At 34.5% G+C, this 288,358-nt stretch overlaps 5 protein-coding genes and 1 long non-coding RNA gene across 12 annotated transcripts; 4 read left to right on the forward strand and 2 right to left on the reverse strand.

The window, feature by feature from the left end:
* The first annotated feature begins 20,854 nt into the window (after nt 1-20,854).
* On the forward strand, nt 20,855-51,225 carry GstT4 (Glutathione S transferase T4). Its single transcript, XM_073972710.1, has 4 exons — nt 20,855-21,157; nt 45,347-45,633; nt 49,799-49,934; nt 50,725-51,225. Exons 1-4 carry the CDS (start codon nt 21,037-21,039, stop codon nt 50,889-50,891), a joined length of 711 nt encoding a protein of 236 aa, XP_073828811.1. The 5' UTR covers nt 20,855-21,036; the 3' UTR covers nt 50,892-51,225.
* A 21,587-nt stretch (nt 51,226-72,812) lies between these two features.
* On the reverse strand, nt 72,813-130,387 carry LOC141396956 (uncharacterized). 5 transcript variants are annotated; one of them, XM_073972697.1, is made up of 5 exons: nt 128,877-130,387; nt 94,393-94,550; nt 87,859-88,051; nt 74,276-76,063; nt 72,813-73,045 (listed from the first exon to the last, which is right to left on the reverse strand). In XM_073972697.1, the coding sequence occupies exons 1-5, from the start codon at nt 128,928-128,930 to the stop codon at nt 72,929-72,931; spliced, it is 2,310 nt and encodes a 769-aa protein (XP_073828798.1). In that variant the 5' UTR covers nt 128,931-130,387; the 3' UTR covers nt 72,813-72,928. The 5 variants fall into 5 exon arrangements, with proteins under 5 accessions (XP_073828798.1, XP_073828796.1, XP_073828799.1 ...); XM_073972695.1 differs by lacking the exon at nt 72,813-73,045 and having other exon boundaries at nt 73,883-76,063; nt 128,877-130,348; XM_073972698.1 differs by lacking the exons at nt 72,813-73,045; nt 94,393-94,550; nt 128,877-130,387 and adding an exon at nt 89,100-89,891 and having other exon boundaries at nt 73,883-76,063.
* A 23,282-nt stretch (nt 130,388-153,669) lies between these two features.
* On the forward strand, nt 153,670-156,520 carry LOC141396930 (uncharacterized protein F54F2.9). The gene is made up of 5 exons (XM_073972662.1): nt 153,670-154,068; nt 154,128-154,547; nt 154,607-154,719; nt 154,776-154,983; nt 155,548-156,520. Exons 1-5 carry the CDS (start codon nt 153,916-153,918, stop codon nt 156,241-156,243), a joined length of 1,590 nt encoding a protein of 529 aa, XP_073828763.1. The 5' UTR covers nt 153,670-153,915; the 3' UTR covers nt 156,244-156,520.
* Nucleotides 156,317-161,001, reverse strand: APC4 (anaphase-promoting complex subunit 4). Its single transcript, XM_073972661.1, has 9 exons — nt 160,612-161,001; nt 158,981-159,097; nt 158,767-158,915; nt 158,324-158,700; nt 158,079-158,255; nt 157,861-158,023; nt 157,531-157,783; nt 156,709-157,475; nt 156,317-156,644 (listed from the first exon to the last, which is right to left on the reverse strand). Exons 1-9 carry the CDS (start codon nt 160,721-160,723, stop codon nt 156,513-156,515), a joined length of 2,247 nt encoding a protein of 748 aa, XP_073828762.1. The 5' UTR covers nt 160,724-161,001; the 3' UTR covers nt 156,317-156,512.
* A 60,673-nt stretch (nt 161,002-221,674) lies between these two features.
* Nucleotides 221,675-223,173, forward strand: LOC141396962 (uncharacterized). Its single transcript, XR_012411281.1, has 3 exons — nt 221,675-221,892; nt 221,964-222,344; nt 222,408-223,173. It is a non-coding gene; the product is annotated as an uncharacterized lncRNA (long non-coding RNA).
* A 17,336-nt stretch (nt 223,174-240,509) lies between these two features.
* mei-P26 (E3 ubiquitin-protein ligase meiotic P26) lies at nt 240,510-277,946 on the forward strand. Of its 3 annotated transcripts, none has more exons than XM_073972684.1 (9): nt 240,510-240,941; nt 251,633-253,003; nt 253,062-253,266; nt 253,439-253,897; nt 253,966-255,259; nt 256,865-257,435; nt 257,494-257,657; nt 257,732-257,964; nt 276,691-277,946. In XM_073972684.1, the coding sequence occupies exons 2-9, from the start codon at nt 252,519-252,521 to the stop codon at nt 276,793-276,795; spliced, it is 3,516 nt and encodes a 1,171-aa protein (XP_073828785.1). In that variant the 5' UTR covers nt 240,510-240,941; nt 251,633-252,518; the 3' UTR covers nt 276,796-277,946. The 3 variants fall into 3 exon arrangements, with proteins under 3 accessions (XP_073828785.1, XP_073828784.1, XP_073828786.1); XM_073972683.1 differs by having other exon boundaries at nt 240,528-240,941; nt 256,862-257,435; XM_073972685.1 differs by having other exon boundaries at nt 240,528-240,941; nt 256,943-257,435.
* The last annotated feature ends 10,412 nt before the right edge of the window (nt 277,947-288,358 follow it).

Raw genomic sequence — 288,358 nt, forward strand, 5'->3', positions numbered from 1 at the left:
ATAATTCGAATTACAACTAAAATGATTCAAATTACACTGCACCACGGTTAACTACCTTTCATAAAATTCCAAAAAATTGGGGTAGTTATGCGGGAAAGGCAGTTACGAAAATCTCGCATATCTACCTAATGTGGGTAGTTACAAAAATCTCATTTCAACCTTACAAAAAATGACAACAATTAGAAAACAATAAGTCAAAAAATAAAACCAAGTCTAATACCCCGTTTATATATAACCGGATTTAACAAACCGACTTAATTTTAAATGTCAATTCCATTGCTTATATTTCAAATAAATCCTTTTAAAGAAGGTTAACCCTGCAAAAAGGTCTAATATAAGAGTGTAATGTAAGTTATATTATTTATTCAATAAGAAATTTATTCATCCGTGATCATAACACCATAACATAACACTGGACATCTTCATCACAATTCACGTAGTCATCGAAACCGATTGTTTCAGAAATATACCATTGCGGGTAATAAACCGAGAAAAGTATTAATAAATGTTCCTTTTGGGAAAATATTTGACAGGTAAATATCCGACTTGGGTACTTATAGAAAAGTAATTAACCGGTATAGTTTGAACTCATTTATATGAAAAACTTTTGAGGATTTAGATTATGAGGCAATTAAACGGGAAAGGCAGTTAAGCAGAGAGGTAAATAACCGGGGTCAAGTGTATATCTGAAAAAGGTGTACACTTCAGAGGATAGTAAATATCCCTTGAATTGTCCTTTAATATACCGTTTGCATATATGTTTTCTTATAACTTTTAAAATAAATAATGATTTTTAAAAAAATGTTCTTGTACCTTGTAATTTAATGTTATATGCATTTCTATAACGTGGAAAAAGTTTTGCCCGGGGTCGATGTCGAGTTATTTTTTTCGACTCAGACTCCGACTCCAGCAAAATTGCTCTACTCCGACTCGTAGACTCAGACTCCGAAACCCTGGTTTGAACGACCTGTTGTGAAGAAATACTGCAAAACAATTCCATATTTTGCCTCAATCATTTTTATACCCTACACCACTATGTGGGGAGGGTATTATAAGTTGGTTTTGCCCAAAAAGTTTGTAACGCATCGAAATAATGGTCGTAGACCCATACTTATATATACCAAAATTAATGTCTCGACGAGCTGAGTCGATCTGGCTATGTGTGTCCGTCCGTCAGTCCGTCCGTCCGTCTGTCCATCTAAACCTTGTAATCACGCTACAGGTCGCAATTTTGATCGGATCGTCGCCAAATTTTGGGTGTTGATGAGGGCCCTGGAGGGGAAGAAGCCTATTGATTTTGGTGATGGTCGGATAATATTTAGGGGTCGGAAAGGGCAAAAAACTTAGGTGGATAAAAAGACAACGTTTTTTTCCAAAGCGAATATCTCAGCTTATGTATAGGGTATACAAAAATAAAACCTGACAATGAAAGTAGAAAATATCAGCTTTCTAATGATGTAAAGCAGGTTCTCGTAGGTGATCAAACAACGAAGATATCACAATAGTCGCAAATAAAACCCAAATTTTCATTTTTGAGATTTTAATTATAATGACGAATATCACAGCTATGGTTGGAGAATTTCCAAAAGCAAAGCCTGACTATGAAAGTAGAAGATTCCATCTTTACAATGATGCAAACTAGGTCGGCGTAGGTGGTCAAATAACGGAGATATCGCAATAGTCGGGAATGCATCCCATTTTCCGATTTTTTTGTAATCACGCTACAGGTCGCAATTTTGATTGGATCGTCACGAAATTTTGGGAGTTATTGGGGGTCGCGCAGAGCAAGAAGCCTAATGATTTTGATGATGGTCGGATAATATTTGGGGGTCGGAATGGGCAAAAACTTATTTCGGAAAAGGTCAACGTTTTATTTCAAAGTCAATAGCTCTGTTTCTTTAAGAGGTATATCAAAAGCAAAACCCTGCAAGGAAAGTAGAAAATATCACCTTTACAACGATGTAAAGTTGGCTGTCGTAGGTGGTCAAACAACAGAGATATCGCAATAGTCGGTAATGCATCCCATTTTCCGATTTTTTTGTAATCACGCTACAGGTCGCAATTTTGATCGGATCGTCACTTTTTGGGAGTTGATGTGGGTCCCACAGGGGAAGAAACCTATTAAGCTTGGTGATGGTCGGAGAATATTCAGGAGTCGGAATAAGCAAAAAGCTGTTGGGGATAAAAGTCAACGTTTTTTATGCGAATATCTCCGCTTCTGGTAGCAGTATTCCAAAAGGAAAGCGCGCCAATGGAAGAAGAAAATATCTCCTTTATATTGTTGCAAAATATGTTGGTGTAAGTGTAATCACGCTACAGGTTGGAATTTTGATTGGATAGTCACGAAATTTTGCGGGTTGATGGGGGCCCACAGAGAAAGAAGCCTATTGATTTTTTTGCGAAATTCAAAGTTTTATTCTTTGTGAATATATCGGTTTCTAGTAGGGGTATTTCAACGGCACAGCCTGTCAATGGAAGAAGAAAATATTAACTGTATATTGGTGTAAAGTAGGTTGGCGAAGGTGGTCAAACAAGGGAGATACCACCAGGGACGTACGCAAGGGGGGGCACGGGGGGCCCGGGCCCCCCCCGAAATGTTTTGGTCCGACAAAAATTTTTGAGCTACTTTAACAAATTATTACGATTTTTTCTCTAAAATAATTTTTGTATTTGAAATTTCAAATGAAATCTGATATTGTTCTGAAGGTTCTGTACTGAAAATGTACTTTATCAACAAGTTGTCTGAAGAAATATTGAATTTTGAAAGAAACTTCCAGTAAAACTGAATTCCTCCCTTATGCCATGGCTGTGTTCAAAAGATTACAAATTCATTATTGTGAGGATTAGAAGTACATAAAATGAAGTGCCTATTGGACAATATGTACGACATATCAAGGGGTTTCCGTGGAGTATATCTCGAAAACCAATTAGCAAATTGATATACTGCCTGTATCAAAATTTTGTATTCCTACTTTATATTAACTTATTGCTAAATAGTGGGAGAAAATAATGGAGAAAAATTTATTGTTGTGCATCATAAAGTGATGATATCTGCTATAAATAGCATGCCCATCTGAATTCTTTCCTATCAGTAACAAATTCGTAGCTGAAAGCAACCGTAAATGAAATTAATGCTCAAACATTGGTTATTTGGTATTGTATTAAAATCTGCTGTTATTTGTATTGTATATAACGGTGCTCTTGAATCAACTTTAAACGAATGAAGCTTACACCTGGGTTTATAGATGAAAAAATAAAAAAACGCATTTTTAGGGTTTTTCAGGTTTTGACCATTTTGCTGGAAAACCACAAGCCCTATCCAAATGGAAATAAAGAAAATGTTGTAGCAGTGAAAATTCTTGTTCTTTTATGATATTTTCCAACGTTTTACAATTTTTGAGATATAGAAATTCAAGTTGGGACAATTCACTGACTGTATCGTCTCCTTATAAAACAATGTCATGACAGCAATTTCCCAACTTAAACTTATATATCTCAAAAATAGTACAACCGAGGATCCAATTTTCAAAGCTACACCATTTTTCTTAGCCCCATTTCGATAGGACTTGCAGTTTCCAAGCAAAGTCGCAAAAACCTAAAAATGTGAACTTTTACCGCGATTTATTTAAAAATCCCTCCAGCGATTTTTTTTGTTTTTGGATTTTTCTCGTCTATGAATATTGCTGTTTCAGAATCCGCAAGAACTTCCCGGTTTAACGTTGGTTCAAGAGTACCGTGATATTGTACCCTCAGCTGTTAGGCTAATGATAAAAATGTAACCCGCGCTACAATTTGGAGTCGATTTATCCCAGTTCGTCCGTCCGTCAGTCTGTATGGCTCGAGCGCATTATAACTCTCGAACAGATCAAAAGATTTTGTCCAAAATTTGGATCTCGCAATATTTTGTTCAAACTTCCTTTGAACACTTCCCCAGCCAGACTTCAAAATGTTTCCCTAAAATCGCGAGCAAAGTCCAATTCGATTTTTTTGAGACCTAGAGTACTTTCGAATATGGATGGGCTTGTTTACATCGATATTGTATTTTTTGTGGGTGAGTCAATGGTTATATCAGTATTGGTCCAAAAGCTGTAAATCTTACGCCGACCAAATTAAAATTCAGGTATCGTCTGTACAAAAATTCAAAACTTTTACGCTTTCATCGAAGTCAAGAAAGGAGACGAAATTCTGAAACTTCCTGGATATACAATTTACAGAACAAAAATTGGCTATGTACCCCGTATTCGATCTGTCTATATATACTCGTAAAAGTCTCAACTCGCACATGCTGAGGGTATATCTCTGTAAGCAAACCCGACTGTTACTTTTTCTTGTTTTTCAGAAATCAAAAGTTATGAATTTTTATAAGTTTGCCTCCGCTGTGCTGACAGAAGTGATTGGTTGTTGGAAACCATTGATGTATCAGATGGAGTTTTTCGACTCAACCTAATTTTTCAGGATTGAGCTAAAATGTTTTTGCAAAGTTTCAAACAGTACTACGAGTTGGATTCGGAGTCAATGAGTCGTAGATTGCATAGCCCAGCTCCTGATAATTTTTATTAATGTAACTTTCTGAATGTTTAGTTGGATTTCATTGACTCTATCACTTCTGGTAAAATAGTAAAGCTTTGGTGTTTTTATGCACTTAAAGAATGTTATTTTCTTACAATGATACAAAACGTTTTTAATGGCACTGAAATTAGTGTGTTATACCTATATGGTAATATTCAAAAATGTTTTACAATCGTTGAAGTTGAGGTTCACCATTTAATAAGTCGTGAACTGTCAATATATTTTATACAATATGAATATATTTATATTAATTGAAGTGTTTTAGCTGGGGTCGCATAAAATGAACCATAACAAATAATTTATGTGGAAGCTGTGTTGGTGGTAATATTAAAAAATGGGTAGAAATGTGTTGAAGTTTACAAGTTTTTTTGTGTTCTTTCCTGATTTCTGGTCAAACCACGGAAAATTCAGACCTAAGGTCAAAGAAAGAATTGAAGAATACCCCTTGGGCAACATTGTTCTAATGTATGACTTTTCGATATATACACTGTATCCCCCTAAAATCGATGCTGACACTTTGAAGTTTTGAAATATGGTTTTTGTGAATTTATCTTATAATTGGAGGGCGCAACCAGATAAATACCCAAACTATTTATTGGATTGTAGAACTCGTGATTCCACGTCGTTTGATGTATATCTCATGAGTGTGAATTTTCATTAAAAACCTATTTTGTGGCTACAAAATTAACAATTGTGACTCAGGTACCCTTGAACCCCGCGTGATTTTAGTTTTTTTTACGCGCCAGATCTAACGAACCCTCCCGCTTTCAAATCCATCCACTAAAACGGCGGTTATATTTACCTTGAAAGTAGGAAATTCTGCAAAATTATATTTTGATGATTCCGCGCATTGAACCTCGATTTTCTTTGGTTATTTTTACATAAATGTAATCCTTTATACGCGATTATATTATTTTCCAAAACCGTGTGGCATAAATTACCGAGATTCTGGAGTAATATTCGTATTTCGTACAAAATAGAATTTGGTAGCACATCCGCGGTTATAGGCGGTCACTGAAATCGGATGAGCCTTATAATCTTATGTACATCGCGCAATTTTTACCCACATTAAGGTTTTTTGAACAGTAAGATGCAGCTGACGGCACACTTTTGCCGCTGAATGAAAAGTGGAAAATCGCTACATATTGATAGAGATGCACTCGCTGTAGCTGAAAAGCGCGAATTATACGTTTTTTAACTTTTATGTTTTTTCTTTGGTTGTAATTTCAATATTACTTTCTATTTCATTATCCTATTGTTTATCAAAGTAAGCAAATACACTTTCGGGTTTGTTATCGCATTTACCCTGAAGAAGTTTCAGCGAAGTCCGTCAGTCCTTGCATCGAAATTTAGGGAAATAGTAGAATAACTCCCAAAAATGTTTTTTCTATTTTTCGTATTAAACAAAAAATATATTTTTGAAATAATATTCCAACAATAAGTTTTCGTCTTTTGTTGTTGCTGTAATATGGCAGTTATAAATCCTATCGTTAAAATTTTGTTCTCATATTTTTCTGCGCGTTGTCTAGAATCTGTACGTATTTTTAATTTATTTTTTCGAGTTTTATTTGGACTCTAAATTAGAATAAATTAAATTTACTTCAAGATTTTTTCAGTATTTCTTGATTCTCCGCGAAAATAGAAATAAATTTAGTAAATATTTAGGCATCTACGGATAGATATTAAATGCTGTTAACGCTTTATATATACATTTTCTTTATAAAGGAATAAAACCCCCCATAACTTTGGAGCGCAGCATCCAATTTTGTGAAAGCGAAAAGGTTTGAAACCACAACTTTTTTTCTTAATCTATGTTCCACAAATTGCGGATGTGCTCGCAAACAAATTTTTACAATTTCTTCCAATAGAATTGCAAAAGAAATTTGAAATTTACCATATGTACTTTAAAGAATAAACGGCGTTATGTTCGGGTCGAACTGTTTATATCCTCCAAACACTGTATATATCTATTCCACATATTCTCACTGGCGACACTATGGGTTGCCTAGGCCAGAAGGTTTTTAGTGCCCCTCATACATAAAATCATAGAAAACCCTTTAAAATAGCTTTACGTAACGATACATAACATTTTTAATTTTCATGATTTTTGGTGAAGTTGGGCCCCCCCCCGAAATGAAATCCTGCGTACGTCCCTGGATACCACAATAGTTGGTAATGCATCCAATTCTTCCATTTTTTGCAATCACGCTACAGGTCGCAATTTTGATCGGATGGTCCCGAAATTTTGGTTGTTTATGGAGGTCCGAGAGAGAAAGAGGCATATTATGTTTGGTGGTAGTCGGATTGTATTCCGTAAAAGAAATGTTTACCAGTGAACAGCTTATGCACAGGTGTAGTGGTGTAGGGTATCACATGGTCGGCCCCGTCCCGACTATAGCCTTTGCATACTTGTTTTCTATTAATATTGTTACGGAATTAGATTTAACTAATGTCCGTGTAGACGTTGTTTTATTCCCCGATACGATTTGTACCAAATAAAACAGGGTTCGTTTTAGATTACGTTTCTACAATGCTTTATTTACTTTATTACACTTATTCGGAACCGACTTTAATTACTAAGCACACAGCAAGTCTCTAGTTAGCACGCAGCTATTCTTTAACCGATCTGTTCAGTTCAACGCTTAAAACACAACTACCCAATGTTGCCATTCGTAACTCTATTTATACCCAAAATCTCCTTGGTCTAGAAATATCTAGAAATATGGCAACAACTCGAATCTGTGCAGCGAACATACAGACGCACATTCGCACTAAGCGAACATCCATACTCACATTAGAGCTGGCAAACCATCGATATTCCCAACATTAGATATTTTCGATATAATGTTTTAAAATATCGATTGCTATCGATATTATCGTTAAGTTGTCATCGCCATTATTTTGGAGATGAAAATGGCGGAAATGCCAATTATTTTCTTGAAATTGTGCTAAAGTAGTTCACAGAAATGTAAAGGAGAATAAACAAATGCTTTTAATTTATTAAAAATAATAAAAAAATAAATTTTATTTTACCGAACAATGTGTACGTGTGACTACGGACTTACTTTCTTACACACACATAATCGAAAAGCAGTGAAATTTCTATTTATTTCAATGGATTTTAGGTTAGGGGTTTTTATTCCGATAATATCGATAGGCAAAACTATCTATCGATATTGAATTTTTAAATAACAATCGATATTATCGATAGTGCCATCGATTTTTTGCCAGCTCTAACTCACATACATACAAGCACAGTAATGACGTAACTACAACAACAAACAACTACACGAAATACAAGAAGTAGGAACTAAACGATAATTACATTATTGTTGCAAAACAAAACAAACAAAAGAACATTAACAAAAGGTAATGTAACGACTAGAATGATGAAGAGAGTTCTACATGGTAGTTGTTGTTGCTTAAATAAAGTAACTGCGTAATAAAAACTTTACGTTACAATTCAAATTTTTAAATTAATGGAAATTAAACTAAACTAACTTAAACCTATCAGTTACATTCGTAACATTGCCTCCCGCTTAAGCCTGTTCGTCCCGAATAGGCACAGTTCCCTCTCTGTGGTATGGGCATTGGTAACACTGCCTCCCGCTTAAGCCTGTTCCTCCAGACTAGACGCAGTTCTCGTTCCGTAGTAGTGGCAACCGATTTAGATGTACCCTCTACTGCGTCAGCTTTGGACTTCTGCTCTTCTGGACGTTGCTTTCTCTCCAGGAATCTTGACGTTATACCTTCTTTCTCGGTCACCCTCCTAAGTGCCACCTGGTCGTCATCGGACTTGTCCTTCCTTGTTGTACGGCCGCTTTCCGATGGACCTTTCCTCGACGCACATCTTCGCTTTCTCGTCCTCGTTGCTGGATTTTTCCGCTTTCCTACGGGCCAACTGTCGGCGGCTTCCACCTTCAGCGTACGGACATCGACAGCGATCTCGCCGGATTCTGCCTTTGGGCGATGTTTGCTTTTCTCGTTGTAGCCCACATTTATCGGTATTTCCACATTGGACCAAGTCATCACACGGTGCTTTATGTCCAGATTGATATCGAAGGCAATCATGAAGTCTACACCAAGTATAACTTCGTCCATAATATCGGCCACTATAAAATCGAAATTTACCGATTTCCTACCCATACTTAGCCTTTGGTAAGCCTTTCCATGCACCGGGGTCTTCTCGCCTGTGGCCGTCCGCAATTTGACTCCATTTAACGGCAATACCTTCCCTTTTACCAAATCCGATCTAATAATGGACTTTGTTGCACCGGTGTCCAATGTCAAGGTACGCAATACACCATTGACGAAGCCTTTAACCGTCAAGTTGTGATTCTTCTGCTGGACTATGGCTATAGAAATTGTGGGACCATCGTTTTCATCCTCTGCCACCGGCGCCTCGTGATTAGCAGAACCTGCTGTATCTGATTCACCTGATGTCTCTCTTTGCAGATTCTTGGCCACCGGTTGGTCGTTGCTTTTTGAAGGCGGTGAGGTGGATCTGGGCCTTGCTTGTCTCACTCTGCATTCTCGGGCCAAGTGTCCAGTTTTCCGACAGTTATAACAAGTCTTTTTCGTTCTAGGAGCCCCTCGTTTCACATGCATTAGTGCATCTTTCAGCAGGTCGACAACGGTCTGGGAATTGTTGTCCTCAACTTCCAGCCTCCGCACGTTGTAAGCTTTAGGTTTCACCAGCATCTTCGCGGTTTCTTGGGCCAGGGCAAATGACACGGTTTCTGCAAATGTTCCTATCGGTGCCGCATACGTCGCAAATTTTATCTCTGGATCACGAATACCACTTGCAAATGTCTCAATCTTTATGCGGTCCACCAACGGATGTGTCTCTCCTGGATATGCCAGCTGCGCCAATCGCTCTATATCAGCCGCAAAGTCTTGTAAGGTCTCATTTGGCTTCTGGACTCTTCCCCTCAGTTCCATTCGGTAGATCTCTTGCTTGTGTTCACTACCGTACCTACGTTCAAGAGCAGCCATTATATCTCCATAGTTATTCCTAGAAGCGGCGGGAATACTCTGTAATACGTCAGCAGCATCACCCTTCAATGACATAAGGAGTGATACCGCCTTGTCGTTGTCGTTCCAAGAATCTCTAGCAGCCAATGTCTCGAACTGTAATTTGAACACATTGAAAGAGGTAGAGCCGTCGAACACTGGAGGCTTAATTTTTAACGCGTTATGGATAGCTCTCACTGGGCCGCCTTTGATTTCCAGTTCCGACATTTTCTTCTCAAGGTTCACAAATTTCTCATCATGGGCCAGAACTTTCTCGTCAACAGACAAAATCTTTTTATCCAACTCTTTCATTTGTACCTCCACGTTTTCTACTCTCTTTTCAATCACCATCGTGATGTTCTCGAGTTTCTCGTTAATTTTTCTAGAATTCTCTTCCAACTCCTGTTTTAAGTTTCTTGAATTTTCTTCAAACATCCTAGAATTTTCTGCCATTAAGTTTTCGGTGATTTTTCTAGAGTTCTCCTCCAACTTTTCCTCTAATTTTCTGGAATTTTCTTCGCTCTTTCTGGAATTTTCTTCCATTTTAGCATCTAATTTCTCCATCATCATAGCCAGCATTGATTTCAAATCGTCACCCCTGGCAGCTACCGACGAAACTTCCTCAACGCTGGATTCGCCCTTTGCCGATAACTCGACTTCCTCCTTCTCGAACTCATATTCATCGATGTTCATTCCACGGCGCTCGAACTCTTCCAACAAGCGTTTTTGTAGTTCGGCCTTGTTGCCAGTAGAACACAACTCCAACTTACTTAGCTCCTTCTTCAAGTCTTCCACTCGCAGATCCTTAAACTTCATTGTAGGATGATCGTAATCTCACTGCTGACTCCAATTGTTACGGAATTAGATTTAACTAATGTCCGTGTAGACGTTGTTTTATTCCCCGATACGATTTGTACCAAATAAAACAGGGTTCGTTTTAGATTACGTTTCTACAATGCTTTATTTACTTTATTACACTTATTCGGAACCGACTTTAATTACTAAGCACACAGCAAGTCTCTAGTTAGCACGCAGCTATTCTTTAACCGATCTGTTCAGTTCAACGCTTAAAACACAACTACCCAATGTTGCCATTCGTAACTCTATTTATACCCAAAATCTCCTTGGTCTAGAAATATCTAGAAATATGGCAACAACTCGAATCTGTGCAGCGAACATACAGACGCACATTCGCACTAAGCGAACATCCATACTCACATACATACAAGCACAGTAATGACGTAACTACAACAACAAACAACTACACGAAATACAAGAAGTAGGAACTAAACGATAATTACATTATTGTTGCAAAACAATGATGAAGAGAGTTCTACATGGTAGTTGTTGTTGCTTAAATAAAGTAACTGCGTAATAAAAACTTTACGTTACAATTCAAATTTTTAAATTAATGGAAATTAAACTAAACTAACTTAAACCTATCAGTTACATTCGTAACAATATTATTAATCAAAGATATCTTTAAGATGTTTTTAGATGTTTCTTAATGACATAAAAAATTGGTTTTATTTATAAATAATAAATTAATAAAAAGAAACAGAAACATTTAATTCAATCCTTTAAGGACAAACATAAGCAAAGCAATACATATAACAAACATTTTTATTCGATCCCTAAAGAAACACGGTGCTCTTGAACCAACTTTAAATTAAGTAGATAACAATGTTCATAGAAAAAAATCAAAAACCAAAAAAAAAACACCGGAGCGCTTTTTAAATAAATCGCGGTCAAAGCTCACATTTTTAGGGGTTTTTTAGATTTTCACGGTTTTGCTTCAAATTTGAACTTCTATATTTCAAAAATGGTAAAACCTACGAATGGCCATACTTGTAGAGAATTTTCACAGTTACAATATTTTCTCTAATCCCATTTCAATGGGATTATTATGTTTTTGCTATGCACAAGCAGCCATAAAACACAATTCTAGTTGTTCCACCTATGGTATTTACAGTATTTGAAAAATATCTGTGGTACCACAGTTATTTGAGAACGAACAAGTAAGAAAAGCGTTAAGTTCGGCTGGGCCGAACTTTTTATACCCTCCACCACAAATTTCAGCCATTTCGGTGGTTTAATGTGGCCACAACCTTCAAAATACCGAAATTCGGAAGGTACCGTTCTATGGGGGCTATATGATGGCGTGGACCTATACCTACAAATTTCTGTGGGAAAGTTTTATACGCCTAAAGAAGACTAAGTACCAAATTTCAGCCATCTCGGTGTGATAATGAGGCTAAAACGTTCAAAATATCGAAAATCGGGAGATATCGTATTATGGGGGCTATATCAACACGTGAACCTATATAAACATTTTATGATAGAAATGTTTCTTAGCCTCTGGAAACACAAAATACAAAGTTACAACCGATTCTTTGGTCAAATGGACCCAATACATTCAAAATATATTAAAATGACGCGTACTTTATAAGGGGCCTTATGTGGGGGCTATACCAAAACGTGGACCTATATAACCCAACTTTGGTAGGAATGTTTTCTGGCCTCTGAAGACACAAAATACCAAATTACAACCAATTCTGTTGTCAAATGGGTCTAATACATTCAAAATATATTAAAATGACGCGTACTTTATATGGGGCCTTATATGGGGGCTATACCAAAACGCGGACCTATATAACCCAACTTTGGTAGGAATATTTTTTGGCCTCTGGAGACACAAAGTACCAAATTACAACCGATTCGGTGGTAAAATGGGCCAAATATCTTAAAAATTCCTTAAAACGACGACGCGTCACGCGTCATTTTGTATGGGGGCTATACGAAAGCGTGGACCTACATAGCCCGCTTTCAATACCAAAAGTCCTACGTAAATATAACATATTTTCCCAAAATTTCATCAACCTACGTCAATCCGGACGCTAGAGTGATTTCCACAGACGGACAGACGGACAGACGGACGGACATGGCTATATCGATGTAGAATTGCACGCTGATCAAGAATATATATACTTTGTTGGGTCTACAATTATTATTTCGAGTAGTTACAAACGTAGTGACAAACTTAATATACCCCCATCCTATGGTGGAGGGTATAAAAATAAATACTGATCTTACACAATTCTAGTTGTTCCACCTATGGTATTTATGGTATTTATAGTATTTGAAAAATATCTGTGGTACCACAGTTATTTGAGAACGAAAAACAAATACTGATCTTACTTGCTATTATACAACACACAACTGTTCATTTGAAAGATCTAGTTCAATAGCTCAGCTCTTTAAACTGAACTAGGTCAGTAATCTAGTTCATAGTTCACTGTCCAGTTCAATCATTGGGATCAAAATCGTTCACCGGCTCTTAATCGGTCGTTTGATGAAAACGCATACATACACCAAATACAAACAAAAGACTAATATAATTTAACTACTCCATAACAAAAATATTACATTTGCATAGTTTTGTTGCATTCTTAAAGAAAGAATAATTAATTTTAGAAAAAACAACCTTCGTTTAGGTGGCTGGTAAAAATCGTACATATTAAGTCTGTCTGGTTACTTTCCCAGCAAGAATTGTCCAGCGAGAACTTTCTCAGAGAGTAAGGGGTTTTTATTCTCTTTTGCTCGAAAATTTAAAAAAGTAAACAGACACCTTCCCAGCAAAAACCAGCAAGCAATCAGCTGACTTGCCAAAACAGAACAATTTGTCCGCCAACAAAGGAAGCAAACACGTTGTATTTTATTAAAAATAAAAAAGAAAATGAAACAAAAAAGTATTTTTCCACTTTACAAATTTGTTCTCCATAAAACAATACAATTAGACTATGTTATTTCCACAATAAAATTGTTTTTAATGTTCACAAACATAAATCAACAAAAAACTAAAAACAGCTGATTGATTGTTTTCAGGAAGAAGAAGAGCTTGCAAGTGCTTGCTAGAAGAAATTTGTCCATCAAGAATTTGCAAGCTCTCAGTGAAAGAACTGTCAAAATGTCTCTCTCGAATCGCTCTCTTTTGCTGGTTTTTTGTGTTAACAGACGACTTCCAGCAACAATTGGTACAAATTGTTACAAATTTTAGGGTAACCAGACACAGCTATTGTAATATCATGGTGTAAGAAAGAAGGTGATACAATAATACCAACTGATGTCTTCATTTGCTGTCAAAACATATTTTTAATCAAAAATAAATAACAAATATTTCGCTTCTATAAAAAATATCTGTGTACAACATCTATGTTTAAGCTTCGCGAATAATATTTTAACATTTTCTTCTAACTTTTGTGGATTATACGCGCAAAAAAAAAATTGACAGCAAATGAAGACTACAACCTAACGTCAACTATTGGATCACCTTGTTAAATTCGCCTTGTGTAATATGTATGTTTTTGTAGAAATCTTCATTTTCGGACAGCTACTCCATGTACCTTGATCCAAAACATAAACAAACTGATCACATTACAAAGGCATCCCTTAACATAGACGACGCCGTCACTTTATGTATTTGTGAACGACATGTTGAACTAGATTGTGAATCGTTCGTTGATCGTACGGTCACCGACTGATTATAGTTCAGTGAACTATAATGAACTATATCGACTGATCTAGTTCATACGCTCTTTTCAATGAATCGTTCAATTGAACTAGTTCGTTCATGAACTATACAACTCTAGTGATGGTAGGGTGAGTTCGCACACACAAAATCATAACATAACTGTTACACCCATTCTCTCTTTTATAACAATAGTTACTGGTATGTATCTGTTGTATTTGTTTTGTTGATACAAACAGTTCCATCAATGCACGCCTTTAGTTGGAACTGACGAGAGCCTGACTTCGTGGGTCTTCAGACCCCCCGTGAACCAAAAATGGATCGGGGTAGTTCCCTTAAATAATTAACTAAGATGAGTAGGAAAAAATAAGAGGAATGCGGTTACGGTATAGGGAGTTAATAACTCATTACCGGCGGCAAGCGTTGGTGAGACCAAAAGCCATGTGTCGTCGAGATCAAGTGATTTTGATTCGTCTGTTTTAGGTGTGGATGCCTTGGCACCTACAGCTGTACCTGTTACAAGTGCATCAAGTTTGACCCTAAAAATAGATGACCCGGCAATCCAAATGGAACACGATTTGGCCAGGACTGGCGAAACCCAGTCTACGGCTGACAGGACCGTAGTTATGGGCGGGAACGACCTACATGGGACCTTTCAAGCTATCCATGATAGTCTAGAGAGACAAAGTAGGGAACTCCTCGACCAGCTGGACAGGCTGTTCCGGAAGAGCAAAGTGGGGACATACTCCCAAAGTAATTGCTACATAATTTGACCCTAACTGATGATGAGCTGAACACCACGGCCAAGTCTACTAGGGAGGATAATCGTGGCTCTAACGAAGAGAGTATGGACCTTGATGCTCAACCGGAGTTGGGTCCGACTCCGACTGGTCCTGTGTTGGCATATGACGACAAGAATCTTCAAAGGCACACTGCCACTAAATCGCTGTCCGACGATGGGGAATCCAACGAAACCCCAACAACGGCCAGTGACTCTAAGGATGGACCTGCCCGAGAAGCATCTGATGCGAAGCACTATAAATATTCGTAAGCTCCTGGTGAAAATGTTGGACTTGCACGGAAAGTCTCTGATCGCCACTCACTTCGGGGTGGCCAAAGGTAACTCATTTGTTGAATTTTTCAAGCAGCTCACTACTTCCGATTTTAAATCAAGTATTCCCTGGTAATATCGCACGGACAACCTGTGGATAGCTAAAGTGAGAGCGTTTGTTGGCAGCCCCAACATTAGGATCGGATGCTGTGGCCCAATCAGCTGCACATCTTAAACAAAACGATTACAGAAACGAGTGTTACGACTTCCAAATTCAAGCTGTCCACATCCACTGGATCTTAAGGTGGTTAGCAGAAATAAGATAAAGTGGGCAGTCAACACTTTCAAGCCACATAAACCGAGGATGCTTTAATATGCAGCACCACGTACATATCAAATCCTAGAGGAGATCTATAGGGCTTGTCTGACATTTTCGTGTGCACCGGGCTTGTGGAAAACTAAGCGACTATGTATATATCACCAGTCTTGAGATTTGAAGATGTAGATGGCGTTATCCCTAGTAGAGACCACTGGAACCGTAATAAACCTCCTCTGGATGGTCTGCCTTTTTACACAGACGGTTCCAAGATGAAAGAAGGTACCAGGGCTGGCGTCGACTTTAAAAGGCTAGGACTTGAATACTCTTACAGGTTGGATAATGACTGTAGTGTATTCCAGGCTGAAATCTTCGCCATTTGGAAGGCAGCAGAATTGGTAAGAAGTCTGTATGCAGAGGTCTTTGAACCAGTGACTATCTTTGTGGATATTCAATCGGCTCTTAAAGCCATAAAATCCTGTAACATCAAGTGTGAGGTCGTCCTTGAGTCTATAACAGCTTTGGGAACACTAACAAATAGTTACCGACTATGCTGGGTACCAGGACAATGCGATTTTATGGGAAACCAAAAAGCAGACAATTTAGCTAGACGAGGATCGCAATCAACAGATCTAGTAACCTTTTCCGGAATATTGAGAAGGTCTTTGACAAAAGAGCCAGAGAATGAACCTATGTGCAATGTGCCAAGATCCATCTGACCAACTCTGTCAGCCAACAGAACAAATTCATGATTGAACCTGCGCAAAGCCGAAATAAGAACGATGACTTTGTTGACTACTGCAGACTCTGTGAGGACGACGAAGAGACGGAAACGATCGAGCATATCCTATGTCGTTGGACCTTCTATTCAACTATTGAACCCGCTACCAACAACAACATCATTAGAAATCTGAAGTGGCTGGGACAGCGCAACCTGAACACGTAAACCGCATATCCAACAGTTTTCCAACTATCACTTCCCAAATTTATTTTTTTAATTATACCCTTAGCCTTTAGGCTAAAGAGGGTATTTACACTTTGATACGACCAAAAATGTGCCTCATCGAAATATTGGTTTTAGACCCCAAGTATGTTTGTATGATATCCGTTTCAGACAATTTTGAGTAGATCTAGCAATGTCCGTCCGTCTGTCTGCCTGTCTGTCGGTCTGTCTGGCTGGTGCGCACGATAACTCTCGAACGGATCAATCGATTCGGTTCAAATTTTGGCTATCGAAATATTTTGTCCATATTCGATTTAAGTTCGAAGATGGGCCATATAGGTCCACTCCTTCAGGTACCTCCCCCACAAAAGTTCAAAAATATTCGGAAAAATTGTGCGCACGATAACTCTTGATGGGAGTGACCGATTTGGTCCATACTTTACACATTCTCATAAAGTCTACCAGATATAGATCAGGTTCGAATATGGACTATATTTGTCCACTCCATCCCGTACCTCCCACACAAGATTTTGGATAATTTCACTTTAAGTCCTGCTATTGAATCACTTTTGTTGAAGCAACTTACATTCGCTGCCTCAATCACGATGGTAAAAGTTCTTTCAGGGGCAATTCCATACTTCTTGAGAAAACAGCCCGTAGGGTGTAAAAACTCCCTATGGCACCCCCATGGTCTATGTCGGTCCATTCCTTTAAGTACCTTTTCCGCAAAATTTTTGAACTTTAATCCTAATCAACATTTTTGTCGGTTCATACGACCAAAATTTTGAAACCCCCTAAATACATACGTTTTTTGTGAAAAAAGTGTTTCAATTTGCACAGGCTGAGGGTATATCTCTGTCGGCTCAGCTGACTGATACTTTCTTACTTGTTTACTTAATAATTTCTTATATTATTTCTTTTATCTGCTTTTTTCCGTTTCCGCAATCTTTTGTCTTTTTACATCTCTTATTTTACTGGGGTCTTTTACCTCATCCCTACGTCTTCCTATACCTTTTTGGATGATCACAATGGGCAGGAATGTCTCCGAGTGACGCAGTCACACTTTTTTTCAGTTCACTAGATTTAACAAACTCTAATTTGCAAAGCAACGTTTTGGAAGTCAGCCTACATGTATGTTGGCCTTTACATACCCAGCAAAATGTTCGATGCCAAAGATGTCATTCAATCATGGGTGAAAATGATCCGGCATGTCATCTTTTTAGCATCTTCATCGATGAATTTTATATGAGCGTGGACCCCAAAAGATGCTATTCATTTTTGGATCCAAAGCATGTCATTTACACCAAGGCTTTAGAATACCATTTTCACCAATGCTTTGGCATGTCATTCCCACCAATGCTTTGGCATGTCATTTTCACCAACCCTTTGCAATGACCCAGCAAAATGTTCGATGCCAAAGATGACATTCAATCATGGGTGCAAGTGATCTAGCATGTCATCTTTTTAGCATCTTCATCGATGAATTTTATATGAGCGTGGACCCCAAAAGATGACGTTCTTTTCTGGATCCTAAGCATGTCATTTTAACCAATGCGTTGACATGTCATTTCCACCAATGCTTTGGCATGTCATTTCCACCAATGATGTCATTTTCACCAATGCTTTGACACGTCATTTTCACCCATGCTTTGACATGTCATTTTAACCAATGCTTTGGCATGTCATTTTCACCAACCCCTTGGCATGAAATTTCCATGTCTTGTTTGGAAAATGGAAATGCTGTATTGAAATAGGGTTTTCATGAAAAACAAAACTCTTTATTAATTCAAACGAATTCATGAAAAAACAACATTTATTTTATCAGCAAAAAGTTTACATCCAAAATTGCAATGTAATCACCACCGCTGAAACGCAAAAGATTACTTCCTCCGTACTCCGCAACTGATATTCATCTTACAAAAGGTTTTTTCAATTATCTTCCCATCACCAGTTCAGATTTCGACATGGACTCCAAATGCACACCTCTTTAAGTATTTTTATTTCATAAATTACTTTTATTTTATAATTTTGTTATGTATTTTATAACAACATTTTGGTAATTTATACTCTTTTGTTTAGTGACGAAAATATGTATGTAGGGATCTACAACCCGGCTTCCTTTAGGGATCTCTAAGAACAAAATGTAACGAACGGGGAGGAGAGACTTTTTATGGAAAATACCATTTATGCTTAATCAATTTATTTTTAATTGTTTCTTTCCAAAAGTCGTTTCTTCTTTATTTTCAGATTCTTGTTCCTTTTCGTTTCGGACTTTTTTTTCAAATTCCAAGAAGCGAGATTTAATTGATTTCATTCTATGTCAGATTTAGACAGACAAGGGAACTTTTAAAATAGCAATGTGTGCAGTCCAATTCTATTTTTAGCTCGATGCATGGTATAAGTAAAGAGGTAGATTTAAATGAAAAAATCTATAGAACCCTTGTTTTTCTTGAATTCCTAAAACTTCAAAATAAAAGCAACAAGTGGGTTTGTTTACACTGCATTTTTTGAGCATTTTATAAAAACCGCGAAAAATGAATGAAGAGTTAAGTTTTCTCCACATAATCGAGTTGTGAATATGATAAACTGATTGTTTCAATGAAAATCTCACCAATTTCTTCTATAAAAATGGCCTAAAAACAATTTTAAAAATCATTGAATTCGATTGTTTTTAAATTGTTTTGGCATATTATTCAAACACCACACACACATACACAGTTTGTTTATATTGTTTTGAAGTTTTAGGCATATTCGAATGAAAAAAATTAAATTGACATAAAGCTTTGGCTAACCTTTCTTATTAAACCATGGCTCGATGGTTGGGACTTCATTTTTATTGCAGACATTTCGAGCTTCATATAATACCAATTGTTTAGAATTTTTAGTTGTTTGATATGCAGGAAATGTAAGACAACATCACGACGACAGTTCTAACAACTTTGGTCTGTTCCAGAAACTGCAAGAATCTACTTATTTTTACTACGATAAAAATTTTTCCTTTATGTTATCGGAAAAAATAGTAAAAATTAGTAGATTTTTGCAGTACTGGAACATACCAAAATGAAAATAAACAGGTGTGTAAATAAAAACACAAACATCATCTCTATTGGATCGATGGAATGGGTACAAATGCTGATGAAAAGATCGGATCTTTCACGACTTCCTTTGCATTGGTTCAAATCCTAATGAAAAGATCGGATCTTTCACGACTTCCTTTGAACCAATGCAAAAGATGACATGAAATCACGTCATCGCAAAGAACTCCTGCCGTCAAATTTTGCTGGGGACTTTATCATTACGACGAGAGTTTTAACAACGTTGGTTGTGATTGGGAGTCTCGGGCAACATCAACCCTATTGTAAATAAATGATCTTATATATTTAGAAAAATGTGTATAAATAAAAACGCAAAATTCATCTCTATTGGATCGATGGAATGGGTCCAAATGCTGATGAAAAGATCGGATCTTTCACGACTTCCTATACATGGGTTCAAATGCTGATGAAAAGATCCGATCTTTCACGACTTCCTTTGCATTGGTTCAAATGCTAATGAAAATATCGGATCTTTCACGACTTCGTTTGAACCAATGCAAAAGATTCTATGAAATCACGTCATCGCATGGAACCCCTTCCTTCAAATTTTGCTGGGTACATATATTCCCAAAAGGAACTATGGGTTTATCTCGCTTCCTTTTGTATGTTACATACAAATGCACAAAGACATTATACCCGTTACCACAGTGTGGTGTAGGGTAAAAATATCCTAGGGGAAATAGAGACTTCTGTGTCACTATAATGGTACACGCTAGACATATCTGTTGAACGAAGCAACCGATTTGGTCTATGGGATATCCCATTTCCGCTTGTATGTTACATACAAATGCACAAAGGCATAATACCATACCCTTTACCACAATGTGGAGTAGGATATAATTTTCTTAATCTCCATAGGACGTACTTTTTTGAATGGGAAATTTAATTTTGCAAACATTTGCGAAAATGCATGAGCTTGTATTCGAGTATGAACAAGTCCCATATTATTCAGAACCAGCAGTTCATACATTATCTCTTTAATTCATATTCATAACATGAGTGGGGTTTTATGGGCAGTAACTTGGCGATAATAGAGAATACAACGAATGTTGAGAACAAAACAAAAAATTAAAAACAATAACAAAACCTGAATAAGAAAAAATATTTGTTGTGTATAAAACTCGTATGTTCAAAATAAACATACGATCGGCCGGCTTTTTCCAACGATACTGACTGAAATCATCGTGAAGCTATGTATTTGCATTCATGGGTATTGCAGGTGCTGGTTTGTTTGGTTGCGAGGAGAAAGAGGAATTGGTAGTGTGCTGGTGTTAGTTAGCTGATAGCCAATACAAGACCTGCCGTCAATTAAATGGTCGCATATTAATTGATATTCAACAGCAAAGCAAAGCTCAGTTAAACATTGACTGTGGCCGGTGAAGTGACAAAACGAAGGCATAAGAAGCAATTTCATTAAAGAGATTTATTAAAGAAATCTAGGGATTTCCTTACGATCGGAATAAAAAAAAAAAAATTATACTATCCTGGAAATTATTATTAATTTAAAGAAACGAAATCAAAATGCCTATGCAACCTATTAAATTTTATTATGACGTTCTCAACCAATCTAGTCGTGCTCTGTACATCCTATTGGAAGCATCGAAAATTCCCTTCGAACCTGTGCCGATCTCACTTTTAAAGGGTATGTAGATATACACCAATGGTGAACAAAACAGTACTCTAGCGTCGATTACTCTTAATCTCAGCCATAATTGACACAAGTACAATCAAAAATATACACATTGTTTTATAAATATCTTTAAACAATATGCAACTTTTACTATTTTAGAATACAATTAAAGTTTTAAAACATAAAAAAGTTAAGAAAAGCCAACAAAAATGCAGTGTGAAATATTTAAGAGAAAATGTGTCCGATTCTCTTTGTGCATCCCTGGTATACACGTACTATGAATACAAAAATGCCATTACATTTAGATACCAAAGAAGTTGGAAGTGTTTATTAGAAACGAAAGAATCTCCTAAATTTTTTATTATACACTACCAGTGAATAATGTGTTCAGTACTTTTTAGTTTGCGTAAATAATACAAATTTAGAAAAATATATTAAAATATTTAATTTTTTGTAGTAGATTTGAATAGTTATTTCTTGAAGTTATTTTGGTTTAAGTATTCGACCTTAAACTACGTATATTTCATTGTTTTTCAATTATTATTATGGTGTTCCCATACTTTTTTAATGGTAAAAGTAGTAAAAGAGCGAACTGTGAAGAATGAGATATACACACAACATTATTCAAAAAGAACGGTAACGGAAATAGAAAAACCGTAAAAAAACATATGTCATATGTCAAAGAACCAATTAGAAGCCGGCAACGTAAACGTACTATGCTTCTAAACTAAATTCCTATAGATATGCGCACAAAGGTCCGTGTCAGTTTTCTCGTTCATCCTTGTGTCATTCGGGACATTTATTATATGTAAAATTTTTATCGAAAACATTTTGTTTATGTCCAGTCAATGTGTAATGAACGAACTAATAGCTTCGTCTCTTGTTCTAAAGGTTTGTCCGTTTTAATCAGACTTATGCCAAGTTTACACTAGCGCTCCAAAATCCACTGGATTTTACGAAATCCTGAAATACACCCCGATGTTTACACTTATTTTTTGTTGATTTCAAACATATCACAATGATCAAGGTAGATGCATATGCGCAGCTGATCGAAAATGAATTTTCACAAGTTGTTGTAAATTGAATTAGTCATCAAAATATAAAAATATATAACTTTACAACTTTATTTGGAAAATTATCGTAAAATTATCTATGTACATATCGTATTGTGTATAGTACTAACAAATGAAAAAATAAAAAAAAATTATTTTATCGTTGAGACATCATAATAATAAATTTTGATAGATAAAAGTTGTGCTCAGAACCTGCACAATATTAGCACTTGCAGTTGTTTTCCCGTTTAGTGCTAAAAATGCGTTCCCGTACTCCGAAATCTAGCAAGTCCTGCACTTCTCTTTAAACAAAAATAGCGCCGAATAACACCCTCTTCTCCTGTTTTCTGAAATACAATTTTAGCCTAGTAGAAAATAGCAGCAAGCATGTTCATTGGCATCTAATATGATAGCTGATACGTTGATTTTGAGATTTATGCAGGAGTTTTTGCAATTTGTTGTATTTATGTCTTTGAAAAATGGGAAAAATAAAAAGAATGGAGGCCAAGAAAAGAACAATTTTTTATGAACAAAGTGTAATAAAACTGGAACTAAAAAATAGACTTACGACGACGTCAAGATGCTTTGATTTGTTTACGATATTCACAAAAAAGACATTCACACTTCGTTGTAAAAAACCCTGGTACATATAGTACATTAACAAGAGTTGTAAACCTACCACAATGAGTGAATACCGCTATTATAAATTTCTCGTTAGAGTTGAGCTGAATTACCGAAGATTTTGTTGTGCATATATGAAAAAGGATTGCCGAAGAGAATCCCCCACAACCGCCGAACTATGATGTTGGTTACGCAGCTTATTTATTTTATTTAGCGTATGGATTTTCCGAAGATAGGTACAGAGTTTAGTATAAACTATATATTATATAATTTTTTATTTTTAGCAGATATATAGATTTTAAAGGTTTAATGAACTGAGCCAGGATATTGCTTCTGGTGTAAGGGATTGGATTTCCTCAATGCGTCCTGGGAATGAAAGGATAGGGCAGGTGTGGATAATGTGTTCTATAGTCTGGGAAGGCGCACCACATACACAGCTAGCGTCATCGGAAAGGCCCCACCTTGTTAGAGACTCTGATGTTCTGCCTGTGGAAGTACGTAAGCGGTTTAGGTTGCACCATGTTTTTCTGGGAAGGTTGAATTCTGTTGTCCGGTTATCAGGATTAAATAGAGGGCTGCTGCGGCCGCAATCATTCCACCGCATCGACCATTCTTGTTGTATATTATAATTCTCGATATGGAGTTGCTTAGCTAACAGCAATGGCGGTTTTCTTGACTTGAGTCTCGATGCGTAGTTTATCGATAAGTCTTGATTAAGAGGGATACTGGGGTTTGCCACTATTTTTGTATACTCTTGGAGCAGAGATTGTCTTCTTCTTAAAGAGGGGGGTTGGATATTAGCTAACATTGGTAACCAATCTGTCGGTGTGGCCTTTAATGTTCCAGTTATGATTCTCATGGAGGTGTTCAATTGTGTGTCGATGCGTCTTACGTGAGGGCTATTCAGCCAGATCGGAGAACCATATTCAGCAGTCGGATACACCAGGGCCAGAGCAGACGTACGAAGGCAGCTGGCGGATGCTCCCCAAGTTGTTCCAGCGAGTTTCTGGATTAAATTGTTTCTTGTCTTCAGTTTTTGGGCCGATTTTTCTAGGTGCTGTTTGAAAGATAGGGTTCTGTCAAGAATTATACCAAGGTATTTCGGATTGAAGTTGTGACAGAGGGTGGTACCGTTAAAATTTATTAAAAGTTTCCTGTTTGCTTCGACGTGAGTGAGGTGGAAACAGCAGACTTCTGTTTTTGAGAGGCTAGGTTTTAGTCTCCATTTGTGGCAGTACGATGATATTAAAGACAAATCTGATTCCAGAACCTTCTCTATGATTTCGAAGTTCGTGTTTTGAGTTGCGATTGCCATATCGTCTGCATAATTGAATTTACGGGAAGCTGTTTCCGGAAGATCATGGATGTAAAGATTAAACAGGGTTGGGGCAAGGACCGAACCCTGGGGAAGGCCGTTATTGAGTTTTTTGGTTCTGCTGGAGCTGTCGTTTAAGTGGACGGTAAAAAGTCTGTCGCTGAGCATAGCCTGTATAATGTTGCATATCCTACTGCAGGGGATTATTTTGTTTAGTTTTAGTAACAGACCATTCTTCCAGACTGTGTCGTAGGCTGCCGTTAGATCAATGAAGGACACTCCGGTTTTCTGCATTCTGTCGAAACCATTCTCGATGTAGTTCGTGAGTGCCAGTACTTGGTCGGTGCAACTTCGGCCCTTGCGGAAACCTGCTTGTTCGTTGGGGATGAATTTGTCAATTTCATCTTCAATGCGGCATAAAATTAGACGCTCGAAAAGCTTCAAGCACACCGAAAGAAGAGCAATGGGCCGATAACTCGATGCTTCCGCTGGATCTTTACCTGGTTTCAAAAGCGCGATTACTTTTGATCTTTTAAAGGAACGGGGGAGGTGGCCAGAGTGCAGAATGTCTGTGTAAAATCTTGCTAGCCATGCTTTCGTACGTGGTCCGCTGTGTAGAATAAATTCAGGGTAGATGCAGTCGACGCCGGCGGCTGTTCCTGGTTTCATTTTTGAGAGAGCATGGTCGATTTCAGATGTAGAGAAAGGATGTGAATAGAGATCGTTTGGGGTTGTGTTGTTGCGTAGTTGTTTGAATTAAAGCGGGGTACACACGATCAGTTTTGACTGTCGATTTTTCGGAAATATCGATAAATGTCAAATTGTCCAGCAACCACAATACATTTTATGATTTATAAAAGATTAGCTGTAGAAATCTGTTGTGGAAAAAATAAGTTATACTCGTTTGAACTTGAAAGTCCAAGAAACCCCGTTTATCACTACATTTACCATTATAAAATTAAAAAACGAAGTGATCCAAAGAAAAAAGGTACTTTCGTCTTCCATGGACTCCCATAAATCCGAATTTATGAATCAGAACTCCTGCAAAAAATTTTGTCAACTTTTGTATCACAGTGTTATTTTTAAAAATGTTGCAATAAGTAAAAAATTCGGGTAAACTTTCGAAATACTTAAGAAATTAGTGATGGATATGACAAATTATGGGAATATATTCTCGAATGTTGGACAAAAATAGGCAATAACAGTCCTTCTGGAACATTGTTCGAGGTTTAATATTAAAAAATGTTGCCAGCGTTTGGAAATGTATGATTCTACGACCATTATAGCCCATTTAGATATGACTTCATCAGCCGGATTTAGCACATTATCAGGTTTTATTTGCTAAATCCAGCCAAAATCTACCAGATTTCCCATACAAAAATAAATCCTCGCATAGAGTGGATTTGTTTTAAATCTGGCATAAATCTTCGTATACAACTGTTTTTAGCAACATGTTGCAAAAGTTGCAAGCTGGCACAAGAATCATCGGTGAATTGCTACACTAAAAATAATTTAAAATGTAAAATTTTGTAAACAAGGCCTACAAATTAAATTTGTTTTGATGTACAAAGTTGATTTTAATCAACCAAGACTAATGTTTACGATGTCTAAACGATAAATTAATTCATTTATTTATTTTAGATGGGCAAACTCCGGTAAAATAATTCTTTATTTGCTCTTTAGCATGGCGGAATAAGAAGGTGTTACATCGATAAAAATAATAGGGTCATTTACCACACCAAACGTCAAAATAACGCATTAAAGTGATTTGCTTGTTTACCTTTTGTATGTAATTTTATTCACAATAGTGCATTTTGACAACTAATGTGATAATCAGCTGTTTATGCCGTTTTACCTGTATTATTGTGCCATGCTCTTTAGTTAGCATTAGTAGCATAATGTGATAAAATGTTCAGTATTAAACACTAAATTTGTAATTTGACGTATGTTTTTTGAGACGAATTCAATTTACAAAAAAATTCTTTTGACATTTCAAATTCGATCAGATGGGCTGATGCATCTACCTTGGTAATTGTGCTATGAACAAAAATCAGCTGATTGCCATTTAAATCCTCCAAAATGTATATCTAAATGCAATGAGATTTGTACTGGATTTATTAAATCCAGTCGAGGATTTATGGCTAGTCTAAATGAGCTATTATTTCGACGTGTTACAAACTTTTGAGCGAAAACCTACTCATAATACGCTCCTCATGTAGTGGTGTAGGATATAACAACGTTGCACATGACTTTTTTAAACTTTGGTTTGGTTTCCCTAAAAAAACTATTGACGGTATTATTCGATTTTTATGCTAATTGGTATTTGTACTTATTATGAATATCACTGTGCAGCACTGAAAATGCAAAAAACTTCTAGTGGACATTTTTTGCAAGTACATATTGAGACTACAAAAACCTTAGTTGGGTTTTGTGTCGTTAGATCGGCTTTGAAATTTATGGCCTCATCTAAAGCGGGCTAAATTTTACGCTGATCGGGCCTTTATCTCAGAAACTAATAAGAATTTTGCTTTAAAGTATTCACCAATATTATTGCCCTTAAACTAGTAGAACTTATGTGTTTATTTCAGGTTGTTGAAGCGATATTTCATATTATATCTTCTAGGAAACATATTTCAAACAATGTTCACACAGGCAGTTTATTTTAATATTTGTGATTTCAACGCATTGTTGATATATTTATCAACATAGAGACATTTTCCAACTCTGAAGAGTTGTGTATTACATTACATCGAATTTTTTCCGAAAGATAACATTAAATAAATTAATAGTTTTGTAGATACGCTGGGAAATATATACAAATTATGAAATTTTTAGTTATATTATAAAATTTTAGGCAATAAATCCAGTTTTCGAGATTATTATTCTTCCATAGTTTGCTGTAGGGGTCAAAATATGATTCGTATTGGTTTCAGAGATATAGCTCCGATATGCTTTAAAAAAGTTAATATTTAGCCATGTTTAGATGGTGCTTTAAAAAAAGTTAATATTTAGCCATGTTTAGATGGCGCCAAATCCGAATCCGATCTAGGAAAACCAAAGCCAAATAGGTTTTTGTCTATTGGATCTCTACTTTCATAAAATTCTCGGCAGATGTGTTTTCACGCAATTAGCTCAAAAATGTTGCACAATGTATTATTGGAATAAATATTGAATGCGATGAGTACAATTCAGGTTTTTTTGTTCATATTTTTTTTATTAAGCTTCCTGTAAAAAATGTTGTCTACCCGTCATTATTTAAACTGCTGAACTTTTATTGTATAAAACATAAAGCCAAAATGAATACGAAATTACATGAGAATAAATGATTTATTTATTATTTATTTGTATACATGCACAATTGAAACAATAATGTATGTAGGTCACTTATGGGAGTGAGGATATTCTTTTTATAACAAGTGAAAATTTGTTGAGATTTATTCCATCCACAATAAAGAGCTCTGTAGTGGAATTCTGTAACTCAGTTTTTGAGTTATGGACAAAAATCGGTAAAATTAAAACGCAAAATTATGAATGAAAAGTGTTAATAAAAGTTGACAAATACAAACAATTTTGTTTCAGCCTGTTGACTAATTTTTTAATCATTATTTCATCTTATTATATTCCTAGGCCAGGCAACATCAAATTTTCAACGTTGGCAAAAATACCACTTAGTAATGTTGCCGACTTTTCCTGAGTATTTCAGCCATGTACAACTTCTCTACAAGTGGTGTCTTAAGACATGTCGGCCATAAATAGTAGGTCCCATATCACTAAGCTAATATGAATGGGATGTTTGTGGAACAATTATTTGGTCTATACGATAACCAAAAGTTGTCCCGATATCGTCAATAGGAATTTACCATTGATTAACAATACCACATCATCAGCATACATATGCAATCACTTTAGCTGACTGGATTAATGTAATCCGGTGGGGTTCAATTGTCAAATCCATTGTGTATACGTGAAATAAATCCTCATATAGGAGGTTAACCAGACAAAAAACTCTAATAATGTAAACATGGCGTAAGATTCAGAAGTATTACATTTATATTATTTTATATATACTGATGACAGTATTTCGTATGGGGTGTACCTTTCCTTACTTCTCTGATGTGTTGTATCATTTTTACCCGTAGAAATTTGTCTGGTAGCTTGTGGTAGAAGAAAACTCAATTTTTGTTTAGTCTCTCTTATAAATTGCTTCCAGTTTTACCACTTTTTGGGGTTAAGTAAAGCTTTGCAGGTTAAAAATGGTAACCTCCGGCAAGCAAAGGAACACAACTATGATGTGGGTCTGGTATAAGTTATTGTAAGCATAAACCTATAAAACAGGGATGCCAATTTTTCCGAGGTAAAAATCGCTACAGCCATATACGCACCATAGGTCTGTAGCGATTTTTACCTTAAAACAGTAGACATTCCTGCTTAAACAGTGGTTTTTGTACGTCAAAAAACACCACAAGTAGCGGAAAAACCACCAAATTGGCATCCCTGCTATAAAAGTATAGACAAAGAAATCCTCTCACCTAAAATCTCTCACTGAATGTGAATTGAGTCAGTTTAATATGCACTCAATTTGTAAAATGGCAATAACTATAAATTTTTAAACTACGTATTCTGGTAAATTTTTAAACTACTTATTCTGCTTGTAAGAAGAACATTTTCTTGCAAGTTCTCAGAGAGTAACTGTAAAAAAGTTATGTTAACAGACAACATTCTGTACACATTTTTTGGGCAATGATTACTGCCAAGCAAAAAAATCATTACCAAATAATGGGTTTTTATAGTACTTATTGGTAGTCGTAACTACATACAACCCCCTACCAACCCATTATTTTAACAAGGGCACGTCGCATTGAATAACTAGTTATTCTATAACAACTCGAATAACAAGTTGTTCTGCGGCCACTAGAAGTTGAAAATTAAGCTTACAAACATACGTTCTATTTTTAGAACAGTTGAGTTGGAATTTGGTTTTAATTTAAACACACTTCATATTTTTATTTTATTTTCCTCTCTTCTGGATTTCTGATTTGTAGCCGAACACACTACAAACTGTGCCACGCGTACGAACATTGAGAGTTGTTCAAACACTTACATGTGTACCAGCAACGAACCCTGACGGTGAGCGTTGAACACATAACCCTAGGATTTGTAGTCGAACACACACGCTCTGTGCCACCGTACACATTACTTAGTAAGGAGTGAAGTGAGTAGTTTTGCCTTGTTACATTACTTTGTAATGGGTTAGATAATGGCTAACGGATCCAATTTTTTCGTATGAAACAAACACACCGTTTTAATTTCTATTTTCATTCCTTTTTTTGTGAAATTATTGTAGTGTGGACATATTTGCATAGGTTTTTATATGATTATTACACTGTGCAACATTTTTAATGTAAACTTGTGCAAAAAATTTGAGCTGAGGATTTTTTGAAAGTACAGACCCAAACGACAATAACCCCAGTTGGGTTTCGTTATGTCAGATGCAGCTAGGATTTTATGGACCATTCACATGGTTAATTATTGACTTTTTAAAGCAATTGTTGGCTATATCTCTGAAACCTATGTGAATCTTCATCTCACCTCTGAGGCAAATTTGTAGATAAGGGCAAGAATAAAATATTTGTAGAAACAATGAACTCGAAAAACTACATTTATTGCCTCAAATTTTATAAAATATCGAAAAATTCCATAATTTGCATACATTTCTCACCATATCTCCAAAACCGCTAATTTTTTCTTAATGTATTCTTTTGGAAAAATATTCGCTGGAATGCAATACACAACACTTCAGAATATGCCATTGTTGTTAAATGTCTCTATTACGTTGTTTTTAGTATATTTTTCAATGACGATTTAATAAATATGTCAATAATGTGGTGAAATCCGAATTGCGAGAATAAACTATTGTTGTGAACTGTGTTTGAAATACGTGTTGTAAAAGATATGATGCAGAAAAAACATGAAGTAAGCATTTTAGAGTTTCAGAATGTTCTGAAGAATTGTTGAAAACTTTATTTGAAAGATTTTTTGTAGTCTAAATATGGACTTTAAAAAATGCATACTAGAAGTTGTTTGCATTTTCAGTGTTACATAGTGTTATTAGAACGCATGTAGGTATGTAAATGATTTCTATGAAAACGTAAGTTTCAATTCCATTCGTTTAAAAACTAAATACTCAAATAATTAGAATGCAGTGAAAGTCCATTTTGTACCTAGTGAATAACAAACCTCTAATAGTATTTATTTTAATATAATTTTGTACATTACCTGTGATTTGCAATATAAAATCTATATAATTTTGCTTGAGTATTGTATTGACTTGAGCTTTTAGCATTATGTCGTTAATTAATATGTGATTTTTAGACATACATTTTGAAATAGTAAACATCCACTATTGATTTAATGCAAATCATAATTGTTTAACGTTTATAAGTAGATCATATTAATTTATTGTTTTTATTGGCATTGCATTTATTGGTTTTAGAATAGAAGTGCGCTTATCAAAAACGTTAATGATTGCAACACAAAACAATTAATAAATTGAACAACGATCGGTTGGGTTAACAACTGATTGAGGCAGTTTTAAATTTATGGCCGTTATTGTAATATAAGTATACATGTATGTATATACATGTATGCATGTGAATATATTCAAATCAAATACAAATATGCATCTTCCCAAGCCCCCGTTCTGTTGCAACAGGTATGAATGATCGCTTTGTTTACGTTTTACTAGCCGGACCTGTTTTTTGTCATGCATATTTTTTCGTTTTTTTATTTTTATTATTATTTTATTTCTATTTTTATCAGGTATGCTTTTTTAACTTCATGCACACCCCTTTGCGTAGGCAACAATAATAAAAATGAAAACTTGTTAATCGATGTCTGTTTACATGTTGGAACCGGCTTATCTTTAATGCATTCCATTTCATGTACAACAAAGAAAACAAACAAATCCGTATATTTTGTTTGGAGACCAGATAAACACAGACATGTTTAAATAAAATTTAAAATTTTGATATTCTGACACAGACCAAATATTATCCCCATCCTGCCAATCTCCCTGAATAACCACATTAAACCAGTTATAATAGGCAGTGAATAAATGTAACCTATCAATGTTTACAACATGAGTTATAAATGAAATCCTACGCTAGTAGCAATAAATGACATTAAGAGTAATGACTGATTACCTTATTACTTGCATATCTTTTATAAATCAAGCCACATAATGGCAGATTATTTACAGATATTCTTCGGATTGGCATCCTTTTCCTAGTACGTTTACATTTAAAGGTTGGTTTATACGATTTATTTGACGTACGTACCTATATTGTATGAAAATAATAACTTAAATCCACTTGATTTGTTAAATCAATTATAGTCAAAACGCACAGTAACAGTGCTTTATTTAAATTGCTAATTCAATAGTTCTGGCGTATAAACCTTCATGAATGAAGTTAACGCGGAAAAATCTCTAATGTAAACAATGTTTTTGTTGTTATTACATCTTTTAGTATGTTTACGTAATCGAGTGGATTTCAGATGTCAAATCCATTGCGTATGTGGATTTTCTTGAAGTATACTCTATGGATTTGACATTTGATATCCACTCGATTTCGAAAACTTTAAACATACTCTCATTTTGAACCGCTGCTGTTTTAGCCGATAGAATAACAAACCAGTTCAATATTAGGTTTGACATTGGTTTTAGACCAGAAAAATTTAAGTCGATATGGGATTGCGTTTTCTGCTGTATGCAGCGATTAATATAATGCCTGTTCCAGAACATGCAAGAATCCACACATTTTTACTTCGATAACAATTTTTCCTTTATATTATCGAAAAAAGGAGAAAAAATGAAAAAAATGAGTAGATTCTTGCAGGTCTGGAACAGATTGATAATATTCCATTTTTTATCCCAAATATTACCTAATCAGTGTGTAATTAATAATACAAAATATGTTTGTATATAACAAACCAGTGTATTACGTGTGCACTGTATTTTTTTACAAATCCAAGTCCAAAGGTTGTGATTTCATAAGTTCCACTACAAATAAAAATGAAATCAACACATTTACACCGATTGCTTGCAGTCAACCGATTCGTCATTATTAAATGTTTTGCTTTGGAAATTCTTTTTGAATAATAAACTAACAACATGTAAATATATTGGCGTCTGAAGTAATTGTATGTTCATGTTCACGTTTACCTTCAAAACGTACATTGACATTAATTTTCCAAAGCATAGAGTTCTTTGAACTTGCGTGAAACACAAATGTTTGCACATATTGGTCTAACAGAAACTTTGATTGCACAGATAAGTACCCAGTAAACTAATCGTACCGAAATCGGTACAAAATCCAGATGCTACATCCGAGGTCGGATCCCAAAGCGTAACTATTTCTTAACGAAAGTTGTTTGTAGTGTTTGACTAAGTCCCGGTCCACACTGGAGTGATTTCATTCACGAAATTTCATGAAATTATGCGTTCTTAGATCGAGTTCCATACTAAAGCAATTTAATGAAATTGCTATAGTGGGGAACTCGATCTAAGAACACCTAATTTCACGAAATTATTTCATTGAAATCGGAACGAAATTGGAGCCTGGTAATTTCAATGATTTATTCAGAACAATTTAAAAAACTATACGTCTGTTCCAGAACCTTCAAGAATCTACAATTTTTCCTTTATGATATCGAAAAATTATTAGATTCTTGAAGTTCTGAAACAGAACCAGTAACTTGAGTCTATCAGCCCTAGCTTGAATTTTCATATGTTGCACTAAAAATTGTATATGCGAACTTTATAACCAATTTTTGCGACAACAAACCAAACCAACCCCTTCTGGTTTGTTAGTGACGATATACCGAAATAGTGACGGTGATGAATGGTTTTTGTAGGAAGAGAAATTTATTTCCGACATTTCGCTCTGAATTCGCATCGAAATCGGAAGAAAAATATTGGTATATCACGATGCTCTTGAAGCAACTTTAAATGGGTGCATACACCTGGGAATTTTTTGCGGATTTTGAAACAGCAATGTTCATAGATGAGAAAAATCCAAAAACAAGAAAAAATCGCGGTCAAAATTCACATTTTTAGGTTTATTTTAGGTGTTCGCGATTTTGCTTGTTGTAGCTGTGGAAATTCTCTAGAGGATTGACCGTTATATTTGTTCCTAGGTTTTACCATTTTTGAGATATATAGATGTTCAGGTCACTATTTTAGCTTGTTTGTTAGGTTTTCACGATTTGCTTGAAAACGGTAAGTCTTATCGAAATTGGAATAGAGAGAGACTTTTAGCTAGGTTGTACTATTTTCGAGATATATAATTTTAAGTATGGAAATTGCAGTCATGAAATTGTTTTATAAGGAAGCGATACAGTCAATGTATTGTCCCAATTTAAACTTCTATATCTCAATAACGGTAAAACGGTAAATGCCAATCTTGTAGAGAATTTTCATAGCTACAAAATTTTCTTTAGTGCCGTTTCCATAAGACTTTCGGTTTCCAAGCATAATCGTGAAAAGCAAAAAAACCCCTAAAAAGGTCAACTTGAATCGCGATTTATTTAAAAAGCGCTCCGGCGATTTTTGTTTGTTTTTTGATTTTTCTCATCTATGAACATTCTAGTTTCAGAATCTGCAAAAACTTTACAGGTGTAAGCACCTTCAATTTAATGTTGCTTCAAGAGCACCGTGATATTCGAAGGGTCATTTATTTACATTTCCTCTAGAATTCAAAACGAAGTATGGACCAAACCGCCTACGAAAAATCGAATAGAAATCGTAACGATTATGCTTCCGAAATTTTTCATACGTGTCGGACATCCGATATTTTGTTTGCTGGGTAGTTGCACCATTGCATGTAAATGCATCGGAATAATAGACTGAGACGGCGGTTAGCTGAAGTTTTCCAGTTTGGATACAAATAATTAATAATGATTTTAAGATTGATTTATTCGTTTTTGCGAATTATGTTTTATTACAAAAGGAAAGTAACTCAAATTTCACTTTTTGTTAAAAAACGATAAATAATTATCAACTCCACCAACTGCATGGCGGAATAAGAAGGTGTTACATCGATAACAATAATCGGACCATTTACCACACCAAACGTCAAAATATGGCATAACTGTGAATTGCTTGTTTACTTTTTGTATGTAATTTTATTCACAATAATGTAATTTGACAACTAATGTGATAATCAGCTGTTTTTGCCGTTGTAACAGTATTATTGTGCCATGACCAACTGTATAAATCTCACATTATTTTGTCTACTCTTTCGTCAAAAAATCCGTTATGCCACTCTTCATGTCTTCAGAGTCACTACTTGTGTATCAACATTGTTTTGTCTCTACTTAACAATACAAAATTTGGAGTTACTACCATTTTGTTGAACATATATTCTGAAGCATATAAAGACAGACCTCAGTCTTCAAATATTTGCCAAAAATTAGTAACATGTATATTAAATTAAGGTATTTGAACATGGGTATGGGAACATCTGAACTTTTTCATTTAGATCGTTATTGCATCTATATCTTCGGAGAGCGGGGTATAAAGATTCCCTGAGGCAGATGAGCATCACACTAATCGGTTCCGAAACAGGTCACACCACAGGTGAAATTCCAAGTTTAGAACAAGGTAGTATGATCATCTGCCTCCACCTAAACACCGGTGGTGACGCGCCCGTTAGGTGGACTGGCAAACACCATCGTTGTTAATTCTTTAAACAAGAAAACATTTCCAATAAGGAAAACAGTACGTCTGAAAGATTATTTCCCTTTTATTATTATCATGATTTCCCTTTTATCTTTTTTGCGATATTCAAACCCAGAAATACTACAGTTGTGCAAATTTCAGAAGCGTAGAAAATTTTTGAATAAAATATTATTCGCATAATGATTCAATTCTGGAACCATCCCCCCATTTTCTTGAGTTGTGGCATATTCATATTCCAAGAAATCGTCGAGGAAACTTTTAATTAGTTTAATGCAGAGCTTTTGCGTGCCATAGTATGAAGGTACGCATATTGTAATATTTCATAAATTTATTAACAAATCCGGGATTGATGTTATAATTGATGGGCATATTTGTTATTTACAATATAAACATTTGTCATTTCTTAGTCATTTAATAAGTTTGCTATTTAAAATTCTGATATTTTGTTAGTAACTGTTTTCTGTTTTATAAAGATATAATAGTATTGCCGTCGTGAGTATGCATAAACAACTTTAAGCACATGTATTATTAAAAATTGTAAATCATATTCAGGTCAATTGTGCGCAATCATGAACCGAAATTCCGAAATAAACTTCATAACAACATTTGCGGATATAGATATGTATACGGGTAATTAATTAGGGCTGAAAAGATAGCGTCAGTTTTCTAATAAGGGAAACCTCCAACCTTAAAACTAATTAACCCATGGAAATCGTATAACAATGTATTCTTTGGTTAGATTAATCAATTATAAATAGATTACGGGACACGCAAATTTAGAGGGATCCGCAATCCACATAATTCATAATATTTCGAGAACGATTTTTGGGATGAAATTGCAGTGTTTTGGCAAAAACCCAACACAAAATTTCTGCCTCTTTGGTAAGATAACATGGCTAGAAAATTCAAAATATCGATCGGGAAATGGGAGCAACAGTACTATGGGAGCTATATGAACACGTGGACCTATACTGACAAATTTCTGGGAGAAAGTTTTGTAGCCCCAAAGAAGATTAAATACTATATTTCAGCAACCTCTTCGTGGTTCTTGTTTCTCGATACTTTACTGTAAATTTGGTTTAAAAATGGTAGAATATTCATCTCAAGCTCCAATATTTATTTTTCTCAGAATCTTCGACTACCCTATTACTGGTACAGTAACCAGTAAGGAAAAGATCAAAGTCCGTCGTAGCCGACTATATGATACCCTACACCATAAGATATGAAATAGTTACACACATTGTTTACCTTCAGTAACGAATGTACTTAGCTCCACCGTCACGTCATGGCTTATTCCTCGGAGGAGTAAAACAGTAGATTTATTGGTCGCATTTCATGATTCCGATACATATATCGGTTTATGAGCTAACTAAATGTGAAAGAAGATGTACATACATACACATTTATACCTTTCTAAACATAATTAATTTTAATAGGTACACACAGAAAAAAGGCCTCTCTAACATATGTCCCAAACATATTTTGCAGCAAACATACACATATTTGTTTGCAAGCAGTCCCAAACATAACATATGTTTGGGTCCTGCGTGTTGTATCGTTATAGACCGCTTGCTATCTGTCCGAATTTCATAATAAACATTTAGATATTTAGCGTATTTGACACATCAGAAACATGAAATCGGGCGAAAATATATATGGGAGCTATATTTAACTCCGAATCGATCTAAATTAATTTAGTTACCTTATCTTTCGTCCCAATTCCGTCACACATTCCAATTGGACACATCTAGCGTGATTGATGTACCAAATACCTCAAATCGGGCGAAATTATATATGGGAGATTTATCCAAATCTGAACGGATTTCAATATAATTTAGCAAACTTATTTCAAGTCCAAATTTAGTCTCAAATTTCATCAAAATCGGATAGAAATTGCGTGTTTGGTGCACCAAATACCTCAATTTGGGCGAAAATGTTTATGGGAGCTATATCCAATCTGAACCTATTTTTTCCAAAATAAGTAGCGTTCGTTCTTTGGCCAAAAAAATGATCTTCCCCAATTTTTATTTGAAATGGGCAATAAATGCGACCTGGACTTTCATTACAAAAACACAGACGGGCGGACATGCATAAATCGCCTCAGAAAGTGATTCTATTTATATCCCTATAAGGACAATGGGTCTATATCGCTTCCTTTTGCACGTTACATACAGACGCACAAATACATGATACCGCAGCATTGCATGCTATACTGAATACTCAACTACCGGATATTCTAGTTCAGTATTAATATTCTAGTTCAGTATTAGTTCAGTATTGAGGCTCAAGGGGCTTAGTATATGGTGTTGTCACGGCTTAGACATGGAAGCGTTCTACAGTGGATAGTTAGCCAGATAGCTAATCGCTTATAGGAGAGAGTAGGCTATCTTAAAAACTTGTAGTATAGCGGTTATGTTGCTGGGTACTAGGGCATTGCGATATTGAGGGAAACGAGGCAGGCCTCTGCCTCCCTTTTCTCCCTACTCAAATCAAATATCAGAATCGCTGTAGGGGTCATTACTAGGCATTATAGCATTAGATGCTTTAGATCTGTAACAAGTAAGTGGGAATGACTATTGCAGGCTATGTGCGAATGTGAATGAAACTGAAATCGAGCACCTTCTTTTCTGGTGTTCTGGACTGAGTGTCAAAAGGCACAGGCTATTTGCTGTGCATTAGATGACATCATACTCTTATTTTTCTTTATAGAAACAGCAGCTCTGTTAACGTATTGCAAGAGCCTTAACGAGCGGGATATCCTAGACTCACCCAGTTCAATTCTTCCCTACCTCTTTGTTATATAAACTCTCCTCTCTTTCCTGTACTTCTCCCTTGCTTTCCCCCTCCACCCTTTTTATCACTTTCCAAGATAAGAACAATGGACCGCTGGTCTCCGAGTGAAGTGGCTGTCAAGTAGGGCAGCTGCCTACCCTAAATCGGGATGTGTATGGCGTCTATATTTGGCGACTATGACAAAACTTAGACCTATCTTGAAATTCATTATGGTTACATTGTTGCTTATTAACTGTGAATCTCTCCTAAAAATCAGATCGATATATATATATATATGAGGAAAAGTCAAAATTTTTTAGTTTCCATGAAGCCAAGGTTTGCACTATTATAATACGCGAACTATCGTAGTTTACCAGTAACTATGACTATTGCTGGATTAATTTAGATGTTTTTGTACAAAGCTCAAAAATTTAGCAAACAAATTTAATTTACGTGGTAGTTACGACCGCGTAAAGGAAAAAACATAGGTAAAAACACGTTGAAGCTAAACAGGTTTTTACATTGTTATTCGATTTCTGATTAAACCATTCAAATGACGGACATCTGTCCAAAGTAAAAGTAGGAGAATACAAAATGAAGATTACACTTCTAATGTATCACTTTCCAAAATTTCCACTGTATCCACCCTTTATGGATGCTGACATTTTGAAGCCGGATTTCAGGTGTTTTTTGTATTTTTTATGTAACTGGGACGCGCATTCGGATATTTCGAAAAACCAATTATAGAATTAAAGAACTCGCGATTTCGCATAATCTGATATGTATATTGCGTATGTAGCCCACACAGCAGCAGAGTAATCTACTGCCAAAGGCCAAAATTTAATGCGATATTTTTTCTAAAAAAACCTATTTTTTGGGTACAGTATTTACAATATCGTTTTGAGTGTACTGGTACCCCGCGATATTTTAGTTTTTCGACTATCCGGATCATATGAATCACAGATCGTAAAAATCCATCTACTAGAACGGCGGAAATGGCTACTGCAAAAATTAAAAAATTTGCGAAGAATGTTTTTCAAAATATCGCTGACTAATTCGCATTTTATGTGGATCTTTTCCATTTCAATGAAGAAAGTGAATCATCACTCGCGTTTGTGCGAAAACAGCGGTTTGAAAAATTTAGTGGCATGGGAGCTGTATCCGATTTATCCAAAAAATACTGTGTGATGCTACATCCACGGTTCTTGATGGATTTTATTGAAATATGTTTAGATCGATGTATTTTTTCACGGTTGATAGTGAAATCGGATGCGCATAAAAAGTGTATGCACTTTGTGCAAAATATAAGCGTTATACAGTTTGTTGCACACTAAACTGCAGACGATGCTACATCTTAGTTGCCAAAGTAAATCCTGGCAAATGTGTACAAATTAAAAGAGAAGAATTCGCTGTATTGGTAAACCGCATGCGCATCAAGTGATTTTGAGGATTTCGCGATTTACACGCATTTCAAAATGAACATTACCCGATACAATTTTATTTCAAGATTATACCCCATTTAAAGGAACCCAACATTTATTTGAAAGATATCCATATCTTCTGCTAGATGTTAGCGTGTTTTCGAGAAGTGATTAGAATAAAAAATGTGATTTATTGCGTGAAATTTAACAAAAATAGAAGAAAAACTCCGACATATTTTTCTTACATTTTGTTCAACTAATTCACAAAATAAATTTTAATAAATATTTTTCTCTTACAAAAATTTTATAAATTTCCTCAATATATTTTTTGTTTTTTGCTATAATATGCAAACCGCTAAACGGATTTGTATAGTTTTGGTTTCATTTGAATCTTCGCGATGTTTAGATTACGTACATATTATTTATATATTTTTCAGATGCATAAACAGCTTGAATTTTATTAGAACAAGTTGTAAACTACCAATTGTTTTGAATGCTTTCCTAATTTCCGCGAAAATTTACAACTTTTTCACTAAAGTTATGGGACCTCAGTAAACATATAGTATGTAGGGAGCACCTAATTAAGAGAGTTTCTCAATATAATGATTAGAGTCTTTTAAAGATTTTTTTCTTTTTATCAGAATTGAAACCGCCATAACTTTTGCGCGCAACAACCAAAATTAGTATCTCGAACAGATTTAAGAATGGGATTTTTTTCCCAATCTATGTACCAAAAATCTTTCATGTAGCTTAAAAAAAAAATTTTTAATTTTTTATATGGAAAACTAAAAAATTTTGTCTTTTCTTCATATATATATATATATATATATATATATATATATTTTTTTTTTTATCGCATCTTTCCAAACAAGCTTAGCCACATTCAGGCGTTTCTTAATATACATAGGTTCTTAATATACATAGGTATGTACTTATTTATAAATCTAAAGATGATAAATGAAAACATGGAAACGTTTTAATCTATATTTACAAATTATTGTTGGTCTTTCACATACATTATTGAAATGTTCCTACTTTCACATTACCCCAGCTTGATAATTGTATAGGTATGCGATTGCATTTATTGTAACATTTTGACTGTGGCTTTACAGTTATAAAGCAAACAGTGAGTTTATTGTTCCCAAGTAACAATAACTTTTCCTATACCATTTTCCATTTGAGGACTGTTGAAACTTTCTTATATACTGGTTCTAAATTGGCAATCGTTTTTGCTTTTGAGCCTCCGTAAATAGCCCCTGCGCAAATTATTTCCAATAAAACTGTCGTAAAAGGAAATATGTACATATGTATATAGATATTCAAAAAATTTTAAATTTAGGTGAACGTTTTTCTCTAGAAATACAAAATATAATACCCCAAAAAATACAGTACTTTAAAATAATAAATGGTTAATCATCCTTATTCTATCTCAATATATTGTCAGTGTCAAAGTCAAGTGTGTATGTTTTTTTTTGAAGATTAGAATTGTGTGTTTTTTGTGTCAACAAGTTATGACCAAAGTCTTTGGTATAATGAGACCTTTGTAAGCGATTAAAAATATAAACAAAGAAATCAGTAATTATTATTTTTTAAATTCTTATCAAATACAGTGAACTCTGCGTAATTGAAATTCACTTATGTGGAAAATTTCGATTTGATATTATGTGAACTTTAATATTTGGTATCAGATAACTTATGTATATATGAATATACATCGATTTCGTATTGGATAGTTGTTTAGAAGGTATTGTTAAATAAGACAAGGTTATTATTATTAGCCAATTAATTTTTATTTGCCCACTTTGAAAATTGGGTTACTAGTTTACAAAGATTAGACGAAATGAAACAGGTTCTTAAGATTATAATGGTAATTTTGTCGTTTTTGTTAATTGAATTTGTTAAGCGATATAAAAATTGTTATTAAACAAATACACCAATTTTTTAACGTCCAAATCTGTATTTGATCAGAATAAGATTAAAATTTGAAAACCCATATTCATCATCCAATTTAGCAAGTACGTTGATCTTCACAGTTTCTAGTGCTGATTAAAGGCATCTTTAAAACTTCTTGGGAGTAATGAAAAATGTTTTTTTTTATTAAAATTTAATCAAGTTCGTGTCGTATAAACGAATTTACCGAATAACTACTTTTGACAATATGCAAAGTTTATATTTGGACCATTGTGCACAGAAATTGTTATTAAAGATGATAGATATGCACAGTTTCCTAACCTACACCTACCTTTGTTGTTGAATTTATTCATACCCAGAAAACATGTGGAAGTCACATGAGCCGAATAACCCATTAAACAAGCTACCTTCTGCATAACCAGTAAGTTAAAAAATAATTGGATATTTCTTAAAAATGTTACAAGGCATAACTACTTACTACACTCCTTACTAAGTAATGAGTATGGTGACACAGAGTGTGCGACTACAAATTCCAGGGTTGTGGGGTGGTGGTGCACATGTAAGCGTTTCAACAACCCGTATGGTCTACACACTTAAGCGGCTGACTTCCAGCAGAGAACAAAATAAAATTTGTGTGTGTGTTAAAATTGAAAATATTCACCATGACTGTTCTAAATGTTCTTATTTTTCGAAAAATTGCTATAAAAACCAGTTATTTGGTAATGATTTTTTTGCTGGGTACATTTAGTTCTGATAATGTATTAGTGGACATTTATTCATGACCCACGGACAATGAAGTTTTCAGAATTAATTCTCTTTCGAGTTGAGCTGTTATGACCTAAGAGGTACATTGAAAAATTAGGAATCAACCGAAGTTCCACACATTCAACCATTATGCTACGTTTCACGGGTGGTTATGTCCGGTCATCAGGCATATTAGAATGTTATTTTAGTGGGTGGACGAAGGCTATGCTTGGAAACTAGCATTTATACCACAAATCATTCGAAAAGTGTATATTAGAATTATTTATTTATTTTAATGTTACTTATTTAATTCCAAACTTTTCCTATAGTCCGACTTGTCTGGTAACCGAATTGATCTGATTGATCTCTATTATTTTGCATTGGGAGAATGAATTTAAATTTTGAATTCTTGATTTCCACGTTGTGGAATGGGAATGAGATGTGTCTTTTGCGTTAAAGTGGACACGCATTTGATGCTCTACAAAATAGGTACCTATCCGCTATGACATGGAAGGTAATTAATTATTTGTAACACATCGAAATATTCTTCGGAGGCCCTATAAAATGCATATGTATATGTTAGACTGGTTTTAACACAAAAGGGGGAAAATCGATGTCGTATTTTTTTAGACGCCCCTAAATGTTTAGTTTTGTTAGATTTTAAAACTATGCTTGCATTAGAGCTTTTTGCCCTGTTAACCTTCTTTATAGGGATTTATTTGACGTTTGCGCTATGGAATTGACATTTGCGCTAAGATTGATAAAGTTTGAGCACAATTGGAATGTGTTAACACAAACTTTCTATAGTAGTTTGTATGGGGCCAAAGGTGAATTTTCACGAAATTGCTTTAAAGGTCGTATTTGCTGTTCAATCGATTAAGAAATTTTATCAGTTTATTATTGTGGCTAAAAATCGTAATCGTACAAAAATTGTGAAAATCGGCTGAATTTAATATAAAAATTATATTTTAGGGCCCAATTTTTTCAAGATACTGGGTGCTATATTTAAGACAGAGCTTTATAATTTGTTACATAAGTTTCTATTACTCCTAGGATTTTTTTTATTGAAAATGGATTATATCGGTTATAACAGGGAAATGGCTGAAATTTGGTATTCAGTCTTCGTTGGGGGTATACAACTTTTCACCTAAAATGTATTGGTATAGGACCATGCCTTCATATAGCCCCCATAGAACGGTACTCCCCATTTTCGTTAATTTGAAAGTTTTAGTCACATTATACAACCGGAATAACTGAAATTTGGTAATCCGTATTCGCTAAAGTTACAAAACATTATGGTAGGTATAAAACATCATTGCCAAAAAATCAGACCGTAAAGAACCAATTTTTGGTATAGTATAGTATAAGGCTATCACCCATTTAAGATTTTTTAATGATTTTAGCCACATTTTTCTACCGAATTGGTTGTTGATTGGAGTTTGGGGTTCCCAGAAGATTGAAAACTTACTCGCAAAAAGAAACCATCCATATACATTTGTCCAGGTTTAAGTCTAACCGGTATTGACCAATTTTATGTATATAGAAGGTTTTTGTAAAATTTTCAAACCGAGATTGCTGTACTTTAATATTGTTTGTTTTCAAAGGATACAAAATCTAAATTCTGAAAATTTTAAATATAGGTTCAAGGTTTGGAAAGAACAACGATGGCGCCCCATATGAGCTCAAAGAATATGAGTAAGAGCTTAGTACTTTCATAAACGAAAGGAAACTATTTACTTCAATACGGTTTGTGGTGAAGGGTACACACAGAAAAATATATGTTAGAAATATGTTTGGATCCAAACAAATATTTGTTTGGGACTGATTGCAAAAAAATATATGTTTGGATGGCTTTTGGGTTTGTATTTGTTTGCACCAAAAAACATATATTTGTTTGCAGGACCCAAACATATGTTATGTTTGGGACTGCTTGTAAACAAATATATGTTTGCTGCAAAATATGTTTGGACATACGTTAGTTAGAGAGGCCATTTTTTCTGTGTGTATAAGAAGTTCGACGGAGCTTAACGCCGTTCTTACTTGTTTCCGAATTATTGGAGTTTTCTATTTATTGAGCTTAAAATGGGAAGAAAATATCAAAATATCTACAATTTTTTACGAATTATTCAGACTATCGATTTTTCGGGTACAAATTATCGCGATTCTACTATACAAAAAGTCAAGTTTTTGCCATTCCGCTTTGACATAAAATATTTAGTTATGGCTGTAGGTAGAACTATTTTCATAGTAATGTTTATTGTTATTGTGCAAGCCAATTTGTTTTTATTTTATAAATTCTAAGGTACATGAAATAATTCGAAAATGAAATGTCAAAACCAATTGTTGTAACATATTCAAATTCGCCGATGCCGCTACCTATTCAATGTTCCTTGCTGTTAACTATTTAACATAATGTCTTTAGAAATTTTCTATTTTTGTTGGTTTAGTTTGGCTTCAAAAATAGACAGTCCAAAGGTCAACAAAAACTACATTCGACAAATTTAGAAAATTTCCATATGTAAAATCGCAAAATGAAGTCGTGTATCTATTTAGCTATGTTTTCATTCGCCGAGTGTATGTCCGAATTCACACGTACACATTTTTCGGTAAAGTAAATTAAGTTTTGGGGGAGAGCGGAAAGGAAAGGGCTTCTTCATACCCGTTCTCTCCCAAAAACACAACTTACATTACCGAAACAAATGTACGTGTGAATTCGGACTTTGTACGTACATACAGTCAACAAAAAAAGTCTACATACACCCTATAAATCTCGAGTTATAAGGGTAAGAAAACATTTTTATGAATATCCAAGTACATAGTTCTATTTCATATCCCTAAGAAGCAGAATTAAATACAACAAAAATATAAATAAATATAAAAATATAAATATAAAAATTAAAAAAAATAATAGGGAAAAAGTGTACATACACCCTAATGAAATATGTATGTTTCATGGGAAAAAATCAGCTGTTATCACTGCCAAATATAGTACAAAATAAAAAACGTTTCCATCGGCTGACCATTTTAACCATCACGCCACAGTAGCAAGTCTTTGATATCAAACCTTTAAATTGTGACGATAAGAGTGGGGCTGACTGACTGTGCTGAATAAAACTTAGGAGAAGGAATATGAAACATTTTTATACTAAACGGCTAAATATGATGATTTCATATGATCACCGAAGTCGCCATGTTGAAACAGCGCTAGTGTGATCTTCGCCTAAATGGGACAAAACAAACCGAAGGTAGTCGATACTACATATGTATTTATTTCAGTGGATCTATTGTGTATTTTTTCGAGAAAAGCATTTTAACAAAACTACATATTAACACCTTTTTTTGATAAATATAGTTATAAAAATAAATCAAATCCCTAAACTGTTCAAAATTTGATTTACATGACTGTTTTTAAAAATTTTGTGTGTATTTTTTGTTTAGGAATATATTTAAAGTTGAAAGTTTTGGAAAACTTATCGGCAACTTGTCTGCGTTTTACAGAATAGCACAAACGTTACCGCGAACAATTTAAAATATTGCAGTCTTAAAAAACTACTGAAAAGGCCTGCAGATGTTATTATACTGATAATTCCAGATTTTACGAATTTAATTATTATTTTTTATTTACAGGTGAACATCTCACTGGTGAATACAGAGACAAAGTTACTCGTTTCAAACGAATTCCCGCCATTAACGATCATGGATTTCAGTTGTCAGAAAGTGTTGCAATTTTCCGTCATTTGGTAAGGGAAAAAATAGTTCCAGAACATTGGTATCCACGTAAAGACTTAGGTCGTAGCCGTATTGATGAATATCTCGAATGGCGACAACGTAACATGGGTGTAGCTAGTACTGACTATTTCCAGCAAAAGTGGCTCGTTCCTTATTTACAGAAAACCAAACCCAATGAAAGTTCGGTAAGTTTTGAACAAAACGAAGACTAACAAGATTATTCATCTACTTTTTTATTTTAAATATCACTGTGCAACACGAAAATTATTAACCCTATTCAGACACCGCAGCGTGATAGAAGACCAAAAAAGAGAGGACACGTGTCTCGCCGTTTTTTCGTATCTCATCAACTTTCGCGGCTATAGGCCTCCAAAGGTTTGAGGCTTGGATGTAAAAAGGGTCATTTTGTCTGGACTATATCTTCCAAACCGTTAGGAAATTTGAATTCATCCCAGAGGTAAAATTGTAGCTCTTGTCTTAAAGAACAAAAATTGTGAACACATATAATCCATCAAACTTCATCTGCAAGGTCAAAATCGCTATGGTCAAATTTCTTTTAAAATGTTGTCAAGTTTTGTTATACAGCTATCAAACCGATCAAATTTGAAGCAAACAACCAACCTCCGAGAAAAGAGGATAAAAATCGCAATTGTTTTCCTATTTTGACCATTAAGGTCAGTTTCTACAGAGTTCGTATATTCTAGAAAGATGTTTATTGAGATCTGAGGTACATTTTGGTAGTTGGTTGTTTGTTTCAAATTTGATCGGGTTGATAGCTGTATAACAAAACTTGAGACAAAATTTTAAAAGAAATTTCACCATAGCGATTTTGACCCTGCAGATGAAGTTTAATGGATTATATGTGTTCACAATTTTTGTTCCTTAAGACAAGGGCTACAACTTTGCCTCTTAGATAAATTCAAATTTCCTAACGGTTTAGAAGATATAGCCCTGACTAAATGACCCTTTTTACATCTAAGCCTCAAACCTTTGGAGGCCTTTAACCGCGAAAGTTGATGAGATAGGGAAAAACGGCGAGACACGTGTCTTCTCGTTTTTTGTGTTCTATCACACTGTGGAGTCAGAATATGGTTAATAAAACATGACTCAAAAAATTACACACAGTGTATTTTTAATTAGTAATAATAAATGCAAATAGCAAAAAAGCTATCGGCTTAAATGTGGTCTAATTTTGGTTCGGAGGTGTACAGTTACGTGAATAAATATAACATTTATGTACATATATTTTATTTTGTAAAATCATGGATTTAGATTACCGAAAATCGGGAGGTACCGTCCTATGAGGGCTATGTCAACTAACTGCGAAATTTCCGAAATAATGTGGCTAAAGTCCTCAAAGAAGAATTAATGCAAAATTTCAGCCATTTCGGTGAGGAAAATCTACCAAATATCGAAAATCCGAAGGTATCGTTCTATGTGGGCTATATCAAAACGTGTAGCGATATAGCACATTTTCAATACCAAACATCCTATGAGTAAGGGAAATGTCTGTGCCAAATCTCTATCTTAAATATTGCGAGCTGTATCTTAATTTCAACAGACAAACGGAATTACGTACATGTTAATATCGACTTAGAATTTCACGCTCACCAAGAATATATATACTTTATAGGGTCCCCGACGAATATTTCGACGTGTTACAAACATAATGAAAAAGTTAATTATACCCTCCATATTGTTATGGTGGATGGTACAACCAGTAAGAAAATGAACAAATTTCTCTTTTGATGAGGAGAGTCCTTAATAATTATGAAGGACTTGAGCTCCAATTTGTTTCACTATAAATGTGCACGACAACTCACGAAGCAGTTCTAAAAATAATTTTCCAGTAGAGAGAAGCATTTTCGGATGTCTGAAGTGGAAATTTCATCACGATAATGCTCCATTTTAAACATTTCTGTTAGCCAGGGCCAGAGTTTTTCAGAAGAAATTCGGATTTCCTGAATATGGCGGTCTCATATTTTGCAGTGGTAAATATTCTCTGGACTGTATGACAGAGAGTACACTTCCAAAAATAAATTGTTGCAAGAATCAGGCAAGCCTTGTTAAGCATTACACCCGATTATAAAAAAAATTATGGAATTCCTTGCCAAATACGAGTGTATCCTTAATCGGGAGGGATATACTTTTAATCAATAATACTGAAAGTACTTCGTTTTCAATATAGAGTGGATATGCATCGATATTCTAATACAATCTTTATGTATACCCAAGATTTTAAGGGGGTTCTATTCAAATGAGCCAATTTTTTTATTTAAATTTTTGACTTTATATTGCTTTCGTTGTATAATTCTCATATAAATCTGATATGAATACAAATGAATGACTAATGGTCTGTTTCTCTAAGACGATTCGAATTAAAATTCGAAATTCGAAGTATTACCAAACTTCTGTTGTTGTAGGAAATGTTTATTTGAAAATAAAAATAATTCAAACATTTTTTCAAAAAACGGAAGTTTGGTAGTAGTTTGAACGAATTTGTATTCGAATAGTCTTAGTGAAACAGACCATCCCCCATACCATTGCTATCGCAAACGATATCGTTTTCGAATGTTTTGCGATAGTTTTGCGGATATTTTGTTCGAGAACGACACACGAAAACGAATCAAAAACGATTCACTGGTCGCTCAGTTTGTGGCAGTAAAACTTTCGTTTTCGAAGTATCGATAATAATATTATTTTCGAATCAAAAACAATACGGAAACATATAATTTAGCGATACTTTAACGATTCATTTTAAATATCGCTAGAAGCTCTTTAATGTTATTATTATCGATAGTTTTTGTGTTTCATTTTCCATTCGTTCCCCAATAATTAAAGGATATTTTAGGTAAATTTTAATACATATATTTTTATTGAGTTAGGAAAGTGTATTGCAAAAACTAAAAATAATATAATTCAATGCAAGAAATGCAAAATAAACAGAACACATAACAATTAATACAAAGTATTAAATAGCGGGAAAACTAAGACTATATAGATATAAATTTCTTCATTTTCTTTTTTAGATTCATCGAACTTTTGCTTTTCATATGTCATTTCGCGGCTTTTACAACCCTGTCAAGAGCGTTTTACAACTCTGTCATCCAGGGAAAATCCCAGGTCGGCCACCATGTCTCCCGGGTACATTTAAAACGAGAGAAAAGATATATGTCAAAAATTAATATTTAAAATAGACTTAATATAAATATACATACTCCGAATTGCAATTTTTAGTTGCTGTTCACACGCCAAGAAACCTTTTCGGCCAGGTAATCGGAGAATATTTTCGACATCGATTGAATCTTCTGACACTATGTGTCCATTTCTTCCAGGGACGCAAACCCGCGTCAAACGTTCTTCAACGTCAGGAGTCTCACCTTCAATGGATTCTTCATGCAATATGTATCCACTTCTTCCAGGGGCATAATTTTCTCATCTTATTCAAAAGTCCCTTCATCTGGTACATTTGCTCAACTCCTAGGCTTTCGATTACAGGTTTCAAAAAAAATATTTTCATCTTTTCTTTTATAAAAAACATATAACACAATAAAATTTCGCGATTGTTATTTACACAACTTATAAATAAACCAAATTTATTTAATTCAACTAAATAAACGAATTCACATGAAACTTTTTACAAACTGATTTTAATTTGAAAAAATAAAATTTGACAACAATTCCAAATATTTTATTTTTGGCCTACACTATCGAAAAAACCCTTGTATTCTGCTCGAAAATAATAACACTTTCGAAGTTTTGTGGCGAACTTTCGAATAATATCCGCACTTGGTATGGGGGGATAAGTTTACCCAAACACATGAAACAATATATAAAAAATCTTCAACATTTCATATTTTGTATAACTCGGAGATAAATATGGAGGTTAGAAAAAAATTGGTGGGTGTTTCTATTCAAGTGAGCTGCAGTGTACGTCAAATCTTCGTATAAGTGTATAGTCTAAACTAAGCTTTATTTAAATTTGGACTAATAAAGGATTTCAACAATTATGACTAGTAACCGAACATGTGGTGGAGAACAAAAATGTAGTGTCTGAAATAATCAGTTAGATACAAACGGAATGACAAATTTAATATACCCTCCATTTTATTGAGATAGCATACAAATAAACAATAACCACAATATAAAGAATGCGAAAATATTATCCATGAATGCAAGCAAATTAAAAATAACGGAAACACCTTGACATTGGCATCGTTTGGTCAAGTTTAGTCAAACGCTGTTTATTTACAAACATATTGGACCATTTGAATATTTTATTTCATTTTGTTTCATTTCGCTTTTAACTTATTTTGTTTTGTTGTTTTTCTATTGTCTCTTTTGTTATAGGTAAATGTAGCTGCCAAACAACTCGAACGCAATTTAAATGATTTTGAAAGCCTCTTTCTAAATTCGAAAAGGTTCATCATTGGAGATACAATTTCGTATGCAGATTTATTGGCCATATGTGAAGTTGATCAGCCAAGTAAGTAGAGAGGTGTATTAAAAAAAGTACACGCTTCGAAATTTAATATTATTGAATATAGGTGTAGGTACAACGATTTCTTATAACTTGTTTGAGAAATACATACACACTTTAATACGGATCGATAACGATGCACTCAAGTTTTGTAAGACTTATTTACTTATATAAAGTCTAACGTTTCTATAACGAACGGCCGTATAAGGCTTAAATCTGTATTCGCGTAATTTGTCAAATGGACAAAAATATTAATTTTTACACAAAATAGTTTCTTCATAAAGTTTTTTAGTTTTTGGTAATTAATTGTTTTCATTAATTTCTTGAAAATACTAATTAAAAATATATGGGCCGATTCCGTACAGCGAGGCGAGTCATGTCGCGTCGTCTATCGTCTCTGTGACAAAATTTAAAAAATGCACTACGTACAGCGATAGAAAATAATCGTCGATAACAAGTTATTTTTATTTTTTTTTTATTTTTTTTTATTCGTCAGTAAAAATGTACGGCGACAGCTAATTTGTTGTCGCCGGAAAATGAACATTTCGGCGACAAAATTTGACGACGTCAGGCGATATTGCCATACGGAATCGAAAAATTGCATTTGGCAACGCGACACGACTCGCCTCGCTGTACGGAATCGGCCCAATAGTTTAAATAACATAACGGTAAAAACGTAAGCTAATATTAAAAGGGTACATTGTACTGGATAGCTATTTTTTTAAGTTATAACCCTGATGTATATAAATAATAATAAAGTCATACTAAAAATCTTTTAAAATTTATTTTTTTTCAGAGTATATTGGCTATAATCCATTCCCTAAACGAAATAAACTCGCAAAATGGTATGATGCAGTACGTGAAGAATTGGGGCCATTTTACAAGGAAATAGCAGGAGATTTTGAAAGCAAACTGCGAATGGCTGAAAAAGGCCATAAGGAAGCCATATCACTGAAGCAATAATATCTATACAATATATACATAAATACATATATACCTACTACTAACACTTATTTGTTACATCTTTCCCTCGATTTGAAATAGTTTGTAGTTATTTAGAATTTAAGAAGCCATTATATCACCGTTCTTGAAATGTAAAATTAGGTATTAATGCTGTAATATACTTCTCTATTTTATATTTATAAGAGACGTTTACATACATAAATATAAAAATATATCCAAAATAAATATGTGTAAATATTTGTAAATAAATAACAATAAATAAAAAAGTTAAATTTTATTTTCCGAAATAACTTTCTGTGGTTAATAACGGTTTTAATAAATAAAGTACACTGCATATTTGGCTTAACTATGAGTAAATGTTGTAATAGTACGTTTACAAAGTACTGGATTTACTTATTTTCTCAATTTTTTTTTCTTTTGAGATAAACCAGGCCGAATTTGTTATACCCTCCACTACGAGTTGTATTGAAGTAAAATGGAACAATTAGCTTCCTTTCATTTATGAAGAAGACTAAATTCCAAATTTCAGCAAGTTCTGTAAAACAATGTGGCTAACCTTCAAAATACCGAAATTCCGGAGGTACCGTCCCATGGAGGCTATGCCAAAACGTCGTTCTATACTTAAAATTTTCAGGCAGACAGTTTTTATACTCAAAGAAGACTAAATACCAAATTTCCGATATTTCGATAAAACCTTCAAAATACCGGAAAATCCCGAAATCGGGAGGAACGTTCTATGGAGGCTATATGAAAGCGTGGACCTGTACCGACAAATTTGTACCCCCAACGAAGACTAAGTACCAAATTTCAGCCATTTCGGTATGATAATGAGACTAAAACCTTCAAAATATCGAAAATCGGGTGGTACCGTTCTAGGGAGGCTATATCAAAACGTGGACCGATATAGCCCATTTGCAATACCAAACATCCTAGGAGTAATAGAAACTTCTATACCAGATTAAAAAGTTCTATCTTAAAAATTGCGAACTGTATCTTGATTTCAACAGACGGACATGGTTATATTATGCAACAAATCGAAATGGGGCTAAAGAAAAGGTTGTAGCATTGAAAATTCTCTACAAGATTGACCTCTGTGATTTGTTCCTACGTTTTACCATTTTTGAGATATATAAGTTCAAATTGGGACAATGTGCTTCAAATGGACAATGAATTAAAAGTTTGATCGGACCGTCATGAAATTTTGACTTTGGTGATAATCAGATAATATATGGAGAAAATGTCAACTTTTAATTCTTATGTGAATGTATCTCTGCTTCTATTAGGTGTATTCCAAAAACAATGTCTGTCAATGAAAGTAGAATCTTTTCAATGATGTAGAGTAGGTTGGCGTAGGGTTCGAACCACGGAGACATCGCTATAGTCAATTTTCCATTTTTTTTATTTTAATTGTAATTAAGAATATTTTGGCTTTGGTTGGTGGTATTTTAACAAAAGTGAGCAATATTAAAAAGGGCATTTTAACCTTTATATTGTTGGTCCAATTGTGATCCCAAAGTGATCGAAAACTAGAGATATAGAAAAGATGACCTGCTATCCCAGTTTACATAAAACACAAAAGGGCGTAACCCACACACGTAACCCTTAAGGTGCTTACACCTGAGAAGTTTTTGCGGATTCTAAAACTACAATGTTCATAGACGAGAAAAATCAAAAAACAAAAACCAAAAAAATGCCGGAGCGATTTTTAAATAAACCGCAAAGTTCACATTTTTAAGTTTGTTTTTAGACTTTCGCGATTTTGCTTGAAAACAGCAAGTCTTTCGAAATGGGACTAAAGAAATTGTTGTAGCAGTGAAAATTCTCTACAAGATTGACCTTTATGATTTGTTCCTAAGTTTTAAAATTTTTGAGACATATAAGTTCAAATTGGGACAATGCACTGATTTTATGAGCTATTTTGTGTTGTATTCGGAGTCTAATATCGCCCTTCATCCAATGGATAATATTATCATCAACGATATTTTGTCATATAAGCGATAATACCCCTGGCCAGCAATTCCCTATTCCATTAAAGTAAATCCTTTGTTACGACAATGACCCAAAGCTTCTCACAAGCAGCTTTCAAAAATAATATTTATTATTTGAACTGTAAATTGTAATTTTATTTTTATGATGATGATATTTCAAAAAGTTTTGGTGGCAATTATTCAATGGATACATGATACAATAATAATAATAATATTGTATCATGAATGGATATTAGAATTCATTTGTATTTTATAAAATCACTACAATTCTTTGAATGCACAAATTTTTACACGCCTATTTATGATTAATGAAGCATAACTTCGCCAATCCAGCTATTTCTTCAGCAATAGCTTCCAATTATATTTTTCTTACTACCAGTAAACACCTAGAATACATAAATATCTCAAACGGTGTAAACTATATGCATTCAATTCACAAACGTGTTGCTGCTCTATTGACCACAAAGCTACTTGCTAAAGTTTTTATTAATATTTTGTTAGCATACTTTCAGTCGAAAAAAATCAAACGGAACAGGGTTGCCCAACCGCATCAAAAGTGTATACAAGGTCAGGGAAAAAACATACTTTGGGGAGATGGAATTATTATTATTGTGAGTTCATGCCTGCTTCTAGTGTTCGAAAAGAAGCAGTGAGATGTTAATATAAGACACCGCATTAAAAGTAAAATATTTCCCTTTACATTTTAAAATGGTAAATGTGGCAACAAAGCGAAATGCTTTCATATAAATTGTATTCTTTTTGACGCATGGGAACACATTTCAGATGAAAAGTCGAAAAAACTAGAAGACTCTGGCAAGTAAAGGAACAAGGATATTAGTAGTGTTTGTGACTGGTAAACAACGATTATTCAAATGGTGTGCGATAGTAAAAATCAGGTAAATATCGATAGATGACATTTGTTCAAGTTATCCAATATTTTTACTAATGCGGAGTTGATATAACTAAAATCCCTTTATTTATGCATGCTATAATAATCTAATGATAGATACATTTGTAGTATGAAAAATAAATTTACACATGACAGGACAGTTGACTTCATGTTTTGATTGTCAAAATCACAAAACTTGCCCGTGTGACGTAGGCGTCCCGACAACTTCAAAAACAGTTGTAAAATTATGAATGAAAATCATATATTTCTTTTTATTTTCCGTTCACATATTTTGTTTCTGGTCATGTTCTTTTCTTTGCAACACATTTTAATTATTATCTCACACTTTTTTACAAAAAATGCATGGTAGAACAAGAAAAGGTAACAGCAATACCCAGCTGACTGAACTGGGCTGTAATGTTAGTGTCAAATTCCATACGACATTAACTACATTTTACTGCACCCACTTTAAAAACTTGTTGTTTTTAAAATTTGAAAACAACAAATTTGTAATTAAGCGGGCTTACTTTAACAATAAAAAGTAAACACACATCACAACAAAACTGCCAAAGTGAATCTACGACATTTTATATATTTATTTCTATGTTCTATGTATATTATTGATATATATTTTTTAAGAACATATTTATTCATCACAAAAAAAACTATTTCCCATAAAGACTCTTCATATAAATGACATATAACCTCCTCCAGGTCCGAAAGACGTGCCGCACATTAAAACACCGCTTATAGAGGCGGTACAACATTTGTTAATATGGTGTGGTATTTTGATAAGTTTGAAAAAATAAAACCCTAATAAACATGTGTTTTTTGATTTCAAAAACAAGAGATTGAAACAGCTTCTCCTTTTTCAATGAATTTCCAGCGACCTCAAACATATTTACAAGAATTATACTTTCTGCGAGAAATAATGCATTTGGTGGAAGGATATGGAAACATTCAAATTGAAAATCTAACGAGTTTTCATTTATGTTTTCCAAAATATTCAATCAAATGTTGAAAAATATTAGTTTTTAAATTCCAATAATTTATAGACATTTCCTTATTTTGTTTACATTTATATTTGACACTAACGTTTGAGACAAAAACAAATTCCTATGTGGTTGTTGTTGAGTTATAGTACTTACTTTGTTTTGTTATAGTACTTACTTTACCTGGTTTGTTCTACCATGCAAAAAATGTCAAAAAATTGTTAACTCTACTGTCTGTGAAAAAATTATGGACTGCTGGGAGACAGCCGACAAATGTACGTATGTGTTAGTAAATCAGAGTTGTATTTGAAGACAAATCGTCTGGTGTAAACGCCTAGTTAATTTTAGTTTGAATGTGATGTAGGATTGGGCATTTGAAATTTTTTCCATTTCGATGAGTTTATAGGCATTCTTAGGGCCTGCGTACATAAGCTGCCTCGCCTGCTTACCTTGCTTCTGATAAAAGAATAAAAAAGAAAAGGGCAACCCAGTCCGAAATTTGCTCGGCAAGGCAGCTTATGTACGCAGGCCTTTAGGCTTAAGAACGGATTGAGACAAATTTTCAACTTCATTACGGATAGTTGTCGCATTATAATAGCTTTGTTCCTTTACTTTTTTAATGGTAAAAGTGGTAAAATAGAAAAGTGTCAAAATTGCTCTCTCATGAACATTTTTACCAGAAAAGTAAAGGAACGGAAAAATGGTAGATCAGGTAGCAATGTCAAAAAGAAACATAAAAAAATCTATTTTCTTGTTTTATTTCACAGTTTTTAACTTTGTTTTGTCAGCGTTCGACTTTTTCTTCTGTTTTTCTTTCTGTTTCTTCATTGTGAAATAATCGTCAATCAAATGTCGAACTGGGCTGTAATGTTAGTGTCAAATTCCATACGACATTTTATATATGTATTTATTTCTATCAAGGCATAGTCCCAATTTACATTAGGCGAGTTTACTTGCGGCAAGTCCCAGTTTGTAAAAGAGACACGTAAGGGGAATGGAAATGGAAAAAATTGCTCGTACCGGCAATTCTCAGGTAATTCATTTTATAGTTTTTGTATTTGACATTATTTTCATTGTTTTGAAAACAAAACTTGTCGGAACAGAATTGCCTTTTATAAACGCAAGAGGCAAGTTCAAAAAGGAACGAGAAAAATTGCCGCAAGTAAACTCGCCTAATGTAAATTGGGACTTATTTATAGAAGGTAGAAGTGACAATTAGCTATATTCTTACTTTTTTGTAAATTTAGTTTTCAAAATGTAATAGGGTCTAATCATGAAATTTTAAACTTCGAAATTTCCTACCATAAAATACTGTTTTTCATACAAAACGTGTAATAAAAAGGACCAACTACAATTCTGTATGCTTTATATTTACATTTTGATTCAAATTTTTTCCATTTTAGAGAATTTTCAAAATGTATTTATGTTTTTCCTGAGAAAATTTTTGGAACGACCCTCCTTTTTCAATGAATTTCCAGCGACCTCAAACATATTTGCAAGAATTATACTTTCTGCGAGAGATAATGCATTTGGTGGAATGGTATGGAAACATTCAAATTGAAAATCTAACGAGTTTTCATTCATGTTTTCCAAAATATTGAATCAAATGTGAAAAATATTAGTTTTTTAAATTCCAATAATTTATAGTCATTTCCGTATTTTGTTTACATTTATCTTTGACACTAACGTTACAAACAAAAACAAATTCCTAAGTGGTTGTTGTTGAGTTATATTTGGTGTAGTACTTACTTTACCTGGTTTGTTCTACCATGGTTATTATCGATCTTTTTCTGCAATATTAGTGTACAGTTTATCTTTGACACTAACGTTACAAACAAAAACAAATTCCTAAGTGGTTGTTGTTGAGTTATATTTGGTGTAGTACTTACTTTACCTGGTTTGTTCTACCATGGTTATTATCGATCTTTTTCTGCAATATTAGTGTACAGTTTAATAAATGCGAATAGAACCTTTGCTCCTGTGTGCAAAAATAATAAATTGTATACCAAATTATTATAATTAGGCGCCAAGGAAAAACGCTATCCTAGAAAAGGGAAAACATGTTACATTTCATTATAAAAATGGCAGAAATAAACAGAAATTTTGCTTATTTTTGAATATTTAGTCGAATAAAGTTGAAAACGTGTGCAAAAGTCACAAAAATATAAGAATAACAGATTTCATGAAACTAATAATTCAGGCAAAACCAATGATTGGTTGGGAGGATAGTGGAATCTTGTGAAAAATTACGGCTAAACCGCCCTAATTTTTCTCGAAATTCGTCAACAAGCCTTAAATGAGTTTAAGAAGAATGAACACTTACATTCCAAAAATTATAAGGTAACAAGCTTTTCATATTTTTGAATATTTAGTCGAATAAAGTTGAAAACGTGTGCAAAAGTCACAAAAATATAGGAATAACAGATTTCATGAAACTAATAATTCAGGCAAAACCAATGATTGGTTGGGAGGATAGTGGAATCTAGTGAAAAATTACGGCTAAACCGCCCAATTTTTTCTCGAAATTCGTCAACGAGCCTTAAATGAGTTTAAGAAGAATGAACACTTACATTCCAAAAATTATAAGGTAACAAGCTTTTCATAGCCTTGTAACACAATAGATAATAGAATAGGTCAGTACAACTGTAGGGTACAAAATGGAAATTGAGATTCACCTACTATTTATTTTTGGAGGGAACATGAAAATGTGTACAATTGTTGAGAAAATCAACTTAAAGGGAAAGTCATTAAGTGTAAGGGTTAAGGATTATTACATGTGTCAAAAGGACTATGGCCGCAAAAATAAGAGATTCCTTCAAGAAAATCCTGTTTTATCAAACAGGAGGAGTTGAAACTCGGTCAATATCACCCCGTATTAAAGTTTATAGTTTTTCTGTGCATTCCATGGCTACAGAATTCATAAACATGACATAACACCCGGAATTTTGTCGCTACAGTAGTTATATTTATAGATGACCAATTTTTCTGGGTTTTACGTTCCAGTGTGCGTTGGATTTGTCACTATAAGTACTCCTCCTGAGGATCTCAAATAAATATTTGTTCAAAAACATCAAGAATTTTTTACGCAGTTCCACAAATGTTCTCCTCTGCATACTTACTTTTGCGATATAAATTTTGGGCTTTTTGGGATTCGAATCCTACATTTTCTTATGTATGCAAATATTATCCACTTTTCATTGTTATCACCGAAGACTACCTTCGTGTCTAACAAATAAAATTAATTGTTTGTTATTTTCGATAAGTTATAGTGCTTTTTACTCCTAACACATTTTGATTTTAATGCTGCATACTAACTTTTGCGAGAGACTGTATATTAGGCCGGGGCGATTTTTATGGAAGGAAAAAAGTGATAGTGGGCGCCTGGAGTTTCTGATTCTTGGGATTGTACTGAGCGAACAAGTCCACTAGGACATATGTCTACGGTGAAAATCGAGCCCCCGGATTTAGACTTGACATATTTTTCAAGGATATTTTGGCCAAACCATATCTCAGAAACTTGACCTATCCTGAAAATTTCCTTTTACGTTCGTAGTACACTCACCAAGGGCTTTCATCTCCAAAAGGAAATTTCCACCCACTGACTTTGAGTCAAATTTTGTAGCACAGTATAATTTATCGATATTTTCCGAAAAATGTGCACATTTTCGGGGCAATAACTGCCTGAAGGAGCGTTCCAATGCTTTTGCTGTGTACTAGAGAGTTCTTAATTATTGTCTTGGCTACAATTTTTGTCTTTGTGTTGGATCGAAAATCTCAGCGGTTTGGCTGTTACATATATGCCAAAATATCCAAAAAACCTTGAAAAAAACTTCAAGTCAAAATCCGGGGGTTCGATTTTCAACGTAGACATATGGTCTGTGGACTTTTTTGCTCAGTACAATCCCAATAATCAGAAAATCCAGGCGACCGTGGTGGTGTTCAAATCGCCACACCCTACTGTATATCCCTATATCAGTAAAAAATGTCGTATCGGATTGCGACACTAATATTACAGCACTGTTTAGTCAGCAGGGTATTATAATTACCTTGTAAATTTTATGGTATAACTCAGCCTCCAGATGACGTCATGCTAAATTTTTCGTAGTAATGGCACGTACACATATAACCGGATTTAATAAATCCACTGGATTTCAAATATCAATTTCAATCATTATAAAAAGGTTAATCCGTCATAATAATCTAGTGTGTAGGAAGTTTCACCAAAGATGTGTCGAGTTTTCCTTGCCCATACTCATTTTCTCTTTCATAAAAAGTGTTTGCTTCTTTTAAGCAGCAGTACAATGTGTAGAAGAGTCAATCAAATCACTCCTGTTATGTGTAAAACCAAGAGAAATAATAGAGTTTTTTGTGTTTTTAGCATTTATTTATTTATTGTTTGAATTCTTATTTTATAATTAAAACCTTAATGGAATTAAATTTTATGTATTTGATTATTATCTAACTAGAATAATTTATTATAATTAATATACAACGAAAATGTTTACAATACGCGAATGTTAGCAAATAAATCAATCTTAGTACACACAATAAACTGCTGAACAATATCTATTTTATACCAATTTTAGTTCATTTAAAATAAGGGACACAATTATAGTGGACAAACACTGAAGTCAGCATTATGAATAGAACTATGTATTTCTTGGTAGGTCGGTATTTGTGGAGTTACAAAAATAAAGCTTTTGTTATGAATTTGAGCTGTTTTATGTTATATTCTGTATGCATGTGATTTATCATAAAATTATTCTGGATTAAACTTACTAACTCACTAGTATAAATACCTCACGAAAGGTTATGCATGTCATATACACAAATTTTTGCAAAATGTAATTAGGATTGTTCGATAACTTCGCAAGTAAAAAGTACTTGTAAGTTTTTGCAATAATTCTCAGTACTTCTTTACCGAAGAAATTTGTTATCGAACAGCATTTTGTAAAAGTTTGTACAAATTTTTGGGTTATCGAAAAGACCTATTGTTGTGTGTACCACTCAAGGCACATTTATATAAGGTAGATGCATGAATTACAACAACTAACAAATTTACAAAAACAACATTGTTGTTATTAAAAATTTAATGTCAAATGAAATATTGAATAATAGGGTCGTTCTTAAATTTTTCTTAGGAAAAACATAAATACATTTTGAAAATCCTTTAAAATAGAAAAAATTCAAATCAAAATGTAAATATAAAGCATTCAGAACCGTCGTGGGTCCTTTTCATTACACGTTTGAAATGAAACGAAGTATTTTCTGGATGAAAATTTCGAATTTTTAAATATCATGAGTAGACCCCAATTTACAAAAAAAAAAATAATAAAAATACAGCTGATTGTCACTTCTACCGTCTATAAATATGCTTTGGTGCCCCTGCGTCATACCTTTTTAATTAGAAACTAGTTCCTTTCCTTTCTTAAAAAGGAACTAGTTCCTCAATTTCGTCGTTCCAAATAGTTCAGTCGTCCATGTATCATTTTGACACATTATGTGTTTTCGTTTACTCAAAATTTTTACAAATTGTTACTGGATTTTGTTAGTTTACTCTACATCCATGGCACAATTACCAAGGTCGTGGTATCACACCAGCTGTTCGAATATGAAATGTCAAATCCCTTTATAAAAAATATTTTTGTTGTAATTTTCCCAACAACATAACATATTCAAAATCACTACCTGGGTAATTGTGCCATGTCTACAGTACAATCAAAAGACCTTAGCCGATTACAAGAAGTCACTGAACTTGTACAAATTTGTACAAATACAAATTGTTGAGTAAAGGAACACACCTATTGATAAGCATGCTTGCCAGCCTTGCGATAAAAAGTGAAATAGTACGTTTACTGGATTAAATAAATCCACTGGATTTCGAATGTCAATTCCATTGCGCATACGTCAAATAAAGAAGGTTAGCCCGGTAAAAAGCTCTAATGTAAACATGGCATACATTTCTGAAAGTTTGAGATTGTATTTGTACGTTATTTATGCTTGATTTAAATCAGAACAATCCGATGAATCATAATAAATCTAACAAACAATTTTTGAAATTATTTTTTGAGGAAAAACTAAACTATTGCATATTCAATATGCTTTGGTACACACTAGTCAAACACAAAGCCTCATTTAAGTTGAAAATTCCATAAAATATCTATGAAATAAAATATTGAAATAACGAAAAATTTTGCAAAACTTCAAAGTTAGTTAGCCCATATTTACATTAGGCAATTTTCCTTGCGGCAATTATCAGTTTGTTGGTGAGTGAGGGTGTTGAGAGGCAAAGTGTTACCATATTCCTCACCCCTTTCTCCATCAAACTGACAATTGCCGCAAGGAAAATTGCCTAATGTAAATATGGACTTAAATGAGTGCATGACGAGTCGATAGAATTTTTTTAACTTCTCATAAGTGTTTATATGCAGCATTTTACAAGTTCCAGGCAAAATAATTTAAACGTGTAATTTTTGAAGTGGTACCTATTTATTTGTAGCACTTTTGATTTTTTTGGTACTTTGCTAATAGTCGATGTTGTTTGCATCTTAATTCTATTAATAAATTAACTTTCCTTAGTTTGCTAATTATTATTGGCTCAATTACATTTTTCTTCTCATTTACAATCTAAAATTTATAAGTATAAAATATACATATGTATACATACGTACATATAGGTATATGAACATGAATTGCCTCAATAGTTTAGTGTTCGTATTACTTCTGCACACATAAAATTTTTGTTTGAATAAAAACTACAAAAAAAATCTCTTGTATTTTGTTGACCTGTACAATTGTCTCGTTTAACAATTCCTTAAGTAATCCCGAACTATTTGAGTCTTCAAACCATTCGTATATAAACTGAAATAAAAGTATTTATGTATATACCTTTATCGAACTTTTTTTAAGAAGAAATTTTTGTATAAACCATAACGAAAGTGTTTAGTGTACTATGACATTTTGTAATTTCCGTACCGTATTGTGTCAAAGGCACTATTGTTCTACATTGTCTTATTGTGTTGTGGATATTTTGAATGTAAATTTATATCATACATTAATGCATAATTTCCTTGGAGCAACATTAGGAAAGATCACAATTTTTTTTTAAATAACCTTTCGTGGCAGAATAACAGAAGGTAATGTGATTAGAAGAATCTATGATGACAATCCCTATCTTCTTCTGAACAATATTGCATTTATAATTAAAATTAAAACAAGTGAGCAAAGGCTATAATCGGGACGGGGCTGACTATGTGATACCCTACACCAGTACCCCTGTGTATAAGCTTTTCATTGGTAAACATTTTTTTGGGAGATGCTAAAGTTATCAGCCACCCTGGCTTTTATCTGAAATGACTTATGTCTTGTTCATACTAAGGCTAATTCGCTCTCTATTCGTTGTTCGAACCCAAATTACGATATAATTACTTCATTTTCCATACAAAATTTTGAGAACGAACAACGATTTTTGTACATTGTTCAATTTTAATTACTCTCAGAATGACGATAAAATATGTGCCATCTCTAACAAATGAGAGAATTTATCGAAATAAATTAATTATGACAAGAAAAATACAAAATTTAAAAATTTATCAAAAACCCAAACATTTTTAGAAAAACTACAAAATATGAATGAAAAGTAAACGGTTTAACGACTAGTATACATTCAAATCATTGAAAATTGTGTCTTTTCTTCCATTGCAGTTGCATATCTTGTCCATTGTTTCAAATTCGCGTACAAATTTAGAAACAAAAATCAAATGCCTGCCGGAAAGTCTGTATACCAAAAGTTGTTTTGGCAGGTCTCTCTCTCGTTAATTTTTAAAATAGAAAAATTTTGAAAATATACTGAAACACCAAAATTGTGAGAAAAAATAGAAAACATAAATGAAAATAATAGAATTTAATATTAAATAGATATCTGAAAGAAGGATAAATATATTTTTCAGTTCATATCAATTAACTTTTCTCGTCCTTTGGCTGAAACTTATTTTAAAATCAGTAACCATGAAAATATGAATCATGTTGCTATGAATTTTGTACCATGTCGTATGAACGGGTTAATTTGTGTAAGTACTCGTAATTATGAGAACGAACGACGTGATTCAAATGATGGTATGAAGATGGCATTAGGGCTAAGTGAACCAAAATAATAAATCATTAATTTTATATTTGACTACTGTCGACAATCTACTTGGTATTGATTGAATGTTTTGCTGGTCTTCCTGATTAGAATTTTACATGTTTTCAATACACCAAATAGAATCAGTAGTGCGATTCTCTAACTCATATTTAGAGTTACCGACAAAAATCGGTAAAACTGAAACGCAAAATTATGAATGAAAAGTTCAAATAAAAGTTGACAACACTCTTGCATTTATGCTAACGAGGGTATATCAAGCTTTTTGTAGAAAATTAACTTATGTTGAAACTGAGGTATGGGGTATTGTAACTTGCGATCAGTTTTACTATACCATAACTTTTTACCGCATTTCGGTAAAATAAACTGTTTTAGCCCGGTTCACCGAGGGGTTTCTTAAAATAATATTTTGAGCGGAAGCTGTGGTCGTACTAATGTAAAAAAATCGGAAAAAATCGTTGAAAAAAACGAGTTTCATTATGTTATTTTCCAATTAGTGGTTTTACAACACAATGTAGAGCTTAAAGCTCAAAGGAGAAGTTAAAGAGTACACTTCAGAGTTGAAGTTTCTAAAGTATGATTTTTTAATATATCCACTGTATCTACCTCAAACGGATGCTGACATTTTGAAACCAGAAAAATGGGGTTTTTTGAATTTTTGTTCTAATCGGGACGCGCAGCTGGATTTCACATTTTTTAATGTATAACATGAGGGTGTAGCCCTCACAGGATCACAGTAATCTGCGCCCAAACACGAAATTTTTGTGCGTAAATTTTTCTCAAAAACCTATTTTTTTGGTTTAAAATTTACAAACGTCAATCGATTTCCGTGGAAACCCGCGTAAATTTAGTTTTTTTGAGTTCTGAATCTAACAAGCCACGACGCGTAAAAATCCACCCACTAGATCGGCGGATATGATACCCCTCAAATTTTGAAAATTTGCAAAAAATTATTTTGAAAATATCGCATATTAAAACGCGTTTTGGATGTGTCAGTTCTACTCAAATAAATAGATCGATACGCGTGTTTAAACTGCGCGAAAACAGATATTTAAAAACTCTCGTAAATCCAGAGATATAATAGATTTTTTCTAAAAATTGAGTGCGATGCTACATCCACGGTTCTTGATGGATCGCATTGAAACGGCATAGAATGATGTATTTTTTAATGGTGATTATTGAAATCGGATGCGCATAAAATGTAAATGAACTTCGCGGAAATTATGACCATTTTACTGTGTTTTGCACCCTAATATGCAGCAGATGCTACATCGTGGTTGCCAAATAGAATTTGACAAACTGTACATCAAATAAGAGGGATTGATTCGCTGCGTTGGAAAATCGGATGCGCATCATGTCATTTTCACAATTGCGCGGTTTATATGCATCTCAAATGTTGTAATATTCAATATAACATTATTTTAACGTTATGCCACCATTGGAATTCCTTGTGATTTAATATAAGGTTCTAATAATATTATCCAATAGGAAAACTATAAGCGAAAAATTTGTTACAACGAAATATCATCATTATTGCGTGAAATTTTGACGAACATGCCGAAGAACTCAAACATTTTTTCTCCAACTTTTCCTAGAAAACCATAAAAAAATAAAATTAGAATAATATGATTTTAATTTTTTCGTAATATTTTCTTCGTATTTTTGCAAATAACTTGAATACTATAGCTCCAACCTTCACAACTTAGGTTTCATTTTACTCCTCAAAATGTCTGGATGCTGTTATAATTTTTTTATATATTTTTCGTAAGTATGAGCGCTATTGTTTCAAAAATATGTTTGTAAATACGTGAAATTATTTAACAAATTTGATTTTTCGGGAATCCATTGAGACTTTGCGATTATTTTTTTGCATCATCGCAAAGGTTACGAATTCAGTTCACGATAATAGGATATAACAGCTAACAATATTAAGCCGCGATTTTTTTGGAATTTTTTCTAATTATCATAATTAAAACAGTCATATCTTTTGCGCGCAACGATCAAAGTTAGTAACGAAAACAGATTTGGAATGCTGATTTTTTTCTTAATCCATGTGCCAAAAATCATTGATGTAATATCAAAAATTTTTTTTGATTTTTTTGAAATGAAAAAGACAATTTTAGACATTTTTCCTGATATACACGTTCATACGGGCAAAATGTGCCTCATCGAAATAATAGTTTTAGACCCCAAGTATGTTTGGACGAAATGTGTTTCAGACAATTTGGAGTCGATTGAGCAATGTCCGTCCGTCTGTCAGTCTGGCTGGAGCGCACAATAACTCTCGAACGGATCAACCGATTCTATCCAAAATTTGGCTTTCGTAATATTTTGTCCAAACTTAGTTTAAGTTCGAAGATGGGCTATATCGGTCCCTCCTTCCGGTACCTCCCCCACAAAAGTTCGAAAATGTTCGGAAAATTTTTGTGCACGATGACTCTAGAAGGAAGAAACCGTTTTGACCCTTACTTTGCACATCGTGAAATTTCTACTAAACTTAGATAAGGTTCCAAAATGGACTTAATCGGTCCACTCCTTCGGGTACCTCCCACACAAAATTTCGGATAACTTCAGATTAGGACCTGCTCTCGAATCGCTTTGATTTTTGTTGCAACAACTTGTATTCATTGCCCTCCATACGACGGTACAAGTTTCATCAGGGGCAAGTCCATACTTCCTGAGAACATAGCCTGAAAGATGCAAAAAGCCCCTATAACATCATGTGTAGTGGATGGAGCGCAAGACAACTCTCGAACGGATCTGCCGATTCGGTCCAAAATTTGGCCTTCGTACTATTTTGTCCAATCATAGTTAAAATTCGAAGATAAGCAATATCGGTCCACTCCTTCAGGTACCTCCCCCACAAAAGTTCAAAAATGTTCGGAAAAATTGTGCACACGATAACTCTTGAAGGGAGTGACCGATGTAATCCATACTTTGCACATCCTAATATATCTTCCAGATATATATCAGGTTCGAATATGGACTATATTTGTCTACTCCTTCTGGTATCTCTCACACACAATTTCGGATAAGTTCACTTTAAGACCTGCTCTTAAATATCTTTTTTTTTTTTTTTTTGAAGCGATTTGCATTCGCTACCTCCATGTTGCATGCTGTCGGAGAGCACGATAACTCTCGAACTGTTCAACCGATTTGGTCCAACATTTGGTCCGGTACTTCTCCCCAATATTTAAAAATGTCACTAAAATGCTAGGACGATATCACTTGAATGGGGCAAACAATTTGGTCCAAACTTTGGATCTCCTAATATTTTGTCAAAAATTAGTTTAACTTCTAAAATGGCCCATATCGGTCCTCCCTAAGGGTACCTCCCCCACTTGTTTTTGCTATGATAAATTTTTTTTCCTTTATGTTATCGAAAAAAATAGTACGAATTAGTAGATTCTTGCAGTTCTTGAACAGACCATTTATGTCTGTTGCAGAACCTGCAAGAATCTACAAATTTTTACTACGATAACAATTGTTCCTTTATGATATCGAAAATAATAGTAAAAATTAGTAGATTCTTGCAGTTCTAGAACATGCCACCTATTTTTGAATATTCTTTTTGATATTTTTGCTCTGTTCCAGAACCTGCAAGAATCTACTAATTTTTACTACGATAAAAATTTTTCATTTATGTCATCTGAAAAATTTTTAAAAATTAGTAGATTCTTGCAGTTCTGGAACATACAATTTATTTTTAATAACAACAATGTTGTTTTTGTAAAAATATTAGTTGCTGTAATTCATGCAACTATGAATATGTCTGTTTTTCTTTTTGTGAACTTTTGCTTTGAATTATATTAAAAAAAATTATTTAAAAAAATAAGCTACAGTGTTTTATTTATAAATGCACCTAAAGCTAGAAAATAATTGTTCGCTTAGCATGAGATGTTCATGCAATATCAAATGTTAGTTGGTGGAAGAAATGCCCAAGGATGCCTCTTTTTCACGGTACATATATAACATGGCGATCTTGCATTATCCGTTCACGCACGGCTTAATTTTTTTTCTGGCACAAGGGCCGATTTTGTCGACCCTCACGACCTTCGACAATTTTTTATTATTAAACTATGCAAAAATATAAAATTTGATAAACGTTTTATGTAAAATTCAATGTTTTCATTGTCTTAATTCGTAGCATTAGGCTGGTTTTAACTCAAAGGGAACAAATCGATATCGGATTTTTTAGCCGGGGTGCCGCCTTTTAGTTTTGTGAGATTTCAAGATTACCTAAGTTTGAGCACAATTGGAACATGCTAACACGTGCTATTGGGCGAGGCCGCAATAGTCCCAAAGTTATGAAAATCTCGTTTTTTTTTGCTATTTGGCGACTTCGGCGACCCATATCTGTGGAACAGTTAAACCTATTTGCCTGTATTATGCATTAAATTAAAGACCATTCTGTTCATTTTATGTTCAAAAACAAAATACGTAAGTATTACTGAATTCGAGACAATAAAGCCAATGTCCCGAAAAACTTGACTAGGTACGCCTTAGGTGATGAGCTCAACAACTTGTTTACCATCCTATGCGCCTCACGGAAATTCGAAATTAATGTTTAATTTCTTGAACAACAAGAAGTCTCATTTTTAATTACGTCAGGAATATCGTTTTCTATGAATTTCAGCAGTTGTTTTTTGTAATCTGGATCGAATATTTCTGGAGAAATTGTCATCTTTGCTTTGTTAAGATTTTTGTCGCCTTTTGGTTCTTTACGGTGTTTTGCACTGTCGGATCAAACAATGCCAGGTCAACAAGTTCAGGACTAAGATACCACAGATCTTTACCGACTCCAGTAAAATTGCTAGACTTCGACTCCGAAACCCTTGTTCAAAGGAAATTGAATGACACTTGTAAATTTTACACGCCTTTAGACTCCAATTACTAGGATAGTGTATGGAGCACACTCGTAAAATCAGGAGTTCTATAATCCTATTATGAGTTTTGAATACTATCTTGTTGCGCGTCCGGATTATTAAAACTATTCAAAAAACCCCGAAATTCCGTCTTCACATTGTCAGCATCAATTTTAGATGGATGCAGTAGATATATAGAAAAATCATGTATCATGTTGCCCATGGAGTATTCTTTGCGTCTTTCTTTGGGCATAGGTCTATAAAATGTAAGGTTAAGCTAGAAATCGAAAAGGAGCATAAAAAACCTTGTTGGCTTCAGGGTTTCGGAGTCTAGGTATTTTTGCCTCGACTTCAACTCCGACTCCAGGCGAGTTTTTTTCACGACTCCGACTCCGGGTCGACTCCGAGAGTGAATTCCCATACCACTAAAAATGAATAAAATGTGCACAAAATTTTAATTTTTTCCTATATTTTGGCCTATATAGGCTGCGTTAGTTTTTCCTTACATGTTCATTAGAAAGGGCATTCGTTCGAATACATTCGAACATATCAATATTGTTTCTGCCGAATCTTATATTGAAAAATAGCAAAGTTAGAATGTTTTTGTCGGTTTTCCTTTTTTTGCACGAGTATATTCTGGACGGAATTCTTCCGCGTGAGAAAATCTTTAATCGTAAGGACTACATGCAATAAAAACTATAAGCAATTCACGACCAAGTTTCAAACTGGATGTATGCCAAGAAAAAGCCAGTTGTAAAGCTCAATAAAAACCATTTTTCATGATTTTTTTCTATAAGTAGGCATCTATTTTTTCTATAAGTAGGGATCACCCCTTAAACTAAAATTCAGCGTTCACATTTTGAACTTTGGCGTGGCGTGGATAATTTTATTGAAATATTTGAGATATAGTGTGTGCACCACTCAGCACGTAGGCAGATAAATGTTTCTTGGAACTGAAAACTTAGAGGTAGTTTACACTATCTATCAATGTCATATGACGCGAAATAAAAACATTCCATATCTACCCACGCAGGCAATGTGGAGACGTAATTTTATTACAATTTTGCTGGTGTGGACGCACAAAGTAAATGGCGCAAGGAAAATCCCCAATATTGCACATATTAGCGACTATATAATGATGGAAAATTTCATGTCATATGGAATTTACATGTAGTGTAAACTACCCCTTAGCAAACAATGAGATTTTTATGTAGGGTCGGTCCACTAGGACAAGAAATCGATATTGTCATGTTTTCATTGTCCTTTATCACTTTTACCCGATCCTTTCTCATGAAAACTCTATGATTATGTATTTCATTGAATTTCGTATATGCAATTGATTGTGTAAAAAACTCGGATACACATGAACTATATCTGTTCCTGGCGGACAGATCCGGTTATTTGAATGTCTACATCTAAAGCCCTCATTGAGTATATAATGAATCCTAGAAGAAAGATTCGCCGTATGTCAGGCTTCTGAGTCATAGCGGAATGAATCTGTGGTTAACCAACAACGAATTTATGATGCCTAATTCAGATGAGTAACCATCCGAATTTGATATATAGTTAATAGATTATGCGAAAAATAATGATTTTTAAAAAAAAGTTGTTCAGTTCGGTCGGCCCCAACTTTTTATATATTCTTAGCAAAAATGGAATAATTAGTTTCCTTTCCTGTTCACAATTTTAGGTGCAAAACTTTTTCGATTACGAATACCCCAAATGCCTAAATTCTCTTATCTAATCTAACATAAAAAATGTGTTTAACCAGCTCGTAACTTTATATCTATATCAAAGTGTAGAACTATCTTGCCAATTTTTGGTGGAAAAGTTTTGTAGCTGCAACGAACCTCAAATTTCAAATTACGTGTAGTTCCGTCTAATAATGTTGCTAAGGCCTTCAAAATACCGAAAATAGTTCGGTTAAAAAATTTAGCTAAAATCCTCAAAATACCAAAAATCGGGATGTACCGTTATATGGGGGCTATAACAAAACATGGACCTATGTTGACGATTTTTGGTAAGGAATTTTCGTGACCACATAGAACTTTAAATGCCAAATTACAGCAAGTTTGGTTAAAAATTGTACCTAAAATCCTTAAAATACTAAAAGTTGAGAGGTATCTAAAATTTTTTGTACCTTCCCAGTTGTTCGGGTAACTAGGGAATAACTAGCAATTTTTCTGGCTACTGGTAAACATCCCTAGTTACCGCCCAATCTACTCGCAATGTTATAGACTGGTGAATTTAACATGGGGATGTCATAGGAAGGGGTCTATTGCCCCATCACTGCATTACCAGTAACCAGGCAATTCGATAGTCTTGGAAAGTCAATTGTCCCTTCATAGCATTACCAGTAACCAGGTAATTGGATAGTCTTAGGAAACTCAATTGTCCCTTCATTGCATTACCAGTAAGCAGTTAAATCGATAGTTAGAAATGATAGCCAAAATCACTAGTATGTTTTGATCAGCTAAATGGGTAAATGCTTAACGTGTAACGAATATTATATCAGTTTAAAAAATATAATTATAACAGTTAATCTGTATATGCGCTAACCACGCTTTATTTAATTACATGACGTGTATATACATACATACATATATCACAAAGGACAATTTAATGTTAATCTTTTGATTCTTGTTATTGAAACTTGTGTGTGAATCCATGAACTAGAACTGTATATTTGGTCCTGGGAATGTTCATCTCAAGTGTCCTTCAGATAATTCAGAAGTACCTGAAATAAAATGTACAAAATGTAATGAGATAATAGAAAAATCTCTTGTCCCAAAAATATCGATACTTACCAAATATTCTTCTGTTCTTCACGTTTGTTGTATCTTCATTTAACATCCAATTTTTGCACATCAACGCATCAAAATACGTCTTTTATAAATTCAGAAAAAAATTAAATTGACATTTTTTCTATTTTGTTTTCGAAAAGAGAAATAATAATTTTGAAAAGAGATTACAAGAGAGAAACATTGTTGATTACATTATCCATTGGTAGTCTATAAAATAGTCAATATATTACACTCCGCATTACCAGTAACTAGTGAATTGACATGGTAGGCAGGGAAGCCCATTACCAGTGACAAAAACAGGCTATAGGCTATTTTGTGTGCCATTTTTGGGTGTAAAGTAACTAGGATCATTGAGTAACTAGTTACATAACTATGTCAAAGTAGACAATTGCTATTTATTGAACAACTGCCCAGTAGTTCAATAAATAGCAATTGTCTACTTTGACATAGGCATGTAACTAGTTACTCATTGATCCTAGTTACTTTACCCCCAAAAATGGCACACAAAATAGCCTATAGCCTGCTTTTGTCACTGGAAATAGGCTCCCCTACCTATCATGCCAATTCACTAGTTACAGGTAATGCGGCGTGTAATATATTGACTATTTTATAGACTACCGATGGATAGTGTAATCGACAATGTTTCTCTCTTGTAATCTCTTTTCAACATTTTTTTCTTTTTAACAAAATAGAAAAAAAAATATTCTGTCATTTTGTTTGTTTATTCATAATTAAAAAACTTATTGGTGCGTTTGTTGTGAAAAAATTTAAGATGCAAAAAAGAACGTGTAACCAGCTAAATCAAAAAGAGGATGAATCATTTAAGAGGAATATTTATAATATACATATATGTGGTAAGTATTGATACATATCTTGTCACAATTCATTATCGCGTCATTTCATTAACCTTCTATAAATTTTATTTCAGGAACTTTTGAATGTTCTGAAGGACCCACGAGAAAAACATTCCAAGGACTAAATAAACATAAGTCGCTGTATCATGTAGTCATACACTAGTTCCAGTACCGAGGATCAAGATCTATGTGTATACAAGATTATATTGTCCTTTGTAAAATATTTGCACTCCACGTATTAAAATAAAGTGTGGCAAATGCATAAATGCATTAAGCCATTTATCTGACTTCAAGTTACTAGTATTTTTGGCTATCATTTCTGACTAACGAATTGACTGGTTACTCGTAATGTACTGAGGAGACAATTGCCTTTCACACGACTATCGAATTGGGTGGTTACTGGTAATGCAGTGAGGGGACAATTGGCTTTCACATGACTATCGAATTGGGTGGTTACTGGTAATGCAGTGAGGGGACAATAAACCCCTTCCTATGACATCCCCATGTTAAATTCACCAGTCTATAACATTGCGAGTAGATTGGGTGGTAACTAGGGGTGTTTACCAGTAGCCAGCAAAATTGCTAGTTATTCCCTAGTTACCCGAACAACTGGGTGGGTTTATACCAGGCCTGCTCAGACACATACAAACACATTTTGTAATTGTGTTGGTTTTGAAATACACAAATTTCAATTTTCCTTTGTCTCTCTGTATACTGTGAGAAATATCGTAACAGTTTTTTTTTTATTTTATATTTCAAAATATAGAGTAGAATAATTATTTTATTTTGACCAAATGTGACTGTTGATGTTATAATTTGTTGCAAATCAAGTTCGTGACAAACCAAAGTGCGTTGACAAACCAAACACTCTAATTTGCCGTAAAAATTTTAGGCAAATAAAAATTCGTATTCAGTATCTTCATTCATTTTTTCAGTGTACGCATATAAATTCATAGACAAATTCGAAAACAGAACCTTCCTCATTGAATGTTCAATAGAGACTGATTTTTAATTTTGAAAATATTCAAAACAAAAACAAAATCTCTCTTTTTAAATTGTGTGTGTGAGAAAATTGACACACACCGACAGCTCAGGTGCGCACCTTGAGCAGGCCTGATTTATAGACATTTCCTTATTTTGTTTACATTTATATTTGACACTAACGTTCCAAACAAAAACAAATTCCTTTGTGGTTGTTGTTCGAGTTGTATTTGTTGTAGTATTAACTTTACCTTGTATTTGTTCTACCATGTGGTGGAGGGTATAAAAAACACATTATGAAAACATACAACATTCAGGAATCCTAATCAGCACAGCTGATGGTATTATGAGCTGTCAAAAAGTTGTTGTAATTTAAAAAAAAAAAAACAAATTGTAAATGAAAAAAAATTTGAATATTTGATGGACTTTTATTAATAATACCTTTATTAATAATAATCGCTTTATAAAATTTTGTTGAAATAGTTTTATGAATCGCTTTATATTTGCAAAATATTTTTGATTTTTCAAAATACTGAACTGTTTGTTGTTGTAGCAGATTGCCGATATAGACCTTGGCTAGGTATATTAAAAGGGTTCCAATTAAGCAAATATGTGTCTTTAGGGTGGGGCGATTTGAACACCTTATTGGGCCCTTCGTGTTTCTGATTTCTGGGATTGTACTGAGCAAAAAAGTCCACTAGACCATAAGTCTGCGGTGAAAATCGAGCCTCACGATTTTGACTTGAAGTATTTTATTCACAAGACCATAACTGCATGAAGGAGCGTTCCAATCCTTTTGAGATGTACTAGAGAGTGCTTACTTATTGTCTGGTTTGGCTGTTATATACCAAAATATCAAAAAATAAAAAAACTTCAAAATCGGGAGGCTCGATTTTCACCGTAGACATATATATGGTTTAGTGGACCTTTTTGGTTCAGTACAATTCCAAGAATCAGAAACACAAAGGACCCAATAAGGTGTTTTTCTTTCCACACAAATAGCCCGGCCTAGTATGTACATATGTATATTGAATTAATGTGATTGGCTTTTATTTGAATTGTATTTTCAAATTGAGAATTGAACAAAAATTAAAGGAAATTAATCACAGTTTTAGAAATCGCCTTCATCTGTGTCGTGATGTTCCAATAAGATAACTAATAAATTAAAAATAAAATCTGAAAAAGACTACATGCTAGTTCTAAAAAAATTGGTTGAAACTTTCAATAAAATTGCCGCAATTATACACAATACTCAATGGGTTTCTCCACGTCAACATTAAAAATTAATGTACATATTCGTTTATTAATTAAAATATCTGTCAATTTACTTTACCCCGTAAGAATATCCTGACTAAAGTATATAAAGAAACTTTCACATTTCTGACTCTTAAATTGAAATGTTATAATGATTGAGCATAATAATAAAATTTAGCCAGAAAGCCTAGAATCAAGTGCAAGTTCAATAAACTGCAGATGCACGAGGTGTTGGCAGGTATTATTATTTTCTACTGAACACCTGAAGATACAATTTAAATCATAAAATTATTTATTTTGGACCTTAGGATGTAATATATTATTCAAGGATTTCTATTTTCCAGTGGAACAAATTAGGTTTCCATTTCCACATTTTGTTCACCCTCTTGATCTTCGTCGTGTTCATTCAAAAGCGGGCTATCATCATCCATATAACTAGGAGGTAACGGTGTAGCCGGTGTTGAGGGCGCCGATCTGGAGATCCAACCTTTACGCTGTCGATTGCCTCGATTCGTAAAGAAATTTGAATTTACTACACTGGTTACGGGACTCTTAAGAATGGCGCAGCGGCTACCCGATGGTATCTGGTTTGTGGCCATCATTGGAATATACATGGCCTTATTGGGCGGTTTCGATGTATAGAAGCGTTTTTTACTATGTTGAAGCGTAGAGGGTCGTTTCGATGACGTTGAAAATATGAAACTACTACTCGCAGCTGCGGAGCTACCATTGAGAGACGACTTGCTGGTTACCAGTTTATTCGGTTGCTGTTTCCCCACCAAAACCGATGATGTTGACGGTACTGAGGTTAGTGAGTTAGTGGGTGAGTTATTAGCTACCGAAGACTTAACTAAGACGTTAACTTTGGCGGCTTCAGCTAATGATTGTTGCTCGGGCATTGTTGAGATACGTTGAAGTTTCCCTCCGGGACTTGCAGTTTGTGCAGCTGTTTTGTTTACCGACGGTGCCGGTGACGACAAAGTGTGATGTAGAATGGGTCGAGCAGCAGCACGGAATACCAAATCCTCTTCATATTTTGTAACGCCTTCTTGAAGTTGTCGTATTTGATCGAGAATCTCTTTAACTTCGCCTGTGGGACTGGTAGCTTGAGGAGGTGAACTTGGGGTGCCAATATTGGCAAGACTGCTTACGCCAGAGCATGTTCCCGAGGTCACATAGCTACGTAAAAGACCTTCATCTATATACTTCTTTGCCAGATCATTCATGCGTAGCGGAGACTCGGCCATTGTAAAGTTTCCAGGGGGGAGTTTCTGCTGATGCTGCAGGAGTTGGCAGCAGGTTTCCAAGCTCCGTCTCAGAAGTTGCAAGTCTCTAATTTCGTTGTCATTACAAATAACTGACGAATCTTCGATTCCGGTAGGAACTGTTATTGAAATACCACCTATTGAATTATTGGACTGATATAGTACCGTTTCCCGGTTTGATGAGGAATCTACGTGGAACTGTGTGGGGTTCGTGCTGGCCCGATGCAGAGGTATGGGCTTTATACATCCATTGCTGTAGATCACCGGTGTTCCTCCGGTTTGGGGATGCACTATGGCACCGGCTCCTGATACCGAACCCACTACAGACGAGTCCTCGGACCTGTTAACTCGGCTAGAGCCTCCTCCAATTCCAGCTGCACAACTATTGTTTACAAAAATATCACTAATGCTGCTGTTGCTGTTCGTTATGTAACGGAAGTGTTGATCACTCTGGGACTGAGCGAATCCACTACTGTTGGGAAGGGCACGCAAATCATTGCTACTACTACTACAATTTATCACATTGCCGTTAATATTATCATTTGTGCGTTCGTCGTTTTCAGTTGCATCGTCATAGGATAGGGTGCTTTCAAAATCAGGCTGGTTCCCATTGAAATTGGTCACTCTTTCTCGACTGCGATCACTCACTGACCCCGTTGTACTGTTATTCATGCGGTTCACCGTTGCATTTACTGTAACGGTGGCATAATGTGTACTAGAGGAACGGCCACTGTACATCTGGGGACTACTGTTCAATTCAAATTGGCCATTCCCACTGGGCGCAATTGCTGCTCCGTTGTTGCTGGCGGCTGCTGCCATGAAATTGGCATTGTTGACATTTTGACATACGACCTGTGATGCGGAGCGTGGCATCATATATTGCTGCTGGAAGTGTGAACTGAAACCGATTTCTGGACTAGCTGCCCTCGAATACGGCGGCGGTACAAGCGTATTTGCTTCATTTATGTTGCATATAAAACTAGAGCTAAGCGAATCTACAGTGCTGGCTGCCGACAGTGATCCAGCCGGACGCACTATATAATTGCGAAAATATTGCACCATTAGATAGCTGGAACCATTTTTACCGTTATCACTATTGCAGGTGAACACTAGCGGGTAGAGATCGGGTTTCGATGTCACCTAAAAAAAGAGAGAAAAATGGTGTGAATATGGACACGTGGTATACATATTTTAAATATTTCTCTAATTCATGTTAAGTTGCTGGAAATAAACCATAACCATAACCAGCCGTTGTTGTTCCAATGGCTGAAAATGCATCCTTTTTCAATTTTATTGCAATGGTCGATGGTACCTCCACCGAGAAAATAGTGGATTTCATAAGTCGGAAGAATATTATGATCGAGGCGGTGCAAGAAACCAAGCTCAACAACAACCGCAGCTTACTGCGTTGTGATGGTTACAACGCACTGAGGAAGGATCGCATCAGAATTGAACGTAGGAGATTAGCTTTCCTATTGAGCATGGCTCATGTGTGAATGTATGAGTGAAAAAAGCAACAACTAAATGAAGTTTTTTGTTTGGTTTTGTTCACACTAGACGTGAACACACAAGTGAGGGAGAAAAACAAATGCAAAGACAAAACAGTGGGATCGCTGAGTATACTGTCTGATCGGCCCTGCTCTAATGACATGGAATATATGAGGGTAGCAGTCTGGTGTGGAACTGTAGAGGTAGAGTTCGTAGAGCTGTACTTCTGGTTATAGGCAAAAACATTAGCCCGATTTTGGAAGGTCAAAACTGTCTGGTTTTGGGGGACTTTAAAACTCATCATGAGTTGTGGTATTCAGTCCTCGAAACAACCAAAAGGGGCATAGGCTGGCTAAGCAGATTGATAGCTCTACGTTTTGAACGATCAATGAAGACGCCTCTACCAGAATTAGCGGAGAGTGCCACAGTTCGCCAGACATAACCATAGTGTCACCTGGTCTGACAAATGACGTCACCTAACAATCCGTCGTTTCTCTTGGATCAGACCATTTCGCAATAATTGTCTCCATCAGAAGACAGTCCGATTTTATCACCTCTGAACACAGTACTTTCATCAATCATGGGAAAGCTAATTGTCCTAGCGACCATGACACTGGAAGTAAACAGGTTGGTCGGTGAGCATAACGGGAAAAAATGGTTAATTCATTTCATTCATTTCAAAGGCAGCAAAGGTGAATCGTACATATCGATTACGCTTTCGTGCGCGTAGCAAAGACCCTTGATGATTTAATCCTCCGCAGCTTTCCGAAAGCCGCACAGCACGACAACAGTTTCACATATACATATTTGTCGAAGACTCAACCAGAGCAATCCGTATGATTAACAGTTATGGTGGCTCTTGACTTATCAAAAGCATTTGATACCCAGGACTACAATAACTACAGACCGATTTCAATACTACCAGTTATGGAAAAAGCCTTAGAGGAAATAATGGTAAGACGGGTCAATGGTTTCCTAACCAAATACAAAATTATTAATAAACACCAATTTGGCTTTCAAAAACGGAAAAATATCAACCAACTGCTAGGTTATTTTACTAACCACGTTAATTAATTCAGCAAAGCCTGCGATACGCTACCCGATGAAGAACTAATAGAGGAACTGGATAGAAGTGGCATAAGAGGACTTACTTTACTTTATATCGTAAAAGTTGGAGATACAAAAGGTAGTACAATGACTTCTACGTATGGAGTACCTCAAGAATCGAAAATTGGACCAATATTATACATAATATACACCAACGAAATTGTACGAATTAAAAAATAGCACATCCATCACATACACTGATTGCTTGTCTTAAATTCTAAACACTAAAAGTTGCAGACAATTACAACATTCACAAACAAGGATCGTGAAATCCTTATACAAAAAAACACAAAACCGTTCCTCACACTATATTGCTAATACAACAAAACAATTATATAAGAATCCAAAAATACTCAACATTAAGGAACTCTACTCTATAACAATTATCAAAGAGCCAAAACACCAGAGCAAGATCCCAAGGAAAAAATGATGTTCTGAAGTACAAAAACGACTACAGAAAATACTCTCTATCCATCGCACTCACATCTACACTAAACGAAATCCCGAATGAATACCTACACGAAACAAATATATGGTAACGTGGGGCGCCTTCGCCACGTTTTCGTTCAAAATGTTCTCATTCCGACACCGTTAAAGTTTTTTCAAATATTATTTTTGATACAAATATTAGCATATCTTGACTATAAGCTTTGATACATAAATTGTTATAATTTTGTTTTTAAAATAGTATTTTTGAGAACTCACAAAATGTCTAAAAGGTGGCGAAGCCTCTCCACCCATGGGGCAGCTTCGCCATCGATATTGAACATTCTCCAACGGACTCTAAAACTATAATTTACCATACTTCTTCCTTAAATATCAACATTATGCAAAAAAGGAACATGTTTTCTATTGAATAATCAAAAATGATTTTAAAATTCACCAAAAGTAACCGATTCTAGCGGTTAATTGAAGTAGGTACCTTGAATTTAGGCACAAAAATCATAATATAACTAAAACAAGATACGTTTAGGATAATATTTGATTTTAACTTTTTCATGCGAATTATTGGGATTTATATTCTTCAGTAGTTGTCTTCTAACGGTATAACATCTGGTTTTGATATCACAAGAGGTAAATAGTCCGGTCAAAATAGACATTGAAATAGCAAAAATTCCCACAGAGCTGAATTTTGGTGGAGAGCTAGGGTTTGCCATTAGGAGCAATGTCCTAAAAGTCCCCATCGATCCCATGTGTGCAAAAAAAATTATTTGGGGTCAAAGGTCAAATTTTAAGGGTTTTTAGGTTTTCGGATTTAGTTTTTGAAAACAGTTGATCTAATCAAAAAGTGACTAAAGTAAATATTGTAGACAGAAAAATTATCTACAAGTTTGACCTTTATAATTTTTTTCCTAGAAGGGACCATTCTTGAGATATAGCTGTTCTAAAAAACACATGCTTTTAATGCACTTATAAGGGAAATATGCACATATTCAGACGAACCGTCTAAAATAAGCGAAGTAATCGGGTCTGTCCCCCAAAAAATATATATTTTCTTGAAGAGCGAAATTATAGGTATCTTCTAAAAAAATTCCAACAAAATCGGAGCGTGTTTAGTAGAGTTATTCAATGTTAGAGTCATTTTATGCAAAAATAGCCCATTTAACCCACATGTATAATCGAAAGCCCAACGGAAACGACCCCAACAAAAACTCTCCGATTTTTTTCTAGTTTTGTCCGAAGGTAGGGATTGTTGCGCTGATTACGGAAATGTATCATTTTCAACGGTTGCGGATCCAGTTCGCCGGTTATTCAACCAGAAAGGCCAAATTTAAAAACCGGGTTAGACCCGGTTCTACTGAACCGATTACTGCATCGTGGATATCGTTTGAAAGCTTACGGAAGTATCTAACACATAATGTCGTTACTTTAACCGGTTCGCCTCACAATGTACTTACGCGGCTAATTTTTATTTGATTTTACATCGCGATATCTCGAAAATGGTAAGTCTTTTTTAAGAATCATAAAGACTACTCTTGTAGACAATTATTGAATCTACAACTTTTACTTTAGCCGGCTTTTGCTAAGTCTTCCGGTTTTTGAGAAAAATTAAAAAAACTGAATAATGCCTCCAAAAATGAACTTTGACCACGAATAACTTGTTTTGCACACATGGGATCGATGGGGACTTTTAGGACGTTGCTTCTAATGACCAACCCTAGCTCTGCACCAAAATTCAGCTTTGTGGGAATTTTTGCTATTTCCCCTTTATACGCATGTCTATTTTGACCGGACTATAAAGAAGATATCACAAAAAATACCTACCATGATTATTTTTCCCAATACCCTGAAAACAAAAAACCGCGTGCATCCGCTATCATACCTATGACACAACTGCCAACTTTTGGGAGATGATAGATCTTCTTTAAACTCACAATTTTGACTTTAACGCATTTTTTCTAGCAGTTGTATTTTGCGAGAAAATCGGCGCTGGCGTAGCCGCCCCAGTGGCGAAGGCGCCCCATGTTACCATATATACCAGAATGAAGTCCTTGAAGAATTATTATATAAATAAATTATGAATTTAAATCAAAATATATATGTATACTAGCAGACCCCGGTCCGCCTTGCTAGCCCGTCGTAATGGGTTTTAATGACAACTTTTTATCGGCTTTATGCTTGACAATTCAAAAATAGGTATTTTTTTACTCCACTTCTTTGGTCCATTGTCAAACCGAGAAGGATTTTAAATTTATCAACAGATTTTGTCTGTAACTTTTCTTTTCTCTCACTGACTTTGTCGGATTTTTCGCCAATTCGTGCCTTTTAGGATTTATTATAGTCCATGTTCCTGTCTTTATCCTAAAGCGATCTAATTATAAAAGTTAAAAAAATGGTTAAATCGAATTCTCCCGCTTATTGAGACTTATATGTTTAAGCTTTTCATGGCTGATGGACCGTTGAACCTCACCATTTAAGTATATTTGTAAATATATAGTTTTTCTTGATCGGGGGCGCAACCACCGTTGTCTCGAAAACTAATTTGCAACCTGATGCACTCATAAGTTTAGCAAATACAGCGATTATAAAATAATAGGCCCCGAAATTCGTCTACAAATATATAGCATTTTGGACCACGGGACATTCCTGGATATTTTCTGAAAATTATGTTCAGTAGTTTTGGAAAAATAATGTTTTGAAAAAAGTGGTCCGGTATTTTGGCTCCAAATATGTACCTAGAGTGCACACAACTTCATTGCCTAACAAAATGTATGCTGAAACCGATATAATCATAAGTTTGACTTATACATATAGAGTTTAAAAGAAAGGCGTGGGGAAATTCATAAAATATACATAACAACGACAAACATTGAGCTTTTGCTGCAAATTTTGTGGAAATTCCTTCAGTAGTATATAATCATAAGTTTGACTTATACATATAGAGTTTAAAAGAAAGGCGTGGGGAAATTCATAAAATATACATAACAACGACAAACATTGAGCTTTTGCTGCAAATTTTGTGGAAATTCCTTCAGTGGTATTGGAGGGCCTATAGGCCCCAAAGAAGTACGTAGATTGTAGATTAATCCGTAAATTTTTATTCCGATAGATACATAATTTTTGCAAATATAACGTGTTTTAAAAATATCCAATAGGGGAGGTACCCCGCCCCCTCTGGAATTCAATAAAATATGTAACCTGTTTTCGGGGGCGTGGTAAACTTTTCTTTCCAAAAAACCTAAGTTGGGTTGTGACAGCATTTGATTTTTATTCATAAAGGTAAGGCGTTTCTTTAAATATGCCCCCTTCAAAATTCAAGAAAATATGCCTGTATATTCTCTGACATTTTCAGGAAAATCGGTTCAGTAGTTTTGTAGATGTAACATATTTTAAAAAGTGGGTATGGTCAAGTCTTTGGTTCTTAAAAAAGTAGGTAAGGTCGGAGACACAACCACAATTGTCTCGCAAATTAACTTCCAAATATATACATTCGTAATTATTGTGAATATAACACTTTAAAAAAAGTAGGATATGGGGGAAGTACCCCGCCCTTTCCGAAATTCAACTGAATTTGTAGCCTATTTTATGCGGGGCCATCTCTGTACATTCCATGGCAATTTCAGGAAAATCGGTTCAGTAGTTTTTGTAGAAATGATAAAAACTTAAAATTGAAAAAAATGGGCGTAAAAGTGGGTCAAATTTTCTTTGCATAAAAACCCAAGTCGAAAATCGAAATTTGTAGATATAACCTAATTAGAAAATGAGCGTGGTCGGATCTTAAGTCCCAAAATATGTACGTAAGGTTGGAGACACAATCGCCAGTGACTCGCAAATAAATTCCAAAACCCATACATTCGTATTTGTTGCATGTATTCCATTTTAACAAAAATAGGGCATAGGGGAGGTACCCGCCCGATCCGAAAGTCAAAAAATATGTTGCCTGTTTTTATCGGGGACCAACCCTGTACTTTCGCTGAAAGTTTCAGGAAAATCGATTTAGTAGTTTCGTAGATATAACATATTTAAAAAAGTGGGCGTTGTCCAGTCTTAATGCCCCAAATAAGCACGTAAGGTCGGAGACACAATCGCCATTGACTCGGAAATTAATTTTCAAAGCGATACATTTGTAATTGTTGCAAATATTGCATTTTTACAAAAATAGGCATTGGGGGAGGTACCCCGCCCGATCCGAAAATCAACCAAATATGTAGCCTATTTCAACCGGGGGCCATCACTCTACGTGCTCTGAAAATTTCAGGAAAATCTATTGAGTAGTTTCGTAGATATAACCTATTTATAAAAGTGGGCGGAAAAGTGGGCGTGGCCAATTTTTCTTTGCATAAAAACCTAAACTGGTCTATGACTAACATTTCCACAAAAAATTATCAAAATCGCTTCATCCGTTTTCAACTGATTCAATTACCAACAAACGACAATTGAGTTTTATATATAAAGATATTAATCTACAGCCAAGAATGACATACGACGATAGTTTAGATAGACTAAACATAGCTTCGTGGATTTTGTATAAATATGAAATTGTTAATTAATACTAATAAAGAATAACTAAATAAAAATAAATAAAGACAAACCTCCGGCCATGTTTGAAAGGTTGGATAATCAATTATATGTATGTGTGGACGCCAGTCGTACGTGGAATTTAGGAACAAGAAGTCCATTTCTGAATGGCTGAACTCCTATTTGACAAATCTTGCCACCTTTTTCCTAGCGAGAAATATGTAATTAGCCGCAACTAAATATATGGCCACCCTGTTCAACACATAGACGGCAGAGGTGAATACTGAGTTGAATGTCATAGTCGATGGTAGCTGAATTCCGACCACAAAATACCCAAAATTCTAGGCGTCAATGCAGATGAAGAAACTTTGTTGACCACATAAAACGCGATAGATCGGACTGTGGTAAGTTATACGGCGCGAAAATAAGTGCAACGCAATGGAAAAACATTCAAACCTGTCAGAATGTCGCACTGAGAACTTCAACAGGGTGACTCCTCATGTCTTCAGTGGACCATCCACATAAGGCGACAAATATTCTTCCAGTACAGGAACACAATGAGATGCTTTCGTTACAGTACTTGCTCGGGTGTACTGTGAGAGCCATCCTAATCACCATATGGTGGACAGGACTCCCTTCCCAGACATATCAGTAGATTTGTGGTTACATCCAATCGAAATAGCCACATTCCTAGAAATGGAGATAGACCCAGAGCCAGATTAAGCTAAAACTAACATACAACAATCAAATATTTGAATGAATGCAAATATCTGTTGGCCATATTTGACTTTTACTTTATTTAATAGACGTGCAAGTTGAATGGTAAAAAAGCTCATCACTGCCAACAACACATTTCACTTGAAAAATCAAAGCACGATGGCAAAGCTTAGTCTTTTAATTACAATATTCAAGTTCAAGTATTACAATAACTTCAGTATAAGTGTGAGTTTCGAAGCATTGCCAGAGAAGCTCCACATATGACTGATGACGATATGACTGATGACATGCCTAAACCAACGGCGAAACCAGTAGTGAGTGCTATTCTCTAACACATTTTCTCCATTTCTAGGAATGTGGCTATTTCGATGGGATGTAACCACAAATCTACTAGAGTTAGTTGTGTAGGTTTGGCAGGGCGGTAGGAATGGTGCGAACCTGCGCCGGATTATGGGCAGATGTTTTGCACAGTGTCATCGATCCTTGCTCTATAGGAATTCAGAATTCAGCTGCACCATCCCGAGTGTAGTTATGCCAAAACTATTCTGGTTTTTAGTGGCAGCAAAAGTTCCTCAGCTGCGAACATACCCCAGCTGTGTTCCGCGGACCGCATTCACCCGATAGTTGTTTATGGTATCTGCGACTGCATCCGTGAGAATGTTATTTAAACCCGCTTGGTATGCTTCTTGATCTAGGGTTTCTCCCTTGTAATGTTGGACCTCTCTTTTTAGATCATGAAGATCCCTCCTGATATGTCTGGGAAGGGTGTCCTGTCCACCATATGGTGATTAGGATGGCTCTCACAGTACACCCGAGCAAGTACTGCAACGAAAGCATCTCATTGTGTCCCTGTACTGGAAGAATATTTGTCTCCTCATGTGGATGGTCCACTGAAGACATGAGGAGTCACCCTGTTGAAGTTCTCAGTGCGACATTCTGACAGGTTTGAATATTTTTCTATTGCGTTGTACTTATTTTCGCGCCGTATAACTTACCACAGTCCGACCTATCGCGTTTTATGTGGTCAACAAGGTTTCTTTATCTGCATTGCAAGTGCTGCCGGCTAGAGATTTGAGGGTCTTGTTCATACATTTCAGTTTGTCGCAGAAAGCTGCAAAATGCGCGTGCGACATGAACATGAATGTCAAATGTGACGCCCAGAATTTTGGGGTATTTTGTGGTCGGAATTCAGCTACCATCGACTGTGACATTCAACTCAGTATTCACCTCTGCCTTCTATGTGTTTAACAGGGTGGCCATATATTTAGTAGCGGCTATTTACATATTTCTCGCTAGGAAAAAGGTAGCGAGATTTGTCAAATAGGAGTTCAGCCTTTCAGGAATGACATCCGTTACGATTTCAATGCCGCCTGGAAGGGATGGAATTGAGGAGAGGTATATGGACTTCTTGTTCCTGAATTCCACATACGACTGGCGTCCACACATACATACATATAATTGATTATCCAACGTTTCAAACATGGCCGGAGGTCTGTCTTTATTTATTTTTATTTAGTTATTCTTTATTAGTATTAATAAACAATTTCATATTTATACAAAATCCACGAAGCTATGTCTAAGCTTGTCTGTGGGTAAAATACATACATGATAACCATGGTACAATCATTACAAGGTAGGACACAGCAAACAGCTGATTACAATTTTTTCTATTGGTTTGCTTATTCTGTCAAATCAGTATACACAGCTTGTATATGTATGTGTATTGTTTTGAAAACTATGACAAAATATTTTACATTATTACAATATTTATTGAACTGAAATTCATGAACATTGTGATGAAACAAACTTTTGAACATATACGGAAGCTGACTCTGTAAAGAAAACTTGGCCTCCCATTCATTTTTCGCGTTTTTAGTTAATGATGCAAAATATCAAATTAACAGTACAACCTGTTGCATATTCAGTTATGGTAATTCTGACAGAATAAGCAAATACACTCAGGCCTTGTTTTTCACAATTTGTTCGAACCTGACCTACCTTCTAGATTATTGTACCATGCATGATAACTATCGTCGTATGCCATTCTTGGCTGTAGACTAATATATACATACATATTTTGATTTAAATTCATAATATATTCATATAATAATTCTTCAAGGACTTCATTCTGGTACGAGTATATATATTTGTTTCGTTTAGGTATTCATTCGGGATTTCGTTTAGTGTAGATTGTAGTGCGACGGATAGAGAGTATTTTCTGTAGTCGTTTTTGTACTTCAGAACATCATATTTTCCTTGGGATCTTGCTCTGGTGTTTTGGCTCTTTGATAATTGTTATAGAGTAGAGTTCCTTAATGTTGAGTATTTTTGATTCTTATATAACTGTGTTGCTGCATTAGCAATAGAGTGTGAAGAAAGATTTTGTGTTCTTTTGTATAAGGATTTCACGATCCTTGTTTCCTCTAACACTTTTTCCATAACTGGTAGTATTGAAATCGGTCTGTAATTATTGTAGTCAGTTTTATTTTCATTTTTTAAAATATCTCTTGGGTATCAAACGCTATTGATAAGTCAAGAGCCACCATAACTGTTCAATCATACGGATTGCTCTGGTTGAGTCTTCGACAAATATGTGTGAAGCTGTTCAGCGTAACGTCGCCAAACGTGACTGAGGTCCAATCTTCCTTCTTTCCAGCGTTCGAGAGTAACTTAACGGTTGCCCACAATTTACTTATTCCGACTCCAATGTTGCAACTCTTCAAATGAAATAATCACTTTTTCCGCATATGCTCACCGGCCAACATGTTTACTCCCAGTGTCAGCTCCATGACTCCGGGGTCTCTAGGCCAATTAGCTTTCCCATGATTGATGAAAGTACGGCGTTCAGAGGTGATAAAATCGGACGGTCTTTTGATGGCGACAATTATTGGGAGATGGTCTGATCCAAGAGAGACGACGGGTTGTTAGGTGACGTCATTTGTCAGACACGACATAATTATGGTAGAGGCGTCTTCATTGACCGTTCAAAACGTAGAGCTATCAATCTGCTTATCCAGTACTATACCTACGTGGTTGTTTCCGAGGACCCAATACCACAACTCATGATGAATTTTAAAATCCCTCAAGACCAGACGGTTATGCCCTTCCCAAAGGGGGCTTATGTTGAGCCTATAACCAGAAGTACAGCTCTACGAACTCTACCTCGACAGTTCCGCACCTGACTGCTACCATCATACATTCCATGTACTGGTCATTAGAACCATGCTCAATAGGAATTTAATCCCCTACATTCACTCCTGGTGCGATCCTTCCTCAGTACGTTGTAACCATCAGAGGGCTGTAAGCTGCAGTTATTGTTGTTATATCCTCCACCACGAGTTGTATTGAATGAAAATGGAACAATTAGTTTCCTTTCGTTTATGAAGGAAACTAAATACGAAATTTCACCGAGTTCAGTAAAACAATGTGACTAACCTTCAAAATACCCGAAATTCGGGAGGTACCGTTCCATGAGGGCTATATCAAAGCGTCGATCTATACCTACAAATTTGTGGCGGAAAGTTTTTAGACTCAAAGAAGAGTAAATACGAAATTTCCGATATTTCCGTAAAACCTTCAAAATACCGAAAATCTACGCTTCTATGGGGTATATAGGAACCCGCGGACCAGGAACGAACACAGGAATTCATACCGGAAATCATGTGGTACCGTTATATGGGGCTATGTATCAAACATTTGCAATACCAAACATCCTAGGAGTAATAGAAACTTCTATACCAAATTACAAAGCTCTATCTTAAAAATTGCGAGCTGCATCTTGATTTCAACAGACTGACTAACGGACAGACGGACATGGTTATATCGACTTAAAAGTTTACCCTGATCAGGAATGTATATACATTATAGGGTCTCCGATGAATATTACGATGTGCTAAAACGGAATGACAAATTTAATTATACCCTTCATGTTACTTACGGTGGAGGGTATGATGAAATAAAATGATCTTAGCCCTACCAGGCAAATAAAAGGAAATTAATTGTTAAATTTTATTTCAATACAACTCGTGGTGGAATATACTTAACGGAAACTTAAGCCCGCTCTTACTTATTTTTTATTACTAAAAAAGTACTGGAACGGAGCCTGAATTAATGTTCGTTATTAGGCGTTACTCATATTGAACTTTTTAATAACTACATGTTATTACCGAATTATTTTTCAATTGTGTCAGGAACAACTAATTTAATAAGACCTCTGCGGCACAATTTTATGTGTCTTTAACATTTTCGATCAAATTAACCTGCATGTTATTATGTTGTTCGCTCCAATATTCATAAAACTGCAGTGTAGTTTTATTAAAATTGGTCTCAGTTTTCCCTCTTATACGACATCCAAATATATATTCGTACATATATATGCATGTATGTAGGTTAAGCCCGCGCAAAACAGTTATAAACTTTTTTTAAATCAACTACTGCCACTTGACAATATAAAGAAGCGCTGTTAAAACAACCACCACCTCCAATATTTCGTTTTCAAAATTTATATTCAGTTATTTTGTTGTTACGAATGAATAATTTCTTTGCTAATGGCTACACTTGATCTGGTCCTTTGAACAAACACACATAGTGCATTCAGGGTGGCATACGAGTAACAAGCATTTGTTTGTCTTCCAGCAACACCTTGACTATTTATGAGCACTTACCTCGGTATAGGGTGGTGGGGGATGATGGAATGAATTACATCGGCTGTATTGCGGAGGAGCGTAACACGACCCAGCCGAGTCTCCTTCAGATTGTGCATGTTGTTCATTGAAACCCCAGCCGCAGAGTGTTCGACGCTTTTTCCACAGAGAATAGGCACAAAGGATGGCTAAAATAATTGCTACCACAACACACCTGCAATTACAAATGCAATGAATTAGAAACATTGTACTCGTGTAAATTTATATATATATATATGTATGTTTAAAGGTATGCATGTATGTATATACATATGTATGTAAGTATGCACATGCATAAATAATTAAAATCTAATAAAAATCAATCGGCCATCATCTATCTGTTAAATTCTGATTTTACTGTTCTCCTTCGAATTTCTGATGTTCAATTATAAAACCCATCACAGCACGACTCGTTTGTTGGTCTGTACTCGTCCAAATTTCAGCCTAAACTAAATGCTTGACAAGAAAACATTCATTCCGAGTAGTACCCATGGAATTGTAACACTATATCTTAAAGCGTTTACAAATGTGAAGGCAAACAAATGAATGGTGTATATTGGCGTGGGTTCAACTATTCGAATTGCCAAGAACCACAGCACAAAGACTCAAATCAAAGGAATCCAACAAACATTTGTATTTGTTTAATTTTGCAGCTTATTCATTGATTATTTAATGCAAACAAATAAATATCGAAATTGATAATGAAAAATGTATGATGAAAATATATGTATGAAGAAAATATATAAATAGGTGCATACATTTACATATATCCAGAATGAAATTTGCAGCCAAAAATGCAGTTCAATCACCAGTTCAAATGCCTCTATACTGCATCCTTTTGTATGAATTACTTATAATTCATCCAAGGGGTGTGTCCTTACTTTGTACTTTGTATTGCTTCATCACCACATCACCAATTACCAAGTTTTGGAACGATTTGCCAATCAGTTTGAGGTCATAATATGGAGGGTATAATTAAATTTGTCATTCCGTTTGTAACACATAGAAATATTCGTTGGAGACCCTATAAAGTATAAAGTTCTAAGTCGAAATAGCCATGCCAGTCTGTCCGTCCACCCGTCTGTTGAAATCAAGATACAGCTCGCAATTTTTAAGATAGACCTTTAAAAGTTGGTTAAGAAGCTTCTATTACTCCTAGGATGTTTAGTATTGAAAATACGCTTTATTGGTCCTCGTTTTGATACAGCCCCCATAGAACGTACCTGCCGATTTTCTGCATTTTGAATGTTTTAGCCTCATTATCCCACCGAAATGAATGGTCCTCGTCTTCATGTAGCTCCCATAGAACGGAACCTCGCAATTTTCGGTATTTTAAAGATTTAGCCTCAATAACCCACCGAAATGGCTGAAATTCAGTATATAGTCTTCGTTGGCGGTATAAAACTTTCCACCTGAAATTTGTTGGCACCGGTCCATGCCTTCATATAGTCCCCATCGAATGGTACCTTCTGATTTTCGGTATATTGAAGGTTGTGGTCTCACTAACCGCTCGAAATGGCTGGAATTTGGTATATAGTCTTCGTTTGGGGTATAAAACTTTCCACCTGAAATTTGTTGGTATAGGCCCACGTCTTCATACAGTCCCCATGACAGGTATCTTCCGATTTTCGGTATTTTTAAGGTTGTGGGCTCAATATCCCCCAGAAATGGCTGAAATTTGGTATTATGTTTTCGCTGGGGGTATAAAATTTTTCACCAGAAATTCACGTCTTCATATAGTCCTCATAGAATTGTACCTTCCGATTTTCGGTATTTTGAAGATTGTGGCCCCACTATCCCCCGAAATGGAATAAATTTGGTACTTAGTCTTCGTTGGAGGTATAAAACTTTCGACCGGAAATTTAATAGAGGCCCCATTGAGCGGCACTCACAGTTTTTTGATATTTTGAAAGTTTTAGCCAGGGGTACAAAACATTATAACAGGTACAAAACATTCCTTGCAAAAAAATCAGACAGCAAACGTCCACGTTTTGCCAAAGGCCTCATATAAGGGTACCACCCAATTTAAGTTTTTTTTTTTTAAGATTTTAGTCGCATATCCTACCGAATTGGGTTTTAATTGGATTTTTGTGTTCCTAAAATATAGAAAACTTACTTGCAAAAACTATACATATACATATATGTAGGTTTTAGTCTAATACCCATGGACCGGCATTGCCCAATTTTTGTGTCAAAATAAATATATAATTTGGTATTGTGTTTAGTCAGAGGATAGAAAGAACAACGATGATCTCTTTTAAAGAGTGTTGCTACATTTTCCTTCTGTACTGGATGTAACTTGGTATTTTGGAGTCTCAATTGGTAGAAAACCTCCACACAGAAAAGTATCAGTATAAAGTGATTATCATCAGTTAAGATATGATTCTCCTCCAAGGAATTATACTTAACGTAGAAAAAGAATTTAGTAGTTACTAATTGTTCATACTTACTTCAATACAGTGGTGGTGGAGGGTATCAAAAGTTTGACCCGGCCAAACATAACGCCGTTATTACTAGCTTCTTACAAAACCAAAATCCCTTTCAGCAAAAATTATGTATTTAGGGTCTTTTCTTTTTGGACATTTGATCTTGTCGACGAAAATGTGGATTAGGATTAAAGCTCAAAAGCGTTGCGGAAGAAATACTTGAAGCAATATATTAACATAGTCAATTTTGGAAGTGGATCTTATTTTGGGAGTAATTTCTTTGCGATAGGTATCTCGCCTACCAGGCATTTCCGGTGGTCACCGTATAACTTAGAGCTTTTGGACCACTATATCAGAAAGCATGGACTTGCCCACGAAAAACATAATATCGCTGTAAACAGGACCAGAATTTCCAAAAGATCTTCGAGCACACCCTAAACTGCACCTTAACAGGTATCCTAATGAACCACCAAATCGGTTACTTCGTTCAACAGATATAGCGTGTACCATTTTAGTAACACAGAAGTCTCTATTTCTCCTAGGATATTTATACCCTACACCACACTGTGGTATGGGGTATTATGTCTTTGTGCATTTGTATGTAACATGCAAAAGGAAGCGAGATAAACCCACAGTTCCTTTTGGGGATATACATAGAATCACTTTCTGAGTCGATTTATGCATGTCCGTCCGTCCGTTTGCAACGTACAGATCGCATTTATTGTCCGAGTCCGATGAAAATTGATGAATATCATTGTTTAGCCATAGGAAGAACGCTGTAGCTTTTGGTGAAAATCGGTTCAGATTTGGATTAGCTCCCATATACATTTCGGCCGATTTCCAATTTTGATTAAATTTGAAATGTGTGACGGAATTTGGTCTAGAAATAAATGTGCCAAATACATATATTTTCTGCCGATTTCATGTATTTGATACACCAAACAAGTTATATATATCCGATTTCAATGAAATTTTGAATGTGTGACGGAATTTGGTCTGGAAATAAATGTAAACAATTATTTCGAAATCGGTTCAGATTTGAATATTGCTCACAAATAATTGCGATTTGTGGTATTTGAGGCACGAAACACGCTATAACTGACCATTTTGCTGAAATTTTGAGTGCCTGACGGAATTTCGTCTAGAAATAAGTGTCCTGAATTATATTGAAATCGGTCTCGAGGTATATGCAACTCCCATATCTATTTAACTTATTCACAGTGGTGTAGGGTATCATATAGTCGGCCCCGCCCCACTTTGATTCTTTCCTTACTGGTTTGTGTTTGAATATGGGCTATATCGATCCATGTTTTGATTAGCCCACATAGCGGTACCTCCCGACTTTCGGTTTTTTGAAGGCTTTAGCCACATTTTCTTACCGAAGTGGCTGATATTTGGCATTTGGTCTTCCTTGAGGCTAAAAGATCTTTTCCCCAGACATTTCTCAGTGCAGGCCCACGTTTTATATAGCCCCCGTAGGACGTAAGAGATTATCATTCCAAAACTACTGAAAATTTTTATTTAGCCTTCTTTGTGCACATCTGTCAGTACAGGGGCTCAATTCTGTTTCTAAGGCCCATACATATAAACGGACGTATATCCAGGGCGTGTGTGGTGAAAAAAGTAGAACACATGTATGAGAACTACCGAAATACGTCGAGCGTATACTTTTTGTATGTTGAAAAAGTTTAACTTTGACAGAACGTTATTGTTTGTATGTGTGTGTGTTTTGAATTTTAAAAACAAAAGCCCAACAAAACTTGAAATACAATTAATTGCAAAGGAAAATTATTTGTTTTACGAATGAAAACATTTAAGTAAGTTTCTGTCGCGGATTTTGTGTTTTAAATGTGATTTTGGACTCAACGTATTTGGGTAATACGGACGCTCAGAGAGCGTTGTTTTGGTAGGTTTGGTGAAATATTTGTGTACGTACCGTCGTTATTTAGGTTTAGCAGTATGAAAAAAGCCAAATGAAAAAAAGCTGCCTTAGTATTTGTAATAAAGCAATGAAAAATAGGGTTACCAGCCAAGTCGGACTATAGGAAAGGTTTGGAATTAAATGACTAACATTAAAATAAATAAATAATTCGAATATACAAATTTCGAATGATTTGTGATATAAATGCTAGTCTCCAAGCTTAGCCTTGGTCCACCCACTAAAAAAAAAAGACACCATTCAGTATGCCTGATGATCGGTCTAACCACCCGTGAAACGTAGCATAGTGGTTGAATGTGTGGGACTTCGGTGGATTCCTAATTTTTCAATGTACCTATTAGGTCTAAATAGCTCAACTCGAAAGAGAATTAATTCAAATATCACTCTAAAAATGACCTTCGCCTTAATAAGGCAAAACAAAAAAAAAAAATGATTTCAGCATGAGCCAGGCTGGGATTCGAACCTGGGACCCCAACAACCAAGTGACACGGTTGCAGGCGTCTTAGCGTTCTAAGCCACCATCAACTTGTCAAAGATTCCGATGACAAATATTGATGATCAAAATCTTCTGATACAGAAGAACAAATAAAATAAAGGTGGAAAAAAGCTGCCTTAGTATTTGTAATAAAGCATTGAAAAATAGGGTTACCAGCCAAGTCGGACTATAGGAAAGGTTTGGAATTAAATGACTAACATTAAAATAAATAAATAATTCGAATATACAAATTTCGAATGATTTGTGATATAAATGCTAGTCTCCAAGCTTAGCCTTGGTCCACCCACTAAAAAAAAAAGACACCATTCAGTATGCCTGATGATCGGTCTAACCACCTGTGAAACGTAGCATAGTGGTTGAATGTGTGGGACTTCGGTGGATTCCTAATTTTTCAATGTACCTATTAGGTCTAAATAGCTCAACTCGAAAGAGAATTAATTCAAATATCACTCTAAAAATGACCTACGCCTTAATAAGGCAAAACAAAAAAAAATAAATTAAATTTATTTTTGCTTTATCGTGGTGAGAAAGTCAATGGTAGAAAGTATATTTGTTTGGCATATTTTTGCGAACTTTTGTAAAACTTTATGAAATGGTCTGCTGTGTACAAACAAACAACACAAAAAAAAAACAGAAACTATCGGCCGTCTGTCTAGGGCATAACTTTTGATTGAGAGCATTTTGAAGTTTTTAGCCATATTTTCCGAAAAAATACCTCAAGATACAGCAAATCATAGATTCAGTTCCAGTATGGTAACTTGGTGTATCAGCTGTTAGAAATCCTTAGAAATGCCAAGAACCAAATACCTCCCAGGCAAATGAATAGCCAAATAAATACATAGGTATATAATAATTAGTTTTTGAAATTACGTTTTTTATTGTATTTACCGTAAGGTTGACCAAAACTTAAAATATTTAATGTTTTAGTTTACCATTTAGTGGAGGCCAAATATTTCATCTCTAATATATAATAATCAAGATTATAGAAGTTTCCAGATCATTCGATGCAAAATAAACAAAAAAAAAACTTTCCAGAATAAAAGAGGTTTTTGGTTAATCAAGGCTCGACTGTGTATATAATGTTACTTTGGAATTTTTAAAAATAGTATTTTGAGCTGGGCTAAATTCAGTAACCAGTTTAATATACACAAACGTATATTATGATGTACGCACACTTGTCATTATACATACATACTTATATATATTCCTTTTTGTCCGTGTGGGACCGAGTTGCATATACACATTTGTATATATGCACTTGTAAATACAATTGTTGTTGTTAAAGCCTCCTCTAAGAGACTGTGGACATATTCATTTTGTAATTTTGTTTGTAACTCCTTGAGATGTTTGTTGAAGACAAAATAAAAACAATAGGCTTATTAGGGTGGACACATGTACAATTTATCCTATTTATTAAAAGTTCACTTTCATTTTCTCTATTACCGTATATTTCCTTGCAAATACACTATCCAGAACTATCATTAGTATTATCCTTTCGAATTAATATTTATTCGAATTAATATTTATTATCTCATACCCTTATTAATATAAATTCAGCTAATTACTATGTACTATAGTTTACGAACCACGAAGGTTCGCTTCGGCCTAACATTATGTCGATTTAAAACTTGGTTATGTCTAAAATATCTACTCACCAAAAAAACCAGTGGCTGATGAAAAATAAATTAAGCACATGTTCCGACGGTGGTGGCAATTGGCGAGGTCCACTTTGATACGGCGGGCAACAGCCTTGAGTGCAGCATTCTCTAGGTAAAGAACAAATATGTCCACCTTCACAAAAACGGGCAGCTACCTGATAAAAGAAAAAAATAGAAATATTTAAAAAACTAGACAATTGTTGTTTAAAAGATTCATTCAAGATTTTTATAGCATTTCCAAATTGACTGAATTTTTTCCATAATATACCAACAACGATTCCCATAAAAATTGCAAGATTCTAGTTCTATAAACTCATCAAATACCACCAAGATACTTAAAAAGATAAGTTGCTTTAAGAAAAGAACGCTCGGAACTATATACTTCTCTTTCATTAATATATTTCCATTCGTGGATGTAGATCATTTTGTCCATAATACAAATACCACAACATCCAGGTTTTGGAACAGATCATAAATTGTCTCACATATCATTAATAATACCAATTTCAGATCCTATTACCGAGTTCGAACCGTACCTAAAATCTTCTGAGCAACATTTTTGTAGAATATTTGAATGCTCAAAAATCTCATCTTATGGTAATTTTCACTACGGTTCGAGAAATAAAGGACGAAAAGGATATGAAAGGCATTGAGTTAGAAGGATGAAATGTTCTACAAAAAGATTCGCCAATCGATTTGACTGAAGACATGTCACCTCCAAACAACAGCGCCAAACAGAAATATTGAACTATTTTCGCAAGTATTATAGGGGAAAAATTAAAAACTTCATCGCCCGATATCTCAGCATCTTGTCCTATGGCGAAAATTTCCTTTTGGGTTCTTAGTATACTCATTAAGGGCCTTGCTCCCAAAAAGAAATTTTCCACCCCCCGAAAATGCTGCTGCACAGTGATATTGGTCAAAATGAAACATTTGTATATAGATGTATGGGTTTACTTAAAGTTTTAGTTTCTTTCCCAGCATCCGCAAGAATCGCCACTATTACCAAATTGAATTGAAGCCAAGGGTCTGTAGATTTCAAAACCGTTTAGACTTTGTGCGAACGTATGCGGCTTGGGCAGTTATGACCAAAAGTTTAACTCGGTGCTGAATTATTTTTTTTTATAATGTTTACTACTTCCTATGCGGAAAGGAAGTAAAAAAAAAAACAAGTAAAAAAGTATCAGTCGGCTTTGCCGACAGAGATATACCCTCAGCCAATGTGAATTGAAACTTTCGTCTTCGGACAGATCGAATGTATTTAGAATCTTTTCAGAATTTTGTGGCCCTTTTTGGACATTTGCACTTGCCGACAAAAATGTGGATTAGGATTTTAGTTCAAAAGTGTTGCGGAGGAGGTACTTGAAGGAATGCAGCGACATAGTACATTATGGAAATGGATCTTATTTTGGGAGTCAAATTTTGAGAAAAATCGGTTGATCAGTTCGAGAGTTATCGTGCTATCCAACCACTACATATGGTGCCATAGAGGTTTTAATACCTTTCGGGCTGTTTTCTCAAAAAGTATGTACTTGCGCCTGAAAAACTTTTACAGTCGTAATGGATGCAGCGAAGGCAAGTTGCTTCAACAAAAATCAAAGTGATTCTACAGCAGGTCTTAATGTGAACTTATCCGAAGTTTTGTGTGGGAGGTACCCGAAGATGTGGACACATGTAGTATATATTCGAACCTGATCTATATCTGGTGAATATATTAGGATGTCTAAAGTATGGACCGAATCGGTCACTATCTTCGTGAGGGATGTACCTGAAGGATAGGACCGATATGACTTATCTTCGAACTTTAACTAAGTTTGGACAAAATATTGCGAAGGCCAAATTTTGGACCGAATCGGCAGATCCGTTCGACAGTTATCTTGCGCTCCAACCATTAAATACGGTGTCATAGGGTTTTTTGCAACTTTCAGGCTCTTTTCTCAGGAAGTATGGAGTTGCCCCTGATGAAACTTGTACCGTCGTAAGGAGGGCAGTGAATACAAGTTGCTAAAACAAAAATCAAAGCGATTCGAAAGATGACCCCAAACTGAACTTTTCCGAAATTTTGTGTGGGAGGGACCCGAAGGAGTGGACCGACTGAGTCCATATTGGAACCTCGGCTAAGGCTGGTAGAAATTTTACGATGTGCAAAGTATGGACCAAATCGGTTAATCTCTTCAAGAGTCATCGTGCGCACAAGTTTTCCGAACATTTTTGGACTTTTGTGGGGGAGGTACCGGAAGGAGTGGACCGATATGGCTCATCTTCGAACCTAAACTAAGTTTGGGCAAAATATTGCAAAGTGCAAAATTTGGTTCGAATCGGTTGATCCGTTAGAGAGTTATCGTGCGCACCAGCCAGACGGACGGACATTGCTAAATAGACTCCAAATTGTCTGAAACGGAAACATACTTGGGGTCTAAAACCATTATTTCGATGAGGCACATTTCGCCCGTATGAAAGTGTACATTCCCTCGTTAGCATAAGTGCTGAGGGTATAACGAGTAAACAATTGTTAATAAGGAAACGGTGAACACTGAAAATGTTGTACTAATGGGTACTTTACACGATATGTTTTTTACATATGAGTTGTCACTTCTCCCATACAAAATGTATATGCAAAGTGACAACTCATATGTAAAAAACATATCGTGTAAAGTACCCATAATACATATTCAAATTGATATTTAATTTATTTACTGTCCATACCCCTTTAGAGCAAGGACAAATTTAGGGCTTTTTGATCTCAGGGGGTAAAACATTCTTGACCTCCTTCGCGTTCACACAAAACCAAATTTTACAGTTTTACCCCCACGTATTCGGCCAATGCCTTTGATATTACATTTAGAAACATATCATATAGTCTAAGTTCATAACAATTCTGATCTAATCCCAATAGTGGTCCACAAAACAAATATTGGAGCGCTGGATTTACCAGTCCATTCAATGATTAGTACTTTTAAAACACTTTTTGCATGTTACCCTTACGCTTGTAACGACGAAATCAAAAAGTCCTGAATTTCTGCCCTTTATAGCCCACACAAATAAATATCGCTTGTGTCATCGCTTCTAACGACAACCATTAATAACGTCGTCTTTTTGGCAAATATTTGGATTTTTCTATCGGCTATAACGACGAAATATACCAAGAAGAAACATTTTGCTACTTTTTGTTGCATTTTTCAAACTCAAACAAGCGGTCAGGAATATGACTCGTAAAATAACCAACATGTGTAAAACATACATACATACAACACACATACATAAGTCCTTTATACAAAAAAGTTAGAAAATTGCATTTATTTAAACGTTTACATATATCCAGAAATCTGTATATAATACAAAGTCACATCATTTTATTAATATCGTTTATAACGACTATTGCTAGCGTCCGAATTTTGTCGGCCCCTTGATCGACGTTATAAGCGATTCGACTGTAGTATAATTCCAAATTTTATAATTCCAGCTTTATTCCTACAGCTAACGTAAAATATAGTACAATTTAGTACTTTTCGTAGCCTTATAGTAGGTACATATTTCCAAGACCACCTCCATAGCTCAGTGCACAGCGACATTCATACCAAATTACAGAATTTGTACATTTCAAAAAAACTCCTTATCTTATCGTTTATGATTACCTCCTTATATCACCCTATACGGACTCCCCGTCGCATCACAACGTGCACCAAAGAAAGTATGGAAAACCGAAATGAAACGGCGCGAAGGATGTTTACTGTTCCGTCGTTTAAGAGAGACTCTTTATTACTAAATAAAACTACTTAACTCTAACCTTATAATCTAAACCAAAAATAAATAGACGCACATTTACTAATGCATGCTATTCCAAATGCATTATGAACACAACAACATAATGCACCGCGGGTGATAAGAAACTATACATATTTTATGATCGACCCTTTTCTATTTGGGGCACAGTTTTGTTATCTTTAAACATAGTCCCACAAAATCTACCTGACTCCATTTCCACAAAACTGAACAGGGCGCTTCGGGTTTTGAATCCTGGGATTGTACTGAGCAAAGAAAATATACTAGACCATACATCTACGGTGAAAATCGAGCCTCCTTGATTTTGACTTGAAGTTTTTATCAGACTTTCGTCATGTTTTGGATATTTTGGCATTAAACAGCTAAACCATTGAGATTTTCGATGAATACTAAGACAAAAATTGTAGCCAAGACAATAATTAAGAACTCTCTAGTACATCGCAAAATCATTTTTGAACAATGTGTTGTAACTATTTTATTTATTTTTTGCTGCCGTAATTTGCCCAGTTTTTGAGGCAAAATGTCAATTTTGCAACTATTAAAAATAATAATTTTTATTTATTTGAAAAATTTGCCTTTTCAGGCGAAGATCATTTTTAGTATTTATTTTTAATTAATTTCTCTTTGGAATCAAGCTTTATGATCAATAATGCATCTGAAAAAGGAAAGCCGACGATTTGAACCCACACACCCACCACTATGTAACATGCATGTGTCGCCTTCGGTAAAGGCTCTTCAGACATATCGGATGTGGAGCGGCTTTGATGTCCTCGAACTTTTCTTCTTTCAAATGCATTTTGTTTTGTTTCTTTACAACAATAATGGGGATTTTCCCATTTAGTTGTGCTTTCATGACAAACGCTTAGAGCTGCCTTTGAAAGTAAAGAGTTTGGCTCTGAAAGCTAACTCGCCTTGACAACACTTTTTTCCTGTGTAGTCAAAGTGAGAATTTCGAGAAAAACTGAAACAAAATTAAATTGTAATGTCTATTTTAATGCGTTTAAGACCGTGAAAATATAGACCCAATATAAATGTATTTAAAATGGAATAGATTGGCCACCTCAAGAAGAATATATTTGATATATAATATAACTGAAACATTTTGTGTAGCGACCAAAACACACGAAATGTCAAAAAATATTTTATTTTTCTTAAACTCACTTAATTGGCCGTGATTTTGCCATCTAAAACACATTACTGAAAGTCTTCCGCATTGATATTAGTAGGTTTCATTACCCGATTTTGCCCGTTTTTATACCCTACACCACTATGTGGGGAGGGTATTATAAGTTGGTTTTGGCCAAAAAGTTTGTAACGCATCGAAATAATGGTCGTAGACCCATACTTATATATATCAAAATGAATGTCTCGACGAGCTGAGTCGATCTGGCTATGTGTGTCCGTCCGTCAGTCCGTCCGTCCGTCCGTCTGTCCGTCTGTCCGTCTGTCCATCTAAACCTTGTAATCACGCTACAGGCCGCAATTTTGATCGAATCGTCACGAAATTTTGGATGTCGATGGGGGTCCCGGAGGGGAAGAAGCCTATTGATTTTGGTGATGGTCGGATAATATTTAGGGGTCGGAAAGGGCAAAAAACTTAGGTGGATAAAAAGACAACGTTTTTTTCCAAAGCCAATATCTCAGCGTCTATATGGGGTATACCAAAAGCAAAACCTGACAATGAAAGCAGAAAATATCACCTTTCTAATGATGTAAAGTTGGTACTCGTAGATGATCAAACAACGAAGATATCACAATAGTAGCAAATAAAACCCCAATTTTAATTTTTGCGATTTTAATTATATTGACGAATATCACAGCTTTGGTTGCAAATTTTCCAAAAGCAAAGCCTGACTATGAAAGTAGAAGATCCCGTCTTTACAATGATGCAAACTAGGTCGGCGTAGGTAACCAAATAACGGAGATATCGCAATAGTCGGTAATACATCCCATTTTTCTATTTTTTTGGAAATCACGCTACAGGTCGCAATATTGATCGGATCGTCACGAAAATTTCAGGGTTAATGGGGGTCTCACAAATGAAGAAGCATATTGATTTTGGTGATGGTCGGATAATATTTAGGGGTCGGAATGGGCAAACACTTATTTGGAGAAAAGTCAACATTTTATTTCAAAGCCAATATCTCTGTTTCTTTAAGAGGTATATTAAAAGCAAAACATGGAAAGGAAAGTAGAATATATCACCTTTACAATTGTGTAAAACAGGTTGTCGTAGGTGGTCAAATAACAAATATATGGCAATAGCCGATAATGCATTCTATTTTCCGATTTTTTGTAATCACGCTACAGGTCGCAATTTTGATCGGATGGTCACGAAGTTTTGGGGGTTAATGGGGGTCCCAAAAAGAAAGAAGCCTATTGATTTTGATGATGGTCGGATAATATTCAGGGGTCGGAATGGGCAAACACTTATTTGGAGAAAGGTCAACGTTTTATTTCAAAGCCAATATCTCTGTTTTTTCAAGAGGTATATCAAAAGCAAAATCTGGCAAGGAAAGTAGAAAATATCACCTTTACAACGATGTAAATTAGGTTGTCATAGGTGGTCAAATAGTAGAGATATCGCAATAGTCGGTAATGCATCCCATTTTCCGATTTGTTTGTAATTATGCTACAGGTCGCAATTTTAATCGGATCGTCACAAATGTGAGTTGATGCGGGTCCCACATAGAAAGAAGCCTATTGATTTTGGTGATAGCCGGATAATATTTAGGGGTCGGAATGGGGAAAAACTCATTTGGAGACAAATTCAAGGTTTTATTCATTGTGAGTATATTGGCTTCTAGTAGGGGTATTCCAACGACAAAGCCTGTCAATGGAAGAAGAAAATATTACCTTTACATTGGTGTAAAGCAGGTTGGCGAAGGTGGTCAAACAAGGGAGATACCACAATAGTCGGTAATGCATCCAATTCTTCCATTTTTTTGCAATCAAGCTACAAGCTCACTTTGATCGGATGGTCACGAATTTTAGTTGCTTATGGGGGTCCCAGAGAGAAAAAGGCATATTATTTTTGGTGGTAGTCGGATTATATTCCCTAAAAGAAATGTTTACCAGTGAAAAGCTTATGCACAGGGGTAGTGGTGTAGGGTATCACATGGTCGGCCCCGTCCCGACTATAGCCTTTGCTCACTTGTTTATATTTTTAAATTTTTATTATGTTACTTCTCAAAAAAACTCGTAAAATTGTGGAAGTTTGCTTTGAGGAAATAAATATGAAAATGCTGCTGTGTATAATTTCATTGCAAGTAAAATAAGTAATGGTAACAAATTGTTCGTTATATCCGAGGTTGGCTATAAACGGTTCGGCAGTAGAAAGCTTTATTTTATCTCCCTTTTACATATTAGAAATTGATATTGATTGATATACATAGTTTCTTATATCCGAATTTATCTGCAGAAATCTTTGTTTTTTCTCACTTTTATCCATTTTCGAGAAAAAAGCGTTTAAAGTTAGCGATTGAAATTAGACTTCTCAACTTAAAAAGATTATTACGCAAAAACTAAAATAACTACTTGCACCATATTTTGCAAACAGCTGGCCATATATCAGTGCTAAATTTCTGTGTAAGTTCAAGCATGATTTGAAGTGTTTTAGTGATTCATAAACTCAAAAACCTTTTGAGTTGAATTATGCGAAACTCGTAGTAAATGAGCTAAAATTTAACACAAGATAAAATAAAAGTCGTTGAAAAAAATAGAAATTGCTAGCTCAGAAAACTCATTCTTTGAGTAAATGAGCGATATAAATCATTTAAAAAGTTAAAAAATGTCTTGATTCTGTCCTTATTAATTTTTGCCTCAAAAACTGGGCAAATTACCTATAGTGCGATGGTAAAATTAAAAAAAAACACACTTCTGTTGTCTGTCGTTGCTTTATTGAGAGTGATTTCAATCAAAATATTTCTAGCGAAGTACCACACACCCAACCAATATGCTACGATCGTTTCGCTTTTGGTTCAAGTCAGCTCATCAGGCATATCAGGCAAAACGATCGTAGCATATTGGCTGGGTGTGTGGTACTTCGCTAGAATTCATTTTTCAATACAAAATCCTTAGGCCATGTTAGCTCGATTAATTCAATTAATTAATTAAAAACTTTCATAAAACAATGGCATTCGTCCTAAAAAGACAATAATATAATAATTCACAGAAGAGCCCGGCCGGCCCGGCTGAATTTTGAATCTGGTTCCTCTCCAACAAACAGACAATGTTGTCGTGGTCTTAGCGTTCCAAGCCACTGCCAATCTATCATATCAATGATTCCTAGACATGACACTAGGTGACTTGATAAAGAAAAAGACTTCAAAAAATACATCATATCTACAAATTTGTAAAAATGATTGTATAAATAGAAGTTATCAAAATCGGCCTTTGTCTTCTAGCAATTTACATTCAAATATGCCTGATGAGCTGACTTAAGACAACAGCGGAACGATCGTGGCATATTGGTTGGGTGTGTGATATTTCGCTAAAATTCATTTTTTAATACAAACTCCTTAGGCCATGTTAGCTCGATTAATTCGATTAATTAATTAAAAACTTTCATAAAATAATGACCTTCTTCCTAAAAAGACAATAATAAACAAAATATTTCTAGTTTTCGTGCTAAAAATGAGAAATTAATGCTACGAATATTTGCACATCTTATGTGGAGATTCAATACTTGAATTTGTTATTTTATTGTCATATACATACATATTTATGAAATTCTAGAATTTTGTCCCCACCGGCGTATGATTTATACAAATTATTGGGGCATTTCAACAAAAGTGAAAACCTTCTGAGCTTTAAATTGTCAAACACTAGAGATATAGAAACATACCAAATTTCCAATTTGTGAAATTTAATCCAGGATAAGAGTCTACGCATTTTGACATGCAATTGAGATATCCATGGCTTGTCCAGATGACGTAATTGAAGTAATCTGTTACGAGCTCCTGTAGGCGACTTTAAGCAGGATCCTCCGGCTTCTAGCGGTCTCGGGTCTGGTTCTCGACCATCCACATCTTAACACCTCAGGGCGAACACGATAATTTGAATAATACTGTCATGAATGACTATGTTCTAGACAAAGTCGTCAAAGTATTCATCAACGACAAGATAAAAAGCAATGTCCATTATATCGTCGTTGAAGACAACTTTGCTTACCTGGTTCCTCAATTTGGTCTACACGAGTTTGTCAAGTTGTTTATGAAAATGTCGTCGTTGATCCCAAAAGGCCGTCTTCAACGGATTGGTCACAAGTTTGAACACAGATTGCAGACAATTTCCAACTGGTACCAGTTGTAGATATTTTTCGAATGTTCACAACAAATTTGGAAAACTATGGGTCTGTTCCAGAACTGCAAGAATCTACTAATTTTTACTATTTTTTCCGATAACATAAAGGAAAAATTGTTATCGTAGTAAAAAATAGTAGCTTCTTGCAGGTTCTGGAACAGAGCATTTATCATTTTCGAAGGTTTGTCAAAGGTTTTTCGTTTGTTCGCCAAAAGTTAGAAATCGATATCATTTTCAAACATTTAGCAATTTTTTTTTTCACAAGCAAAATAGTTTCGATAAAAATTGTTTACTACGGCATTTTTGTTCTAAAAAATAATGTGTGTTCCAGAACCTGCAAAAATATACTATTTTTTACTACGATAACAATTTTTCCTTTATGTTATCGGAAAAAATAGTAAAAATTAGTAGATTCTTGCAGTTCTGGAACAGACCAATTATTTTATGTTGCTTGTATAAAGTTCGCATTTGCATTTTTCAAATAATTTCGATATAAATGCTACGGTTGGGTTATAAAACAAATACAATGTTTATCAACAGTTACACATCAAATCCCAAACATAACAAAGAAGTAAAGAAGAAAAAGGGACATAAGCATCAAGAAACGCCACAAATTCACCAAAAGTGTTTTTTTTTTGCCATAATAAACTAACGTGTCAGTTCATTCGCTAAAGATACTTCGAAATCGAAGGATTTCCTGCACAACCTATTTTGCATCATAATAAAGGTGACATTATCCTCATCCATTGACGGGCTTTCGTTTGAATACGACTACTAAAAGCGGAGATATTCGCACAAGAATAAAACTTTGAATTTTTGCCCATTCCGACTCTTGAATATTATCCGACCATCACCAAACACAATATGCTTTTTCCTCTCCGGCAGCCCTTTTAACCACCAAAATTTCGTGACGATCCTATCAAAATTGCGACCTGTAGCTTGATTAAAAAAATGGAAAAATGGGATGCATTATCGTCATTTTCGATTGTTTGATCACATACGCCAACTTACTTTGCAACAATGTAAAGGACATCTTATCTTCTTCTATTGACGAGCTTTCCTTTTGGAATGCGCCTACTAGAAATTTTTCAGATTTTTTTGACTAACGTTTCCAGAGATATCGCCCTTGAAAAAGTCGAATTCAGTAAAAACTATATGCAAAGACATACTCATAACTTCTTTAATATTGGTATTTAATAAAAAAATAGAAACAAATTTTGCACAGTGGTCTTGGAAGCAATTTTCGTGATTTAATATCTAAAATCAAATTTTAACCATGATTGTAATCTTCGATTTTCTTGAATTTTTTTATATTAAACTTATTATATTACAAAATTAAATTTTTTGGGCCCGCGATAGGTTTAGCCGTTGCATATTTCAAATTCAAATCCTCTTTCGTATTTAAATAATCATCTTCTGAAGAAAATATCACTTTAATATTCGGTAGACTATTCGGCTCGGATGCCCAGTCATATAATTCCCGAACTGTATTTATGTGATCATCAATGTAGTTAGTTTATTGTATCGCGAAAATTGCATCCAAGACCACTGTGCAACATTTTTTCTATTTTTTAAAAAAAAAGAGCTGATAAAACAGCAAAGCTTACAAAAGAAGATTTAATCAAATTAGAGCAATATTAGAGAAGTTACGAGTATTTCATCGCATATAGTTTTTACAGAATTCCACTTTTTCGCAATATCTCTGGAACCGTTAGTCAAAAAAATCTGAAAATATACTAAAATGAAAAAAATAAAGGAAATCAAAAATCCCATTTTGAAGAATTGTCCGATTTCATTCAGAAATCCCCATGTATGCTCTCGATCAGCATAAAATTCTAAGTCGATATAACCATCCGTCCGTCTGTTGAAATCAAGATACAGTTCGCAATATTTAAGATAGAGGTTTATAATTTAGTACACGATATTAGGTATTGATATAGCCCCCTCCCTATTTTAGGTATTTTTATTCACACAGAAATGGCCGAAATTTGGAATTTAGTCTTCTTTGGGTCTATAAAACTCTCCCACAGAAATTAATTGGTACGGGTCTCGGCACCTCCCGATTTTAGACATTTTAAAGAGTTTGGCCTCATTATCACACCGAAATGTCTGAAATGTTGTACATAGTCTTCTTTTGGGACTAAAAAACTCTCTTGCCGAAATTTGATATAAATATTTACCTTTGAATTAAGCCCATGTCGTGGAAAATTTGAGGAAAAAAACAAATATTATATTATTCTAATTTTGTTATTTTATGGGTTTATAGGAAAAGTTGAAAAAAATGTTGGGAGTCAAAATTTCATGCAATAATGAAGATATTCCGTTGCAACCTTATAATTTTCATATTGGGGAACTTTTTTAGATCATTATTAAATCACGAGGAATTCCAATTGGGGGATCACATTTAAATAAAGTAATATTGAATATTACAAACACATATAAATCGCATAATAGTAGAAATGACATGATGCGCATTCGATTTTCCAACACAGCGAATCAATCTTTTTTATTTGATATACACATTGTGAAATTCTATTTGGCGACCACAATGTAGCATCAGCTATATGTTAGGGTGCAAAAAAACAGTAAAATGGCCATGATTTCAAGGAACTTCATTTGCCATTAAAAAATACATTATTCTGTGCCGTATTAGTGCGATCCATCAAGAACCGTGGATATAGCAACACACTTAATTTTTAGAAAAAATGTTATATCTGTTAAATATCTCTTTTTCTACATTTTAAACAGGCGTATCGCTTTATTTTTAAGTATAAATGACACATCTAAAACGCGCTTTAATGCGCGATGTTTTCAAAAACATTTTTTGCACATTTTCGAAATGTGAGTTGTATGATAATAAGCCACTAGGGCTTATTAAATTCAGAACGCAAAAAAACAAATTTTACGCGGGTATCTACGGCAATTGAATGACAATTGCGAAATATGAATCAATAATATAATATGAAATATGAATCAATCTAGTTCCGCGTTCGGATTAGAGAAAAAAATCAAAAAACCCTAGTTTCAAAAATTGGATACTTAATGTCTGAAGTGTATTCTTTAACTTTCTCTTTAAGCATTCAGATGTGCTTTGCGTTCTAAAGCCAATAATTGGACTATGACAAACAAAAACGTGTTTGCTTTCACACATTTTTCGCTATTTCTTAACCTTAAATCAACTTAGAATTAATACTAATCAATAATATACAGAGTTGCTCAAAACATTTGCAACTGATATGCCTCTTTCACATTTAATCTAATTTTAGGGACATTTTGAGTTTTAAAATATGATTGTAGTTTGATTCTTTATTGGGTCTATTTTCTGGATTTAACAATGATTATTCAGTTATTTACACTTATATTACAAAAATGTGTGAAATAACAGAGGAACACATGTTTTAGTCTGTTCAAAACATATGCAGCAACGTGGTTCAAATATATATTGCATTATTTTTGATGAGTGTTTTAATAATGGGCATAATACCCTAGACAGACGGCAGCGTTAATTTGCATTAACTGCCTTAATTCAAATTAATTCGTGCATTATCCACATTCTTAATGCACAAAATCGAGCTGCATTTAAAAGTCATTTAGGTATTTCAATATGGCAATGCCGTAGAAGAGAGCCCATATTCAAATGGAGGAGAGAGCATATTCATGCTCTGAGACACAAGGAAAACAAAAAATACATTGCAAACAACAACAAAACAGCAATCAGCTGTTTCGTAAATGCAGAAACTGTCGTCTGTCAGGCCAAAATTAAATACAGTTATTAATGCAAATTAATAGCTCATTTAGACTAGCCATAAATCCTCGACTGGATTTAATAAATCCACAACAAATCTCATTGCATTTAGATATACATTTTGGAGGATTTAAATGGCAGTCAGCTGATTTTTGTTCATAGCACAATTACCAAGGTAGATGCATCAGCCCATCTGAACGACTGTGAAACGTCAAAAGAATTTTTTGTAAATTGAATTCGTCTCAAAAAACATACGTCAAATTACAAATGTATTGTTTAATACTGAAAATGTTAGCACATTATGCTACTGATGCTAACTATAGAGCAAATAAAGAATTATTTTATCGCAGTTTGCCCATCTAAAATATATAAACGAGTTATTTTATCGTTTAGACATCATAAATATTAGTCTTGGTTGATTAAAATCAACTTTGTACATCAAAACAAATTTAATTTTTCCGCCTTGTTTACAAATTTTTACATTTTAAATTATTTTCAGTGTAGCAATTCACCGATGCATCTACCTTGTTTCTTGTGCCAGCTTGCAACTTTTTGTATTTTCTAGCAACATGTTGCAAAAAACAGAGTTGTATAAGTTAACACCTAACACATTCATAGTTGCAAAACTATACCAAATAATAACAAACAATGTAAAACAGAATTTAAAATTATAAAGTTGCTGACGATATGTCTGCAACATTTTGGCAGGTGGAACTTCCGTTCCCATAATGCAACAAATTCCGGGAAGAAGATCAGGTGATATGACTGACTAGTGCATAGTTGTAAGAATTCATAAAATTGTATTTAATTTTAAGTCAGTTCTACTCTGCTACTTAATCAATAAACACGGAGGTCGCTCCGTATAAAAAAATAAAAAAATATTTTTTTAATTAAACAAATAGTAGTGAAGTTAATTGGCGCCCGAGCAGGGACCCGGTAGATTAACGTGAATTAAAGTAATAAGGACATAATCCAGAGTACCTGGAACGGTGTTTGAAAAAAATTCGCAGTGTGAAAAAAATAAATTCTATCGGTGTCCCAATTGTCCGCGCGGTTGGAACTCCCGCGAAAAACATTGTGAAGAACGAGGCCCCTAAGTACCTATCGAAAATAGGAAAAAGGACGGTGTTACGCACCAGCCGCTTCACAGGACTTAAAAATCTGTTAAGTGAACTTAATAACTATAAAGATAGTGAAAGTTAAATAAAGAAACAATTTATATAAATTGCTAAAGGAAAAATATTAAAGAAAACATTAAAGAAAGAATAATATTAAATATAAAATATTAAAAGAAAATACAAAAGAAAAATATTGAATAAAACATAAAATAGTGAAGAATATTAAACAAAAAATATTAGAGGATTAATGAAAACTCTAAACTTAAATATTAAAAGAAAATACAAAAGAAAAATATTAAATAAAACATAAAAGAGTGAAGAATGTTAAATAAAAAATATTAAGGATTAAAGAAAGCTTTAAATAAAAAATTTTTTAAGTGAAGAACCATATAATAAAGAACCATACTAAAGAAAAGCTGAAATCTGCCGGATCTTGTTAAATCAAATAAACAGCAGACAGCAGTATTCCACAAACAACAGAAAAGTGAAATCCCCTGGATCGTGTTGAAACAAATAAACAGCAGACAGCAGCACTTTGAAAACAACAGAAGCTGATCATCCATCATGTTCCAGACAATTATTATACTGTAAGAATAATGTATTTCTATTTATCTTAATTACATTATATTTTAAAGCATATAACTTGAAAATTAAATATAATAGAAAATCTATAACTATATCCAAATTTATTCGTGAACATAATAAAATTTTATCTAATACACACAATTCTGAAAATTAAAAAACAGTAAAAATGTCCAATCCTAGTAATTTAATCCGTCCTCCTATCCTTAACTCCTCAAATTCTAATCCCAACCCAAATCCTGCTGTACCAGCACCACCCGTTCAAGCCGTACAGAATCTTACGCCTGATATAATTGCTCGAATGGTACAAAATGTAATAGAGACGCAATTTGCAGGCTTACTGCAAATAAACTCTGAACAAAATTCGGACTTTGGAAATTACTCTGATCAAACGATTGATCCTTCCTTAAATAACAATATTTCAGACTTCGACAAAATTCCAGATGTAGTTAAATGTTTGCGTGATTTTTCGGGGGATCCAGGAGAATTTAGTTCATGGAAAAAAAGCGTAGATCGAATTCTTCAGATCTATGAACCCATAAGGGGTTCTCCCAAATATTATGGAATTTTAAACATCATACGAAATAAAATCACCGGCAATGCGGATATTGCCCTTGAATCGTATAACACTCCTATAAATTGGAAAGCTATCGCGAAATGCTTGACGTTGCACTACGCCGATAAAAGGGATATTCGTACTTTGGAATATCAAATGATATCCTTAGTGCAAGGCAACCAAACTGTCCAAGAATTCTATGGCCAGGTATATACGCAATTGTCCCTTATCCTAAATAAGATTAGTTGTATGGATTTACCGGATGAGTCGTTGAAACTTTTCACACAATCATACCGAGACAAAGCGCTCGATACGTTTGTGAGAGGTCTTAATGGCGATTTATCGCGTCTACTAGGTATGAAGGAACCTGTTGATTTGCCACAGGCCTTACATCTTTGTCTCAAGTTAGAAAATCAAAATTTCCGTACCGATTATGCTAATAGAAGCAAAAATATTCCTAACGGAATCTTTAACCATCAAAATAAAGGGCAAAAACCGAGATACCATCCTCAAAAAAATCAAAACCAGCAACAATTTTACCCTCAATTAGCCCACATGCCACATCCAAAGGTAAATTCTAATAACCACAATTATCAAGCACCCATGCAAAATCAAAATATCCAGTATAACGGGAATAACTACCAGCAAAAATATTTCCAACCTCAAAGACCAACAGCTCCTAAGCCCCAGCCAAGACCAGAGCCTATGGACGTGGATGAAAGCCTTCGATCAAAGGGTATAAATTACATGAACCGACCGAAGCAGAATAATTTCTTTGGCAAGAGGCCACCGCCGGCTTCCTCCAATGTCCCAGCATATAAGGTGCAAAGAAACTTTTATCTGAATGCTCATAATCATACACCAAATGATGCATATTATGAAGAACACCCACCGGAAGAAGGAGAAATCGATACTAACTCTGAATATGGTAATTCAGACTATTCGCAGGAATATTATCCTCAGATGGACGATGAAACACTTGATTTTGCGAATCAGGAAGAACAACTGGCTGACACTAGCGATTTACATTTTTTAGGCTAATGGATTCATCGTTACCTTATGTACGATGTAAAACAGACAATGGGAACATTTTAAATATATTAATAGATACAGGATCTACAAAAAATTACATTCAACCTTCACTCCCAAAAACAATTATACCAAATCAGAAAAACTTCTTTACAAGATCAGTGGCTGGCGATATAGAAATCACAAGCCACACATTTCTTAATCTTTTCAACATTAGAGACAAAAAATTAAAATTTTATATCCTTCCAAACTTAAAATCTTTTCATGGAATTTTGGGCAACGATAGTCTAAAACAATTAGGAGCAGTTATTCATACCAGAGACGGTTACATTTTGCTTGAAAATGGAACTAAAATAAAAATTCATCAGATGAGGTCAGATGCAATAAATCTAATTAAAATAAAGGATGATCATATGACAAATAAGCAGAGTAAAATTATTAAAGAAATAATACAAAAAATGCCTAACTTATTCGCGGAACCGGATATGAAACTAACTTACACCACAAGGGTAGTAGGTGAAATTCGAACTAAGGATGACACACCGGTATACACTCGGTACTATCCTTACCCTATGGCTTTGAAATCGGAGGTGGAAAAGCAAATTCAAACGATGCTTAATGATGGCATAATAAGACCATCTCGTTCACCTTACAACTCGCCAGTATGGATCGTGCCAAAGAAGCCAGATTCAGCTGGAAATAAGCAGTACAGAGTTGTAACGGATTATAGAAAGCTAAATACGGTAACCATATCGGATAAATATCCAATCCCGAACATTAGTGAAGTTCTAGCGCAGTTAGGAAATAATCAATTTTTCTCAGTACTTGATTTGAAGAGCGGATTTCATCAGATCCCGTTGAAAGAATCTGATATTGAAAAAACAGCTTTTTCCATTAATAATGGAAAATATGAATATACAAGACTACCGTTTGGCTTAAAAAATGCCCCCTCTATTTTCCAGAGAGCACTTGATGATATATTACGCGAATGTATCGGAGTGTGTTGTTTCGTTTACATTGACGATATAATTGTTTTTAGTCGCAACGAGGACGATCACGTCCATCATTTAGTTAAAGTTTTTAAAACTCTTGAAAGTGCCAACATGAAAGTCCAATTGGACAAATGTCATTTCTTTAAAAAATCTGTTGAGTTTCTAGGTTTCGTTATTTCTTCTGATGGAATAAAAACAAATCCAAAAAGAACAGAAGCTATTTCTAAACTTCCACAACCCAAAACATTAAAAGAATTAAGATCATTTTTAGGTGTAACTGGCTATTATCGTTGTTTCATTCAAGACTATGCGAATCTCGCTAAACCCCTGACATCTCTTTTAAGAGGGGAGGAAGGACGCGTGTCCAAAAATAAATCCTCAAAAGTTAAAATAAATTTGAATTCAGAAGCCATTTCAGCTTTTAATAAATTAAAATCAACCCTTGTGTCTGAGGATGTAGTGTTGGCTTATCCTAATTACAACAAGGAATTTGAGCTAACTACAGACGCATCAAACTTTGCTCTTGGTGCCGTGCTTTCCCAAGAAAAGAAACCGATCGTCTTCATATCTAGAACTTTGAGCAAAACTGAGGAAAACTATGCCGCTAACGAGAAGGAAATGTTAGCTATTATATGGGCATTAGATTCCCTAAGAAATTATTTATATGGTACTGCCAAAGTAAAAATATATACTGATCACCAACCACTTACGTACGCGTTAAGTAATAAAAATAACAATACTAAAATGAAACGCTGGAAAGCAATTTTAGAGGAATATAACTATGAGCTTTACTACAAACAAGGGAAAACTAATGTGGTAGCCGATGCGTTATCGAGAATTCCACCAGAAATAAACACCCTAACATCAAGCGAACACAGCGATGAAAGCTCTTCCCATTGTTTGATTCATTCGGTAGATGCACCGATTAACGCATTTAAAAATCAAATTTTTCTCAATCAAGGTCCAAATAAATCGTATGAATTTAAAATAGTTTTTCCGACATACCATAGGCATATAGTTACAGAAGACTCTTATGACTCAGATAATTTGGTAGGAATTTTAAAACGTTACCTAAACCCATCTGTCGTTAACTGTATAAAAACTGATGAACACATTATGGGAAAAATTCAGGAAATATATCCATTCCACTTTAAAAACTACAAAATAAGGTTTACTCAAATTATGGTTGAAGACGTGATTAGCGATCAAGAACAGGAGGATATAATTTTGCGTACACATAATCGAGCACATAGAAATGCTCGTGAAAACAAAATTCAAATAATCGGAAAATACTACTTTCCATCCATGAAAAATAAAATAGCTAAAGTAGTAAAGAATTGTGTGGTTTGCAAAGAAAATAAATATGATCGCCATCCCGCTAAGCCGGAAATTCAACCAACTCCCATTCCGAAATTTCCTGGACAAATTGTCCACCTTGATATCTTTATTACAGACAAACATTCCGTTCTGACAGCCGTTGATAAATTTTCTAAATTCGCAGTAGCAAAGGTAATAAAGTCAAGGGCTGCTGAAGATATTAAGCAACCGTTGAAAGACATTCTTTTCTTCCTTATTCCTGAATCAATAGTGTTTGATAATGAAAAATCTTTTAATTCAGTTTCCATCAATCATATGATAGAAAATGAATTCGGCATCCAAGTGTATCGTACGCCACCTTATACAAGTTGTTCGAACGGACAAGTGGAACGTTTCCACTCGACACTTCAAGAGATCATGAGATGTCTCAAGGCGGAAAAAGCTCACCGTACCTTTGAGGAATTATTAGAGAGGTCAGTCAAAGAGTATAATTTGTCAGTTCATTCGACAACAAATAGTAAACCCGTTGACATTTTATTTGGTCGCAATGTGAGTAGTGATCCAGAGATGCTTGAAAATTCCCGTAACGAGACAATACGCAAGTTACAGGACAAGCAAGTGTCTGATCTCAATTACCATAATAAAGAAAAAGAACCGTTGAAAACTTATTCAGAAGGTGATATCATTTATGTCAAAATTAACAAACGACGCGGAAATAAACTTACTCCAAGGTACAAAAAGGAAATAGTAGCTAGCAATCAAAACTCTACTGTTAAAACCAGGTCTGGAAGGACTGTTCATAAAAGCCTTATAAAAAAATAAAATTTGTTCATGTTTCTCTTTTTCAGATCGATTATAATATTCTCAAAAGCGGAATTTCAAATTATTGATTATACATCTGCTCATATTATAATAATTAATAATGGGCAAAGTAAAATTCAAGACGGAATCTTCAGAATAATCCATCCAATAGACATAAAAAAATATGAGGCTTTTGTTACAGATACCAAAATATTTGTTGAACGGCACATCCCAAAAACCAATCCCTTTTATCCCATCCTAAATGAAGAAATTATTCAAGCTTTGGACTTAATTCAAAATATTGTTCCTCAGTATAATAATAATATGAATGATAACTATGAAAATAAGGATATTAATAATGAAAACAGTAGTTATAAAAGAAATAAAAGATCATTTAACATAATTGGAACCGCTTGGAAGTACATCGCTGGCAGTCCAGACCATGATGACTTCGAAATGATAGAATTTAATCTAAATGAGCTAAATGAAAATAATAACAAACAGTTCGTCATTAACCAAATGTTAAATGACAGATTGAATAATGTAACAAAAATAATTAATGAGGTTTCCAATGCCATAGGCAAGAACAATTACTTCAATAGTGAAATAGCTTTAACTTTACAAAATCGCATCAGACTCATAAAAGAACAATTAACTAATATACATTACGCCATTCAATGGGCAAAGAGCGGAATAATAAACTCTATAATTTTGGATAAACTAGAAATTAAATTAGCTTTGGAAAAATTGAGAACAGAAAAAATGCCATTTGCGACAAACGAAGAGGCTATAGAATATGCCACCGTAAACGTCTTGTATCGAAACGCAATTATATTATATGTAATCAAAATCCCAATGACCAAAGAAGAAATATATCAAAATCTGCTATTGTACCCTGTTAAGAAAAACAAAAAAATTGTGAAATTATCTTATAATAACATTGTAAAGAACTCAAATGAAATATATGGAATTAAAAGTAATTGTTCGAAATATAACCTTGTCCAAATTTGTAACAACAATCAATTAATAGACTTAAGGAATAACACATGTATAACCAATATTGTTAAAAGCCAATCTTCATACTGCACTTACACAAACAGTCAGCATATCCCGTTAATTGAATATATATTCCCCGGGGTAATCCTGCTTAATGATTACAATGGTACCATACTTATCGATGAAGTTGCACATCATTTATCTGGCACTTTTCTGATAAAATTTTCGAATTCTACAATAGTGGCACAGAACAAAATTTACCGCAACCTGGAAGCCCCACAAATAAAAACTGTTCCCTCTGTATTGCAACCTACACCATCGGAAAAGAACCTAGAAGACATCCTGACCATTGAAAGCTTAAGAGAAGCACACCTGGATAACACTCATAAAATTAGAGCATTAAGAGTGGGAACTATCGTCAATGGCGTGTCGACCTTGATCTATTTAGTACTCCTTGCTACCATTGGTTCCTTGATCATTCACCTTTATAAAATCTCTCACAAAACAAGTATGGGACAATCATATTCCCCTTAGAATTAGGAACAGGAACATATGTGCAACCTGCAAATAACATTTCACCAATTGTTCGAATAAACAACATACCTTATTTCTAAAAATTAAAACAATTGGGGACAATTGTACTTAAGAGGGGAGGAGTTAACACCTAACACATTCATAGTTGCAAAACTATACCAAATAATAACAAACAATGTAAAACAGAATTTAAAATTATAAAGTTGCTGACGATATGTCTGCAACATTTTGGCAGGTGGAACTTCCGTTCCCATAATGCAACAAATTCCGGGAAGAAGATCAGGTGATATGACTGACTAGTGCATAGTTGTAAGAATTCATAAAATTGTATTTAATTTTAAGTCAGTTCTACTCTGCTACTTAATCAATAAACACGGAGGTCGCTCCGTATAAAAAAATAAAAAAATATTTTTTTAATTAAACAAATAGTAGTGAAGTTAATTTATACGAGGATTTATGCCAGATTTAAAACAAATCCACTCAATAGGAGGATTTATTTTTGTATGGGAAATCTGGTAGATTTTTGCTGGATTTAGCAAATAAAACCTGATAATGGGCTAAATCCGGCTAATGGTGTCATATCTAAATGGCATATAACGCTGCCGTCTGTCTAGGGTATTATAGATTATTTCTAAACAGAAGGAGGGCGTAAAAAGCTTTCATGAGGAGTACATTTTATCTAGAGTTTGGGGTCGGGAATTCCCGTTCCAAGATTTCCCGGGATAATTTTTTGAAATTCCCGGGAATACGGGTACTTGTATTTTCCTATACATATAAGTCATATATTATTTGTTATTTAATGATAGAAACACAGTGAAATAGCAATAATTCGTGCCCCGATAATTCGTAATTCTCGATAATTTGCAACAAACAAACGGGCCCCTTTTAAAAATCGCGATAATTCGAAGTTTGTGTTTTTCTGAAGTTTTTACATAATTCTTTATTTTTAGTTGGCCACGTTAATCACTAAATACAGTCTGAAAGAATTTCATCACAAGACCTATCATTTTATTTATTATTTTTTTTTTTTCAAGCCATTTCCCGGTTGTTCTAGTCTAAATTTGAATAACTATGGTATGCCTCACACTCTATTTTTTTCCATTTTAGCCACAAACCTCAAATGTGAGTTTTTATGGCGACCCGCTATCATTATTGCCAATCGATGAAAACATTTACCAGTTCGTTGTTGTGGCTAAAAAACAAATCCTACATATTACTCCAATATAGCTAATATTAAAATCCGAGCCGATTTTAAAAAGTTATTTGTAGGATTCGTTTTTTGAGCCACAACAATGAAATCGTAAAATTTTCTCAATGATTGGACAATAATTGTGGCATTTAGATCAATTTCGTGAAAAACCACCTTTAATGAGCAATTGCGAAGCACTGTATACAAAAGATCAGCCATTTTAAAAGTTCATTATAAATGGATTTGTTCTATATTCGACACGCCCTTCGAACCATAAGAAGAACGTCCCTTATCGTTGAGCTAAAAATAAAGTCAAACAGCACTTTTTGACATGTAGGAAGCCTTTACTAGGGAAGCATATATTTTATATAACCTCCGCAAATTAGTCAGAAAGAATTGGGGTTTGACTGCATAACTATAGATGTAGTCAACATTATAACATTTATTGGTACTTTAATTAATGTAAAATGATCAAATTTATATTGATATTTTACCTTTAATGTTAGAAGGAGTAGCTATTTTATTTTTGTTTGGTGTCTGTCATTTCCCGGGAATAAAAAAGTCGGGAATTCACAAACTCTAATATTATCCCATCTAAGAGTGGATTTCATCAAAGCACTCCTCATCCCGATAACATATCAGCGCAATGGCAAAGCATTGCCCACTCCATGCAAACATCCGCAAAATCCATACTTGGATACCAGAGACCTCCATCAAGGAATCCATGGTATGATCAGGAGTGTCGGGCTGCCACCGAAGAGAAAAATGCGGCATATAGGGCTACTTTACAATCCGTAGCAACGCGTAGCGCACGAGAGAGATACAGGGAGAAAGGGAGAGGGGAGAAACGTCTTTTCCGCAGAAAAAATACTAGCAAGGTAATTTGGTAACTGATACAGATAGTGTACTCGGGATATGGAAAGAACATTTTTCAAAACTGTTGGTATCCAATAGCAGCGAAGACGACGAAGATACCACAGTCCTAATCCCAGAAGATGGTATTGAATGTATACCGCCCAGCCAAGATGAGGTAAAGACAGCAATACATCGGCTGAAGAATAATAAGGCAGCAGGAGCCGATGGCTTACCAGCCGAGCTGTTCAAAACCGGAGGCGACACGCTTATCAGCGTGTATTCATCAGCTAGTTATCACCATCTGGCAGGAAGAACGAGTATCCGACGATTGGAACCTGAGTATCCTGTGCCCAGTCCACAAGAAGGGAGAAAAGACTGTATGCTCTAACTATAGGGGCATAAGTCTACTCCCTATTGCCTACAAGATCGTGTCAGGGATATTGTGCGAACGACTAAAGCCTATGGTCAACGAGATAATTGGACCATACCAATGCGGCTTTAGACCCAAGAGATGCAGATCGACACCTACCACCTTTTTGTCGATTATAAAGCAGCCTTCGACAGCCCGCTGCGTTCAAAGGTATTCCAAGCCATGTCTGAATTTGGTATCCCCGCAAAGCTCATCCGTCTTTGTAAAATGACTTTAACTGACACGAGGTCCTCAGTTAAAATAGGAAAGAACCTCTCCGAAGAGTTTGGTACCAAAAGAGGTTTCAGACAAGGAGACAGCCTTTCGTGTGATCTCTTCAACATCCTGCTGGAAAAGGTTATACGAGAGGCAAACGTCAAAAGAAGTGGCACAATCTACACCAATAGTCACATGTTACTTGCTTATGCTGATGATGTAGACATCACGGGCCGATCAGTAAAATAAGTAATTGATACTTTTTTTGAAGGTCGAAGGAGAATCTGCTAAAGTGGGTCTGGCGGTAAACGGTGAGAAGACCAAGTTGATGGTGACGACGCGCAATGCGTCCATTGAGCTCGGACCGACTGTGGAAGTTGGTTCCTATAATATTGAGATAGTAAAAGACTTCGTCTACCTCGGCACCTCCGTAAACACAACAAACGACATCAGTTGTGAAATAAAAAGAAGAATTGTATTGGCCAACAGATGCTACTTTGGTTTAAGTAAGCAGTTTAGAAACAAAGCCATATCTCGTCAAACAAAAATAACGCTCTACAAAACACTGATACTACCCGTGCTCATGTATGGCTCCGAAGCCTGGGTACTTGGCAAGCAGATAAGGCAGTACTTGGCGTGTTTGAGAGAAAATTTCTTCGAAAGATCTACGGACAATTCTGCGTTGACGGTGAATATCGACGTCGCATGAACCACGAACTATATCTGCTATACAACGACATCAATATTGTTAAACGTATCGAAATGCAGAGATTGCATTGGCAAGGCCATATCATAAGAATGAGCGATGATGAACCCGCTAAAAAGGCGTATAAATACGGACAGCTTGGCGGTGAACGCAGAATTGGCAGGCCAAGAAGTAGATGGCGCAAACAAGTGGATGATGAGATGAAAGGGCGCGTTATTCCAGAATGCGAAGCAACAAATATGGATGAATTGGAGATATTTCCTTAGTTCGGCCTATGGAACAAATGTTCTGCAATGGACCAGCTAAGTAAGTAAATGAGAGTGGATTTCATACATTTTGACATACAAATACAATCAATCAAATTTATATCAACAATGTATAAAAATGCATATTTTTTTAAATTTTGGATCCTAGGCAGTCCAAAAATAAATACAGGAACAGTACAATATCTAAAATTGTGCTGGATACCACGTACTGGCTCAACTTGACTCTCAAATAGAAAGGTTTAATATAACCGTTTTAGGCATTACCGAGATGAGATGGTGCAATAGTAATAAGACAGCATTCTCAAAAGGATAATACTATTTTACATAGCGGCAAGGAGAATCGCAGTGAAAGTGGCGTAGGGTTCTTGATATCAAAAAAGGTGGCAAAATCGCTTAAATCGTGGACTTCTGTCTCGGATGGCATAATAACGGCTCGTTTCCATACAACAATAAAAAATGCGTCACAATAATACAATGCTACTCACCAAACGAAGACGCTGACGATGTAGTCAAAGACGAGTTCTACAATCAACTTACGGCAACACTACATAGTATTCCGCAAAGGGATATACCTATCCTTATGGGGGACCTAAATGCCAAAATAGGTAGCAACAATTTCAGCCATATAATAGGCAAACATACAATGGGGTCAAAAAACAACAACGGTGAACGCTTTATTGAAGTCTGTCAAACCTTCGACTTGGTCATCGCTGGCTCATTGTTTCCCCATAAGAACATACACAAATATACATGTAAATCGCCAAATCGCACAACAAGGAACCAAATAGACCATATATGCATTGGCCGAAAATGGAGAAACCCATTGCAAGACGTTCGCTCAAAACGAGGAGCTGACATCGACAGCGATCATGAGCTAGTTATCGCATCAATAAAAATCAAATTAAAAACATAAAACATAAAAACACGGCAAAAATGAATAAACTCTTCAATACAACTAGATTAAAATGCAATGAAATGATTAGATACAGGCAATATGAAGGAGAAAACAATGGATATCAGATACAACATGGGACCTAATATTAAAAAGAAACCGTCTAAAGAGGTTGCAAAATGACAACTCGGACTTCAGATCTCAATGCAAAGAGACTGCGAAAGCCGTAAAGAGCTCAGCAAGAGCTGATAAAAGAAGGTATCTAGGTAACTTGGCAAACGAGGCAGAGACTGTAGCAGGAACGAATAATATGAGAGAGCTTCACAAAATAATTGATCAAACCAAAATATATACAAAAACCAGCTTATCAAAGACGAGCAGGGGAGAGAGCTAGCAACAACAGAAGACCACACAGAAGCTGTTTAAACCAGACCTACACTCTACGTATTGTAATCGAACAATGTATTGAAAGGCGATTACCACTTTACCTTGTCTTTATTGCTTTATTGACTTAAAAAAAGCTTTTGATTCCATAAAAAGATGCGCTATATGGAAAGCTTTGAAAAACAAAGGAACACCGATGAAGCTGATTCGCATAATAAAAAGCAATGTACGACAACACCGCCCTTCACGTACTTCACAGCGGAACCATAAGTTACCCCTTTTACACCAATGCTGGGGTAAAACAGGGTTGCCCTCTTCCAGCACTACTTTTCGCCGTAGGGGCGATTTGAAAACCTTAATGAGCCCTTCGCGTTTCTGATTCCTGGGATTGAACTGAGCTAAGTTATAGTGGTTTAAGTCTGAAAACCCCCACAAAAAACCTATAACTGAATTTCTCATAATTTTCAAAAATCTAATGTTTTTTTGTTTTGTTCAATATTTATTTTGAAAATTGTGGGAAATTCAGTTATAGTTTTTTTGTGGGGGTTTTCAGACATAAACCACTATAACTTAGCGATTTGTTAACCGATTTAAAACAATAATAGCTTATTCAAAAGAAATCCGTTGCGGGAAAAATAAGATATGCCCGTTTAAATTTGAAAATATAAGAAACTCAGATGTTCACAACTTTTACTGTTATAAAAAAATAAAACGAAGTGACCCAAACGAAGTAAAGGCATTTTCGTTCTCTATGGATACCAACACGATGGAATTTTGCATCAGAAGGCTTGAATAATTTTCTTGTCAAATTTTGTAGCACAATGTCATTTATCGACATTTTCCGAAAAGATTGCACATTCTTAAGGCCAAAACTACCTGAAGGAGCCTTCCAATGCTTTTGTGATGTATTAGAGAGTTTTCAACTACTGTCTTGGCTACAATTGTTATCTTTGTGTTGGATCGAAAATCTCAATGATTTGGCTGTTATATGCCAAAATATCCAAAAAACGTCAATAAAAAACATAAAGTTAAAATCGGGAGGCTCGATTTTCACGGTAGATATATGGTCCAGAGGACTTTTTTGCTCAGTGCAATCCCAGGAATCAGAAACGCGAAGGGCTCATTAAGGTTTTTTTCCTTCCACACAAATCGCCCCACCCTAATGTTGAAGCTGTCCCACAGGAAAAGGGGAATAATATGGGACATGTACAAACACCTAGAATACCTAGCATATGCAGATGACATTTGCTTATTATCTCACAAATTTTCTGATATGCAACAACAATTAAATGACTTACTAGGCGTTTACACACAGACAGTATTGGCAAGACAATAGCAAAGTTAAAAACCATTTTCACCAATACATTCATACTTTTCTCTATACATATTTGAAAATTTATAAATGTATTTGTGAAAAAGGTTTGTACTTTTGCTATTGTCTTGCCAATACTGGCATTTGTAAACGCAGGGTTAGCTATAATGACAAAACAAGCAGGGCTGCATATTAATATTGGTAAAACTTTTGCAATGCGAATACTCGTAAACAACTCGTCCGATTGCAGCTTCACAATCTCAAACCATCCTCGATTGACAACAGTGTAGACGATGATATTGACAACCGGCTGAAAAAGCCAGGTCAGCATTTGGCCGCTTAAACAAAATCTGGAGAGCAACATAAATATCCCAGAATACCAAATTTAAAATATTCAGTTCATGCGTGAAGTCAACACTACTTTATGGCAGTGAAACATGGCTCATTTTAAAAAACTTTAGCCCAAAAACTTCAAACCTTCTTCAACAAATGTCTCCGAATAATCTGTGGCATATATTGGCCAAACATAGATTTACATACCAGGATGAGAGAAGAATCTATTACAAAGCAAATCGCTAGACGGAAGTGGAGATGGATTGGGCACCCAGTATTTCTCGTGAGGCTCTAGAATGGAACCCTCAAGGATCTCGACGTCCAGGACGCACAGTGGTGCCGCTTCCTTGTAAACATGGACAAAAATAGAAGGAGTTGACCTAGGATGATGCATTTGATGATATAGCCCCCATATATATAATTCTCCGATTTTGCTATAATTCAGTCAATTTTAATTTAATAGCCTTCAAATTTAATATGCCATATTTTCTAAGGTCACTGTTCAATTTTACCGAATTAAGCAGACATTTTTTTCAGATTTGGATGCAGTCCCTGTATATAACGGTACTTTTGTTTTTAATATTCACTATTTTACAACCTGCCTGGAGTTGCCACATAGTTGGTTTAAATTTGAAATAAATTTAATTGAAACTAAAGTCATGTTTGTACTAATGGGTTCCGAAAACATATGCCAACTAAATGAAGATAAAGCCATTATCATGAATATAAAATTTTTAAGGCCAATGGCCACTCTTTAATTCCAAATTCAGAAGTTTTAATATACTCTATGTCTAAAATTAAAACGTTTTTAGGCTGATTTTATGGTACATATAACAAAAATATCCCACCCCTATCAAAATAGTGGCATTAACTATCGGCAAAATTATTTCAGACTCAAGCTTTTTAAGTGTTTCCGACAACGTATGAACAAAAATAACAGGAGACAGTCAAATAAAGTGAATTGGTAAACTGAGGTAACATCAGGAAAATTGCATTTTTTGTACACACTGTTTATGAAGATGTAGTTGTGTCTAAAAGAATCGGATTTCGTCGGATGTAATTTTGACATAATTATATTCGAAAGGGATGTTTGTTTCATGTACCAAATGGCCGAACCTGCAATTTGCTGTAATTTTTATATACACTCCATGAAAGAAGCGAAATTCTTGAGTAATGTATCACATGATATTGCTTCAATATTGCTTTATGTATAAACATTTTATGTAAACTTTTTATACCCTACACCACTATGTGGGGAGGGTATTATAAGTTGGTTTTGGGCAAAAAGTTTGTAACGCATCGAAATAATGGTCGTAGACCCATACTTATATATACCAAAACAAGTGAGCCAAGGCTATAGTCGGGTCGGGGCCGACTATGTGATACCCTACACCACTACCCCTGTTCATAAACTTTTGACTAATAAAATTCAAAATATTAAAATTGGGATAGCTTAGCGCCTTTGCTCTGAATGTCTTCATAACAAAGGTCAATTTTTTTGAAACGCATTTAAGTGCATCGACAGTACAACCCAAATAAAAAATGGAAAAGTGGGATGTATGCTAACCATCAATAGGCTTCTTTCTCTGTTAGACCCCATCAACCCCCAAAATTTCGTGAGGATCCGATCAAAATTTCGTAGTGTGATTGCACAAAAATTGAAAAAGGGATGCATTACCGACCATTGCGAATCTCTGCTGTTTGACCACCTATGACAACCTACTTCACATAGTTGCAAAGTTGATATTTTCTACTTTCCTTGCCAGGTTTTGCTTTCGATATAACTCCTACAGAAAGGAGATATTAACTTTAAAATAAAACGTTGGTCTTTTTTCCTAATATTATTTTTCACGTTCCGACCCCTGAATAATATCCGACCATTATCTAAAATCAAAAGGTTTTTTCCTCTGTGGGACTACCCTAAGAACACCCAAAATTTCGTGACGATCCAATTAAAATTGCGACCTGTAGCGTGATTTCCAAAAAAGTAGAAAATGGGATGTATTGCCGACTATTGCGATATCTCCGTTATTTGGATACCTACGCCAACCTGCTTTACATCATTGTAATGATGGGGTTTTTTACTTTCATTGTCCGACGTTGCTTTTGGAAGGTCTCGAACTAAAGCTGTGATATTCGTCATTATTATTAAAATCGCAAAAATGAAAAGTTGTGTTCTATTAGCGGCTATTGCGATATCTTCGTTGTTTGACCACCTACGACAACCTACGTAACATCGTTGCAAAGTTGATATTTTCTACTTTCATTAGCAGATTTGCTTTTGATATAACCCTTTCAGAAGCGGAGATATTCGCTTTGAAATAAAACGTTGACTTTTTCTCCAAATAAGTTTTTTTCCCATTCCGACCCCTGAATATTATCCGACCATCACCAAAATCAATAGGCTTCTTTCTCTGTAGGATCACTATTAACCCCCAAAATTTCGTGACGATCCGAAAATCGCGACCTGTAGGGTGATTACAAAAAATGAAAAAATGGGATGTATTGCCGACTATTGTGATATTTCCGTTATGTGGCCACCTACGGCAACCGTTGCATCACTGTAAAGATGGGATTTTCTACTTTCATAGTCGGACTTTGTTTTTGGAAGATCCCCAACCAAAGCTGTGATATTCGTCATTATTATTAAAATCGCAAAAATAAAAAGTTGGGTTCTATTAGCGGCTATTGCGATATATTCGTTGTTTGAACACCTACGAGAACCTACTTTACATCATTAGAAAGGCGATATTTTCTACTTTCATGGCTAGGTTCTGTTTTTGGTATACCCCATATTGATGCTGAGATATTCGCTTTGGAAAAAACGTTGTCTTTTCTCCAAATAAGTTTTTTGCCCATTACGACCCCTAAATATTATCCGACCATCACCAAAATCAATAGGCTTCTTCCCCTCCGGGACCCCCATCAACACCCAAAATTTCGTGACGATCCGATCAAAATTGCGACCTGTAGCGTGATTTCCAAAAAAGTGGAAAAATGGGATGTATTACCGACTATTGCGATATCTCCGTTATTTGGTCACTTACGCCGACCTAGTTTACATCATTGTAAAGATGGGATCTTCTACTTTCATAACCAGGCTTTACTTTTGGAAAGTCTCCAACCAAAGCTGCGATATTCGCCAATTTAATGAAAATCGCAGAAATGAAAATTGGGGGTTTATTTGCTACTACTGTGATATCTTCGTTGTTTGATCACCTACGAGCACCTACTTTACATCATTAAAAAGGTGATATTTTCTACTTTCATTGTCAGGTTTTGCTTTTGGTATACCCCATACAGAAGCTGAGATATTCACTTTGGAAAAAAACGTTGTCTTTTTATCCACCTAAGTTTTTTGCCCTTTCCGACCCCTAAATATTATCCGACCATCACCAAAATCAATAGGCTTCTTCCCCTCCGGGACCCCCATCAACATGCAAAATTTCGTGACGATGCGATCAAAATTGCGACCTGTAGCGTGATTACAAGGTTTAGATGGACAGACGGACAGACGGACAGACGGACGGACGGACGGACTGACGGACGGACACACATAGCCAGATCGACTCAGCTCGTCGAGACATTCATTTTGGTATATATAAGTATGGGTCTACGACCATTATTTCGATGCGTTACAAACTTTTTGCCCAAAACCAACTTATAATACCCTCCCCACATAGTGGTGTAGGGTATAATGAATGTCTCGACGAGCTGAGTCGATCTGGCTATGTGTGTCCGTCCGTCAGTCCGTCCGTCCGTCCGTCTGTCCGTCTGTCCATCTAAACCTTGTAATCACGCTACAGGTCGCAATTTTGATCGCATCGTCACGAAATTTTGCATGTTGATGGGGGTCCCGGAGGGGAAGAAGCCTATTGATTTTGGTGATGGTCGGATAATATTTAGGGGTCGGAAAGGGCAAAAAACTTAGGTGGATAAAAAGACAACGTTTTTTTCCAAAGTGAATATCTCAGCTTCTGTATGGGGTATACCAAAAGCAAAACCTGACAATGAAAGTAGAAAATATCACCTTTTTAATGATGTAAAGTAGGTGCTCGTAGGTGATCAAACAACGAAGATATCACAGTAGTAGCAAATAAACCCCCAATTTTCATTTCTGCGATTTTCATTAAATTGGCGAATATCGCAGCTTTGGTTGGAGACTTTCCAAAAGCAAAGCCTGGTTATGAAAGTAGAAGATCCCATCTTTACAATGATGTAAACTAGGTCGGCGTAAGTGACCAAATAACGGAGATATCGCAATAGTCGGTAATACATCCCATTTTTCCACTTTTTTGGAAATCACGCTACAGGTCGCAATTTTGATCGGATCGTCACGAAATTTTGGGTGTTGATGGGGGTCCCGGAGGGGAAGAAGCCTATTGATTTTGGTGATGGTCGGATAATATTTAGGGGTCGTAATGGGCAAAAAACTTATTTGGAGAAAAGACAACGTTTTTTCCAAAGCGAATATCTCAGCATCAATATGGGGTATACCAAAAACAGAACCTAGCCATGAAAGTAGAAAATATCGCCTTTCTAATGATGTAAAGTAGGTTCTCGTAGGTGTTCAAACAACGAATATATCGCAATAGCCGCTAATAGAACCCAACTTTTTATTTTTGCGATTTTAATAATAATGACGAATATCACAGCTTTGGTTGGGGATCTTCCAAAAACAAAGTCCGACTATGAAAGTAGAAAATCCCATCTTTACAGTGATGCAACGGTTGCCGTAGGTGGCCACATAACGGAAATATCACAATAGTCGGCAATACATCCCATTTTTTCATTTTTTGTAATCACCCTACAGGTCGCGATTTTCGGATCGTCACGAAATTTTGGGGGTTAATAGTGATCCTACAGAGAAAGAAGCCTATTGATTTTGGTGATGGTCGGATAATATTCAGGGGTCGGAATGGGAAAAAAACTTATTTGGAGAAAAAGTCAACGTTTTATTTCAAAGCGAATATCTCCGCTTCTGAAAGGGTTATATCAAAAGCAAATCTGCTAATGAAAGTAGAAAATATCAACTTTGCAACGATGTTACGTAGGTTGTCGTAGGTGGTCAAACAACGAAGATATCGCAATAGCCGCTAATAGAACACAACTTTTCATTTTTGCGATTTTAATAATAATGACGAATATCACAGCTTTAGTTCGAGACCTTCCAAAAGCAACGTCAGACAATGAAAGTAAAAAACCCCATCATTACAATGATGTAAAGCAGGTTGGCGTAGGTATCCAAATAACGGAGATATCGCAATAGTCGGCAATACATCCCATTTTCTACTTTTTTGGAAATCACGCTACAGGTCGCAATTTTAATTGGATCGTCACGAAATTTTGGGTGTTCTTAGGGTAGTCCCACAGAGGAAAAAACCTTTTGATTTTAGATAATGGTCGGATATTATTCAGGGGTCGGAACGTGAAAAATAATATTAGGAAAAAAGACCAACGTTTTATTTTAAAGTTAATATCTCCTTTCTGTAGGAGTTATATCGAAAGCAAAACCTGGCAAGGAAAGTAGAAAATATCAACTTTGCAACTATGTGAAGTAGGTTGTCATAGGTGGTCAAACAGCAGAGATTCGCAATGGTCGGTAATGCATCCCTTTTTCAATTTTTGTGCAATCACACTACGAAATTTTGATCGGATCCTCACGAAATTTTGGGGGTTGATGGGGTCTAACAGAGAAAGAAGCCTATTGATGGTTAGCATACATCCCACTTTTCCATTTTTTATTTGGGTTGTACTGTCGATGCACTTAAATGCGTTTCAAAAAAATTGACCTTTGTTATGAAGACATTCAGAGCAAAGGCGCTAAGCTATCCCAATTTTAATATTTTGAATTTTATTAGTCAAAAGTTTATGAACAGGGGTAGTGGTGTAGGGTATCACATAGTCGGCCCCGACCCGACTATAGCCTTGGCTCACTTGTTTGTACATAAAAAGGAAGTCTATTGGCCACTCTTTAATTCCCGATTTGAAAGTTTTAATATTTTTAATAAATTGTTTAAATACAGTTCCTTAAACATGTGGTCCTTTTTTATATAAATTTCAATATAAGCTACCGACGAACAATTGTCTATGTTTGAGGAGCTATAACATTTTTTTGTATTTTTTTAGAAATATCTGCTAAAGTCTGCCTTTTTCCTTTTTTACGTATAAATAGGGCATAAGCAAAACAAATGTTACTTAAAAAATTATTAGGAATTTGTTTATAATGTTTATGGAAAAATAAACGAACAGCCAATTAATAGCTGTACACAAATGTACATATGACCTATAGCCCGTTTAGACTATACCCTTATACGATGATTAAGGGCATTATCTCGTTTTAAGTGCTTAATCCACCCAAATCCACCCTGATTAACCATACAAAATTAAAACAACACAAAACGTGGATTTGTTTTAAATCAAACGTTAAATCGAAATATTTTGATATACAACACTGCTTTTTGCTCCTAAAAATGCAACTATTGCAGTCTGTACCAAAATTGGCAACTATGTTCATGTGTCGTTTATTTACTAGGGTTATGACTTTATGACCTTTTTCTCAAAAATGATTTCCAGTAGCGAGAGTGAATGAACTTTTGCCTATTAATGCCAATTCTTTTTTTTCCAAAAAGCTCATCTATAAAAACTTTAAAAGCTTTTTGTGAGTAAGCTTTTTTTCTATCGAATCACCTTGTAATTAAGATTTTATATAATCTTATGCAAAAGCTCATCCAAATATGGCACAGGGATATGAGGTTGTAAAAAAGTCATAACCCTATTATTTACATTTTTCAAATAACTGTAAACTCAAACACACAAAAACAAACAGAAGCGGAAAAATAGAAAATATATTAAATAAAAATAAAATGGATGTAGCTTTAATTTAATATAAATTGTAAACAACATATTTTTTTAACAATTTGTCAGATTATTTTTTGCAGTATTCCATTCCATTTTTAATTTTCAAGCAATTCTTTTTGCAAATTCGCGTATGTATACGTAAACAAAGATCAGCTGACTGACATCTTATATCATTTTAGACTAGTCTAAACAACTAGGATTTGAAAGTTGGATTTAGAAATCGAGTCGATTTAAAATGACTAGTCTAAACGGGCTACTAGTGTATAAATTTCATTCATTATTATTCGTACTATGTACTTACAAATTTAGACATTTGTATTGAAATGCCAAATACGAAAGCTAAAAACAATAGCATTTTCAATGCAGCGAAGCTGTGACAATATCAATAATGTCCTCTAGATGTTGGTCGTTTGTATTTGTATTATTATTGCCCTCCTCTTTGGTAACTGGTGTATTTTATAGTTATTATTGTTGCTGCAAATACTGCTGCTATTCTTGCTGTTTTTGTTATAGCTATGTTTTCCATCAATGCTGCTTTTACGTATTTGCATTCGCTCCACTGATGAATGCAATGTTGGTTCTTTGGTTGGGTAGGGGATGGCTTTGTTCAGATATCTGACACTGACATAGAGAAATGTTGCCTTTGCAGTAGCAAAAACAGCACGCTGTTGGTCCGTTCGCTGTCCTTGGAATCAGAACACAATGCAATTTCATGCATTTATCCTTTTGCACACAAACACATCGCACACACAAGTGTTTTCACATACATATTTCATTTTTATTTGTTTATTTTTATTGTGTTTTCCTTGCTTTTGAAAAGTTCTTATTGTGTACAACAATCATACACAACGCAGTTTTCAGTCAATTTGTATTTATATATACATACACAGGTACATACGTCTGTATGTATATGAATCGTCCACGTGCAAGTGCGTGTATGAGAGTGTTTGTGGAGGCGAGACTGTGGAAAACCGTTTGTGTTTTTAATTAACGTACTACGTACATACATACATATATACTCGTACATATGCACAAAGGTATGCTATTCATAAGCTATTTTGTTGTTTTCCTTTTCAATCTTAATAAATACACCTGGCGGAGGCTGCGTCGCTTGGTTGATGTTTTGTTACTGCAACTATTTGTTTAATACAACCATCCATGGATATTCTCTTTCACTTTGTAACAATTGTAGAAACGTAAATGCGCAAAAACCCCGAGACCTAATGTCTGTCCAAGAGACGTGTTTTTATGCATGAGTAAGGAAAATATGAAGAAATTATCGTTATGGCAATGTTGTGTTTTTGTTCTTTCTGTCGCCAGCGTGTATGTATGGGTGAGTAACGACGCCCAACAGTATGCTAAATTTTTTCTACTTTTCTGTTTTCAATATTATCGCGTTTAAATTGTGAGAATTTAAGACATTTTGGTTGTTTGTTTTTAACTTATATTAAATACATATTCACGTTTTTTATTTTTCAATATTCTCTTTTCCACATTTTAACACAATGGATGTCATCATCTTTTAAAAACAAACATCTTCCACTGTATTGAATTTTTCCATCAAGGCACTTCCAACACCTTGTCGCAAATCTGCAACACAAACAAATGAGTCGTTGATTTATTATTATTTTTTTTTTTTTTGATATATCACATGTTTTCAAAGTTCTTTTGTTTAATTTAATATTTTTGCAATTGCGACAATATTATTTCTCGATTTTTATTGAATAATCTAAAGAAGTTTTTCATTCGTTGTATCACTCACAATGACTACTCGATTTTTTATTCCTTCACTTTATTTCTCTTTCTTTTCTTTTGTTAGCTGCTCAACCCCCTTTGTCATCTGTTGAAGAAGGGAGCAAAATTCCTGAAGCAGCATTGCCACATAGTTGGACAAATACACACGGTTGTAACTGTTAACAACCGTCAGAGATTTAAAACTCAAAAACTCGTTATTAAATACATACGTACATATGATGGTACAATTTAACAACAAAACAAGTGAGCCAAGGCTATAGTCGGGTCGGGGCCGACTATGTGATACCCTACACCACTACCCCTGTTCATAAACTTTTGACTAATAAAATTCAAAATATTAAAATTGGGATAGCTTAGCGCCTTTGCTCTGAATGTCTTCATAACAAAGGTCAATTTTTTTGAAACGCATTTAAGTGCATCGACAGTACAACCCAAATAAAAAATGGAAAAGTGGGATGTATGCTAACCATCAATAGGCTTCTTTCTCTGTTAGACCCCATCAACCCCCAAAATTTCGTGAGGATCCGATCAAAATTTCGTAGTGTGATTGCACAAAAATTGAAAAAGGGATGCATTACCGACCATTGCGAATCTCTGCTGTTTGACCACCTATGACAACCTACTTCACATAGTTGCAAAGTTGATATTTTCTACTTTCCTTGCCAGGTTTTGCTTTCGATATAACTCCTACAGAAAGGAGATATTAACTTTAAAATAAAACGTTGGTCTTTTTTCCTAATATTATTTTTCACGTTCCGACCCCTGAATAATATCCGACCATTATCTAAAATCAAAAGGTTTTTTCCTCTGTGGGACTACCCTAAGAACACCCAAAATTTCGTGACGATCCAATTAAAATTGCGACCTGTAGCGTGATTTCCAAAAAAGTAGAAAATGGGATGTATTGCCGACTATTGCGATATCTCCGTTATTTGGATACCTACGCCAACCTGCTTTACATCATTGTAATGATGGGGTTTTTTACTTTCATTGTCCGACGTTGCTTTTGGAAGGTCTCGAACTAAAGCTGTGATATTCGTCATTATTATTAAAATCGCAAAAATGAAAAGTTGTGTTCTATTAGCGGCTATTGCGATATCTTCGTTGTTTGACCACCTACGACAACCTACGTAACATCGTTGCAAAGTTGATATTTTCTACTTTCATTAGCAGATTTGCTTTTGATATAACCCTTTCAGAAGCGGAGATATTCGCTTTGAAATAAAACGTTGACTTTTTCTCCAAATAAGTTTTTTTCCCATTCCGACCCCTGAATATTATCCGACCATCACCAAAATCAATAGGCTTCTTTCTCTGTAGGATCACTATTAACCCCCAAAATTTCGTGACGATCCGAAAATCGCGACCTGTAGGGTGATTACAAAAAATGAAAAAATGGGATGTATTGCCGACTATTGTGATATTTCCGTTATGTGGCCACCTACGGCAACCGTTGCATCACTGTAAAGATGGGATTTTCTACTTTCATAGTCGGACTTTGTTTTTGGAAGATCCCCAACCAAAGCTGTGATATTCGTCATTATTATTAAAATCGCAAAAATAAAAAGTTGGGTTCTATTAGCGGCTATTGCGATATATTCGTTGTTTGAACACCTACGAGAACCTACTTTACATCATTAGAAAGGCGATATTTTCTACTTTCATGGCTAGGTTCTGTTTTTGGTATACCCCATATTGATGCTGAGATATTCGCTTTGGAAAAAACGTTGTCTTTTCTCCAAATAAGTTTTTTGCCCATTACGACCCCTAAATATTATCCGACCATCACCAAAATCAATAGGCTTCTTCCCCTCCGGGACCCCCATCAACACCCAAAATTTCGTGACGATCCGATCAAAATTGCGACCTGTAGCGTGATTTCCAAAAAAGTGGAAAAATGGGATGTATTACCGACTATTGCGATATCTCCGTTATTTGGTCACTTACGCCGACCTAGTTTACATCATTGTAAAGATGGGATCTTCTACTTTCATAACCAGGCTTTACTTTTGGAAAGTCTCCAACCAAAGCTGCGATATTCGCCAATTTAATGAAAATCGCAGAAATGAAAATTGGGGGTTTATTTGCTACTACTGTGATATCTTCGTTGTTTGATCACCTACGAGCACCTACTTTACATCATTAAAAAGGTGATATTTTCTACTTTCATTGTCAGGTTTTGCTTTTGGTATACCCCATACAGAAGCTGAGATATTCACTTTGGAAAAAAACGTTGTCTTTTTATCCACCTAAGTTTTTTGCCCTTTCCGACCCCTAAATATTATCCGACCATCACCAAAATCAATAGGCTTCTTCCCCTCCGGGACCCCCATCAACATGCAAAATTTCGTGACGATGCGATCAAAATTGCGACCTGTAGCGTGATTACAAGGTTTAGATGGACAGACGGACAGACGGACAGACGGACGGACGGACGGACTGACGGACGGACACACATAGCCAGATCGACTCAGCTCGTCGAGACATTCATTTTGGTATATATAAGTATGGGTCTACGACCATTATTTCGATGCGTTACAAACTTTTTGCCCAAAACCAACTTATAATACCCTCCCCACATAGTGGTGTAGGGTATAAAAAGTGTCAAGAAATTATTTTAGTTTCATATTTTTTTACATTTGATTACATAAATTAAAAAATCATAAATTAATATTCGTTATCATGGTAGAACAAATACAAGGTAAAGTTAATACTACAACAAATACAACTCGAACAACAACCACAAAGGAATTTGTTTTTGTTTGTAAACCTTAGTGTCAACGTAAATGTAAACAAAACAAGGAAATGTCTATAAATTATTGGAATTTAAAAACTAATAATTTTTTACATTTGATTGAATATTTTGGAAAACATGAATGAAAACTCGTTAGATTTTCAATTTGAATGTTTCCATATCATTCCACTAAATGCATAATTTCTCGCAGAAAGTAGAATACTTGCAAACATGTTTCGGGGCGCTGGTAATTCATTGAAAAAAAGAGAAGCTGTTTCAATCATTTGCTTTTGAAAACAAAAAAGCACATGTTTATTAGGGCTTTATTCTTTTTAAGTTTAACAAAATACCACACATATTAACAAATATTGTACCGCGTCTATAAGCGGTGTTTTAGTGTGCGGCATGTCGTTTGGACCTGGAGGAGGTTACATGTCAATGATATGAAGCCGTCTTTATGGGAAATAGTTTTTTTTCTGATGAATAAATTTGTTCTTGAAAAATATATATCCCTAATATACATCGAACATAGAAATAAATACATAAAATGTCGAATGGAATTTGACACTAACACTACAACCCAGTTCAGTCAGCTGGGTATTGCTGCTACCTTTTCTTGTTCTACCATGATTCGTTATACAGTTCAATTCTGCGTGTAGTTATTAAAGAAGAAAAGTATATTTTTGTCCGTAATTTGATTTAATAGCTGGTGAAAGGGACGTTCGTTGGAAATTTATTCCCAACGTGTCGTAATCTCAAATTTTAGCTTAGAAAACAATTAATATATCCAAAAATAACACTTTTTAAATATTTATATTTTGATATATGAAACGTGTTTAAAATTGTTTTTTAATAATTGGTGTTAAATATAGCTCTAAATGATTATTATCACAGTAATTTAAGAAAATAGTTGTGAATTTGGCTATTATTTATTTGGCTCAAATAAAGTGTTTTTTACCAATCTCAACTTAAATAAGGTGCTAAAAACTGCTTTTATATTTTTTATGTGGTATTTTGTCTTGCAGATATATACAGTGCAGTATAGGGTCACTTCCTGGCGTTTAAGTTAAATTTAAAATTATATGACAAGCAATTTCGTGGAATATTTTGATCAGAGATTTTTAACGATTTCTGAAAAAAGGGCCAAATTATCACTCACACGAGGGTTAATTTTTTATTATTTAATATTACTCGCATTGTAGTCAGAAAAGTTGCCAAAAACACAATGTACCTAAAGTGAAAGGAGTCTCGTCTTTTTTATTTTGGCAAAATTGATACTGCACGGTGTTCTTGAATCAAATTTAAATGGAAGGTGCTTACACCTGGCAAATTTTCGCGGATTCTGAAACTACAATGTTCATAGATGAAAAAAATTAAAAAACTAAAAAAATCGCCGGAGCGCTTTTTAAATAAATCGCGATTCAAGTTGGCAATTTTAAGGGTTTTTTAGGTTTCCACGATTTTGCTTGGAAACCACAAGTCCTACTGAAATGGGCTATAAAAATTCTCTACAAGATTGACATTTGTGATATCTTCGTAGTTTTTACCGTTATTGAAATATAGAAGTTTTAATTATAACAATTTCCATCCAGCGATTTTTTCTTGTTCTTGTATTTTTCTCATCTATAAAAATAGCTGTTTCAAAATCTGCAAAAACTTCCCTGGTGTAAGCGGTTTTCATTTAAAGTTAGTTAAGGTGCACTGTGTATAACATTGTTTTATAAGGAGGCGATACAGTCAATCCATTGTCCTAATTTGAACTTCTATATCTCAATTTTGTAGAGAATTTTCGTAGCTACAACATTTTCTTTAGTCCAATTTCAATAGGACTTGTGGTTTCCAAGCAAAATCGTGAAAACCTAAAAAACCCTTAAAACACTTGAACTTGAATCAAATTTAAATGGAAGGTGCTTACACCTGGCAAGTTTTCGCGGATTCTGAAACTACAATTTTCATAGATGAAAAAAATTAAAAAACTAAAAAAATCGCCGGAGCGCTTTTTAAATAAATCGCGATTCAAGTTGGCAATTTTAAGGGTTTTTTAGGTTTCCACGATTTTGCTTGGAAACCACAAGTCCTACTGAAATGGGCTATAAAAATTCTCTACAAGATTGACATTTGTGATATCTTCGTAGTTTTTACCGTTATTGAAATATAGATGTTTTAATTAGAACAATTTCCATCCAGTGATTTTTTCTTGTTCTTGTATTTTTCTCATCTATAAAAATAGCTGTTTCAAAATCTGCAAAAACTTCCCTGGTGTAAGCGGTTTTCATTTAAAGTTAGTTAAGGTGCACTGTGTATAACATTGTTTTATAAGGAGGCGATACAGTCAATCCATTGTCCTAATTTGAACTTCTATATCTCAATTTTGTAGAGAATTTTCGTAGCTACAACATTTTCTTTAGTCCAATTTCAATAGGACTTGTGGTTTCCAAGCAAAATCGTGAAAACCTAAAAAACCCTTAAAAATGCCAGCTGAATCACGATTTATTTAAAATGCGCTCCGGCGATTTTTTTAGTTTTTTAATTTGTTTTATCTATGAACATTGTAGTTTCAGAATCCGCAAAAATTTCCTAGGTGTAAGCGCCTTCCATTTAAATTTGATTCAAAAGCACCGTGACTGATGTTTCCTTTGTCACGGTGCCCTTGAACCAACTTAAAATAAAAGGAGCTTACACTTGGGAAGTTTTTGCGGATTCTGAAACTACAATGTTCATGGATAAGGAAAATCCAAAAACAAAAAAGTCGCCGGAGCGATTTTAAAATAAATCGCGGTCAAAGTTCACATTTTTAGGGGTTTTTAGGTTTTCACGATTTTGCTTGAAAACTACAAGTCCTATTGAAATTGGACTAAAGAAAATGTTGTAGCTACGAAAATTCTCTACAAAATTGAGATATAGAAGTTCAAATTAGGACAATGGACTGACTGTATCGCCTCCTTATAAAACAATGTTATACACAGTGCACCTTAACTAACTTTAAATGAAAACCGCTTACACCAGGGAAGTTTTTGCAGCCTTATCAAATAGGAACTAAAGAAAATGTTGTAGCAGTGAAATTTTTCTACAAGATTGTCCTTCATGATATTTTCGTAGGTTTTACCATGTTTTAGATATAGAAGTTCAAATTGGGACAATTCACTGACTGTATCGTATCCTTATAAAACAATGTCATGACTGCAATTTCCCAACTTAAACATATATATTTCAAAAATGGTAAAACCTAGGAAAAATTACCAAAGATTTTCTGTAGTCCCATTTCGATAAGGCTTACCTAGGAAAAACCAATAACGGCCAATCCTCTAGAGAATTTTCACAGCTACAACAAAAGACAAAGACAGAGTATGTTTTATACTAAAATCTCTATTATCACAAAACACGTATTTAATACATCACGGTGCGCCTGAACTAACTTTAAATGAAAGGAGCTTACACCTAAAGAAAATGTTGTAGCAGTAAAAATTCTTTACAAAATTTTCTTTTCTAAAAATGTGATATTTGACCGCAATTCATTTAGAGATCCCTCCGGCGATTTTCTTAATTTGATTTTTCTCATCTATGAATATTGTAGTTTCAGAATCCGCAAAAACTTCCCAGGTGTCTGCTCCTTTCATTTAAAGTTAGTTCAGGCGCATCGTGGCATGTTAACAGAAAATTTATTGCAAGAATTCATTCACACTTTTTAATGCATAAACAGTAAAAATTGAAGGCCATAGTTTATCTTTGTACATGACGTATGTATTTGCATTTTTATCCAACAGAATAATAATCATACGACCCGTGGTCTACGAAATTAATACAATACATAGTAAAAGCCGACTTGCCCACGCAACACACGGTAGTGCCGAAGTTTTTCGGCAATTTACACACATTCGACCCGATTTCCAACAAAAAATGCAAATTTGCAGTTGTGATGTATTTTTGAAGCCTTTTTATTTTAGTCAACCTAGTGTCTCTGGTCTTCGTAGAATCTTTCTTCAATACCCACACATATACAAATTAAAGAGGGATTTTCTTCATGAATTGTAATGCTTTCCAATTCGGAAGTTTGATATATAGGCAGTCGCTTAGAACGCTAATACGTCGACAACATTATCTGTTTGTCGGAGAGGTCAAAAAACCCTAGGCCGATAGGCATTGTAGCTAGTGCTTTTAGTTTTCAAGTTTATTATAATTTAAAATTGTAATAACTATTTAAATAAATAAATAAATAAAACAAAAAACTCCGAAATTCAGGCCTCAAAATGTCAAAATTATACTCTAGAATCCTGTTGCCCATAGAGTATTCTTTGATTCTTTCTTTGGACATAGGTCCATGCAGTGTGAAGTTAAGCCAGAAATCGGAAAGGAACATAAAAACATGTTGGCTTTTACCCATTTGTACCCAATTTTCTACATTGCTGCCGTGTTGGCTTCCATTTAATTCCACTTTAATGGTCGATATTATGAATCTCCTCCTAACTCATTCATTGATGGTAAAACTATGATTGTAAAAGTTTGGCATTCGTAATATTTGGTACAAACTTGGTTCGAGTTCGATGATGGGACATATCGGTCCCCTTCTTCCGGTACCTCCTTCACAAAAGTTTAAAAACTTTGGCTGGTGCGCCCGATAACTCTCGAAGAGAGTAATCGAATTGGTCATAACTTTGCTTATGGTAATATATATTACTTCCAATCATAGATCGGGTTCGAATATGCACTATATCGGTCCACTACTTCGGATAACTCCCTTCCGAAAAATTTAAGTTTAAGGACTCCTCTCGGATCTTTTTTAAACAATTTTCATTTTTCGGGGGCAAATCCATACTATCTGAGAAAAAAAAACTCAAAAAAAAACCAATAGACATCAGAAGTATAGTATTTTCTTTTCTTTACGCCCGAGGCTGAGGGTATATCTCTGTCAGCACAGCTGACTATACTTTCTTACTTCTTTTGTTTCATTTTACTGAATTAATAATGGGAGTCTATATAAATAATTTTGTTTGTGACGTCAAGGGGAGTACTAATTCATCATGAAGTATTTCAATTTTATTTTGATATGTACAAATCTATGTTGAACGGAGCCTAGGAGCGGGTCCTATTTCACAAAACAACTTATCACTTTTCACTTCGCACTTGTCAAATATTTTTTATATGTACATATGTGATTACATTTCCTGCAAAGTGAGAACTCTAATTGTTCTACGCATAATTTAATCATCTTGGCACTTATTTTACTTCAAATATAAGGGGAGTATGCACATATTCAGACGAACCGGCAAATATACCCCAGAAAACAGTCTCTGTCCCAAGAAAAAAAATGTGTCCCCGTAAAGAGCGCAATTATAACTATGCATGTTAATAAAATCAACCAAATTTTTGTCCAGTGGTAGGGTAGCGGCGCTGATTACAGATAACCAGGGTTATTTGACCCGAAAATCCAGATTTACTGAATCGATTACTACAAAGGTGAAAGCTTTTAAAAATAACTAATACATGGTTTGGTTATTTTAACCAGTCCGCCTCATATTTTATTTACGCGGCTTATCTCTCAATATGTGTAATTTGTCTCATAGATCGCGACATCTCAATAATAGGTATGTCTGATTACTTTCCCAGCAAGAACTTTCTCAGAGATTAAGGATTTTTTTATTCTCTTTTGCTAGAAAATTGTAAAAAGTAAACAGACTCTTTTCCAGCAAAAACCAGCAAGCAATTATCTGACTTGCCAAAACAGAACAATTTGTCCGCCAATAAAAGAACCAAAGGAAGCAAACAGGTTGTATTTTATTAAAAATAAAAAAGAAAATGAACCAAAAAATTATTTTCCATTTTGCAAATTTGTTCTCCAAAAAAATACAATTAAGCTTTACTACTTCCACAATAAAATTGTTTTTAATTTAAACAAACATAAATCAACGAAAAATTATAAAAAAAATAATTGTTTGTTTTCAGGAAGAAGAAGAGTTGCAAGTGGTTGTAAGAAGAAATTCGTCCAGCAAGAATTTGCAAACTCTCAGTGAATGAACTGTCAAAATGTCTCTCTCGAATCGCTCTCTTTTGCTGGTTTTTTGAGTTAACAGACGACTTCCAGCAACAATTGGTACAAATTGTTTCAAGTTTTAGGGTAACAGGACAGACCTAATGGTAACCTCTTTTTAAAAATCATAGGAATTTTTTTGTAGACAATCTTAATAAGGCAAAAATAAAAAACAATTTTTAAATCTAGAACTTTTATTTTTTCCAAGTCTTACCGTTTTTTTGAGAAAAAATCAAAAAACTGAAAAAGCCTCCAAAAATGTCATTTAACCCCAAATAATTTTTTTAGCACACAAGGAATCGATGGGACATTGCTTCTAAAGGCAAATCCTAGCTCTCCACCAAAATTCAGCTTTATGAAAATTTATGCTATTTTCCCTTTATATGTCATTTTTCTATTTTGACGAACGAAAGCGCTTTTTTAAATTAAATTAAATTTATAAGTCTTGTAGTCCCGGAAATTTATTTTCTCCTTATAATTGCTTACTATAAACGTGTCTTCGTTATCGCCTAACAAACTATTCAATCTTAAGATTTTTAAATCATCTCTATCTATAACAAAGCAAATTTGTAAAGAAAAGGTTTGCCCCGCAAATTTTTGACAAACTTATTCTCCAACAATATTCTCTTAGCAAAAACAAAATGCAAAGTTTTTGTGTGAAACGAAACGTCAAAATTGTTTGCAAATTCAAACATTTCACTTTGCAGAATCGAACGTTCTTTTAACAAAAAATACAAAGAGAGAGAGAGAGAGAGAAAAAAGAAAACATTTTGGCAAATTTTACTTATCAGTTCAACTTATCACTAATCAAATTTGATGATTTGAGAATTTGGAAAAATATTGATAAGTGAAAGTGAAAAGTTTTGTGAAATAGCACTCTGGGGCTCAATTCTATGAAAATGTGAAATGAAAACTTGTATAACACTATGCAACACTGAAAATGCAAACAATTTCTAGTATGCATTTTTTGAAAGTACATATTTAGACTACAAAAACCTTAGTATGGGTTTGTCCTGTCAGATCCAGTTCGGATTTTATGGTCTCATCTAAACAATTTTTTGCATTTATCAGGCCTTTATCTCAGAAACGAATAGGAATTTGGCCTTGCTGTCGTTAGCCCTAAACTAGTAGAACTTATCTTTTGAAAAAAAACCACATAAGAAAAACTCCATCTAAGGCATCAAAATCTATAAAATATAGAAAATTTTACATAATTGCTGAAATTCTGGTCAGTATCGCCTAAACTGTTGGGAGTTGAATCAAGTAACATTTTGCAAAAATCTTCCAAATAAAGTTCTCAACAATTCTTTAGAACATTCTGAAACTCTAAAATGCTTACTTCATGTTCATCTTTTACAACACGAATTTCAAACACAGTTCACACCAACAGTTTATTTTCGCACTTCAAATTTCACTACATTATTGACATTATTGTACTGAAAACAACGGCATAGAGGCATTTTACAACAATGACATGTTCTGAAGAGTTGTGTACTACATTCCCGGGAATATTTTTCCAAAAGAAAATATTCTGAAAAAATTAACGGTTTGCAGATACGGTGCGAAATGAATAAAAATTGTGGAATTTTTGCATATATTTTGAAATTTGAGGCAATAAATGTAGTTTTTCGAGTTCATTATTTCTCCAAATATTTTATTCTTGTCCTTATCTACAAATTTGCTTCAGAGGTCAGAAGAAGATTCGCATTGGTTTCAGAGATATAACCCCGAATTTCTTTAAAAACTCAATATTTAACCATGTTTAGATAAGGTCATAAAATCCGAGCTGGATCTGACACAACAAAACCCAACTAGAGTTTCTTGTGGTTTGGGTATGTATTTTCAAAAAATCCTCAGTTCGAATTGTTTGCACAAGATCACCTTAAAAATGTTGCACAGTGTAAAGGAAAAAACTGTCAAATGATTTTTGGTACTTACGTTAAGAAAAAAATTGTGGTTTCAAATATGTTCGCGTTCACAAAATTGGATGCTGCACCCAAAAGTTATAGGGGGTTTTGTTTCCTTATAAAGAAAAAATATTTAAAAATTCCCTTTGGGTTGTAATAAAAAAATGTATACATAAATCGTTAACAGAATTTGATATCTATCCGTAGATGCTAAAATATTTGCAAAATTTATTTTTATTTTCGCGGAAAATAAAAAAATAATGAAGAAATCTTGGGGTAAATTTTATTTATTCTAATTCAGAGTCCATAAAAATCTCTAAAAAATAAATTAAAAATACGTACAGAATCTAGACAACGCATAGACAAATGTGAGACCAAAATTATAAAGATTGGGTTCATTGCATGCATATTACAGCAACAACAAAAGACGAAAACTTGTTGTTGAAATTTATTTCAAAAATATATGTATATTTTGGTTTAATGCGAAAAATTGGAGAAATATTTTTGGGGGTTATTCTACTATATCGCTAATTTGCCATACAAAACCTGAAGTATTTTGCTAAAACTATTACAAGGAAAATAATTTGTCATCGTGAAAGTATATTTGCTTTTTGCGATAAGCTATAAAAATAAGTAGTAGAGCGTAATAATGAAATTACAGCCAAAGAAAAAACACAAAAATTAAGAAGCGTGTAATTCGCGAATACGTTTAAATCGGTTGAGGTGCATGTGCTTTTCGGATACAGGGAGTCCATGTCTATCAATATGCATGGATTTTCCCATGTTTTATTCAGCGGCCAAAGTGTGCCATCAGTTGCATCTTACTATTCAAAAAACCTTCAAGTGGGCAAAAATTACGCGATGTGCATATGATTATAAGGTCCATCCGATTTCAATGGCCGCCTATTAAAAATACGTCAATATAAATTATTTTAGACAGATTCGTCAAGAACTGCGGATGTGCCACCACATTCTATTTTGGGATATATAGGGATATTACTCCCGAATATTTGTAATTTGTGACACACTTTTTTCCTACTTTCAAGGTATCTATATCCGGCGTTTTAGTCGATGGATTCGTACGCGGAAGGGCTTATTAGATCCGGCACGTAAAAAAACTAATATCACGCGGCGTTCAGGGGTACCTGTACGACAGTTGTAAATTTTAAAGCCAAAAAATAGGTTTTTTCAGAAAATTTACGCACCAAATTTTCGCCTTTGGACTCCTATTACTAGGAAGCTGTATGGAGCACACTCATGAGATATACATCGAACGACGTGGAATCGCGAGTTCTACAATCCTATAAACTAGTTTTGATTATTTTCTAGTTGCACCATCTAATTATAAGAAAAATTCGAAAAACACTGAAATCAAAACTTCAAAATGTCAGCATCGATTTTAGGGGGATGCAGTGTATATATCGAAAAGTCATACACTAGAACCCTATTTCCCAAGGGGTAATCTTTAGTTATCTCTTTCAGCACAGGTTTGAGTTTTGCGTGATCAGAAATCAAGAAAGAACACAAAAAACTTGTTTACTTCAACACATTTTTCCCATTTTTTTTATATTTAGGCGGCCAAAAATATTTTTGGACGTTAATGGCTTCGAAAGACAATATTTTAAAAAGATATGTATTTATTTAACAAAATAAATAAGAAAAACATATATTTTATAATAAAAACACATTTTATTTTCATAAATCATAAATAAATAAAAATTATAAATAAATTAAATTGTCTTATTAAATGATGTTTCTATCTCGACTTCTTCGTGCTCAATACATGATTGTGTGTGGAGTTCGGCAGGTTCTAATAGTTCTATAACTTCACTGGAAAACATCTTGTGTGAAGTTTTCTTTAACGATCTTTCACTACTTATGAGTGGATCTGATGTAAGAAGCAATCTTTGATAAATATCACGGTTGCATTCTTCCCTTGAAAATTTTCTTGAAAAATTCTGTCTGTATGACCGAAAATGTTTATTTCGAGCTTCTGCAGCCTCCTCCGACAATTGGCCGATTGGCAGCAGTGCATTATCTATGATGGTCGCCCCATGTAATAGTAATTTATGCATTGTTGGAGTCATGGGATGCCAATCGTATAATTCCACATACATTTGCGCGGTGCTGAAGGCATATTCTTCGAATTTTGTTGTATTTATTTTGTGTCCACTTGAAATCGCCTCTAATAAGATTTTAAATCTATGTATTAATTCGTGGTTAATGCCTGTTATGTCCGCCGCTAATTCTGTTTTTTCAAAAAATCTCCTACTCGTATTGCCATAATTGGTATTACCAAAATTGGCTTTAGGCATGTCCACCAACAGCCCAGTTTCTAAGCGGAATCTTTCTTGGATTTCTTTTTTCTTTTCTTCTTCTAATGCTTTCTCTTCCTGGGTCCTTTTCTTTCCATACTTCTTCACGGGCAATTTATATGCCAAATGCAGAATGCTTTCAAAAAAATACGTATTTTTGCGTGCAATACCGAAATTCCAAACTCAAGAACATCGGTGGGTAGCATTTGTAGCATATAACGAATTCAATTTTGTTGGCGGATGTAGTTTATTAACTTATTTAAACAGTCGCACGCATTCGCACGGCCTTGGAGCTCGTCGGGGGGATGGGTTCGAATATACTGCTAAGTTGATTTTGGCCACTGAGCTACTATAAATAATTTTTTTTTTACATTATGCGTGCTCGAACTTATTCTCTCGAGTGTAATGGAAGGATAGGTAAATAGAGTCGAAACTTTTCCAATGATATGGAGCGACTGATGTTGATGTGCTCTAATGCCCAACCCGACCATGGTCACAGCTAAGAAAAATCCATTAAAAGCGAGTATAGTGGAGCTGTAACCCCTAAATTTCATTGAGCAAGCTCTTATTTGTACAAGGAATGAATCAAACAGTTATGTTAGGTCTACTCAGAATTCATCATGATATTTATTCCTTAAACTAATTTCAATTTTAAAGGGCAAAAATTTAAAAAAAAATATGTAATTCATATATAATTCGACATGCAAATTTTATAAATATTCAACAAACAATGGTTAAAAAGATATTCAATAAATGAATGATATTCATATAAATCGCAAAGGCAAAATATAGTAACTTATTATAAGATAGCCAAAATCAGCAAACAATTCCCAATGGTATAAAACATGGTTACAATTAATGACCAAAACAAATTAAACTGTTTCGCAAATGGCTCTGACAATAAAGGTATCAAATTTTAATCACTTGATAGTATAAATATCATGAAAATCACTGGGTATTGTTTGCGTAGTCTTAAATGTATGAGATTCAGTAAAATGTTTAATATTAAATTTAGCAAAATTCGAGTGAGTAACTCATTCTCATTTCTATTTCATTTTAAATGTTAGTTTAGATCAGTGGATAATTTCATCAACAATTTTAATCTTTTATTTTTTTATTTACTATTATTTTTTTTCTGAACCAACAACTTTTTGATTGGGACGAATTCTAAGACGTTAATACGATATTATATTGGGGTCAATGCACTCTTTAGTAATCATCTGTTCAATTTTTGACCGCTAATTACGATTTCATTTTTATAAAAATCAATAATCAAAACAAAATTGAAAACACTTACATTGGTTTATATCTTGGCTGCTCGCAGAAAGTACTTTCGTCGAGTTTGCTCTTTTAACAGGTGCTGACAGATCTTGATGATGTATTGGTGAGTATTTGATTATAGTGATGGGCTGTTAAGAGATTGCGGTTTTGTAGTTTGTTCTCAATATGCATTGCTGAGGGCAAATATAACAATGCATGCAATATCTTATAAGCGGTTTTCTGTCCCTCAAAAGTTGTCTCTTTCATATGTATCACTTAATAGAGAAAGACAAATTAACAATAACAATGATCATTGAATTAATGGATGACGTATATGAGGTAACGATGTATTGCATGCAAATGACAACTTTTGAGGGAGAAAACTGTACCAGTAATAAGATATGACAAATATTGTATTTCAAATGCTTAATTTATAATATAATAACACTATTTATGCACTTGGAATATCACTCGAATTATGCTTTTAGGTATATAATGTACCGATATATGTATCTTGAGGCTTTTCAATTAATAGATCAGCTTGAGAGCTATGAATTTTGTTGAGGTGTTTCTTTTGCTTCCACGAGTTCTTCACGTTAAAGGCCCTCTTTATGCGATTGATTTTTGTATGGTTCTTGGATATAGGAAAATGACCTTAGACACATATGTGAATTATGTGAAAACCATGCAAAATATACCGAAATCACTTAAGCACAGAAAATGCCCAGGTTTTATGGGATAAATGCCAGCAATTACTTAGATTTATAAAACTTCTTCTTGAAACTAGATTTTGCACGCCGTGTTCGTTTATATCCCGTTGTACAGACAGACTGAAATGCGTATTTGATGATGTCGATTCAACTGAAGTGTCTGGGTGATGATAGGCAAAATTCATAATCAGGTTTAGAGAGCCGTCATATAGGGAGTTGTTGTACAAATTTATGTGCTTTGGCACAGGCTACATGAGAGCAAAAGCTTTTTCTTTCTTCCTTCCATCCATATAAAATGCAATTTCATAATTGTTGTTGCGGAGTAATTATCAAAAGCAAACCTAATAACACGAAATTAGATTAATGAGAGAGCACCCTACAACTATCTGAAGATATTATGATATTTACCTTTATATGATTTGGCGGCAAATTTGGTAGCCGAATAAAAGGGGTTTTTGTATCAGCAAATACGACGAAAAATCAGATCTATATGAATTTAGAATTATTATCAAAGTAAAAAAAACCGAAAGCACTTGCTTTACTTACGCAGAGGGAAATACAAATCACTTAAAGGCAAGAAAGAAAGGAAAGTGAAAAGCACTTTTAAACTAAAGTTTTCCTTAGGAAAAAGGTTAGCTCATTACACAATGAATTTACCACCGACAATGAAAATTCTTTCGTTTCAACAGGCTAAAATCGACAAAATGGACGATTCATATTTCCGTCAGTAACTTTATACCTCGGCATTGGCTAGAATTAACTTCTGCATTCCAATGATTGAGTCAAATCTTCATTTGTGAACAACCAATAGGATAAAGAAGCGTTGATACGTAAAAGTATCTAATGTGCAACAACTTCACAACGAGGTGGCGCAAAGAAAATACGTTACAAAATAGAATTTCAAAAAAAAAATGATATGCTGAGGAAGGTTGCAAGTGCCATTACACATTCTTGTTTTGCTTTCAACAAAAGGTCGTAACAAGGGTAATGCTTTGGGTTAGTTGCCCTTATTATTTCAAATTGTCGTCTTGTTAGATCAGCTTCTACGAACATTTTGAGTGCTTCGAACGGGGTCAAAGGAGCAATTGTTTCATTGGTCTTGGAATAAGCTTTTCTATATTTACTAGCCTTTGTTGGTGATTTTTCTATTTCTTTGAGCAATTTTGAGGCAGTTCTTTTTCCATTCGTTTGCAATACGACTTCTGCGGCATGTATAATCATTTCATCATCAACATTTGATCGAATTTCCTCAGTTTTCCTTCTCTTGCTTCGTTCACTCGAATCCGAAAATGATTTACTCGGACGACCTGGTTGATTAAGCGAATGCACTGGTATTTCAAAAGTGCCTTCCAGCCACTTCTGGTTGTTTTTCATAAAAACTTCTTCAAATTTATGAGCTTTTAGCCATCTCCGTTTAAATTCGTGGTTGATGTAGGAAAATTTATGCTTAAGGTTCTTTTTTCTTTTCACAGTATCTCCGCACGACAATAGCAAGTGGTTTTCTAAAAACTCCAATTTCTCATCCAAACTTGGTAAATTTTGTAGTTGCATTTGCTCAAACAGACATTTACGGGTCACTAGTTTCACCCCCGAAGAACTAGGTATCTCCATAGTTAATAAAAAAAAACATAAAATAAAAAAAATGTTTTCTTTTTAATTTTTAACTAACTTTGAACTGCTGTATTTAAGGAATAGGCGGGATTCGGCGGCTATTGTTTTTTTATAGAAAAGCTGAATGTCTAACATATTTAATAAACAAAAAAATATGACACGGACGAATCCTGATCCATAACAAAATTGCTTTTGAAATTAAAAAAATTAAATTTTTTTCTGTGAAAAAGAGGTAGTTGAACGGTAGTTGAACGAAAAATATAACGAAAGTTAAAAATAAAAGATAAAACTATTATTTATTTAATAGAAGCTTACTTGAGCTATAGGAATCACTATCACTTTCACTTCACTACACAATTTAAAATAAAAATAGAAATTTGATATAATTTGGGCGCCCAAATAGAAATACGTATCAAGTCACCGATCAAAATGCGTCGAACTGCACGGAAGCGGTGACGTATGGTTTAGAAAAAAAAGGTGGGGGGTAATTCGCGGAAGTGTTTACTATACCTCGAATTCAATATTTTGCGCCTAGCTAGTATTTAGAATTTTGGACTTTTGGCCGCCTAATTACTCAATATCTACCTATGTGCAACGCAGCTTGCACGAAAATTATTTGTTATGGTCCATATTATGAGATCGTGGCTAAAACACTTCAATTAATATAAATATATTCATATTTTATAAAATATATTAACAGTTCGCGACTTATTGAATGGTAAACTCAACTTCAACGATTGTAAAACTTTTATATATATATGGTAACATGTTAAATATGTAAGTTAAACCTGACATATTTCTCACATTAACCCACAACACCCCTATCATGGTGTAGCCGCCCCACCCCCTACATAGTTCATAATATGAATATATTGACATTTATAATTACTTTTATCATGCAAATTATTTGGATTTATATTCTTCAGTAGTTGTCTATTAACGGTATAAAATATAATTTTGATATCACAAAATATACCTACCATGAATATTTTTCGCAATACCCCAAAAACATGAAACCGCGTGCATCAGCAATCATATATTTGATAGAAATGCCAATTTTTGGGAGATGAAAGATCTTCGATAAACTCACAGTTTTCCTTTTAACGGCATTTCTGTAGCAGTTATAATTATCAAGAAAATCGGCGCTGGCGAAGGGGCCCCAGTGGCGAAGCCGCCCCATGTTACCATATATATATATATATATATATATATATATATATATATATATATATATATATATGGTAACATGGGGCGCCTTCGCCACGTTTTTTTCAAAATGTTCTCATATCGACATCATTAAGGTTTTTCCAAATATTATTTTTGGTAAGAATATTAGCATGTCTTGACTATTAGTGTTGATATATAAATGATTATAATTTTGTTTTTAAAATATTATTTTTTAACATTTACAAAATGTCTAAAAAGTGGCGAAGCCTCCCCACCCATGGGGTAGCTTCGCCATCGACATAGGACATATATCAACGGACTCTAAAACTGGCATTTACCATACTTCCTCCCCAAATATCAACATTATGCATAAAAGGAACATGTTTTCTATTTAATAATCAAAAATGATTCTAAAATTTACAAAAAGAAAGATATTCTAGCCGTTAATTGAAGTAGGTACCTTGAATTTAGACATAAAAATGAACATTTTGCCAAATTAGATAGGTTTAGCACAATATTTGATTTCAACTTCACATTATAGCGTGGTATATCAATAGCATAAACAATTTAAGTTAAACCTCACATTAACTCACAACACCCCTATCATGGCGGAGCCGCCCCACCCCCTACATAGTTCATAATATGAATATATTGACGTTTATAATTACTTTTATCATGCAAATTATTTGGATTTATATTCTTCAGTAGTTGTCTATTAACGGTATAAAATATAATTTTGATATCACAAAAGGTATACAAGATATTACAAAATATACCTACCATAAATATTTTTCGCAATACGCCAGAAACATGAAACCGCGTGCATCAGCAATCATATATTTGATAGAAATGCCAATTTTTGGGAGATGAAAGATCTTCGTTAAACTCACAATTTTTCCTTTAACGGCATTTCTGTAGCAGTTATAATTATCAAGAAAATCGGTGCTGGCGAAGGCGCCCCAGTGGCGAAGCCGCCCCATGTTACCATATATATATATATATATATATATATATATATCTATATATGCATATACATATATACATATATGTACATATATGGCAAAAAACAAAAATCCTTTGCAATTCCATTTGAAAAAAATTAAAAATTTTTTTTCCGACATCTAAAATTTTTGGCATAGCGGTTAAGAAAAAAATTCTGGTTTCAAATCTGTTCGCGTTCACAAAATTGGACGATGCGCGCAAAAGATAGAGCGGCTTTTATTCTCATATAAAGAAAAAATATTTAAAAATGTCTTATTTGTTGTGAGAAAATGTATGCATAAATCGTTAACAGCATTCCATATCTATTCGTAGATGTTTAAATAGTTATTAAATTTATTATTATTTTCGCGGAAAATCAACAAATAACACTGTGAACACAAATGTTGGGGCAGAGATAATTCCTGTTGAAGATGAAAGAGTTGGTGAGTATATTAAGAACCCCGAAGGCCAGATCCGCCGTGGGTCGAACTTCCGCGTTATGGTGTGATGAAGTTTTTAATAGAGCCCCTGTCAGCGTTATATCTTTGTTCACTGTTGCTTTAGCTTATTTTTGAGATTTCATTTCTTCAGTCAAATCGAATGAGGATTATTTTCGTAAAGCATTTCGACCAACGCCTACAGAAGGTCGGCCATTCAGAATTCTGTAAACAACTTTTGACAACAAACTTAATAGATTTTACATTATTGTGATTTGAGTTTCTTTGTATTATAAATCACAATAATGTTTTTGACAACAAACATAATAATCAGGTGGGCTTATTGGCCGACCTTGTATAGGCCTTGATTTCGACCTTCTAATTCGCGTCCTTTTCGTCCTTTATTTTAAGAGCCGCTATAAAAGTACCACAAGATGACGTTTTTCAGCTTCGAAGTATTCTGCAAAAATGTCACTCAGAAAATTTTAGGTACGGCTCTCATTGACAACTAATCGATTTTGTCGAGTTTTCATAGTTATTTTTTTAAATTTACCCCTGTTTACTTTCCGGGATGCAAGGACGCTGATTCGACGAGAGGATCTTCGTTGATAGGTTGATAAGTGATTCAAGGATTTCTTGGGCAATCAGCACTTTTCAAACCTATAAATGTCCTGGCCCAGATTATTTTATTCCGGCGATGCTTCAAAACGCACCGCCGATATTGATCACTATACTGAAGGTTATTTTTTGGGCCTGTCTACTGCTGTCGCACATACCGTCACTGTGGAAAGAGGTAACAGTGACTTACATATATTCCCAAGACTGGGAAGCCAAGCCACGCGTTGCCGAAGAACTACAGACCGATTAGTATTTTCTATTAATAACTTTAGAAAGGCTGCTCGACTTGGAGATTAGGTCTTATATAAATCGTGACCTCACAAGCAGTTCTCAGTATTCTTATATGAAAGATAAATCTACAGAAACAGCGCTACACGAGGTAGTGGTTTATATAGAGAAGAACATGGATAACTTGGATCACACATTGGCTGCTTTTCTAGACATAGAAAGAGCGTTCAATAAAGTGAATCTTGAATCCATTCATTCTTCTCTAGAGCTATTGAGTGTCCCCTCTACCCTAATTAACTGGATTGACAGAATGCTGGAGAGCAGACTTATCAATTCCAGTATTAGAGAGAGTTCCGTAAGGAAGTCAGTCACTAGGGGCACCCCACAGGGTGGAGTTTTATCTCCACTATTGTGGCTTCTAGTGGTGAATGGGATATTCAAGTAGTTCGACAGACTTGGGACTAAAGTAATAGCATATGATGACGACGTTGTCCTTTTAATCAGTGGAAAATTCTTGTCGACGCTGTCGGAACTGATGCAGGGTGCGCTGGGCTCACCTCAATGGTATTGGGGTGAACCCTGCTAAGATTGAGCTGGTACTTTTCACCAGAAAAATAAATTTTGCCGATTTCGTGACGCCAATGCTGGATGGTATGCGGTTGGATCTCTCTACGAAGGCGAAATACCTGGGAGTGGTCCTGGACCATCGGCTAAGATGGAAAAGGAACACGGAGGAGCGCACCAAGAGAGGTCTGATTGCGCTCTACTCCTACAAGAACTCCATAGGCAGGAGCTGGGGTCTCAGACCACATGTAATACACTGGCTGTATAGGACAGTGATATGTCCCATTTTGACCTATGGCTGTCTCGTCTGGTGGCATGTCCAATCTGTCTAAGTTAGCTACTGTACAAGGAGCTGCGTCAATTCTCATTACTGGGCAGCAAGAAGCACCCCCTCAGGCAGCATAGAATGCCATACTGAACGTCCAGCCCATGGATATTCTTGTACAGTATCAAGCATCACGATCTGCCTTGAGGCTTAAGGAGCTAAATCTTTGGCGTTGCTCACGCATTGGACATGCTAACGTTCTGCAGCGGATAGTTAGTCAGTTTGGGTTAAGAGACGGGGGATATGAGACTGACTACATTTCACCAAGCCTGGACTTTGACATAGCGGATGTAATAATCCCGGATAGTAGTGAATGGGAGCAAGGCAGATCCCGGGATCTGGTGTGTTTTGTGAAGAACTAAATATCAGGAACTCGTATAATGACAATTGTAGTGTTTTTCAGGCAGAAGTTTTTGCGGTTTGGAAAGCCTTGGAGCTAATAGTGGGAATGACGGACCTTGTAGATAAGACAGGCACTGTTTACGTGGACAGCAAGGCTGCTCTAAAAGCGTAAAAGTCATACAGTATTAAATCTAGGACAGTTCAAAGATGCAGGTCTATCTTAAAAACATGTAACATAGTTGTTAAGTTTTACTGAGTTCCAGGGCACTGCAATGTTGATGGAAACGAGATAGTTGATGAATTGGCAAGAAGAGGCTCCCAATCCTCGGACCTCAGGTTGGAGGATTGTGTCAAGCTACCTCTCTGCTTTTTCATAGACAAGTTCAGTAAGCTCTACGCAGAAAAAACCGTTAAAGTTTAGCAAGACGTACCTGGCTGGCTAAGTCAATCTGGCCGGTAATCTCAGGGCGTAGAACTGCGTCCCTCCTCCCACTGTGCAAGTCAGAAATCAGAATCTCTGTGGGGGTCATAACTGGCCACTGCGGAATAAGATCTATGATATGCAAGTGGGATGACAATAACATTGAGTACTGTAGGTTATGTGAGGATGAGGAGGAAACGGAGACAATCGAGCACCTTCTATGTAGATGTCCTAGACTGATGGTCAAAAGACATAGACTATTTGGTGAACACGTGATTGAATCTCTCTCTTACTTCTCCTCTATTGACCCTACATTCCTGGTAGTTTACTGCAAGAGCCGTAAGTGACTCTGGGGCGGGTCAGTACAGACTTAGAACAGTTAGTTAATAAATCTTAGTTACTAAATCTTTTCTTCTTAAAACAATCTGATTTCTCCTCTTCATTTACTTATTCTTCTTATTCTTCTCTCTTGTCTTATCAATTTCCACTTCCTTCCTTTCCAACTTAATCCACCATCTCCTCCCACATAGCACGCTTCATAATCATCAACAGACATACATCATCATCTGCAGTCACACAGCACCATATAGTTTTATAACAATCATCACATCATACTTTTATCACACACCATCACCATCTGCATGCACACATCACCATATAGCCCCACTACAATCACCCCATACATAAGCGACATCACATCTTACATCTCTTCCATACCATCGCCGAATCCATAACCGGAACACCTTTTCAACAACACACATAGCCACATTCTTCATCGACAAACAAATAACCCAATGTACACACCACACCATCACATCACAACAACATCTTCATCTCTATAATACACATAATTCAATAGTCTGGATGACCACAATGGACCTCAAGGTCTCCGAGTGGAGTGGCTGCCAACACGGCAGTTACGCATCCTAAACCTAACCTATTAGAGTACATTTACGTAATCGAGTGGATTTCAACTGTCAATTCCTTTGCGTATATGTACGTCAAATTAAATCTCATCTGAAATCCATTGGATTTCATTTGACGTTTAAACAATAGAGTTGACAGTTGAAATCTTTTGATGTCAACAGTTTTTGTAGCGAGGAATGCGCAAAAAAGGATAATACTACGAAATATTATGTGTGTCTGATTACTCTCAATGAAGAACAGGAAAAGATGTACTCCAACGGCAAATGTACTGTACAGATGTAGTGATTCAACTGCATCCATGGATGCAAACTTTTTGCTGGGGTCGTTCGGACTTGGAGGAGGTTAAATGCCATTGCTATGAAGATGTCATCATGGGAAATAGTTTTTTTTTTCTTATTAATATATTTTTTCTTCAAAAATATATACCCTAATATACATCGAACATAGAAATAAATATATAAAATGTCGTATGGAATTTGCTGTCACCTTTTATTGTTCTACCATTCATTCATTCTTCATTGAAAAAGGAGAAGCTGTTTCTATCTTTTGCTTTTGTAATCAAAAAAGCACATTTTTACTAGGCCTTTATTTGTTCAAACTTAACAAAATACCACACATATTAACAAATGTTGTACCGCCTCTATAAGCTGTGTTTTAGTGTGCGGCACGTCATTCGGACTTGGAGGAGGTTAAATGTCATTGCTATGAAGATGTCATCGAGGGAAATAGTTTTTTTTTTCTTATGAATATATTTTTTCTTCAAAAATATATATTGCTGTTACCTTTTATTGTTCTACCATAAATTCAACCCTACCCTCATTGAACACACCTAATATAAAATAGCGTATTTCACACAGTCAGCTGTTCGTGGCAATTTTGTTTTGATTCCAAATCTTTATCGACAGTTATTCTTTCAGCATTTCTCACGTTGAAATCAGTCTGGCATCTCTTGGCCTTTTGGAGAAGAAGAAACGTTGACGTTGCAAGAGGAAGTTTCCATGTTTCTTCAATAAATGGGCAGAATGAAGGCACACTATATCATTTTTATATTCAGCGTCCTTTGCAGCTTATCTGGTTCACATGGCTGGGATACTGAGGAACTTGAAATCTTCGATTTAGTGGAAGAAATAAAAACAAACTTTTATGAGTTCATGGGTATAGGTCAAGTAAGTAAAAATAAGATTGGCTCAATATGACAATGACAAACAACTTTTTTATGTCCTAGAATGCCTCCAGCCAAGAGATAAAGAGGGCTTTTCGCGGCCTTTCAATACAGTTACATCCTGACAAAAATCCGTCGGAGGATGCTAATATTCAGTTCAGGAATTTGGTTTCAATCTACGAAGTTCTAAAGGAACCATCAAAACGTGAAAAATATGATAAGGTTTTAAAAGAAGGACTCCCTAACTGGAAGTCTGCACTATATTACTACCGGCGAATGCGTAAAATAGGTCTATATGAAGGTGCCGGAATTCTTTTCCTTATCATTACAATTGGCCAATATTTATTTGCTTGGGCGGCCTATTTAGAAAAGAGATATACCGCAGAACAAGTGTTGGGATCGAAACTAAAAAAATTGCAGAAGAAAAACAAGAACATTGATATGGATACAATTCTGAAGGAGATACCAACACCATCTCTCAAAGTAAGTTATGATTATGCATCTTTCAATTCTCACATTTTCCACTGTTTTACTTATTGCAGAACACTTTGCCGGTACAAATACCCTTGTTTGTGTGGAATTTGCCCAAGACAGTAAAGGAAGGGTTTAATAAAGCCAATGAATTAAAAGAAATGGCCCTAGAAAAAAGGAGACAGTAAGATGACAAAAGAACATTTTGATGTAATCAATACAAATTATTTTGTTTTAAAGGGAAATAGAAGAGGCGAAGCGATTAGAGGAACAGGAGAGGGAAGCTGAGGAACTAATTCGTCAAAGAAAGGAACAAAAAGAAAATTTACGTAAACGCAAACAAAACATGAAGGCTCCAGAGAAAACTGACGAAGAGTTAAAGGGATATTCCCAAATACAGGCAAGAGAATTGACGGAAAATGATGCAGTAAAACCTGTAACACAAAAGGTAATTACGAATTAGAAATGACATCATTGTGAATCGTATTTAGGCATAAGTCCAGTTTAGGTCCCAGGATAGATTGATATATATGTATATATACAACAGATTGCCCTTAGGGTCCTGAGTATAACGATATAAATTTTGTCTTGCATAAGTCCATATCTATTTTAAATTTATTGTTGAAACAATTGGTTGCATTGAAACACACATTTTTTTACTATTTCGTCAAGCCATGCAGTGGAGAGACTTTTGTTGATAAGTCGGTACATTTGTTCGGAACTCTAATAAGACGTTTCAAATTTTACGTATACCCCGGTTACACTTAGCCGATTAACCCAGTGGGATTGGGTTACAAATGTCAATTCCATAGCGCAAACGTGAAATAGATCCTCATTAAGTGGGTTAAACCGGAAAAAAACTCTAGTGTAACCGCACTATTAGGCCAATTTAGTAAGAAGTAAACATCTTCATGGATTTTTATAGACTTTTTATAATATATGTACAATTTTTCGTGATACTACATAAATTATCTATTTTAAAGTTCACTAAAAAGTATTTCTTTTTTTTCAGACTACTTTAAGTGGTGGTTTTTGGACAGATGAAGATTTGACAGAACTAATACGCCTGGTGAAAAAATATCCAGCCGGTATGAGCAACCGTTGGGTTGTCATCAGCGAAGCAATGAATCGAACTGTGCAGGAAGTTACATTTATGGCTGCCAAAATGAAAGAGAATGGCTATAGATTACCCGGTCAGACCGATAGCGTTGCTGAAACTATTGTCCAAGAAACGCAACAAATTGTAAAGAAGGAAAAAACAAAACAGGACAAAAGCATTGTAATCCCGGAAACAAATTGGACACAAGAGCAGCAAAAAGCTTTAGAAGCAGCGATTGTTAAGTATAGAAAAACTGCTGGTAGTGATAGATGGCAGAAAATAGCCAACAGCGTTCCAGGCAAAACTAAAGAGGAATGTTTGATTCGATACAAATATCTGTGCGAATTAGTGAAGTCACAAAAGAAATCAGAGGAAGATGCTGAAAACATTGAAGTGAATACCGACGAAGTTACAAACATAGAGAAGGAAGAAAGTAAACCAGAAACAGTTGCTAAAATTGAGGAAAAACTAACGCATGTCACTGCTGAAGATTTGGCTGATGAGTTTTCAGGGAAAGGCAAGAAAAGGAATAAGCGCAAAGAAAGAAGAAGGCGCGATTTGTCTAGTGACGAAGATTCAGATGATGCTTACACATACGAAATTAATTAATCCCTTGTTTTAACTTAGTCCTAGCTTAAGCAATGATTGCCACATACACATTGACTTGCATTCTCCAATGTCATTTAGTAATTTCCATTAGTTTTATTTTTGATAGCTGTGACGGTAAATAAAAACACAAGTCCATTTTTATAATACGGATGTTCATAATGTAGCTAAATTCTTTTTGTGGTGTGCGGATACAATGCTGCAGTTGTATTACATGTTCAATGTAATCTTTTTTATGTTGAGTTTTGTTTTAAATAAATATTGAGTAAAAATTAAGAAACAACAGAATCTTTACTAATGTCCAGCATAGAGTTTTGAGACATTTCTATTTCGTCATCGTCGTCTTCAATTTCCATTTCAAATATTATCATTTTTTTACCTTTATCCGAAAGCAGTGAAGCCACCTGTGAAAAACAAATTTAACAAAATTAACACTTACACACTTTTAATTGGGTTCTCACAACAAACCTTTCTGCATCCAGAAACAGCAATGTGAGTGCAAACACCATCCATTCCCTTAAAACAGCTATTATCTATTATATCAAAAATGCTATGTGCTGTCGAAAAATCACTCGTTTGCAGGAACTCTTGGGGTAAAGTATGCAAGGAACTGTTGGATTTAGCTTGGTCCAAAGGAAATTGTATGAAATAGCTTTGGGATTTATCTTCATTTTTATTTACAAGCAATAAGGAGATCACGTCATCATTGTAGAACTGCATATCGACAAATGATAAATTCTCCAAGCCATTTGGCAATTCCTTTGTGAAGGGACCGGGAACAGTTTTCAATCGGAACATTTGCATTTGTGTGAACTTCGAGTCGATTCCAATAATGAGACATTCTTGCCAGCCAATTGTAATTGCCACGAGGTCAAGATTTTTCTTTTCACATACGAAATATGACATTTTCATAAACTCTTTCTCAGCCTCGGGTATTTCGTCAAATTGTCGACACAGAAAAGTAGTATCCAGTTCAAAATTTGCACTTATGCTCTCGTTTGGTTTCTCAAAAACCTTGTCTATTGCAGTAAAGAGTTTATCTCTTTGTTGAATTAAGGATAAATTCTTTTCATGTGGATAGAGAAGAGTTGAATTACGCAAACATTCATGTTCATCCAGCAGTTTTTGCCACATCTGATACATGTCGGTTTTTAATACTTGCTGCAATGGTTTATCTTCCAAGTACTGGCCTACTTTTTCCAGATTGAACTTTCGCTTTGTTACTGAACCATCGCCTGGGAAAACGCTAATTTATAATTGTTCATTCGCTTGTTCTCAAAACATACTCACTATTCTCTACAACACTGTCTTCAAAGCTATTTAAATATTCGGCTAAATATATAGTATCCTCCATAGATAACTGGGTCATTTCCTCTGTGACGTCCTGTTGGTGCAGACGCACAATAACCACACAGAGCCACGAGAAAAATAATTTCATGTCATTGACGGATTGGTCAATCACTTGTTGCGTCTCCATAATCTTCATAAGAAATGCACCGCACTGGCGAACGGCAGTTTCCGTAGATGTTGGTACTACCAATGGCTATTTATTTTATGAAAAACAACACACTCAGTGTATGAATGATTTCAGACATTTGTATACAAAAAATTTCAACATACTTTAAAATAATGTAAAATCCTTGCCAGACCCTTTAGAGTATTTAGAAAATAAAACATATTGATTGAGGCCATTTGCAATGGCTTTGATACCAAACTTTGTATGGTGGAGTAGCTAAGTTCCACAGAATTTTGGAGCTTTTTTACACCTTTCTCTGTTAGATCTCTAAAAAATAGGCAATATCAATTAGCTATCTACGCTTAATTCGAATAATATTTACTGTGTGAGAAATTCTTCGATTTCATTCGTCGCGTAACCAAAAACAAGCAGTTCCATAAAGTCGGCAGACAGAAAGCCCTCCATCTGTTTATTGGCATAATTTGTAAGTTTATTATCCATTTCCAAAAGGACTGTCTCCCATGCTTCCAGCATACATTGAAGAGTGTTGTTAATGTAGCTACAAATAAATATAGTTCAGAATATTGAAAAAGTCAAATATCCAGTATAGCAAAGTAATTATTATACTTCTTTGTTTCCTGTATGTTGGCGCAGTACTGAGCCAGTTTTATCATAGGTGACAAATATTCCTTTAGGACTGGATTACGAAAGTGTAATACATTCAACTGACACCCGTATCGGACTAGAGCGTACACCGCATCGAAATTTCCACTGAGACGTACGTCACAGACTTCTAGGTCCTCGGGAGACTGGACATGTTCTGATAAATCAATATATCCAGCCTTGAGTGCTCCCAAAAGCAACAGGTGGACATTACCAGATTTTAGAAGTACAACCAAAAAACTAGGAGCTCCGTTAGCAAGTGATTTATGTTCTTTTACTTTTGAGGACACGCCCAAACTATTGAGTTGTGGTAGTGTCGGAAGAAAGAAATCGTGCGTTATCTAAACATATTCATATTCAAACATTGTTTCAATTTAAATTTTAAATTTTATAATCACATTTCATACCTCTGTTTTATTTCGATGTACTTGGCGGTAGTCTGGTGCTTTTATTGGTTTGCTAAAATAAACATTTTTTATTTCATCATCATAATTTACGCTCGAAATACATTCCTCTCGTTCAACATCCAATAATGACACCTGGCCATTGCTGTATCCTTTGCAATGATAAAAACAAAAGTTTATAAAGTTTTCATTGTGATCTAAAAAACAATGTACTAACCAACGGCAACAACGGTTTCATCATGCTGCCAACTAAGGCCTTTCACTTTTATATCCTCTCCAAGAGCAGGAAATGTAACAATTTTTTGCCAATTCAATCTCTGAATTACTACTTCTCCTGTTGAATAATGATGTGAATTAGAAAGATATACATACATACAGTAAGACAACAAATGTTCATATTACTTGTTCGTTTATGACAACAAATTATGTAAATACTATACAGGGTTTTTTTTTGTAAATCTCTTGCTATTGTTCCTTAAAAAAATATTCCGTTAAAATAAGCATAGTTTATTTGCGATTTATAATAGATACGGCAAAAAATATGAATTACATACTACTTTGAGGTGACAATATATGTATTGCAAAAATTACCAAACCTATACTTGAAGAATTACCAAAAAAGTGTTCCTCAATCATTTGTTTATCCACTTTGGACATTCATTAGAGTTTTAATCAACTTAGTTAATCCAGGAGGATCTTTTTCGAGTTTTTTTTAAATGGACCCAAAAATTTTATAATAAAATTTTATAATATTGTTGTTCTATTACATCAGCAACTTATACAAATAAGATTAATATGTTGAACTTGTTTGAGCTTTCTGGATCCCTTTTAGTGACTTTCAGAATAATGATTATTAAATTTTTCCTAATTATGTCAGTGGGTATGTCTTCCCAATCATTATTATGTCCGTGAACCTGATTTCGCATTCTTTTTTTCTTGGTAAAGAATATACTACGCAAAAATTCGGTATTCCAGCTTTTTCAGAACGGGCTTAATTTCCATATTTGAAGGGTTTTATTGGATTTATCACACTTTTTGAGATTTTTTATGATAGCAGAGGGTTATATCTATCCAATTAGCAAAAATGAAGTCATTCCAATACTATTGAGAGAGAAAATGGAGCTCTGTTGTGTCGTTTCAAAATACTGCACTATACTTTCTACAGGTATTTTGATGTTTTCAAATCCAAATTCGGACTGTGCTGCATTGGTCCATTATCCGATACATATTGAGTCAAATATTCATTCTTTGCATACTTGTATGTGGCCGATTCGTTATTGTTTATATGGTCTAAATAGTATTTTACCTGTATGACGGTTTTTACCTGTATCACAGTTTTTTTATCACTAAATTTTATCACATTCAATAATGTTAGTTTGTTTTTTTTTCACTTTATTCCACTAAATGCACAATTTCTCGAAGAAAGTAGAATTCTTGCAAAAATGGGGTCGCTGGAAATTCATTGAATTCATTCTCGAGAACTCACAGGAACAAGTTGAGTTGACGAACTATGCTCAAAAAATTCTTTTTTTTTAAATATATTTTTTCTAAGTAGCCGGCCTTTTGCCGTGGATTTAAGACTTTTTCCTATGCACAGGTGCAAATCTCAGGAATGGGAACAAAATTTTCTTTTAAATTGTAAATTTTTCTAAGTATTCGACCTTGAAACAATAGAATTTTCGGAATTTCAGAGGCCCATATCTCGGGAAGTATGGACTTGTACAAGACAAAATATATATCATTATATCAGGGCTACAAGTACTATCTGTGTCATATATACCAAGATCCGGGACCGGGCCTTAAACTCGACTTATACCATATTTTTGTTTCATGGGAAACTGTAAGTACCTTTCTCAGTTCCGTATGCAACTAAATCCATTTTGTTACTCCATTCCATTATATCCACGGCACAGCTCATGTGTCGTGCACCAATCTGCTTCATAGACATCGATTGTGCCATCTTACTCCTTCCTTACGTATATAAATAAGCCGGTTTGATATATTTGATGCCTAGGACACAAGACAATAACAAAAAGAAAAAACACAAGATTTTCTTCTGATTCCCTGATATTCTCGCCTTTTTCGTTGCTGCTTCTCTTGATTCCCTGCCATTCTCCCGATTTTCGTAACTGTGTCCCCTGTAGTGCGATTCTTTAACACATTTTTTGAGTTCCGACAAAAATCGGTAAAATTAAAATGTAAAATTATGAATGAAAAGTTCAAATAAAAGTTGACAACACTTGCTATCGATAGAACATTAGTCCGTGTTTAGACACACAAATTTCTCGGGAAAGTAAATTCAGTTTTTATGTAATAGGGGATAGGAAAGAGTATTGAGGAGCTCTTTCCTCTCCGCTCTCTACCAAAAAACTCAATTTACTTTCCCGAGAAATTTGTGTGTCTAAACACAGACTTACGACCAAGGCGAGAACATTACGAAAATACAAGGCCGAATAGAGCGCTCCCTAAATGAAAAATGTACATATGAGTTGCAACATCATTTTGATAGTGGCCACACTATGTGTACAACATTCACAGGTAGCAAATTTGACATCTCATATGACATTCATACCCAGCAAAAAGTTTACATCCGCGGATGCAGTTGAATCACTACAAGTGTACGGTACCCCAGCAAAAAGTATGCATCCGCGGATGCAGTTAAATCGCTAGAACAATTGCCGCTGGAGTACATCTTTTCCTATGAATTCACCTATGAATTTTACAAGAGAGCACGCGGCTATGATGCACTCCATTTTGCTTCCACGGCACACAGCTAGTATGCACTCCATTTTCGATCGAAATCACAGCCTTTGATGTAGTGTTTTGGATTGAATTTAAATGCAGTCTAAAGATGTTATAAAATGCAAGCCATGGCAAATATCCCAAAATAAATAAAGTACATTGCTTATTCGTGTAAAACAAGAATATTAACTTTATTACATTAACACAAATTATAAAAACTCTCCATTAAATTTGATCGTAACTAAGTTTACTTCCTCTACTTTGCTTTTTATGACATCGAAATTTATATGCTTCATCATCCAAATGGTTTTTCATTTTTCCTCCTACTTCAATTCGGATTTACCAAAAATTCCAACTCCACTTCAATTACAGCAATATTCATAACTTTAGTTTGTATTTCTTTATTTTTTATAAAACAAATTCTTAGAATTTTAACACTCTTTCTTGTGTTCAGAAAAAAGACTGCGACTGTAGGGATAAAAAAATTGGCTTGCTTGGCTAGGGATCTCTAAGCGAGTGCTTCCAAAATGTATCGAGCGCAGTGCATTTTCATAACTCCGTAACTATTGAAATCATAACTCTGCATTGCACTACTTCCAAACTTTTTTGCTGGGGAGTTACCCACTACAGCAAATTAATAAAATTATAGGTGTCTTCGTTTACTAATGGTCTATTCCTTTACTTTCAAAAATGGTAACAGTGGCAAAAAATGGTAAAAGTGGCGAACTGGTCTCATATAAATTGTATGCTTTTTAAAGTAAAGGAACACTTTGCAGGTTAAAAATGGTAAGAAATGGTAACCTCAGGCACGTAAAGGAACAGAGCTTAAATAATTTGTACAAATTTGTACAAGTCGAGTAACTTCTTGTAACCGACTAAAGGCCTGCGTACATAAGCTGCCTTGCCTGCTTACCTTGCTTACTTCTGATAAAAGAATAAAAAAGAAAAGGGCAACCCAGTTCGAAATTTCATCGGCCTTCTTAATTCTTTTATTTTTATTATGTCAAAAATGAAGCAGAAAAGCAAGGCAATCAGGCAGAGCAGCTTATGTACGCAGGCCTTAAGGAATTTTACATTGTACTGTAGAATAAACGAACAAGATTGACCGATTCAGCCCAGTATAAATAATATACAACAAACATTAATAACAACACTACGGTCATAATAAATAAAAAGATCCAGTAACAATTTGTACAAATTTTGAGTAAACGAACACGCACTATGTCAAGTTTACACTTGCGCTCCAAAATCCACTGGATTTCACGAAATCCTGAAATACACCCTGGTGTTTACACTTACTAGGCGTTTACACCAGACAGTTTGTCTTCAAATACAACTCTGATTTACTAACACATGCATACATTTGTCGTTTGTCTCTCAGCTGTCCATCAGTTTTTCACAGACAGCCGGGTTGACAAATTTTCGACATTTTTGTGAAAAAGAAGTGAGATGATAATTCAAATGTACTGAAAACAAAAGAATATGTACAAAACAAAATATGTGAACGGAAAACAAAAAGAAATCGGTGATTTTCATTCATAATTTTACAACTGTTTTCGCAGTTGTCTGGACGCCTACGTCACACAGGCAAGTTGTGGGATTTTGACAATCAATACATGAAGTCAACTGTCCTGTCATTTGTAAACGCAGGGTTATTTTTTGTTGATTTCAAACATATCACAATAATCAAGGTAGATGCATATGCGCAGCTGATCGAACATGTAGTTTCAAAGGAAGTTTTTGTAAATTGAATTAGTCATCAAAAATATACGACAACATGGAACTTTACAACTTTATTTCGAAAAATATCGTAAAATTATCTATATATTGTATTAATTGTGTATAGCACTAATGGGTACTTTACACGATATGTTTTTTACATATGGGTTGTCACTTTTTATATACAAGATGAATATGCAAAGTGACAACACATATGTAAAATAACATATCGTGTGAAGTACCCATTACAAACAAAATAGCGCCGAATAACACCCTCTTCTCTTGTTTTCTGCCATACAATTTTGGCCTAGTAGAAACCAGCAGCATGTTCATTGGCATCTAAATACGATAGCTGATACGTTGATTTTGATATTTCTGCTGGAGTTTTTGCAATTTCCGTCATTTTTCCGTTCCCGTATTTTTTAAGAAATTTGTATGGGGAAGCAATTTTCAACAATTCGCTCTTTTTTCTAAGTACGGCACACAATGAAAAATAGCATTGTAACAAAAAAATTTAATATTTTTTCACATTGTTTAAAAATTTTGTTACTAAAATTTTTGTTGCAGCAATTCTTTATTGTAATACGTAAAAAGTGTTGCAACTTTTGGTACTTTTTTAGGCAAAACAGGGTTTTATATCATGTGTACTGTGATATCGATGTTGATTTCGCTGAAATCACGAAATGAGACGATTTCATTTTTGCTGGATTCCGCGCGAAATCACGAAACGCCTTCGAAATCACTAAATGACACCAAATGTAAACCAAGCATAAAAGCGCATAATTCATGAAATTTATTTCGCCGTGTGGCAGGGGGCCATTTAGTGGATCGTAAAATTTCGAATATATTTTTGTTATGTTGTTGGAGAAAAATAATTTTTTTACAAAGGGATTTGACACTTCATATTCGAGCTGGTGTGACACCTTGGTAATTGTGTGCCATGACCAATACCTAACCCTGCGTTTACACATGACAGGACAGTTGAGTTCATGTATTGATTGTCAAAAACCCAAAATTTGGCTGTGTGACGTAGGCGTCCAGACAACTGCAAAAACAGTTGTAAAATTATTAATGAAAATCATCCATTTCTTTTTGTTTTACATTCACATATTTTCTTTTTGTACATATTCATTTGCTTTCAGCACATTTGAATTATCATCTCACTTCTTTTTCACAAAAATGTCCAAATTTTGTTAACCCGACTGCCTGTGAAAAAATGATGGACAGCTGGAAGACAGCCGACATATGTATAGCTCCCCAGCAAATTGTTCGATGCCAAAGATGCTATTCAAGAATGGGTGCAAGTGAAATGGAATGTCATTTTTTTAGCATCTGCACTCATTCTTCTTGGAAGAGCGTGACCCCCAAAAGATGCAATTCATTTTCAGATCCTAAGCATGTCATCTCCACTAACTCGGTGGAATGGCATCTTCAACAATTCTTTGGCATGGCATCTATACCAATTCTTTGGCATGTCATCTTAATTAATTCCCTAGAATAGCATTTTCGCTAATCTTTGGCATGTCATTTTCACCAACCCTTTGGCATGACTTTTTCACGTCTTGTTCGGAAAATGCTGTATTGAAATATGATTTTCATGGCTTTTTTAGCTTCGTTCCCGTACTTTTTAATGGTAAAACTCGTAAAAGAGAGAACTGCAAAAAATTTGTTGTCACACACAAGTTTTTTGAAATAGTTCGGGAACGGAAAAATGGAAAATACGTAAAAAAAACTGGAACAAATGTCAAATTTACATAAATTCGATGTCAATATTATCGTCAAAAAATTTGTCACTGAACTACAAGCATTAGGATTCGTTGTTATTGAATATAAAAATTACAACAATAAATATCAATTTGTTGTATTCTTTTTTTATTTTTTGTTTTGATGTCATCTAAAACAAGAAAAATATGTAAGGAAAATGCAAAAAAAATAAAATTAAATTTTGACATTCCACATTATATACGCAAGGGGTCATAAAATGACCCTAACATAATATGTGTATACACACATGCAATAAATAGACTACACATGCAATAAATAGACTTCTAAGCACAAAATATTGATGAAACTAATTGATTTCAATAAATCTCAAAAATTCATGCACTGAGTAGTAACGACTTTTAATTATATCCCACCATTAAGACATACGGTGATGATAAATATGATTTGGGTCATCAAATGACCCCAACGTAATAGCAGGGTTAATAGCACTCACATTTTCGTTTCCTTTACCTATTTCTTTAATTTTTTGGTAAAATTGTTTTCTTCTAACAATTAATTTCTCAACTGCATACGAAAATACATGGCCGAATAGAGCGCTCCCTAAATGAAAAATGTACATATGAGTTGCCACATCATTTTGATAGTGGTCACACTATGTGTACAACATTCACAGGTAGCAAATTTGACATCTCATATGACATTCATACCCAGCAAAAACTTTACATCCGCGGATGCAGTTGAATCACTACAAGTGTACGGTACCCCAGCAAAAAGTTTGCATGCGCCGATGCAGTTAAATCACTAGAACAACAATGAATTCACCTATGAATTTTACAAGAGAGCACGCAGCTATGATGCACTCCATTTTGCTTCCACGGCACACAGCTAGGATGCGCTCCATTTTCGATCCAAATCACAGCCTTTGATGTAGTGTTTTGGATTGAATTTAAATGTAGTCTAAAGATGCTATAAAATGCAAGCCATTGCAAATATCCCAAAATAAATAAAATAAATTGCTTATTCGTGTAAACAAGAATATTAACTTTATTAAACTTATACAAATTATGAAAACTCTCCATTAAATTTGATCATAATTGAGTTTACTTCCTCTGTTCTGCTTTTTGTGACACTCCAAATGGTTTTTCATTTTTCCGCCGACTCCAATTCAGATTTCCACAAAGACTAACTCCACTTCAAAAATAATTTGCGTCTCGTGAATTACAGCAATGTTCATATCTTTAGTTTGTATTTAATTTTTTTAAACAAATTCTTTTTAGACACTCTTTCTTGTGTTCAGAAAAAAGACTTCGACTGTAGGGTTCAAAAAATTGGCTTGCTTGGCTAGGGATCTATAAGCGATTGCTTCTAAAATGTATCGAGCGAAGTGCATTTTTCATAACTCCGTGTGGACTGCATCGAAACATGTATTGAAATCATAACTCTGCATTGCACTACTTCCAAACTTTTTTGCTGGGTACATTTGCCGTTGGAGTACATATTTTCCTATGTATTCACTTACGAATTCTACAAGAGAGCGCGCAGCTAGGATGCACTCCAGTTTACTTCCACAGCACACGGCTAGGATGCACTCCATTTTCGATCCAAATCACAGCTTTTGATGTAGTGTTTTGGATTGAATTTAAAGGCACTCTTCGGATTGCATTTTTAATCAGTCTAAAAATGGTACAATAATTCATAGGTAGGCCAGGTATGAGAATCGCCAAAAAATACAACCCTTAAAACGTCAAAATTGTTTTGATGAATGATAACGGATGAGTAACCAAAGAAGAAGAAGAACAAAATGTTGAATTAAAAAGAAAACAGAGTTGAATTTTTCGATCAATAATAAATATCAACTTTGCATGTCAACACGGTTTTGACAGATTAAGCCATAACAAAAAAAAATTGTAATCAGCTGTTAGCTGTGGCCTACCTAAGAATTATTGTACCATGAGTCTAAAGATGCAATTAAAATGCAAGCCATTGCGAAATATCCCAAAATAAATAAAATGCATTCATTATTTGTGTAAAACAAGAACACAAAGAACGTTATTAAATAAACACAAATTAAAAAAAAATCCATTAAATTCAATCACATTTGAGCTTACTTCCTCCGTTCTCGATTTAATCCAAGCGCATCTGATTTTCTTCCATCATCCTAATGTTTTTTATGTTGCCTTCAAATCACTAGTTCAGCTTTCGAAATGGACTCCAACTCCACTCCATTAAAAATTTCCGTCTCGTGAATCACCGCAAAAATGTTCACAACTTATTGCTAAGTTTACATTTACGAAATCAACTCGATTTCAACTGTCAATTCCATAGCTCAAACGTCAAATGAAATCTCATCTGGATTTCATTTGACGCTTATCCTATTGATTTGACAGTTGCAATCGAGTGGATTTCGTAAATGTAAACCAAGCATAAGTTGTTATTTCTTTATTTTGTAACAAGTTCTTCGAAATGTATTCACTTTTGCTTATCTTTTGAAGAAATGTGTAGGGATCAACCAACTGTTTTTTTCTGTAGGGATCTCTACAGCAACTGCTTATAAAATGTATCGAACGGAGTGCATTTTTCATAACTCTGTTGGACTACATCGAAAGATGTTGTGAAATCGTAACTCCAATTGCACAACTTCCAAAATTTTTTGCTGGGTAGATAGTATAAACACCCCTTAACATGGATGCCGGCGTCTGATTGGCTGGTACGCCGACTTTGACATTTGTTCCAGCTTTTTTGACATTTTTTCCATTATTGCGTTCCCGAACTTTTTGAAAAAACTTTTGTGTGACAACAATTTTTTCTCTTTTACGAGTTTTACTATTAAAAAGTACGGGAACAAAGCATATGTATGTGTTAGTAAATCTGAGTTGTATTTGAAGACAAACTGTTTGGTGTAAACGCCTAGTAAAATAATTCACCATCCGCATCCCGTTTAATAGTAAGTTTACATTTATGTCTAATTTACATTAGCAACTTTTTCGTCATTTAGAGCTGTTTCGTCATTTATTTGCTAAAACAGGCAACATTTTGCGTCATTTACCATACAAAAGCTCTGTTCCTTTACGTTCAAGGATCTTCAAGTTTTACCACTTTTTACTCGAAAAGCGTTCCTTTACGTCAGAAACCATACAATTCATATGGGAGCATTTTACAACTTTTGCTACTTTTGCCGGTTTTACCATTTTCTAAAGTAAAGGAACAGACCAAAAAATAAATGACGATAGCTACGCCATTTATGCTAAACAACGCACGAAAACACCATACTTGTATACGCAACCCTGCTTTTTCGTCATAAACTACCAAAAAATGCAACTGTTTTATGATGTCTTTGTTTGTTTGTGTGTGTTGTAGAAAAACAAAAATACTCAAAGTGAAAATAAATGGTTAAAAAACTTGTAAAAATTATGTTTTTTTGTTTTTGGAATTAATTTAAGTTGTTTGATACACATTTGTCTTGTGAAATTCCTATTTTTCTGAATAAATATATTGTGTGCGTGTGTTTGTGTTATTGTATAAGTGTGTATGTGCGATTGTGTGCGTAAGCAAATGACGCAAAAACAGATGTAAATACACTTCATTTGATTCTAGGATTTCGTAAAACGAAATCATTTAATATGCATATGTAAATTGGACTTTACGCAATCCACTTGATTTACTTTGGTTGCCATTTGGTATGTATGTTGATTGTCGACATCTCCGGATTATGAAGAATACTTCCTAGCCCCTCCATTGAATATATATATATATCATGGTACAATAATACAGGTAGCATTATCATGCCAGCTGATGGTAACATAATGTGTCAACTGCATTGAATTGATGTCAAATTTTGACATCTTATGTTGCCAACAATTGCCGATGCGGCTACCTGTGTATTTGTACCATGATATATATATATATATATATATATATATATATATATATATATATATATATATATATATATATATATAGCTTTGTTCCTTTACTTTTTTAATGGTAAGGGTGGTAAAAGAGAAAAGTTTCAAAATTGCTCTCTCATGAACATTTTTACCAGAAAAGTAAAGGAACGGAAAAATGGTAGATCTGGCAGCAATGTCAAAAAGAAACATAAAAAAATCAATTTTCGTCTTTTATTTCACAGTTTTTAATTTAGTTTTGTCAGCGTTCGACTTTTTCTTCTGTTTTTCGTCCAGTTTCGTCGTTAATCGTCAAAAAAAGTCGAAAAAAGTTCTGCCATTTTTTACCTGCAGAAATGTTGCTGGTAGCCCGTGGTAGAAGAGAAAGCCATTTTCGCTCTCTCTCTCTCCACTATCACTCTCTTAAAAATTGCTTCCAGTTTTGCCACTTTTCGGGGTTAAGGATATATATATATATATATATATATATATATATATATATATATATATATATATATATATATATATATATATATATATATCAACAAATAATAAAAAAAATTGAAGTAAATGCAAATTATCCTGTCCCAGAGAACGTACAAAACCTCAAAAAATAAATTAATAGCACGGTTACACTACAGTTTTTTTGCCGGGTTAACCCACTTCATGAGGATTTATTTGCTTAATCTGCTCAAATCTGACCAGATTTGCCATACAAAAATTAAATCCTCTCATGGCTGCTTTTATTTTAAATCCGGCACAAATCCACCAAAAATACAGTGTTGTATCGGTATTTGTGCAAAAAATCCAACTCTACTCAAAAAGTACCAAAAGTTGCAACTGTTTTAGCAACAGAGTTTGTCGTGTTTTACACGTTTACGATTGGTCGCATGAGATTTTATGGAGTTATTAAATCTAAAGTTATTTGGAAATCATAAAATAATTTTTTTTTATTAGACACTTTTTTAACAGAAAGCACGATTGATACAAAAATGTATCCCTGTGTGTAAAATATACCAATATGAGCAAAGAGGGACAATATCTCATACAAGAAATTGTAAAAGTGTAACACACGACTTTACTAGTTATTTTGTATGTATACGTAAAGGGGTGTTTACACTATCTATAAATTTCATATGAGCTGTCACTTCTTTTATCCATTCGACATCCTTTATGTTTGTCAAAGTCCATACCACTTTTAGTTTTTGCGTTCACACTAGCATACAATTTCATATGATCACAAAATATAAATCACGCAAATACAATTTATATTGTTAAAAACTTTAATCGCACTCACATTTTTTCGTTGTCTTTACCTATTTCCTTCATTTGTTGGTGAAATTGTCTAACAATTAATTTCTCAACTGCATACGAAAATACATGGCAGAATAGAATGAATGAAAAATGTACATATGAGTTGCCACATCATTTTGATAGATGCAAATTTTCATAGTAGTTACACTATGTGTACAGCATTTACAGGTAGCAAATTTGACATCTCATATGACACTCATAGATAGTGTAAACACCACTTAAACAACAGTTTATATCCTCGAAAAGCTAAGTGTAACCAGCAAAGATTAACCCACTGGATCTATTAAACCCAGTGGGTCAACCTTCAATAGTGTAACCGGGGTATAAGAAATATATGCGGAATCTAGACAATGCGTAGAAAAATATGATACCAAATTTATAGAGATTGGGTACATAAATAGCATATAGCTACAACAAAAGAGAAAAACTTATTGTTGGAAAATATTGTTGCAAATATATTGAGACGGAATTAGGTTTAACTAATCTCCGTGTAGACCTTGTTTTATTCCCCGATACGATTTGTACCAAATAAAACAGGGTTCGTTTCGTTTCTACAATGCTTTATTTAATTTATTACACTTATTCGGAACTGACTGTTATAGCTAATGTCATGTTCACACGAGCGTTTCAATTACGTTGTTCGCCTGTCGAACGACGTACACGAATTAACCCGTTTCCACGACACCATTCGTAATTAACAAAAACATAAACAAAATTTCCTTCATTTTTTATTCCTTTTTTTAACGAAAATTTGAACCGAAAACACATAAAATATACCTTAAATGAATAGGAAAAGCAATAGACTTTCGTTCAAATGTATCTCCTATATTTAACTACACTCATTTCATTCATTTTTTCCATAAATTGTAAATAATTTTATATTTTCAATATATTTTTATATGTTTCTATTTTCAAAATTATAGAGAGAGAGACATGTCAAAACAATGTTTGTGTATACAGACTTTCAGTTATTTGTTTCCTTTTTGTTTCAGATTTTTTAAGCGATTTTGAACTAATGGACAAGGAATGTGTGTGGAATTAAGAAGGAAACACAACCATCTGCCTTCTGCATCTATATGAAATGTTTAGTTCATTAATTTCCATTCATCTTTTTCCTTTTTTCTAAAAATTTTTGTGTTTTCAACAAATTTTTCAATTTTGAATTTAGACATGTCATAATTAATTTTTTCGATAAATTCTCTCATTTGTTAGGGATGGGACATATTTTATCGTCGTTCTGAGAGTAATTTAAATTGAACAACGTAGAAAAATCGTCGTTCGTTCATAGAATTTTGTATGGGGAATCAAGTAATTTATTCTTATTTGAGGGTCGAACAACGAATAGAGAACGAACGATGTACCGTGGAAACGGGCTATAAGTACCATGGTAAATTATTACAGGTAATAGCCCGTTTCCACGGTACGTCGTTCGTTCTCTATTCGTTGTTGACCCATAACTACGAATAAATTACTTATTTCCCCACACAAAATTCTATGAACGACGATTTCTCTACGTTGTTCGATTAGAAATACTCTCTGAACGACGAATAAGTATGTCCTATCCCTAACAAATGAGAGAATTTATCGAAAAAAATAAGTATGACATGTCTAAATTCAAAATTGAAAAATTTGTTGAAAACACAAAAATTTTTAGAAAAAAGGAAAAACATGAATGAAAATTAATGAACTAAATATTTTATACAGATGCAGAAGGAAGATGGTTGTGTTTCCTTCTTAATTCCACACACATTTCTTGTCCATTAGTTCAAAACCGCGTAAAAAATCTGAAACAAAAAGGTAACAAATAACTGAAAGTCTGTATACACAAACATTGTTTTGACATGCCTCTCTCTCTTTAATTTTGAAAAAAGAAACATATAAAAATATATTGAAAATACAAAATTATTCAGAATTTATGGAAAAAATAATGAAAAGTGTGTAGTTAAATATAGAAAATACATTTGAAGAAAAGTCTATTGATTTTTCTGTTCATTTAATGTATATTTTATATGTTTTCTGTTCAAATTTACGTGAAAACAAGGAAACAAAAATGAAAGAAATTTTGTTTATGTTTCTGTTAATTACGAATGGTGTCGTGTACGTCGTTCGACAAGCGAATAACGTAATTGAAACGCTCGTGTGAACATGATATAAAAGCAAGTGTTGTTGTACAACAATCGATACAACAACCACATAGAAATTTGTTGTTGTAAGTAATACTAGTGTCTACTTCATTTTTGAAAATTGTAAACAAAAATATAAAATATCAATATGCTTTGAAGTCTCATAAATATTGCTTTAATGAAATACAAATATATGTAAATTTAAAAAATGAATTAAAAGCTATTTAAACTAACATCAATAATAATTCCGCGTGTTACTTTTCTTCAAAAACGTTGACAGTGGTAAGTATCACTGCATCTAAATATCCAGAATTACTAATAATCCATGGTTAATTTCAGATGGGGCACATTGAATCACAATTTTCAATTAACCAAATCCAAATATATTATATGCGAAGAAAAGATGAAATCCACGATTCAGAATGAAATTTATCAACATTAATGAATAAACACTGCTAACACTGCTAGAAACATATCAAGAAAGCCGATGGTGATGCCGTACGGCTGAAAACTACATACCTGCTGTAATAGGAAATGCTGCCGATGTTGCCAGGATAAGAAAACATCTCTATTTCTGACTCCCTTATTCGGCATAAAGAAATGAAACATATTAATTCTATATATAAAATATATTTGTTCTATGTATGTACATATGTATGTTTTAAATAAAATCAGTGTGTTTGGACATTATCCCCAAAAATTGTGGGCTGAAGTTCATAGATGCAAAATGGGTTCACTATTTTCATCCTACAGGTGTAACGAAAGGAGAGTTTCAACGTGCCTTATAGTAAGTTCAGACTTACGAAATCTGAACGTGGTTTTATGGTGTGTTTATTCCATCGATGCTGGTTTCGTAATGCCAACCACAGCAACACTTGAGACGAAACTGCTGTTCTGATAACTCTTCCTTAGCAAGAGGGGACTACTAGGGATATTTTGAACAAATCTGCTTCGTCATAACCAAAAAACACGACTGAGGTTCCATAATAGAAGTTTAACCATACTCTGCAATTGTCTTATTCCGTATAATTCACAGTGCATCCAATATATTGAGATTTCATTCATAATGCTTTCCATCAGATCCTTGTCTGCAATGAGATATTTTAAAGTGCATAAATACCCACTTGACCCTAAATAAATATAGCACTGACCTGTATGCGCAAATGCCTGACACACCATTTTACACGGCCTTTTGTTCTCTTACACCATCCGTAGAGATTGCTAATCTATTCGAAAGTAGCATCCTGTGGATCTATTTATTCGAAGTTCGCACGTACATATTACTCGTGAAGTCTATAACTTCAAAAATACATATGTGTTTAATGTTTGTTTATCAGAAAGTAAAAAAATATAAATATTAATTGACAATTAACGAAAAGAACAACTTCATAAACTTCATATTGTATTTGACACTAGTATTACGGGTGAACCTAATCAGCTGGGACTTGCTTTTACATGTATTATTGTACCATGGTTCAATTATTAGAAGGTTGGGCAGGTTGATTAAATTTTTAAAAAATAACTCTGAAGCCAGTTTGCTTATAACTTCAAAATTACTAATAACAAAAGCAACAAGTTTTGTTTATTTGAAATAATGTCAAAGTTTGTTTTGTTTACATTTAATTTTAAATATAATTTATTTTTTCATTTATTGACGCTCCCACATGAAATAAACATACATATCGTCACCATAAATGCCCGAAGACGTAACCCACAAAACCAAAACTTTACAGGAGGAGCAAAAAACGTTATAAAATTAAAAACTGTTTTATGGAATTTTAATCTTATGAAGGCGAGTATATGGAAATATTATCGATCATATACGAAGGGGAATTAGTAGTGAAACCAAAACCGCTGAAGTGCTTAGTTTTGAGATCCTCCATTACAACAAAATCTGCAATATTATCCCATTTTCCGAAATGCCATTTCTTGAATAGCATCGTTGTTTTTGAACGTAGAAGCTTGAAATTTTGCCAGAGCATGTGTTTTAGCTTCATGTATCAGATTACGTCAAAAAACGAATTTCGATTTTCATGTCGGTTACGTCTTCGGGCATTTATGGTGACGATATGTATGTGTATGTATGTATATTAGGGTTAGTCATTTTTTCATTTTTTGTCGAATATCAAAAATCTGTGGAAATGGCATGTAGGGCAGGCAAAACTAATAAGAATTGCGTTTTTACTTTTTCGAAATTGTAAAAAAACCTTCCGCACAAAATGCAATTACTTTAGCAAAAAACAAACTTTTTTAGTTTACTTTTTTTTTTAATTTTTAAATTTGAGCAATTTTTTTCTGCAATAGTTGTTCTTGGAAATAATTTTTTTTAGTTGGTTTTAGTGCATCGATTTCAAATATGCAATTTGATAAAAAATCTGTCATTTAGTTTTTAAGCTACAAACTTTTATCAGAGGAACTCGTTTAAAATTTTTAAAACTGGGAAATGAAACCGAGTTGCAAATTTTAAAATCGATGTAGCTTAAAAACTAAATGACAGATTTTTGATCAAATTGCATATTTGAAATCGATGCACTTAAACCAACTAAAAAAATTATTTCCAGAACAACTATTGCAGAAAAAAAAAATTCTCAAATTTAAAAATTAAAAAAAAGTAAACTAAAAAAGTTTGTTTTTAGCTAAAGTAAGTGCATTTTGTGCGGAACGTTTTTTCACAATTTCGAAAAAGTAAAAACGCAATTCTGCTTGTTTTTGCCTGCCCTATATGCTATTTCCACAGATTTTGAATCTAAAAAAAATGACTAACCCTAATGTATATATCCATGTCCGTCCGTCTGTCTGCGGAGATCACTCTAGTGTCCGATCGGATTGATGTTGTGGATAAAATGTTGGTCAACTATGTATGGTAACATGGGGCGCCTTCGCCACTAGGGCGGCTACGCCAGCGCCGATTTTCTCGCAAAATACAAGTGCTAAAAAAAATCCGTTAAAAGCAAAATTGTGAGTTTAATAAAGATCTATCTTCTCCCAAAAGTTGGCAGTTGTGTCATAGGCATGATAGCGGAACCACGCGGTTTTGTGTTTTCAGGGTATTGGGAAAAATAATTATGGTAGGTAGTTTTTGTGATATCTTCTTTACCTTTTGAGATATCAAAAACACATTTTATACCATTAGAAGACAACTACTGAAGAATATAAATCCCAATAATTCGCATGAAAAAAAGCAATTGTAAATGTCAATATATTAATATTATGAAATATGTAAGGGGTGGGGCGCCTACGCCATGATAGGGGCGTGGTGGGTTAATGTTAGAAATTGGTCGTGTTTAACTTAAATTCTTTATACCATAGATCTACCACACTATAATATGAAGTTAAAATCAAATATTATCCTAAACGTATCGTAAAAAAAAAGTATCTTGTTTTAGTTATGTTATGATTTTTGTACCTAAATTCAAGGCACCTACTTCAATTAACCGCTAGAATCGGTTACTTTTTGTGAATTTTAAAATAATTTTTGATTATTCAATAGAAAACATGATCCTTTTTCGCATATTGTTGATATTTAAGAAAGAAGTATGGTAAATTAAAGTTTTAGAGTCCGTTGGAGAATGTTCTATATTGATGGCTAAGCTGCCCCATGGGTGGGGAGGCTTCGCCACTTTTTACACATTTTGTAAATTTTCAAAAATAATATTTTAAAAACAAAATTATAACCATTTATATATCAAAACTTATAGTCAAGATATGCTAATATTTGTACCAAAAATTATATTTGAAAAAACTTTAACGGTGTCGGTATGAGAACATTTTGAACAAAAACATGGCGAAGGCGCCCCATGTTACCATATATTGTATTGAAAATTGTCTATATAAGTCCACGTTTTGGTATAGCCATAATATAACGCGACTTATCGCTTTTAGGAATATTGAAGGTGGCATTAGTGTTTCTAGATGTTAAAAAACGTTTGTATGGTAAGAGTGACGAAGGAGAGAAAGTTAAAAGCAACGGTTTTAACCGGCTTTAACATGATAATGCCCATGACTTATCATGGTGCCTCTTCCATCTCAAGTGGACCCTGATCTCCCCATGTGCTGCTCGTTAATCCATAAGATTTATTAACACTTGGGTTGGCCGTTGGGCTAGTAACCCAACCTATATAAACATGGTACTATGAAAAAACAAACCCCATCTAAAGTTCATGACTCTCGCAAACGTTTTAACGACCATGATCTGCGAATCTGTACTTGAGTTTCTTCATAGAGAAGGTGCGCTTTATGCACTGGCAGATATGTATGTTTGTAACAATGCCGATATTACGTCATAGAGGAAATACAATGGGAAAGGGAAAGGCGTCACAACAACACCCAAGGAGACGCACTGAATTATGTGCAATGACATAAAGCATGAGTTCGGTTGCGGATTTATAGCAGGTCGGAGGTTAAAACATCTGGTATCCACATTCACTCTGAATAAAGACTTGTTGCAATTGGATAAAGGCTAAGTTTTTCAAAATCAATTTTATTTGAAATTCGAAAGCTCTCACTGAAGACATGGACGAACGGACCAACGTTATATTTTACGAGGGCTTAGAAAAAGATATGACCAGCATTTTAATGCCAAAATTTAATAGCAGAATATTTTCGACCCAATAATCCGGAAATTCAGTTTCCACAATGATACATCTGAATACGGGTTAGGCTGATAGACTTCACATCGACAGAACACACGATAACAGCACCAGATTCAAGCATCTTCACGTCATAAGGGCATCTGACGGTCTGGTTGGACATCGTTAAATTGCAATCACAAAAGATAGCCACAGCATATGTATTCCTCCACTGAACTGCCACAATAGCTTAAAAGCATTCCTCGCTAATGTTGAAGTCACGTTTGTTTTCGAAAAATGTGTGTATTGTCTTCCGTTTTTAATTATATTCAATCAATTTATTTTGTCGTTAGTTAAAACAGTTTTGACACAATAAGAGGACCTCAGGAAAAATTGTAATCATATGTTTGCTGTGTCCTACCTTGTAATGATTGTACCATGTTATTGTACCATGAGTCCCAATTTACATTAGGCGAGTTTACTTGCGGCAATTGTCAGTTTGATGGAGAGAGAGGTGAGGTATATGGTAACCCTTTGCCTCTCAACACCCTCTCTCACCCACAAACTGACAATTGCCGCAAGTAAACTCGCATAATGTAAATTGGGACATATGTATCTCGTTTTTTACATTTACAGCAAAACCTGGTAACCCATGGTAGAATAATAAAAGGTAACCTCATTTCAAAAATTGTTGCGTGGTCTATCCATATTAATTTTTTTAAGCGCGAAAAAATTACACGATACCCCGACAACGAAATTAGTTCTTACCAATTCAACAGCCACCGATTTTTAAGACAAACGGAAACGGTCAATTGCTAGAGAGGGGGCACAAAATGATGCCAAGTTCAGAGTTGAAACCTCACGGGCGAGACTTGACGATAGGCGTATGGCAAAATACAACCATGTGTAAGGGGTAAGGTTTAGTAGTACACCAATAAAAAGATAAACAAATAAATGTCGAAAAATTTGAGAAAATTAAAGAAAAGAGGGAAATTGAGCGTCCTCCACCGCCGTATAAAAGCCGAAAATCCCAAAAAAAATGTCTGTCATTTTGTATGTTGTACGAGAGTTTTAGAACACGTTTACCTTTGGTCAAGATAACCTTTACAAATAAAACAAAAAGAAAAAACACAAATAAAGTGGTGACTAGTATCTTTATTTAATAACCAACTCTTGAAGGTTCTTTTGTATTTTGTCATATATTGTGCGCGATAAACCCCTTAAGTAAGTGTAAAGCAATAAATTCATGATGTGATCGGGGTGTTAATTAGGGGTTAAAATTATTTATTTAAAGATCGTTGCCAACTCACAAAGGATCATCGAGTGTCGGCCTCCTCAACAAGAAGGCTAGAGCAAGTCGTTATATTTTTAATAAACGGGTGTTTCATAGCCGAGGTTACCGCTTCCGGTGCAGAGTATGTCTCCAATTGCTTTGGTGTTAAGAGACAACGAAACGCCTGGAAAGATCAATTAAGTAAGTATTGAGGGAACAAGGTAACCAATCAAGACTAAAAATACTTACCAAAATTTAAATGTCCATCCGATTCGGAGTAGAGGATTGTTGTTTCCAATAAAATTACGGACTAAATCGTCCCTTTAATTTTGAAGACAACCTGAAAAGAACAAAAGAAATTTTGATTTAACAATTTTAAAGTTTGCATTTTTTATCCTTAAGCCCTCGGCACATACGGTCCGTTTAGTGACACGTTGGGACATGCGTTGTCCCAAAACAGTTAAATTATGTTTAACTTTAATGCGCCAGCCATGTTGTTGTTTTTCAAAAAACTTGGCATCACTTACACATTTTTCATGTGGTTGTTGTAGCGCGACGCACAACGCACCATATGTGCCGAGCGCTTAAGAGTCACTAATCTTGACCAAAAACAAAGAAGAAAAACCTTAAAGAAATCAAATAATTTTAAGTGTATTTAAAAATTAAGCTAAATCGTGTTGTCCGTAGTGAAATTTTGTTAGGATTTCTAACGCCCTAGAGTTTACGTGAGCGTAGGGTTACACTGATGTACGATAGGAATAATTGGAATTGATTTTGTGTATGGACATATGGTAACGTCCATGGTATAAGTAAAGAGGTAGATTTAAATGAAAAAAATCTATAGAACCCTTGGTTTTCTTGAATTCCTAAAACTTCAAAATAAAAGCAACAAGTGGGTTTGTTTACAATGTATTTTTTGAGCATTTTATAAAAAACGCGAAAAATGAATGAAGAGTTAAGTTTTCTCCACATAATCGAATTGTGAATATGAAAAAATTATTGGTTCAATGCAAATCTCACCAATTTCTTCCATACAAATAGTCTAAAAACAATTTTAAAAATCATTGAATTCGATTGTTTTTAAAATGGTTTGGCATATTATTCAAACACCACACACACATACACAGTTTGTTTATATTGTTTTGAAGTTTTAGGCATACTCGAATGAAAAAATTTAAATTGACATAAAGCTTTGGCTAACCTTTCTTATTAAACCATGGTAACGTACATGATACCTTTGGTGAATTTTGTAGAAGACTCTTTTCTGTGTAAATAGAGTCAGGTAGATTTCTTTGTAAGCATGTCGTCTAAGAATCTATGTCTAAAAATAATCAACTGTCGGCCATAAATAATGGAACAAATGTCGTACCCAAAATAGTAAAGATAGCGAAGGGTCGATAATAAAATATGTATTTTCCATTATCGGCGCAACGTGTGTGTGCACGGCGTCATAATGTATTTATAGATGCAGCGTGCATTTCTAATGTGCGTCCAAACGGAATGTATGTGTATGTGTGTTATTATTAGATTTGTAAGATTTAGGTTTAAAATATTTTGTAGGAAATAAAGAGTCTCTCTAAAGCAACGAAACGAACTACATCGCTAACGCGGGTGTTTTCATTCTCTTAGGTTATTTTTCCTTTAGTTTCTTGGGTGCATTTGTGATGAGACTAGGAGTCGTCTCATCATTTGGTGACCACGACGTGATAGGCTCGCGGTTTCAAAAAAAAAAAAAAAAATTGTGTAGTTTATTCGTGTTAAGTGTACTGACGTGGTAGGCTCACATTTTCAAGAAAGAAAAGTGTGTTAGTTTGCGCGTAGTGTTATAACGTAATAGGCGCGTAGTTAAAAGTGACTACGTTATACCCCGGTTACACTATTGAAGGTTAACCCACTGGGTCTAATAGATCCAGTGGGTTAATCTTTGCTGGTTACACTTAGCTTTTCGAGGATATAAACTGTCAGCTGATGTTTATTTACGTATACATACAAAATAACTAATAAAGTCGTGTTTTACACTTTTACAATTTCTCGTATGAGATATGGTCCCCTCTTTGCCCATATTGGTATATTTTACACACAAGGATACATTTTTGTATCATGGTATCAAGCGTACTTTTTGTTAAAAAAGTGTCTAATGTAAAAAAAAAAAATAATTTTATGATTTTCAAATAACTTTAGATTTATTAACTCCATAAAATCTCATGCGACCAATTGTAAACGTGTAAAACACGACAAACTCTGTTGCAAAAACAGTTGCAACTTTTGGTACTTTTTGAGTAGAGTTAGATTTTTTTGCACAAATACCGAATACAACACTGTATTTTTGGTGGATTTGTGCCGGATTTAAAATAAACCCTGTCGTGAGAGGATTTAATTTTTGTATGGCAAATCTGGTCAGATTTGACCAGATTAAGCAATAAATCCTCATAAAGTGGGTTAACCCGGCAAAAAACTGTAGTGTAACCGCACTATTAGGTTTATTCGTTAGGTTATAGAAAGGCGCACAGTCGAAGCAAAGATTGTGTGAGGCCAATTTTTATAGCTACTAATAATAAAATAAAGTGACAAAAAGTGTATTACGTGAAAATGAATTTTCAAGATTTCATCCAACATCAAAGGGTGTTGGGCGAATACATTGTTTCGCTTTATTTCGAACTGAGCAAAATTGCTCAGAAAAGTGTAACCAGGGAAACAAGGGAAAAATTGTTTAAAGTTGTTAGTTCCTTCACGGAAGCAAGAAGGGATTTTTTAGACAATGATAGGGAGCTCCGCGATATGGGAAAATTTGCATATGAAATGCATAGCATATTCGCCTCAGGTGTGCGGTATGCAATAAAAAAGTTCGACTTCTTAAATCGTCAAGTAAGGATAGATTTTGGGATCGAATCAAAGAAGGATTCGTTAGATACACGAATTCTTTCTAGATATAAATATATAGCTGAGATGGACAGCTTAAGTCCATTGGAACAGTATGAAAAAAAAAACATACTGCGCCATTCAAAAACATTAAAAGGAGGTTTAATTAGAGAGTTTGAATATTCATTAAATGCGCTGAAGACTGAGATAAGGAATGAGTTTCTAAGTGTAGAAGATGTCAAAGACAGATATGATATTGCGTCATCAGTACTGATGCAATATTTGAATGAGTTTCCTAAAGAGGATAATCTCGTAGAGAATTTCAATTTTTTACAAATTTGTTACCGCATGGTGAGATTTGGGAAATTTTCAAGAGTAGCACCTAAAGAGGTGAAGGTAAAAGATTATGAAGAAATCAATAGGAAATGGGTTCCCAAGATAAATACTAGACAGTGTAATGGTCACGAAGGAAAAATTTCGTGGTGATGCATATTTAGAAAGATTTATATTGAATTTTGTTCATCTTGGCCTTTGATTAAGAAAAGGACGGCGGGAGCCTTTGAAGGTAGCTGCAGTCGGGGTTGGGGGGTTCTTGTCCTAATCTAACCAATGCTTTTCTACAATACCGTATTATTATAGACTCCCTCAAAAACAAAATCAATAAACTTATGGACCAGATAAAATGAAATGTTAAAACTAAATCCCCATAACAAAACAAAATGAAAAAAAAAAAATAGAGCAGAAAAGGAAGGTAGTTGTTTTAATCATATGGTTAAATTGTGGTATTTCTCTGATGTATTGAGAAATGGCCTCTAAACCCACACCGACCTATGTCCATGTTGGCGTAATATGTTATGGACCCCAAATTCCACAAATCTACTAATCTAAATTGTCATCCCCATTGCGAAACGTCTATCTCTTTTCAATTAAGCATTCATTTTGAATTCATTTATATTTTATTCAAATCATATTCAGATACATGTAACAATTAAATTTAGAATTCGGTAATTAAATAAAATTTAATTGCAATTTTATAAATCGAGAAATATTTAAATATAACTGATATTTATAATTTTAAGAAAAAAAAGGAAAAAATTATCCAAAGGACAAATTATCATTATTCCCTCAAAGGGTTAATAAAATAATTATAATTATTTATAGAGCAGAGATAGAAATCACAACAGAGCAGCACATAATAAAAAAATAATTTAAGTGATAACATATTTTAAGGGATCACTTATTGAGTGAAAAATTTAAAATCTAACATAATATCTCAAAAGAGAAAATCTATTACCGTTCTCTTTAGTGATATTCTCTTATGTTTCTTATGCTCAGAAATCAAAACCAAATATAGACATACATACAGATCATATTGTTACTCACCATGCACTCTGGTATTGTTGAAGGCCTTCTGCAATCACCTTATGCTGGATCTCTTTGAGCTGTATAATTTTTAGGAATGAATTTGGTTTTATGTGGTTGTGAATTTCTATCATGCAATAATATTTATCCTATGGGTTTTATATAAAAATTAAGGTTATTAGATAGGTCTTACATTAACTCCGAATTTGATATATAATCATATTCATAAAGTAAACGGATGATAGGAATTTAAGACATATTATGGTTTAAATTCATATTTACTTACTATGCAAAGTTTCGGGTTTGTAATTTATGGATCTTCAAGGAAAATAATTACTTAATTTCAATGAAAAAGTTGTACTTTAAAATATGGGAACAATTAAAAATATTTTTAATAGAATTTTCGTTTTTAAATATGATCGTATATCAAATTCAATAGCAAATTTTATGGGTATTATACTTATTCGAGGATAGTAATTTTAATTCAGGCTAATTTGTAACATGCAGAATCCAAGTATTTGTTATACCAATATTACATATATTAAAGCCTGACGTCCAGATTAGTTCGTGGTAATTACGGTTCCATGACCATCATGATATATGGAGTCTAAGATTCCATGGGTTCCATCAGATAAATTATGGCTTTATGGTTATGTTGGGGAGGACATCAGCAGACATCATTGATGCATAGGGGCACCCATTAGTATGAATCTCAGATGATAACCAATAAATGATGAAAGGTTACGTTGATGGGTTTAGGGTTTGATAGTTTCACTTGAAAAGGCTCCGCAGTCGGTTTCTGCGTGGAGTTGCGTTTCCCAAGGGTTTCCCGAAACTGCGCCTTTTGGGTTCCAGAACTACCCTATCGGGAGTATAGGATACAGAATGCAAGGATTTTCCCAAAGATAAATTGCAAGATGACTGTGAACTGTGTGCTGATAAATATGGAGTTCCACAACTACCCTGTGGGTAGTGTGGACTTTAATAGATGTTTTTTGTATCTTCCAATTGATAAATATTGGGCAAGTTGGGTTTTGTCTACGCCAAACACCAGAATACAGACACTTGTTTAATATTGCCCAAGAAGAACTCGCAGTTCTTGATAGGCTGATTTTGGGTAATTCTCACTGAAAGGAAACAATTTCCTTGAAAAGTCGTGGGCAATCTGCTAATTTAGTTCGTAAATATACTTCGCTATTAATTTTTTAATTTATGAAAAACTCGATTGGAAAGATTTTTCCAGACTTTTTAGCTTTCGGTTTTTGGAGATCACGATCTGTTCAGTTTCAATATTTTAAAGGAAAAGGAAGAATTTTTTTGCTTTGCGAGATGACAAGCAGAAGTTGGTTGCTAAAAAATATGTGCAAAGCAAAATATGAAATCTGCTATCGATCGGTTCACAATGTTGCCAGCCAAAAATAAGTTGTTATCGAAAAAATGCAAATTCCTGGTATTCAGGATTAAGGGTATATGATACACCAAATAATATGCGCAGATTCCGAATTTTACATCGAAATTAATCTTAAAGTCGTATTTTAATAAATAACTTGTATTTAGTTGTTCGGTAGTGTGATCACTAGCGAGCGAAGACATCAACCATTAAATACTATGGTGGTGAATATGATAAACACGAAGGTATTTATGAATGAAATGTCATAGAGAGGGAATTACAAAAACAAACAAATCATTCGTGGGATGAAACAATGTGTGGAGTGAAACTCTTTATAATTAAAGAAATTTCTTATTAAAATTTCTCAAATTAATAAACATAAGTGAGTATATATGAAAAGTTTCGAAAATGTGTTCTCTCTTCATTTGGTGGTTTTTGTTCCAGATATGCTGAAATTGGAGGCAGTATGCAAGAGATTGTGGTCAAAGTGGCATTGTTTCCAACAGCGGAGATTTGTCACAGGCAATAATTACATGCCTTGCTGTTATGTGATGAATGTTTACGAAATTGGAATGCAAAACAAAAACAAATTTCGTCAGTTAACGTATGCAATCAATATGAAATTGTGTATTACAACCCGGATTTAATGTTTACAATTTGATTATTGTTTATAAAAAGTGAAAAGTTCATTAATGAATAAAATTGTGAATTGGATTGCAAAATAATCACTACGTATTCTCGTTAGCGGGTGAACTCATTATTTTGGTTTAATTGTTCTGTTTTACTAGGATCAAAGCAAAAGTTCAAGAGCTCCGAGCAGAGCAATAAGTGGAATAGATAATTGTACCAGTGAAATGAACTATGGTTGATATGGCCTAGAAGTAGACAGTGACTTAAGCCTTCGGCTTTAAACTTCCCACACGAATAAAATAAAATCATCTCCTGGCGATTCTTTGTATAAATAATGGTTGGAGTTTAAAAAAAAACGTACACCACAAACCATATAATTATACGAAGCTTATGATGTATAATTAGAGGGAAAAGGTACGTTTTTACATTTTTATATCTTTGCCATGGTAGGTTCCTACATGTTTTCCATCCATATCTTCAAGTATATAATATTGTTGGCCAAGTTTTTCCTTCACTTTAGCCTTGATAAAAACAGGAGCCAACTTGGAGTTGAAGGCTTTCTCTTGGCTACTTTGGGCAAAGTTACGCCGAAAGACTATTTGTCCAACATTAAAATTTTGAAGTCTTGACCTAAGATTATAGGTGGCCTGATTTTTATCATAAGCTCTCTTTATATGTTTCCGAAGGTCATCTCTAATGATATTAAGACTGTCATCTTTACTTAGTGTTACAGTTGGCTCATTCAATAGCTTTAGGTTCCTCAATAGCTCGTATGCCGAAGCATGTGTGACCATATCAAAGCCAAATAAGGCATGATATGGCGACGTCTGTATGGCTTGATGGTGAGAATTCCTAAGAGCACAACTGATATGACTAAGCTTTTCGTCCCACTGTTTGTGGTCGTTTTTCAAATACGCTCGTATTCCCGCAATTAAGGAACGATTGACGCGTTCCGATGCGTTAGCTTGCGGAGAATACAAAGCAGTATATGTATGCCTAATACCGTATGATGTCAAAAAGGCATTCAGATCATGGGACCTAAATTGGCTCCCGTTGTCGCTTATAATTACCTCAGGGACCCCGTAGACATGAAATATGTTTTTAAGGAGAAAGTCCTGTATAGGGGTTGAGGTAAATTTACGAAGCGGACAAAGCCAGTGGAATTTTGACAGGTGGTCTAGGACTATCAAAATTCCTATGTGACCAGATTTGCTTCGAGGGTAGGGGCCAAGCAGGTCAATATATAACCTTTGGAATGGTCTGACGGATTCAGTATGTTGACCCATTGGAGGCCGCATTATAATGTTTGGGGCTTTAGTGGTTTTGCACACTTCACAATTGCCCACATAATCCCTCACGTCCAAAACCATCCCAGGCCAGAAGAAGGTTCGCCTTAATAATTCCAGGGTTTTTGCCATACCTCCATGTGCAGCTTCCGGAGCATCATGGACTTTGGACATAACCTGTTTTCGCAACTTCAGTGGAACCCACAACTTCCAGCATTGATCCTCTTGGGATTCATCCCCAGTGTAATGACCGGTTCGGAAATAAACAAACTTGTCCACGATCTTTATGTCCGGATGTTTGCTGGGATTTTTAGAAATCGTTTCCTTTAACTCGAGGTAGTCGGTGTCATCGAAGCTAGGGGAATTGAAGTCTATTACGGGATCACTCATATCTAGGCCAGAGATCTCATCCTGCGGAATGCGAGACAGCGCGTCGGGAACCACATGATCTTTGCCCTTTCGGTGGCTGATGGTAAACCTGTAGGTTTGCAGTTTGAAGACCCATCGAGCCAACCTACCGCTGAGGTCTGTCTGACGCATGAGCCAAACTAGACTTGAGTGATCCGTAATGACCTCAAATTCCTGAAGTTCCAGGTAGCACCTGAACTTCTTGATTGCTTCGAGAGCCGCGAGACACTCCCGCTCCGTAACGCTGTAGTTACGCTGAGCGGTATTGAGTTTTTTGCTCATGAAAGCGATTGGGCGTTCGTTGCCTTCATCGTCCAGCTGGACGAGAACTGCTCCAATGCCAAAGTCACTCGCGTCGCAGTGTAGGAAGAACTTCTTTGAGAAGTCTGGATTCGCTAACACTGGAGCGGTGGTGAGCAGTGACTTTACCCTATCAAAAGCTCTTTGTGCCTCGTCAGTCCACTTAAACTTTCTCTTTGTAGAAAGTACCTCCGTTATTGGAAAGGTTTCTGTGGAGAAATTATTAAGGAAACGTCTATACCAACCGGCTAGACCAAGAAAACCCCTAACTTGTTTTAAGTTTTTGGGTACTGGCCAGTTGGTAATAGATATAATTTTTTCCGGGTCTGTGGTAATGCCCCCGTTACCGATCACGTATCCAAGGTAATTGACCTTGGTAACGCAAAACTTGCTTTTAGCGACATTCAAGGTCAAGTTAGCCTTTTTGAATTGAGACGATATTCGTATTAATATCTCTAAATGGGTCTTGAAGTCTTCGGAAATAATGATTAAGTCATCAAGATACCCAAAAACTGCGTGACGGAGGTCTGGCGGGATTAGCTCGTCCATAAGTCTACACATCGTCTGTGGGGCATTGCACAGCCCGAACGGCATGACCACGAATTGGTACAATGGCCGTCCAGGTACTGTGAAGGCCGTTAGATGTTTAGACTTATGGTCGAGGCTAATCTGCCAAAACGCATCCTTTAAGTCCAATTTAGAGATAATATTCGCCTTGGGCAGACGAGAAAATATCCCTTCTATATTAGGAAGCGGATATGCATCCTTTTTCGTGACAGAATTTAGCTTGCGGGCGTCAAGGCATAGTCGCACCTTGTTAGGCTTAACGACTAGCCTCATTGGCGAGCTCCAAGGCGAATTGGATGGCTCAATGACCCCTAGCTTCAACATTCTGTCGATCTCACCAAACATCAACTTTTCTACCGCCGGCGAAACGGGGTAGAACCGCTGTTTAATCGGCGTGGCGTCGCCAACGTCAATCGAATGTTTGATGAGATCAGTTCGCCCTAATCCCTGTGTTTCAAAATTTGGAAACAAATCGATAACCGATTGTAATTGCTTACGTTCATGGACAGATAAGGGGAAAAAGGTCTCGTCTATGGACTCAGATTGCTCCATCTCAGAAGGAACATCTAAATTGGATATAACTGGAGTACAAATACCGTTGGCACTAGTACCCAGTATGTCAGCCGACCCTAATACGTTGTCCAACAGGTTGAAAGTTTTCCAGAAATCGATCCCAAGGATCAATCTCTGGGAAATGGTAGGGATGATATAGATTTTTATGTTTTTGGTTTTATTTCTGAAAGTCAAATTTACTAAAATCCACCCAACAACTTTTTGACCATTGCCATCAGCCGTCTTGACAACGGATTTACATTCCACAAAATTGGGAAATTGATAAAAATTTTCTTTTGCCAGATCGCCTCCGATACAGCTCACATTGGCCCCTGTATCGAGTAGACCGTATTCATTATGGTTCAAAAAGGATACTTTTGCATAGTATCTGGTATCTTGGGGATTGGCGACAATTGTGGATATTTGAATTTTAGAACAAATTTTTCTGATTTTATAAAACCTTCTTAATCGAAGAGTAGATCTTTTTGGTCTTTTGACAGACATTAGAGACGAAACATTAAAAATTTCATATCTTTTCTGTTGGTACATTTCCCATCTCTTATGAAAAGGTAGTCTTGGGTAAATGATCTTGCCTATATCATGATCTGAAATTTCTACCGGTTCGCTAGGTCTTTTGAGAATAGTTATTTTGTTATAGACGGACTGAAACGGGTTTATATTTTGGCTAACGTTAGAATGTGAATGATATGTGCTTTCATTGGGTTCTGTTGATGCTGAAGTTTTATAATCGGGACCAGATTTAGTATTTGGGGTTATATTTAGTAAATGGTTTGGGTTTTCTATTGAGGGTCCTTGGGAGGGCCCATGGGTCTCAAGTTTTTTGGAGTTGTTGTGTTACGCGAAATACATTTGCTACATTGTGGCTTGTATACGTTTTTTGTACCGCAGCCGTAACAAAAGACAGTTCTCGTCTCCAGGCAATCTTGCCAATGGTGACCAGAACTGTCACAATTCCAACACTTGAAGTTAGAATCATGCCTTTGCAAAGCCTCAACAACATATTCTGATTCTAAGTCTGGGAAATTGTCTTGTTGTTCTACCTCAGCCACTACACGACGCGGAAACACATTTGGGTTTGAAGTGCGCTGAGCTAAGGTCCTCCTCACATGCTCATCACTAAGGAAATTTTCGCGCATTTGCACTAATTTCCTTAAGTGAGACAAGGAGTTAATGGGGACATATAATAGATCCTGGCGGATCTCAGGACGCAAATTCCTGCCAATTATTTCTATAAATTCTTCTTCAATCATTGGCCTTGGCAATCTATCCGCTATCATAGATAAAGCGTCAAAGAAGTTGTCATAACTTTCCCCTGGCTTTTGTTTCCTATTTCGTAATTCTTCTCTGAGATCAAAAGATGATTTCATGTCTTTATATTGCCCACATATGGCTCTACAAAAGTCTTCCCATGTTATGGATTGGACCAACTTGTGGTATCGCCAAAACCACTCACGGGCTTTCCCAGCTAAAAGCGTATTTAGGTTTTTGCAGATAAGGTTAAAATCCCCATTAAAATGTTCATTGGTCAGGGTTTTAACCCGGTATAGAAACTCGTCTATATTAAGTCCGTTTGTGGAGCCATCGAATTTCAAGTTCCAATTATTTATAATAGATGTCACCTTATCTGAATGTATATTATTCGAGCTAGTGGAACTAGACGAAAAATTGTAACCTGGCGGATAGAGGGGATATGGAGGGGGTGGGAAGGGGAAGTTGCCATTATTGTTCCAGTTGGGAAAGTTATTTGGAGGATTAGGCACGTTGTTTTGGGGAACTTTCCCCGCATTACTACCAGGAATTTTCGAATTGCCATGAGCGTTACTATTTTTATTGTTAGTAGGTGGAAGCCCACCGTGATAGGGAACATTATTGCTAGGAACTTTTGAATTGTTATGAGCGTTCTTATTTGTATTATTAGTAGGCGGAGGACCATCGTTGTTGGAAGTCTTTGTAGGAATATTCGATAAATTGAGATTTTGCAAAATACGAGTTATACTCAACTCAATCATCCGATTGATTTCTGCATAGTCTACTACTGATGTATTGACGCCTGTTTGACTTGTATTCGTCACAAATGGGGACATATTAAAGTTATCACTATTTAACGAATTGTTGTTTTGAAAAGGTTGTTGGTTTTGAATAGGTGGTTGTTGTTGAAAAGGTTGTTGGTTTTGAATGGGTTGTGGTTGAAAGGGTTGTTGGTTTTGACTAGGTTGTTGTTGTTGCTGGTCTAACTGTGAGTTCATATTATCACTAAAGGATGTGTTGAGCGCATCCTGAAACAAGTTTCGACTCACACTCCGCGTTATATATGTACGAGCCGTTGCCCCTCTTCCTATGCCTCTTTTATGTTTTTTAGGAAAATGTTGTCGGTTTGGCGTTAAGACATAATTTCTTAGCTCGCTGAGCTGACAGGGGTGTTGGCATATAGGGCATTGTGAAGATGTCGATAAGTGTGTCTCAATACATTCCCTGTGGAACGAATGTAAACACTGGCTGATTAACAAAAAATCTTGACCTTCAGTCATTGCCTGATTACAAATTCGACAAACAGATGGAACCATGTTTGTAAAAGTCGTATGCTGATCTTGTGGCAAAGAGGGAGCTTGTTCAGTCATTTTAAGAAAAGTAAAGCAAAATGCACAATAATATTTTATGAAAAAGAAATGACGAATAGAGTCGAATTTTAAGAAAACCATGGCACAATTACCCAGGTAGTGGCATCGTAAAATTTTGAATATGTTATGTCGTGGCATCGTAAAATTTTGAATATGTTATGTCAAAACTTTCTTTATGTTGTTGGGGAAATTACAACAAAAATAATTTTTTTATAAAGTGATTTGACTTTTCATATTCGATCAGCTGGTGTGATACCACTACCTGGTAGTTCTGCCATGAAGAAAACTAAATAATATTAGATATGAGGTAGTGTATGGACACGATAATTGTTATTTAGTTAAGCAAACAAATGGAAGAATTAAAATATATTTGTAAACGCATAAAAATGCTTCAGAAATAGATATAAAAATATTTACCAGATATAAAATATATAATAGATTTATTGACGTTTCTTTTAAGGTGATGAACAATTATAGATTAGAGTGGAAAAACACCATACGATCAAAACAATTGGAAAATAATCCAGTCTATGGAATTCGATATATATCTCTAAAACTCTGTTATATTCTTCAAACCAGCTAGGAGTTTATAATATGTATTTATCTCTTGTACTCCGTCATTTTCACCAAAGGTCATTATATTGCGTTCAGCAGAAATAATGCAACTCCATCTGGCGAAAAGTGCTGATACCTAAGTTGGAATATAAAAAAATTAAAGGGAAATATACTGAACTACCGAAAGTCAATAATTTGTCATAATTCCAGGACCATTTAGATAAGAAAAGGTTGCACCTAATCCTTCGGTCAAGTCACTCGAAGTTAACTTCATAATGTTGAAAATCCAGAAGGATTCGAACAACTATTCTGTATCAAAATTACCCAAAAATAAGGACAATTCAAGGATCTTCTATTTAATGGAATCTAAAAATAACTGTAAAAAAAGAGCCAGGATTAAAAATCATCCGGGCCCCACGTTGGGCGCCAAATACTGTAATGGTCACGAAGGAAAAATTTCGTGGTGATGCATATTTAGAAAGATTTATATTGAATTTTGTGCATCTTGGCCTTTGATTAAGAAAAGGACGGCGGGAGCCTTTGAAGGTAGCTGCAGTCGGGGTTGGGGGGTTCTTGTCCTAATCTAACCAATGCTTTTCTACAATACCGTATGATTATAGACTCCCTCAAAAACAAAATCAATAAACTTATGGACCAGATAAAATGAAATGTTAAAACTAAATCCCCATAACAAAACAAAATGAAAAAAAATAGAGCAGAAAAGGAAGGTAGTTGTTTTAATCATATGGTTAAATTGTGGTATTTCTCTGATGTATTGAGAAATGGCCTCTAAACCCACACCGACCTATGTCCATGTTGGCGTAATATGTTATGGACCCCAAATTCCACAAATCTACTAATCTAAATTGTCATCCCCATTGCGAAACGTCTATCTCTTTTCAATTAAGCATTCATTTTGAATTCATTTATATTTTATTCAAATCATATTCAGATACATGTAACAATTAAATTTAGAATTCGGTAATTAAATAAAATTTAATTGCAATTTTATAAATCGAGAAATATTTAAATATAACTGATATTTATAATTTTAAGAAAAAAAAGGAAAAAATTATCCAAAGGACAAATTATCATTATTCCCTCAAAGGGTTAATAAAATAATTATAATTATTTATAGAGCAGAGATAGAAATCACAACAGAGCAGCACATAATAAAAAAATAATTTAAGTGATAACATATTTTAAGGGATCACTTATTGAGTGAAAAATTTAAAATCTAACATAATATCTCAAAAGAGAAAATCTATTACCGTTCTCTTTAGTGATATTCTCTTATGTTTCTTATGCTCAGAAATCAAAACCAAATATAGACATACATACAGATCATATTGTTACTCACCATGCACTCTGGTATTGTTGAAGGCCTTCTGCAATCACCTTATGCTGGATCTCTTTGAGCTGTATAATTTTTAGGAATGAATTTGGTTTTATGTGGTTGTGAATTTCTATCATGCAATAATATTTATCCTATGGGTTTTATATAAAAATTAAGGTTATTAGATAGGTCTTACATTAACTCCGAATTTGATATATAATCATATTCATAAAGTAAACGGATGATAGGAATTTAAGACATATTATGGTTTAAATTCATATTTACTTACTATGCAAAGTTTCGGGTTTGTAATTTATGGATCTTCAAGGAAAATAATTACTTAATTTCAATGAAAAAGTTGTACTTTAAAATATGGGAACAATTGAAAATATTTTTAATAGAATTTTCGTTTTTAAATATGATCGTATATCAAATTCAATAGCAAATTTTATGGGTATTATACTTATTCGAGGATAGTAATTTTAATTCAGGCTAATTTGTAACATGCAGAATCCAAGTATTTGTTATACCAATATTACATATATTAAAGCCTGACGTCCAGATTAGTTCGTGGTAATTACGGTTCCATGACCATCATGATATATGGAGTCTAAGATTCCATGGGTTCCATCAGATAAATTATGGCTTTATGGTTATGTTGGGGAGGACATCAGCAGACATCATTGATGCATAGGGGCACCCATTAGTATGAATCTCAGATGATAACCAATAAATGATGAAAGGTTACGTTGATGGGTTTAGGGTTTGATAGTTTCACTTGAAAAGGCTCCGCAGTCGGTTTCTGCGTGGAGTTGCGTTTCCCAAGGGTTTCCCGAAACTGCGCCTTTTGGGTTCCAGAACTACCCTATCGGGAGTATAGGATACAGAATGCAAGGATTTTCCCAAAGATAAATTGCAAGATGACTGTGAACTGTGTGCTGATAAATATGGAGTTCCACAACTACCCTGTGGGTAGTGTGGACTTTAATAGATGTTTTTTGTATCTTCCAATTGATAAATATTGGGCAAGTTGGGTTTTGTCTACGCCAAACTCCAGAATACAGACACTTGTTTAATATTGCCCAAGAAGAACTCGCAGTTCTTGATAGGCTGATTTTGGGTAATTCTCACTGAAAGGAAACAATTTCCTTGAAAAGTCGTGGGCAATCTGCTAATTTAGTTCGTAAATATACTTCGCTATTAATTTTTTAATTTATGAAAAACTCGATTGGAAAGATTTTTCCAGACTTTTTAACTTTCGGTTTTTGGAGATCACGATCTGTTCAGTTTCAATATTTTAAAGGAAAAGGAAGAATTTTTTTGCTTTGCGAGATGACAAGCAGAAGTTGGTTGCTAAAAAATATGTGCAAAGCAAAATATGAAATCTGCTATCGATCGGTTCACAATGTTGCCAGCCAAAAATAAGTTGTTATCGAAAAAATGCAAATTCCTGGTATTCAGGATTAAGGGTATATGATACACCAAATAATATGCGCAGATTCCGAATTTTACATCGAAATTAATCTTAAAGTCGTATTTTAATAAATAACTTGTATTTAGTTGTTCGGTAGTGTGATCACTAGCGAGCGAAGACATCAACCATTAAATACTATGGTGGTGAATATGATAAACACGAAGGTATTTATGAATGAAATGTCATAGAGAGGGAATTACAAAAACAAACAAATCATTCGTGGGATGAAACAATGTGTGGAGTGAAACTCTTTATAATTAAAGAAATTTCTTATTAAAATTTCTCAAATTAAAAAACATAAGTGAGTATATATGAAAAGTTTCGAAAATGTGTTCTCTCTTCATTTGGTGGTTTTTGTTCCAGATATGCTGAAATTGGAGGCAGTATGCAAGAGATTGTGGTCAAAGTGGCATTGTTTCCAACAGCGGAGATTTGTCACAGGCAATAATTACATGCCTTGCTGTTATGTGATGAATGTTTACGAAATTGGAATGCAAAACAAAAACAAATTTCGTCAGTTAACGTATGCAATCAATATGAAATTGTGTATTACAACCCGGATTTAATGTTTACAAGTTGATTATTGTTTATAAAAAGTGAAAAGTTCATTAATGAATAAAATTGTGAATTGGATTGCAAAATAATCACTACGTATTCTCGTTAGCGGGTGAACTCATTATTTTGGTTTATTTGTTCTGTTTTACTAGGATCAAAGCAAAAGTTCAAGAGCTCCGAGCAGAGCAATAAGTGGAATAGATAATTGTACCAGTGAAATGAACTATGGTTGATATGGCCTAGAAGTAGACAGTGACTTAAGCCTTCGGCTTTAAACTTCCCACACGAATAAAATAAAATCATCTCCTGGCGATTCTTTGTATAAATAATGGTTGGAGTTTAAAAAAAAAAAACGTACACCACAAACCATATAATTATACGAAGCTTATGATGTATAATTAGAGGGAAAAGGTACGTTTTTACATTTTTATATCTTTGCCATGGTAGGTTCCTACATGTTTTCCATCCATATCTTCAAGTATATAATATTGTTGGCCAAGTTTTTCCTTCACTTTAGCCTTGATAAAAACAGGAGCCAACTTGGAGTTGAAGGCTTTCTCTTGGCTACTTTGGGCAAAGTTACGCCGAAAGACTATTTGTCCAACATTAAAATTTTGAAGTCTTGACCTAAGATTATAGGTGGCCTGATTTTTATCATAAGCTCTCTTTATATGTTTCCGAAGGTCATCTCTAATGATATTAAGACTGTCATCTTTACTTAGTGTTACAGTTGGCTCATTCAATAGCTTTAGGTTCCTCAATAGCTCGTATGCCGAAGCATGTGTGACCATATCAAAGCCAAATAAGGCATGATATGGCGACGTCTGTATGGCTTGATGGTGAGAATTCCTAAGAGCACAACTGATATGACTAAGCTTTTCGTCCCACTGTTTGTGGTCGTTTTTCAAATACGCTCGTATTCCCGCAATTAAGGAACGATTGACGCGTTCCGATGCGTTAGCTTGCGGAGAATACAAAGCAGTATATGTATGCCTAATACCGTATGATGTCAAAAAGGCATTCAGATCATGGGACCTAAATTGGCTCCCGTTGTCGCTTATAATTACCTCAGGGACCCCGTAGACATGAAATATGTTTTTAAGGAGAAAGTCCTGTATAGGGGTTGAGGTAAATTTACGAAGCGGACAAAGCCAGTGGAATTTTGACAGGTGGTCTAGGACTATCAAAATTCCTATGTGACCAGATTTGCTTCGAGGGTAGGGGCCAAGCAGGTCAATATATAACCTTTGGAATGGTCTGACGGATTCAGTATGTTGACCCATTGGAGGCCGCATTATAATGTTTGGGGCTTTAGTGGTTTTGCACACTTCACAATTGCCCACATAATCCCTCACGTCCAAAACCATCCCAGGCCAGAAGAAGGTTCGCCTTAATAATTCCAGGGTTTTTGCCATACCTCCATGTGCAGCTTCCGGAGCATCATGGACTTTGGACATAACCTGTTTTCGCAACTTCAGTGGAACCCACAACTTCCAGCATTGATCCTCTTGGGATTCATCCCCAGTGTAATGACCGGTTCGGAAATAAACAAACTTGTCCACGATCTTTATGTCCGGATGTTTGCTGGGATTTTTATAAATCGTTTCCTTTAACTCGAGGTAGTCGGTGTCATCGAAGCTAGGGGAATTGAAGTCTATTACGGGATCACTCATATCTAGGCCAGAGATCTCATCCTGCGGAATGCGAGACAGCGCGTCGGGAACCACATGATCTTTGCCCTTTCGGTGGCTGATGGTAAACCTGTAGGTTTGCAGTTTGAAGACCCATCGAGCCAACCTACCGCTGAGGTCTGTCTGACGCATGAGCCAAACTAGACTTGAGTGATCCGTAATGACCTCAAATTCCTGAAGTTCCAGGTAGCACCTGAACTTCTTGATTGCTTCGAGAGCCGCGAGACACTCCCGCTCCGTAACGCTGTAGTTACGCTGAGCGGTATTGAGTTTTTTGCTCATGAAAGCGATTGGGCGTTCGTTGCCTTCATCGTCCAGCTGGACGAGAACTGCTCCAATGCCAAAGTCACTCGCGTCGCAGTGTAGGAAGAACTTCTTTGAGAAGTCTGGATTCGCTAACACTGGAGCGGTGGTGAGCAGTGACTTTACCCTATCAAAAGCTCTTTGTGCCTCGTCAGTCCACTTAAACTTTCTCTTTGTAGAAAGTACCTCCGTTATTGGAAAGGTTTCTGTGGAGAAATTATTAAGGAAACGTCTATACCAACCGGCTAGACCAAGAAAACCCCTAACTTGTTTTAAGTTTTTGGGTACTGGCCAGTTGGTAATAGATATAATTTTTTCCGGGTCTGTGGTAATGCCCCCGTTACCGATCACGTATCCAAGGTAATTGACCTTGGTAACGCAAAACTTGCTTTTAGCGACATTCAAGGTCAAGTTAGCCTTTTTGAATTGAGACGATATTCGTATTAATATCTCTAAATGGGTCTTGAAGTCTTCGGAAATAATGATTAAGTCATCAAGATACCCAAAAACTGCGTGACGGAGGTCTGGCGGGATTAGCTCGTCCATAAGTCTACACATCGTCTGTGGGGCATTGCACAGCCCGAACGGCATGACCACGAATTGGTACAATGGCCGTCCAGGTACTGTGAAGGCCGTTAGATATTTAGACTTATGGTCGAGGCTAATCTGCCAAAACGCATCCTTTAAGTCCAATTTAGAGATAATATTCGCCTTGGGCAGACGAGAAAATATCCCTTCTATATTAGGAAGCGGATATGCATCCTTTTTTGTGACAGAATTTAGCTTGCGGGCGTCAAGGCATAGTCGCACCTTGTTAGGCTTAACGACTAGCCTCATTGGCGAGCTCCAAGGCGAATTGGATGGCTCAATGACCCCTAGCTTCAACATTCTGTCGATCTCACCAAACATCAACTTTTCTACCGCCGGCGAAACGGGGTAGAACCGCTGTTTAATCGGCGTGGCGTCGCCAACGTCAATCGAATGTTTGATGAGATCAGTTCGCCCTAATCCCTGTGTTTCAAAATTTGGAAACAAATCGATAACCGATTGTAATTGCTTACGTTCATGGACAGATAAGGGGAAAAAGGTCTCGTCTATGGACTCAGATTGCTCCATCTCAGAAGGAACATCTAAATTGGATATAACTGGAGTACAAATACCGTTGGCACTAGTACCCAGTATGTCAGCCGACCCTAATACGTTGTCCAACAGGTTGAAAGTTTTCCAGAAATCGATCCCAAGGATCAATCTCTGGGAAATGGTAGGGATGATATAGATTTTTATGTTTTTGGTTTTATTTCTGAAAGTCAAATTTACTAAAATCCACCCAACAACTTTTTGACCATTGCCATCAGCCGTCTTGACAACGGATTTACATTCCACAAAATTGGGAAATTGATAAAAATTTTCTTTTGCCAGATCGCCTCCGATACAGCTCACATTGGCCCCTGTATCGAGTAGACCGTATTCATTATGGTTCAAAAAGGATACTTTTGCATAGTATCTGGTATCTTGGGGATTGGCGACAATTGTGGATATTTGAATTTTAGAACAAATTTTTCTGATTTTATAAAACCTTCTTAATCGAAGAGTAGATCTTTTTGGTCTTTTGACAGACATTAGAGACGAAACATTAAAAATTTCATCTCTTTTCTGTTGGTACATTTCCCATCTCTTATGAAAAGGTAGTCTTGGGTAAATGATCTTGCCTATATCATGATCTGAAATTTCTACCGGTTCGCTAGGTCTTTTGAGAATAGTTATTTTGTTATAGACGGACTGAAACGGGTTTATATTTTGGCTAACGTTAGAATGTGAATGATATGTGCTTTCATTGGGTTCTGTTGATGCTGAAGTTTTATAATCGGGACCAGATTTAGTATTTGGGGTTATATTTAGTAAATGGTTTGGGTTTTCTATTGAGGGTCCTTGGGAGGGCCCATGGGTCTCAAGTTTTTTGGAGTTGTTGTGTTACGCGAAATACATTTGCTACATTGTGGCTTGTATACGTTTTTTGTACCGCAGCCGTAACAAAAGACAGTTCTCGTCTCCAGGCAATCTTGCCAATGGTGACCAGAACTGTCACAATTCCAACACTTGAAGTTAGAATCATGCCTTTGCAAAGCCTCAACAACATATTCTGATTCTAAGTCTGGGAAATTGTCTTGTTGTTCTACCTCAGCCACTACACGACGCGGAAACACATTTGGGTTTGAAGTGCGCTGAGCTAAGGTCCTCCTCACATGCTCATCACTAAGGAAATTTTCGCGCATTTGCACTAATTTCCTTAAGTGAGACAAGGAGTTAATGGGGACATATAATAGATCCTGGCGGATCTCAGGACGCAAATTCCTGGCAATTATTTCTATAAATTCTTCTTCAATCATTGGCCTTGGCAATCTATCCGCTATCATAGATAAAGCGTCAAAGAAGTTGTCATAACTTTCCCCTGGCTTTTGTTTCCTATTTCGTAATTCTTCTCTGAGATCAAAAGATGATTTCATGTCTTTATATTGCCCACATATGGCTCTACAAAAGTCTTCCCATGTTATGGATTGGACCAACTTGTGGTATCGCCAAAACCACTCACGGGCTTTCCCAGCTAAAAGCGTATTTAGGTTTTTGCAGATAAGGTTAAAATCCCCATTAAAATGTTCATTGGTCAGGGTTTTAACCCGGTATAGAAACTCGTCTATATTAAGTCCGTTTGTGGAGCCATCGAATTTCAAGTTCCAATTATTTATAATAGATGTCACCTTATCTGAATGTATATTATTCGAGCTAGTGGAACTAGACGAAAAATTGTAACCTGGCGGATAGAGGGGATATGGAGGGGGTGGGAAGGGGAAGTTGCCATTATTGTTCCAGTTGGGAAAGTTATTTGGAGGATTAGGCACGTTGTTTTGGGGAATTTTCCCCGCATTACTACCAGGAATTTTCGAATTGCCATGAGCGTTACTATTTTTATTGTTAGTAGGTGGAAGCCCACCGTGATAGGGAACATTATTGCTAGGAACTTTTGAATTGTTATGAGCGTTCTTATTTGTATTATTAGTAGGCGGAGGACCATCGTTGTTGGAAGTCTTTGTAGGAATATTCGATAAATTGAGATTTTGCAAAATACGAGTTATACTCAACTCAATCATCCGATTGATTTCTGCATAGTCTACTACTGATGTATTGACGCCTGTTTGACTTGTATTCGTCACAAATGGGGACATATTAAAGTTATCACTATTTAACGAATTGTTGTTTTGAAAAGGTTGTTGGTTTTGAATAGGTGGTTGTTGTTGAAAAGGTTGTTGGTTTTGAATGGGTTGTGGTTGAAAGGGTTGTTGGTTTTGACTAGGTTGTTGTTGTTGCTGGTCTAACTGTGAGTTCATATCATCACTAAAGGATGTGTTGAGCGCATCCTGAAACAAGTTTCGACTCACACTCCGCGTTATATATGTACGAGCCGTTGCCCCTCTTCCTATGCCTCTTTTATGTTTTTTAGGAAAATGTTGTCGGTTTGGCGTTAAGACATAATTTCTTAGCTCGCTGAGCTGACAGGGGTGTTGGCATATAGGGCATTGTGAAGATGTCGATAAGTGTGTCTCAATACATTCCCTGTGGAACGAATGTAAACACTGGCTGATTAACAAAAAATCTGGACCTTCAGTCATTGCCTGATTACAAATTCGACAAACAGATGGAACCATGTTTGTAAAAGTCGTATGCTGATCTTGTGGCAAAGAGGGAGCTTGTTCAGTCATTTTAAGAAAAGTAAAGCAAAATGCACAATAATATTTTATGAAAAAGAAATGACGAATAGAGTCGAATTTTAAGAAAACTAAATAATATTAGATATGAGGTAGTGTATGGACACGATAATTGTTATTTAGTTAAGCAAACAAATGGAAGAATTAAAATATATTTGTAAACGCATAAAAATGCTTCAGAAATAGATATAAAAATATTTACCAGATATAAAATATATAATAGATTTATTGACGTTTCTTTTAAGGTGATGAACAATTATAGATTAGAGTGGAAAAACACCATACGATCAAAACAATTGGAAAATAATCCAGTCTATGGAATTCGATATATATCTCTAAAACTCTGTTATATTCTTCAAACCAGCTAGGAGTTTATAATATGTATTTATCTCTTGTACTCCGTCATTTTCACCAAAGGTCATTATATTGCGTTCAGCAGAAATAATGCAACTCCATCTGGCGAAAAGTGCTGATACCTAAGTTGGAATATAAAAAAATTAAAGGGAAATATACTGAACTACCGAAAGTCAATAATTTGTCATAATTCCAGGACCATTTAGATAAGAAAAGGTTGCACCTAATCCTTCGGTCAAGTCACTCGAAGTTAACTTCATAATGTTGAAAATCCAGAAGGATTCGAACAACTATTCTGTATCAAAATTACCCAAAAATAAGGACAATTCAAGGATCTTCTATTTAATGGAATCTAAAAATAACTGTAAAAAAAGAGCCAGGATTAAAAATCATCCGGGCCCCACGATGGGCGCCAAATACTGTAATGGTCACGAAGGAAAAATTTCGTGGTGATGCATATTTAGAAAGATTTATATTGAATTTTGTGCATCTTGGCCTTTGATTAAGAAAAGGACGGCGGGAGCCTTTGAAGGTAGCTGCAGTCGGGGTTGGGGGGTTCTTGTCCTAATCTAACCAATGCTTTTCTACAATACCGTATGATTATAGACTCCCTCAAAAACAAAATCAATAAACTTATGGACCAGATAAAATGAAATGTTAAAACTAAATCCCCATAACAAAACAAAATGAAACAATATCATGCAATAATATTTATCCTATGGGTTTTATATAAAAATTAAGGTTATTAGATAGGTCTTACATTAACTCCGAATTTGATATATAATCATATTCATAAAGTAAACGGATGATAGGAATTTAAGACATATTATGGTTTAAATTCATATTTACTTACTATGCAAAGTTTCGGGTTTGTAATTTATGGATCTTCAAGGAAAATAATTACTTAATTTCAATGAAAAAGTTGTACTTTAAAATATGGGAACAATTGAAAATATTTTTAATAGAATTTTCGTTTTTAAATATGATCGTATATCAAATTCAATAGCAAATTTTATGGGTATTATACTTATTCGAGGATAGTAATTTTAATTCAGGCTAATTTGTAACATGCAGAATCCAAGTATTTGTTATACCAATATTACATATATTAAAGCCTGACGTCCAGATTAGTTCGTGGTAATTACGGTTCCATGACCATCATGATATATGGAGTCTAAGATTCCATGGGTTCCATCAGATAAATTATGGCTTTATGGTTATGTTGGGGAGGACATCAGCAGACATCATTGATGCATAGGGGCACCCATTAGTATGAATCTCAGATGATAACCAATAAATGATGAAAGGTTACGTTGATGGGTTTAGGGTTTGATAGTTTCACTTGAAAAGGCTCCGCAGTCGGTTTCTGCGTGGAGTTGCGTTTCCCAAGGGTTTCCCGAAACTGCGCCTTTTGGGTTCCAGAACTACCCTATCGGGAGTATAGGATACAGAATGCAAGGATTTTCCCAAAGATAAATTGCAAGATGACTGTGAACTGTGTGCTGATAAATATGGAGTTCCACAACTACCCTGTGGGTAGTGTGGACTTTAATAGATGTTTTTTGTATCTTCCAATTGATAAATATTGGGCAAGTTGGGTTTTGTCTACGCCAAACTCCAGAATACAGACACTTGTTTAATATTGCCCAAGAAGAACTCGCAGTTCTTGATAGGCTGATTTTGGGTAATTCTCACTGAAAGGAAACAATTTCCTTGAAAAGTCGTGGGCAATCTGCTAATTTAGTTCGTAAATATACTTCGCTATTAATTTTTTAATTTATGAAAAACTCGATTGGAAAGATTTTTCCAGACTTTTTAACTTTCGGTTTTTGGAGATCACGATCTGTTCAGTTTCAATATTTTAAAGGAAAAGGAAGAATTTTTTTGCTTTGCGAGATGACAAGCAGAAGTTGGTTGCTAAAAAATATGTGCAAAGCAAAATATGAAATCTGCTATCGATCGGTTCACAATGTTGCCAGCCAAAAATAAGTTGTTATCGAAAAAATGCAAATTCCTGGTATTCAGGATTAAGGGTATATGATACACCAAATAATATGCGCAGATTCCGAATTTTACATCGAAATTAATCTTAAAGTCGTATTTTAATAAATAACTTGTATTTAGTTGTTCGGTAGTGTGATCACTAGCGAGCGAAGACATCAACCATTAAATACTATGGTGGTGAATATGATAAACACGAAGGTATTTATGAATGAAATGTCATAGAGAGGGAATTACAAAAACAAACAAATCATTCGTGGGATGAAACAATGTGTGGAGTGAAACTCTTTATAATTAAAGAAATTTCTTATTAAAATTTCTCAAATTAATAAACATAAGTGAGTATATATGAAAAGTTTCGAAAATGTGTTCTCTCTTCATTTGGTGGTTTTTGTTCCAGATATGCTGAAATTGGAGGCAGTATGCAAGAGATTGTGGTCAAAGTGGCATTGTTTCCAACAGCGGAGATTTGTCACAGGCAATAATTACATGCCTTGCTGTTATGTGATGAATGTTTACGAAATTGGAATGCAAAACAAAAACAAATTTCGTCAGTTAACGTATGCAATCAATATGAAATTGTGTATTACAACCCGGATTTAATGTTTACAATTTGATTATTGTTTATAAAAAGTGAAAAGTTCATTAATGAATAAAATTGTGAATTGGATTGCAAAATAATCACTACATATTCTCGTTAGCGGGTGAACTCATTATTTTGGTTTAATTGTTCTGTTTTACTAGGATCAAAGCAAAAGTTCAAGAGCTCCGAGCAGAGCAATAAGTGGAATAGATAATTGTACCAGTGAAATGAACTATGGTTGATATGGCCTAGAAGTAGACAGTGACTTAAGCCTTCGGCTTTAAACTTCCCACACGAATAAAATAAAATCATCTCCTGGCGATTCTTTGTATAAATAATGGTTGGAGTTTAAAAAAAAAAAAAAACGTACACCACAACAGGTAGATAGTAATTCAATTAGGAAAGTTGAAAATGTGACTATTCCTGAACTTAAGAAAATAGTAAAGTTTACAGGTAGTGTAGGGGAAACTACGGAAAGGAAAAAAGAAAACGTTCGCTCCGATGTTTCGCTAAAGTTCGAAAGTGAAATAAATCAACTACGTGAAGAAAATGAGCAATTGAAGACCAGATTGGATCAAAGAACCAAGGCTTGCTCAATTTCTGAAGAAAAGGCTCGCATATATGGGTCACCGGTTGCTGACGTTAGTGCCAAATACAATGCTGCTCATGCTAAAAAGGAAAAGGCTGTGGAAAAACTTGGTGAAGTGCAGAAAGAATCGGAGTGTCTACGAAAACAATTGGACGAAGCTCGTAAATATTTAAACGCTCTATGATCCGTACTGATTTGCAAAACCGCATTCAAAGTCTACGCGATGAACTCACGTTTAAGGAGCAGAGCCATTTGCGAGAAATTGATGAAATATATTCTAGCCACCAACTTGAAATCAGTGTGGTGGATGAGCGTCTTTGTGAGCAGTATAAGGCCTTATTACAACAGTCGCTGCAAGAGTTGCGCGAACAACACGAAGGACAAATGCGTAAAATGAAAATGCTGTACGAGCAAAAGATTAAGGATCTCCAAGCAGAAACCAATCGTGAGTCCGTTGCAGCTTCAAGTGCTATGGAACAATTAGATGTCTCTCGTCAAAATATTGAAAGCCTGTATATTCGCATTAGTAAGTTGGAAGCTACAAATGCTGCATTGAATGGCAGAAATTCTGAGTTGGGAAAATTGCTCGCCAATGAACGAAGACGCCATACTTCTGATATTGCCAAAGTGGATGCGGAATTACAATTGCGTGATGAAGAGATACAACAGCTACAAGAAAGTGTTGCCTACGAAAAACTATTGTATGACGAAGAAAATTTAAGTCAAAGGAAATATGTTGTAACCACCAGAGAAATTGCTAAATATGAACCGAAGGTAACGGTACAAAACAAAGGTACAAATGAAGTGCAAGTCGACGGCAGGCGGTTTAAATGTAAAATTGCTCCCGTGTCTCAATGGAAGGTAACGGATACAGCACAAGAACCACCAACAAAAATAATGATGAAGCCAAGAAAATGGAAAAGTGGAGAAAACATAAAGACAACACTATATAATGCCAATGAAGAAGTTGCCGGTGCAGATCGTGTCAAGCGTAGAATTATACGTCATGTTTCCAATCATAGTATAATTAATGAAGAAAGTTTTAGTGCCGAGAAGAATCCTCCAAGAAGAAAATGGATTTACCACGTCTTTCATCGAGGGAAAAAAAAAGTCATCATCCATACTGGTTGCTGAAGGTGTTGGGTGCCATCACCTAGAATTAAGTCATTATAAGTCTTTATATGTTGCTTATTATTAACATAGAAAATAAGTAATGAAAAATATTACATTATGATAAGGATTATGATAATATTCCTCTTTAGTAAAAAATAACATACATACATTTTAGTTAAAGAATTAGATTGCTTTAAGACCAGAAACTGTTTAGTTCTGTATCTAAATTAGTCTATGTAAATGGAGTCAGATAGCAAGCAAGAAAATATTCAATGTCCTGTCCTAACAGTTAAAAGATTAGGATCTTTTAAGGCGGGGAGAATGGTGAATTTTGTAGAAGACTCTTTTCTGTGTAAATAGAGTCAGGTAGATTTCTTTGTAAGCATGTCGTCTAAGAATCTATGTCTAAAAATAATCAACTGTCGGCCATAAATAATGGAACAAATGTCGTACCCAAAATAGTAAAGATAGCGAAGGGTCTATAAAAAAATATGTATTTTCCATTATCGGCGCAACGTGTGTGTGCACGGCGTCATAATGTATTTATAGATGCAGCGTGCATTTCTAATGTGCGTCCAAACGGAGTGTATGTGTGTTATTATTAGATTTGTAAGATTTAGGTTTAAAATATTTTGTAGGAAATAAAGAGTCTCTCTAAAGCAACGAAACGAACAACATCGCTAACGCGGGTGTTTTCATTCTCTTAGGTTATTTTTCCTTTAGTTTCTTGGGTGCATTTGTGATGAGACTAGGAGTCGTCTCATCAACCTTCGTAACAGAAGCTGTGTTCCTTTACTTACCTGAGGTTACCATTTTTCCCATTTGTTTCCATTTTTAACCTGCAAAGCGTTCATTAACCCCGAAAAGTGGCAAATCTGGAATCAATTTTCAAGAGAGTGAGAGGGGAGAGAGAGCGAAAATGGCTTTCTCTTCTACCACAGGCTACCAGCAAAATTTCTGCAGGTAAAAATGGCAGAACTGATTTTTCGACTTTTGTTTGACGATTATTTCACAATGAAAAAGAAAATGGACGATATACAGAAGTAAAAGTCGAAAGCTGACAAAACTAAATTAAAAACTGTGAAATAAAAGACGAAAATTGATTTTTTATGTTTCTTTTTGACATTGCTGCCAGATATACCATTTTTCCGTTCCTTTACTTTTCTGGTAAAAATGTTCATGAGAGAGCAATTTTGACACTTCTCTCTTTTCCCACCCTTACCATTAAAAAAGTAAAGGAACAAAGCTAGAGCTCTATTAGGAGGTTGTGTCTTTTCTAAAGTGGCCATATTGGCGAAAAAATATTCCTAAGCGTATTAGTTGGTAGCCTGAGCGATTGGCTCACAATAGAAGCGTCGGTGTTAGGAGTTGACTTTGTTTAAATGTTTTGCTGTTAGGTTTAAGTTTAAAAGATGTCAATAAAATATTTTAATGTTTGATTGTATGTCATTATAATGAATTGCTATGTGTTTCTTTGTGAGGGAGTGAATAGGATGTAAGTTACTGTTCGGTAAGCGTGTGTGGCTTTAGGGGCTCTTAAAAAATGTTTCTATTAGGACGAAAGGGTAGGGTGGGCAAGTGTGGGAATGAAGACAGCAAGTTCGACCCCAAGGGCTGATGGTGGCAGGGTTAAGAACCCCCTGAATAAGTGTGCCCCAACTGAGCGAGTTGGAACCCCACCATAGCGCCGCATTAGGCGGTACGCAACAAAATCGAAGATACATCTCTGCAATTCTATGTAATTGAACCTGTCTGCAACATATCAAACCCTGTATGACATTAAAAACAAAAACAACGTTGGTTTATTTACACTTATTTAATTGGTGTGTTCGTTTACTCAAAAATTTGTACAAATTTGTACAAGTTCAGTAACTTCTTGTAAACGACTGAGGTAAACGAACAACATACAGTAACAATTCGTACAAATTTTGAGTAAACGAACACGCATAATGTAAATAATTCGTTGGTTAAAAATACAAAAAATATTGAAATATATAATATTGAAATTAATAGTTTTATTTTATATTATAGTGATGAAGATGACGAGTTTGGTCCTGAGGGTAAAACTCGGCGTAGTATGTCGGTATGTTGGAAGCCAAAGAATCCGGTGAAAAATCCAAGTGAATCGGGTGACAAAAATACGACTTTCAGTGGATTAACAGAATTTGTTATAATGTTTTGTGGATTCTTTAATTGCTCTGTACCAGAACTGCAAGAATCTACTAATTTTTAATATTTTTTCGATAACATAATGGAAATCATGTTATCGTAGTAAAAAATAGTAGCTTCATCAGGTTCTGGAACAGAGGATATATTTTTTACGGTAACGGTGTCTTTAAACATTTTTGGTGTGCGACACTTATGGCCCCGGCACATACGGTACGTTGTGCGTTGCGTCACGCGTTAAAAACAACAACCACATGAAAAAAATGTAAGTGATGCCAAGTTTCTTCTTGAAGTTTTCGACGCACAACGTACCGTATGTGCTGGGGCCATTAGGGCCTCGACACATAAGAAGCATGGCATTCTTGCTTAAGTCATACCTGATAAAAGAATAAAGACCAAGTTCGACCTAATCAAAAGATTTCAGAATCACATTTGAATTAGGTCGAACTTGGTATTTAGTCATTTACCAATAAAAAACCTTTATGGCCCCGGCACATACGGTACGTTGCGTTACAACAACCACATGAAAACTGTAAGCATGGTTTAATAAGAAAGGTTAGCCAAAGCTTTATGTCAATTTAAATTTTTTCATTCGAGTATGCCTAAAACTTCAAAACAATATAAACAAACTGTGTATGTGTGTGTGGTGTTTGAATAATATGCCAAACAATTTTAAAAACAATCGAATTCAATGATTTTTAAAATTGTTTTTAAACCATTTGTATGGAAGAAATTGGTGAGATTTGCATTGAAACAATCAGTTTATGATATTCACAACTCGATTATGTGGAGAAAACTTAACTCTTCATTAATTTTTCGCGTTTTTTATAAAATGCTCAAAAAATGCATTGTAAACAAACCCACTAGTTGCTTTTGTGTTTACTAATTTTGACGTTTTAGGAATTCAAGAAAAACAAGGGTTCTATAGATTTTTTTCATTTAAATCTACCTCTTTACTTATACCATGACTGTAAGAACAAACTTGGCACATACGGTACGTTGCGTTACAACAACCACATGAAAACTGTAAGAACAAACTTGGCATCACTTACATTTTTTTCATGTGGTTGTTGTTTTTAACGCGTGGCGCAACGCACAACGTACCGTATGTGCCGGGGCCATTAGGATGATGAAGCAAAATCAGATGTGCTTGGATTGATTGGAGAACGGAGAAAGTAAACTCAAACATTGCGAAATATCCCAGAATAAGTAAAATGCATTTATTATTTGTGTAAAATAATAATACAAAGAACTTTATTATATAAACACAAATTTAAAAAAAATTCCATTAAATTCAATCACATTTGAGTGTACTTCTTCCGTTCTCCATTTAATCCAAGCGCAACTGATTTTGCTTCGTCATCCTAATGGCTCCGGCACATACGGCGCGTTGAGCGTTGTGTTACAACAACCACATGAAAACTACAAGAACAAACTTGGCATCACATACACATTTTTCATGTGGTTGTTGTTTTTAACGCGTGACGCGACTCACAACGGACCGTATGTGCCGGGGCCATAAAGGTTTCGACTCCAACTCCACTCCATTAAAAATTTCCTTCTCGTAAATTACCACAAAAATATTCGCAAGTTTAGTTTGTATTTTTTTATTTTATAACAAATTCTTCGAAATATATTCACACTTGTTTCTCTTTTCAAGAAATTATGTCGGCAGCGACGGGTAGGGATCAACCAACTGTTTTTGTTTTGTAGGGATCTCTAAAGTAACTGCTTATAAAATGTATCGAACGGACTGTTGTGAAATCATAACTAAAATTGCACAACTTCCAATTTTTTTTGCTGGGTGAAAGTATGAAGAAGAATTAAGTTTTTGGCATTCATCGAAACAGCTGTTTTGTATAACAGATACCCAGCAAAAAAGTTTGGAAGTAGTGCAATGCAGAGTTAAGTTTCAATACATATTTCGATGCAGTCCACACTGAGTTATGAAAAATGCACTCCGCTCTATACATTTTAAAAGCACTCGCTTATAGATCCCTAGCCAAGCAAGCCAATTTTTTGATCCCTACAGTCGCAGTCCTTTTTCTGAACACAAGAAAGAGTGTCTAAAATTATAAAGGCCCCACTCATTAGTCAGTCTGACTGCCAGCATTTATGGTAGTATGTGTAAATTTTTGAAATTTTGAGAATGTATGTGTGAGTTTTTCAAGACTGAAGAAAATCAAAATAGTTTTGATTTCAAAGTGAACCCCCATCAGTCTGGGTGAATCATGATTATTTTCAAATTGTCAATAAACAATTTTGAAAAACAGCAAATAATGTTGGTGTAGGAACACAAAAAACGTAGAATTCATTCATTTTTGGAGGAGAAATTCGAGATTTTTGGACTTGACTGATGGTTCGTGCTACACACTTGTCAGTCACACATACAGAAAGGGTTCATCGGACTGACGGCACAGACTGATAAATGAGTGGGGGCCTTAAGAATTTATTTAAAAAAATAAAGAAATGCAAACTAAAGATACGAACATTGCTGTAATTCACGAGTCGCAAATTATTTTTGAATGGAGTTATAGTACGTTTATATATAACCGGATTTAACAAACCCACTGGGTTTCAAATGTCAATTCCTTTACGTATACGTCAAGTAAATCCTCATAAAGAAGTTTAACCCTGCAAAAGGCTATAATATAAACATGGTCTTAGAGTTTTTTTGGAAATCTGAACTGAAGTTGGAGGAAAAATTAAAAACCATTTGGATGATGAAGCAATATCAGTTGCGGTGTCACAAAAAGCAGAGCAGAGGAAGTAAACTCAGTTATGATCAAATTTAATGGAGAGTTTTTATAATTTGTATTAGTGTAATAAAGTTTATATTCTTGTTTACACGAATAAGCAATGTATTTTATTTATTTTGGGATATTTGCAATGGCTTGCATTTTATAGCATCTTTAGACTGCATTTAAATTCAATCCAAAACACTACATCAAAGGCTGTGATTTCGATCGAAAATGGAGTGCATACTAGCTGTGTGCCGTGGAAGCAAATTGGAGTGCATCCTAGCTGCGCGCTCTCTTGTAAAATTCATAGGAAAAAATGTACTCCAGCGGCAATTGTTCTAGGGAAATAAAGTAGTGAAGAGAAAAATGTCAAAAGGAGGGGAAGAGAGCTTTGATGAAAAGTAGAGGGATGAAAATCTGTCCTTTTTATCTCTCCTGGAGCGAAGATTGGATGTGTGGCTCGAATTACCAAATCGAAGATAATACCAAAGTTAATTTTCAGTGGGCTTTTTATTGAAATAAAAGAAAAACGTTAAGCTACGATTTGAAAGTACACAAAAATACTATTAACTAAAGAGAATTGAAAATTAAATCCTGAAAGGAAATTAAAAGAACATTATGAATAGAAATGAAAAATTTTTTATTAATTTTCTCTTTTAGAGTTAAGCTTTATGATCGGAAATTATTTGCAAGTGAAAAAGGAAAGCCAAGGACTCGAACCCACATAGTCACGAAATTACGTTACCTGTAGTGGGATTCTGTAACTCATTTTTGCTGTTATCGATAATTGTCGGTAAAATTAAAATGCTTATAATTTCGATAATTAACGAAAATTTTCGGTAAGTTAACGATGAATAGAAAGTAGTCGCTAGCCTCTACCGACACAAACAGTGATGCCAACTTTTCCTTATGTTTTTAGTCATAATTTTGCGATTTAATTTTACCGATTTTTGTCGGTAACAGCAAAAATGAGTTACAGAATCCCACTCCTGGTTTCACTGGTGGTAAAGCAGATTTTCGGACGTATCGACTATGTAGTGTCTTCTCTGTCCTAGAACTTTTCGTTTTTCAAATGCAAATGTGTTTTATACATTTACGCGGACATTTGGCCGCTGAAATGTATTTTCTTTACGACAAACGCTTTTTTGCGCTGCCTTTGAAGTTATGAGTTTTGGCTTTGAACGCTAACACGCCGTCACAACATTTTTTGATATGTTTTCAAGGACGTGGGTTCAAATCCCAGTCAAATTTTTTTATATAAGTTGTAAAAAGATCTTATGACATGGTACAAACATTACAAGGTAGGACACAGCAAACATATGATTAGAATTTTTTCCTGAGGTACTCCTATTGTGTCAAAACAGTTTTGACAAATGGTCTCTTCCTTTACTTTTGAAAATGGTAAAACCGGCAAAAGTAGTAAAAGCTTTAAACTGCACCCATATTAATTGTATGGTCTCTGAAGTAAAGGAACGCATTTCGAGTAAAAAGTGGTAAAACTTGAAGATTCTTGCACGTAAAGGAACAGAGCTAAAGTTGACAAAATAAATTAATTGAAAATCAAATTGTATATACATAAATAAAAGAAAATCAAAATAAATATACATAAATAAAAACAGCAAGAATTATAGATTATTGTTATGGGTGGTTGCTGTCTGCCATTAAGCAATAGGACCAGATGAGTGGACTATGCAGTGTGTATTGTATTCGCAGCTTACCGATGTCCAACTTCCGTACCTTTGCTGTAACTAGATGATAATCGTACATCGACGCTAGATGAATGCCTTCCATCTTTTTTTGATCTGGAGACAGCCAGGTGCCCTTATAAAAGTCAAGATACTTGACTCTGCTGTTGCTAACTACCATGTATTTTTTCGCGGCGAAGACAATCACCTCACTTTAAGATTGATCAGTTTAGCTTTTATTCGAATTGTAGCAAGTCTTTCATACGAGGCGCCAGACTAATTGGAAATCAGCAACTTATACGGCGTTTATATTATAGCTTTTTGCAGGGTTAACCTTCTTTGTAAGGATTTATTTGAAATATAAACAATGGAATTGACATTTAAAACCCAGTCGGTTTGTTAAATCCAGTTATATATAAACGGGGTATTATACTTCATATCATGTCAGCTATATACAGTGCGTCCCCTTTAGGTGTGCTTGTGATCCCTTTCCCTGTCCATCAAATTTCCTATATGACTGTAATAGCACGGTTACACTACAGCTTTTTGCCGGGTTAACCCACTTCATGAGGATTTATTGCTTAATCTGGTCAAATCTGACCAGATTTGCCATACAAAAATTAAATCCACTCACGACTGGGTTTATTTTAAATCCGGCACAAATCCACCAAAAATACAGTGTTGTATTCAGTATTTGTGCAAAAAAATCCAACTCTACTCAAAAAGTACCAAAAGTTGCAACTGTTTTTGCAACAGAGTTATGCCAAGTTTACACTTACGCTTACTTACGATTTCACGAAATCCTGAAATACACCCTGGTGTTTACAATAATTTTTTTCTTGATTTCAAACATATCACAATAATCAAGGTAGATGCAAATGCGCAGCTGATCGAACATGAATTTTCGAAAAAAGTTGTTGTAAATTGAATTAATCATCAAAAATTTACGACAATATAGAACTTTACTGCTTTATTTCAAAAATGATCGTAAAATTATATATATATCGTATTAATTGTTTATAATACTAAGAAATGAAAACCTAAAAAATGATTTTATCGTTGAGACATTATAATAATAAATTTTGATAGATAAAAGTTGTGTTCAGAAACTGCAAAATATTACTACTTGCAGTATTTTCCCCGTTTAGTGCTAGAAATGCGTTCCAGTACTCCGAAATCTAGCAAGACTTGCACTTGTTTTTGAATTAAAGCCTCTTCTCCTGTTCTCTGCTATACAAATTTGGCCAAGTAAAAACAATTTTTGACAATTCGGTCTATTTTCTAACATTACCATTAAAAAAAATGCGGGAACGCAATGAAAAATAGCATTGTAGCTATGTAATTTAATATTTTTTCACATTGTTTACAAATTTTGATATTAACATATTTTGTTCCAGCAATTCGCACATCTACCTTGTTTATTGTGATACGTGAAAAGTACTTTTTTAGGCAAAAGCAAGGTTGTATATCATGTGTACTGTGATTTCGATGTTGATTTCGCTGAAATCACGAAATGAGATGATTTCATTTTTGTATGCGAAATCATGATAAATTTTGCATGATTCCGCGCGAAATCACGAAACGCCTTCGAAATCACGAAAAGACGCCGAATGTAAACCAAACATTAGTCGTGTTTTACACGTTTACGATTGGTCGCATGTGATTTTATGGAGTTAATAAATCTAAAGTTATTTGAAAATCATAAAATTATTTATTTTTTTACTTTAGACACTTTTTTAAACAAAAAGTACGCTTGATACCATGATACAAAAATGTATCCCTGTGTGTAAAATATACCAATATGAGAAATTGTCATACGAGAAATTGTAAAAGTGTAAAACACGACTTTATTAGTTATTTTGTATGTATACGTAAACAAACATCAGCTGACAGTTTATATCCTCGAAAAGCTAAGTGTAACCAGCAAAGATTAACCCATTGGATCTATTAAGCCCAGTGGGTTAACCTTCAATAGTGTAACCGGGGTATAATAACGGTTTCGTACGTTTGCAGGAGTCAAGTAGAAATAGGGTTATGCCAAGTTTACACTAGCGCTCCAAAATCCACTGGATTTCACGAAATCCTGAAATACACCCCGGAGTTTACACTTATTTTTTGTTGATTTCAAACATATCACAATGATCAAGGTAGATGCATATGCGCAGCTGATCGAACATAGATTTTCAAAACAAGTTGTTGTAAATTGAATTAATCATCAAAAATATACGACAATATAGAACTTTACAACTTTATTTGGAAAATTATCGTAAAATTATCTATATTTAGTATTAATTGTGTATAGTACTAACAAATGAAAAAATAAAAAAAATTATTTTATCGTTAAGATATCATAATAATAAATTTTGATAGATAAAAGTTGTGCTCAGAACCTGCACAATATTAGTACTTGTAGTAGTTTTCCCGTTTAGTGCTAAAAATGCGTTCCCGTACTTCGAAATCTAGCAAGACTTGCACTTCTCTTTAAACAAAAATAGCGCCGAATAACACCCCCTTCTCCTGTTTTCTGCCATACAATTTTGGCCTAGTAGAAACTAGCAGCAAGCTTGTTCATTGGCATCTAATATGATAGCTGATACGTTGATTTTGACATTTATGCTGGGGTTTTTGCAATTTCCTACATTTTTCCGTTCCCGTATTTTTTAAGAAATTTGTATGGGGAAGAAATTTTTGACAATTTACTTTTTTTTCTAACATTACCATTAAAAAAGTACGGGAAAACAATGAAAAATAGCATTGTAACAAAGTAATTTAATATTTTTTCATATTGTTTACAAATTTTGATTCTAAAATTTTTTTGTGGCAGCAATTGACCATCTACTTGTTTATTGTGATACATGAAAAGTGTTGCAACTTTTGGTACTTTTTTAGGCAAACGCAGGGTTGTATATCATGTGTACTGTGATTTCGATGTTGATTTCGCTGAAATCACGAAATGAGATGATTTCATTTTTGTATGCGAAATCATGATAAATTTTGCTTGATTCCGCGCGAAATCACGAAACGCCTTCGAAATCACGAAACGACGACGAATGTAAACCAAGCATTAAGTTCGGCTGGGCCGTACGTATTATACCATCCCCCATATCGGGAGGTACTGTTCTATTGGCGCTATATCAAAACGTGGACTGATATATAGCCCATTTTAAATACCAAACATCCTTAGAATAATAAAAGATGATAAAGATCTTTCTTAAATATAGCGTTTTATTTCATATAAGCATTTTTATAAAGGAAATCAGTAGTGGTTTGCATTTTAACAACCTCAAATGCCCTTGTCATTCATATGATGCTCTCCCGAGTGGGAGCATGTTTTGCTCTCAAGGCAGTTAATGTACGAATGGTATTGGCACTAAAGTACGAGGAATTGTGTCCAAAGCTTTGGCGACAGCTAGGGTGAGTCAAAAGTTCTCACAAAGCCATTTGGCACCACCATCAGGCACGAAATTGGTTCAATTATCAAGTTACGTGCAACATGCAAAGCATTCAGTAAATTACGTTAAGTTTCATTGAGAATAACACGTCTCAACAGAATGGTACAAGCCTTGGGATCCTTGCACTTGGTAGTGAAAGTGAAGTTATCATTACCAATTTTCTTGATTTCAAAGAGACCAGCTCCAGACCTACATCCTCTGCATACATTTCTGGTGGCACGCAGGCACGGGCAATGTGCAAATTACCACTTTTACCCAAATGTCTAATGGGAGTAATACAAATATTATTTTAGAAAAAATTAAAACAAATACAAACTGACAAGATTTCAAATAAACAAAACTCGTTGCATTTGTTATTATAATATTTGAAGTTATAAGCAAACCAGCTTCAGAGTTGTTTTTTTTTTTGAAATTTTGTGAACCTGCCTTCTAATAATTGAACCATGATCTTATGAATTAAATTTTAAAAACTAAAGGCCTCGTCACATTGGAGTATTTCTGGCTTAATTTATTAAGTTGCAAGTTCTTCCGGCTTTAAAAGCGTGTTTTTGTAAAAATGATTGCCTGTCACACGAACCGTTCGTACTAAAACGTATACGTTCAAAATTTGGTTCTTGTAAAATTGTACGAACCATTCGTTTTTATCTAACCCTGCGTTTACAAATGACAGGACAGTTGACTTCATGTATTGATTGTCAAAATCCCACAACTTGCCTGTGTGACGTAGGCGTCCAGACAACTGCGAAAACAGTTGTAAAATTATGAATGAACATCACCGATTTCTTTTTGTTTTCCGTTTACATATTTTGGTTTGTACATATTCTTTTGTTTTCAGCACATTTGAATTATCATCTCACTTCTTTTTCACAAAAATGTCAAAAATTTGTCAACCCGGCTGTCTGTGAAAAACTGATGGACAGCTGAGAGACAAACGACAAATGTATACATGTGTTAGTAAATCAGAGTTGTATTTGAAGACAAACTGTCTGGTGTAAACGCCTAGTAAAAGCTTTTGTCTATTTCATAAAAGCTTTTATATTTTAGGGTTTCCATGATACCTATTTTGTGAATTTTGCAACCCCGATAAACAGATGACAAAATCATTGTGATAATAGGTCTGTACGATAACCCAAAAGTTTGTACAAACTTTTACAAAATGCTGTTCGATAACAAACTTGTAAAGTAAAAGAGAGCAAATTTGGAGACAATAGTGAGAGAATTTTGGAGAGTTTTGTTTACAAATTTTTGCAAGGAAAATTTTTCTTATAAGAACTTGCTAGTTTGATCAGCTGATTTACAGCGTGTTTTTGTAAAAAGTTTTTGTCGATTCGTTCGTCAATTTCATGAACGAAGACAAAATTTGAGTAGTTATTTACTTGCCGAACGCTCAGTAACTTATCGTAATTATAACTTATTTTTAAGATAACAATATTTTTATATGTAACTTGGAGTAGTTTAATTTGCAATTTAATTATAATCGGCCCTAGGGCTTAAAATTGCATTCACTGAAATAAATAAATAAATAAATAAATAAATAAAATTTGGTTTTCATAGCGATTGACGTTTGTATTCGTGTGACAAACAAATGAAAGCTTTTTATTTTCGTAATTTTTTTGGTTTTCGTAACAAAATCAGATGAACGAATACGTCAAAAATAAACGAATGGAAAGGACCCATCGTTTTGAATGAAAATTAAATAATTTGAGTAATAAATGGCACAAAACAAACGAAAACTGGAAGGGAATGCAATTTTATTTATTTCCATAGAACCACACGCGTATATGTACATCTGTTTCTTCATATTATCACAATTATTTTTGAACAAATTTGTTTACATTTTTGTCTTATTTTTTCTTTGTCATCTGTTTATCGGGGTTGCCATCAAGTAACACATATTACGTACAGATGCCTATGCAAAATTCACAAAATAAGTATTATGGAAACCCTGAAATATAAAAGCTTTTCTTAAATAGACGAAAGCTTTTAGATAAAAACGAATTGTTCGTAAAATTTTACAAGAACCCAATTTTGAACGTATACGTTTTAGTACGAACGGTTCGTGTGACAGGCAAGCATTTTTACAAAAACACGCTGTAAATTCGAATGTTTTGTGGCGGACTTCTTGGCAAAAACATAAACAAACGTTTGGTTATTAAAATAAATAGAAATAAAAAAGGGAAAAATTATTACTTGCAAGTACTTTTCACTTGCGAAGTTATTGTACAGACCTAATATGAAGAAACGGATGTACATATACGCGTGTGCTTCTATGGAAATAAATAAAATTGCATTTCCTTCCAGTTTTCGTGTGTTTTTTGCCATTTATTACTCAAATTATTTAATTTTCATTCAAAACGATGGGTCTTTTCCATTTGTTTATTTTTGACGTATTCGTTCGTCTAATCTTGCTACGAAAACCAAAAAATTACGAAAATAAAAAGCTTTAATTAAATAACGCGAATAAAAACGTCAATCGCTATGAAAACCAAATTGTGTCTTCGTTCATGAAATCGACGAACGAATGGGCAAAAACTTTTTACAAAAACACGCTGTAATAGCACGGTTACACTACAGCTTTTTGCCGGGTTAACCCACTTCATGAGGATTTATTTGCTTAATCTGCTCAAATCTGACTAGATTTGCCATACAAAAATTAAATCCTCCCATGGCTGGGTTTATTTTAAATCCGGCACAAATCCACCAAAAATTCAGTGTTGTATTCGGTATTTGTGCAAAAAAATCCAACTCTACTCAAAAAGTACCAAAAGTTGCAACCTAAAAATTAAAAATCGTATTTAAAACTATAAATGTACGTTTACATATAACTATTGCTCTGTTCCTTTACGTACCTGAGGTTACCATTTTTAACCTGCAAAACGTTCCTTTACTTTAAAAAGCACCCAATTTATATGGGAGCAGTTCACCACTTTTACCATTTTTTGCCACTGTTACCATTTTTAAAAGTAAAGGAACAGACCATATATTTATTTTATTTTTTATTTATTCTAGTGGATTTTTATTGTCAAATCTATTGGGTATACGTATAAATTCTCATAACCCGACAAGTTCTAATGTAAACGTGGTGTAATATTCGACAAATTGGTTGAACTGTTTTTTCTTTCAGAATTTTTATGATGTGTAGGGGTATTTTTAGCTCGATCGAATATAGAGTGAAACGGAAGATGTAGAATCCTAAAATTTAATATGTGTATTTTGAACAGGAATTTTTAAAATGTATACATTACCCTGCGTTTACAAATGACAGGACAGTTGACTTCATGTATTGATTGTCATAATCCCACAACTTGTCTGGGTGACGTAGGCGTCCCAACAACTGCAAAAACAGTTGTAAAATTTTGAATGAAAATCATCGACATCTTTTTGTTTTCCGTTCACATATTTTGTTTTTGTTTTTGTTCATGTTCTTTTGTTTTCAACACATTTCAATTATTGTCTCACTTATTTTTACAAAAATGCCAAAAACTTGTCTTTCTTACTGTCTGTGAAAAAATGATGGACAGCTGGGAGACAAACGACAAATGTATGTATGTGTTAGTAAATCAGAGTTGTATTTGAAGACAAACTGGCTGGTGTAAATGCCTAGTTACGTATTATCAGGGAATATGACGACCATGGTGATATTCTTTCTTTTATTGTTGATGCTAATCCAAACCACCAATACATTTTTTTATATGGGTAGAAACTGTTACGGAATATATCCTTAAAAATATATTGTTCGTACTGAAAATAGTCCCGGTCCACACTAGAGTGATTTCATTGAAAAATTGCATGAAGATATGCGTCTCTAGATCGACTTTCATAGTAGAGTAAAATCATAAAATTGCTGTAGTGGGGAATTCGATTTAATTTCATGAAATTTTTTAATGAAATTCACGCGAGTGCTGACCGGGACATAGTTATTATTTTCTCAGAGATTTTTGCGCAATTCTGGAGGTTACTAAATGACCCCCAATTTCATCCATTATTTTATAAAATGTATCCATTTCCAATTTGTAAAATGTCATAAGCTTCCTATTAATTAGATTGAAAGGATCCACAGAATTTTCTATTTTATGCGTAAAGAAATGTGTCTCAGCTTACCTTTTTATTTGAAATATATTCCAAAATCATTTCTTAAAAATTAGATTTTCATTGATTTTTTTGTTTAAAATATAAAAATTCTTTTATGTCGGTAGACTTAACGACTCCTTTTTTTCGTCGGTAACCGACCGACATAAAAATAGGTAGAATTTGTATACAGAATAGCACTTGCCGACAAATATCGCAAACTATCGACATTTGTCGTTAATTCCATCGGTAGAGAGTTACAGAATCCCATTACTGATCGAATTTGAAACGTCAAAAGAAATTATTGTAAATTGAATTCGTCTCAAAAAACATACCCCAAATTACAAATTTATTGTTTAATATTGAAAATGTTAGCACATTATGCTACCAATGCTAACTTATGAGCAAATAAAGAATTATTTTATCGTTTAGACATCGTAAATATTAGTCTTGATAGATTAAAATCAACTTTGTATACCCAGCAAAAAGTTTGCATCCGAGGATGCAGTTAAATCACTAGAACAATTGCCGCTGGAGTACATCTTTTCCTATGAATTCACCTATGAATTTTACAAGAGAGCGCGCAGCTAGGATGCACTCCATTTTGTTTCCACGGCACACATCTAGGATGCACTCCATTTTCGATCCAAATCACAGCCTTTGATGTAGTGTTTTGGATTGAATTTAAATGCAGTCTAAAGATGCTATAAAATGAAAGCCATTGCAAATATCCCAAAATAAATAAAATACATTTCTTATTTGTGTAAAACAAGAATATTAAATTTATTACATTAACACAAATTATAAAAATGCTCCATTAAATTTAATCATAACTGAGTTTACTTCCTCTGCTTTGCATTTTATGACACCGCAAGTGATTTTGCTTCATCATCCAAATGGTTTTTCATGTTTCCTCCTGCTACAGTTCAGATTTCCAAAAAAAAAAAACTCCAACTCCACTTCAAAAATAATATACGTCTCGTGAATTACAGCAATGTTCGTAACTTTAGTTTGTATTTCTTTATTTTTTAAACAAATTCTTATAATTTTAGATACTCTTTCTTGTGTTCAGAAAAAAAGACTGCGACATTTTTAGGGATCAAAAAATTGGCTTGCTTTGCTAGGGATCTATAAGCGAGTGCTTCTAAAATGTATCGAGCTGAGTGCATTTTTCATAACTCCGTGTGGACTGCATCCAAAGATGTATTGAAATCATAACTCTGCTTTGCACTACATCCACATTTTTTGATGGGTATCAATGCAAATTTAATTTTTTCGGCTTGTTTACAAATTTTGACATTTTAAATTAGTTTTGCTGTAGCAATTCACCGATGCATCTAACTTGTTTCTTGTGCCAGCTTTCAACTTTTTGCATTTTCTAGCAACATGTTGCAAAAACAGAGTTGTATACGAGGATTTATGCCGGATTTAAAACAAATCCACTCAATACGAGGATTTATTTTTGTATGGGAAATCTGGTAGATTATGGCCGGATTTAGAAAATAAACCTTGATAGTGGGCTAAATCCGGCTTTTTGTCCACCCTAACGAGATCTACTGTCACTACAAGAACTGCGGCCCCACAGACAGAGCTAACGCCGTGCAAAGGTGTCAGCAAGCCAGCACCGTCAGTGTCGTAGTTCCCACTCCAAGCGTTATATATATATATATTTATTTTTCGAAATATATTCACAGTTGTTTCTCTTTTGAAGAAATTATGTTGGCAGCGACGGGTAGGGATCAATCCACTGTTTTTGTTTTGTAGGGATCTCTAAAGCAACTGCTTATAAAATGTATCGAACGGAGTGCTTTTTTCATAACTCTGTTGGACTACATCGAAAGATGTTGTGAAATCATAACTCCAATTGCACAACTTCCAAAATGTTTTGCTGGGTATAATAAAGTTCTTTGTGTTCTTGTTTTACACAAATAATAAATGCATTTTATTTATTTTGGGATATTTCGCAATGGCTTGCATTTTAATTGCATCTTTAGACGGGTTAAAAATGCAATCCGAAGAATGTATATAAATGCAATCCAAAGCACTGCATCATAAGCCGTGATTTGGATCGAAAATGGAGTGCATCCTAGCTATGTGCTTTGGAAGCAAAATGGAGTGCATCCTAGCTGCGCGCTCTCTTGTAAAATTCATAAGTGAATTCATAGGAAAAGATGTACTCCAACGGTAAATGTACCGTACCCAGCAAAAAGTTTGCATCCGCGGATGTAGTTGAATCACTACAAGTGTACGGTACATTTGCCGTTGGAGTACATCTTTTCCTATGAATTCACTTATGAATTTTACAAGAGAGCGCGCAGCTACGATGCACTCCATTTTGCTTCCCCAGCACACATCTAGGATGTACTCCATTTTCGATCCAAATCACGGCTTAAGATGCAGTGCTTTGGATTTAATTTATATGCGTTCTTCGGATTGCATTTTTTATTAGTCTAAGATGCAATTAAAATGCAAGCCATTGCGAAATATCCCAAAATAAATAAAATGCATTTATTATTTGTGTAAAACAAGAACACAAAGAACTTTATTATATAAACACAAATTTAAAAAAGTTTCAATTAAATTCAATCACATTTGAGCTTACTTCCTCCGTTCTCGATTTAATCCAGGCGCATCTGATTTTCTTTCATCATCCTAAAGTTTTTTATGTTGCCTTCCCATCACTAGTTCAGCTTTCGACATTAAAAATTTCCGTCTCGTGAATTAGCGCAAAAATGTTCGCAACTTAAGTTTTTATTTCTTTATTTTATAAATGTATACACTCTCGAAATGTATACACTCTCGTTTATATTTTGAAGAAATATGTAGGGATCAACCAACTGTTTTTTTTCTGTAGGGATCTCTACAGCAACTGCTTATAAAATGTATCGAACGGAGTGCATTTTTCATAACTCTGTTGGAGTACATCGAAAGATGTTGTGCAATCATAACTGCAATTGCACAACTTCCAAAATTTTTGCTGGGGTACACTTGTAGTGATTCAACTGCATCCGCGGATGCAAACTTTTTGCTGGGTATGTAAGACAAAACAGTAATGTTGGTTATTAACTGTACTGTAAATGTTGATTACCGTACTGTGAACTGTTTGCTGTATATGTTGGTTACCAACTTCATGGTATTGGTAGAATTGTGTTAAATGTGCCTGTGGCAAGGACAATCGGAAACCATGACGGTTGCAGTGTTTTGGGTGCCACAATAATTTCCATTTAAATTGGTTGGATACCATTTCGACAAAAGACCTAAACATCCATTTAGATACAGTGCATGTTTGAAAATGAATAATGTTGTTTTTCACATGGTCGAAGGAAGACTCGCAAAAGAATTTGGTTTTGGCCAAAGGACGGTAAGTTGAGATAAAACAAGGAGATAGAGAAGAGTAGGTGGTAATGATTTTTTTTCTGTGTATTGTTTTAGGAAGTCTACTACTACTGCCAAATATTTGACCAACCTCTATGGGAGCAAATGCATCGGAAAAATATAGGTCCATTGCCAAATCCAAGGTGACAAAAACCACACCCGTTACGATGGCTGGAAGTGCCTATGTTTCTGCTTCTCCCTCATCCTTGGCTAAGATGAAACATCAAGCTGCCATGGAGGAAAGTTTAAAGCAACATTTGGCATCCTACGAAGAGAGCCTATTTTAAGTTTGGACTAAATCAGTTATCAGGGTGATCATTCTTCTTTTTCTTTCGACTGCATCTTTGAAGAGGATATTTTTATTGCGTTGCACTCTATTAAGTCAGAGTCTACGGGTATTGATGGCATACCGGTTAAATTTTTGAAAATTATATATCCGTATGTGTCCAATTCCTTTCTTCATTTTTTCAATTCTATATTTACTACATCTGTTTTTCCTAGCGCTTGAAAACTGCACGAGTAGTACCAATACCCAAACAGAGAATACGCACTCTATTGAAAATATGCGTCCTATTAGTATACTTCCAGCCCTCTCAAAAGTATGTGAGCATCTAATGCAGCCAAGATCATCCATATACGTTAACGTGACTGCAACAACAACATATGTTCTCTTTATTCTCATCTGTCGTGGTTTAGCAAAGGAAAGACTCGCTCAGAGAGACTTATGCTCAAAATATTTGGAGCACCACCGATCTAATGAAACGGCAAATGTTGAGGTTTATTGACTACCAGAGGCTTCTCAATCCTTTTCAAGATGGTTTCAGGCGTAATCATAGTACGGTATCTCACTTGCTGCATATGACTGACACGATTAGAGAGGCAGTTGACGTGTACAATAATGGGGTTTTAATTTCGCTGGATTTGTCTAATGGCCCCGGCACATACGGTACGTTGTGCGTCGCGTTACAACAACCACATGAAAACTTCAAGAACAAACTTGGCATCACTTACATTTTTTCATGTGGTTGTTGTTCTTAACGCGTGGCGCAACGCACAACGTACCGTATGTGCCGGGGCCATAAGGCATTTGACAAAGTCGATCACATAGTATTAGCTTCGTTCCTTTACTTTTTTAATGGTAAGAGTGGTAAAAGAGAAAAGTGTCAAAATTGTTCAAAATTGCTCTCTCATCAAAATTTTTACCAGAAAAGTAAAGGAACGGAAAAATGGTAGGTCTGGCAGCAATGTCAGAAAAAAACATAAAAAATCAATTTTCGTCTTTTATTTCACAGTTTTTAATTTAGTGTTGTCAGTGTTCGACTTTTTCTTCGGTTTTTCGTCCATTTTGTGAAATAATCGTCAAACAAAAGTCGAAAAATCAGTTCTGCCATTTTCTACCTGCAGAAATTTTGCTGGTAGCCTGTGGTAGAAGAGAAAGCCATTTTCGCACTCTCTCCCCTCTCACTCTCTTAAAAATTGCTTCCAGTTTTGCCACTTTTCGGGGTTAAGGAACGCTTTGCAGGTTAAAAATGGTAACAAATGGTTAAAATGGTAACCTCAGGTAAGTAAAGGAACACAGCTATTGATTGAGAAGTTAAGAACAAAATTCTATTTTAATAACACGGCATGTAAGCTTGTTTTCTCTTACCTATCTGATCGTTTTCAGTTTGTAGATTTTAATGGATTATGCTTGGTTTACATTTACGAAATCCACTCGATTTCAACTGTCAATTCCATTGCTTAAACGTCAAATGAAATCGAATGGATTTCAGATGAGTTTTCATTTGACGTATGCGCAAAGTAATTGACAGTTGAAATCGAGTTTCGTAAATGTAAACCAAGCATTAGTTTCAAGTGTTAGTGGTGTAGATAATGGGGTACGGGCTTGATTTCAGTTCACACATTGACACGTTATTTCCCAAGGTAATTTCCATTAGGGTGTCCAAAACCGAAACCGGCTTTGAGTTACAAAACCGAAACCGGTTTTGAGTTACAAAACCGAAACCGGTTTTCGCCAAAAACGTCGCTTAACCGGTTTCAAAAAAATAGTAATATTTTTAATATTAAATTGAAAGTAAACTAAACTTAACTAACGCAAGATATGGGCAAAGTTGTAAATATCAGATACCTATAAATTGGAAAAATATTTGGTGTAAAATGTATAATTGTGCCAATCTAGTTCAATTGAACGATCTATGAAAAAACTGTGTATTCGTAACATCACTAGGTAGTTTGAATAACGTTACTCATACGTTTTTGAATTAGTACAGTAAACTAAGAACTTGTCGAATTTAAGGTTGTAAAGGGTAACGATAATAAAATACATGTTTGATTCCGGCACCATAATTTGAGGTTCTCAACACATGAGGGAGAATCCAGACTTAATAAAATGCAAACTTAATTCTTTTGGTACACAATTTTATATATGTAAGGGTTTTTACAATTTTTAGAGCACAACTTCAGTCTTAATTTTACTGTTCCCACTTCGAGGTTGAATGCCAAATAACAGGGATATTATGATTTCCGCTATTATATTTCCGTACATTTCTAATCAAATATTTATCAATTATGAGCAATTGTACCTATTTGTACCTATTTTACAAAACCGGTATAAACCGGTTAACCGGTTTTAAAAATTTTTGAAAACCGAAAACCGGTTTTAGAAAAAATTGAAAATGTCGGTTAACCGAAAACCGTTTTGTTTGGAAAAACCGGTTTTTTGGACACCCTAATTTCCATGTTGCGTAAATTGAATTGTACTACTTATTACCTTCCTTTCTTTGTTAGACGGCAGCTTGCATATTCGTTGTTAATGTCAACTATTACCTATGGTATTGAGGTATTCTCTGGCACTATTCAGTCGTGCCTCGACAGAATTCTTATATTAATTAATATGGTAGATCGATTTGTATATCGTTTAAATTATACAGATCATGTCTCCAGTTATATTTTGCAGTTTTTGGGACTTCCGTTTCAGTCGTACATTATGTTAGGTTATGTCATGCTTTTATAAAATTATTAAAAACGGTACACCGGAATTACTCTGTTCAAAGTTCATTTTCTCACGATCCTTACGCAATCCACAAATCTTACTCCCTCGCTTTTGGTCCGGTATCTGTGATCGATCATTCCTTGTTAGAGTAGCAAGGCTTTGGAAACACCTGCCTCTTAACTTGCGATGTTTTGCATATTCACCCAATACATTTAAACGTAATTATATTATGTGCTTAAATACGTAGCCCAGGGGCTGGATTCTTGTTCTATGAAAATGTGAAATGAAAAATTTTATAAAGGAGAAAACTGTCAAATGAAAAAAATTATAAAGAAAATATTTTTCATTTCAAATTTTCATAGAACAAGAATTTAGCCCCAGTGCCTGTAGTACGTACATTATAGCTTTGTTCCTTTACTTTTTTAATGGTAAGGGTGGTAAAAGAGAAAAGTGTCAAAATTGCTCTCTCATGAACATTTTTACTAGAAAAGTAAAGGAGCGGAAAAATGGTAGATCTGGCAGCAATGTCAAAAAGAAACATTAAAAAATCAATTTTCGTCTTTTATTTCACAGTTTTTAATTTAGTTTTGTCAGCGTTCGACTTTTTCTCCTTTTTTTCGTCCATTTTTTTATTGTGAAATAATCGTCAAAAAAAAGTTGAAAAATCAGTTCTGCCATTTTTTACCTGCACAAATTTTACTGGTAGCCTGTGGTAGAAGAGAAAGCCATTTTCGCTCTCCCTCCACTCTCACTCTCTTAAAAATTGCTTCCAGTTTTGCCACTTTTCGGCGTTAAGGAACGCTTTGCAGGTTAAAAATGGTAACAAATGGTAAAAATGGTAACCTCAGGTAAGTAAAGGAACATAGCTTATTATTAACATGGGATTTTAATTCATTACCTTTCATTCTTTCTGGGCTGGGGCGCGGTTTTTCTCAGCATTTATGCTAACGAGGGTATATACACTTTCATACGGGCAAAATATGCCTCATCGAAATAATGGTTTTAGACCCCAAGTGTGTTTGGACGAAATGTGTTTCAGACAATTTGGAGTCGATTGAGCAATGTCCGTCCGTCTGTCTGGCTGGAGCGCACTATAACTCTCGAACGGATCAACCGATTCGGTCCAAAATTTGGCTTTCGTAATATTTTGTCCAAAGTTAGTTTAAGTTCGAAGATATCGGTCCACTCCTTTCGGTACCTCCCCCACAAAAGTTCGAAAATGATCGGAAAATTTGTACGTACGATAACTCTTGAAGGGAGTAGCCGATTTGGTCCATACTTTGCAAATCAAGAAATGTCTACCAGGCTTAGATGTGGTTCCAATATGGACTCAATCGGTCCACTCCTTCTGGAACCTCCCACACAAAATTTCGGATTAGTTCAGTTTAGCACCTGCTCTCAAATCGCTTTGATTTTTGTTTTAGCAACTTGTTTTCACCGCCCGCTACACGACGTTAAAAGTTTCATCAAGGGCAAGTCCATACCTTCTGAAAAATAGCCTGAAAGTTGCAAAAAAACCCCTATGACACCGTGTTAGATGGTTGGAGCGCAAGATAACTCTCGAACGGATCTGCCGATTCGGTCGAACATTTGGTCTTAGTAATATTTTGTCCAAACATAGTTTAAGTTCGAAGATAAGCCATATCGGTCTACCCCTTCAGGTACCTCCCCCTTTAAGTATCTCCTCCGCAAAACTTTTGATCTTTAATCCTAATCAATATTTTTGTCGGTTCATACGCCCAAATTTTTTAAAACCACCTAAATACATACGTTTTTTGGGGAAACATTTTTTTTCAATATTCACAGGCTGAGGGTATATCTCGGTCGGCAAAGTCGACTGATACTTTTTTACTTGTTTTCATTTTAATTTTTGTCATTATTTTTTCAAACTATATTTTTTTGTTATTTTTGTATAATGTTATCTTAGTCATGCATTAATCGGCAAGAAATTTTGTATTTATTTGTAATGCGCACTTTGGTCTTAAAGACTTTTTGCATTACTATGTATGAATAATAAATAAATCCGTTTCGGACAAATTGGAGTCGAGTCTTGACCGTCTGTCTGTTTTACTGGCTGGTGCACACGATAGCTCTTAAGAAAATCAACCGATTTAGTCCAAAGTGTAAATCTCTTAAAATATTATCCAAACTAATAGCACGGTTACACTACAGCTTTTTGCCGGGTTAACCCACTTCATGAGGATTTATTTGCTTAATCTGCTAAAATCTGACCAGATTTGCCATACAAAAATTAAATCCTCTCATGGCTGGGTTTATTTTAAATCCGGCACAAATCCACCAAAAATACAGTGTTGTATTCGGTATTTGTGCAAAAAACTCCAACTCTACTCAAAAAGTACTAAAAGTTGCAACTGTTTTTGCAACAGAGTTTGTCGTGTTTTACACGTTTACGATTGGTCGCATGAGATTTTATAGAGTTAATAAATCTAAAGTTATTTGGAAATCATAAAATTATTTATTTTTTTCATTCGACACTTTTTTAACAAAAAGTACGATTGATACCATGAGACAAAAATGTATCCCTGTGTGTAAAATATACCAATATGAACAAAGAGGGGACGATATCTCATACGAGAAATTGTAAAAGTGTAACACACGACTTTATTAGCTATTTTGTATGTATACGTAAACAAACATCAGCTGACAGTTTATATACTCGAAAAGCTAAGTGTAACCAGCAAAGATTAACCCACTGGATCTATTAAATCCAGTGGGTTAACCTTCAATAGTGTAACCGGGGTATAATATAATATATAAACTGTCAGCTGATGTTTGTTTACGTATACATACAAAATAACTAATAAAGTCGTGTGTTACACTTTTACAATTTCTCGTATGAGATATCGTCCCTTCTTTGCTCATATTGGTATATTTTACACATAGGGATAAATTTTTGTATCATGGTATCAAACGTACTTTTTGTTAAAAAAGTGTCTAATGAAAAAAAAAATAATTTTATGATTTCCAAATAACTTTAGATTTATTAACTCCATAAAATCTCATGCGACCAATCGTGGTATAATACCCCGGTTACACTATTGAAGGTTAACCCACTGGGTTTAATAGATCCAGTGGGTTAATCTTTGCTGGTTACACTTAGCTTTTCGAGTATATAAACTGTCAGCTGATGTTTGTTTACGTATACATACAAAATAACTAAAAAAAGCCGTGTGTTACACTTTTACAATTTCTCGTATGAGATATCGTCCCTTCTTTGCTCATATTGGTATATTTTACACATAGGGATAAATTTTTGTATCATGGTATCAAACGTAACTTTGTTAAAAAAGTGTCTAATGAAAAAAAAAATTTTATGATTTCCAAATAACTTTAGATTTATTAACTCCATAAAATCTCATGCGACCAATCGTAAACGTGTAAACCACGACAAACTCTGTTGCAAAAACAGTTGCAACTTTTGGTACTTTTTGAGTAGAGTTGGATTTTTTTGCACAAATACCGAATACAACACTGTATTTTTGGTGGATTTGTGCCGGATTTAAAATAAACCCAGTCATGAGAGGATTTAATTTTTGTATGGCAAATCTGGTCAGATTTGAACAGATTAAGCAAATAAATCCTCATGAAGTGGGTTAACCCGGCAAAAAGCTGTAGTAATATAATAATAATTATTTATTTACAAAATCATGTTTTACAAAAATATGTTTACAAAGAATTCATGGTAATGGTTTTGCAAAAAAGAAGATTGGGTAATAATTGGCAATGGTTTATGATAAAAACGTTTGCCATAATTAGTGAGTATATACTTTAATTGTATTCGTTAATTATGAAAGATCTATAATTTAAACATGTTTTCAAGTATTGTACGAGTAGCTTCCAATTGTTAGCTTCACGGCCATCTAGTATACTTATCATTTCTTCATCTGATAGGGCCGATTTTTGGAATATGCAGGTTCTGGACTCCCTGAAGACTGGACATTCTCCTAAGAAGTGCAGTATTGTCTCTTCCTTATGTAGATTGCACAAAGTACACATTTTCTCATCGTTTTCTCTATTATAAGATGTAGCATTTAAATTTAACAAACCACATCTCGCTCTAAATATCCAGGAAATTTGGTCACTTGTAAAGGTATCAGTAAAGTACATTTCTCCCCTGGTATGATCTAAATGTTTGTATATTCTGGATTGGCTTTGAACTTTTAGTTCTAAGTTTTTATGAAGTATGTGAACTTTTTCACGTTCAATGATAATTGTATTAAATAGTTTCCAATCGTATTCGTTTGCAATGTTCGGCCACTGAACATTCAAAAGGTGAGCTTTGGTTTTAACGTCCGCTACCCAGTATACATCTTCATCCAGTAATATATTTGTTAATTTCTTTGGTAATCGATTTTCGCGAAATTTGTACAAAATTTCATAGATATATTGTAAGTGCAAGTTAAAGGTATATAAATGGCTGTTTTCAGCGGATGTCTCAAGCATTAAGGCATAGTTAGGAGTAAAACTCGGTATTTTCAGAATTTTTTTCAAGAAGTAACGCTGCAGCTTGTCATGTCTCGAAAAGGAAAGTTTCGGCGTGAACGTAACACCCAAGTACTTGTATTCGTTGACAATTTTTATAATATCTCCCATGTATGTCCATTTTTCATCTCTGCTTGGTCGGCCTCCTTTTCTAAATATTAGTATTTGAGATTTGCTCATGTTAACTTTGAGATTCCATGTGTTGCAGTAGGCTTCTACATTCGATATCATTGATTGTAATGTGGATATGTCATCTGCCAAGATTACTATATCGTCCGCATATAATAATAATCGAACGTTTATGTTGCGAATATTTATTCCTCCTTGTAGATGATCAAATAGATCATTGATGTACAGCGAGAAGAGAATAGGCGACAGCAAGCAACCTTGTTTAACACCTGAGTTAGTCTCGAAGTAATCTGATAATTCCTCTCCTGTCCAGACCGCATATTCTGTATTATTATATATGTTTTCGATTAACTTAACAAACTTGCTTGATATGCCAATTTGATACAGCTTGTAGATTAAAGATTTTCGGAAGACATTGTCGAATGCCGCCTTAAAATCAACAAAAAAGGCATAAACTTTCTTGTTTTCTTTAAGTTTGAGACTCACGATTGATGCAAGATTATAGATATTATCGGTGGTTGAATAACCCTTTCTGAACCCGGCTTGGTACTCGGTCAAGACTTGGTAGTGTTCTACCCAGCTACACAACCTTTCATTTAAAATACCCATCATTATTTTAGCCATACAATTCATAAATGCTATTCCTCTGTAATTTGACGGGTCAGCTGTGTCTCCTTTTTTGTGAATTGGGAATATAATCGTCTTGAAAAAACAGTTGTCAATTATTCCTGTATTGAGAATAATGTTATATCTCTTTATTAATGCTTTGTGAAAGTTCTCTGGAGCGTAAACAATATGTTCGTAGGGGATTCGGTCTTCTCCAGGGGCCTTGTTCATCTTCACTTTTTTCAACATATTCTTTAGTTCTTCAAATCTGATGTCATTATCCAGGATAGGATCTGCATACAAATTTGGTGCATAGCTTATTTGAACTTCATTCTGCTGCGGGTTTAATAGCCCTTCAAAATACTCTTTAAAATTGTTTGCTGATATTGCAGAGTTTATTTGGAACTGTTGATTTCTTATTTTCTTCACTGTTTTCCACCACTGCTTTGCGTCGTTAACATTATTAATTTTATCGAGTATAAGTTGGTTGTGGTTCTCTTTGCTTATTGCACAAATACTCTTATATGCCTTGTGGGACTCTAAGTACCTTCGTCTCGATTCTATTGTATTATATAACTTGTGTTTCTTTAACAGAGCATACATCTTTTGTCTCGCGTTATAGCATTTTAAATTATACCATGGCTGCTTCGGCGTAAATAAAGTTCTTCCATTCCGTTCTGTTATTATTGACGATTTCATAATATTTGCAAGATCCTCCAGTGTTGGTTCGTTGATTCTGTTGAGGGAAGTATCTAAGTTTTCTTGGAGCCTTGCACGGTATAGTTCTTTATTGTTACTCTTCCATACTAGTTTTGGCAGCAAGTTGAGGTTCTTATTTGTTGAGTTTTCACATTGAAGTGCAATAATTAGTTTTATTGGCAGATGGTCTGACCATGTTTTATTTTCAACAGAGAATTCAGAAACAAGAGATAAGATTTCCTGCGATACTGCGCATATATCGTTTACTGATTGACCAATTGAATTAATAAAAGTCAGATCACCGTTCAAATCTCCCCGCGTTCGACCATTTAGAATAAGCAAATTATTGTTAGTACATAGTTCTATAAGTTGGTTTCCTTTTCTGTTTACTTGCTTATCCATCGACATACGTGTTTCCAATCCTGCCGTAAATAATTCCCTATAGATTTCATTTATTTCCTGAGTAATTTCTCCGATTCTTGAATTTAGATCCCCAATTAATATTGGATTGGTAATTTCTCTTTCTTCAAATAGTCTACAGATCTTGCTGTAATCTTCCGACCATTGGGCTGGTCTCCAGTATTGAGGAATTAGCGTGAATATGTGATTTTTTGAGAGTAGAATTGGCATAAGAGGATATTTTCATGTCTTATTATTTTATATTTTAGACTCATGCTTGATACGGATTTATGTACTGCGAATATGATGCCCCCAATTGCTCGTCCATGAGTTTGTTGTTTTGTTGCTGGTATGTTGTATAGATCAAAACCTGGGAAATATTTTCTTATATTTTCAAACTTTTTTTCGAGAAGATGGATTTCAATGAGAACAAATATGTCCTGACTGTTTAAATAATTGAAAAATGATGGATATAACATTTTATTTTCTATACCATTGATATTATAAGATATAATTGACAGATTTCGAGAGTGTACGTTCGGTGTTTTATTTAGTTTTTTGTTAATGCCTCACTAAGAAGATATTCATAGTCAGTATTAATAGGTAAAATGATGTCTCCATATAGCTTTTGAAGTTCTTCCTTGGCATCCTTCTTCCCAGCAATGAGTTTTCTGTCTTTATTCCAGGTAAACCATGTATCTTTTATTTTAAGTTTGTCTTCACGTACGGTGATTCTGTGCTCTTTACTAATTTCCATTATTTTCGATTTAAGGCATAGAGAAACTTTTTTGAGGCGCTGCTTAGATGGAATAAGATCTCGTTCTATGTAAATTTTTGAGCCTGCTAACTTTCCTGTGCTTCGTAACACGTCTTCTGCTTCTTGATTTGATGCCATTTCGACCACAACACTCATTTTTCCATTTCCTCCATACATCTTTCTCACCGATTTTACGGTTGCTTTGCTTTCTAGCTTATGGGCCAACATGTCCTTCACTTCCTTGGTTGGTTCTTCAGAGTTGTTTAAACCTCTGATAAAAATTTTGTTGCTGTTGATATATTCCTGCATCCACATCAGATCTCTTTTGTTTTCCTCACACTCCCTTCTAACATTATTTAGTTCCTCTTTTAAATGTTGGTTCTCTGTTCTTAGTTGATTTATTTCTGAACTGATTTCCACTTTAATCTCTTCTATGTCCTTTTTTGTTTTCAAACTTTTTAGTTTTTCATCCAGGTTTGAATTTATTGTACTGGTTATTAAGTGGATAAGTTCGATTTGTGACAGCCCAGTTGATGGTGTAGGCAATTCCTCTTCATTTCCTGGCGATATTTCATTTCAATTTCGTTTGGATGACTGCGAATTAATTGTTTGCTGGGTAACAATAACGGACTTGGAAGGTGGTGTCCTAATCATTTTCAAAGAAACTTGGCAGCACCTTTTTCTTTTTAATCGATATTTTCGGAGAGTTATCGGTTTTTTTATCGTAGCTTTGCCAGCACTATGTTTGAAGAACAAGGCCAGCTGATGTTATTGTTTTTAATTTGTTGTGTTAGTGCGAACATGCAAGCTTTCCAGTTCACAAAAATACAAAAGTTTTGTTTTTTTGAGGAGAAATTGTTACTGCCTCACCTGACCATATGTAGAAACTCGCAAGACTGCTGACAGCAATATTTCTATGGGGCTTTATCTTGGTGCTAGTTGCAGATTCCGGGGGCCTGTTTTTCTTCGGAAAATTGGCGATTTTACAGGAGCTCTCATAAAACACGTCAACTTGGTACGAACAACAACACATATAGCTGTAGTGTAACCGTGCTATAAAGTTGGAAGATGGCTTGTGTGAACGGCACTTTACGTCGACATCCCAGCAAAAAATTTTGGAAGTTGTGCATGTGGAGTTATGATTTCACAACAACGGAGTTATGAAAAAATGCGCTGCCTTGGATACAATCGCTACAAAAAAAAAAAAAAAAAAAAAACAGTTGGTTGATCCCTACCCACCGCTGGCGAAATCATTTATTCTAAAAATAAGAGAGAGTGTATACATTTCTAAGAATTTGTTATAAAATAAAGAAATAAAAACTTAAGTTGCGAACATTTTTGCGGTAATTCACGAGACGGAAATTTTTAATGGAGTGGAGTCCAGTTGGAGTCCATGTCGAACGCTGAACTAGTGATGGGAAGTCAACATAAAAAACCTTAAGGATGATGAAGCAAAATCAGATGCGCTTGGATTAATTTGAGAACAGAGAAAGTAAACTCAAATGTGATTGAATTTAATGGAAACTTTTTTTAATTTGTGTTTATATAATAAAGTTCTTTGTATTATTGTTTTACACAAATAATAAAAGCATTTTATTTATTCTGGGATATTTCGCAATGGCTTGCATTTTTATTGCATCTTTAGTCTGACTAAAAATGCAATCCGAAGAGTGCATTTAAATTCAATCCAAAACACTACATCAAAAGCTGTGATTTGGATCGAAAATGGAGTGCATCCTAGCTGTGTGCTGTGGAAGCAAAATGGAGTGCATCCTAGCTGCGCGCCCTTGTATAATTCATAAGTAAATTCATAGGAAAAAATGTACTCAAACGGCAAATGTACTGTGCACTTAGAGTGAATCAACTGCATCCGTGGATGCAAACTTTTTGCTGGGATTTTTAGGAAAATGTGTGTTGAAAAGTTTGCATCCGCGGATGCAGTTGAATCACTACAGTATATCTGCCGTTGTAGTACATCTTTTTCTATGAATTCACTTATGAATTTTACAAGGGAGAGCTCATCTAGAAGATCGATTTTTGCTTGGTAATACGTATCCCTAATCGAAAAGTCGATCATTGCTTTCCATTACCTATCCTACTAGGGATCTCTAAAGCAACTGCTTATCAAATGTGTCGAACGGAGTGCATTTTTCATAACTATGTTGGACTACATCGAAAAATGTTGTGAAATCATAACTCCAATTGCACAACTTCCATTTTTTTTTGCTGGGATAGAATTGACAAATGTTGATGGAATCGGTTCGATCTAACAGTACGTTTACATATAAGCTAATTTAATAAATCCACTGTATTTCAAATGTCAATTCAATTGCGTATACGTCAAAGAAATCCTCATGAGGAAGGTTAACACTGTATAAAGCTCTAATAGTACGGTTACATTAGATCGAACGGAGTGTATTTTTCATAACTCTGTTGGACTACATCGAAAGATGTTGTGAAATCATAACTCCAATTGCACAACTTCCATTTTTTTGCTGGGATAGAAATGACAAGTTTTGCTGGAATCCGTTGGATCTAATAGTACGTTTACATATAAGCTAATTTAATAAATCCACTGTATTTCAAATGTCAATTCAATACGTCAAAGAAATCCTCATAAAGAAGTTAACCCTGTCAAAAGCTCTAATAGTAGAGTTTTTTTGCCGGGTTAACCCACTTCATGAGGATTTTTTTGAAGTTTGCGCTATGGAATTGACATTTGAGACGCAAACCCGCTAGGTTAATCCGGTTAAGTGTAACCGGGGTATAAAGGCCTTTTTCTTTTTTTTTTCTGAAATTGTTTGTGTTTTCAATAAATTTTTAATTTTTGAATTTATTCATGTCATTTGTTAAACCCTCGGCACATAGGGTCCGTTTAGTGACACGTTGGGACTCGCGTTGTCCCAAAACATTTAAATTATGTTTAACTTTAATGCGTCAGCCATATTGTTGTTTTTCAAAAAACTTGGCTTCACTTACACTTTTTTCATGTGGTTGTTGTAATGCAACGCACAACGCACCGTATGTGCCGAGGGCTTAAAGCGCTCGACACGTTGGGACACGCGTTGTCCCAAAAAAGTTAAATTATGTTTAACTTTAATGGGCAGCCTTGTTGTTGTTTTTCAAAAAACTTGGCATCACTTACACATTTTTCATGTGGTTGTTGTAGCGCGACGCTCAACGCTCCGTATGTGCCGAGCGCTTTAGGGATGGGACATACGTTTGTCAAGTAATTGTTTTCGAACCAAGAAAACTAAAATTTTTCTGTATTAATTTATGAAAAATGACTGATAATTGAGATAAAAATGTCGGTTTTTTTGCAAAAAATAGTTGGTCGACTTATTTAAGACAAGATAGGATGAATAAATACAAAATTAACCCACGTAGTCCAACAAAAAGTAAAGAAAACCAATAACTACACGTAATGCAAGTTGTCAAATAAATGTTTTCGAAATGTAGTGAAGTTCCGAAATATCCCATATTTTTGGTAAATTCGTGAAAATCATGACATTTTATGAATGTTATTCTTATAAATGGTTAACTACTACCAAGTATCAACAACATTAGGCATAGAATATCCCTTCTAGGAGGGCTACCATATGGACCAAGGGAGTACCAGGTCATATTACATGTATAAAGGGTCCTGTAGGTCTTAAACCGGGAATATCTGAAAACTAAGACGTTTTATGAGTTTTTTGATGGACTGCCATCAAATACAATATATATTATTATTATAATAGGTCTTTTAGATATGAATTCATTAGCCGGATTTAGTGCATTATCAGGTTTTATTTGCTAAATCCGGTCAAAATCTACCAGATTACCCATACAAAAATAAATCCTCGTATTGGGTGGATTTGTTTTGAATCCGGTATAAATCCTCGTATACCACTCTCTTTTTTGCAACATGTTGCTAGGAAATACAAAAAGTTGCAAGCTGGCACAAGAAACAGGGTAGATGCATCGGTGAATTGCTATTACAAAAATAATTTAAAATGTCAAAATTTGTAAACGATGCGAAAAAAATAAATTTGATTTGATATACAAAGATGATTTTAATCAACCAAGACAAATATTTGCTATGTTTAAACGATAAAATAATTCTTTATTTGCTCATTAGTTAGCATTAGTAGCAGAATGTGCTAACATTTTCAATATTAAACAATAAATTTTTAATTTGCCGTATGTTTTTTGAGACGAGTTCAATTTACGACAACTTCTTCTGACGTTTCAAATTGTGCTATGAGCAAAAATCAGCTGATTGAAATTTAAATCCTCCAAAAGGTACATCTAAATGCAATGAGATTTGTGTCAGATTTAGACTATGCTGGATTTAGCATATCCAGTGGATTTAAGTTGTCATTTTCATACAATATATGTCAAATAAAGCCAGATAATTGCTAAATCCAGCGTAGTCTAAATGAACTTTTGTACTGGATTTATTAAATCCAGTTGAGGATTTATGGCTAGTCTAAATGAGCTATAATATTAGCAAAGTATGGGTTAATGTTTGGTTTACATTCGGCGTCTATTCGTGATTTCGAAGGCGTTTCGTGATTTCGCGCGGAATCATGCAAAATTTATCATGATTTCGCATACAAAAATGAAATCATCTCATTTCGTGATTTCAGCGAAATCAACATCGAAATCACAATACACATGATATACAACCCTGTTTTTGCCTAAAAAAGTACCAAAAGTTGCAACACTTTTCATGTATCACAATAAACAAGGTAGATGGTCAAGTGCTGCAACAAAAAAATTTAGTATCAAAATTTGTAAACAATGTGAAAAAAATTTTAAAATACTTTGCTACAATGCTATTTTTCATTGTGTTTTCGTACTTTTTTAATGGTAATGTTAGAAAAAAGAGCGTATTGTCAAGAATTGCTTCCCCATACAAATTTCTTAAAAAATACGGGAACAAAAAAAGTGACGGAACTTGCAAAAACTGCAGCAGAAATGTCAAAATCAACGTATCAACTATCGTATTTAGATGATAATGAACATGTTGCTAGTGTCTACTATGCCAAAAGTGTATGGCAGAAAACAGAAGAATAGGGTGTTATTCGGCGCTATTTTTGTTTAAAGAGAAGTGCAAATCTTGCTATATTTCGGAGTAGGGGAACGCATTTTTAGCACTAAACGGGAAAACTGCTGCAGGTATTAATATTTTCCAAGTTCTGAACACAAATTTTATCTATCAAAATTTTTTATTATGATGTCTGATAAAATCATTTTGTATTTTTTTATTTGTTAGTACTATACACAATTTATACGATATATAGATAATTTTACGATAATTTTCGAAATAAAGTTGTAAAGTTCTATATTGTCGTATATTTTTGATGACTAATTCAATTTACAAAAACTTGTTTTGAAAATTCATGTTCGATCAGCTGCGCATATGCATCTACCTTGATTATTGTGATATGTTCGAAATCAACAAAACAATAAGTGTAAACACCGGGGTGTATTTCAGGATTTCGTGAAATCCAGCGGATTTTAGAGCTCAAGTATAAACATGGCATAAGGCATGGTACAATAATTCATAGGTAGGCCAGGTATGAGAATCGCCAAAAAAATACAACCCTGTCGCTATGGCGTAAAACGTCAAAATTGTTTTGATGAATGATAACGGATGAGTAAACAAAGAAGAAGAAGAAGAACGAAATGTTGAAATGAAAACAAAACAGTGTTGAATTTTTTGATCAATAATAAATATCAACTCTGCATGTCAACACGGTTTTGACAGATTAAGCCATAACAAAAAAAAAAATTGTAATCAGCTGTTAGCTGTGGCCTACCTAAGAATTATTATAACATGGGTTAAGGTTTCGACATTTTCAGAAATTCATACTTCGACCTATTGGACACATTTCGCGTAATCTGCAGTACTACTGTAGTACATTTTTAAGGGGAAAATTATGTTGATGGGTAAATAATGCTTCAGTGTTAGCATCGAAACAAAAAAACTTAGAGAATTCCTCTGAACTGGCTATAAACAGTTGACATCGGAGGTCTATTAAAAATCAGCATAGACTGTCAATATCTTATATATGCATTTCTAAGCGATTTTTGTACTTTTATGTCATATTTTGGTTTATGTTGGAGAATTCCTTTATCCCTTAATTCAATTTGAGTTAAATAAACACATTTTAAGCCATGGTTATGGATCCAGGTGGCATCGTTTACTTTTTATATATAACTTGGCACCTTTTAGTAGATCTGACAACCCCCCTGATCTAATTATTCTGTAGGTAATATTTATTGTAATTGATGGCAGTCCATCCAGGTGAGCTAAGAAAACTTATAAAACGCCTTAGTTTTCAGATATTCTCGGTATAAGACCAATAGGACCCTATTTACATGTAATATGACCTTGTGCTCCCTTGGTCCCTCCTAGTAGGGATATTCTATGCCTAATATTGTTGATACTTGTTAGTAGAATAACATTCATAAAATATCCATTAAATTTCGAAAACATTTATTTGACAGCTTGAATTATATGTAGATATGGACTACGTGGGTCAATTTTTTAATTTATACATCCTATATTGTCTTTAATAAGTCTACCAACTATTTTTTGCAAAAAACCCGATATTTTTATCCCAGCTATCAGTAATTTTACATAAATTAATACATAAAAATGTTAGTTTTCTTGGTTCGAAAACAATTTCTTGGCAAACTGTATGCATTTATTTGTCGTCCGTAGAGTATTTCTACTCGAACAACCACTGTAGAACAATAAAAGGTAACAGCAATACCCAGCTGATTGAACTGGGCTGTAATGTTAGTGTCAAATTCCATACGACATTTTATATATTTGTAGCTTTGTAAATAGTAAAACTCGTAAAAGAGAAAAAGAGAGAAAAATTGTTGTCACACAAATTTTTTTTCAAAAAGTTTGGGAACGCAAAAGTGGAAAAAACGTCAAAAAAGCTGGAACAAATGTCAAAGTCGGCGTACCAGCCAATCAGACGCCGGCATCCATGTTACTATTTTTTACACGCTCAAATTTGTCGATTAAAAAGTTTTTAAGAGCAGTACACATTAGCCCTGTTCCTATACGTTCAAGAATCTTCAAGTTTTACAACTTTTTACTCGAAAAGCGTTCCTTTACTTCAGACACAATACAATTCATATGGGAGCAGTTTTCAACTTTTACTACTTTTGCCGGTTTTACCACTTTCAGAAGTAAAGGAACAGACCAATTGTCAGTTTTGAATGTCGATATTTCGCAGTTATCGATAACTGTCCAACCGTCCAGCAACCACGAAACATTTTGTGGTTGCATGATGAATGACAAAAATGAACGGCCACACTAGCAAGCACCAACAAAGCTGTCATTCAAAACTGGCAATGTGTACGCAGCTTTAAAGAGAGCGTCATTCAGCGCCATTTTTGTTTAAAGAGAAGTGAACAACTTTTTTTGTGTACGGGAACGGGTTTTCGTGTGAAATGTGTAAAAGTCGTAAAAAAACTTTTTAGTTCTGGAACAGAGCTTATTTCTATGTTCGATGTATGTATTCTACTTTCTTTTAGAAATTATGCATTTCGTGGAATGATATCGACACCTCCAAATAATAGTATGCTAATACTATGTTTACATTTACGAAATCCACTCGATTTCAACTGTCAATTCCTTTGCGTATACGTCAAATGAAAACTCATCTGAAATCGATTGGATTTCATTTGACGTTTGAGCAATGGAATTGACAGTTGAAATCGAGTGAATTTCGTAAATGTAAACATAGTATAAGTCTGAAAAGTGAGTTTTGCAGGAGAAGCTCTCAAAGTTTACAGTTTTCTTTGACCTTCTTTACAATGCTAATGGGTACTTTACACGATATGTATTTTACATATGGGTTGTCACTTTTTATATGCAAAATGTATACGCAAAGTGACAGCTCATATGTAAAAAACATATCGTGTAAAGTACCCATAAGTAAACATTTGTTTATAACTTCTGTTCGGATTGACCGATCATTACCAAAATTTGACAGAATTTAAGTTAAAGCACGTAAAATGTAAAAATGTAAAGAACTTGAAAACATGCTAAGTCGACTTAGCATACTATTGTTTGGAGGCGTCGATATGGAAACATTCAAATTGGAAAAGTAAGAATTTTCATTCATGTTTTCCAAAATATTCAATAAAATGTGAAAAATTATTAGTTTTTTAAATTCCAATAATTTATAGACATTTCCTTATTTGTATTTCAAATTGAAATACATGTATTTTGTTTTTGTGTTTTAAACACACACGGAACACGCAAAGCTAAGGCATCTGCACATACGGCGCGTTGAGCGTCGCGTTACAACAACCACATGAAAACTTCAACAACAAACTTGGCATCACTTACACTTTTTCATGTGGTTGTCGTTTTTAACAAGTGACGCGATGCAAATAGGTTTTGCCCTTAAATAAAATCGTACGCATACGCACTGAATTAGGTTGCGTGCTATTTGTATTCGTGCAACACTTTGAACGTTTTTTTATCACTTCTGTTGACAACACTTTTAACAGCTGTTTCGCAGACTGGAAAACGAACGCGCATTTGACCGGCGCAATTTTCCAAAGCTAACTACAATTTGTTGCAATTCTTTTAACTTCAGTGTTGCTCACATTCGTACTTTCTATACAAACAAATTTACAAAAATAAAAAGATTTATTTTTAATAAAAACAAGAATATAACAAAATTTGAGTTATCAAATATCGAGTTATCCATTTCACCGGGTTGACTTCCACATTTACCACATGTAGTTAAGTACGTTTATAAACGTGCAAATTTATTTCTATAACACAGCAACACTGCCTGGAAAGTAAAGGCAACCCTGTACATAGAAAAAATACTACCAGCAAAGAAAAAATTTTTTCACACACTACGGACTGAATTGATTTTTGTCTGCGATTAATATTTGTGGAAAAAATCTTATAATGGCACAGGTAAGTTTAGAATTTTGGTAAAAGTTAATAGAATAACAAAAGTGAAATGTATTACAAATTAATTTGTAGAATTTATGGAAATTTCCTGAAATTCTTGATTGCAAAAGTTGTGTAAAGAAAAATTCTCGACACCACGAGCAACGAGCATAGCTCGCAATATAGACCAAAATGTGAAATGTGTGTGTGCGGTTGTGAAAAATACGATCTTTGCTTCCATTTAGGGGGCAATGTAAAAATTATTGTAAAGTAAAAATGGTTTAGTTTGTATTCTTTTTTAGAAAATTTTTACATATACATATATTTGTAAAAAGAATGATTTTTACATGAAAAAGTTTGCAATTGAAGGGCATGGTAAAGCGTCGTTGCAAGAGAGAAGGTGGAAAATTGTGTTCAAGGACACACAATGGGCCCCCAGAGAAGTGTGTGCGTGTGCCTCTTTTTTTTCGTTCTCTGCAGTTTCATTCGTTTTTCATTTCACTAAGAGATTCGAAACGTTGTTCAAAATACATTACGCTCTGATGTCTGACTCTGTGTCCGTCTGTTCGTCCGTCTATTACTCGTGTTAAGCAGAGGCGACAATTGGCAGTGCAGTAGGGGACATAGGGGTGATGAGGTCGTAAGAGGGATTTAAGTTCACTTCCCCCCTTGTTTAATTATGGTATATTTGTGTTTTGTTTCTAATCTTCCTCGTCAGTTTATAACATAATGTCGTGCGACACAAATTGTGGCTTTGCAAAAGTCCCAATGTAACCGAACTTTGGTTTATCCTTTCAGACTTTAAAAATATTCCTATAATAAAAGAAACTAATTTCGACACAACCATAACATGAAAACTGGAAAGGACAATCGTTTGAGAATTATATAGGCAACTAATAATGTTTCAAACATAATGCATATTCTGCCCCTGTCCATAATCAAAATTCTATGCCAATTTCGCCCTCACTATTGTATGTACTATATATACAAATGTTTCTGTTAGTAGAATTGTTTACAGGTATTTATTACGTAAATTGACATAGAAATCAAAAAACATGTTCAATCTAAATAATTAAAATATTTTAATGAACAGTCTGTTCCAGAACTGCAAGAATCTACTAATTTTTACTATTTTTTCCGATAACATAAAGGAAAAAACGTTATCGTAGTAAAAAATAGTAGCTTCTTGCAGGTTCTGGAACAGAGCAGAAGTAAACTGGTAGCTAGGGAACAATCCTAGTTTAGTTATAACTGTCTGACCAATCTAACATTTTTTCTTGATTTCCTAATATAAAATTTTGCCCGCAGTCATTTGTTGTTGTTATTTGAACTGAAAGTCCGGTTAAAAAACTCGAAGTAATAACCGGGGTTTCAGAACCAATATGCATATCAAATGAAAGGTAAAAAAACACCTATTCAAAAATGTAGCATTTACGACTGTATATAGACCGATTAGAGTTCTGGAGCAGGTCCAATATCCGCTACGCTGACAAAATTTTCCTCACAATTGCTTTCTTAAGACTTTCGCAGAATGATGCCTGAGAGTGTCCTCTTTCAGCCCATATATACTTTTGTACCATTATCAAATACAGGGGTTTTTATAAGAGTTTTAGTTTCATGAATGTCTCAATTTATATTAGGCGATTTTCATTGCCGCAATTTTTCTCGTACCCTTTTATAATTGCTTCTTTCGTATTGTTTGCGAGTATTGTTTGCAAAACAATGAAAATAATGCCAATTACGAAAAATATAAAAGGAATTGCCTGACATTTGCCAGTACGAGCAATTTTTTCCACTTCCATTCCCCTTACGTGTCTCTGCAACAAACAGAGACTTGCCGCTAGTTAAGTTGCCTAATGCAGATTGGGACAAAACCCAAGGAGCATCTTTTATTTATATATGTATATATTTTTTAATTTTTGAACCAATTAATTTTTTTTTGTATTTTTATGTTTTGTGCAAAATAAAAGAACTCAACATTAGGTTTGTCCTTGTACTAGTAACTTCTTTTTAGAGAGTAAAGCATTTTATGCTCTTTCAAAGGAAAAAATTAAAAAAGTAAAAAGACAACATTCAGTACAAATTTTCAATTTGATTACTATTGACGATTATGATATTTGAATATTTTGAACTTTTGACAACTGCTAAAGCTACAAAATGTTACTGAACAAAATTCCTTCAGTAAAAATTATAAGTTCTCAGTCTCTCATACTCTTTTACTGAACATTTGTGTAAAAACAACATTCAGTAATAATTATTACAAATTATCGAGTACGCAGACACACTTATTTCAACTTTGACCTTGAATTCCTTTGCACCTACTAGACCAAATTTCATAGTTTTTGATACATCGGAAAGCTGAGTGTGTTATCTGTCAAACAAATCAGAAAAAACGATTCTGATTCAATGTTCATCATATAAAAGTATTGTGTTTTGAGATGTTATATTCTCATTGTTTCTAATATAAAGTAATGCAGTAAAATAACTTAATTGCAGAAATATTTTTAGACGCCTTCCTGATCACGACAATATATAATTTTTTTATGGGAAATCCATACTTTCCAACATGTGAGCGTCTTAAGTTCCGAAAATTCACTTGTATATAACTTCGCAATTTTTGAACGGATGGATAATGATAATATGGGTATCATTGCACAAGGTCCCAAATTCTTATTTTCTGGCCGAAATTATTTCAATTTCAAGTTTCAATTTTCAATTTATTTTTATTAAAAACACAGTACCTAGCCCACAGGGCCAAAACGGTTGCAAATACAACATTTGGTATTAAAATTGTTATTATTTATACTAAATGTTTAAAAGCAGCAATTTTTGCCTTTATCGCCCAAAATTAACAAAAAAAATAGTCAACATTTATTGAACAGGTTGGTCCCATAGACAAACATTGACATATCGTCGGTGTCATGCTTATCATAGTTTATGTTTGATTTTGTCCTCCACAATCAGTTTTTTCTCGAAAAAGATGTGAACTGCTTTACATTTCGAAACTTCTATTCGTAATCAATAATGCAAGAAGCATAAAAACGCAAAAAATTAGTAATATTTTGTTTCCGTGGCACTTTTTTCTAAAAGTTCAAAATTTGGTTTGCAAAAAAAATTAGTACATTTTGGATTTTTTGTTATTTACCAATAATCGAGTAAATTTTAATAAAGGTTGGTTAGTAATTTAACTTGCTAATAATAGGGGTGTCTTTTTACTTACTAAATGTTGCTGAAACATTAGGTTTGTCTTCGTACTTACTAAGTGTTGCTGAAACACTTTTTTCAGCAACTTTTCCATTATATAACTGTCAAAATCAGAAACATTAGTAATAATTATTACAAATTATCGAGTACGCAGAAGGGCATATTTTTTCAGCAACATTTCCTTGATACAACTGTCAGAATCTGCAACATTAGTAATAATTATTACTAATTATCACGTAAAAAGACACAGCTATTATTAGACAAAAATAAAATAAAAATTAATTGATGGATGGGACGAAATGGGCACTATTACACTGGAGAGAGGAGATTGGCGTCAAAATTAAGAAATGAAGGAACAAATTTTTGATAATAGCCAAATCCCTGGAAAAGCCGTTGTTTTTTTTCTAAAACACATTGAAACCAAAATGAAACTGAAGAAACACGGTGTAGGCCTAAAAAGGCAACAATAAACAATCGATAGACCCATTGTTGCTCTCGCTTTAGAGACCTATTAAACTCATCTTTGTTGACGAGGTCTTCCTTAGCTAACAATCATATGGGTTGGTCCGGAAAAACGTACATGGACAAAATTGGCGAAATTTCCTCTAGAGCAGTGAAATAAAAACGAATAAAATAAATTTATTCGGTAACAATTACGGCAAGATGAATTTCAATCTCAAGGAAGAGGAATTTCATACAATAGTTACAAAAATCCAATTAAACACGGAGGTAGCCACCTAATGGTGTGAGGCTGATTATTTTTCCTGGTATGGTCTTTATCCAATATATCACATTACAGATGCTTGGACCCATTTCCAACACAAAAACATATTGGTCAACACATTGTTGCTACAAACAGAAGAAAATATGCTTTTTATATGGATTTTTCAACAGAACTACGGTCCAAAACATGCATCCCTATATGTCAAGGATGGGTTCCAGGTTACCTGACTCGCCTATGCAGTAATCGGTCATGAATGCAATAGTAAACGTTTGCAGACACTTAAAATAGCGCATTGATACACAATCGTTCCAAAATAAACATCAAATTTGGAATTTTATTCAAAAAATGTGTTAGTAAATAACTTTTGAAAATTACAGCAAACTTCTAAGTAATATGGCAAAAAGAATACAAAAAGTAGGACAAAATAAAGGTGGAAGCAAAAAATATTAATAATATAAACATCCTAAATTACAATCTATCCTAAAACAATTGAATGTAGTAATATACGAGGGCGGTTCGGAAACTTCTTAGCCTATCGATGAAAGAGAATAGTTAGTTTTTCAAAAATATTTTTATTTTTCAATATAATCTCCTGAAACTTTAATACACTTAGTCCAACGCTTTTCTAGCAATTCTATCCCTTGATTAAAATAGTTTTCCTCAAGGTCTTCAAAATAGTGGTTTAAAACTGTAATTGCATCTTCATTTGAGGTAAAACGCTTGCCAGCAAGGAATTTTTTTAGATTTGGGAACAAGTAAAATTCACTGGGAGCTATATCAGGAGAATAAGGTGGGTGGTCAAGCAACTCGTACTTTAATTCGTTGATTTTAGCCACTGTTAAAACACTCTTGTGCGCTGGTGCGTTGTCTTGATGAAAAATTATTTTTTTTTGTGTTGTAAGCCAGGACGTTTTTCTCGAATTTGTACATTTGATCCAAAAGGTTGCAATAGTACTCTGAATTTATTGTTTTACCCTTTTGCAGATAGTCGATCAATAAAATACCTTTGAAGTCCCAAAAAACCGTTGCCATAACCTTACCATTCGATTGAATTGTTTTTGCCTTCTTTGGGGCACTTCCTCCAGCTTCAGTCCATTGTTTGGATTGTTCTTTTGTCTCTGGAGTATAGTGGTGGATCTCATCAACAGTTATGAAACGACGCTTAAAATCCATTTAATTTCGCTTAAAACGATCCAAACAAGCTTGAGAAATGTTCATTCTTATGCGTTTTTGATCGACTGTTAACAAATGCGGCACCCATCTTGCAGAAAGCTTTTTCATCTATAGTTCTTCATGCTAAATTAAATGGACTCGATCATTTGAGATGCCCATGATATTAGCAATTTCACGCACTTTTATTCGTCGATCATCATGCACTTTGGCTACAATTTCTGTTGTTGTTGCTGTTTTTGGACGTACACTACGTGATTCATCTTCAATGCTTGTACGACCACGTTTAAATTCAGCAACCCAATTTTTTACCGTTGCATATGAAGGAGCACCTAACACCTAACACATTCACCATATCATTATGAATTTCTTGTCCCGATAAACCTTTTTTATGTAAATATTTAATGACAGCACGCATTTCTAATTTTTCCATTGTAAAAAAATTGCGGATGCGTCTTTTTTGAACACCTGTTTCTATATGAAGGAGTTGCCAGATCGAAACAAAATTTAACATGTGTTCATAACAGAGATGGAAGTTTCCAAAACACTAAACTTTTTTCTGTTTATATCGCGCTTTTTGTGCTAGGCTAGGAAGTTTCCGAACTGCCCTCGTATATAATGATTTCCAAAATGTACTTATAATTTTGTCCATCAATTTTTATGACTTTTTTCTTAATATCGCATTTAGAAGTTTGTTTATCTTGAAGATCTACGCAAAATTAATTTTTAAGTGTAATGTATGTTGCAAAACTTAAATTTAAACTGAACTTTGTCTTACAGTGAATAAATTTTCTGAATTGAACGAAAAATATGCATACTTATGTTTGTACTTATTATTTTGGCCATATGTGCCTCTGAAGTTCCGAAAATTCCTTTGAACGGATAATGATAATATGAATACTATCGTAAAGCTTAAGACTTTTTCTATGGACAGGTGCAAATCTCGGGAACGGCAACAACGTTTTCTTTAAAATCATACATTTTCTCTAAATAGCCGACCTTCGGCCGGGGATTTAAGACTTTCTCCTATGGACAGATTCAAATCTAGGGAACGGGAACAAAATGTTCATTAAAATCACAAATTTTTCTCTAAATAGCCGGCCTTCGGCCAGGGATTTAAGGCTTTCACCCATGGACAAGTGCAAATTTAGGGAACGGGAACAAAATTTCTTTAAAATCATAATTTTTTGTCTAAATAGTGCCTTTAACTCTGGAAGTATGGACTTCCGCAATAAATGTTATATATATTTGTGACGTTGACGAGACTTACCTGTGAAAAAAAATTTGGTCCCGATCCGAGCTTAACCCTTTCAGTGTCAAAAATAATTTCTGCCCATGTAAAAACATTGCTAAATGTCGAATATATTCCACAAATGGACTGGGAGGGTTAATGAAAACATTCATCTTAAGCCCAAAACATTTGTTCTACCTTTGCCTTAATAAATTAAAAACTTCTAAATCGAGAATTAAAGTCCTGATTTTTGAAATGTGTTTTTAAACTTGTAATTTTTTAAAATATTAATTTCATAACTGTAGTTGTCTTTGATAAAATAGATTATAACGCTAGGATCAAACGCAAAAACCTGCAGTTTATTAACAGTAGGATCTCATATATTTTGCCCAAGTTTTTCTCTGAAATCAGTTGAATTTGGCCACTCTTTAGCTATTATCTCTGACAAGAACATTTTTCGCCAAACATACACTCTATTCGCATTTGTCTTTAGTTATAGCTTTATATTTTTGTTATCTCCAATACATGTATAATTGGTATTGTAGCTTTCTTTCTGTTGAATAAATAAATAAATAAATACATCTTTGTACTAATTAGACCGACGAGAATTTTCGGCTCAACGCCTTACAAAACATTGTCTTCCGAAAAAAAGCACTTGAATTTAACCGTTTACAATATAGTTTTCCATGCATGCGGTTCATCTCTTTTGTTGCTCTTGGGTGTTTTATTTTAATCAGGACAAAGGTCGGTCTTTAGACCTCATCTTCAATTATACACTTCAATCACTTTTTTCTTAAAACTTTAGAAATTTTACCAAACATGGATTTTTAGCCATGACATGCATATAAGGGATATAGCAGAAATTTGCACAACGATGAATTTTGGTGAAGAGCGAGGTTTCGCCATTAGGAGTAATGTCCTAAAGTCTCACTTTGTAGTAATCGGTTCAGTATAACGGGGTCTAACCCGGTTTTTGAATTTGTACTTTCTGGTCAAATAGTCGGATTACCGGATCCGCCCACATGGAAATTATATATTTCCTTAAGCCTTTTGTGTTTTATGAAAAATATAGCATGGAGTTACGTCTTTTGGAATTTCTTGAATAGGATCGTTATTTTTAAACGTAGAAGCTTGATATTTAGCCAGAGCGTGTATTTTTTAGTTTTATGTATCAGATTCAATAAAAAAACGAATTTTGTTTTTTTTTATGCAGACGATATGTATAACAAATTAAGGAAATGTCTATAAATATTACTTATTTTTTCACATTTGATTGAATATTCTTGAAAACATGAATGGAAACTCGTTACATTTTTTTAATTTAATAAAATACCACACATATTAAATGTTGTACCGCCTCTATAACCGGTGTGTTAGTTAGTGTGCGGTATGTCGTTCGAACTTGGAGGCGGTTACATACCATTGATATGAAGAAGTCTTTATGGGAAATAGTTTTATTTACTGAATGACATATTTTTTCCCCAATAAATATATATCCCTAATATACATCGAACATAGAAATAAATATATAAAATGTCGTATGTCTGTCAGCTGGGTATTGCTGTTTCTTTATATTGTTCTGCAATGAGAGCCATGGTAGAACAAGAAAAGGTAACAGCAATACCCAGCTGACTGAACTGTGCTGTAATGTTAGTGTCAAATTCAATCGGTAGCATTAGAACGCCAACTTATGAATGAAAAGTTTAAATAAAAGTTGACAACACTGTTCCTATCGGTATAACTTTTCGACTACTTTATATTGGTCGCTAACTTACCGAATAATATTGTTAATTGCCGAAATTAATTTAAAACTCTATTTCGCTTAAAGACAATATTATTAGGTTCTTAAAACCATCAAAAAATATGAAGATCGTCCCATTCGTTTTCGATCTATCGTTGGCACCGCAAAACGTTTTTACAGGTAGACATTTACTACAAAACTATCCAATATTTTTCAACAACAACAATTCCAAAACTAGTTTAAGATGTGCTATTTCATATGAAAAAAGATCTACTTAAAAATATTGGTAGTTTCTTTGAAAAAGTCATGAAAAATTTGTTTTTTGGTCTGCACAACTAGGCATAATGGGAATTGATGTAAATAAAAATATTAAGTGCAAGTTACAAGGCAAACAACAAAACAAAAAAATATTTTAAAAATTTTATTTTTTTAATTTTTTTTCAAAAAGTGTAATTCTTGAAAGACTCATTATTTTGTTAATTTGTGTAAGACAAAAAGTGTTAAAGGACGCGACGGGACGGCTACAAAGTATATATATGGATGAAAGAAGACACTAAGGCATCTTTCAGCTAATACGAATATTTGTTCCTTAAGAGTTCTATTCCAAAATTGGTAAATAATTGTCTTTTTGTCTTGTTTTCGGAGTATATTAATTAATTTGAAAGTAGAACTTTAAAAGAGAAAGTAGTTTAGTAGTTCTTAGATTCTCATACATGTTAAGACATCAGCAATCTACTAAAGGATTTTAGTTTAAAGGCATGTATCATTTTAATCCGTTGGCGTACACCACATTCAACATGACATTAAAAATTATTTACATTTTCGACTTTTTCAATGCAATTTTTTGTCAAGTTTATTTATTTTGATACTTCATAGTATAATATAGAAGCCTTCCAGTCCAAAAGAATTTATATTACACTAGCTAAACCCGCTGCGCTTCGCTACCCCGAACAAGGAACATATATTTTGATACATTTATTTGTAGGCCAATTTTCGTCACGCCAACTTTCATTAAAATCGGGTATATATAACGTGTTCATCAAATACATGAAATCGGACGAAAATATATATGGGAGCTATATCCAAGTCTGAACCGATTTCAATATAATTTGGCAAATTTATTTCTAGACCAAATTCCTTCACACGTCCAAAATTTGGAGACATTATCTGTTACCATTTTATAGATATTTGCATAAAAATCTAAACTTTTTGGAGGTACCTCCGATTCTGATTTAGCAATATCTCCGTATCAACGCGGAATTTCAGAAATTATAGCTTATTTACTTTCAGGCCATGTAGTGATATACTTTGAAATTTTCAGGAAGATCGGTTCAGCGGGTTTGAGTCCATAAACTTCAAATAAACAAACGTACAAATATTTTTTTACTTTATATATATAGATAGCATAAATGAACCTGAGTTAACAAACATATTGTTATTATTCAAATTAAAAAACATAACATATTGGCTCGCCAGCCATAAGATAAAAATACGTACTTAAGCAGCCACTGATGCAGAAACTCAAGAAAAAAATGGTATCCGGTTTCAATTATTATAACAACTCTAAAGTTTAATTATTTACAGTATTTCTGGAATAGAAGGGGGACAAATGAGTCGTCTTTGGAAAATAAAAAGCTTCAATTTAAAATTCACAATTACAAATTTGCAATCTGCGATCTGATGTATAAATAGGGGCTCCAAATGGCGAAAATTGTCTAGCAAGAACAACATCTAATATGCCTGATGATGTTAGCCTAACCAGCTAACGAAACGATCGTCGCATAGTGGTTTTCAATGTAATCTCCTTAGGCCATAAAGCTCGATTAATTAAATTAATTAAAATTTACAGTATTGTTATTTGATATTGTCCGATTTTTTATTTATAGTCCACTTTTAACTCAATCACATGGGACGGTCTATCATTCAATATATGTTGTGTTCCAGAACCTGCAAAATAGTAATATTTAGAGCTATTTTTCCAATTTTGTGCTAGAAAACGTTCCCGTAACATAGTGCAAAACTTGACACCTCTTTAAACAGAAATGGCGCTGAATGAACTCTCTTCTGCTATTTTCTACCACACAAATTTGGGTGAGTGGAAAATACCAGCTTGTATCTGATTGGCGGTTACGTTGATGTTGATATTTCGGCCAGATTGTTTGCAAGTTTTGTCCTTTTTCGTTCCCGTATATTTTGAATAAATTTTGATAGTTTGGTTTTTTGCAGGCTTTACTAACACTAACAATTGTTATTATTATGTTAAAAACGGAATGACAAATTATACCCTCCAGGATGGTATAAAAATATATACGATTTTGCAACATTCTTCAGCTTTGTTGTTGTATTTTTACTGAATAAAAAAAGATTTTTTTAGAAAAATGATAAAAAAGGTACATTTTCAATGAAAATAGTTCCATTGTAGTACTTTTTGAAATTTTGAATTTTCCATCCCTGGTATCCCTGGTACAGAACAAAGCAATAGTTTCAACCTTCTCTGTGGAAATATATAGAAAAAACATATAACGTCAGATATCACGGGAAGGTGTTCCTCTCTGTAACCATGTTTTTCTATTACGTGTCGTCCTAGTAATCATAGACAATTTGTTGTTGCTTTATTGTAAGATTTATAAATATTTTCATTGCAGTGTCTGTAAAAGGAGCAGGAGCATAAATTGATATAGACTTTTCAAACATAGTGTGGAAAAATCATAAGACAAGACCAGGAGAACACGTTTCTTTCATCAAGGTAACGGCAATGAACAAACATTAATTGAACACAGTTTCGTCAAGCATATATCTGAATCAGAGCCACACCGTTTGTAATCCAGCTAAGTACACGGCGATCTTTGGCGCTAAGAAATAGTGCCAAGTATTTTGCAAAAGCAAACAACTAAAAAGGGGAACAGAAGAAAAAGCAAAGAAAATCTACACTACAATAACAACTATTTAATCAACATACAAAGAATGTTATATAACGAACAAATATAAATTCATATTCCAAATTTAATAAAAAATATTTTAAACAAAAACAAAATAAATACAAAAAAAATCGCGATTCACTGATGCGAAAGCTACCTACCAGATTGAAATTGCACATTACAATTATCTAGACTTGAAGCCAACAATAAGCTTAAATACAACTACTGCTAATCAACCCATCAAACAATATTCAACGAAAATTACTCCAACAAACTTTTATCAACATTGTTTAATCTGAGGAATAATAACAGAAGCTGCAGAAAATAACAGAAAGTTCCGTGATTTACACAATCAGTTGTGGCTGACACATAATTCTAATATATAGCTCGCCCAAACGATTTACACAAACTAATACTGGAGCATCTTTTTGGTTTAAATCTCAATAATCGTTGCAAATTTCACTGTTGAAATACATCTTTGCATTTGTGTGAAAAGGTCGTTGTGGTCATAAGGATCCCTAACTTTACTTCAAAGGAAAATTTAAATTATTTGCAGCTATTTTGTTGTATTCCACTTAGTTATACAGCGAAACGATTTAAAGAGGCTTTATATATGGCAACTATAGAGGATTTTGTGCCACATATTTTAAAAAGCACCACCGTCACTTCAAACCCTTCGTCTGTGGCACCAATCATAGCTAGTTCTGCCGACACTAACAATTGCACTTTTACTTCTGTCTTAGAATCGTCTTCTATTACGGCTGTTGCTAAAGCTTTGGAGGTATCAAACTTTATCACCTCCCCATCTAGTGCTTCCACTGTGGATTCGATTGTTGATAAAATTGTCAGTTCGTTGGATTTGAACGAGCCACTAATAACAAATAATTGTAATCCGATAGCAAAGGATTTAAAAAGCATTTCTTCTCGATCTTCTTCGGTTGCCGGCAGCTTGACATTGGGTGGGCTGGGCAACGGCAATATGTTTAGTGAAGTCTTCGAAAGCAATGTGGGCTCAGAGCTGGAATCTGGCTCTTTAGAGGACTCTTCTGGTTCCTTGTGTGAAGGTGGCGACGTAGATAAGAATTGTAAAATCTGCAGGTATATTCATTTTTTAATGTATTACGTTTGAATATACACATTTTGTTGTTTATTTTAGTTCTCGTTTGCAATCGCCTCGAGTTCTTTCTTGTCTTCATGTATTTTGCGAATCTTGCTTGTGCAAGTTGCTTAACGAAGACTCGTCGGGAGGAAACCTATCATCGTCTTCTTCGACTTCTTCTGTTGGTGGCGATCTAGTTCCACTCCATAACTCTTCTGGAAAATCGCAGATTAAGTGTCCAATATGCAAGCAAATAACAACGGTAAGTAAGTGCAAATGCACACGGTTAGATAAAAATATGTTGTACGTTATAAGAGTGTAGAAATGACCAATTAATGGCGCATATAATCAAAAATCTATATAATGCAACATATTAGATCCATTCTCTTTTTCTTATTTACAACGATGATGTATTTACTTTGATTCCATTGTAGGTTGGTCCTAAAGGTGTGCAATCATTAACATGTGATTATATACTTACCAATATTTTGGATTTGGCAACCATTGAGTCGGAACAATTGCATTGCACTTCTTGCAAGAGCAAGGAGAATGCAATTTCCCGTTGCAATGACTGTGCCAATTTCTTGTGCAGCGGTTGCGACAATGCTCATAAATATATGCGCTGTTTTGAAAATCACGAAGTTGTCAGGTTGGAAGATTTGCAAAAAACTTCCGATGGCGATAAACCATTGATTATACACAAGCCATTGTACTGTAATGTACATACATCTGAGAATCTCAAGTATTATTGCTTTAATTGCCAAATACCTGTATGTAACGACTGTTTGATTGCCGATCATAAAGGCAGCGAGCATCACTATGATATCATAGCCTCGGCGGAGAAATCTGTTCGTGGTGATGTTGAGAACCTAATAAAGGAGGCCAAATCAAAGGTATTGTATACATTTTTAAGATATTTCCACTGTTTCTTATGAATTATCTATTTTGATTATGTTGGCAGGTGCAATATTGCGACGATGCAGACGCAAATTTATCTAGTGCTCTAAATGAGCTACAATCTCAACATGATTCAGCACGTGACCTCATCCAAGAGACGTATGAGAATTACAAGAAAATCATAGAGAAATGCCGCGACCAGGCCTTAGTGGAACTGAAAAAGCTACACTCCGAACGAGTTTTGAAGATAATGGATTTGATGCAGAATATTCAGAACACTATGGGCAAAATTGATAACACTTGTAAATTTACCAATCGCGTTTTAGAGCAAGCAAATGCCGCGGAGTTCCTGGCTATGAAAAAACTAATAGCAACTCAATTTATTAATATGATCAATACAACTCCCAAATGCGACATAAACTATTCGTTGACATTTGATACCAAACCAGAAAAGTTTGAGCAATTGGCACAAGAAACATTTGGTAAATTTCGTACCGAATCGACACCACCATCACCAAAGGAGAGCACACCACCACCAACCCTACCCGGCATGCCTCCAAACATGATGAACGGACGTGTTGGTAACGGTGGAAATGGCAGCATGAACTGCTCAAATAGTTCACAAAGCCAATTAACCAGTTCTGTTACGGCTAGCAGCCCTATATCATTGCCAACTTCTATGCAAAGTTCATTTGATGGCGACATTTACGCTTTGAGCAATGGTTTCATGATGTCCAACGTACTTACACCAGATTCACCTCCTCAAGGTCAATCTGGATTGTCTCACCACCATCATCAACTGCAGCATCAGAACAGCACGTCTTCCCATCACAGCAGTGTTAATGGCTTTAATGGTATTGGTTCTATTGGAGCTGGTAATGGAAATAGTTTAAACAATTTGGGTAATTCCTCTCCTGGCTTCAATGGATCTCTTGGCAATACTCAACTCGGCTCAGTTCCTGGTGGTTCTATGATGGGATCTCAAGGTCTCAACGGTCTTAACAATGCTGGACCGCCCACAGGGCTCAATGCCCTAAGTAATCCTCTCAATAACAGTCTAACTGCTGCTCTAAATGGGCCTCTGGGCGCAAATGCTGGGGTTGCTGCTGTACCACCACCAGGAGGCTACAATAGTATTCTCGAATACAATTTATCTCGTCTTGCCAGTCTCACTGAAAATACACCGGATTCTCTTACTGATGCACTAGTTGGTTCTCCAAGTGGACCCACTGCCCAACCAGTTGTACCGGCTGCTAATGCTCAAAATCAAACAATTACTCTAGCCGATATCCTGAACGGCGATCAGCGAGCTTTTAACAATTTGCAAGCCCTTGCAAAATTGGGTTTAAATAACAACGGTAAGAATCAATTCAAATGCATATATATGTATATCAGTCATTTCCCAAAAACGTTCCTTATACCTTAAACGTTCCTTAGTATGTCTTAGTTATTGCCTCTATGTAACATTATAAATATATTTAATTTGGATGGAATGTACACCATGCAAAATGAAGTTCCCAGAACATGCAAGCCACTTACTTCGCCTAGTATAATGCTCTTAAGTTTGCCAGTTTGATCCAATACTTCGAATACAATTTTTATGGACAAAATCGAAAAGCGAATCTGTGTGATTTCATAGTACTTAATCGCTACATCCATTTGTAACTAGTATTAACTATAATGAAGGGATCTAAATCTCATCTACGATATTATTGAGGCTATGATCGAAATTTGAAAGCTTGAAATTTTGTATAACCATTTTCGATATAGAATTCAGTGATATTTTGTTCGACCTATTTAGGTTGCCTTTAATCGCATGTACAGAAAAATACCTCTAATAAAATAAATAGGAAAAGAAGGGTATCGAAAAGATTTATTTACAATCTTGCTAATTTATGCAAATTACTTTTCTTACCACATATTAGTTTCATTTTTTTGTCTTTTCATTTTTTCCTGCTTAGTAACTTCTTAAGTAGCTTATTATTTTATAACATTTGTCAAAAGGAGGAAGGTAAGTTTATACGCGCTCAACTTGAGCATGTTGAGTTATGAGACATTACGTTCTCCTAAAGATGCTCAATAATCAAAATAGGGTAAAACGTAAAAATTATTTATTACTCAAAATAAACAAGTTCTCAATTCAGGAAAATTGTTTTACTTTAAATGTTGGATAAGTTAAACAAAAACGAAATAATATATGCTTTGTTCCAGAACAGCAAGAATCTACTAATTTTTACTATTTTATCGATATCATTTTTTGTTTGAAAACTCACTGAATTTCGAATACTTGAATTAGGCGACACGCTTGCATTATATAAAATGAGAATTCTCTTTTAAACCCATAATTTTTAATAAATAATACAAATGAAGACAACGAAGCTAAATGTGTTTAGGAGGCTTTCGCAGCGATGCTATTCAAAAACAAATATATTCTGGGCTATGTGAATCGAAGTTGCGCAAAATATTGCATTAGTATAAAGTTATGAATGAATGTAGAAAATGTTTGTTTCTAATTAGAAAATTTTTTGTGGTTTGTTTTTTATTTAATAACCTATTTATTATTTATGTTCTGTTTTAATAATTTCTTTTGTTTCTTTTTATTTATTTTTTTTTATTTCTCCGTTAAACCCATACCACCCTACCAACAACACCTATGATCCACCTTCACAAAAACGCTCCACAACTTTTGCTGTCGTTTATAAAAACGAACAATTTCAATAACATTTCTCCCCTTACGTTTGCACTAATATCGTGTGGCGGAGGAATCCTTATTTCCCAACAAAAATGCCACTGGCTAACAATATACTACATACAAACTTATTGTACACAACAATTATATTGTGATGGAAAATAATACATATAACTGATTGTTTGTTAATGTTGTTGTTGCTGATGGCACGCGTGTTAATCAATAATTGTTATTTTGTTATAAATAAATATTATTGTTGGCATATTACAAGTAGATTTTCACACAGACATGACAAGCAATCAGCTATTAACGAGTGGACCCTCACCAACTGGATTTGATTGTTTATTACCAGATTACTGCCTACCCACAGCACCGTCGCCAAGTTTGCCAAATTTACCTCCTCTGTGTCCTGGCGGTGGGAACGGTGGTTCGGTTGATGATATGAGCATTACTAGCTTCCATGGCCCACAGCAACCTCAACCAACAACGACAAGTATAATAACGGGTCGCAATAAAGCAACACCAATGCAAATACGATGCAAGTTTGGCTCTTTGGGAACGTCCAAGGGACAGTTTAATTCTCCACATGGTTTTTGCTTGGGTGTTGACGAAGAAATTATTGTGGCCGATACTAATAACCATCGTATTGAGATCTTCGATAAATCGGGCAATTTAAAGTTTTATTTCGGAGTACCCGGTAAGGAGGAAGGGCAATTGTGGTATCCACGTAAAGTAGCAGTTATGCATACAAATGGAAAATTCGTTGTCTGCGACCGTGGCAATGAACGTTCTCGAATGCAGATTTTCTCAAAAAGTGGACATTTTATGAGAAAAATCGCCATAAGGTAAACTTGTTTGAATAAATTACGAAACTTAAATATAATAATTACTTTTCTTTCTTAGATATATCGATATTGTTGCTGGTTTAGCTGTAACATCCAAAGGTCATATTGTTGCCGTTGACAGTGTTTCTCCAACCGTGTTTGTCATTTCGGAAGATGGAGAATTGGTACGCTGGTTTGATTGTAGTGATTACATGCGCGAGCCTTCCGACATCGCCATTAGAGGTAGCTATTTGCCCCACAATTTTCTTTTGTCTATATCACGAAGAAGTTTTCAACTTTTTTGATTTTGTTTACAGATAACGACTTTTACGTGTGCGACTTTAAGGGACATTGTGTTGCGGTCTTCCATGAAGATGGTACATTCCAGTATCGCATAGGCAATGAAAAAGTTACCTGTTTCCCCAACGGAATTGATATTTCAAATGCAGGTGATATATTGATTGGCGATTCTCATGGCAACCGTTTTCATGTTGCCTGTTATTCACGTGATGGTGTCCTTCAATCGGAGTTTGAGTGTCCACATGTTAAGGTAATGATCGTATTGATATTGGTTGTATTATGCATTTAGAGCAAATTTTGTTGCATGTTACAAGGCTTAGAGAGATGGATTTTAATTTTGGGCCGATTCCGTACAGCGAGGCGAGTCGTGTCGCGTTGCCAAATGCAATTTTTAGATTCCGTACGGCAATATTGCCTTACGCCGTCAAATTTTGTCGCCGTAATGTTAATTTTCCGGCCACAACAAATTAGCTGTCGCCGTTCATTTTTACTAACGAATAAAAATAAAATAAAAAAAAAATAAAAATAACTTGTTATCGACGATTATTTTCTATCGCTGTACGTAGTGCATTTTTTACACGACTCGCCTCGCTGTACGGAATCGGCCCATTAATTAAACTTACAAACTAAAAAAATTACTAACAAAAATCAAAGGAAAGGGAATATATATAAAGATAAAGAACCTGCATATTACCCCCTGTGTGTACCAGAAAGAGATTTTGTGTAAAATGTGTACCGAATATTGACATTAATGTCAAAGTTCGGAGGCATTTCATTTATATATCCAATTGGAGACAAATAATTTACATTAGACCAGCAATAGTGTTTCTGTGTGTCATATATGAAAGATATGTAGCTGTTTTCATGGTAGCGAGTTCTCTGAATAAATTTTGAAATAATGTCACAAACGTATAAACCAATAGGTGTAATTTGAGAGATGGACAATAGTCGTTCTAATGTGCAACACTTATATTCTTGTATTCAAAGCATCTTCTTCTTTTCCGCTTAACTCCTTGAGGTGCACATAGGGCCTCTATAAACATCCTCCAGGATGATCTGCTGTTGTTGTAACAGTGTTTATTATTGTATGTTTGTGTGTTCGTTCTTCTGTTAAATCTGGCTCTGGGTCTATCCCTATCTGTTTCGATGGGATGTAGCCACAGATTCAATAGAGTTGGATGAGTAGGTTTGGCAGTGCAGTTGAATAGGTGCGGTGCAGTGTGTTGTGCGGGCGCATGCTGGGCAGATGTTTTGCACGGTGCGATCGGTCTTTGTCCTATAAGAATTTAAGCGACTGCAATAATCCCGAGCGTAGTTGAGCCAAAACTCCGGTTTGTTGTTGTTGTAGCAGCATTTAAACCCAATGTGTTCTTCTTTGGCACGACGGTGCCGAAGTTTTTCGGCAATTTACACACATACGACCCGAATGCATAGAGAGAACGTATGAAAGTGAGATAATCGGGCATGTTCTGGCATTCACCTCTGCACCTCACGTGTATCGAACACACCTAAAGCTGTTCTGCAACACACTTTTGTCATAAGGATGGCTATATAAAACGCGTGTGTGTGAATTAGTTTAAAATTAAAAGCTTGGAATTCATTTTATTAAATTAAACGAGAGCTCAACTAAACGTGTTGAGCAATGAATGTCGACTCTCTTACACGGTTTGTTACAGACTGATAGTAGGACATAAAACAAAAAGAAAACGTCAAAAGAACAATTATTCATTTAAGGAGTTATTTTACGTTACGTTAAAATATAATTATTAAACAAGTAAAACAAAGTAAAATATCATTCATGACAGCTCGGCCTTTCCTGACTTGACATCGTCCCGATGTCACCTTCGTCATCAGATTCATCTTCCGGGGGTAGCACGCACCATCTCTTCATCTTCTCGGCAGTATAAACGGAACTGAACGGCTTTTGGCTTATCTGCATACCCTTAACATCTTCTAGGAGATACCTGTCTTTACCAAGGACCTTAGACACAACGTAAGGACCTCTAAAACGTGGTTCGAGTTTGCGAGATTCGCCAGTTGATGGAAGCTCACTTTGTATCATAACCAAATCATTCACCTCATATTCGTGGGGTTTTCCATGTCGTCGATCAAATCGATCTTTCCATTGTTTTCGGCAAAGTTGCATGTTTCGTTGGGCATCTTCTTGGTTTTCGTCAACTGCTACATCTTCGTCGGTTTCTATTATTGCGGCTAGGAACTTGTTTCTTATTACGTCTCGTAATTTGAAGTTAAATAGCAACTCGTGTGGACTATATCCAGTACTATTATTCTTCTGGGAATTCACCGTCCATTGGATTCGTAGTAGATGGGAATCCCAATCACGTGGATCATTCGTTGATGTCCGAAGAAAATTCAAAATAACTTTATTGGCTCTCTCCACCTGTCCATTTGCTCTAGGTGTTCGTACGGCTGTCTTTACGTGGTGTATATCATATTCGTTGCAAAAGGATTCAAACTGTTTCGATGTGAAGGCCGTTCCTCTATCTGACACTATACGTTCCGGCAAACCAAAATATCCAAAAATGTCTGCTAGGATCTGTAAAACTGGTGCTGTTGAGGTATTGCGGACAGGTTTCACAATTAAAAATTTCGTAAAGGCATCACTAATAGCAAGTATGTAAACGTATCCCCTTTTGCTACGGACAAATGGTCCTAAATGGTCGATATGAATAGTCTGGAATGGGACAGGATTACTATCGTTGATATACATTTCGCCTTCAGGTTTTCCAGACTTTCCTTTGTTATAACAGCACTCTACGCAGGCAGCGATATATTCCTTGACATATTTACGCATGCGAGGGAACCAGAAATGTTTTGACAATCGTTGTATCGTTTTCTCTATTCCAAAGTGACCCATATCATCGTGGTAATACTTTACTATTCGCCAGCGAGCTGCCTTTGGTACTGCATACATTAATTTTCCGTCAACTTTCCTATACAACCGTTGATTTTCAAGCTGATAATCTTTCCGAATTTGGTTCTCTTGGTCCGATTTTCGTTCGCCTCTAAGTACCATAATAATATTTAACAAGTTTTCGTCCTGCAACTGCATCGTCAGCAACCAATCCGTGGTATCGATAGAAATTTGGGTAACGTGCTCCTCTACTGGGGCTCTACTTATGGCATCAACGTGAGCCATTCGACTTCCAGCCCTATGTACGCATTCGAAATCATATTCCATCAAATTCATCCACCATCTAGCTATTCGTGGGATGATTTGTGTCTTCGTTTTAATCGTGGAAATTGCAGCACAATCAGTCACAATTCGGAAACGTTTTCCTAATATGTACATTCTAAACCTGGCCAATGACTCAACAACAGCTAGAACTTCAAGCTCATAACTGTGATAACGTGATTCGGCTTCTGTACATACTCGGCTGAAATACATTACGGCTTTCCAAGATTGTCCTTCGTCACTCGACTGCATGAGTATTCCGGCAAGTCCAACGCTACTTGCATCTGTGTGTACTTCGTGTAAGGCATTAAAGTCGTATAAGGCCAACACAGGTTCAGTGCAAAGTTTTTCCTTTAGAGTATTAAAAGCTATTTCTTGTTCGGGAACCCATACAAAATTATTATGTGCCACCTTCTTCGTTAGCTGGGTAAGTGGTTTGGCAATAATTTGGAAATCAAGAACGAATTTCCGGAAAAATCCGCACAGTCCCATAAATCTTCGTATTTTCGTCGCATTCTTAGGCGTTTTGTATTTCTCAATAGCAATTAATTTTGACTTACCAGGCCGTATTCCGTTTTCGTCTATTCGGTGACCAAGGAAATCTATGCTCTCGTGCAAGAAGTTACATTTATCATATCTTAACGTTAGGTTACACTTCTCCAAAAGTTTTAAGAATCGTTTTAAAACTTGTACGCCTTCGTCGGCCGTCTTGCTTGGAATAATTACGTCATCCATGTAAACAATAACTACGTCCGGCTTTGCCATTTCAACTATTTTGTTCATCATACCTTGGAACACTGATGGGGCATTTACTAAGCCAAAGGGCATCCTGTTAAACTCATAGTGTCCGTCATGAGTTACGAACGCTGTTAGAGGTTTCGCCGTCTCCTCCAATTCTATCTGATAATAGCCCATTTTCATATCTAATACCGTGAAATATTTGTTACCTGCCAGCTGCGCTAAAATGTCCTCTATATTCGGCATTGGGAATGGTTGCCTTTCCGTAACCTGGTTCAATCGTCGGTAATCGACACACATTCTGTAATCTCCGGTTTTCTTTTGATTAAGCACGATCGGCGATGCATAAGGTGATGTTGATGGTCGTATTATATCTGCTTCTAGCATATCGTCGATTATTTCGCGTATTATCGGTCTACGTGCGAAAGGCAATCTATAAGGTTTCATGCATATTGGTTCGTCCGATGTAACTTTAATGTTCATCTTTACAATGTTACACTTTCCAATGTATTTCGTTTTCTCACCGAAACGTCCAGCATATTCTTTTATAACGTTATTCAATTCATTAACCGTTTCCGTTTTCAAAGTCTCATTAATATTGTTTATCGTTTTCGTTTTGATGTGACAACCTTCACTATCCATAACTAATTGTGTATTTCCCGAGCACAGTATATCTTTTCCGAGTAACATCTGAAAAACCAGTTTATCGTCCTCAATAATCAGTATAGACTGCACAATATCAACATCATCGATTTTCATTTCCATTTTAATTTTCTCGAAACACTCGTATTCACCACCTCCGAATCCGATAAGTCTAACATAACACTTTTCTTTACCGTCCATGTCTTTCACAACTGATTTTCTTATTAGACTTCGAGAACTACCACTATCTACTAGGGCTTTAACAATAGTTCCACCGATTGTCACTTCCTTGAAACACAGTCCTTCGTTGACTTCTCTGATTTGGTTGCACGTTGTGTGCTGTTGCGTTTTGCTTTTACAGTCTACCGCCGTATGTCCAGTACGGGAACATATTTCACAACGGCTTCGTTTCTGTGATTCGGGGCACTCACGAGATATATGACCAGTTTTCCGACAATTAAAACACTTGATTTCGTTGGTCAGTTTCGTCTTTGGTTCGTTAGGTGGACTCTTTGGTTTCTCTACGTTCTTTTTGCTAATAGCATTCGTTTTCGGATTATAAACGTTATTATAGCTACCGTAATTTATAATCGTTTTTAAAAGTTCACAACACGATGAAAAGTTCATAACCGATAGCACTCGTTTCAGATCATTATCGTTAATCCCGTTTATTACGTATTTAATTACAGATTGATCGTCTAGATTCCCGTTTCTCGCTACAGATAATACTTTATAATAAAATGTCTCCGGCGATTCTCCAAAAGCTCGACGCATGTTCATTAACTTCATATGAATTTCAGCAACATTTATAATCGTTGGGAATTCTGTTAAAAATGCACTAACAAAGTGTCCCCAGGACGTATAAACGTCCACAGCAGAATCGATCCACAATTTTGCTACACCTTGTAATTTCGTTTGCACAGCAAAAAGTAAAATTTTGTCGTCCCAACCATAAGATTGGCGAAGCTGCTCGACTCGTTGAATAAACTTATACGAAGTTATCGATTTATCGGTAGGATCGAAAGATGGTAATATCGACATTATGTCTTTCACATTATTTGTAACGAGTAAAGTCTGTGGCTGTATTGGTATAAATTGTGTTGCTAAACCGCTTTGCGTCAACGATGACGTCGGTATGTACTGCTGCTGCGTGAACGTTGCAGGGGTTGCGGGGAAATATAACTGTCGTTGCTGGCTCGTTGGTACATACGATTGTTGTTGTAGCGATGCATGTCGTTGCATATATGGTTGACTATTCTGTTGAGAAGTAAACGTCGAGACAGGAATAAAATTCGTTTGGAGGTTATGTATAGTTGACGAGATCGGGGTACAATTCGTGTACACTGGAGTCGTATTTGCTACCGTTGCTTGTCGAAGTTCTGCCGTTGTTTCGTCTGCCCAATATACATTTCGTCCTAAACCGCTGGACACCGTCGATATTGGCACAGCAACATGCCGTTGAACATCACAAGGAGACGTGCTGGAGATACTACGAGGCGTCGTAGGAGCTACCGGCGTATTTTGATCAAATCCAAGAAAATCAGGTGATGAGGTACCCAATGGTGTTCCGCTTCCATTTTCACCAACACTTTGAAATGAATTTTGGGACATTTCCCTTATGGACCGTTCCATTTCTTTTAGCTCGTGTGCGTATATTCGTTCGATTAAGTCAATTTTCTTTCCGCCCGTTTGAAGACCGAGGCTTTCGCACTTTTTCTTTAACTCATCGACTTTCAATTTTTTAAGCGATTCCATTTTCTATGAAAAATTGTTAAGACAAAACACAAGAATTCGTTTACCGTTACTTTTCGGTATAATAATGTTCACGTTTCAAACACACATACACGATCACGAACATAAAGATTTTAGTTAGTTTTCTTTTTAATATTTAATTTTTTTTATTTCATTCTCCGAGGCACGTATTTCTTTAAGCCTAAAAGAAATGTAATCCCACTTCTGAAATTGTCATAAGGATGGCTATATAAAACGCGTGTGTGTGAATTAGTTTAAAATTAAAAGCTTGGAATTCATTTTATTAAATTAAACGAGAGCTCAACTAAACGTGTTGAGCAATGAATGTCGACTCTCTTACACGGTTTGTTACAGACTGATAGTAGGACATAAAACAAAAAGAAAACGTCAAAAGAACAATTATTCATTTAAGGAGTTATTTTACGTTACGTTAAAATATAATTATTAAACAAGTAAAACAAAGTAAAATATCATTCATGACACTTTACACTTAATTGGGGTGTATTCCTCACACTGTAATTTTGATGTCGAGAGCTGAGTTAATCCTTATTTTTTAAAGAAACTAATTGCAAATTCCTACAAAAAACTGCATAGGACTAAAATTTAATGTTTTTCTATGAGTATTTAAAAAAATATTTAATTTTCTTAACACAATATGATTTAAAAATGTATTTTTTCTTAAAGTACAAAATTCAAAATGTACGCGCTCTTGTAGAAGTTCGTTTCTTTGTTTACGCCTGTTTCGTAAACAATCAAACAAACAAAGCGTACATACCCACACACGCATGTGTATTCGTTGATGCGCCAAAACAGACTGATATTTTTTCATTGTTAATGATAAAGTTTGAAAGCTGTAATTAAGCTTTCCAAAGTTCTTTCGTGAAATATGAAAGCTCTTTTCACGTGAAATACAGAACATCAATTGCTTTCACAGGTGAAGTGCATGTGTGATGTGAAATGGATACACGGTGAATTCCAGAACATGCCCGAATGTCACACAGTCATAAGTTAGTTGCCAATAGTTTGACTACATTCACATTTTAGCCTGTTTTCTTCTTGGTCACGCATGATTTAAACCTACGTAGAAGCATAGGTTTGATGCTGGATTGGCAGCCGCTGGCCGAAACACTATGGTTTCGGGTCAATCCGGTACGATAGAACCCGCTGCCGTGGGATTGAAACTCCGGTTTGTCGTGGCAGCTGACGCTCCTCAGCTGCGATAGATGGGGGATGTACTCCGAGGACTTTATGCATACTATATTTGCTTATGGCCTTAGCGTCCGAGTGAATGCTATTTAAACCTGCTTGATATGCCTGTTGATCTAGGGGTTATCTCCTGTATCGTTGGTAAAAAATGTCTTTATTTTAAAGCAAAAACTAAACAAGTAAGAGAGGGCTATAGTCGGACGGGCCGACCATGTGATACCCTACTCCACTACATATATGTATTAACTCATCGCGTATTAAAACCGTTTTAAAATTTGATTTTGCCTGGCTGGGGAATCGTTTTGAAAGAAGGTGGCAAAGCGAATCATGCTGCAATGTACAGTGTTGTGCATATCAAAAGCAACAAATCGAGGGTTTTGCAGTAATTCGATTTTTGGATCCGGTAAAATTTTTAAAAATGTAATATTTTGTGCCCAGTTGTTCTTTATTATGTACAGAGAGCTTCCAACAAGTTGTTTCTGTACTTTGTAGTTGGATGGGATAACAACAACAACAATATTGACTGATCCTCGAAAACGGGGATTGCAAAACAAAAGCAACAATAGAATATTATTAAAAATGGTAATGTCATCGGTGTAAATGAACTGTACTTTTGACTTAAATTTGTCTTTCGGGGCATGGTAGTGTCATTTTAAAAAGAATTTGCATTTGTTATCATAACAGGGTTGCCACTTTCTCCCACTTTTCCCATGGTCTAGGGAAAATATCGTAATACCCTCAAATCAAAAACGTTTTCCTTCATATAAAAGTTTAAATTTTAAAATATTCATTCTGTAATTGGATTAATATCAACCGTTTTTTTGTTTGCCGTATAATAAAACAGTTAAACAATCAAATATTGGTAAAAACCATACATCCTGGTGTACGCCCCTTGAGGCCATCGGCACATTTTGGCAGAAATAGTTGGGGAAACTTTAAAAATAACGCGAATAGGAACTTCCAAGAATTAGTTGGGACTCTTATTTCCGTTATATGACCTAGAGTACTTGGCAGAAGAAGTTTTGAAAACAATTTGAAAGGTTATACACTGACCAAGAAACCATTGGCATACCCAAAGGAAGTCAATTTATGAAACACGGGTAGAAAATTCAATGTTTTATATGGTTTAAACGACCCAATAAGATTTTTTTATTTTATTTTCAATAAATTATATTAAAAATAAGATTTAATAACAAAAAATATAAATAACCTTAATTATTTCGCCATATGAGGATATTTTACCCACTGTTGGTTGAAACAATGGGTTCTTGACCGTTGTGTTGTTTGAGTTGGGTGCTGTATAACTTTTGAAATTGTTTTCGAAACTTCCTCTGCGAAGTCCTCTGGGTCATATATCGGATATAAGAGCCCCAACTAATACATGGGGGTTCCTATCCGCATTATTTTTAAAGTTTCCCCAACGTTTTTAGCCAAAATGTGCCGATGGCCTCAAGGGGTTTACGCAAGGATGTATCGTGCTTACCAAAATTCGGTTGTTTAGCTTTTTTATTATGCGGCAAACAAAAGAAAGGTTGATAGTAATCCACTTTCCGAATGAATGTTTTAAAATTTAAATGTTTATATGAGGGAAAAAATTTGATTTGACGGTATTATGATATTTTCCCCAGACCATGGGAAAAGTGGTAAAAAGTGGCAACCCTGTTAGAATAACAAATGCGAATTCTTTCAAAAATGACACTACCAAGCCCCAAAAGACAAATTTAAGTCAAAAGTAAAGTTCATTTACACCGATGATACTACCATTTTTAATAATTTTCTATTGTTGCTTTTGTTTTGCAATCCACGTTTTCGAGGATCAGTCAATATTGTTGTTGATGTTATCCCATCCAACTACAAAGTACAGAAACAACTTGTTGGAAGCTCTCTGTACATAATAAAGAACACGGGGGCACAAAATATTACATTTGTAAAAATTGTAACTGATCCAAAAATCGGATTACTTCAAAATCCTCGATTTGTTGCTTTTGATATGCACAACACTGTATGTATAAAAATCCAATTGGACAATTAAAACGTTAGGGCACCATGTAATATGCAACAATGCAACAACTGGGAATGGGAAAATGTGGTTCTCTACACATAACCCATTATATATTAAGCAGTAGGCCCGTTATCTAGCAGGTACTTTATTGCAATTTTCATCGGGTGGAACATCAGTAGTTCTATTTTCATATGTTGTTGTTGTAACAGTTTGGCTGCCTCGTTTTCCCTGAAATGATTCATAAGATGGTGGTATGAATTAAATTTGTGTGCCGGTACTGTGTGGAGGGTGATTTGTGTGAGGATGGAAAGGTTGTTATGTGTGTGGATGTTTGTGAGGGTGAGTTGGGATGTGATTGGGATTGTGCTGACGGGATTAGGTTGGGTTTTCATATGTAGTCTACTTTGCCGGTATATGCCCTCCAGGAAAAAACAATATAGACCAAAAATATTTCTTTTGTACAAATGTACAAATATAATGATCCTTTTCACCCGCTAAATAATATCAGATCATCCAAAATTTTAGGCCTCTTCTTCGACCTAAACTCTCACCTCATGCAAAATTTCGTCATTATTGAGCTATAATTGCGACCTCTAGCGTGTTTATCATTACACTACAAACAAATAACAGGGTATATTAGGCTGTAACTCTGTTATCTTATCATGTACACCAACACAATTGACATCAATAGAAAGGTCAAGCGTTCCTCTTCCAAGTATTGCTTACTTGCCCGGAATGTCTCTTCCAGGAATAAAGATATAAGCTGTATACTAAAATTTTTCACAATTTTCACACAAAAGTTTTGGTCCATTTTACCCTCTAAATATTATCTGATCGCCATCTCAAATTGCAAGCTACTTCTTTGTCATATACTCTTACCTTATTTAAAATTTCGAGGCGATCTGACTATTATTGCGACCTACAGAGCATATACAACATCGTTTTTTGGTCCATTTCACCCGCTAAATATTTCACGATCATCACCAATTAAAATAGCGATCTATTCTGATGTGAAACCGACCTCCATACCAAATTTCGTGACGATCGGTCCAAAATTGCGGCATGGAGTTTGATTACAATTTATAATGGACAGACGGACACACGGACGGACACACATCTCAAAATCGCTTTATCTCGCCGAGATATAAGATTGGTATACAACATTACATGCATTTTTACCAAAACAAACTTATAATACCCATTCCACATAGTGGTGTAGGGTATAAAAACAAATTTATTACTGAAAAAATGTAAATATTTGTTGAAATCTTTTAATTTTTTATCGAGCTTTATGATCTATAATGCAAGTGAAAAAGGAAAGCCGACGATTCGACGTGACATGCATGTTTCGCCTTCGGTAAAGTCTCTTCAGACATATCGGATGTGGAGCGGCTTCGCTGTCCTCGAACTTTTTCTTCTTTCAAATGCATTTTTGTTTTGTTTTTTTTTTACAACAACAATGAGTATTTTCCCATTTAGTTGTGCTTTTATAACAAACGCTTAGCGCTGCCTTTGAAAGTTATGAGTTTGTCTCTGAACGTTAACACGCCGTGACAACACTTTTTGAAGGACGTGTTGAAATCGTTGAATAATAGTTTGGGTAATAATTTCGGAATGAAGTTGTGCTAGAAAATTTACAAAATGATTTATTTTTGTAAAACTTTTTGACATTGTCTTAACAAATTGCTAATGGATCTACATTACTAATGGGTCGATTCCGTATTGCGAGGCGAGTCGTGTCGCGTTGCCAGTTGCAATTTTTCCATTACGTATGGCAAAAGTCGCCCGACGACGTCAAATTCTGTCGCCATAAAGTTCATTCTCCGGCGACAACAAATTAGCTGTCGCCGTGCATTTTTGCAAACGAAAAAATTAAACATAGATCACATTTTCATTCATTTTAAGTGAATTTATTTTATATTATATACGTTTTTTGGTGTTTCAGTACTTATATTGGTAAAAATTATTACAAAACAGCAATTTGAAATGCTGCTTGAAAAATTGGAAGCCCACCCAAACGTAGCTCGTGGAGTCAGACTGAAGACACTTTTGAAGAGGTGTGGAAGAATGTTGTGGAGCAATTAAATAGTTGTGTGCGTACACCAGATGAATGGAACAGTGTACGGACTCATTTTAAATCCAAACAAAAGAAAAAATGTCTTAAAATAAGAAAATTACAGCTACAGGAGGTGGACCATCACATGAAATATCTTTGTCGTCCATGGAGCAAGCGGTAGCAGACTTACTGCAAATTAATATGGTTTCAAATCCTGCAGGTGCGATCTACAGGATTGAAGAGACATGGGATGATAATAACAGTGAAATTGCACAATCTGCTGAGGTAGAAAATGAAAAACCTCAAAATGAAGTAGAAATTGACAACGTACTTGCCAACTAAACGTTTAAACTAATAACTTTTCTATTCAGATATAAATGGCGAACATCTTCCTTTGGTCCCATTAAATGTACGTGTGTTCCGTCAATGCATCCGGCAACGCCTGGGAAATTTGTTATTAAATAAAAATAATTTTTATTTTGACGCTTTTCCTCTTCTGTTAATTTGAAAACAATCCAAATTGTACACAGTTTTTTCTCTATTAACTCCAGAACTTTGCTTAATGCCTTTGGCAATGTTGGTTGAGCCATCCCGAGGTTAAAGTCATTTGAAAGCTTTCTTCTGCAAAAAACCTTAAAGCAGCACCGACTTTAAGTAGCGGCTGTATTGTTGTTGATCTGTGGGTTTTTTGAAGCCATTTTTAATGCCTTCACTATATAAATAACAGCGTCTTTTGGAAGCCGAAAATAGGCTTTAAACCTAAAAAATTAACAAATATTTTGATGAATGTTGGAAACCAAACAGACTCACAATACTTATGGCAATTCTAAAGGATTAGATTTATATCCTAAGTGTCGTCTGATAGATGCTACGTTAACTATATCTTCTTCACTATCATCAAAAAATAGTTCCACTGAGCTTATCATTTTAAAAAACTATAACTTTTGTGTACAACATGTTCTGATATTTTTCTAATTTATTGAAATCAAAACAAAAAACGCTCCGCACCATCAACGATAACTTGTTATCGACGATAGTTTTCCATCGCTTTACGTAGTGCATTTTTTAAATTTTGTCACTGAGACGATAGACGACGCGACATGACTCGCCTCGCAATACGGAATCGACCCATAAATGTACGGTTGGTGGCGCGAATAGGTTTTCTTAGTTTGATTTTTCCATTCTCGAGCAAATATTCGATCGAATCGAATGCCGTAATTAGGCCTCTGAATAGGATTAGTCCAAAGTGAGAGTGGAGTAAGGTTATTCGGGTTGGTTGGGCAGTTAAAAAGGTGCTGCGTAGCAACCAGATCTTAGTTGTGCCAAGACGACTCTCGTTTGCCTTGGCAGCTGTTGCTCTTCCGCTGCTACGGTGGTGGATGATCTTCGAGGACGATATTCGCACTATAGGCATCTAGAGCCTCTGCGATCGCATCAGTGTGAATATCTAAAGAAATTTAAAAATAGAAGTATTGCTCTTTCTTTTGTTCATAAATGATTTGCCAAACTCAATTGAACATTCCAAAGTTTTAATGTATGCAGACGATGTCAATTTATTTATCACTCATAATTCTGAAAAGCAAGCTGATTTACTCCAAAATGATTTTTTCCAATGGGGTAACTTGAATTGTATGGATTTAAATTTAAACAAGTGTATACATATCGTCGGTGTCATGCTAAGTGTTCCATACGCCATTTTTGACATTTTGAGTTACAGGTACCTTTCAAAGTTTTAAACCCTGCTCTTTCTGAATTTCTAGTCGGTTTTCCTCTATCTCTTATAGTTTTCGAGATATAGAAATTTCAATATGTTCCATATCCACTTTGGACGCTTTTTTGTTCCATATCAATAAAGTCCGGCGTATTGAACAAAAGAACTTCGAACTTTTTTGTTCAATATCCATACCGTTTGGCATATGGAACAAAAACGAATTGTTCCTCACAAGAAATGATGGCGTTTGGAACAAAAAATTGCCCAATTTTGTCAGGGTACGAACAAAGTGGCGTATGGAACAAATTGTTTTAAAGGACTAGGTTTTAAAATTGAAGAAGAATAGTTTTTAAATCAAGATATTTTAAAATGTTGTATTGTTATATGAAACCAACATTTATTTTTGCCTTAATTTAACGCCTTCCGCCTAAAAAAGACATGTAATATAATTAAAATGTCAGAAAATGAATTAAAATTTAATTCTATTGCCACTACCAATAGTTCAATGAATGATTATTGATTTTTTCGAATGAATTAAACGATGAAATAAGACAATAAAAATAAGCTAATAAAATTATATTTTTCGAATGTGGAGGAGTCCACTCCTTAACCTTTAACTGTGGAGGTGGGGGTAAATTAATGTAAAGGAAACATTTATATTATATATAACAATGGTCCCTAAAGCATTTATTTTCTACTGCAACTGTTTTATTGAAGCCCCCCGAATTTTCAGCTCTACAGCAGCACTTCACATAACGGAGGTGGAACACAATTGATCAAAAGTTTGTTTGTTAAAATGTGACATAAAGTGTTCCATGTGACACAAATTGTCAAAAACATGAAAAAAAGATCCTATGGAAAAAATCAACAACCTTTTGCATTTATAAAAATTGGCATTAACTTCTAGACTATAACATATATCTGACTAAAATAAACTCCTAATATATTCTCTGAGTTTAGTCATGTAGAACTGAGCTCTTAAAGTATTGGATTTTTGCACCACATCTAGCATGTATGGACTAAAACATTAACTTGAGTTTTTCTCGAATCAGGCAAATGGGGTATGGAACACTTAAGCATGACATCGACGATATGTGTTTCTCCAGATCTTCGTTGATAAGGCAATACAATATTAATCAGGTATGTGATGAAACCCGAATCGACTGGATTTGCAGAATCGAAATGGTATATAATCGGAGTGTCTTTGATGATATATATAATTTTGCTTCGCAAACGCCCCTTATTTGAACAATATTTTTAAAATCCATTTTCAATTTCATTAAAATATTCACCAAAATTAGAGATATACGATTTCGATTTATGGCAAAACGAGTCGAATCGTTTTCCATCACATACCTGAATGGTTATGCTTTATCTACATTAGAATCATTTGTTGATCACGGTGTGTTAATGGATCCAAAATTAAATTTTAATGACCATGTAATATCTATGGTAAATAAGGTCCATGGAGTCTTAGGATTTATTAAAGGATGGACCAAAGAATTCTCTGACCCGTATATAACAAAGCAATTATTTACTTCTCTTGTTAGACCTATTTTAGAATATGCTTCCGTGGTATGGGATCCACATTATACAATATACTCTGAAAAATCGAATCCGTGCAAAAATAATTTCTTCTTTTTGCGCTGAGGGGTCTGCATTGGAATAGCGATTTTGTATTGCCTTCTTACACTAGCAGGTTAAAATTAATTCGATTGCCTACATCAAAAAGTAGACGCATTATGTTGAATACTATCCCAGGAAAATGTTCGATGACAAATCATGAGTTGAATCAAAGGTGCAAGTGACATGTCATAGGTGAAAATTTAGGTGAATCAACGACATTTACAAGGGAGTGACACATGATTTCACAAATTCATTGTCATAGCATCTTACACCTGTTCATTGTCTTGGCTTCTTGCACCAGTTCATTGTCATGGCTTCTTGCACCAATGCTTTGGATCCGGATTTTCGCCAATCAGAAATAAAATTAGCAATACAATTTTGTAATTTGTTGAATTAATAAGAATACAATGCGTAGATGATTTGTATCGCCAGATTTTATTTTTCTTTATTTTGTATATAATTTTCAAAATTATATATTATATTAATCTGCAATATCATATTTATCTCTTCCGATGGCTGCAAGATATTTCTTTCAACTTGGGGGGTTCCGTTTTCCAATATTCGATAAATTATGTGCCCAATTATGTGATTTGTTAAAAAAAAAACACAGATGATTTCTATCCCCAGATAGATGTCATTTTTTATTTTTATGCAATTTTCAAGATTATTTTTATTTTTTTTAATATATTATATTGATCTGCCAAATTCATAGTTATCGCTTCCCATGGCTGCAAGATATTTCATTCAACTTGGGGTTCCGTTATTTCAATATTCGATAAATTATGTGCCAATCTCGCACCAGGCTCATCATTACCATGTTTTGGTGGTCGCATTTATACTTATTTGGATGGCTTTTATTCTAAACAAAGAATATATTTCCAAACGCACCAATCTTCTACTATGCTTCTCCAATTTTGGACGTCATGTTTTGTGACATCATATTCAACTTGGTCTTTCCATTGGAGTTTTGTCGTCAAATGGCTCGTATTCATATGTCGGTGGCTTTATTCATCCTCTTGACATGGTCCAGCCCAGCAATAGTGCAGCTCGATACGTTTTACTATATCGGTGTCGGTCGGCGGGTACAGCTCATGGTTTATAGACCTTAACCAAATTTAAATGGAAGGTGCTTACACCTGGAAAGTTTTTGCAGATTCTGAAACTACAATGCTCATAGATGAGAAATATCAAGAAACAAAAAAATCGCCGGAAGGATTTTCAAATAAATCGAGATTTAAGTTCACATTTTTAGGGGTTCTTTAGGTTTTCACAATTTTGCTTGGAAACCGCGAGTCTTATGTAAATGAGCCTAAAGAAAATGTTAATGTTTCACCACGAGATTGACCTTTACGTTATTTTCGTAGGTTTTACCGTTTCTGAGATATAGAAGTTCAAATTGAGACAATGCACTGATTCTATCACCTCCTTATAAAACAATATCATGCTCTGCGCCTTAACTAACTTTTGATGAAAACTGCTTACACATTGGAAAATTTCGCGGATTCTGAAACAGAAAAAAAATGGCAGGAGGATTTTAAAATAAATCGCGATCAAAGTTCACAATTTTAGGGTTTTTTTAGGTTTTCACGATTTTGCTTGGAAACCGCAAGTCGTATCGAAATTAGTCTAAAGAAAATGTTGTAGCTGTGAAAATTCTCTACAAGACTGACCTTAAGGTTTTTTCTTCGTAGGTTTTACCATTTTTGAGGTATAGAGGATCAGTTCAAGTTTTTAGGTGTTTATCTTAATTTATTTAAACTCCTGACAATATTATGACAAAGATCGGATCTTTCACCACTTCATTTGCACTCATCAAAATTCGATGAGAATGGTCGTATCGTTCACGACTCCAATTGCACTCATGAAAATTCAATGAAAAGGATCGGATCTTTCACGACTCCAGCCGAACTCATGATAATTCGATGAAAAAGATCGGATTTTTCACGACTCCATTCGAACTCATGATAATTCGATGTAAAAGATTGGATCTGTCTCGACTTCATTTGAACTCATGCAAAAGAACCAGTGAAATCATGATTTCACATGGAACCACTTCCATTTAATTTTCCTGGGTACCGTTATAACGGCCAAAAACCATAAAATTCAATACTGTTTATTATTTTTAGGTCCAGAAAAAAAGAAAGAGTCTAATAAAAATTTTTATTCAGACTAGATTTAGGTTTCGCCACAGTGAGACGATTCGAAATCAAATTCGATTCAATTACTGCCAAACTCCTTTTTTAGATTTTTTTTTTTATTGGAAACAAAAATTATTCAAATATTTCAATAAACTATGACCGGTAGTACGTATTTCTAACGATTTTGAATTCAAATAATCTTAGTGAAACAGCATTAATGAATGCTTTTCGAAATGTTTGTATGGATTTATTGGTGTCAAATTTGATCATCCCTCGCCCTGTAGTAGATGTAGTTGTCCATTCTTCACATTTATCCCTTCTTATGAAGATTCAATCCACTTGGATTTTAGGTAATGTACTATTTTTGTTTTTGGACTGCATTGGATACACATTTTCCAAGAAAAATGCATATATTGAACAGGCGGGTAAAGGCGGTTGCCGGTTTGCGCTGCTTCACTACTCAGCCTGTTTTTTAAGACAGTCCGTAGACACAAATGATGCAGAAGGTTTAATCTTTGTTTAGATAATTTCTCAGCAGTGAGAAATTATTTATTTTGATTGTCGAGACAAATAACCATAAGGGAATTATAAAGTCGTGTTTATTTCAGATTCTTATAATTTATTGATGTTGGGTTTTGTGTTCTTACGGATGTTCAAGCCAGAAGAAGTTTATTTTTGGCATACACCCAGCAAGAAATTTATTGGCAAAACTCAATATAGCTATAGGTGCTGTTAAAATATGCATAGATCTTTGCAAAATGTTTGCAACCAATTTTTCGTTGTTACAACTGGTAAGACGTATTTTCAGCACCTATGTTTCGAATGTTATTTTAAATCCTGGTCAGTTTAGATGTTTTATGAATAAAAAACCATTTGTATGTACGATGATGTTTTGATTGAATTTGACATAATTTTTTCTAGTTTAAACATTTTATTTCACCGTTAACACAACTAAATACAAATATGGTTCAAACCGGATCATGTTTATTTTTAGCACACAGATTTTTATAAAAATTCAAAAATTCTTTTTTTTCTCCTATTCTATTTTCCTTCAGTTCTTCTGATCAGTTTTTTAAGGAGGTTAATGGGCCGATTCCGTACAGCGAGGCGAGTCATGTCGCGTCGTCTATCGTCTCTGTGACAAAATTTTAAAAACGCACTACGTACAGCGATAGAAAATAATCGTCGATAACAAGTTATTTTTATTTTTTTTTTATTTTATTTTTATTCGTTAGTAAAAATGTACGGCGACAGCTAATTTGTTGTCGCCGGAAAATGAACATTTCGGCGACAAAATTTGACGACGTGAGGCGATATTGCCATACGGAATCGAAAAATTGCATTTCGCAACGCGACACGACTCGCCTCGCTGTACGGAATCGGCCCATAAACTTTGAAGTTTTTAATTTTACGTTTTGAATCAACGAATAAACCATGATCTACATGTTTTTAAAAAAAATCTCGTTTTTAAACAAGTATAATTAAAGCTTAGGCAAAATGATCCCGACACTGTACATAGACAACAAATTTTCCAGTGTTAATATCGCGATTTAAGCCTTATTCTTTGTGTGGCCTAATATGACTCTATTCTGGCGTTATATGGGGAAACTATTGCATTCACACCATCTGAATAAAGGTCACACAACCTTCTCGGTGTGGATTATTATTTTTTTTTATTATGAATATTTCGACAACTGTTTCCAAACGAACAATCTGAGTGCTGTTATGCAAATTAAAAATATATATTTAACTTTATAAATCGCTGCTCAATCTTATACAATAATATCTAATGATTATCTGTATCGGAAAGGTATATTAAAATTTTTATATCTAAATTGTGTCTGTTTGTAATATTGCTTTAGATTAATTTATCTGGTATTTAAAAATAACAAATTATACAATTTTATAGGTATCTCGTTGCTGTGGTTTAAAAATTACTTCAGAAGGATATGTTGTGACTTTGGCCAAAAATAACCATCATGTTTTAGTGCTTAACACACTTTATGTTCAGTGATTGCAGAAAAAGAAAACTCTCAATGCGAGAACTGATTTGTTAACATATGGAAAAACTGCAACTGTAAGTAAACCACATCAGCAGCAACAACATCAAAATCCGCAGTCCCAGCAATCGCAACAACACCATCAGCAGCAACAGCAGCAGCATTTGCGTTCTGTTTTCCCTACAATGCATGGTAATCATTGCATTAGTACCACATCATCAGCGGCCACAGTCACAGCGATAACTAAAGCATCAGTATCAACAAACGCAGCACCAAATTTCAATTTGCCTTTAATAAGCAAGCATCAGCTTTATAAAAATAATACTGAAAATAGTGATAATGGTGAACAAACAACAAAACTACAACTTATAGATTATGATGAAATTTAAGGCAATAATATTTTTGTATTATTTTGATTTTCTTAACAACAAAACAAATAACCTAAAACACATACATAATGATATACATATTACAACGCCTCCAAAGATACGACGAAATTTTGAATTTACGCCGCCAAAAGCCAAAAAAATCGTAAAAAACAACAATTTATTTTTTTACACCTCTTCGTACCACTTACTACTATTACTTCTACTACTTTATTATAAATTATTATATTCTACATCATTTTACACTTTACAATTTTTAATGTAGTTAAACAAAAACAAAACTTACAAACAAAAGAAGGCCGTTTTTATATACAAAACAAATATTTTAGCTTATATGAAGAGATTTTTTATTATATATGTTTTAATAGTTTTTTTTTCTTTTTCTACATTACTAAAGAAGATTTTATAACGATGTGGAGTTTAAGATAGCAAATTCTTGCGTATACGCAACCCTTTTTTGTGTATCCAAGAAATTTGCTCTTTTGAATTCATTATATATGCAGAGAACATGAACGAAACTGTATAACTCCCAAAAGAATGATGAAAACATGTCCGATTCAAAAAGTCTATTCATTTCGAAACAAATCTCAACTCACATAAATACAATTATAATATTTTGATCTCTTTCAATTCAAATTTTTTATTTGTATAATTTAATTGCCAAAAACAACAACTACATAATTACAACGTAGAAAAACGAATGAAATTTCGCCTTTGTAAAAAGAAAAACTATAAAGAACTTTAAAGATAACACTCTTTTTTTCAACAGAAAAGAAAAATCGTTGCAATGGTTTACTACAATAAACTTAACACAATTTTTACAAAAAAAAAAAAAAAAAAAAAAAAAACTATTACAACAACATAAAACTTAAATGAATATTGTTATATAATTTACCTTTTTATAATTTTTGTTACGTTTTCTTTTTATTTCTAATTACAAAACACGTATTTACATAATATCGATGGGAACATTAGTGCATAACTCATAGTTTGTTTCATCGAAATGTATGCCACGTTTTTATTTTCAACAACTGAAACAAAAAAAACTTATATTCCTTTTTACATACAATTAAATTAATTTCCCCACGTTATTTTTTAAATAAGGCTGGTTTTCCAAGACATTATTTTACATAATTTACTCACTCACATTTGTGTGTTATATATATACAAATATATTTTTTTAATAAACATTGTTAACTTTTTTAAATTATTAATTAATTACATCTACAAACTATTTACATTTACAAAAAAAAAAAAAAAAAAAAAAAACAAAAACAAATAAAATATGTTTTATTAGTACATATGTCCAATAAACTGTAACACAAAACAAATTTTAAACTTGAAAGAAAGAAGAATAGCTTATAATTTTATTATTATAAAATGTTTAATCTAACTTTATTAACTATGTGTTTCAAATACCTTCTTGTCATTTTTTGTATTTTATTTTACTTTTTTTTTAATATTTATTTTATTTTTCGTTTTTTTTTTAGAGAGAAAAATATATGATTTTCAAATGTATTTATTATTATATTTTGTTTTAAAGATTTTTTAACTGTTCTTATGTAAAACATTTAAGACATTAAAAGAAGAAGGATAACAAAGAAACTGGAATTAGCAAAACAAATTATCTAATAATGTGCGTGAGGCTGTAGTTTTAATTAAAAAAGAAAAAGAAAATACCAATCATACCTTTTTACTACTATATAAGCATTAACAACGATTACAAGAATTACCCAAAAGCAATCCTTTTTAAAATATACATATTTAATTTTAAGTAGTACCAAATGTAGAGTTTCTCTTCGAAATTTCGAAAACACTCACACAACAGACTTATTCAAATTTTTTAACAAACCGTCATTAAAAGAAAAAAATCACTGTTCTATATTATTATTATTTTTTTTTTAATCATATTTTAAGTATGTATTTTGTTGCCTTTTTACAGAGCAAAAAGTCTTGAAAGTAAGAAAGTGTTTAGTCTCTCTCTGTCAGCAAAAGGCAATTTTGAAATACTTTTGTAATGTTTGGCTGTTTAGAGGATGTTATGTTCTTTCATAATATTACTTCTATTTGTTCTTAGTTTTTGATTGATTTTTTATGTTTATGTTTACCTTGTAATTTTGTGGAAAGACTCGATGAGTAAAAAGGAGGTATATCACACTGGTTCTCAGACCATGTTTTGTAACTTTTTGGACCATTGTGAATTTTTTTCTCAATTTCCGCCAATATTTTGTCTATTGTTTATTTTTGTTTTCCTTAAGAGCATTTTTATTAGTTATAGTAAAACATTTATCGTATACACAAATTGAATTGATGCAATTTTTATGTAAAGTTTTAATTAGCTAGTATACAAACGAAACACTTTACATGCTCATTATTTTATATACAAATATTTTCTTCGTTTTAAAGTAACAAAATACAATACATTACAAAGCAAACAAAAAATACCCACAAAAAAAAAAAACAACTGTAATTCCATAAGCTTTTACTTTTTATCGTAATAATTTTATTTTGTTGTAAGATTTTTTAAATCTATTTACATAGTTTTGTTAAACAAAACTTAAAAAGTCTACAAACGATTATTTTCAATTTTAGTTTAGTTTTTTTTTTTTTAATTATTATTTTATCTATACACAATGTACACCGACATATGTAGACAAAGTAGATGACACAATATACATATTTATTGTAGACCTCATTCGGGTCATAGTCTCCTGCATCATAGAGGTTTTACAAATGGTTGCCAACACATCCCCATTTCAACGCATATACAAACAACAGACATTTGATATTAATAATAGAGTTTTTAGTTTAGAAGATGAATTTATGTTGTATTTTTTTCTTGTTATAGCTTATTTCCATTAATCCCTAAACTTAATGATATTAATGAAAAAGAATATATTTGTTTTAGCCCTTTTTTATTTGTTACTAAGACGCCTTTTTGTGTTTTCCCTAACATTTTACCTTTAAGTCAAGACGTACAGTAGTGCAGAAAGACTAAATATATTTGCACTTTATTATATTCATTTTAAAAACACACAGGTTGTATTAAATAAAAAAACCAAATGCATTTTATAAAGTACTCCAATATTTTTGTTTATTTTATTTTATAAGTATTTGTTTACATTGTACTAGGAACGTTCAAATTGACTTTTAGACTTTTTTGTGTTTTCAGAACTACAACATTTTGTTTACCAAATTATTTATATTGGCCATATACATACATATGTTTATAACAATTGTGTATTTTTTATACATACACTCCATAATTACATGATATGATGCAACACTAGTCATATACATATGCCTATTAACATGTGTATATATTATAAACTATTTAATTTTATTCACCACTATTGTTTACCTCTAACTTTTTGAATACATCTACACTACTGTACGCTTCTGTATTACACGCTTAAAATTAAACTAGATAAAGAGAGAGAATATTGTTATTGTTAAAGTTTTCCACCTGCTTTTGATTCTAATTTATTTTAAAAGTCTTGTTTTCTTATATTTTGTGTTATTAATTCGAAAGGATTTTTTGTGATTTTTTAATCGATTACCCAGTACATTTCTAATAAAATCAGTTTAAATGTTTATGAAGCATATGTATAAAACTTTTAAGAGTTGAAAAATACATATCGTCATCATAAATGTCCGAAGACGTAATCCACAAAACCTAAACTTTACAGGAGAAGCAAAAAATGTAAAATGAAAAACTGTTTTGTAGAATATTAATCTTATGTGGGTGAGTATTTGGAGTATTATCAATCATATACGAATGGGAGTTAGTAATGAAACTAAACCGCGAAAAAGCTTGGTTTTGGGATCCTTCATTACAACAACATCTGCAATATTATCCCATTTTCCGAAATACCATTTCTTGAATAGGATCGTTATTTTTGAACGTAGAAGCTTGTAATTTTGCCAGAGCATGTATTTTAGCTTTATGTATTAGATTCCATCAAAAAAAGGAATTTCGATTTTCATGTAGGTTCATCTTCGGGCATTTATGGTGACGATATGTTGAAAAATATCGAATTTCACTACTGCGAAAACATATGATTGTCTGTTTATAGTTTTTACATATTTAAACATATTTGATCATTTTCAAAAAGATGTTGTTGATTATTACTATTGATGACATGATATGGATTTCAAATTTATTATTATTTATTTCAAATTATTAAATTTGTAATTAAATTATATGAATTTTACATTGAAATCAAAATACCAAATCGAAGGTAATAATTATTATAATTACATCTTTCGTGGAAAACTCAAATTGTGTTTTAAATGACATAGCATCGATTTGAAAATGATAGTGTCAGTAGTGGTTTCATTTCTTCTTCATGTTTTTTTAATTCCTATAGGGCTCAATTTGTAAAACAATAAATGAAATTCTAAATATTCGAAACGTATTGCCTATTTTCAAACACCCAAGCATACAAAGATAATACGTATCTCCTTTTGAGTTACTCACGGAAGGATGTTATTAATCAAAGTAAGGTTAGGAAAAAGAAAATGTATTTCACGAATCCAAAGTTTTTTATTTTGTATTTAAAATATTTTTAAATTTATATTAATTTTAAATATATTTTTAATATATATACAATACTACATTTATATATATGGAGAGTATACATATGTTTATAAATTACTTATATATGTACATCATGTATATGGTTAAAAAATATAATGAAATAACAATCTAGTGTATGTCAATTTTTGATGATATTTTACGCCTTATGAAAATAATTAAAACATATATATTAAAAGAAAAACAAACAAACCAAATTCCCCCCAATATTTGCAATAACGTTTTAGGAACACTTATACAAATCCAGTTATAAACCATAATAATAATAATAATTAAGAATGATTTAAACTAAAAAAGTCTTATTTTTATAGTTACTAATTAAAAAGCAAACAAGAAAACGAAATATGAAAATCAAAAAGAACAACATTGGTACATACATATAGAACAAAATAATGTATAACTGATAAACTTTCAATTAACTTACAGGCCGAATCAAAAAATAAATAAAACAACACAAAAAAAATGTATGAACCATTCAAAATTAAAATAACAAGAATAAGTGACAACAAATCATTTATATAAGACAAGCAGTCTTAAATAAAAAACAATGATATATAAAAATTAAAAAAGTTAAGAATAACATGACAAAATTAAATCTTATTAAAAACACATCCATACATACATATAACCAATTGATAAAATATGTTAAAATGTATGTGTATGTATGTTTTATAATATGGCGCCTAAAGTTTGAATATAAACTTTATTCTCTATCTCTTATTCTCTTAGCATATATACATACATATATACAAATGTAAACATAATAATTATATAACAGCAAGTCGCTTACCTGGTGGTGTATAAGTTCCTCAAATACAAAATTTTATAATTAATTTGTTATGATTTGAATTTATTTTTTTTTCACTGTTGTGTTCGTACTGTTTTTTATTAATTTTATTTGGGCCAAAAACCTATTATTTTATGTAAAATGTATTTTTTATTTACTTTTTTATTTCAATAAAGTTTTTATTCATATATACATAATTTGAATTTGTTTATTTTTAATTTGGCAGCACTGAACAAATAAAAAATCTTCATTGATGGTATAACTGCAACTTAAAGTACCCTCACAATTGCTCCAAAATAGTTAATAACCACCTTTTGGATACAATTTAAGTTCTTGATCTCATTCGACAGTGGCAACTGAACTGAATTTTCAATGCAGGGGCCAATTCTGAGTTTAATCAAGATAAATTTGGATAACATAATACTGAACCCTACCTAATTAAGGCACAGATTCAACTACTTCTTTCGCATCAAATATTTTACTGGGAAATAATTGATGTAGTCCTGATACAGAAGCAGGGAATTGGAAAAATACTTTTTTAGTCCATATTTAATTGGGGTAATTTTGATGGTGAGAGTACCGAAGGGTCCATAACTCTCACCTCTTTCTCTCCGGCAAGTTGTTGCAAGGAAAATTGCCTAATGTATTTCCCGGTTATATATCGTCACCATAAATGCCCGAAGACGTATCCCACATAATCAAAACTTTACAGGAAAAGCAAAAAACTTTATAAAATGAAAAACTGTTTTATGGAAGATAATTCTTATGAGGGCGAGTATTCGGGATATTATCAATCCTTTACGAATGGGAGTAATAAATGAAACCAAAACAGCGGAAACGCTTGGTTTTGGGATCCGTCATTACAACAAAATCTGCATTTATCCCATTTTCTGAAATGCCATTTCTTGAATAGGATCTTTGTTTTTGAACGTAGAAGCTTGAACTTTTGCCAGAGCATGTATTTTAACTGTATGTATCAGATCCCATCAAAAAACGAATTTCGATTTGCGTGTGGGTTTCGTCTTCGGGCATTTTTGGTGACGATATGCATGTAACTTACAGAGAGTTGATTATACAGACAGCAGCAAACGTGATGGTACCCATTTAATACAATTTTTTTTCATTATGGTTGGCGTCATAAGTTAAAAGCGTTTTTGTGATGCGACAAATCGGTATTACGCATGAAGTACGAGAAAAAGATTCTTGGACGATTATATTAGGGGTCGATTATCGATAGCAATTATCGTTGAGTGGAGTTGTCAGTTGTCAAAATTACTTTATGTATGGCAACCTTCAACTGAAGTTGCGAATCTCAGTTGACGAACGGGCTATTTTTCATCAACCAGTTATTTTCAGTTGCAGTGAATATTTTCGAAGAAACTAAAAGTAAAATTGAAAGGAAAAAAACATTTTCTTAACAATTGTTGATTATTTGCATGATTAATTGATTTTGTGTACCATAAATATGGTGAAAATAATAAAACAACAGTTTGAAATATTAATTGATAAATTGAGTGCAAATCTAATGTGCACATGGGTGGGTTCATCTATACAGCCGACAATACCAGGAAATTTCATTTTTGAATAAAAATGATTTTTGTTTTGTCTTTTTTTTCCTCCTTCGACAATTTCGAAACGATCCAATTTTGGCACAATTTGTTCTCTATCAAGTGGACAACTTTCTTCAATACGTTCGCCAATATTATTGTTGTAATCATTGTCATGGGACTTTTGGAAACTTCCCTCCGCAAAAAATCTCAACGCAGCGCATCTGTAACTTACTTTGAAGTCATCCTTTAACGTTTCCACAATGTAAACTACGGCATCCTTTTCAATCGAAAATACGCCTTAAACCTAAAATAATTTATTTATATTTTTTTAAGATTCACACATAATACAAACTATTGCTTATGCAGATCTTTCCAACATGAGCTTCAACTTACAGTGCAGATGGCAATTCCAATGGATTCGACTTGTAACTCAAATTTCTTCTAATAGATGTCATGTCCCGTTCATTTTCTTCATCATCAAAAAATAATTCCACTTAACTTATCATTTTAAAATAGTTTTTTTTTTCCGAATTGTGCCTTTTGGATTTTAGAGTTCACAAGTTTGAAAAAATACTGATCGATAACACGTTTATCGACAACCCAGTTGGGTTGATAACAATGATACAACATTTCATCTCAGTTGTGCTGACAATTGACAACGCAACTCAAGTTTAGTGGTAATGCAAAATCGACCCCTTAGTTACAGCATATACAAATTGAAACAAATGAATTTCAAAAGGATTTTTGCATTAATTAGGTTAATTAATAATATCTAAACAGTTTTTTTCTGAAAGTAAGTAAATTCCCCGTGAGTTTTCTCACCCTCTCTATCTCCTTTAATTGGAAACGGCAGAGAGACTAAACTCACGGGGGAGTTACTTTCAGAATAATTATTATTAATTAACCTAAGGCATTGTATATTTCCCTACGATTTGAACAAGTGTTGAGTTCTATTTGACACTTGATTATTAGGCATTTTTATCTTGTCTTACCTTCTAATGTATAAATATATTTGTATTCTTAATTTTAAAAGGTTTGGACTACTCTCATATAAATTGTATGTTTTTTTGAAGGCAACACATTTCGAGTAAAAAGTGGTAAAAACTGGAAGACTCTGACACGGAAAATAAACGGAGCTTATGTCTACACAATTTTGATGCTGACTGGGCGTTGTCAAAGTTTTCGCGAATGATCCTGGTTTAAAGTATTTTATTGTTACCAACAAACACATTGATCCTTCGAATTGACTGTAATCGGGTGCAAGGATTTCCACATTCCATAGTTAAGCCATGACGCAATAAAAAGGTGCTACATTAAAAACAACTGAAAATCATTCTATTTGTCAAAATGGATTATTGTGTATAAAGTCACATACACAAAAGGAAACACAATTCACTGTAATGCATTATTGTGAACAGATTTTGACATCTGGTATGATTGATGGAACAATCGAAAAATTGTCAATATCGGACCATGATTTGCTATACTCCTCATTTCTGTATCTCTCAATTTAAAATATTTTATAGATATTAAACAAATGTTTAAGCCGAATAGCGTAACGTTCCATTTTTCTATACTTTATAGGATTTAATCTCTTTTTTTTTGACCGAACCGCCTGTAATAATATATTTTCGGTTCTCAGTGTGGGGAAACCCCCCTTAAGTTGTTCAATATAGATCCACGTGTGGTCCAACAGTTTTTATTAAAGTTAATACCCATAAACATTTTCCAATCAAGATTTTTCAGTGCGGTCCCAATTTACCATTATATAAGCACAAAACGGATATTATCATGATAATAGCCCCAATGTAAACATGCTTTTTGGAATACAAAATCATCAACATTTTGGAAATTTTCCGTGCATTTTTGTGGTACTTTAATTTTCAGTTATTACTTTTGAATAATATGCATTTTAATAAGACTTTTCGCACTACTGGACGAGATAGATATACATATTTTCACTCGCTCTGTTTTTTTTTTCATAGTATCAAATGCTTTGAAAAACAATCTTAATGAATAAAGGGATAGGTCAAAAGAACAAACAAAAATTAAAACAACATATCAACGTTAAAACAGCGAATATTTTTGAGTTGTGTCATATTCTGGTTCTCATTGTGTTGTATTTCATTCAACAAAATAAAAAAAGACAAAACAAATCCAGAACAAAAAATTCAGTAGCAGTGCCATAAGAATAAAACTACTCAAATGATCATACATTCCTAAAAAAGAAAACATATTAAGAAACTAAATATCCCATGGAAATATGACAGTTTATTTTTTTAACACCATTTAACATTTAAGACAACCAATAACAATAATAATTATAAACATCCGAACTCAAAATCAAGTATGTATTTATTGTCAATCTAAAACAACTGCAAAAATACAGTAAACAATTAAAGAATAAACCAAACCATATTCTTCCTAAATTTTCTCAGTGTCTACACAACAAATATATATATATGACTATATATACTTATATATTAGGATTCATTATATAAATATGAAACATATACATATATATTTATACTTACAAGCATAATGTAATTGTATTTTTTGTTGTTTCATGGTATCAATATTTAAGTTTATTATTTTTTTTTTCTAATTTAATATCGAAATGAAAACGACTGCCTTAAATACATATGTATAACTTCTGGGTACGATGTTCATATAATGTTTCATCACTGAAATCATTCATGAGTTAGATGGATTTCATAAAACATGCTTACATAATGGTACTTCGGATACAACCTGAATTTACGGCAGTCTAATAACATTATAGGTTGTTGAATAATTATTCAAAAAAGACAGAAAAAAGAATACAACAAGATAGATACTATTTTATTCGATTACATAGAATTTTAATATTATCCTTAACTAAAGACAAAATTAGAGTGGAGTGGAATGGAGTGGATTGATGTCAAAAGTAAAGAATATCCCATAATTCAACAGTTTGAAGACCATGAATAAGGGGTCGATTATCGATAGCAACCCAACTCCAGTTGCGTTGCCGACAGCTAATTTCAAAATAGAAAATTCCGTTTCTGCATTGAAATTCATAATTTTTTACAATTAAATAAATAGCTGAAGGTTCAAAACACTGATGTTGAATGAATTTGTTAAAAATGTCTGTCGTTTCACTCATTTTAATTGTATGATTTTCTCATCTGGCAACGCAACTACAGTTGAGTTGCAATCCATAATCGACACCTAAATAACGCCACTTTAGCACCTAAGGGCAGCACTCAGCCATAATTAACATAACTACATGCATTACTCATACATGTGTATGTATGTATGATATCCCCATCCTTCTGTACCGCCATCAAAAGTCACAAAACACAAATTCAAAAAAGTGATGCTGTCCGTTTTCTTTGACAAGTTGTACAAAACATCCTATAAAATCTTAACTATTCTCTATACTCTTGTTTTTGCAAGCAAAACAAAAAGAGAGCATCATAGGCCTATAATTTTCTTAACAAATGCAAACAGAAGAAAAACAAAACCAAGAAACAATTTACAATTTACAATAGCATATAACTATCTACATAAATATTTATTATTATATACACATACATATGTAGATGATAATTAGAGTGTAAAATAATATAATCTAGATTTGTTCCAAGACAAAAATGTCAACAACAACCAAAAACCAAAAGACCAATATTGAGTATTTTTTTTTTAATTTTACATTGAAAGTAAAGATAATAACATAATACTTGTGTTTCCACTCACATACACCTTTCACAGGAAATAGTAACGTTGTATGTAGAATGCATAGGGGGCAATGGAGTAAACAAACTTATTCTTAACAAATAAATATTAATAACAATTTTAAGACAGGGCCTAAATAAAAACGGAATTCTTTTACAAGAAGCAATAACAGTTGATACGGTTTTAAAACATTTATTTAAAAACACATATTTTCAATACAATTATTGTTTATTTACAAATATACATACATATGCTATTATCACATACCACAAAACTAAAACAAGTATTTATATCCAATAACTACTTACATAATATACAAAATAAGAAATTAAGTAAGAAGACATGTTGTGACATTGTATGTAAAAATTGCCAATTTTTATTTAAAAAAACGAAAGATTTTTTTGTTTTTGAAAATCAGCTGATTAGTATTTATTATTATTATTATATTTATAAAATATATGTAGGAATGGTAAACCCCAAAAAATGTTTATATACAAAAAAAAAAGAAGAAGTATTTATATATACACTCTAATCTTTGAA

The sequence above is a fragment of the Musca autumnalis genome, unplaced genomic scaffold (genome assembly GCF_047663935.1).
Source record: "Musca autumnalis isolate F117 unplaced genomic scaffold, ASM4766393v1 scaffold_3, whole genome shotgun sequence".
In the NCBI taxonomy this organism is placed as follows: Eukaryota; Metazoa; Arthropoda; class Insecta; order Diptera; family Muscidae; genus Musca; species Musca autumnalis.

Excerpts from the sequence above, each read along its gene's own strand:
- LOC141396956 (XM_073972695.1), bottom strand. The coding sequence starts at position 128,930 with ATGCTATTGTTTTTAGCTTTCGTATTTGGCATTTCAATACAAATGTCT. Across the intron at positions 94,551-128,876 it reads CAATACAAATGTCTAAATTT|GTAGCTGCCCGTTTTTGTGA; the intron begins GTAAGTACATAG and ends TTCTTTTATCAG. Across the intron at positions 88,052-94,392 it reads ATCAGCCACTGGTTTTTTTG|GTGTGTTGTGGTAGCAATTA; the intron begins GTGAGTAGATAT and ends TTGTAATTGCAG.
- APC4 (XM_073972661.1), bottom strand. The coding sequence starts at position 160,723 with ATGGCACAATCGATGTCTATGAAGCAGATTGGTGCACGACACATGAGC. Across the intron at positions 159,098-160,611 it reads TGCATACGGAACTGAGAAAG|GAGAAGTAGTAATTCAGAGA; the intron begins GTACTTACAGTT and ends ATTATTCAACAG. Across the intron at positions 156,645-156,708 it reads CTGTTTCTGGATGCAGAAAG|GTGGCTTCACTGCTTTCGGA; the intron begins GTTTGTTGTGAG and ends TGTTTTTCACAG.
- GstT4 (XM_073972710.1), top strand. The coding sequence starts at position 21,037 with ATGCCTATGCAACCTATTAAATTTTATTATGACGTTCTCAACCAATCT. Across the intron at positions 45,634-49,798 it reads CCAAACCCAATGAAAGTTCG|GTAAATGTAGCTGCCAAACA; the intron begins GTAAGTTTTGAA and ends CTTTTGTTATAG. Across the intron at positions 49,935-50,724 it reads ATGTGAAGTTGATCAGCCAA|AGTATATTGGCTATAATCCA; the intron begins GTAAGTAGAGAG and ends ATTTTTTTTCAG.
- LOC141396930 (XM_073972662.1), top strand. The coding sequence starts at position 153,916 with ATGGGCAGAATGAAGGCACACTATATCATTTTTATATTCAGCGTCCTT. Across the intron at positions 154,720-154,775 it reads GCCCTAGAAAAAAGGAGACA|GGAAATAGAAGAGGCGAAGC; the intron begins GTAAGATGACAA and ends TTTGTTTTAAAG. Across the intron at positions 154,984-155,547 it reads TAAAACCTGTAACACAAAAG|ACTACTTTAAGTGGTGGTTT; the intron begins GTAATTACGAAT and ends CTTTTTTTTCAG.
- mei-P26 (XM_073972683.1), top strand. The coding sequence starts at position 252,519 with ATGGCAACTATAGAGGATTTTGTGCCACATATTTTAAAAAGCACCACC. Across the intron at positions 253,004-253,061 it reads AAGAATTGTAAAATCTGCAG|TTCTCGTTTGCAATCGCCTC; the intron begins GTATATTCATTT and ends TGTTTATTTTAG. Across the intron at positions 257,436-257,493 it reads ATGAGAAAAATCGCCATAAG|ATATATCGATATTGTTGCTG; the intron begins GTAAACTTGTTT and ends TTTCTTTCTTAG.